The following is a 220929-nucleotide window of genomic DNA, read 5'->3' as shown; positions in this document are numbered from 1 at the left end:
CATTTCGTGCTTATGGATCTTCTACTTTTGATGCTTTTGTGTGACGCTGTAGTATGATCAAGTATACAAAGACGATTTTAAACTGGTAATGGTAACAACTGATGAACTGACAAGGCCACTGGCCATGACAATATTCCCTCCAAATTTCTCAAAGACTCATCTCTAGCCAGTTTGTAGAGAGCCATCACTACAAACTAAATACAAATTTCAATCAATCAAAACCAATATACATTATAATTTTAGGACTGGATAATCACTGTACACTGTACATCCTTTTCAGACTCATGAAATGAAGGAAATTGACTCCATGTTTTGTATATTGTGTATATTTTATTTTAATAATTTACTGGGTACATTTTTTTACCGGCGGTACATCATTTACCGGCAAGACAGGGTGAAGAATGACTGATATCACCTACTACAATGATGGACTGGGATGACCCTGCCGCCCACCACACCCAGGTGCGGCTGTCCAAGTTCATAGTAACTAATAGCAAAGCTTTATTTATCTGTTATTACAGTGCAATACTGCCACCATTTGGTGGCCAGTTATATTTCAAAGATTCATTTTCAGGCAAACATATATTAAATACAAAGGGAGTCTACCAACGCGCCTCAAACCTGAAACGGCTGATCCGGTGCTTCACAGGTACAAGGACATCATGAGTTGCATAAGGAGAAGAGACTGGAGCAGCACGGACATTTAGAGCCTTTTATTTAGGTAATAAGTATACAAACGACTAACGTTTCGACCTTGCGGTCTTCATCATTGTTGAGCAGAAGGACATGAGCTGGACTTGAACCTACGACCTGTGGCTCACATGGACAGTGTCTTAACCCAGACAGCCACCAGGCTCTTTAAGAACCTCTTCAGCTTTCCATCGTTCTTCTCCAAAACATGCTCCAGAGTGAAAGTACACAGCTCAGTTGGGTTTGAACTGACAACCTCTGGCTCACATAGATAGGAGCCACTGAGGTCTCTGAGATTCCTCACAGTTTTGCTTCTATTTTAGGTTGCTTTTCTGGTTGTCACTTCAAATGGGGCCTTGGGATCATGTACAGCGCATCTTAACAGAGTTTGCTGGTACATCACGTGTCTTTAGTGCTTTATCATGGATGTTATCATGTTAGTCAGATAAAAGATAGGAGAAACCATGATAGACCACAGAGAGAGTGGTAGCTCACAGTGTCCACATGATCCAGACATTGTGGGTTCAAACCCCACTTTGCTCTTCACTAAAATTCCCCGGAAATCTCAATCCATCTGGCAAAGGTGATGGTGGAGTGGATAGATTGCTGATACCTGGATGTTTGCGCTGCAGCACTTGCAGGTTCAACCCTCATCCCACCACCACCTACTGATCCAACAAGAGACTTATAGAACAAGGAAAACAACTGAGGAATGGAGATCAGAGTTTCTAGGTGAAAGTGACTTTTTTGACGTGCCATTCTCTGCCATTGAACCCCATTATAATTGTCTCAAATGTGAAAGCACTATATTTCTAAAACTGAAACATTTCAAAGATTCCTTTTCAGGCAAACATGTCCACCGTAAGATGAACCTAAATAGGTTTGAATGGGGTTTCTAGGCATAAGTATGTAGGACTAGTAGCATGCCAAAGTTTGTGCTGCCATAGAGAATGCATTGGGCGTTTAAGTGAAATAACTCAGAAACTACAAAACATTTCAAAGTAAAAAGTTCCAGCATGTGTCTCCACAGTAAGCTGAATAATAAAAAGTGTGAATGGAGTTTCTAGGTGAAAGTGATTTTTGACGTGCCAATGTCTGCCATTGAGCCCCATTGTAAATTTGAAAGCACTATATTTCTAAAACTATGAAACATTTCAAATATTCCTTTTCAGGCAAACATGTCCACCGTAAGATGAACCTAAGTAGGCTAGAATGGGGTTGCTAGGTGTAAGAATGTAGGCTTCTATGTTGTTAGCAAAACATCATCATGAGTGTTGCGGAGGATGAGAAACAGTTTCTCATCCTCCGCAACACCCATTCTCATACACCGCTATACTTTTAAGTATGTTGCGGTAGAGAACGTCATCATTTGGGACCATACCATAGGCATACTAAGCGCACGGTTTTTCATCATTTTTGAGGATTTGAAAAAATTAAAAAAACAAAAAACATGGGTTATAGCCCATCGTTTTTTGAAAAAAAATGTATCCTCGTTTTTCATCATTTTTGACCATGGGCTATAGCCCATTCCGTACGGCATACTATAACACGCCGTTTTTCATCATTTTTGAGGATTTGAAAAAAATGAAAATAAATAAAAACATGGGTGGGAACCTGATTTTTTGATAAATGAGTGGCCAAATACACTATATATGTTTTATGGCCCTATATTTCTACAAAATACAAAACCTGTGATGTGCAGTCATTTCGGGGATAAACAAGGACTTGAAGGGTCAATAAAGTTGTTTTAAAGATGTACTGGGCATGTTCAAATCATATACTTTACATTTATTATTCCAACCATTTTCCAAAGCATAGACTTACGTTTTGGGGATGCTAATTTAACATTGAGGTGTCCACTGGACCGCCTGGACCTGTATCTGTCGCTGAGTGTGGCTGATGATGTGATGGGTTCCTTCCACCTCCAGACTCCAGAGAGTGGATTGTCACAATACATCCATACAGCTGCTTGGATGCTTCCTCCTCCTTTTCACCTTCTGACCTACCTATGGATGGATCGCTGTCCTCCAGGCTGCTGCTCAGCTCAATCAGCAGGACCACACACGCCATACATTTTCTTCCAGTTCGTCGTCAGATCGTCTTGGTACAGAGCGCCCCCTGGTGACTGAAATAATGTATATGATGATGACACCAGTTGGATTTAATCGCAGGGATCAAATAACGAATGCATGCATTTCTTAGGGCCTACTACAGCTCACTCGCTGTGTAAAGCTGCTAGTGTTCAGAGGGCAGCTAGATGTTTCCGTTTCTGTTGGTGTTGTTAGGCATTTTAGATAACAAACATTTAACTTTAAAGTTAAACTCGCAAATCATTAAAAGTTCTAATTGAGTTCATTAACAGTGGACTTACTACCGTTTCAAGTCTTTAAGTGTGAGAGATCCTCCTTGGTTTGATTCCACTCAGTGATAGAAAAATCAATGTAGCTACTGTAGAAAGAAACACTGTTTCAAAGTGTAACCTCGGCTGGGAGGCGAACCACAGACCTCTTATAAACAAGACGTCCACGTTACCAGTGGACTAAAGAGCCAGACCTGACAAAGAACCAAACCTAAAGTCACCAAGTACAGACAAATACATTTGTCACGTTTTAAGCTTATTTTAATATAAATGTTTATTTACTTCTTTACTAAAGACATTTAGTTATAATTATTAATTCCATCGCTTAATTGTATCAAATAAATCCACTAAAGACTAGGCCTAGTTGTAATAATTAATTCCATCTGTTAAATCCACTAAAGATATAGCTGTAACTTATTAATTCTATCACTGAGGAAATCTCTTACATTTCCGGCGTGAGCGGACGTCCATACGCCGTTACTACGCGGTCCAAGAGAGAGACGGCGTATCAACGTCGTGTGCACGGCGTGTCGGCGTAGTTCATTTTCAGGTCACTTTCAACTGTCTGAAAACACAAAAATAGTCTGAAACTGTCCGACGGCGTGAGCGGACGTTGATACGCCGTTGATACGCCGTCCAGAGAGAGACGGCGTATCAACGTCGTATGGATGGCGTGTCGGCGTAGTTCATTTTCAACTGGACAACGTTGGCGGCGCCAAGTTGTCAAAAATAGTTGAAAGTGAACAGCGCCAACTTGGCGCTGTTCACTTTCAACTATTTTTGCTATGATTGATTGTTGATTTATTTTTGATTGATTATTTTATTTTCGTGTTCTGCACACAAAGTGCCCTAACCCCATGGGTTTATAAGAGTAAGACACATTTACATTTAATTATATTCATAATCATAAGACATTGAATTAGAGTCAGTGAGCTGAGACTGCTGAGTGAGTGTTTGGCATGCGTCTGACTTGGACGTTGTGTGGCTAATTGTGCAGAGAGAAAAGTGATATTAACTTCTTTGTGCAGTGTTGAATTTATACTTGGCTCGTGCACTTTACTAGAAATATATATATTTCAAAGTTCTCCAGGACCATAATTGAACTAGGAGATCTGGGACTTGAACATGGAAGAGCATGTTGAGAGCCTGATCACCAGACCAGGCTACACCATCTCATAGTTGTTGAAGACGTGTTCTTTTGTATTTTAGATTGCTCAGCTCAATCAGCAGGACCACACACCATACATTTTCTTCCAGCTCGTCGTCAGATCGTCTTGGTACAGAGCGCCCCCTGAAATGCATGCATTCGTTATTTGATCCCTGCGATTAAATCCAACTGGTGTCATCATCATATACATTATTACAGTCACCAGGGGGCGCTCTGTACCAAGACGATCTGACGACGAACTGGAAGAAAATGTATGGTGTGGTCCTGCTGATTGAGCTGAGCAATCTAAAATACAAAAGAACACGTCTTTCGACAACTATGAGAGATGGTGTACTGGTCCGGTGATTAGGCTCTCAACCCAGAGGTTCCATGTTCAAGTCCCAGATCTCCTAGTTCAATTCTGGAGAACTTTGAAATATATATATTTCTAGTAAAGTGCACATAACGAAGGTTACGTAGGTAACCATGGTTATGTGAGCGATTGGATCACTCCAATTATAGTCGCGGAGATCTATCGCGCCTCGGAAAGGGTACGAGGAAGGGGAAATGACGTGTGCGGGCAAAGTACCCTCGGGAGGCGGTGCCTCACTCACACGTCATTTTCCCGTGTCTTTTAGCACGGGATCATCGGTAAGTCCGCTCGACGCTCCGCCTGCGGACGGAACTATCATATATTGGAGTGATCCAATCGCTCACATAACCATGGTTACCTACGTAACCTTCGTTATAGCCCATCGTTTTTTGAAAAAAAAATGTATCCTCGTTTTTCATCATTTTTGACCATGGGCTATAGCCCATACCGTACGGCATACTATATAGCACGCCGTTTTTCATCATTTTGAGGATTTGAAAAAAATGAAAAAAAAAAAAACATGGGTTATAGCCCATCGTTTTTTGAAATTTTGAAAAAAAAGAATTAACCTTGTTTTTCTTCATTTTTGAACATGGGCTATAGCCCATACCGTATGGCATACTATAGCACGCCGTTTTTCATCATTTTTGAGGATTTGAAAAAAATGAAAAACAAAAACAAACATGGGTTATAGCCCATCGTTTTTTGAAATTTTGAAAAAAAAAATAACCTCGTTTTTCATCATTTTTGAACATGGGCTATAGCCCATACCGTACGGCATACTATAGCACGCCGTTTTTCATCATTTTTGAGGATTTGAAAAAAATTGAAAAAATGAAAAAAGATGGGTTATAGCCCATCATTTTTTTATTGTATAGCAGTGGCTCACAGCCTCAGCCTGATGACCTCAAAAGTCTCATAATCTCCCCTGAGCCATAGGCAGTTGCTTTGGCTTAGTGGTTAAGATGTTGGCCTTCAGTGCAGGTGACCTGTGTTCGATTCCTGGGTGTTACACTCTGATGAACGTGATTCTATGTTCAACTCTTGATTCTTTCAACTTTACTATCTGAAGGCTAACATACAAAAGATCTCTTCAACAGTACAAAGAGGCAGATGTTACTGAGTGATGGTGTAGTAGGGGTTATTCCGCACAGAGAGTTCATTTTCAAATCCCACTCTTCCTAAAGTTTAATGCTAGTTATTGAGCTTCATTTACTGCTATTCTAGCAGTGGCTCACAGCCTCAGCCTGATTACCTCTAAACTCTAATTGTCGTAGTGGTTAAGATGTTGGCTTTCCACATGGGAGACCAGGGTTCGATTCCCGGCTGTTACACTATCATATAAAAGAAGACCTCAACAGCGCTAAGAAACATCTGATTGATATGATTCTGTGTTATTTAAACTTTACTAACTGAAGGCTAACGAACAAAAGATCACTTCAAAATTACCAGGAGACTTTGCCTGAGAGTGTCTGACTGATGGTGCAATGGTCTAATCATCAGGCTTTCAGTACAGACATTCCATGTTCAAGTCCTGTTCCTCCTACAGCTCAATGCTGCAGTAATTTGAACTTTTCAAGGCTTGAATAAAAAAAAAAAACTCAAAAGCACCAGGAGACATCTGCTGTATGCCCAAAGGTGCCTTGGCGTAATGGTGTGGAGCGCTTGACCCGTTGCCTCTGCTACAGGCAGTTGGCAGGTTCAAGTCCCATGTCATGACATCAAGGTGCTGGAGGACCATCGGGAGAGGGTGCTCTCTCCCCCTGTTTCCTGAGATGTAACGGTTGGGGCTTATGTCTGAAAGAACCCTGTCCAGCTAACCTTTTACCATGAAAATGTCCAATTTAACATACTCTTACCACCTCTCAGTTTGCCCTTTTCCAACTGGCCTGGAAGCCAGACATAAAAGAGGGATTTTCCAACCAAGTTTTGGCCCAGTATGCAAATACACAGACTATTCTTTCTGTCAGATGATGGGCCAAATTGCTATTTTATTTTTAAACGTTTGACCTAATTCTTATCTGTAAAATTTTAGGTGGACAGGGTTCTTTCCAACATAACCCCCAACTGCTACTTTTCAGGAAACAGGGGGAGAGAGCACCGTCTCCCGATGGTCCTTCCCAGTACCTTGCATGGGACTTGAACCTGCAGGCAGGTGGTAGCAGAGGCTACCGATCAAGCACACCACACCATTGAGCTAAGGCACCTTGGGGCAATCAGCAGATGTCTCCTGGTGCTTATGAGTTTTTATTTTTTATTCTAGCCTTGAAAAGTTCAAATTACTGCAGCATTGGTTGAGTATTAGTTTTGAACCAGTAACCTTTGGATTATGAACCTCAGATTTATCTTTTGAGCCACATCGGCATGTAAGGTACAATCGGGAACTTATATTTAACCAGCCGTTTAGAATTTAGATGGACAGTGAAAATGTTCTTCAGGAGAATTGAACCCGGAATGTTCTGCTTATAAACCCCAGGTTTATCTACGGTGCCACACTGGCATGTGAGGTACAATCGGGAACTTATATTTAACCATCCGTTTAGAATTTAGATGGACAGTTCTGTTTATAAACGTCTAAAACAAGTCTAAAAATAGACGTGTTTTAGACGTCTGTTTTGAGGATATGAAAAAAAAAAGCCCATCGTTTTTTGAAAATTTGAAGAAAAAAAAAACCCTTGTTTTTCATCATTTTTGAACATGGGCTATAGCCCATATCGTACGGCATACTATAGCACGCCGTTTTTCATCATTTTGAGGATTTGAAAAAAATGAAAAAAAAAAAAACATGGGTTATAGCCCATCGTTTTTTGAAATTTTGAAAAAAAAAAAAAACTCGTTTTTCATCATTTTTTAACATGGGCTATAGCCCATACCATACGGCATACTATAGCACGCCGTTTTTCATCGTTTTTGAGGATTAAAAAAAAAAAAAAAAAAAAACATGGGTTATAGCCCATCGTTTTTTGAAATTTTGAAAAAAAAAATAACCTCGTTTTTCATCATTTTTGAACATGGGCTATAGCCCATACCGTACGGCATACTATAGCACGCCGTTTTTCATCATTTTTGAGGATTTGAAAACAAAAAACAAACAAAAAAACATGGGTTATAGCCCATCGTTTTTTTTTATTTTGAAAAAAAAAATAACCTTGTTTTTCATCATTTTTGAACATGGGCTATAGCCCATATCGTACGGCATACTATAGCACGCCGTTTTTCATCATTTTGAGGATTTGAAAAAAATGAAAAAAAAAAAAACATGGGTTATAGCCCATCGTTTTTTTAAATTTTGAAAAAAAAAAATTAACCTTGTTTTTCTTCATTTTTGAACATGGGCTATAGCCCATACCGTATGGCATACTATAGCACGCCGTTTTTCATCATTTTTGAGGATTTGAAAAAAATGAAAAAAAAAAAAAAACATGGGTTATAGCCCATCGTTTTTTGAAAATTTGAAAAAAAAATAACCTCGTTTTTCATCATTTTTGAACATGGGCTATAGCCCATACCGTACGGCATACTATAGCACGCCGTTTTTCATCATTTTTGAGGATTTGAAAAAAATGAAAAAAATGAAAAAACATGGGTTATAGCCCATCGTTTTTTTTAATTTTGAAAAAAAAAAATAACCTCGTTTTTCATCATTTTCGAACATGGGCTATAGCCCATACCGTACGGCATACTATAGCACGCCGTTTTTCATCATTTTTGAGTATTTGAAAAAAAATGAAAAAATGAAAAAAGATGGGTTATAGCCCATCATTTTTTTATTGTATAGCAGTGGCTCACAGCCTCAGCCTGATGACCTCAAAAGTCTCATATCTCCCCTGAGCCATAGGCAGTTGCTTTGGCTTAGTGGTTAAGATGTTGGCCTTCAGTGCAGGTGACCTGTGTTCGATTCCTGGGTGTTACACTCTGATGAACGTGATTCTATGTTCAACTCTTGATTCTTTCAACTTTACTATCTGAAGGCTAACATACAAAAGATCGCTTCAACAGTACAAAGAGGCAGATGTTACTGAGTGATGGTGTAGTAGGGGTTATTCCGCACAGAGAGTTCATTTTCAAATCCCACTCTTCCTAAAGTTTAATGCTAGTTATTGAGCTTCATTTACTGCTATTCTAGCAGTGGCTCACAGCCTCAGCCTGATTACCTCTAAACTCTAATTGTCGTAGTGGTTAAGATGTTGGCTTTCCACGTGGGAGACCAGGGTTCGATTCCCGGCTGTTACACTATCATATAAAAGAAGACCTCAACAGCGCTAAGAAACATCTGATTGATATGATTCTGTGTTATTTAAACTTTACTAACTGAAGGCTAACGAACAAAAGATCACTTCAAAATTACCAGGAGACTTTACCTGAGAGTGTCTGACTGATGGTGCAATGGTCTAATCATCAGGCTTTCAGTACAGACATTCCATGTTCAAGTCCTGTTCCTCCTACAGCTCAATGCTGCAGTAATTTGAACTTTTCAAGGCTTGAATAAAAAAGAAAAACTCAAAAGCACCAGGAGACATCTGCTGTATGCCCAAAGGTGCCTTGGCGTAATGGTGTGGAGCGCTTGACCCGTTACCTCTGCTACAGGCAGTTGGCAGGTTCAAGTCCCATGTCATGACATCAAGGTGCTGGAGGACCATCGGGAGACGGTGCTCTCTCCCCCTGTTTCCTGAGATGTAACGGTTGGGGCTTATGTCTGAAAGAACCCTGTCCAGCTAACCTTTTACCATGAAAATGTCCAATTTAACATACTCTTACCACCTCTCAGTGTGCCCTTTTCCAACTGGCCTGGAAGCCAGACATAAAAGAGGGACTTTCCAACCAAGTTTTGGGCCACCAATCAGGGCCCAGTATGCAAATACACAGACTATTCTGTCTGTCAGATGATGGGCCAAATTGTTATTTTATTTTTAAACGTTTAACCTAATTCTTATCTGTAAAATTTTAGGTGGACAGGGTTCTTTCAAACATAACCCCCAACTGCTACTTTTCAGGAAACAGGGGGAGAGAGCACCGTCTCCCGATGGTCCTTCCCAGTACCTTGCATGGGACTTGAACCTGCAGGCAGGTGGTAGCAGAGGCTACCGATCAAGCACACCACACCATTGAGCTAAGGCACCTTGGGGCAATCAGCAGATGTCTCCTGGTGCTTATGAGTTTTTATTTTTTATTCTAGCCTTGAAAAGTTCAAATTATTGCAGCATTGGTTGAGTATTAGTTTTGAACCAGTAACCTTTGGATTATGAACCTCAGATTTATCTTTTGAGCCACATCGGCATGTAAGGTACAATCGGGAACTTATATTTAACCAGCCGTTTAGAATTTAGATGGACAGTGAAAATGTTCTTCAGGAGAATTGAACCCGGAATGTTCTGCTTATAAACCCCAGGTTCATCTACCGTGCCACACTGGCATGTGAGGTACAATCGGGAACTCATATTTAACCATCCGTTTAGAATTTAGATGGACAGTTCTGTTTATAAACGTCTAAAACAAGTCTGAAAATAGACGTGTTTTAGACGTCTGTTTTGAGGATATGAAAAAAAAAAGCCCATCGTTTTTTGAAATTTTGAAAAAAAAAAAAAACTTGTTTTTCATCATTTTTGAACATGGGCTATAGCCCATATCGTACGGCATACTATAGCACGCCGTTTTTCATCATTTTGAGGATTTGAAAAAAATGAAAAAAAAAAAAAACATGGGTTATAGCCCATCGTTTTTTGAAATTTTGAAAAAAAAAATTAACCTTGTTTTTCTTCATTTTTGAACATGGGCTATAGCCCATACCGTATGGCATACTATAGCACGCCGTTTTTCATCATTTTTGAGGATTTGAAAAAAATAAAAAATAATAAAAAACATGGGTTATAGCCCATCGTTTTTTGAAATTTTGAAAAAAAAAAAAAAACTCGTTTTTCATCATTTTTGAACATGGGCTATAGCCCATACCATACGGCATACTATAGCACGCCGTTTTTCATCGTTTTTGAGGATAAAAAAAAAAAAAAAAAAAAAAACATGGGTTATAGCCCATCGTTTTTTGAAATTTTGAAAAAAAAAATAACCTCGTTTTTCATAATTTTTGAACATGGGCTATAGCCCATACCGTACGGCATACTATAGCACGCCGTTTTTCATCATTTTTGAGGATTTGAAAAAAAAAAAAAAAAAAAAAACATGGGTTATAGCCCATCGTTTTTTTTTATTTTGAAAAAAGAAATAACCTTGTTTTTCATCATTTTTGAACATGGGCTATAGCCCATATCGTACGGCATACTATAGCACGCCGTTTTTCATCATTTTGAGGATTTGAAAAAAAAAAAAAAAAAAAAAACATGGGTTATAGCCCATCGTTTTTTTAAATTTTGAAAAAAAAATTAACCTTGTTTTTCTTCATTTTTGAACATGGGCTATAGCCCATACCGTATGGCATACTATAGCACGCCGTTTTTCATCATTTTGAGGATTTGAAAAAAATGAAAAAAAAAAAAAAACATGGGTTATAGCCCATCGTTTTTTGAAATTTTGAAAAAAAAAATAACCTCGTTTTTCATCATTTTTGAACATGGGCTATAGCCCATACCGTACGGCATACTATAGCACGCCGTTTTTCATCATTTTTGAGGATTTGAAAAAAATGAAAAAAATGAAAAAACATGGGTTATAGCCCATCGTTTTTTTTAATTTTGAAAAAAAAAATAACCTCGTTTTTCATCATTTTTGAACATGGGCTATAGCCCATACCGTACGGCATACTATAGCACGCCGTTTTTCATCATTTTTGAGTATTTGAAAAAAAATGAAAAAATGAAAAAAGATGGGTTATAGCCCATCATTTTTTTATTGTATAGCAGTGGCTCACAGCCTCAGCCTGATGACCTCAAAAGTCTCATATCTCCCCTGAGCCATAGGCAGTTGCTTTGGCTTAGTGGTTAAGATGTTGGCCTTCAGTGCAGGTGACCTGTGTTCGATTCCTGGGTGTTACACTCTGATGAACGTGATTCTATGTTCAACTCTTGATTCTTTCAACTTTACTATCTGAAGGCTAACATACAAAAGATCGCTTCAACAGTACAAAGAGGCAGATGTTACTGAGTGATGGTGTAGTAGGGGTTATTCCGCACAGAGAGTTCATTTTCAAATCCCACTCTTCCTAAAGTTTAATGCTAGTTATTGAGCTTCATTTACTGCTATTCTAGCAGTGGCTCACAGCCTCAGCCTGATTACCTCTAAACTCTAATTGTCGTAGTGGTTAAGATGTTGGCTTTCCACGTGGGAGACCAGGGTTCGATTCCCGGCTGTTACACTATCATATAAAAGAAGACCTCAACAGCGCTAAGAAACATCTGATTGATATGATTCTGTGTTATTTAAACTTTACTAACTGAAGGCTAACGAACAAAAGATCACTTCAAAATTACCAGGAGACTTTGCCTGAGAGTGTCTGACTGATGGTGCAATGGTCTAATCATCAGGCTTTCAGTACAGACATTCCATGTTCAAGTCCTGTTCCTCCTACAGCTCAATGCTGCAGTAATTTGAACTTTTCAAGGCTTGAATAAAAAATAAAAACTCAAAAGCACCAGGAGACATCTGCTGTATGCCCAAAGGTGCCTTGGCGTAATGGTGTGGAGCGCTTGACCCGCTGCCTCTGCTACAGGCAGTTGGCAGGTTCAAGTCCCATGTCATGACATCAAGGTGCTGGAGGACCATCGGGAGACGGTGCTCTCTCCCCCTGTTTCCTGAGATGTAACGGTTGGGGATTATGTCTGAAAGAACCCTGTCCAGCTAACCTTTTACCATGAAAATGTCCAATTTAACATACTCTTACCACCTCTCAGTGTGCCCTTTTCCAACTGGCCTGGAAGCCAGACATAAAAGAGGGACTTTCCAACCAAGTTTTGGGCCACCAATCAGGGCCCAGTATGCAAATACACAGACTATTCTGTCTGTCAGATGATGGGCCAAATTGTTATTTTATTTTTAAACGTTTGACCTAATTCTTATCTGTAAAATTTTAGGTGGACAGGGTTCTTTCAAACATAACCCCCAACTGCTACTTTTCAGGAAACAGGGGGAGAGCGCACCGTCTCCCGATGGTCCTTCCCAGTACCTTGCATGGGACTTGAACCTGCAGGCAGGTGGTAGCAGAGGCTACCGATCAAGCACACCACACCATTGAGCTAAGGCACCTTGGGGCAATCAGCAGATGTCTCCTGGTGCTTATGAGTTTTTATTTTTTATTCTAGCCTTGAAAAGTTCAAATTACTGCAGCATTGGTTGAGTATTAGTTTTGAACCAGTAACCTTTGGATTATGAACCTCAGATTTATCTTTTGAGCCACATCGGCATGTAAGGTACAATCGGGAACTTATATTTAACCAGCCGTTTAGAATTTAGATGGACAGTGAAAATGTTCTTCAGGAGAATTGAACCCGGAATGTTCTGCTTATAAACCCCAGGTTCATCTACCGTGCCACACTGGCATGTGAGGTACAATCGGGAACTCATATTTAACCATCCGTTTAGAATTTAGATGGACAGTTCTGTTTATAAACGTCTAAAACAAGTCTGAAAATAGACGTGTTTTAGACGTCTGTTTTGAGGATATGAAAAAAAAAAGCCCATCGTTTTTTGAAATTTTGAAAAAAAAAAAAACCTTGTTTTTCATCATTTTTGAACATGGGCTATAGCCCATATCGTACGGCATACTATAGCACGCCGTTTTTCATCATTTTGAGGATTTGAAAAAAAAAAAAAACATGGGTTATAGCCCATCGTTTTTTGAAATTTTGAAAAAAAAATTTTACCTTGTTTTTCTTCATTTTTGAACATGGGCTATAGCCCATACCGTATGGCATACTATAGCACGCCGTTTTTCATCATTTTTGAGGATTTGAAAAAAATTAAAAAAAAAAAAAAACATGGGTTATAGCCCATCGTTTTTTGAAATTTTGAAAAAAAAAAAAAAACTCGTTTTTCATCATTTTTGAACATGGGCTATAGCCCATACCATACGGCATACTATAGCACGCCGTTTTTCATCGTTTTTGAGGATTAAAAAAAAAACAAAAAAAAAACATGGGTTATAGCCCATCGTTTTTTGAAATTTTGAAGAAAAAAAAAACCTCGTTTTTCATAATTTTTGAACATGGGCTATAGCCCATACCGTACGGCATACTATAGCACGCCGTTTTTCATCATTTTTGAGGATTTGAAAAAAAAAAAAAAAAAAAAACATGGGTTATAGCCCATCGTTTTTTTTTATTTTGAAAAAAAAAATTACCTTGTTTTTCATCATTTTTGAACATGGGCTATAGCCCATATCGTACGGCATACTATAGCACGCCGTTTTTCATCATTTTGAGGATTTGAAAAAAAAAAAAAAAAAAAAACATGGGTTATAGCCCATCGTTTTTTTTAATTTTGAAAAAAAAATTAACCTTGTTTTTCTTCATTTTTGAACATGGGCTATAGCCCATACCGTATGGCATACTATAGCACGCCGTTTTTCATCATTTTTGAGGATTTGAAAAAAATAAAAAATAATAAAAAACATGGGTTATAGCCCATCGTTTTTTGAAATTTTGAAAAAAAAAAAAAAACTCGTTTTTCATCATTTTTGAACATGGGCTATAGCCCATACCATACGGCATACTATAGCACGCCGTTTTTCATCGTTTTTGAGGATAAAAAAAAAAAAAAAAAAAAAAACATGGGTTATAGCCCATCGTTTTTTGAAATTTTGAAAAAAAAAATAACCTCGTTTTTCATAATTTTTGAACATGGGCTATAGCCCATACCGTACGGCATACTATAGCACGCCGTTTTTCATCATTTTTGAGGATTTGAAAAAAAAAAAAAAAAAAAAAACATGGGTTATAGCCCATCGTTTTTTTTTATTTTGAAAAAAAAAATAACCTTGTTTTTCATCATTTTTGAACATGGGCTATAGCCCATATCGTACGGCATACTATAGCACGCCGTTTTTCATCATTTTGAGGATTTGAAAAAAAAAAAAAAAAAAAAAAACATGGGTTATAGCCCATCGTTTTTTTAAATTTTGAAAAAAAAATTAACCTTGTTTTTCTTCATTTTTGAACATGGGCTATAGCCCATACCGTATGGCATACTATAGCACGCCGTTTTTCATCATTTTGAGGATTTGAAAAAAATGAAAAAAAAAAAAAAACATGGGTTATAGCCCATCGTTTTTTGAAATTTTGAAAAAAAAAATAACCTCGTTTTTCATCATTTTTGAACATGGGCTATAGCCCATACCGTACGGCATACTATAGCACGCCGTTTTTCATCATTTTTGAGGATTTGAAAAAAATGAAAAAAATGAAAAAACATGGGTTATAGCCCATCGTTTTTTTTAATTTTGAAAAAAAAAATAACCTCGTTTTTCATCATTTTTGAACATGGGCTATAGCCCATACCGTACGGCATACTATAGCACGCCGTTTTTCATCATTTTTGAGTATTTGAAAAAAAATGAAAAAATGAAAAAAGATGGGTTATAGCCCATCATTTTTTTATTGTATAGCAGTGGCTCACAGCCTCAGCCTGATGACCTCAAAAGTCTCATATCTCCCCTGAGCCATAGGCAGTTGCTTTGGCTTAGTGGTTAAGATGTTGGCCTTCAGTGCAGGTGACCTGTGTTCGATTCCTGGGTGTTACACTCTGATGAACGTGATTCTATGTTCAACTCTTGATTCTTTCAACTTTACTATCTGAAGGCTAACATACAAAAGATCGCTTCAACAGTACAAAGAGGCAGATGTTACTGAGTGATGGTGTAGTAGGGGTTATTCCGCACAGAGAGTTCATTTTCAAATCCCACTCTTCCTAAAGTTTAATGCTAGTTATTGAGCTTCATTTACTGCTATTCTAGCAGTGGCTCACAGCCTCAGCCTGATTACCTCTAAACTCTAATTGTCGTAGTGGTTAAGATGTTGGCTTTCCACGTGGGAGACCAGGGTTCGATTCCCGGCTGTTACACTATCATATAAAAGAAGACCTCAACAGCGCTAAGAAACATCTGATTGATATGATTCTGTGTTATTTAAACTTTACTAACTGAAGGCTAACGAACAAAAGATCACTTCAAAATTACCAGGAGACTTTGCCTGAGAGTGTCTGACTGATGGTGCAATGGTCTAATCATCAGGCTTTCAGTACAGACATTCCATGTTCAAGTCCTGTTCCTCCTACAGCTCAATGCTGCAGTAATTTGAACTTTTCAAGGCTTGAATAAAAAATAAAAACTCAAAAGCACCAGGAGACATCTGCTGTATGCCCAAAGGTGCCTTGGCGTAATGGTGTGGAGCGCTTGACCCGCTGCCTCTGCTACAGGCAGTTGGCAGGTTCAAGTCCCATGTCATGACATCAAGGTGCTGGAGGACCATCGGGAGACGGTGCTCTCTCCCCCTGTTTCCTGAGATGTAACGGTTGGGGATTATGTCTGAAAGAACCCTGTCCAGCTAACCTTTTACCATGAAAATGTCCAATTTAACATACTCTTACCACCTCTCAGTGTGCCCTTTTCCAACTGGCCTGGAAGCCAGACATAAAAGAGGGACTTTCCAACCAAGTTTTGGGCCACCAATCAGGGCCCAGTATGCAAATACACAGACTATTCTGTCTGTCAGATGATGGGCCAAATTGTTATTTTATTTTTAAACGTTTGACCTAATTCTTATCTGTAAAATTTTAGGTGGACAGGGTTCTTTCAAACATAACCCCCAACTGCTACTTTTCAGGAAACAGGGGGAGAGCGCACCGTCTCCCGATGGTCCTTCCCAGTACCTTGCATGGGACTTGAACCTGCAGGCAGGTGGTAGCAGAGGCTACCGATCAAGCACACCACACCATTGAGCTAAGGCACCTTGGGGCAATCAGCAGATGTCTCCTGGTGCTTATGAGTTTTTATTTTTTATTCTAGCCTTGAAAAGTTCAAATTACTGCAGCATTGGTTGAGTATTAGTTTTGAACCAGTAACCTTTGGATTATGAACCTCAGATTTATCTTTTGAGCCACATCGGCATGTAAGGTACAATCGGGAACTTATATTTAACCAGCCGTTTAGAATTTAGATGGACAGTGAAAATGTTCTTCAGGAGAATTGAACCCGGAATGTTCTGCTTATAAACCCCAGGTTCATCTACCGTGCCACACTGGCATGTGAGGTACAATCGGGAACTCATATTTAACCATCCGTTTAGAATTTAGATGGACAGTTCTGTTTATAAACGTCTAAAACAAGTCTGAAAATAGACGTGTTTTAGACGTCTGTTTTGAGGATATGAAAAAAAAAAGCCCATCGTTTTTTGAAATTTTGAAAAAAAAAAAAACCTTGTTTTTCATCATTTTTGAACATGGGCTATAGCCCATATCGTACGGCATACTATAGCACGCCGTTTTTCATCATTTTGAGGATTTGAAAAAAAAAAAAAACATGGGTTATAGCCCATCGTTTTTTGAAATTTTGAAAAAAAAAATTTACCTTGTTTTTCTTCATTTTTGAACATGGGCTATAGCCCATACCGTATGGCATACTATAGCACGCCGTTTTTCATCATTTTTGAGGATTTGAAAAAAATTAAAAAAAAAAAAAAACATGGGTTATAGCCCATCGTTTTTTGAAATTTTGAAAAAAAAAAAAAAACTCGTTTTTCATCATTTTTGAACATGGGCTATAGCCCATACCATACGGCATACTATAGCACGCCGTTTTTCATCGTTTTTGAGGATTAAAAAAAAAACAAAAAAAAAACATGGGTTATAGCCCATCGTTTTTTGAAATTTTGAAAAAAAAAAAACCTCGTTTTTCATAATTTTTGAACATGGGCTATAGCCCATACCGTACGGCATACTATAGCACGCCGTTTTTCATCATTTTTGAGGATTTGAAAAAAAAAACAAAAAAAAAACATGGGTTATAGCCCATCGTTTTTTTTTATTTTGAAAAAAAAAATAACCTTGTTTTTCATCATTTTTGAACATGGGCTATAGCCCATATCGTACGGCATACTATAGCACGCCGTTTTTCATCATTTTGAGGATTTGAAAAAAAAAAAAAAAAAAAAAACATGGGTTATAGCCCATCGTTTTTTTAAATTTTGAAAAAAAAATTAACCTTGTTTTTCTTCATTTTTGAACATGGGCTATAGCCCATACCGTATGGCATACTATAGCACGCCGTTTTTCATCATTTTGAGGATTTGAAAAAAATGAAAAAAAAAAAAAAACATGGGTTATAGCCCATCGTTTTTTGAAATTTTGAAAAAAAAAATAACCTCGTTTTTCATCATTTTTGAACATGGGCTATAGCCCATACCGTACGGCATACTATAGCACGCCGTTTTTCATCATTTTTGAGGATTTGAAAAAAATGAAAAAAATGAAAAAACATGGGTTATAGCCCATCGTTTTTTTTAATTTTGAAAAAAAAAATAACCTCGTTTTTCATCATTTTTGAACATGGGCTATAGCCCATACCGTACGGCATACTATAGCACGCCGTTTTTCATCATTTTTGAGTATTTGAAAAAAAATGAAAAAATGAAAAAAGATGGGTTATAGCCCATCATTTTTTTATTGTATAGCAGTGGCTCACAGCCTCAGCCTGATGACCTCAAAAGTCTCATATCTCCCCTGAGCCATAGGCAGTTGCTTTGGCTTAGTGGTTAAGATGTTGGCCTTCAGTGCAGGTGACCTGTGTTCGATTCCTGGGTGTTACACTCTGATGAACGTGATTCTATGTTCAACTCTTGATTCTTTCAACTTTACTATCTGAAGGCTAACATACAAAAGATCGCTTCAACAGTACAAAGAGGCAGATGTTACTGAGTGATGGTGTAGTAGGGGTTATTCCGCACAGAGAGTTCATTTTCAAATCCCACTCTTCCTAAAGTTTAATGCTAGTTATTGAGCTTCATTTACTGCTATTCTAGCAGTGGCTCACAGCCTCAGCCTGATTACCTCTAAACTCTAATTGTCGTAGTGGTTAAGATGTTGGCTTTCCACGTGGGAGACCAGGGTTCGATTCCCGGCTGTTACACTATCATATAAAAGAAGACCTCAACAGCGCTAAGAAACATCTGATTGATATGATTCTGTGTTATTTAAACTTTACTAACTGAAGGCTAACGAACAAAAGATCACTTCAAAATTACCAGGAGACTTTGCCTGAGAGTGTCTGACTGATGGTGCAATGGTCTAATCATCAGGCTTTCAGTACAGACATTCCATGTTCAAGTCCTGTTCCTCCTACAGCTCAATGCTGCAGTAATTTGAACTTTTCAAGGCTTGAATAAAAAATAAAAACTCAAAAGCACCAGGAGACATCTGCTGTATGCCCAAAGGTGCCTTGGCGTAATGGTGTGGAGCGCTTGACCCGCTGCCTCTGCTACAGGCAGTTGGCAGGTTCAAGTCCCATGTCATGACATCAAGGTGCTGGAGGACCATCGGGAGACGGTGCTCTCTCCCCCTGTTTCCTGAGATGTAACGGTTGGGGATTATGTCTGAAAGAACCCTGTCCAGCTAACCTTTTACCATGAAAATGTCCAATTTAACATACTCTTACCACCTCTCAGTGTGCCCTTTTCCAACTGGCCTGGAAGCCAGACATAAAAGAGGGACTTTCCAACCAAGTTTTGGGCCACCAATCAGGGCCCAGTATGCAAATACACAGACTATTCTGTCTGTCAGATGATGGGCCAAATTGTTATTTTATTTTTAAACGTTTGACCTAATTCTTATCTGTAAAATTTTAGGTGGACAGGGTTCTTTCAAACATAACCCCCAACTGCTACTTTTCAGGAAACAGGGGGAGAGCGCACCGTCTCCCGATGGTCCTTCCCAGTACCTTGCATGGGACTTGAACCTGCAGGCAGGTGGTAGCAGAGGCTACCGATCAAGCACACCACACCATTGAGCTAAGGCACCTTGGGGCAATCAGCAGATGTCTCCTGGTGCTTATGAGTTTTTATTTTTTATTCTAGCCTTGAAAAGTTCAAATTACTGCAGCATTGGTTGAGTATTAGTTTTGAACCAGTAACCTTTGGATTATGAACCTCAGATTTATCTTTTGAGCCACATCGGCATGTAAGGTACAATCGGGAACTTATATTTAACCAGCCGTTTAGAATTTAGATGGACAGTGAAAATGTTCTTCAGGAGAATTGAACCCGGAATGTTCTGCTTATAAACCCCAGGTTCATCTACCGTGCCACACTGGCATGTGAGGTACAATCGGGAACTCATATTTAACCATCCGTTTAGAATTTAGATGGACAGTTCTGTTTATAAACGTCTAAAACAAGTCTGAAAATAGACGTGTTTTAGACGTCTGTTTTGAGGATATGAAAAAAAAAAGCCCATCGTTTTTTGAAATTTTGAAAAAAAAAAAAACCTTGTTTTTCATCATTTTTGAACATGGGCTATAGCCCATATCGTACGGCATACTATAGCACGCCGTTTTTCATCATTTTGAGGATTTGAAAAAAAAAAAAAACATGGGTTATAGCCCATCGTTTTTTGAAATTTTGAAAAAAAAATTTTACCTTGTTTTTCTTCATTTTTGAACATGGGCTATAGCCCATACCGTATGGCATACTATAGCACGCCGTTTTTCATCATTTTTGAGGATTTGAAAAAAAATTAAAAAAAAAAAAAACATGGGTTATAGCCCATCGTTTTTTGAAATTTTGAAAAAAAAAAAAAAACTCGTTTTTCATCATTTTTGAACATGGGCTATAGCCCATACCATACGGCATACTATAGCACGCCGTTTTTCATCGTTTTTGAGGATTAAAAAAAAAACAAAAAAAAAACATGGGTTATAGCCCATCGTTTTTTGAAATTTTGAAAAAAAAAAAACCTCGTTTTTCATAATTTTTGAACATGGGCTATAGCCCATACCGTACGGCATACTATAGCACGCCGTTTTTCATCATTTTTGAGGATTTGAAAAAAAAAACAAAAAAAAAACATGGGTTATAGCCCATCGTTTTTTTTTATTTTGAAAAAAGAAATAACCTTGTTTTTCATCATTTTTGAACATGGGCTATAGCCCATATCGTACGGCATACTATAGCACGCCGTTTTTCATCATTTTGAGGATTTGAAAAAAAAAAAAAAAAAAAAAACATGGGTTATAGCCCATCGTTTTTTTTAATTTTGAAAAAAAAAAATTAACCTTGTTTTTCTTCATTTTTGAACATGGGCTATAGCCCATACCGTATGGCATACTATAGCACGCCGTTTTTCATCATTTTTGAGGATTTGAAAAAAATGAAAAAAAAAAAAAAACATGGGTTATAGCCCATCGTTTTTTGAAATTTTGAAAAAAAAAATAACCTCGTTTTTCATCATTTTTGAACATGGGCTATAGCCCATACCGTACGGCATACTATAGCACGCCGTTTTTCATCATTTTTGAGGATTTGAAAAAAATGAAAAAAATGAAAAAACATGGGTTATAGCCCATCGTTTTTTTTAATTTTGAAAAAAAAAAATAACCTCGTTTTTCATCATTTTCGAACATGGGCTATAGCCCATACCGTACGGCATACTATAGCACGCCGTTTTTCATCATTTTTGAGTATTTGAAAAAAAATGAAAAAATGAAAAAAGATGGGTTATAGCCCATCATTTTTTTATTGTATAGCAGTGGCTCACAGCCTCAGCCTGATGACCTCAAAAGTCTCATATCTCCCCTGAGCCATAGGCAGTTGCTTTGGCTTAGTGGTTAAGATGTTGGCCTTCAGTGCAGGTGACCTGTGTTCGATTCCTGGGTGTTACACTCTGATGAACGTGATTCTATGTTCAACTCTTGATTCTTTCAACTTTACTATCTGAAGGCTAACATACAAAAGATCGCTTCAACAGTACAAAGAGGCAGATGTTACTGAGTGATGGTGTAGTAGGGGTTATTCCGCACAGAGAGTTCATTTTCAAATCCCACTCTTCCTAAAGTTTAATGCTAGTTATTGAGCTTCATTTACTGCTATTCTAGCAGTGGCTCACAGCCTCAGCCTGATTACCTCTAAACTCTAATTGTCGTAGTGGTTAAGATGTTGGCTTTCCACGTGGGAGACCAGGGTTCGATTCCCGGCTGTTACACTATCATATAAAAGAAGACCTCAACAGCGCTAAGAAACATCTGATTGATATGATTCTGTGTTATTTAAACTTTACTAACTGAAGGCTAACGAACAAAAGATCACTTCAAAATTACCAGGAGACTTTACCTGAGAGTGTCTGACTGATGGTGCAATGGTCTAATCATCAGGCTTTCAGTACAGACATTCCATGTTCAAGTCCTGTTCCTCCTACAGCTCAATGCTGCAGTAATTTGAACTTTTCAAGGCTTGAATAAAAAATAAAAACTCAAAAGCACCAGGAGACATCTGCTGTATGCCCAAAGGTGCCTTGGCGTAATGGTGTGGAGCGCTTGACCCGTTACCTCTGCTACAGGCAGTTGGCAGGTTCAAGTCCCATGTCATGACATCAAGGTGCTGGAGGACCATCGGGAGACGGTGCTCTCTCCCCCTGTTTCCTGAGATGTAACGGTTGGGGCTTATGTCTGAAAGAACCCTGTCCAGCTAACCTTTTACCATGAAAATGTCCAATTTAACATACTCTTACCACCTCTCAGTGTGCCCTTTTCCAACTGGCCTGGAAGCCAGACATAAAAGAGGGACTTTCCAACCAAGTTTTGGGCCACCAATCAGGGCCCAGTATGCAAATACACAGACTATTCTGTCTGTCAGATGATGGGCCAAATTGTTATTTTATTTTTAAACGTTTAACCTAATTCTTATCTGTAAAATTTTAGGTGGACAGGGTTCTTTCAAACATAACCCCCAACTGCTACTTTTCAGGAAACAGGGGGAGAGAGCACCGTCTCCCGATGGTCCTTCCCAGTACCTTGCATGGGACTTGAACCTGCAGGCAGGTGGTAGCAGAGGCTACCGATCAAGCACACCACACCATTGAGCTAAGGCACCTTGGGGCAATCAGCAGATGTCTCCTGGTGCTTATGAGTTTTTATTTTTTATTCTAGCCTTGAAAAGTTCAAATTATTGCAGCATTGGTTGAGTATTAGTTTTGAACCAGTAACCTTTGGATTATGAACCTCAGATTTATCTTTTGAGCCACATCGGCATGTAAGGTACAATCGGGAACTTATATTTAACCAGCCGTTTAGAATTTAGATGGACAGTGAAAATGTTCTTCAGGAGAATTGAACCCGGAATGTTCTGCTTATAAACCCCAGGTTCATCTACCGTGCCACACTGGCATGTGAGGTACAATCGGGAACTCATATTTAACCATCCGTTTAGAATTTAGATGGACAGTTCTGTTTATAAACGTCTAAAACAAGTCTGAAAATAGACGTGTTTTAGACGTCTGTTTTGAGGATATGAAAAAAAAAAGCCCATCGTTTTTTGAAATTTTGAAAAAAAAAAAAAACTTGTTTTTCATCATTTTTGAACATGGGCTATAGCCCATATCGTACGGCATACTATAGCACGCCGTTTTTCATCATTTTGAGGATTTGAAAAAAATGAAAAAAAAAAAAAACATGGGTTATAGCCCATCGTTTTTTGAAATTTTGAAAAAAAAAATTAACCTTGTTTTTCTTCATTTTTGAACATGGGCTATAGCCCATACCGTATGGCATACTATAGCACGCCGTTTTTCATCATTTTTGAGGATTTGAAAAAAATAAAAAATAATAAAAAACATGGGTTATAGCCCATCGTTTTTTGAAATTTTGAAAAAAGAAAAAAAAATCGTTTTTCATCATTTTTGAACATGGGCTATAGCCCATACCATACGGCATACTATAGCACGCCGTTTTCATCGTTTTTGAGGATTAAAAAAAAAAAAAAAAAAAAAACATGGGTTATAGCCCATCGTTTTTTGAAATTTTGAAAAAAAAAATAACCTCGTTTTTCATAATTTTTGAACATGGGCTATAGCCCATACCGTACGGCATACTATAGCACGCCGTTTTTCATCATTTTTGAGGATTTGAAAAAAAAAAAAAAAAAAAAAACATGGGTTATAGCCCATCGTTTTTTTTTATTTTGAAAAAAGAAATAACCTTGTTTTTCATCATTTTTGAACATGGGCTATAGCCCATATCGTACGGCATACTATAGCACGCCGTTTTTCATCATTTTGAGGATTAAAAAAAAAAAAAAAAAAAAAAAACATGGGTTATAGCCCATCGTTTTTTTAAATTTTGAAAAAAAAATTAACCTTGTTTTTCTTCATTTTTGAACATGGGCTATAGCCCATACCGTATGGCATACTATAGCACGCCGTTTTTCATCATTTTGAGGATTTGAAAAAAATGAAAAAAAAAAAAAAACATGGGTTATAGCCCATCGTTTTTTGAAATTTTGAAAAAAAAAATAACCTCGTTTTTCATCATTTTTGAACATGGGCTATAGCCCATACCGTACGGCATACTATAGCACGCCGTTTTTCATCATTTTTGAGGATTTGAAAAAAATGAAAAAAATGAAAAAACATGGGTTATAGCCCATCGTTTTTTTTAATTTTGAAAAAAAAAATAACCTCGTTTTTCATCATTTTTGAACATGGGCTATAGCCCATACCGTACGGCATACTATAGCACGCCGTTTTTCATCATTTTTGAGTATTTGAAAAAAAATGAAAAAATGAAAAAAGATGGGTTATAGCCCATCATTTTTTTATTGTATAGCAGTGGCTCACAGCCTCAGCCTGATGACCTCAAAAGTCTCATATCTCCCCTGAGCCATAGGCAGTTGCTTTGGCTTAGTGGTTAAGATGTTGGCCTTCAGTGCAGGTGACCTGTGTTCGATTCCTGGGTGTTACACTCTGATGAACGTGATTCTATGTTCAACTCTTGATTCTTTCAACTTTACTATCTGAAGGCTAACATACAAAAGATCGCTTCAACAGTACAAAGAGGCAGATGTTACTGAGTGATGGTGTAGTAGGGGTTATTCCGCACAGAGAGTTCATTTTCAAATCCCACTCTTCCTAAAGTTTAATGCTAGTTATTGAGCTTCATTTACTGCTATTCTAGCAGTGGCTCACAGCCTCAGCCTGATTACCTCTAAACTCTAATTGTCGTAGTGGTTAAGATGTTGGCTTTCCACGTGGGAGACCAGGGTTCGATTCCCGGCTGTTACACTATCATATAAAAGAAGACCTCAACAGCGCTAAGAAACATCTGATTGATATGATTCTGTGTTATTTAAACTTTACTAACTGAAGGCTAACGAACAAAAGATCACTTCAAAATTACCAGGAGACTTTGCCTGAGAGTGTCTGACTGATGGTGCAATGGTCTAATCATCAGGCTTTCAGTACAGACATTCCATGTTCAAGTCCTGTTCCTCCTACAGCTCAATGCTGCAGTAATTTGAACTTTTCAAGGCTTGAATAAAAAATAAAAACTCAAAAGCACCAGGAGACATCTGCTGTATGCCCAAAGGTGCCTTGGCGTAATGGTGTGGAGCGCTTGACCCGCTGCCTCTGCTACAGGCAGTTGGCAGGTTCAAGTCCCATGTCATGACATCAAGGTGCTGGAGGACCATCGGGAGACGGTGCTCTCTCCCCCTGTTTCCTGAGATGTAACGGTTGGGGATTATGTCTGAAAGAACCCTGTCCAGCTAACCTTTTACCATGAAAATGTCCAATTTAACATACTCTTACCACCTCTCAGTGTGCCCTTTTCCAACTGGCCTGGAAGCCAGACATAAAAGAGGGACTTTCCAACCAAGTTTTGGGCCACCAATCAGGGCCCAGTATGCAAATACACAGACTATTCTGTCTGTCAGATGATGGGCCAAATTGTTATTTTATTTTTAAACGTTTGACCTAATTCTTATCTGTAAAATTTTAGGTGGACAGGGTTCTTTCAAACATAACCCCCAACTGCTACTTTTCAGGAAACAGGGGGAGAGCGCACCGTCTCCCGATGGTCCTTCCCAGTACCTTGCATGGGACTTGAACCTGCAGGCAGGTGGTAGCAGAGGCTACCGATCAAGCACACCACACCATTGAGCTAAGGCACCTTGGGGCAATCAGCAGATGTCTCCTGGTGCTTATGAGTTTTTATTTTTTATTCTAGCCTTGAAAAGTTCAAATTACTGCAGCATTGGTTGAGTATTAGTTTTGAACCAGTAACCTTTGGATTATGAACCTCAGATTTATCTTTTGAGCCACATCGGCATGTAAGGTACAATCGGGAACTTATATTTAACCAGCCGTTTAGAATTTAGATGGACAGTGAAAATGTTCTTCAGGAGAATTGAACCCGGAATGTTCTGCTTATAAACCCCAGGTTCATCTACCGTGCCACACTGGCATGTGAGGTACAATCGGGAACTCATATTTAACCATCCGTTTAGAATTTAGATGGACAGTTCTGTTTATAAACGTCTAAAACAAGTCTGAAAATAGACGTGTTTTAGACGTCTGTTTTGAGGATATGAAAAAAAAAAGCCCATCGTTTTTTGAAATTTTGAAAAAAAAAAAAACCTTGTTTTTCATCATTTTTGAACATGGGCTATAGCCCATATCGTACGGCATACTATAGCACGCCGTTTTTCATCATTTTGAGGATTTGAAAAAAATGAAAAAAAAAAAAAACATGGGTTATAGCCCATCGTTTTTTGAAATTTTGAAAAAAAAAATTTACCTTGTTTTTCTTCATTTTTGAACATGGGCTATAGCCCATACCGTATGGCATACTATAGCACGCCGTTTTTCATCATTTTTGAGGATTTGAAAAAAATTAAAAAAAAAAAAAAACATGGGTTATAGCCCATCGTTTTTTGAAATTTTGAAAAAAAAAAAAAAACTCGTTTTTCATCATTTTTGAACATGGGCTATAGCCCATACCATACGGCATACTATAGCACGCCGTTTTTCATCGTTTTTGAGGATTAAAAAAAAAACAAAAAAAAAACATGGGTTATAGCCCATCGTTTTTTGAAATTTTGAAAAAAAAAAAACCTCGTTTTTCATAATTTTTGAACATGGGCTATAGCCCATACCGTACGGCATACTATAGCACGCCGTTTTTCATCATTTTTGAGGATTTGAAAAAAAAAAACAAAAAAAAAACATGGGTTATAGCCCATCGTTTTTTTTTATTTTGAAAAAAAAAATAACCTTGTTTTTCATCATTTTTGAACATGGGCTATAGCCCATATCGTACGGCATACTATAGCACGCCGTTTTTCATCATTTTGAGGATTTGAAAAAAAAAAAAAAAAAAAAAAACATGGGTTATAGCCCATCGTTTTTTTTAATTTTGAAAAAAAAAAATTAACCTTGTTTTTCTTCATTTTTGAACATGGGCTATAGCCCATACCGTATGGCATACTATAGCACGCCGTTTTTCATCATTTTTGAGGATTTGAAAAAAATGAAAAAAAAAAAAAAACATGGGTTATAGCCCATCGTTTTTTGAAATTTTGAAAAAAAAAATAACCTCGTTTTTCATCATTTTTGAACATGGGCTATAGCCCATACCGTACGGCATACTATAGCACGCCGTTTTTCATCATTTTTGAGGATTTGAAAAAAATGAAAAAAATGAAAAAACATGGGTTATAGCCCATCGTTTTTTGAAATTTTGAAAAAAAAAAAACCTCGTTTTTCATAATTTTTGAACATGGGCTATAGCCCATACCGTACGGCATACTATAGCACGCCGTTTTTCATCATTTTTGAGGATTTGAAAAAAAAAAAAAAAAAAAAAACATGGGTTATAGCCCATCGTTTTTTTTTTTTTTGAAAAAAAAAATAACCTTGTTTTACATCATTTTTGAACATGGGCTATAGCCCATATCGTACGGCATACTATAGCACGCCGTTTTTCATCATTTTGAGGATTTGAAAAAAAAAAAAAAAAAAAAAACATGGGTTATAGCCCATCGTTTTTTTAAATTTTGAAAAAAAAAAATTAACCTTGTTTTTCTTCATTTTTGAACATGGGCTATAGCCCATACCGTATGGCATACTATAGCACGCCGTTTTTCATCATTTTTGAGGATTTGAAAAAAATGAAAAAAAAAAAAAAACATGGGTTATAGCCCATCGTTTTTTGAAACTTTGAAAAAAAAAATAACCTCGTTTTTCATCATTTTTGAACATGGGCTATAGCCCATACCGTACGGCATACTATAGCACGCCGTTTTTCATCATTTTTGAGGATTTGAAAAAAATGAAAAAAAAGAAAAAACATGGGTTATAGCCCATCGTTTTTTTTAATTTTGAAAAAAAAAAATAACCTCGTTTTTCATCATTTTTGAACATGGGCTATAGCCCATACCGTACGGCATACTATAGCACGCCGTTTTTCATCATTTTTGAGTATTTGAAAAAAAATGAAAAAATGAAAAAAGATGGGTTATAGCCCATCATTTTTTTATTGTATAGCAGTGGCTCACAGCCTCAGCCTGATGACCTCAAAAGTCTCATATCTCCCCTGAGCCATAGGCAGTTGCTTTGGCTTAGTGGTTAAGATGTTGGCCTTCAGTGCAGGTGACCTGTGTTCGATTCCTGGGTGTTACACTCTGATGAACGTGATTCTATGTTCAACTCTTGATTCTTTCAACTTTACTATCTGAAGGCTAACATACAAAAGATCGCTTCAACAGTACAAAGAGGCAGATGTTACTGAGTGATGGTGTAGTAGGGGTTATTCCGCACAGAGAGTTCATTTTCAAATCCCACTCTTCCTAAAGTTTAATGCTAGTTATTGAGCTTCATTTACTGCTATTCTAGCAGTGGCTCACAGCCTCAGCCTGCTTACCTCTAAACTCTAATTGTCGTAGTGGTTAAGATGTTGGCTTTCCACGTGGGAGACCAGGGTTCGATTCCCGGCTGTTACACTATCATATAAAAGAAGACCTCAACAGCGCTAAGAAACATCTGATTGATATGATTCTGTGTTATTTAAACTTTACTAACTGAAGGCTAACGAACAAAAGATCACTTCAAAATTACCAGGAGACTTTGCCTGAGAGTGTCTGACTGATGGTGCAATGGTCTAATCATCAGGCTTTCAGTACAGACATTCCATGTTCAAGTCCTGTTCCTCCTACAGCTCAATGCTGCAGTAATTTGAACTTTTCAAGGCTTGAATAAAAAATAAAAACTCAAAAGCACCAGGAGACATCTGCTGTATGCCCAAAGGTGCCTTGGCGTAATGGTGTGGAGCGCTTGACCCGCTGCCTCTGCTACAGGCAGTTGGCAGGTTCAAGTCCCATGTCATGACATCAAGGTGCTGGAGGACCATCGGGAGACGGTGCTCTCTCCCCCTGTTTCCTGAGATGTAACGGTTGGGGATTATGTCTGAAAGAACCCTGTCCAGCTAACCTTTTACCATGAAAATGTCCAATTTAACATACTCTTACCACCTCTCAGTGTGCCCTTTTCCAACTGGCCTGGAAGCCAGACATAAAAGAGGGACTTTCCAACCAAGTTTTGGGCCACCAATCAGGGCCCAGTATGCAAATACACAGACTATTCTGTCTGTCAGATGATGGGCCAAATTGTTATTTTATTTTTAAACGTTTGACCTAATTCTTATCTGTAAAATTTTAGGTGGACAGGGTTCTTTCAAACATAACCCCCAACTGCTACTTTTCAGGAAACAGGGGGAGAGAGCACCGTCTCCCGATGGTCCTTCCCAGTACCTTGCATGGGACTTGAACCTGCAGGCAGGTGGTAGCAGAGGCTACCGATCAAGCACACCACACCATTGAGCTAAGGCACCTTGGGGCAATCAGCAGATGTCTCCTGGTGCTTATGAGTTTTTATTTTTTATTCTAGCCTTGAAAAGTTCAAATTACTGCAGCATTGGTTGAGTATTAGTTTTGAACCAGTAACCTTTGGATTATGAACCTCAGATTTATCTTTTGAGCCACATCGGCATGTAAGGTACAATCGGGAACTTATATTTAACCAGCCGTTTAGAATTTAGATGGACAGTGAAAATGTTCTTCAGGAGAATTGAACCCGGAATGTTCTGCTTATAAACCCCAGGTTCATCTACCGTGCCACACTGGCATGTGAGGTACAATCGGGAACTCATATTTAACCATCCGTTTAGAATTTAGATGGACAGTTCTGTTTATAAACGTCTAAAACAAGTCTGAAAATAGACGTGTTTTAGACGTCTGTTTTGAGGATATGAAAAAAAAAAGCCCATCGTTTTTTGAAATTTTGAAAAAAAAAAAAACCTTGTTTTTCATCATTTTTGAACATGGGCTATAGCCCATATCGTACGGCATACTATAGCACGCCGTTTTTCATCATTTTGAGGATTTGAAAAAAATGAAAAAAAAAAAAAACATGGGTTATAGCCCATCGTTTTTTGAAATTTTGAAAAAAAAATTTTACCTTGTTTTTCTTCATTTTTGAACATGGGCTATAGCCCATACCGTATGGCATACTATAGCACGCCGTTTTTCATCATTTTTGAGGATTTGAAAAAAATTAAAAAAAAAAAAAAACATGGGTTATAGCCCATCGTTTTTTGAAATTTTGAAAAAAAAAAAAAACTCGTTTTTCATCATTTTTGAACATGGGCTATAGCCCATACCATACGGCATACTATAGCACGCCGTTTTTCATCGTTTTTGAGGATTAAAAAAAAAACAAAAAAAAAAACATGGGTTATAGTCCATCGTTTTTTGAAATTTTGAAAAAAAAAAAACCTCGTTTTTCATAATTTTTGAACATGGGCTATAGCCCATACCGTACGGCATACTATAGCACGCCGTTTTTCATCATTTTTGAGGATTTGAAAAAAAAAAAAAAAAAAAAAACATGGGTTATAGCCCATCGTTTTTTTTTATTTTGAAAAAAAAAATAACCTTGTTTTTCATCATTTTTGAACATGGGCTATAGCCCATATCGTACGGCATACTATAGCACGCCGTTTTTCATCATTTTGAGGATTTGAAAAAAAAAAAAAAAAAAAAAACATGGGTTATAGCCCATCGTTTTTTTAAATTTTGAAAAAAAAAAATTAACCTTGTTTTTCTTCATTTTTGAACATGGGCTATAGCCCATACCGTATGGCATACTATAGCACGCCGTTTTTCATCATTTTTGAGGATTTGAAAAAAATGAAAAAAATGAAAAAACATGGGTTCTAGCCCATCGTTTTTTGAAATTTTGAAAAAAAAAAACCCTCGTTTTTCATAATTTTTGAACATGGGCTATAGCCCATACCGTACGGCATACTATAGCACGCCGTTTTTCATCATTTTTGAGGATTTGAAAAAAAAAAAACAAAAAAAAACATGGGTTATAGCCAGGGCTGCACACAACTTTTTTGGTCTAGTACTCAGAAGAGCACCTGGAGGAGTTACTTGGTGCTCCTAAAATGCGGCGACCCGTCTCGCCGGATGGATAAAAGAGGGATGAATACCTATAGCAAAACAATATTTATTGGATGAGTGGGGAGTCAATGGAGGGTATTGCAACTCTAGATTCATCCCATTATTTTAAAAAAAGTTGCAAATTGCAGCTATAGGTCCATGTGTATTCCAGCCCTAGGCTATATGCATATTCTAATACAAACTTCTTAATACTTCCTACGGATAATATGAGCATCAAAGCAATATTTAGATACTTTTTAATTTTTTTATTTAAATAGCCGATCTACTAGCTCACAACGTGTTGCGGAGGTGACACGTTGTGAGCTTGCAGATCAGATATTTATTTAACATACGACACGTCGTACGGCGAAGCATACGTCAGGCTTCCCTTTTGTTTTTAGCCGAGGCGACACAGTACACAGTCAACACAGAGTCAGACACACATGGCTCCTCCGTGCAAAATAAATAATGTACACTAACCCGACTTTACGATAATAAGGGACAGTATGTCGGGACACGCTGTTGTCATGTTGATAAGCTTCATGTTGTGCAGCAGCAGTGCCAGTCCGCAATGCTTTGCACTCCTCCCACTCCACTATTGTTATGATAGTTATTCATTTTTTCAACTACGTGCTCTTTGCTTTTCTCGTGCTTATGAAAAGCTGGGTGACTGAAATTATTTATCCCTGTATAAAAGGTGCAGTTCTTATCGATGCTCACGCCTCACGGCATAGTTTGCACCACAACTCGCTGCGCTCAGCATTAGTTTGGAGCCAGCCGACATCATCCAACCACTTTTCCGCAAACACACGTTTTCTGTGCGGTTCAGGTGGTGGTTCCGTTTGGCGTCTCTTTGGAGGTGGTGGTGCTGGAACACCAAAATAGTTACTTAATGGCGCTTGCTTCTTGGACATTTTGACGAGAGTTTGGCTGTAATACTGTAAGAATAATGTGTCAGGTAACTTTCTCCGTAGAAAAATCCAGCAGCATTCATGGTTTGGAACCTCCCTCGTTGGAGTAAGAATGCGCTGTGATTGGCCACAATTGGCCAGTGCACTCTCGGAAGACGTGCTGTGATTGGCCAGTAGCCACTTTGAGTGGCAGTCGGTGGGAAACGCTCTCGCCACAGAATGTACTAGTATTCTGGCCATAATCATTCTGGGCGGCCCCAACTGTTGGTACGCAGAAGCGCTTCCCGACGCTTGATTGACAGCGCATTTTTAATTTTGACGACGCATGCGCCGTGGCGCACCACTTATGTGCAGCCCTGGTTATAGCCCATCGTTTTTTTTTATTTTGAAAAAAAAAATAAGCTTGTTTTTCATCATTTTTGAACATGGGCTATAGCCCATATCGTACGGCATACTATAGCACGCCGTTTTTCATCATTTTGAGGATTTGAAAAAAAAAAAAAAAAAAAAAACATGGGTTATAGCCCATCGTTTTTTTAAATTTTGAAAAAAAAAATTAACCTTGTTTTTCTTCATTTTTGAACATGGGCTATAGCCCATACCGTATGGCATACTATAGCACGCCGTTTTTCATCATTTTTGAGGATTTGAAAAAAATGAAAAAAAAAAAAAAACATGGGTTATAGCCCATCGTTTTTTGAAATTTTGAAAAAAAAAATAACCTCGTTTTTCATCATTTTTGAACATGGGCTATAGCCCATACCGTACGGCATACTATAGCACGCCGTTTTTCATCATTTTTGAGGATTTGAAAAAAATGAAAAAAATGAAAAAACATGGGTTATAGCCCATCGTTTTTTTTTATTTTGAAAAAAAAAATAACCTCGTTTTTCATCATTTTTGAACATGGGCTATAGCCCATACCGTACGGCATACTATAGCACGCCGTTTTTCATCATTTTTGAGTATTTGAAAAAAAATGAAAAAATGAAAAAAGATGGGTTATAGCCCATCATTTTTTTATTGTATAGCAGTGGCTCACAGCCTCAGCCTGATGACCTCAAAAGTCTCATATCTCCCCTGAGCCATAGGCAGTTGCTTTGGCTTAGTGGTTAAGATGTTGGCCTTCAGTGCAGGTGACCTGTGTTCGATTCCTGGGTGTTACACTCTGATGAACGTGATTCTATGTTCAACTCTTGATTCTTTCAACTTTACTATCTGAAGGCTAACATACAAAAGATCGCTTCAACAGTACAAAGAGGCAGATGTTACTGAGTGATGGTGTAGTAGGGGTTATTCCGCACAGAGAGTTCATTTTCAAATCCCACTCTTCCTAAAGTTTAATGCTAGTTATTGAGCTTCATTTACTGCTATTCTAGCAGTGGCTCACAGCCTCAGCCTGATTACCTCTAAACTCTAATTGTCGTAGTGGTTAAGATGTTGGCTTTCCACGTGGGAGACCAGGGTTCGATTCCCGGCTGTTACACTATCATATAAAAGAAGACCTCAACAGCGCTAAGAAACATCTGATTGATATGATTCTGTGTTATTTAAACTTTACTAACTGAAGGCTAACGAACAAAAGATCACTTCAAAATTACCAGGAGACTTTGCCTGAGAGTGTCTGACTGATGGTGCAATGGTCTAATCATCAGGCTTTCAGTACAGACATTCCATGTTCAAGTCCTGTTCCTCCTACAGCTCAATGCTGCAGTAATTTGAACTTTTCAAGGCTTGAATAAAAAATAAAAACTCAAAAGCACCAGGAGACATCTGCTGTATGCCCAAAGGTGCCTTGGCGTAATGGTGTGGAGCGCTTGACCCGCTGCCTCTGCTACAGGCAGTTGGCAGGTTCAAGTCCCATGTCATGACATCAAGGTGCTGGAGGACCATCGGGAGACGGTGCTCTCTCCCCCTGTTTCCTGAGATGTAACGGTTGGGGATTATGTCTGAAAGAACCCTGTCCAGCTAACCTTTTACCATGAAAATGTCCAATTTAACATACTCTTACCACCTCTCAGTGTGCCCTTTTCCAACTGGCCTGGAAGCCAGACATAAAAGAGGGACTTTCCAACCAAGTTTTGGGCCACCAATCAGGGCCCAGTATGCAAATACACAGACTATTCTGTCTGTCAGATGATGGGCCAAATTGTTATTTTATTTTTAAACGTTTGACCTAATTCTTATCTGTAAAATTTTAGGTGGACAGGGTTCTTTCAAACATAACCCCCAACTGCTACTTTTCAGGAAACAGGGGGAGAGAGCACCGTCTCCCGATGGTCCTTCCCAGTACCTTGCATGGGACTTGAACCTGCAGGCAGGTGGTAGCAGAGGCTACCGATCAAGCACACCACACCATTGAGCTAAGGCACCTTGGGGCAATCAGCAGATGTCTCCTGGTGCTTATGAGTTTTTATTTTTTATTCTAGCCTTGAAAAGTTCAAATTACTGCAGCATTGGTTGAGTATTAGTTTTGAACCAGTAACCTTTGGATTATGAACCTCAGATTTATCTTTTGAGCCACATCGGCATGTAAGGTACAATCGGGAACTTATATTTAACCAGCCGTTTAGAATTTAGATGGACAGTGAAAATGTTCTTCAGGAGAATTGAACCCGGAATGTTCTGCTTATAAACCCCAGGTTCATCTACCGTGCCACACTGGCATGTGAGGTACAATCGGGAACTCATATTTAACCATCCGTTTAGAATTTAGATGGACAGTTCTGTTTATAAACGTCTAAAACAAGTCTGAAAATAGACGTGTTTTAGAAATTTTGAAAAAAAAAAAACCTCGTTTTTCATAATTTTTGAACATGGGCTATAGCCCATACCGTACGGCATACTATAGCACGCCGTTTTTCATCATTTTTGAGGATTTGAAAAAAAAAAAACAAAAAAAAAACATGGGTTATAGCCCATCGTTTTTTTTTATTTTGAAAAAAAAAATAACCTTGTTTTTCATCATTTTTGAACATGGGCTATAGCCCATATCGTACGGCATACTATAGCACGCCGTTTTTCATCATTTTGAGGATTTGAAAAAAAAAACAAAAAAAAAAACATGGGTTATAGCCCATCGTTTTTTAAAATTTTGAAAAAAAAAAATTAACCTTGTTTTTCTTCATTTTTGAACATGGGCTATAGCCCATACCGTATGGCATACTATAGCACGCCGTTTTTCATCATTTTTGAGGATTTGAAAAAAATGAAAAAAAAAAAAAAACATGGGTTATAGCCCATCGTTTTTTGAAATTTTGAAAAAAAAAATAACCTCGTTTTTCATCATTTTTGAACATGGGCTATAGCCCATACCGTACGGCATACTATAGCACGCCGTTTTTCATCATTTTTGAGGATTTGAAAAAAATTAAAAAAATGAAAAAACATAGGTTATAGCCCATCGTTTTTTGAAATTTTGAAAAAAAAAAACCCTCGTTTTTCATAATTTTTGAACATGGGCTATAGCCCATACCGTACGGCATACTATAGCACGCCGTTTTTCATCATTTTTGAGGATTTGAAAAAAAAAAAACAAAAAAAAACATGGGTTATAGCCCATCGTTTTTTTTTATTTTGAAAAAAAAAATAAGCTTGTTTTTCATCATTTTTGAACATGGGCTATAGCCCATATCGTACGGCATACTATAGCACGCCGTTTTTCATCATTTTGAGGATTTGAAAAAAAAAAAAAAAAAAAAAACATGGGTTATAGCCCATCGTTTTTTTAAATTTTGAAAAAAAAAATTAACCTTGTTTTTCTTCATTTTTGAACATGGGCTATAGCCCATACCGTATGGCATACTATAGCACGCCGTTTTTCATCATTTTTGAGGATTTGAAAAAAATGAAAAAAATGAAAAAACATGGGTTATAGCCCATCGTTTTTTTTTTTTTTGAAAAAAAAAATAACCTCGTTTTTCATCATTTTTGAACATGGGCTATAGCCCATACCGTACGGCATACTATAGCACGCCGTTTTTCATCATTTTTGAGTATTTGAAAAAAAATGAAAAAATGAAAAAAGATGGGTTATAGCCCATCATTTTTTTATTGTATAGCAGTGGCTCACAGCCTCAGCCTGATGACCTCAAAAGTCTCATATCTCCCCTGAGCCATAGGCAGTTGCTTTGGCTTAGTGGTTAAGATGTTGGCCTTCAGTGCAGGTGACCTGTGTTCGATTCCTGGGTGTTACACTCTGATGAACGTGATTCTATGTTCAACTCTTGATTCTTTCAACTTTACTATCTGAAGGCTAACATACAAAAGATCGCTTCAACAGTACAAAGAGGCAGATGTTACTGAGTGATGGTGTAGTAGGGGTTATTCCGCACAGAGAGTTCATTTTCAAATCCCACTCTTCCTAAAGTTTAATGCTAGTTATTGAGCTTCATTTACTGCTATTCTAGCAGTGGCTCACAGCCTCAGCCTGCTTACCTCTAAACTCTAATTGTCGTAGTGGTTAAGATGTTGGCTTTCCACGTGGGAGACCAGGGTTCGATTCCCGGCTGTTACACTATCATATAAAAGAAGACCTCAACAGCGCTAAGAAACATCTGATTGATATGATTCTGTGTTATTTAAACTTTACTAACTGAAGGCTAACGAACAAAAGATCACTTCAAAATTACCAGGAGACTTTGCCTGAGAGTGTCTGACTGATGGTGCAATGGTCTAATCATCAGGCTTTCAGTACAGACATTCCATGTTCAAGTCCTGTTCCTCCTACAGCTCAATGCTGCAGTAATTTGAACTTTTCAAGGCTTGAATAAAAAATAAAAACTCAAAAGCACCAGGAGACATCTGCTGTATGCCCAAAGGTGCCTTGGCGTAATGGTGTGGAGCGCTTGACCCGCTGCCTCTGCTACAGGCAGTTGGCAGGTTCAAGTCCCATGTCATGACATCAAGGTGCTGGAGGACCATCGGGAGACGGTGCTCTCTCCCCCTGTTTCCTGAGATGTAACGGTTGGGGATTATGTCTGAAAGAACCCTGTCCAGCTAACCTTTTACCATGAAAATGTCCAATTTAACATACTCTTACCACCTCTCAGTGTGCCCTTTTCCAACTGGCCTGGAAGCCAGACATAAAAGAGGGACTTTCCAACCAAGTTTTGGGCCACCAATCAGGGCCCAGTATGCAAATACACAGACTATTCTGTCTGTCAGATGATGGGCCAAATTGTTATTTTATTTTTAAACGTTTGACCTAATTCTTATCTGTAAAATTTTAGGTGGACAGGGTTCTTTCAAACATAACCCCCAACTGCTACTTTTCAGGAAACAGGGGGAGAGAGCACCGTCTCCCGATGGTCCTTCCCAGTACCTTGCATGGGACTTGAACCTGCAGGCAGGTGGTAGCAGAGGCTACCGATCAAGCACACCACACCATTGAGCTAAGGCACCTTGGGGCAATCAGCAGATGTCTCCTGGTGCTTATGAGTTTTTATTTTTTATTCTAGCCTTGAAAAGTTCAAATTACTGCAGCATTGGTTGAGTATTAGTTTTGAACCAGTAACCTTTGGATTATGAACCTCAGATTTATCTTTTGAGCCACATCGGCATGTAAGGTACAATCGGGAACTTATATTTAACCAGCCGTTTAGAATTTAGATGGACAGTGAAAATGTTCTTCAGGAGAATTGAACCCGGAATGTTCTGCTTATAAACCCCAGGTTCATCTACCGTGCCACACTGGCATGTGAGGTACAATCGGGAACTCATATTTAACCATCCGTTTAGAATTTAGATGGACAGTTCTGTTTATAAACGTCTAAAACAAGTCTGAAAATAGACGTGTTTTAGACGTCTGTTTTGAGGATATGAAAAAAAAAAGCCCATCGTTTTTTGAAATTTTGAAAAAAAAAAAAACCTTGTTTTTCATCATTTTTGAACATGGGCTATAGCCCATATCGTACGGCATACTATAGCACGCCGTTTTTCATCATTTTGAGGATTTGAAAAAAATGAAAAAAAAAAAAAACATGGGTTATAGCCCATCGTTTTTTGAAATTTTGAAAAAAAAAATTTACCTTGTTTTTCTTCATTTTTGAACATGGGCTATAGCCCATACCGTATGGCATACTATAGCACGCCGTTTTTCATCATTTTTGAGGATTTGAAAAAAATTAAAAAAAAAAAAAAACATGGGTTATAGCCCATCGTTTTTTGAAATTTTGAAAAAAAAAAAAACTCGTTTTTCATCATTTTTGAACATGGGCTATAGCCCATACCATACGGCATACTATAGCACGCCGTTTTTCATCGTTTTTGAGGATTTAAAAAAAAACAAAAAAAAAAACATGGGTTATAGCCCATCGTTTTTTGAAATTTTGAAAAAAAAAAAACCTCGTTTTTCATAATTTTTGAACATGGGCTATAGCCCATACCGTACGGCATACTATAGCACGCCGTTTTTCATCATTTTTGAGGATTTGAAAAAAACAAACAAAAAAAAAACATGGGTTATAGCCCATCGTTTTTTTTTATTTTGAAAAAAAAAATAACCTTGTTTTTCATCATTTTTGAACATGGGCTATAGCCCATATCGTACGGCATACTATAGCACGCCGTTTTTCATCATTTTGAGGATTTGAAAAAAAAAAAAAAAAAAAAAACATGGGTTATAGCCCATCGTTTTTTTAAATTTTGAAAAAAAAAAATTAACCTTGTTTTTCTTCATTTTTGAACATGGGCTATAGCCCATACCGTATGGCATACTATAGCACGCCGTTTTTCATCATTTTTGAGGATTTGAAAAAAATGAAAAAAATGAAAAAACATGGGTTCTAGCCCATCGTTTTTTGAAATTTTGAAAAAAAAAAACCCTCGTTTTTCATAATTTTTGAACATGGGCTATAGCCCATACCGTACGGCATACTATAGCACGCCGTTTTTCATCATTTTTGAGGATTTGAAAAAAAAAAAAAAAAAAAAAACATGGGTTATAGCCCATCGTTTTTTTTTATTTTGAAAAAAAAAATAAGCTTGTTTTTCATCATTTTTGAACATGGGCTATAGCCCATATCGTACGGCATACTATAGCACGCCGTTTTTCATCATTTTGAGGATTTGAAAAAAAAAAAACAAAAAAAAACATGGGTTATAGCCCATCGTTTTTTTTAATTTTGAAAAAAAAAATTAACCTTGTTTTTCTTCATTTTTGAACATGGGCTATAGCCCATACCGTATGGCATACTATAGCACGCCGTTTTTCATCATTTTTGAGGATTTGAAAAAAATGAAAAAAAAAAAAAAACATGGGTTATAGCCCATCGTTTTTTGAAATTTTGAAAAAAAAAAATAACCTCGTTTTTCATCATTTTTGAACATGGGCTATAGCCCATACCGTACGGCATACTATAGCACGCCGTTTTTCATCATTTTTGAGGATTTGAAAAAAATGAAAAAAATGAAAAAACATGGGTTATAGCCCATCGTTTTTTTTTATTTTGAAAAAAAAAATAACCTCGTTTTTCATCATTTTTGAACATGGGCTATAGCCCATACCGTACGGCATACTATAGCACGCCGTTTTTCATCATTTTTGAGTATTTGAAAAAAAATGAAAAAATGAAAAAAGATGGGTTATAGCCCATCATTTTTTTATTGTATAGCAGTGGCTCACAGCCTCAGCCTGATGACCTCAAAAGTCTCATATCTCCCCTGAGCCATAGGCAGTTGCTTTGGCTTAGTGGTTAAGATGTTGGCCTTCAGTGCAGGTGACCTGTGTTCGATTCCTGGGTGTTACACTCTGATGAACGTGATTCTATGTTCAACTCTTGATTCTTTCAACTTTACTATCTGAAGGCTAACATACAAAAGATCGCTTCAACAGTACAAAGAGGCAGATGTTACTGAGTGATGGTGTAGTAGGGGTTATTCCGCACAGAGAGTTCATTTTCAAATCCCACTCTTCCTAAAGTTTAATGCTAGTTATTGAGCTTCATTTACTGCTATTCTAGCAGTGGCTCACAGCCTCAGCCTGATTACCTCTAAACTCTAATTGTCGTAGTGGTTAAGATGTTGGCTTTCCACGTGGGAGACCAGGGTTCGATTCCCGGCTGTTACACTATCATATAAAAGAAGACCTCAACAGCGCTAAGAAACATCTGATTGATATGATTCTGTGTTATTTAAACTTTACTAACTGAAGGCTAACGAACAAAAGATCACTTCAAAATTACCAGGAGACTTTGCCTGAGAGTGTCTGACTGATGGTGCAATGGTCTAATCATCAGGCTTTCAGTACAGACATTCCATGTTCAAGTCCTGTTCCTCCTACAGCTCAATGCTGCAGTAATTTGAACTTTTCAAGGCTTGAATAAAAAATAAAAACTCAAAAGCACCAGGAGACATCTGCTGTATGCCCAAAGGTGCCTTGGCGTAATGGTGTGGAGCGCTTGACCCGCTGCCTCTGCTACAGGCAGTTGGCAGGTTCAAGTCCCATGTCATGACATCAAGGTGCTGGAGGACCATCGGGAGACGGTGCTCTCTCCCCCTGTTTCCTGAGATGTAACGGTTGGGGATTATGTCTGAAAGAACCCTGTCCAGCTAACCTTTTACCATGAAAATGTCCAATTTAACATACTCTTACCACCTCTCAGTGTGCCCTTTTCCAACTGGCCTGGAAGCCAGACATAAAAGAGGGACTTTCCAACCAAGTTTTGGGCCACCAATCAGGGCCCAGTATGCAAATACACAGACTATTCTGTCTGTCAGATGATGGGCCAAATTGTTATTTTATTTTTAAACGTTTGACCTAATTCTTATCTGTAAAATTTTAGGTGGACAGGGTTCTTTCAAACATAACCCCCAACTGCTACTTTTCAGGAAACAGGGGGAGAGAGCACCGTCTCCCGATGGTCCTTCCCAGTACCTTGCATGGGACTTGAACCTGCAGGCAGGTGGTAGCAGAGGCTACCGATCAAGCACACCACACCATTGAGCTAAGGCACCTTGGGGCAATCAGCAGATGTCTCCTGGTGCTTATGAGTTTTTATTTTTTATTCTAGCCTTGAAAAGTTCAAATTACTGCAGCATTGGTTGAGTATTAGTTTTGAACCAGTAACCTTTGGATTATGAACCTCAGATTTATCTTTTGAGCCACATCGGCATGTAAGGTACAATCGGGAACTTATATTTAACCAGCCGTTTAGAATTTAGATGGACAGTGAAAATGTTCTTCAGGAGAATTGAACCCGGAATGTTCTGCTTATAAACCCCAGGTTCATCTACCGTGCCACACTGGCATGTGAGGTACAATCGGGAACTCATATTTAACCATCCGTTTAGAATTTAGATGGACAGTTCTGTTTATAAACGTCTAAAACAAGTCTGAAAATAGACGTGTTTTAGAAATTTTGAAAAAAAAAAAACCTCGTTTTTCATAATTTTTGAACATGGGCTATAGCCCATACCGTACGGCATACTATAGCACGCCGTTTTTCATCATTTTTGAGGATTTGAAAAAAAAAAAACAAAAAAAAAACATGGGTTATAGCCCATCGTTTTTTTTTATTTTGAAAAAAAAAATAACCTTGTTTTTCATCATTTTTGAACATGGGCTATAGCCCATATCGTACGGCATACTATAGCACGCCGTTTTTCATCATTTTGAGGATTTGAAAAAAAAAAAAAAAAAAAAAACATGGGTTATAGCCCATCGTTTTTTTTAATTTTGAAAAAAAAAAATTAACCTTGTTTTTCTTCATTTTTGAACATGGGCTATAGCCCATACCGTATGGCATACTATAGCACGCCGTTTTTCATCATTTTTGAGGATTTGAAAAAAATGAAAAAAAAAAAAAAACATGGGTTATAGCCCATCGTTTTTTGAAATTTTGAAAAAAAAAATAACCTCGTTTTTCATCATTTTTGAACATGGGCTATAGCCCATACCGTACGGCATACTTTAGCACGCCGTTTTTCATCATTTTTGAGGATTTGAAAAAAATTAAAAAAATTAAAAAACATGGGTTATAGCCCATCGTTTTTTGAAATTTTGAAAAAAAAAAAACCTCGTTTTTCATAATTTTTGAACATGGGCTATAGCCCATACCGTACGGCATACTATAGCACGCCGTTTTTCATCATTTTTGAGGATTTGAAAAAAAAAAAAAAAAAAAAAACATGGGTTATAGCCCATCGTTTTTTTTTATTTTGAAAAAAAAAATAAGCTTGTTTTTCATCATTTTTGAACATGGGCTATAGCCCATATCGTACGGCATACTATAGCACGCCGTTTTTCATCATTTTGAGGATTTGAAAAAAAAAAAAAAAAAAAAAACATGGGTTATAGCCCATCGTTTTTTTAAATTTTGAAAAAAAAAATTAACCTTGTTTTTCTTCATTTTTGAACATGGGCTATAGCCCATACCGTATGGCATACTATAGCACGCCGTTTTTCATCATTTTTGAGGATTTGAAAAAAATGAAAAAAATGAAAAAACATGGGTTATAGCCCATCGTTTTTTTTTTTTTTGAAAAAAAAAATAACCTCGTTTTTCATCATTTTTGAACATGGGCTATAGCCCATACCGTACGGCATACTATAGCACGCCGTTTTTCATCATTTTTGAGTATTTGAAAAAAAATGAAAAAATGAAAAAAGATGGGTTATAGCCCATCATTATTTTATTGTATAGCAGTGGCTCACAGCCTCAGCCTGATGACCTCAAAAGTCTCATATCTCCCCTGAGCCATAGGCAGTTGCTTTGGCTTAGTGGTTAAGATGTTGGCCTTCAGTGCAGGTGACCTGTGTTCGATTCCTGGGTGTTACACTCTGATGAACGTGATTCTATGTTCAACTCTTGATTCTTTCAACTTTACTATCTGAAGGCTAACATACAAAAGATCGCTTCAACAGTACAAAGAGGCAGATGTTACTGAGTGATGGTGTAGTAGGGGTTATTCCGCACAGAGAGTTCATTTTCAAATCCCACTCTTCCTAAAGTTTAATGCTAGTTATTGAGCTTCATTTACTGCTATTCTAGCAGTGGCTCACAGCCTCAGCCTGATTACCTCTAAACTCTAATTGTCGTAGTGGTTAAGATGTTGGCTTTCCACGTGGGAGACCAGGGTTCGATTCCCGGCTGTTACACTATCATATAAAAGAAGACCTCAACAGCGCTAAGAAACATCTGATTGATATGATTCTGTGTTATTTAAACTTTACTAACTGAAGGCTAACGAACAAAAGATCACTTCAAAATTACCAGGAGACTTTGCCTGAGAGTGTCTGACTGATGGTGCAATGGTCTAATCATCAGGCTTTCAGTACAGACATTCCATGTTCAAGTCCTGTTCCTCCTACAGCTCAATGCTGCAGTAATTTGAACTTTTCAAGGCTTGAATAAAAAATAAAAACTCAAAAGCACCAGGAGACATCTGCTGTATGCCCAAAGGTGCCTTGGCGTAATGGTGTGGAGCGCTTGACCCGCTGCCTCTGCTACAGGCAGTTGGCAGGTTCAAGTCCCATGTCATGACATCAAGGTGCTGGAGGACCATCGGGAGACGGTGCTCTCTCCCCCTGTTTCCTGAGATGTAACGGTTGGGGATTATGTCTGAAAGAACCCTGTCCAGCTAACCTTTTACCATGAAAATGTCCAATTTAACATACTCTTACCACCTCTCAGTGTGCCCTTTTCCAACTGGCCTGGAAGCCAGACATAAAAGAGGGACTTTCCAACCAAGTTTTGGGCCACCAATCAGGGCCCAGTATGCAAATACACAGACTATTCTGTCTGTCAGATGATGGGCCAAATTGTTATTTTATTTTTAAACGTTTGACCTAATTCTTATCTGTAAAATTTTAGGTGGACAGGGTTCTTTCAAACATAACCCCCAACTGCTACTTTTCAGGAAACAGGGGGAGAGAGCACCGTCTCCCGATGGTCCTTCCCAGTACCTTGCATGGGACTTGAACCTGCAGGCAGGTGGTAGCAGAGGCTACCGATCAAGCACACCACACCATTGAGCTAAGGCACCTTGGGGCAATCAGCAGATGTCTCCTGGTGCTTATGAGTTTTTATTTTTTATTCTAGCCTTGAAAAGTTCAAATTACTGCAGCATTGGTTGAGTATTAGTTTTGAACCAGTAACCTTTGGATTATGAACCTCAGATTTATCTTTTGAGCCACATCGGCATGTAAGGTACAATCGGGAACTTATATTTAACCAGCCGTTTAGAATTTAGATGGACAGTGAAAATGTTCTTCAGGAGAATTGAACCCGGAATGTTCTGCTTATAAACCCCAGGTTCATCTACCGTGCCACACTGGCATGTGAGGTACAATCGGGAACTCATATTTAACCATCCGTTTAGAATTTAGATGGACAGTTCTGTTTATAAACGTCTAAAACAAGTCTGAAAATAGACGTGTTTTAGACGTCTGTTTTGAGGATATGAAAAAAAAAAGCCCATCGTTTTTTGAAATTTTGAAAAAAAAAAAAAACCTTGTTTTTCATCATTTTTGAACATGGGCTATAGCCCATATCGTACGGCATACTATAGCACGCCGTTTTTCATCATTTTGAGGATTTGAAAAAAATGAAAAAAAAAAAAAACATGGGTTATAGCCCATCGTTTTTTGAAATTTTGAAAAAAAAAAATTTTACCTTGTTTTTCTTCATTTTTGAACATGGGCTATAGCCCATACCGTATGGCATACTATAGCACGCCGTTTTTCATCATTTTTGAGGATTTGAAAAAAAAAAAAAAAAAAAAAAAACATGGGTTATAGCCCATCGTTTTTTGAAATTTTGAAAAAAAAAAAAAAACTCGTTTTTCATCATTTTTGAACATGGGCTATAGCCCATACCATACGGCATACTATAGCACGCCGTTTTTCATCGTTTTTGAGGATTAAAAAAAAAACAAAAAAAAAAACATGGGTTATAGCCCATCGTTTTTTGAAAATTTGAAAGAAAAAAAAACCTCGTTTTTCATAATTTTTGAACATGGGCTATAGCCCATACCGTACGGCATACTATAGCACGCCGTTTTTCATCATTTTTGAGGATTTGAAAAAAAAAAACAAAAAAAAAACATGGGTTATAGCCCATCGTTTTTTTTTTTTTTTTTTTTTTTAAATAACCTTGTTTTTCATCATTTTTGAACATGGGCTATAGCCCATATCGTACGGCATACTATAGCACGCCGTTTTTCATCATTTTGAGGATTTGAAAAAAAAAAAAAAAAAAAAACATGGGTTATAGCCCATCGTTTTTTTAAATTTTGAAAAAAAAAATTAACCTTGTTTTTCTTCATTTTTGAACATGGGCTATAGCCCATACCGTATGGCATACTATAGCACGCCGTTTTTCATCATTTTTGAGGATTTGAAAAAAATTAAAAAAAAAAAAAAACATGGGTTATAGCCCATCGTTTTTTGAAATTTTGAAAAAAAAAAAAACCTCGTTTTTCATCATTTTTGAACATGGGCTATAGCCCATACCGTACGGCATACTATAGCACGCCGTTTTTCATCATTTTTGAGGATTTGAAAAAAATGAAAAAAATGAAAAAACATGGGTTATAGCCCATCGTTTTTTTTAATTTTGAAAAAAAAAAATAACCTCGTTTTTCATCATTTTTGAACATGGGCTATAGCCCATACCGTACGGCATACTATAGCACGCCGTTTTTCATCATTTTTGAGTATTTGAAAAAAAAATGAAAAAATGAAAAAAGATGGGTTATAGCCCATCATTTTTTTATTGTATAGCAGTGGCTCACAGCCTCAGCCTGATGACCTCAAAAGTCTCATATCTCCCCTGAGCCATAGGCAGTTGCTTTGGCTTAGTGGTTAAGATGTTGGCCTTCAGTGCAGGTGACCTGTGTTCGATTCCTGGGTGTTACACTCTGATGAACGTGATTCTATGTTCAACTCTTGATTCTTTCAACTTTACTATCTGAAGGCTAACATACAAAAGATCGCTTCAACAGTACAAAGAGGCAGATGTTACTGAGTGATGGTGTAGTAGGGGTTATTCCGCACAGAGAGTTCATTTTCAAATCCCACTCTTCCTAAAGTTTAATGCTAGTTATTGAGCTTCATTTACTGCTATTCTAGCAGTGGCTCACAGCCTCAGCCTGATTACCTCTAAACTCTAATTGTCGTAGTGGTTAAGATGTTGGCTTTCCACGTGGGAGACCAGGGTTCGATTCCCGGCTGTTACACTATCATATAAAAGAAGACCTCAACAGCGCTAAGAAACATCTGATTGATATGATTCTGTGTTATTTAAACTTTACTAACTGAAGGCTAACGAACAAAAGATCACTTCAAAATTACCAGGAGACTTTGCCTGAGAGTGTCTGACTGATGGTGCAATGGTCTAATCATCAGGCTTTCAGTACAGACATTCCATGTTCAAGTCCTGTTCCTCCTACAGCTCAATGCTGCAGTAATTTGAACTTTTCAAGGCTTGAATAAAAAATAAAAACTCAAAAGCACCAGGAGACATCTGCTGTATGCCCAAAGGTGCCTTGGCGTAATGGTGTAGAGCGCTTGACCCGTTACCTCTGCTACAGGCAGTTGGCAGGTTCAAGTCCCATGTCATGACATCAATGTGCTGGAGGACCATCGGGAGACGGTGCTCTCTCCCCCTGTTTCCTGAGATGTAACGGTTGGGGCTTATGTCTGAAAGAACCCTGTCCAGCTAACCTTTTACCATGAAAATGTCCAATTTAACATACTCTTACCACCTCTCAGTGTGCCCTTTTCCAACTGGCCTGGAAGCCAGTCATAAAAGAGGGACTTTCCAACCAAGTTTTGGGCCACCAATCAGGGCCCAGTATGCAAATACACAGACTATTCTGTCTGTCAGATGATGGGCCAAATTGTTATTTTATTTTTAAACGTTTGACCTAATTCTTATCTGTAAAATTTTAGGTGGACAGGGTTCTTTCAAACATAACCCCCAACTGCTACTTTTCAGGAAACAGGGGGAGAGAGCACCGTCTCCCGATGGTCCTTCCCAGTACCTTGCATGGGACTTGAACCTGCCAGAGGCAGGAGGTAGCAGAGGCAACCGATCAAGCACACCACACCATTGAGCTAAGGCACCTTGGGGCAATCAGCAAATGTCTCCTGGTGCTTATGAGTTTTTATTTTTTATTCTAGCCTTGAAAAGTTCAAATTATTGCAGCATTGGTTGAGTATTAGTTTTGAACCAGTAACCTTTGGATTATGAACCTCAGATTTATCTTTTGAGCCACATCGGCATGTAAGGTACAATCGGGAACTTATATTTAACCAGCCGTTTAGAATTTAGATGGACAGTGAAAATGTTCTTCAGGAGAATTGAACCCGGAATGTTCTGCTTATAAACCCCAGGTTCATCTACCGTGCCACACTGGCATGTGAGGTACAATCGGGAACTCATATTTAACCATCCGTTTAGAATTTAGATTAGAACCCTGAATGTTCTGTTTATAAACGTCTAAAACAAGTCTAAAAATAGACGTTTTTTAGACGTCTATTTCTAGACGTTTTTTATCCCATTTTTAGACGCACGTCTAATAGCCGGCTATTGCTCAGTGGGATGGTAAAAAAATGATGAAAAACGAGGATTAAAAAAAAAAAAAAAAAAAATCAAAAAAACAATGGGCTATAATCCATCGTTTTTTTTTTCTTTTTCATTTCTTTCAAATCCTCAAAAATGATGAAAAACGGTATGCCGTACGGTATGGGCTGCCCATGGTCAAAAATGGTTATAGCCCATCGTTTTTTGATTTTTTTTTAAACCTCGTTTTTCATCATTTTTGACCATGGGCTATGGCCCATACCGTACGGCATACTATAGCACGCCGTTTTTCATCATTTTTGAGGATTAAAAAAAAAAAAAAAAAAAAAAAAACATGGGTTATAGCCCATCGTTTTTTGATTTTTTTTTAAACCTCGTTTTTCATCATTTTTGAACATGGGAGCCCATACCGTACGGCATACTATAGCACGCCGTTTTTCATCATTTTTGAGGATTTGAAAAAAACATGGGTTATAGCCCATCGTTTTTTGAATTTTTGAAAAAAAATTAACCTCGTTTTTCATCATTTTTGAAACATGGGCTATAGCCCATACCGTACGGCATACTATAGCACGCAGTTTTTCATCATTTTTGAGGATTTGAAAAAAATGAAAAAAAAAAAAAAAACAGGAGTTATAGCCCATCGTTTTTTGAATTTTTGATTAATTTTTTTAACCTCGTTTTTCATCATTTTTGAACATGGGCTATAGCCCATACCGTACGGCATACTATAGCACGCCGTTTTTCATCATTTTTGAGGATTTGAAAAAAATGAAAAAAACAAAAACAAACATGGGTTATAGCCCATCGTTTTTTTTAAATTTGAAAAAAAAAATTAACCTAGTTTTTCATCATTTTTGAACATGGGCTATAGCCCATACCGTATGGCATACTATAGCACGCCGTTTTTCATCATTTTTGAGGATTGGAAAAAAAAGAAAAAAAAATACATGGGTTATAGCCCATGGTTTTGTGAATTTTTGATTTTTTTTTAACCTAGTTTTTCATCATTTTCGACCATGGGCTATGGCCCATACCGTACGGCATACTATAGCACGCCGTTTTTCATCATTTTTGAGGATTAAAAAAAAAAAAAAAAAAACATGGGTTATAGCCCATCGTTTTTAGATTTTTTTTAAAACCTCGTTTTTTGATTTTTTTAACATGGGAGCCCATACCGTACGGCATACTATAGCACGCCGTTTTTCATCATTTTTGAGGATTTGAAAAAAATGAAACAAAAAAAAACATGGGTTATAGCCCATCGTTTTTTGAATTTTTGAAAAAAAAATTACCTCGTTTTTCATCATTTTTGAAACATGGGCTATAGCCCATACCGTACGGCATACTATAGCACGCAGTTTTTCATCATTTTTGAGGATTTGAAAAAAATGAAAAAAACAAAAACAAACATGGGTTATAGCCTATCGTTTTTTGAATTTTAGATTTTTTTTTAACCTAGTTTTTCATCATTTTTGAACATGGGCCCGTACGGCATACTATAGCACGCCGTTTTTCATCATTTTTGAGGATTTGAAAAAAAAGAAGAAGGTTATAGCCCATCGTTTTTTGAATAAAAAAAAAATATTAACCTCGTTTTTCATCATTTTTTACCATGGGCTATAGCCGGCTATTAGACGTGCGTCTAAAAATGGGATAAAAATCGTCTAAAAATAGAAGTAGGCTAGAATGGGGTTGGTAGGTTTAAGTATGTAGGACTAGTAGCATGCCAAAGTTTGTGCTATTGCCATTGAGAATGCATTGGGCGTTTAAGTTAAATAACTCAGAAACTACAAAACATTTCAAAGTAAAAAGTTCCAGCATGTGTCTCCACAGTAAGCGGAATAATAAAAAGTGTGAATGGAGTTTCTAGGTGAAAGTGATTTTTTGACGTGCCAAAATCTGCCATTGAGCACCATTATAAAAGTCTCAAATTTGAAAGCACTATATTTCTAAAACTATGACACATTTCAAAGATTCCTTTTCAGGCAAACATGTCCACCGTAAGATTAACCTAAGTAGGCTAGAATGGGGTTTCTAGGTGTAAATATGTAGGACTAGTAGCATGCCAAAGTTATACATTTCTCATATTTGGTTTTGGACGGTAGGCTCTATGCATGTATGCATGTCGTTTTTCGTGATTTTGGAGGATTTGAAAAACAGATGGAACATTTTGAAAAAACGACATGCTATAGTCCATGGTTTTCGGACGGCATACTATAGTATGCCATATTTTCATGATTTTGGGACACTATGTCAGAGACAGGACTTGAACCTGCGGCCTCCTGAATCCCAGGCAGGCTCTGTACCCAGTGAGCCACTGTGCATGCTGTTCTCAAAAGGCCGAATAGATAATGACAGAAGAGCCAGAGACTTGTTTCCCTTGTGGTTCATAAACATTCAAACGTCTAGAGATAAACAACAGCAAAAGAAACAATAGACAAATCTCCTGTTATTTTATTTTTTGTATTTTATTTTTGTATCAATGTTGTTACTCAAAGGAAAGACTGCATTGTGGCAGGTAGCAAGTAGTTCAGTGACTTAGCACGCTGGTAGTAGCATGCCAAAGTTTGTGCTATTGCCATTGAGAATGCATTGGGTGTTAAATAACTCAGAAACTTCAAAACATTTAAAAGTAAAAAGTTCCAGCATGTGTCTCCACAGTAAGCTGAAATTTACAAAGTGTGAATGGAGTTTCTAGGTGAAAGAGATTTTTTGACGTGCCACTATCTGCCATTATATACATTTCTCAAATTTGAAAGCACTATATTTCTAAAACTATGAAACATTTCAAAGATTCCTTTTCAGGCAAACATGTCCAGATGAACCTAAATATGTTTGAATTGGGTTTCTAGGTGTAAGTATGTCGCATGCCAAAGTTTGTGCTGTCATTGAGAATGCATTCGGCGAACTACAAAACATTTCAAAGTAAAAAGTTCCAGCATGTGTGTCCACAGTAAGATGAATTATAAAAAGAGTGAATGGAGTTCAAGTGATTTTTGTGCCAGAATCTGCCTCAAATTTGAAAAATGAAAAAACGTCATACTATCGGCTATATGTGTATGTACTGTATGTCGTTTTTCAAGATTTTGGGGGATTTAAAAAAAATGATGAAAATCATGAAAAAACAACATTTCGGAAGACATACAATATGTTGTTTTTCATGATTTTTGAGGATTTAAAAAAGAATATGAAAATCATGACTATAGTTCATGGTTTCAGATGACATACTATCGTATGTCGAACATTTAAGTTTGAATGGGGTTTCTAGGTGTAAGTATATGTACGACTAGTAGCATGCCAAAGCTATTGCCATTGAGGATGCATTGGGAGTTTAAGTTAAACTAGAAAAGCAGTTCCTGCAGAAACTGCGTGGGCTCGCTGAAAACAACACACGTTCCGCACCCCCACTAGGGAGCGCAGTGCCCGGTGTCGAGTCAGTCGGCCCAACGGTTGTCCAGAACCGTCACAAAAGGCCTCTAGGCCTGGGCTAGGAACAGGGCCCCTGCCCAGGCTCCATTTATGGAGCTGGCCTTTTCTGACATCACAACACTCCATATTTAGGCATGCCTGACACAGAACTCCATATAGGAATAATGGGACACAGAGAGACAGATACATGCAGGCCGGGCATCGCAGTCTAGTTTACTTAAAGACCTTTTAAGCTCAAAGCCAACTCGGCTCCTGACAAATAATGACGATAAACAAAAGCATTTTGCACATTAATCAACATGTCAGTTTTCACATCCACGTATGGGCCCGAGTTAGCCAGAAGCTAATTTACAGTAAACCAAGAAAATCCTGAAAAATTACATAACGGTATGTTGTTTTTCATGATTTTCATCATGTCAAAATGATGTTTTTTATTTATTTTTAATAACACTTTCAGGAAAGTATATATGTGTGTTTTGGTCTGGATTTCTCCTTTTCTTCCCCCGTCAGGTGAAATACGGGGCATACGGGGAAGCATGTCAGTCCGCTGCCCTCCCCAGGTTGGAGGAAGTGTAGCCCAGGATTACATTAAATAATTGACATTGAGTTCATCAGGGCTCTATACTGGTGACTTTTCTGTTTTCACTCTACATTAAAGTATCTTCACTGAAAACCGATCTAAATTAATAGTTGCAACGCTTGCAATTCTGCCATTTTCTGCAATAGTTTTATTGCAGAATATATATGGGGTTTCATTGGTCAATTATGTGGAAACATGGTAAAAATGTCAGTGTTCATTTAAAGCTTAGGAGTGTGGAAATGTAACTAACCAGGGGTCCATTTGGCTACATTTATATACTCTCAAGAGATACAGTACAGAAGTGTTTGCCATTGAATTAGACATTTAGACATGATAAATTAGACATTTAGACATTTAAACTTTTAAAGTTAAGTTTTCTGACAACAACGACACAAAAGACACTGAGCTCCATTTGTAACAGCCCTCCGCTTTATTGAAATACATGGGAGTCAGGTTAATATAATGAGTTGTCCACATAAGCGTGGCAGCCAGTTCCATACATTATTTTTTGTTGACCTTACACCTTAAATATTTTTTGTGCAAAAAAGAATCTACATCCCCTGTAGTGGGTTATCCTCAGTGAAACGCCCAAACCGTTCAAAAATGAGCCAGTCCAAGTAAAACAACAAACCGAAAAACAAAAAATGATTACATCTATAACATGCAAAACTGTACAAATTATTACAAAGCAATCCTAAAAAAAAAGAAGTGTAATATGATATGAAAGCGCAAAATAATATTGACGGTAGTTTAGATAAGACCTCACTGAAATGCAAAGGCGTTTGATTTGTCGTAATGTTTTTCCTTTCCTTTTTTTTCCTTACATTTTCTTGTGGCACCAGCCTGCAACTCGGGTCAAACCACCTCTCACCTTCACCCCGACACTAGTTCATATTGGATTTCATAAAACACCCGTCTTTTATACTGTCTCAAACCCTGGTCAACATCTACAACACTACAGCTAAATGTATCTCCGCTTCCCTCCTCATCCCCTCTCCTCGCCAAGCCACAACACGCTCATTTTAAATCATCATTACGATGAATAAGTTCATTGGTTTTAGACGTTTCCTGAGTTTGTTTCCTCTCTCCTAAAGGTGGGATTTCATTTTTCCATTACAGTATAAAACACTTAGCCAAGCAAAACAACATGGCCAAGGTATTTCTCATCCTCACTTAATACACTCGACAGATGGAAGTCCAGCCAGCAGGTGTGGAAAAATGAGTTTACAAGCTTAAAAAAATAAAACCATTCATAAGTGTGATTGTGTTAGGAATAAAACCAGCTTTGCAACTATGAATGGAATATATCAATATATATCTCTATATATCAATATAAAACTATATATAAACACTTGGAATGGGGCATCATGGGGCAACATAGGTTGCCATTCAGCAGGGGAATAACACTGCAGTGCAGCTTTTGGAAAGTTGTCATTATTTGGCATTTGGAATGAAACCCAAATTCCTTTCAAATCTGTTTCCCTTTCAAATGTCAGAAAACATCTGCCAGGTCTCCGAAAACCTCGAACCAGAATGTACCGTCTTAAATTAAGCAGGGAACAAACGGGAGGTTGGTACATTTTTGATCTCCAACACAGACAGAAAGAGAGGGTCCCTTTGTTTCAGCAGCACGAATCAACAACATACATCAAAATTATCTGCCAAAATACAAATACTCTTGTAGTGGTCATGTCAATTACCAAGTGCAGCAGTGATTTTGACACATCTAATGTGGAGCAGGCTCTTTCTCGCAACAACTGGAAACTCAAACGTGACATGTTCAGAATTCACTTGCCCCTACAAATGTTGAAAGCACGTTAAGAGCCCAATACCCCGGTGTGGTACCTCAATGCTATTTTACTTTCAAAACGACAGTGTTGACTGCCAAAAAGAACGGATTCTCAAATTTAAAAACAACCTTTGGCAGTCGACACCGTCTTACAACTCTAAAGCAGCCTTTACTTGAAGTGCATCATCAGGCAGAGGCATATCATATAGCTACATTCCCACTATTGCCTATTATCACCTCTGAACATTGCAGACATTGCCACATGTATTAGAGCTCATGATAAATATGAACTCTTAAAGCCACAACATACTATAGTGTAGCATACCATAAAAACATCTTATATGGTAATGCCTTAATGAGGCATTCTTCAACACATCTGCTACTGATGTGTGTGTGTGTGTGTGTGTGTGTGTGTGTGAGAGCCTGTGATGATACTGAAAAGATGAGGCACCTTGAGGAACTGCCGTATCAATGTTAATGCAGACTTGTTTCACTGCCGTATAAGAAGCCCTTCAAAACAGAAAGCCCACGATGTACAGATGCAATGATTAGCATTGAGGTCACTGGATCTCTGGACAGAATTTCACACAGTGCTGCCTGCATCAGCACGAGGGAGCAAGAAAGAAAAAGAGGTCTACGAACCATGACCGAAACCAAAGTGCTGATCTTTTTGTAGCTTCACCGTTTTCAGCTTTGTACATTTAGTGTCATGTTTTTATATCCTAGTGCTGACTGAAGACCGGAGTCAATACCTCTTAAAACTGTAGTGTCTTTTTTTCAGGAAATTCTTTAAAATATGCTAAGGCTGTCAGAAAGAAATTATAAAGTATGAAGACCAATCAAGTTTCTTTTCTTAATATATATTTTTGGTTACAAAACAAGTACTCTCTCCAAAGTCTCGTCCACGTCGGAGGGACTGACCTAGTGGCTTTCTGAGATCCGGAGAACCACAGGGGAATTCAGGACACACACGTGAGCATTGATGGCGATATACAAAAGTCTCACAGGACCCCCATCCTCCCCACCTGGAAGTCAGGGGAGGGAGCAAGGCATTCACTGCATAAACACACTACTTGTGAACGTATATGTGTGTGTGTGTGTGTACAATACGCGTCCGTGTGTGCAGCATATTGTGTACTGTACACGTGTAATTGGATCTGCGTGAAAGCACGATTGCTTTTAGATAAAAGCACGTTCACTCTACGCCGCCATTGGGCAGTATAGCGTTCACCAATATATGAGTTTCTTCACTCAAACACAAACCAAAGCGGGATAGAAGGGGGGGAAGAATGATAACACCCGACAATGCGTGTCATACATATACAATAATAATAATATAATAATAAAAAAGACAAATCTAAAAGCAATCTGTAAAAAGGAAAACAGGAAAGTGGTTTAAAATGGCTTTTGTGTGAATACAACCCAAAAAACAAAAAAACAAAATCACTCTCATAACAAAAAGAAACAAATTTAAAGGAACGAGGACTTGTTTTTCCGTCTCTCATGTATTTTCTCTATAGTATTTTCCTTACCATATATTACTCTCTACTCTGAACTTATGTACATTATTGTGATGGAACTGGGGTGTCGTAGATAGGTTTGTCTGGTTGTACAGTGGTGAATTGTGTTGTTTCTTTGTTTTCTTTTTTGCAAAAATGAAAAGGTCTACGCCACATGGAGAAATGGTGCCAGAATGTTGGACGATGATGTCATTACGCTGGCCCAATTAGGAGAGAGTAGCATAAAAGAAGCCATGATGTCATCATATTGAATGTTCCCTCAGCTTCTATGTGCATCTAAGTGGAAGATTCCCAAGCGACCAGTAGCCAGCAGGGTCAGCTAAAGTTATAAACAACCCTGCCCCTCACGTTTGCTCATTATTGCTGCCTATAGCTTTTTGCTGATGGTAAACAAATTGTAAAGCCACTGCACTCTTTCATGATCAAAGAAAAAGGAAAATTTACATATTGTCTCCATTTTTTTGTGTCACAAATTCAATTTCCGCAGCTTCGACGTCTCCGACTAACATCCAAAAAAGAAAGCGGCACACGGAAGCAAAGGTGTTGTGGAATAAAAGTCCACTCTCTCACGCAGGGCCACAAAGCGCCTCCCCTTTCCTTGTCTGAGATTGATAAATAAATTAAAACATTGTCCCCTAAAACCCAAAGGGTCCTATGTACAAATACAAAGCATTTTCGTTTAGTAATAATCCTCTTCTTTTTCGTTTTGTAGCATCTTGAGGTTTGGAGGGTCTCTTGAGTGTGTCAAATCATGGGAAATCATGGGGGCCTGTGATCAAAGTACTATCAACGAAGCTCAGCGTTTTGCTTAACGTGGCTATTAGCAAATGAGCCCATCGAGTTGGGCAGCTGTTTGTACTAAGATTCATTTGTGTACTCTACGCCACTTTCTAATAGACACTTTGCGCGCGTGCACACACACACACACACACACACACACACATGGACACGCTCTCTCTCAAGCATACCAACACACACCGCTCGCAAACACAGCCTGCACCCCAAGATTTGCCTGTAATTCTCAGACATGACAGTGTCTTTTCCCTGTGCTCAGCCTCGTCTGGGAGCTGAGGTGGGCCAAATAGGACAAAAAGTTGGTTGGGCAAAAAAGCTTCAACTGAGACAAAACAGCATTTCTGAAAGGGACCAGTGGACAGTATGGGTGCAGTTCTCTGGGCAGTGGGAGGGGTTTGTCTTCTTTTTAGATAACATACGATAGGCTGAGCCCTAGGGGAAAAGGGGTTGGGGCTCAGGAGGGCAGAGTGGATGGGGATTGGAGTCCTGTGCTGTCAGTCTGTTAGTGAAGTGTGGCGGGGGCTCATGTGTCCCAGGTCATGCGGTCTGTGCTCTCCAGTGAGAGGGACTTGGTCTTGTGGGGGGAGGCCGGGCTAGGCGGGCTGCTGAAGGTGGAGCTGTTGGAGGCCGTGGAGTGGCGCGGAGAGTCCGAGTCCTGGAGGAGAGGACAGGAGAGAGGAGAGGACAGGGAATGACATGACAGGACAGGAGAGAATGGTGTTGAAACAGAGAAGGATGACAAGAGAGGGGTTTGTAGAAATGGAGAGGGATGTAAAATCAGTAGGCAAGAGAGAGAGAGAGAGAGAGAGAGAGAGAGAGAGGGCGGAAATAGCAGTGGGCAGATAGGATGCGGTGGAGATTAAGGATGATAAAGATGATGAAGAGAGGGATAGGGATGGACAGAGGACAAAGGTTGGGCACATCAAGAGAGGGGGCGGAGGAGATGGAGAGAGAAATGGAGGGGGGGGGGGGGTTGATGGAGGAAACGAGAGTAAAACCGGAAGAGATGAACGGATAAAGTGATGTATAAACAGATGGGGAAGAAAATAGGGAGGGAGAATAAAAAAAGATAATTAGGTCAGTTAATATGCAACACTGATCCATAAGGTGCATTACTAAGTTTAGGAAACTAGGGTAGAATGTATTTGGCAAAGGTTATCACATCCAATGACACACTACGAGTACAATACACATAATGTGAATTGTATGTGTGTATTACACATGGCACTTTCGAGATTAATCTTATCTTATTTGTACTAACAAACAACTCAGTTGGGCTCGCCTGGTCATCGCAAATCTCAAAGAGCTCTGTGCTATGCGCTGTATGTGTGTGTGTGGGTTTCTCCTTTCAACCAGAGTCAACAGTTGCTGCCATTCCTCATCACAGTATTTGACTGGCAGCTTGTGTATTGCAGCTTGTGTATTGCACTGTGCCCCGACAGTTCTGCCACATTCTACATCAGTCAATTGAGCAGCTCGATTGAGCAGAACTGATTTGAAGAAGGAAAAACAAACACAGAGCAGGGGTGGTAAAAATGAGATGGCGTGGGTTGGGGGTGAGAGGTAAGGTTAATATGCACAGCAAAACAAGGCTTAACCTCTCGTCTCACCCCTCAACTTCTGGCTAAACTGGCACAAAGCATTACTGGACAATCATGGACTGCTATGTAAGCTACGCCAATTATGTAAAGTATGCCAAGTTTGCATGCCTACATATGCCTTTTTTTCCAGTTCAGTGACGTTATACCATTTGCTTTATCCCATAGATCAGATTCATACGAGGTTTCCACTGGACACACACTGGTCTGATTAACCCATTCTGACCTGAGATCAGATTCTAGAAATGTCAGTCGCTCTTCGATTTTTCAAAAATAGCAGACCTACAAGCTCGTATCGCGACACTCGGTGGCGCGATATGAGCTTGTAGATCTGCTATTTTTAAATAGCTAAAGCACGACATGATGCCGACACCAAAATGGGTGCCCGTTCAGAATGGGTTAAGTATGTATGTGTCTCTTTACAGTTCAGTGATGCTTCCTTCCACTAGATCAGGGTTTGTGTAATTATCTCATCTTCATAGACTGCATTACCCTAATTACATTTGGCTTCAGGGTCCAGATGGAATGAGAGGTACTCTGTGTCTCGGGTACATTCATAGAATCAAATCAAACTAATTAACCAATCTCTTTTTATAATCTTAACTTTGATCGTTCAAAATCCTTAACTCAGATTCTATTGTATTATTTTAAGGGGTGGCTTGTTGTTGTGCAGCTCAGACACATTCCTGGGGACACAATGATATAAATACCATTCTTTCGAATAAACACTTTAAAAAGAAGATTGACATTTTTAATGATATAGTTGGCACTTTTAACATTATGGGGGGGAAATTTTCATAGTTTCCACTGTGGCTAGTGCAGCATATACATTTAATAGTCTCTCAAGCCAGACAACTATTCTACAATCTGTGAATGCTTTATAAAGTCTTTAAACTACTCTAGCTTCTGAAAGCCAAGAAAAGCAGCCGTGGTCCATTTGTCAAATATTAGAAACATATCTTCAAAAGATATTTTTAAAATGTCAATTTCCGCTAGGCTTACATAGTGTCGACTGATTGTATTGACAGTAGGACAAAATGGAAGTGGGGCGGGAGGCGGTCATCCACTGTAGTTGCTTAGCACTTTCAGCACGTCTGTTGCACAGACTGTATGACCTGAGACTAGTTTTTAATTTGAACCCATTAAGACTGGGAAAGCATCCGTTTCAATTAGCGATTTCTTTTTAACTCAAATCTTTGCTTCTGGGCATCCCTGGCGCAGCATATTTTGAGATGAGGGTTCATGGCCAAATAGATATAATTTTGGGGGTCCTTGTCCTTGACATGAAAAATGTTTGAGCACCACTTTTCAGAAAACTGTTTTAGAAGGATTTAGGTTTTAGAAGACATTTTGTAGAATGAAAATCATTTAATGGGTTGTCCAACTGTTCCATTTCTAGTGGGATATGTCTTCACCACAACTTTGTCAAGTGCCTGTGGGTGATCATTCCACAATCTACCAAGAAATACAATTCAAAATGTCACAACGTCCCTTTAACAATCAATCGAGAGAGTGGACATGCATTTGAAGCAGGGTTAAGTCTCAGTTCTATTGGGAGCAGAACCCATCCAAACCATCACGTGGCAGTACATTTACTCCTAATAATATCTTATGGTCTGATTTCAATGGATACAGTAAACCTAGACTACGCAATGCACTTGTCATGTAAGCTGGCTGATTTTACAACATGAGGGAAAATACAGTGTGGCAGCTAACCTCTCACAGAACAGACCATAAAGTGCATCCAGTATATGGGCATTTACCTATAGGGTTAATATAGATGGGTGATTTTCCCACCAAAAGATATGCGCTTAGGTGGCATACCCATTTTCTGAAACACACATGCATTTCTGGTTCAAATCTGCTGCTGAGCCAATCAAACAAACTGTTTGAAACTGAACCGGAACACCTTCTGGAAACCAGAGACTACAGTTACAGTATCCTAGCCTATTAGTTCCAATTGCAATTTGTATGGAATACCTATAGATACCTTGACCTAAGATAAACTGAATACCACCAACCTATATTATTGCCTTAAGAAGTCAACTGTAACATGGTGACCAAGTCTTTTCCCTCAGCATTGTCTAATCGAACACTTTGGTTACATTAGTGTAGTGTCAAGAGGGGGTGTAAGTGATATTTCTTGGTTAAAATAAGGGGTAATGTGTTGTCCAGCAACAGAGAGAGACTGAAGAACAACAGAGAGAGACCCCAGTGACTGAAGAAACACAGTAGCACTGATTGCTATCAGAATATAGAGTTCTAATCTTTTATTTTTCCGCCCACAAAAAACAATGTATAAATATATATATTTTGCTTTTTACAAAAAAAACATTTCACTTACATCCCTTTTAACACTGACAATTTTACTGTCCACAAATCATTGAACTGAATAAGGGAAATGCACAAGAATTCTCCCCAAACCATGTAACGGTGCCACAGCGCCATCTAGTGTACACTTTCCAATGGATCCCACCAATAATGCAGGAGATATTATTTGGTGACATTTCATGGATAACGGCGCAAACAACGTCACTTCATACCAAGGAGGAGAATCCTGTGCAGAAGCAACTATTTCATTAGCAATAGATCCATAGCCTTAATGTCCTATTGTAGATGTGCTCAGAATTGACATGAACAGCATTTTGTTTTCATGGTTCAGGAACATGAGCAGGCCACCAGGGGGCAGTATGGAAGCAGACATGCTGGGGGCAGTGGGTAAACAAAGTACAAGTAGGTAGAATGGCTGAGTGGCAGCGTGGCACCATTCATTCCAACGGCCGTAACACAAACCCAAGCCAATGAGGCGAGACGGGCTGGGTGACACAGACAGGCCATGTCTGGGTGACACAGACAGGCCATGTCTGGGCCACAGAGATGGAGAGCGACCCATGGTCCAGGCTCCCATGGAGGTCAGGCTGGTGACAAGTAGCCATTTGATGCCGCTTACAAATGGCAAATGGCATAATTTGAAATGATGTGGGAAGTGAGGCGTGGGGGAGGGGTGGGGCGTGGCGGGGTGGGGTGGTGCCGGCTGGCGTCAAAATTCGCAAACTGTGATCGCGTGGGTGCGTTTATCTGCGTGTGTGTGTTAAGTGTTTTAAACATACATCATGCTGCTCTAGGAGTGTCTGCATGTGAATATGTGTGCCATTGATGATATGCTGCACCTGTGAGTGACGCCTGCTGTGTGCGCGCGCACATGTTCAAAGCGCACAGTCGGTGCTCCCACCAGAAGGCTGGTGAGGTGGTTCAGTCAGTGCGAGGCTGTTTGCGATGGTTGTTTTGACATTACCTTCATCTTACTAAGCAGGGTCCTTAATGCCCTTTTCAGATCGGGGGTCTTCTCCGATGGTGAAACCGCCTGCCACTGCAGAGGAGAAGTCAAGACTCAACGCCCAGCCCACAGACAACATGCCGGGGTGGGAGAGGGCATGGCAGGGCGAGGCGAGGCGAGGTGGAGGAGGGCAGAGGGCTGGGTGGAGGGGTGGGCGATAAATGGGGCAAAATGGGGCGCAATGGAGAAACCAGGGGCCAGGCATGGCAGGGCTAAGGGGATGCTGGGGGGGAGCCACAGGAGAAATGGAGGGCAATTCCAGAAGCCAGTTGAGGATGTGTGGGTGGACCACCAACACCACCCTAAAGGTCCCAGGTGTTTTCATTCGGCTATTAAATATACTCCACAACCTTAGATTATATACTGGAAACTATTATTATTATTATTATTAGGTGGCAATGTAGCTAGACAATATTACAAAGTTATAGAAAATTAACTAAGACATGGGGCAAACAAAAAACGAACTAAAATTATAAATTGTCTTTTATAAAACTTTAATTGTTGTGTGTTACCGTCACCACCGACCAAATGGTAGGGTCTAATCATTATATTGTATTAATTCGCACAGTTAAGAAAAACTTGTTATGAAAAGTAGGACGATTACACTGGTCCAGTGCATGCAAAACCTTCTGTGATTTAAGGCAATAGCTACCCATCTAAACTCCTTGGCTCTGCTTCCCAAAGGCTCGGAAAACAGGCCCACTGCCGGGATGAAGGCAAAGATCTTAGCTGGCCGAGCTATGTAGCGCTGCTATTGAGATGTGACATCACAGGGAGGCTAACCAATCAGTGAGAGGGGTTGGGATGAGGTGAGAGGCCTGCACGCAGGGGTTAGGATGTACACAGTATGTGGCAGATGGGACACAAGGCAACAATCTGATACGTCTCTGTCAATGACCTGACAGGCTAATGCACAAAGTCTACATGGCTAGGAAACCTGTTACTAAGCAGCAAAAGCATTTTAGGGAATCATCGGGCCAATCTACAGTGGTTGTTGGGAAGATGAGGATCATTTGCAGCCGGACAGACTATCAACTCAACTCAAATAGTGAAAAAAACACACAAAAAACCCAGCCATCATATGCTATTAGCACTTCTACTGCAGTACTATATTGTATAAACTATCGTAGAGATCAATGGAACACATTATTACTTTCAGGGGTTTGGTTCATACTAGGGCTATCTCGTGCCATTGTGTGCACCCCATTTGTACATAGAATAACACTATTCGACACTATGATACACAATTCCTGCTGGAGGCAGCTATTCATAAAGGGTTAATGCAATCTCGGTACAGGAAAGGGATTCACATAATAATCACTCACCTCTCTGTCGAACTGGGAGAGGGGCGCGTCGCCACAATCCATGCCCCCTCCGGAGGACAACGAGCTCTCGGAGGGAGAGGTCATTGTCTGGCGCTTGGACCCGTAGCTCCCCCCCGACAGCTCCCTGCGCAACGCACTGCCGTTCTGGGAAGACGAACCTGGAGACAGAGAGAGAGAGACAGACAGACAGACAGACAGACAGAGAAGTTACCAGGAAGAAGGGAAAACGGAAGGAGATATGGAGAGTAAGAATGGCAATGTATGTCTTTGAATGTGATGCTGTACTTTGTGTTTTTTAGAACACAAAGTACAGCATCTACGGTAATTTAACTAGCCTCTAACTCACTGTAACTGGTTATCCAATGAGAAATGGGTTCAAAGAAATACCCCACATATTTTCTTCTAGACACTGTGGTCAGCACTCGGTAGGTTATTTCCCCCACAGTGCACAGTTATGTTGCTTCATATTATGTTGGCTCCATATGATTAAATTAAGTTCATGGCACTGAAGTGACTTTAACTGAACTCTACTGAGGAAGGCTTTGTGGTGAAATAAAATACTTACGTATGCCCAGTCCACTACTGGCGCTCATGGACCGGCCTGGTTCACCCCGGTTCTTGGTGATGGAGGGGATGCTGACTGAACCGCTGAAGCCTGCGCGGCTCTCCTGAACACGTACGTTCTGGATTAGATGCATTCAGAAGGGCACACGTACACACAGTGCAGTGCAGGGAAGAGGAGTGGAGAGTGAGGGGAGAGGATTATGAGGGTTTGTCGCCACACTCCAAGTGAAATATGAAGTGGGTGGGTACGTGCAGTGTAAACGGACAAATAGGAATCATCGAAAGAACACAATGCAATATTGGACCTTGAGAAAGATCTGTGAATGGATGGAGGAAAATAAAATGTACACCAGTCACATTGGGTAAAATAAATCGGGGTGGAAATTGAAGTAGCCGTCTTTCTGTGTGGATTCCATTGTCTGCATGCACCAACTCACAGGGCAAGCAGACATACTGTACCTTCACTCACACACACACACACAGCGTGCATTTAAGCCCAGTCGTATAACATGGTCAGTTCTATGGGAATTGTTTGTTGTGGGAATTATGTGTGTGCTTTGCACCACTCTCCTACAATGTACATTGAGTGAGTGTGTGTGTGTGTGTGTGTGTGTGTGTGTGTGTGTGTGTGTGTGTGAGAGAGAGCAGTTCTCCTACCATTGGCAGGTCTTTGAGGATCTGGATGCCATCTCCTGGTCCCATGTGGGCCACATGGTTAAAGTTGGTGGGGTTGGAAATCAGCTTGTTCCTCATTTCTGGGTCACGCAGCATCTCTCTGAAATGAACACACACACACACGTTTTATACTTTGCAGTACAATGGTGTCGTGTGACAATAATAGCCAATTTACAAGCTCATAACGTGTTGCATCAGAAGACGTTGCGACCTTGTAGATCAACTATTTTCGCAATATAGTCACAACTACAATGACATGCCCAAAATAGGGCTGCCAGGTTGAAAGTGGGGAAGCACTCGTGCAGAGTCCTGCATAGATGCTCATAGAAAAGTGTGAGTATACAGCCACAATACACAACACACACAGACAGGCACGCACGCACACAGGGCCTGGTGCACCAGTGCATAGCAGAGAGAGGGAGACTGAAGGAACGGCTGAAGGAACATGATAACAGTGGCTCAGGAGGTGGAGCGGCCGTTGTGGAATCCAAAGGTTCCAGACTCCTCCTGGCTACCGTGTCGAAGTGTCCTTGAGCAAGGCACTGAAGCCCTAACTGCTCCCGATGAGCAGGTTGGTGCATTGCATGGTTTCCTCCGCCATCGGTGTGTCAATGGGTGAATGTGAAATACATACACTTTGGAGAAAAGCACTATAAGTGCATTGAAGTGCCTGCAGATGGTGGTGGAAACATTTAAAAAACACAAATCTTGTATGGGGAGTCGCGCGGCCGAATACTATTCATATTAATTCGGGGGCCCTGGACATGAAAGGTTTGAGAAGCACAGCTGCAGTAGAGTGGGTCGCCCACCTCCTCTGCTGGAGTCGCTCTTCCTCTGGCACCCTGAAGGAGAAGCGTCTCTTGTTGTTCATGCTGCGCACCATCTGCTTCCTGCTGTTGTCAGACGTCTCCGGCACAACCAGCTCGTCGCCCTCTGGAAAGTTAGCATAGCGGGACAGAAAGTGTGCATAAATTACACAACCCGATTGTTGCATTCAACATGTTGATCTGTGACCCTACTGTCATTTGTTTTTATGTTACATTATTATTTATCTACCATTTCTTATTCGGTTTTTTTATTTCATCTATTGTTGCCTCATTCTATTGTGTATAGTTAACTCTTTTGACCTGTTTATATGCTTCAACGTGAATGTGTGTACTTTTAACTAAGTATGCACCCCCTTTTTATTTATTGCTAATGGTACAAGATACCAGGGTTGTGGCTCTTTCGGAGCGGGAACTCTGTGGCGTTGGAGGGGTAAATTTGTTTGTTTGTTTGTTTGTATGTATGTATGTTTTTTTCTTTCTATTTGACTGATTTGAAAATGTTAACATGTTTATCTGTGACACAGATTCTCGTCTAACTAAGCAAAATACGTTTACTGGAGAGATTTCTTTCAGCTCAGACACCCTGAGGAAAGCCAAATTGTATGGTCGAAACATTGCTGCACCCGTCCTGTGATGTACTGACACATCTTGCTACAGTCAAATAGTGTTGTTTCCTTCATTTTAAACTGTTACATATCCTGTCCTGCAACAGCACAACTGGGTGTGCACAACATTCTTTGTTGAACCAGTTATCTTGTGTAATTACAGGCATTTCAATTCTTCAAAGTAAATGTTACTGAAAATGATGCACCTTGTAGTTGAGAGTCTGGAGAGACTTTGTGAGAGAAATATGTATGTGTATTAACCATTTTAAGCATTTCTCCTTCATTAGAGAATGTGGGGGAAAGTTCTTACCAGCCATCTTGTTTCTAAAATAAATGAGTCGGACAGTCTCCAGCCCTAGCAGGTTCAGAGAGCCATCGATGTTCAGAGGCCGCACCTACCGGGGAGGAAAGACATGTCAAAAACATTATCTTATACACTGTATTTGCCTTTGAGGAATTCACACTCTAAATCTTATCCCTGTATCTTGTCTCTGAACAATATTTACTAGGCAGGGTTAACTAGGTCATGAGTAGTTTATTGTGGCAGAGCAGTGTCAGTTTGTATTCCTTTACGTCCACCAGGGGGAGCCAAAGATAGCCTGACAAAGTCTTGAACACTGGATGACAAAACTATGTAGCTACTAGTGGACGTTTTGCATCCTATAGCAACATGATTTAAAGGCACAGATTCTTTAACCTGGAGACAGAGAGAGAGAGACAGACAGACAGACAGACAGAGAAGTTACCAGGAAGAAGGGAAAACGGAAGGAGAGTCCTATCGTTCGAGTTGTGAGGAGATGTGATATATTATATGACAACCAGCCTGCATACAATCACTGGCTTTATGCAGGTGAAGATATTTGGTGTAGAAAGAAAAAAAGGTGGGAGGCAGACCCGCTGGCAGACTTCGGTCAACTAATTATATAGGTTTTAAGTGGTTAAACACTTAAAAACTCAACTCAAAGCATACGATACCACATAATGAACCACTCAGCCTTTGTAAGTATTCCTGTATTTGTGACAAAGCTTGGGTGAGCCTGTCGAGAGACGGACCTTCTTTAGAGGAATGGTCTGGATCCACTCCATTGTGTTGACGTCGAACACATCCACCGCGTTCTCACTGTACACCGACAGGTAGGGGGCGTTGTAGCCTGGAGGGAGAACAGTGCACGTCAGCAGATTGTCATATCAGCTACAATGTGCTTTTGGTTGGTCTTTAAACGTTACACACGGTTACACAACCAAAACATCACATATCACTGACATTTTGTAGCCTAATCTAGACAGATTCGCTATGTATGTCTTTTTTCCACTGTGAGTAAAAAAGAAAAACAAAACAAAACAAAACGTAGAAATCAGTGTGGATTTCAGGCTAGACAATTTGACAGCTTTTGATCACATGACCTTTCAAGTTACGCAAGTCCTACATTTAAATGACCAACAAATGCTATCCAAATCTAGGGCCAAACAATGTTCAGAACATTCTTAACAACCCTGCCATGCTACTGTTTTGGGGATGACTTGATGACCAAGCTCCTTACACAGTAAAACGCTCATTACTAACCCATTTATACCTGTTGCACTTGCAACCTATATGTCTTTATACATTTCAATGCGGAAAGCATCTGTGTCATTTCATGTTTCCATCTGCTACAGTGGCTGAGAAATAGTTTCTTTCGTGAACATCTAATGTTTCTGTAATGTTTTCCAGTTTTCCAGGCGTTTCGGCCTCATGTCTAAATGGGTATCTGTTTGTAACTCAAGAGTGCACAAAATTGAAAATGTGACCGTTTAATCCATTAGAACTGGGAAAGCATCTGTGTCATGTTAGATTTTCCCGTTGGCCATTCAAAAATAGCAGATATACAATTTGTGCCGCACTGTGAGCAGCTTGTACGTCTGCTATTAATGAACATTTATGAATAATACCTGAAACTGTCTTAATGTGTTACAGTACGTGGCTTTGTAACAGCGTGTACATAAAAACAGGGGGTGGAGGAGGATTCAGAGGGCGAGAAGGTTTTTTTTAACTCACAGGCAGCGACGGGCATGGCCGGCCACATGAGCTCCTGCTGCCGCGACCGGCGTCCCTGGGAGTCCACGTAAACCCCGATGGCACTGAAGCACAGCAGCAGCTCCTTGCTGGAGATCTCCACGGCACAGAGGGCGTCCAGGCCCTGCTGGGAGATGAAGGCCAGGGTGTGGTCCTCGTGGTGGAGCAGGTGGACCGGGGACACGTCTCCGTGGACACTGTGGACGGACGTTCGTCGGGAGTTAGAATGGGCTCTGCAGTGCGCACACAGAATGGCTCGTCCTACTTCCGGGCCGCTTCCCTACTTCCTTCACAGGTGTTACCGATGATACTAATTAAGGCTCTGTTCCATTTAGTGTGCAGTGGTTCTCAAACTATTTAATTTCCCTTACGGGTCCATTTGTACACTCTCAGAGTCACAGATCCGTACAGGGTCATTTGGAACCAACTCAAGGACACCTTGAGATCAACTGGTGTAGCAGAGTGTTTCCAGTGAGCCAACATGGCACGATAGCAGCACCCCGACTTCTGTTTGACCAGAATGGAACAGAGCCTTCATTAGTATAATCGGTAACACCTGTCAAGGAAGTAGGGAAGGGAATATATATTTATTAGCTAAGTTTTTTTACTCAAATCTTTGCTTCTGGGAGACCCTAGAACAAAACATTTTGAGGTGGGGGCCCAGGCCAAATACATCATTTTGGTGATCCTTGACATGAAGGTTTGAGCGATTTCTCTTTGGAAACGCATCGTCAATTGCGTTGAAATTCAGTGCCACATTTGTATTCTTCGGAAATCCGTTAGAATACTCTATGAAAGTCTAGTCTATGGAAAGAAGTCGTCAATCTTATGTTCAAGTTCATGCAACGGCCGGATGTTTCCGAAAACAGTATAAGCCCCAATATGAGCCGTTCTCGCTATACATCCAATGATCCAAACCTAAGGGTGCACTGGTTCAAATCCCTGTATGTACTGCCTGTGGGTTAAGTCGTGCTATTTTTTTTTTTTATGTTTCTTTTATGTTGTTGTACCGTATATGGACCCGAGTCTGCTAATAAGGTTTGAATTGAGTTGAATTGAACCTGTAGCGGGTGAAGCCAGCCTGATAGCCCACGTAGAGACGCTCGCTGAGCAGACCCATCCACTGGACCTGGCCCGGGGCCTGGAGCTCTCGCAGCCGACGGTGGCGCTGCTTGCTCTTGTTCACCTGGAGAAGAGATGGACGAGGTGAGGGGATGTTAGAACGTCATATTATGCTGTACAATTATTGTCACATTGTCCATTAGCTTGTACAGTACAGCTACTGTATGTGCGAGACAGTTACACAAAGCTAGACTACATCTCAAATCCAAATATTGTACTTTTACTCCACTACATTTATTTTAAAACTAGTTACTTTGTAGGTTTTGATTATTAGGCCTACAAAAAAAAACATAACCACTTCAGCCCTATATACATTTCAGCCATTTGATTTGCTATTTTCAAAAAAATATATACATTTGAAAACCTGAACTGAGACATTCTGCACAATGAGTACTTTTACTTTTGGTACTTTAACCCATTCTGACCGGGCACCCATTTTGGTGTTGGCATCATGTCGTGCTTTAGCTATTGAAAAATAGCAGATCTACAAGCTCATATCGCGCCACCGAGTGGCGCGATACGAGCTTGTAGGTCTGCTATTTTTGAAAAATCGAAGAACGACTGACATTTTTAGAATCTGATCTCAGGTCAGAATGGGTTAATCAGACCAGTGTGTGTCCAGTGGAAAACCTCGTATGAATCTGATCTCAGGTCAATGGGTTAAGTACACTTTTATGCCAATACTTGAATTCCAGACTTTTACATTGCACTATTGATAGTACAAAAGTAAAACATTTGAGTACGGTGTCCACCACTGCTCACCTCGTAGCATATGATCTGCCTCTTCATGGCCACACAGAGGCAGGTCAGCGAGCTGTTGCGGACGGGCCCGGACACGATGGCCGTGCAGCCCTTGGTCTCCGCCAGCTTGAAGGAGTCCGTCTCGCGGCCGTCCAGCGCCTGCGTGGGGAAGAGGCGCACGTGGCGGTTCCTGCCGGAGATGACCGCCAGCAGCTGCTCCTGGAGGATCAGGTCTATCTGGTGCACCTTCTTATTGTCCCCCACCCGGATGATCTCTGTGGGACAGTGGGGACAGGATGGGGGAGGGAGGGGGAAGGATAAGGGTGGGGGATATGGGTAGAAGGGTTGAATGCAAGGGTTAAAATGAAGACAGGAGTGGGGTTGTGAGAGGAGAGGGTGTCACCATTAACCACTTCAACTTCCAACGCTTCCCTATTTTGGGCATGTTGTCATAGGCAAAAAGACATTGGCAAATTGCCAAAGAACGTAAAACATGGTCAAAAAACACCACTCAAACTTATGAAAGAAAACGTAGATGTAGGAAGCGAGGAAGCGTAGACGAAGCCGCCAAGCAGGTCTTACCATCTTTGGTGACATGGATGACATAGAGGCCTTCTTCATTGCCCAGGGCGACACGCTCATGATCTGAAAGCAGAAGAGACGTTGAGACGAATCTGGTTCAGTGCCAGACAGGAGACAGAAAAGGACATTCTGTACAGTAAAGTCCATCAAATTAGCAGCGTTTGGAATTTTCATAGCATGATAGATGGTGGACTGCTATAACTAGCCTGAAAAGGATTCTCTCTTCACAATGTAATTGCTCACTTGCTCACTCATGGGGAATCCTGAATTCAATAATAATGACATATGCAATAGGTTTGACATTTAGCTGCATTCTAAAACAATGCCCTATTCGGATCAACTTAACGGGGAACAATGGATTTATGAGCTACTGACTGCCCATGGATACATGGGAGGTACGTGAGGTATGAACAATAACCTACTTTCTGTAGCTCAAGTGTAATATAACCACATTTCAACTTAAGCAATAACATGCTTAAATAAAACAATATCACACCTATCTTTGCATGTGTGTATTGAATCGATTATACTTTAAACTGTTAAATGTGTATGTGCACAGAGTGTACAAATTAATTTGGTATAATTTGTAGTTTGTACACTGTAATAAGAAATCTAAGCTGCACTCTGCAATGCATAAGATTTGTGTCTTAGGGTTCGAACCTGGGTCTCCCAACAAGTGTCTAAAATGTAGCCAAGTTAAGACAAAAAACCCATTTTGCCCCCTCCATGCTTTGAACTGCATGCAATATGGACGCTAGAGTTCATGTGATCAACGTACTCCACCACACAAGTTGGTTACAATAATGTCTTATTCACGAAGAAATAGTCTCTGTCGAGTGGAAACCTCATACTGTATGTCCAAAACTGTTGCTTTTCAGGATTCAAATTGAAAAGTATCAAAAGAAGCACATCTACAAGCTCAAAGCACGTCGCTTCGTGCCGCAGTTTGAGCTTGTAGATCTGCTACTCTTGAGTGACGGTGTAGTATGATCAAGTATGCCGTTCATTTAAGGGGGGGGAAAATAAACGTTTCAGTGCCCACCTATGATAGCAGCAGACTGCGTGGTCTTGATGAGGGGCAGTGTGTGGTCGTACCTATGATAGCAGCAGACTGTGTGGTCTTGATGAGTGGCAGTGTGTGGTCGTACCTATGATAGCAGCAGACTGTGTGGTCTTGATGAGGGGCAGTGTGTGGTCGTACCTATGATAGCAGCAGACTGTGTGGTCTTGATGAGTGGCAGTGTGTGGTCGTACCTATGATAGCAGCAGACTGTGTGGTCTTGATGAGTGGCAGTGTGTGGTCGTACCTATGATAGCAGCAGACTGCGTGGTCTTGATGAGGGGCAGTGTGTGGTCGTACCTATGATAGCAGCAGACTGTGTGGTCTTGATGAGTGGCAGTGTGTGGTCGTACCTATGATAGCAGCAGACTGTGTGGTCTTGATGAGGGGCAGTGTGTGGTCGTACCTATGATAGCAGCAGACTGTGTGGTCTTGATGAGGGGCAGTGTGTGGTCGTACCTATGATAGCAGCAGACTGTGTGGTCTTGATGAGGGGCAGTGTGTGGTCGTACGCCTCCTTGGGGACGTAGACAAAGCGCTCCTTCAGCTTGTTCTTCTTCAGGATGCGGTGGAGCTCGTTGAGCAGCCCCACCCACTTGTTCCTCTCCTGGTCGCTGTCGGCCAGGATGAGGATGGAGGGCTTGTGGCTGGTGGAGCAGGACAGCTGAGACGCCGTCACCTGGGAGGACAAAGTGAATGTGAGTCGTTCTAGTGTCCATTTAAAACAGGGATACTCGTCCTGTGGGCCACGAGGGTATTGCAGATGGGCCTCCAAATAATTGCCAAACGCTAGGCTACGATTTTTAAAACCTGTGGACGATATTACAAAATCCTTATAAATCAGTAGTTCTCACACAAAAATGTTCAAAAATAGCAGATACAAGATCGCAGCGTGGCATGAAATGACTCGCTGAAATGACAGGAAGTGTGTCTCTGCAGTCTGCGCCAATGCACCAATGCAACCTTAGACAGGAAGTGTGTCTCTGCAGTCTGCACCAATGCAACCTGGAATGCACTTCCCATTGCAGTCAGAACTGCAGCATCACTCCCAATCTTCCGCCGTAGCCTGAAAACCCACCTTTTCAGACTCCATCATGGCCCATAGCACTTACCCTAACCCCTTAGATAGCATTTCTGTTGACTTAGATAGCATTTGACACAGACTTATAGCATGTTATGTTATGTAGACAGCACTATAATTGTATTGTATATAGTCATAGCACGCCATAGTACATATGTATAGCATAGTAGTAAATATGTATAGTTTATATGTATAGTGTATGTATAGTTTCATTATATAGATTCCACTGTTACTCTCTTAGCTTACGCATGTTTCATGATAAATGCTTTTATGTGATGTATTCCCATGCTTTTGTTCTTGCTTAAATGTAAGTCGCTCTGGATTAAGAGCGTCTGCTAAATGCCTAAATTGTAAATTGTAATTGTAACCTTAGACAGGAAGTGTGTCTCTGCAGTCTGCACCAATGCAACCTTAGACAGGAAGTGTGTCTCTGCAGTCTGCACCAATGCAACCTTAGACAGGAAGTGTGTGTCTGCAGTCTGCACCAATGCAACCTTAGACAGGAAGTGTGTCTCTGCAGTCTGCGCCAATGCAACCTCAGACAAATGTAATTGCGTTGACTGAGAGGGAAAACGGCTAAAGGGTGTAATGCTTCCCCAGTGAAATCGAAAGGTTTACTACACTACCACACCATTAATAATGCAAATCCTACTTTCAAAAGGGATGTATATACTTTTGGGGGGGCTGTAGCAGATTGATTGATTGACTGATTGATTGACTGACGCTGACTGAAAGGCAAACAGCACACTATCCAGTCAGAACATTTAGGCTAAAAGGATAACTGGGGACTCGTTTCCATTGTGTTCCTATCCGTGTGGGTAGAGAGGCCATCCGGGAATGGGCAGGTCACTGGTTCGACTCCTCTGCTCGCCCATTGTACACGTTAAAAAGACACTTAACCCACAGCACCCTGCTCCCTCCCATGTGCTCCTTAAAGCCATCTAAGCGGCCATCAGCTGGGCAAAGCTGAAAAAGCAATTCCCCATTTCCCCATACACAGAGAGAGAGATCGAGCTTACTCTGAATATACAGGGGACGTCCTTGCGGTTGGCGTGGATAACGTCAGATGCCAGAACTGAGCTGACCGAGAACTCCTCGTCCCTGGAGGACAGAACAGGACAGAGAGTTAGGTATGAGCAGCCACATTAATGTCTTTCTTTGGAATAGGACATGCTGCTCGACTATGGTAATTCAATTGTAGCCCAGAAGGGACAGTGGATTTGAGCTGTCGTCCTCTTTACCTCATGTCTATTACTTGGCTGACCACTACACTGGGCTGTGTGGCCTTGCCTTCTCCCAGTTCATAGAGGAACAGCTTGAAGTCACACACCACGGCCATCGCTCTCTGCCACCCTTTCTTCACCCCCGTTGGCTTCGGCACCTAGGATAGATACCAGAACATGCATCACTTAAAACAACGCACAGGTTAAAATGATGGACTATTCGTTCATATTCGTCTCAACTGCTCAATTAGTCCCGATGCCTTTTAGAAAATCAAAAACATGTGGGTTCTATGAGCGAGTAAGAAATATCCAGTTTAAAGCTCCACAGACAACCGTCATATATCTCGTACCCTGACATGGCCCTCGTAGGCAGTACCAATTCCTCTCTGAGGGTCGATACCGAGTGGCCCCTTTGTCTGGTCCTGGGGAACCGGACACACCGCTGGAGCCTTGTCCGCACACGTTACATGGCAGGAGAAGTTGCACACTGTGGAGGAAAGAAAGTAGTTCTATGAAACATTTATGTAATTTTAAATGGTTTGATACTGTATTATGAATGCCATTAACACCAGACAAATAACCTCTTTACAGTAAAAAAGTTAAAACACATTCATTTGTAGGCCAGTGTCTGCATTCTATTGTATCTTTATCTCTGTCATTCTTGTATGATACAGAGATCCAGTTGTAGTTTGTGGTCTTCTCTCTAAAAACCTCAATACCTATCTATTTCCGAACACAATATTTCTCTACTTGCACCTAAAACCCTCTCGATTATATTTGTTCTTTCACTACCCATTCCTTCCCTCCTCCCGTCCTTTCCCCTCACCTTCACAGGTGCAGCCCTGGCGAATGAGTCCCACCATCAGGGAGGTGCACTGGTTACACTTAGTGGGAGTGTTGAATGACTTCACCACGAACTGGTGGGCTTTGGGCTGCAGCGGGAGAGGACAAGAGAAAAATACAGTATAGTGGGGAAAAAATATAAGAATGTGAGGAGAACTTAGTGCTAACATTCATGCCCAAATCTCCAACCCGTCACACATGAAACTGATTTAGCCATGGCAAACAGACAGACAGATGTCATACCTTAGGCGACGAGCGTCCGATGCTGCCATACCCCCCTGAGCGCATGGTTGGCGTCTGGACTGTGCTACGAGGTGGGTGGTCTATCAGCTGCACAAAATCATTTGGTATTGAGTTACACACATCCATGACACACTGGCAAAGACTGAGTGCTTTCAACAATGTATTAGTTACAGATAACAATGCTTAAATTATAGGACACACAAGTTATGAAAAGAGATTCTGCAAGAAAGGTCACAGACAAGGGTTGAGGGGACAACATGCTGAATGTCCTCCTTTTACTTCATGCTTTGTCTAAAGTGTTGAGTCGACAATTGTAAAAATCCAACATTTTTGTCAAGTGATGTCACACGACACTTATAACTGAAGAATAAATGAGGCGTTAAGACTCAGTCAGCACTCGTCTGTAACTAGGTTTTCTGTGCAGCTGCAGTTACTTTGTGCGCCTCTGGATTATATTATTAAATGCTTAGTTGTGTTTTAGTGCAGGGGGTTGTAGAGGTCTTATTTTTTGTTGGAACGGCATTCTGATGGTTAAATGCAGGGTGGGAGATTACCACTTATGCCCAACTACAAGCTGACAATGCGTTGTGAGCTATTTTGGAAAATGTTTGCCTATAATGCCATGCCCAAAATATAAATGCGAGGTTGAAAATGGTTAACATCGGTGCCCAGCACAATTCAGATAATTCATGCTAAGTTAACAAGTCACTTTATCTGGTGAAATTGACTAATTCCAATTGAACAGGTAGGATAGTGACTGACAACTGTGTTCACCATCACCAGCTACAGATAAGTAAGTCAAGTTTCATGACCTGGCTTTGGTTACTGGGAGACGTTGGTCCGATCAATGTACGTTTTAACAAAATGTATTTTGTGTCACTCGTCAGTACAGCCGCAAAACAAAATAAAATATTCTGTTACTTGGAAATCTGAAAAGTCACCTTCACAGAAGCATTGGCTGAATTAACTTACTGTACACCGAAAAAGATACTGTACAATGTAAGGAGAAGGCCTGCAACATATGAAATGATTTGTGGTAGGTTCTTGTGCACTTACCGTAGCACTTGCCCTAGCCTTGATGACCTTACAGGCATATTCAAAGGCTCAACTTATGTAACTTAGATAGCATTCTATGTAGACATAGCACTCTGTATAGTGTATACGCATAGTTTCATTATATATTCCACTGTTAGGTTATTAGCGTACGTATGATTCTTTATGACCATTTTGTATATTGTGTATTTGATGTATGTTTTGTTCTTGCTTACTGAAAATCACTCTGGATTGAGAGCATCTGCTAAATGCCTAAATTGTTCTTTGAGGTTCTACCACCTCTTGGTTTATTTCACTAGCTTCTACTTGTTGTGAAAGTGATTCGATAATAAATTGTACATTAAATTGTACAATAAATCTTAAAAATAAAAATAAAGTTTCTGACCTCTATGGGTTCCATGTCGCTAGCCGTGGAGGGCGAGCGCGACCGAGACTTGAGATGGGACTTGGAGTCCTCGTCCCGGGATGGAGTGTTGGAAGGTGTGAAGTTATCCACAGAGTCCACCTGCAGAGAGACAGGGAGGAGGCGGATGGAGGGAGAGATGAAGGAGGGAGCGAGGACATGGAAGAGAATGGAGAGAGGAAGGGAAATAAAGGATCGAAGGAAGAGATGAAGTGGAAGTTGGTGACAAGGAGTAGGCAAAGAGGTGAGATGATGAAGAAAGGATGGGGAGTGAAGAGAACGAAAGGGAAGAGCAGGAGAGGAGGGAGTGTCAGTTTCAAAAGGTTTGTATTGGACAGCTAAGAATAACACACCATGGGCCTCCATGAACCAGATCCATGCTTTAGGGGAAGAAGCAGGCACAAGAACAACAACACACAGAACAGGAGCTACATAGTTTGTGATTTAATAAAACAGTGGTTCCCAACTCTGGCCCTCCGGGAACAGATGTCCTTATACTAGCCTTCTTCTATTCAGGGACTAGTTTGAGGTGGCAAGATGGAAACAGTAGTATTAGTAGGCAATAGGCATCCCGCGGACCGGACTTAGGAACCACCGGTTTAGAATGATTTAGAATATCTCAACCCACTCGACCTAACACAGGAGACGGGACACCAACTTAATTGAAGGGCATGTATTACAAGCACAAGAGGACAAAGAATCAAATGTAAGTGATCATGCTGTGTTTGAAAGTTTTACACTTTCAAACAAAGTTAAAATGAACACAAATGGACACATCAAAAGCATAATGCAATATAAGCCATTCACGAAGCCACTTTGGTGGATAAAAACAAAATACAGACATAAATGCAAGCAAGCACATTGGAGGACAGGACAGGGTGGCACAATATTCCAGTTCTCCATGCAACAGCAAAGAGGCCTTAACAACACTTGATATCCAATAACCAGGAAAGCCTTTTACTAAAGCACCCACCATGCAACCATCATCTCACACACACACACACACACACACAAAGCTAAAGGACATTCTGGGGGCCAGACAACAGCCATCACAGAGCACAGATGCTTGCTTACACGTCTGCCTTTGCTAGTCGGCCCAACGGATGGCGAGCGCTGCGGTGGCAAGGGACAAATAGGCAGGGGTTGGCAGAGACAAAGACACGAGTGAATGTCAAGAAAGCAAACTGGACAGAGGCAAATAATTTACGCACACAGAGGGGAAAAGAAGAGGAAAACTGTATGGGTCGCTCGTTATGGAAGCCTTGGTAAATGAAGTCATGTTCACGAGGGCTGGAGATTGGGAGTGAGTTGAGATCATGTGGACACAAAATGTGATTGTGAGTGTATGGCAGGCAGGGTGTGTGTCACAGGGGGAATTAACCACTTAACACCCTTTCTTATACCGTTTTTCATACATTGAAAGACTTTAAAATGTGAATAATTTTGCCTATAATGACATGCCCAAAATAGGGAAGTGGTTAATGAAAGTATGAATCATTTACTGTGTGCGTACTATGTTTGTGCACGTGTGTGTGTATTTGAAGCCAAACCCCAGCACTAGAAAGCCAAGGCAGCCATTCTAGCCTAAAGTAATGCAGACTGGATAGCACCCACATGTTAGAGGGCAACATCGGCTCCATCACGTGCACCAACACTCACTGGTTCGCACATACACAAACAATCACACTCTCTTTCCCTCTTGGATAGTTATAGGATTCCTACTGCATACAACTACACAGCTACTCACACACGCACGCACGCACACACAAATAAGCCTTGTCCTGGACAAAAAGAAACTTACAGCGTCTTCCCAAAACTCAATTAAAGAGGATGAGGATGACGAATAAGAGTCCTGACATACCAAAGAAGGGAAGCAAGAAAATGAAAACAAACATATTGGAAAGATGTGAACAAAAACAACTTAAAAAGCCACATAATATAAAGAATTGCAGTTTTGAAAAGGATGGAAGAACTCAAGAAACAGCATCATCAATCAAATTGATAAGTTAACAGAATCATCATTATGTTGTATGCTGCCAATCATAAATCATGGCAGCCATGATTTAATATTTTATGAATGAGGACCTGTATGCCACAATATTGTTTTAATTGATGATTTCTATATCATGCTTTATTATTTATTGCCTTGGATGTGGTTGCTAATGAAAGAGGCTGTTCTTAATTTCCCTTCAGGGATTCATTAGAGTATTTCTATTATATTAATAATCCTAATAATCATTTAGTCTCCTATAGTTGTTTGGCTGAGGAGCACTTAGGAGTAAAAAGGATATTTCACTTTCAAACATGTTTGAAAGTGAAATATCCCTTTGAGTGTCTTGCTCAGGAACACTTGGACATGTAGACTGGGTGGTCTGGGGGTCGAACCGGCAACCTTCCATTTCCCCAGACGGCCTCTCTACCCACTCAGCTACTGCTGCCCTCTTGACCATCATCCTTTGAAAGCACATAACTGATTTGTTTGAAGCTGGATTTGATGGATGGCCGCTGACATTAAACAAGATTAATATGGAACCCGTGCCGAAACCGTGTGAGGTCGAAGTGTTATGGGGTCACGGAGGGGCCACTTACGTCAAACTGGTCAAGGGCTGAGGTCGGGGCGTTGAGGAAAGCCAGGAAAGAATTCTGGGAATCCTGGTGCTTGACGCCTACAGAGACATAAAGAGCAAACAGGCACAAAACAAAATGATAGAAAGGTGTTTGGACGTGAATTGAGAAATAATTATCAAAGCCTTTCGTTCAGTAAATGTGAGACTAGTGGGAAACAAAATATTTGGATAAACATTGGAGGTTTGTGCCTGGAATGAAGATTATATTTGCCAAATCTCAGGCTCAGTGCAAAACAATGTGTCTTATTTAAAGACCCAGTTACAATAAAAACTCTATTTCAACAGCCGACTTCAGAAGTTCAATTGAGGTTTCATTCCATAAAAATTGTGCTTACAATCACAGCAGCCACAGGAAAGTGATACTCCACTGAGAGATGACTAGAACCTTGAAAAATGTCTTTGAAGCTTTTTTTAATCTAATGTTTGTGGTTTTCTTATGCTATTTCAGACGACTGCACGTAAATTGATTTCTCAGTCAAGTGTGACCGTTTCTTCTTTTTTTATATAAACCATGATACAACCATAGTCTACAGTGGGGATGGTCTTAAAAGGCACAGTTTGTCCTGCATTAGATCTACATCAGAGGCAGTGAACCACTATTTTAGACCGTTAAGAACAGGCTCTCAAACAACTTGTTGCTCTATTCATTGTGTCTTCTGATTGCTAAAGCCCATTAATTTCCATCAATAACAAAAGGATTAAATAAATATTAGTGATCATCATTATGAATGAATACTGACCGATAAAGTTTCTTTCATCTAAATACAGAACACAATTTGCTGTCATAGCTCTTGCAAACAGAGCTACTGTAAGACAGACAGTAAAACCCTGGGTGTTTCAGGGTGGTTGTGCTCTCACCTCTACCTAAAACCCTACAGTAAAACCCTGGGTGTTTCAGGGTGGTTGTGCTCTCACCTCTACCTAAAACCCTACAGTAAAACCCTGGGTGTTTCAGGGTGGTTGTGCTCTCACCTCTACCTAAAACCCTACAGTAAAACCCTGGGTGTTTCAGGGTGGTTGTGCTCTCACCTCTACCTAAAACCCTACAGTAAAACCCTGGTGTTTCAGGGTGGTTGTGCTCTCACCTCTACCTAAAACCCTACAGTAAAACCCTGGGTGTTTCAGGGTGGTTGTGCTCTCACCTCTACGTAGTCGCATCTCCTCTGTCTCTTTCTTCAACCTGTCGATCTCAGCCAGGAGATCCTGGTTCTTAGTCTCAACTTCCTGCAGTTTACTGGGATACACACAAACACGTACATTCAATGAAAATAATATTATCCAATAAGTATATGAAGACTTAAGGTTTTTGCCCAGTTGCCAATGCCAACAGACCCCATATTATAAAGGAACACAATACAATGACACCCATAATGACAAGTTTATCAAAGCTTTTGTTCCCATGAAAAACACCACAAGAGCACCACACCGATTTGTTTACGGCCTGGCTCTGCAAGAGGCTAGACGTCTATGAGAGGGTCTGAGTGTGTGGGCGGATATTTAGCTTTCACTTTGTAATGGATGTACCATTCTGTGGAGATGCTGTTGGCCTTCACTTTGTTGAGCTCATCCTGGATGCTCTGCTTGGCTCTGATCTCAGCGTCCAGGGCCGACTGCAGCTCCAGACGGGCAGACATGTCCAGCTTTGCGAAGCGACGCATCTTCCACGGCATGTCCTGGTGGGGGAGAGAGAAACAGAAAAGTAGATGTTACCGAATGAAATAGACAGTGATGTGAGGGTGGAATACTCAAGTGTCAGAATGTAAAACGCATGGGTCCATTTGGTTCCATTTGTACACTCGATGGAGCAATATAATCTAAGGATTTCACTGTGTAAAGAAGCAGAGAAAGATACTAAAAGCAGGAGCATGATTATAAAGAAAGGAAATCAGTGAAATCGTCATCAGTGCCCATACCCGAAGGCGGGGTTGGCGAAAGGGCCTTTTTGTGTGGAGTTTGCATGTTCTCCCCGTGTCCCCTAGGGTAGGTACCCTCACAAAAAACATGCAGTAATCCTGGTCACTAAACTGCCTCCCCCTGGCCAGCCAGGGCGCCTGATGGAGGGGAAAGGAACTGGTTGGAATAACGTGTTCCTTCCACGCGCTACAGCCAACCAGGGAAACTCCCCACTGTCAGGTGTAAAGGACAACTTGGATACTCAGGCATGAAGGAAGCATGAGTTCAAGTCCGTTGCTCTCCTCTTGTGCCCCATATATGGGGACTAGGCTGGCGGAGGGTGTGTAGAGCCCAGGTGTGTGTGTGTGTGTAAAGAAGAGTGTTGTGCATGTCTCACCGTGGCCCGTGCTCCCAGACTGGTGTTCCTCAGTCCTTCCAGCTCCTCTGTCATTTTAGTGGCCAGAGCCTGCAGGTAACCTCTAGCATCCTTCTCATCACTCACCCTGCAACACACACACACACACACACGTTTGCATAAATGTTAATGAGGGCATGGCTCCCTTGATAGAGCACACACCATTAAGGCTCTGTCCTTGCGCAGCTGATCCGGGTTTGAATCCGACCCGAGCCCTTTGCTGCATGTCCATCCCTGACTCTGTATCCTACGATTTCCTGTCTCTCTCCACTATCACCATCAAAGAAAAGGCTTGAAAATAAAATAAGTAAATCAATGAAAAAATATTTTGAAACCATGTCTGCAAACTTGCAAGGGATCACTACTTTCCGCTACAGTCTCCTTCAGTATTGTTCCTGGCTTTGTGCATGTGATGGATTGAATGAATTAAATGTCTTGCACTTTACGTCGAGTATAAATGGGAGACCCAACACTAACCTTAAATGCAACCCAATCCAAAGCCTAAATATGAACAGACTTGCTTTGTAAGGTGAAAGATGACGGGACGTTCTTCAAATATGTCCTCAGTTGGGGACAGATGACCAAGAGCACACACAGCCTCTACACACAGTCACGTAAACAACTGTCTCTAAAACAAATTGATATCACTACACATCCTGTGCGGGCAACAGACACCTCATCGCTACAACATCACACACACACACACACACACACACACACACACACACACACACACACACACACACACAGCGTGTGAAGTTGCTCTTGGCCACCAACACTAATCCTAAACAATGAGGCAGAATAAACAGTGTGTGCGATGAAACCATAAACACAGTAAAACAAGTGTAAGACAGAAAGTCCTCCTCCAGTGCTACAAAATAACCAGATACTCGATAGCAGTGCACCACATGTGCACACACAAACTATTAGTCCTTTTCACAACATACAAAATTGCATGCAAATAAACTACAAATGTAACCACTAAGACTATCTAGCAAACCAGCCTGATTTCATTTCCTGGTTGAATTCTCTTCAGTAACACACCATGTCCACCAGGGGGCATTGTGCACCCCCTGAATTCTACTGAAAGGGTAGATTCCCCAGTGTTTATGAATGCATGTTTGGAATGCGTCAGCGTGTGTGTGTATCTGTCTGTGTAGAATCTATGAGAGCATATCAGTGCGTGTCAATTTAACCGACTGTGGGTATCATTGCATTAGCATCTAAGTGCATCTGTGTGGGTGCGTATTGTGTGTTGGTTGGTATGCACGCTATGCCAAGACTGCAGTCTTGTCCATGGAAGGGAAGCTGAACAGCTGGTGAAGTGTCAGCTGGGGGGGGGGGAGACAGGTTCTCTGATCTGCAGAGGTATGTGGAAATTGCTGCCGTTTTACTCCATAATGGAATCCTATACATCGCTAATACACCTTGTGAGCAAGCATGCAGCACGTGTGCTTTGGGTTTGAGAAGGTCCGTCTGTCACAGGATACATGACATAATTGGAATGTACTCCTTATTTTCCAGTGCACCATTTGTGCGCAGAGAATTTGAGCACAACCGTTACACATGTATGTACAGTAGGTGGTGTGTGGTTGCGTGTCTGTGCGTGTGTGTGTGTGTGTGTGTGTCTCACCATTGAATGATCTCAGTGATCTGAGCCTCCCAGTGTGCCACGCTCTCCTTCTTGTCAGCCAGCTCCCTCATCTCGTCCTCCAGCTGTCGGTTGCTGCCGCTCACCTTCTCAAACATGCTGGTCAGCTGAGAAAACAACACAGGCATACATTAATTTATACACAGACACACACACACACACACACACACACACACAAAGCCTTGCATCCGTCGGGAGTCTAAGGTAATGTTGAAGATACAGTATATTTTTTTTTATTGTTTTGCCTATATGGCATGAGCCAGCCTATATGGCATGATACAGAAAAATAACTCCTGCAGACTCTGACCAAAATAATAATAACTAGATAAAGTGCCCCTCTGGGCACCAGTCTCCACCAGGGCAGGTCAGGTTGTGGCCTCCTGGTGGCGCTATAATAGGTCAATGTGAAAGGGGTGCCATTTCTTCTTAATCCTTGGATGGCAAAATCCACCCGTTGGTGGCGCTACAACAGGCCAATGTGAAAAGGGTGGGATATATTCCTCAGCCTAGTAGGAAAGTCTGTGAAATATTTCACGTAAATTGCACGCTGCATTCATGATTTGAGACTTTTTGTTCTAAACGGGCCAATCCTGCAAACTTTGAAAGCCAATGTTAGCCAATTACGATGTAGCCAGTTACGATGGAATATGAAATATCAGACAGATCAGTCTTGAACACATGACTAGAGATACTGTGTAACGATTTGCGGGATTTTTGGACAGAATCGGCAGGAATAATATCAAGAAATGTGTTTTACAAAAGTCGGCCTCCTGGTGGCGCTATAACAGGCCGTTCTGGAACATTTGGGACATAGGTTCATCGTTGGCATTCAGGGAGTGTGTGTGCAATATTTGGCATCGACCGGGTTAACGGTGCCGGAGATTAGTAACAGACGGACGGACGGACGCGCGCACACACACAAACGGACGGACTCAGTGCAAAACATACTCTCTCCGCATGCCTTCGGCCTGGTGGAGACAATAAATAATACCAAATCATAAAGAAATACAATTCATTATGGTAAAAGGAAATTCCGAATGACTTCAGGTGTGCTTGATTTATCCCTGCAGACATTTTAACAGCCTTTCTGGTGGAAACCAGGCTTTAGAAGATTAAATAAATCACGGTGCTTCTCTCCCCCTTTTTTTCTTCCCTCCTCAAATATTCAGCTATTGTTTGTCATTTTTCCCGTTTCAGATTTATCTTTACACCTGGTGTTCTGCAGGCTATGTGGCGTGCAGTGAAATTTGTGACATCATGGGGTCAAATCTAACTTTGTCATCAGTGCATAAGTCTTGGCCTCTCTCTAATCCTTCCTTTCACTTGACTCAAATAAAGCCCAGATGCCCAGAAATGTCCTTGCATAGGCGCGGTGCCGCAGTTGAAGGCCCCTGTGATGTGGAACCGCACATCTTGTCTCTGGCAAGCCTAGGTTCAAATCCCACGGGAGCCTTTTACTTTCGGTATTGTGGCTACTCTTTAAATCTTTAATAGTGTCTCAACTGGGAAAGTCAAGCTCTAGGAGGTTGGCCTACACATTCTCCTTCTCATAAACTGACACGAGACATGTAATTACATTTGAATCTACTTTCAATATTGCTTTGTTTCTCCTGCAGCCTCGTAAGTGGGCACATCACATGCCAAGATGAGATAAGCCAAGGCTAACGTATTCCAGTAGTATTCTGCCTATGACTGGTTTATGGGTTTATGATAGACAGACGTAATGCATTCCGGGTATTTTGGATTTTAAAAACATCAGTTTTGGTATGCAATAGCGGAATAACAACTCTTCAATAACAATCATGTGCTATCATTCCACTGGAACTCCTACCCACATGTGTTCTACGTTTGACCAGGACATTGCCTTTTCAACTTTCATACGCAGACCATAAAAATAACAAACACCCTGGCTTTTTATTCCACATGTCAGAATGCCTCCTCTCCTTTACCGAGACATTATTTGACTTGGGAGCTTCTTGCTTCCAACTTCCAAGTACCCATTCCCAACTTTCCAAAGTCAATAAAGTGCAATCCAGCGGGCCATTCCATGGGAGTGCGCGGGAGGCTATGGGGTGTTTTTAACAGAGGATATTGAACAGTGATTACTTTGGCTTCATCAGGAGAGAGGGAGGGGGGGCAGAGGAAGGAATGTGCTGAAAGAATTACCTGGGGTTACTTAGGGTATCGCGGTCTGTTATGAGTGATAGCTCATTTCCAATTTGTTGCACAATCCTTTTGACGAGTGTCGCTCTATCATGTCACAAATACAAATTGGCCCCCCCGATGAAGGTTTATGGCCGAAAAAACTGAATTTGCTTTTATGTCTACTATCACAATTCCATTCAAATAAAGGGCTTAACCACAAAGTCTGGCATTCATACTTTGGGCAAATGTGCAAAATTACTTTCAAATTCTTCTTATAAGACTACTTGTAAGAAAGGGTATTTTAGCCATTTGTCAACAAAGTATATGGGGCTTCAGTAGTTAGTGCAATGGAGTTTTTTTGTTATCCTGATGTCCATTGGTATCCTTATCCAAATATCTCAAACATACAGATTTTTTTGTCCAAAAAGTGCTCCTCTTTTTTTTTCTTTTTTTTTTTGGAAAAGAAACTGGCACTGGTCCATATGGTTGTGTGGTTAGAACAAATTAGTTTGAGCATCATGTGTGGCCATATACATAGAAAGGCTCTGGGGCATCTGTATCTCGAGTGAGGGCATGCTTCCGTGAGGCACGTGGGAGCTTGCCAAGCTTACGCGTGCGTCAGAGAAGGGGATGTTCAGTAGGCCAATCAGAGGCAAAGTAAACGTTTGTTTTGTCATGCCAATAAAGCTCCTTTGAATTGAATTGATAAGTCCCGGAAAAGACGCACTGTGACTGGCCAGTAGTCACTTTGAGTAGCAGCGTGCCTTCCGCACTTCCACTTGATTTCCGGCCTCACTGTGATGCAGGTCGCGCCAATGAACTGCAGCGGCCAATGTAGTATCTACGTTTTTATATCTACTGTATGTGTGTGACAGCCATCTCTCACCTTATCCAGTTCACTGGATAGCTTCTTATTCTCTTCAGTCAGAAGTACTCTCTCCCTCTCGTACTTCTGCTTGTACTCTGTCTCAAACTCTTCACGCTCGCTTTGGCTGGAAGGAAGAGAACGAACACACACACACACACACACAATAATTGTAAGGACATGAATACTTTATGACTTCAATGTTTTGGGTGGCATTTTTAAGCCCAACGGCAACAATAGAAGATCTACAAGCTCACAGCAAAATCATTGCGATGACATTCTACTTTCATTCTCAACCCTACCCTTAGCATTCCAAGCTGAACGCATGCCCCAGCCTGACTACCGTATTGTGACGAATATAAGACGACTCTGATTATAAGACGACCCCCATTTTTCAAGACTCATTTGTGGAAAAAGAACATTGAATGTCAAATAGTCTAGTCCCCGATTATAATACGACCCGCTTTTTTATATTCAGGCCAATAGGGTAATAGCAAAAGATAGCATATCCACAAACTGGCCTACTATGACATGTCCAGAATAGGGATGCTAGGGTTCATGTGGTTAAGCAAGGGAAAACATTATCCATCATTCTGGCTTTGTGGGGGGGCCTGAGCATGAGCATGTTTCAAAGCCCGAACTAAAAGGTGTGTGGGTCAACGACATTATTCAGCCCAAACTTATTAAAGCAGTCAGAATGTGATACCCTTGCCTGTTGTGTGGATAATAAAAATGAATTAAGATGACCAGCAAGGGGTGATCCTGTCAATGCTACCAAGCAGGGAAAGCTAGGCTTGAGGGTACAATAACAGAGCTACGAAGGCTTTCTGCCTCAAAAACAACTATATTAGAAGTTGATCAGGCCTGTGTCCCAGGGGTTCCACACCACAACAACAAAACTAAAGAAGTTTTTACTTTTATTTCCAACCGTTTCATTTCCTAGTCACACAGTGGGATGTACCTATAGTGTTTGCGGTGAGAGAGAGCGGCTGTTTTAATCCCTTGGTTTTACTCTCGTCTCTTGTGTTTTCATTGCCGTACTGACAGTAGAATGTACCATTCTGGAATGCAGTATTGTGCACTGAAGTCCATTCTCAACACAGAGGCATTTAATTACATGGAAATCTGCAGATAAGATTTTTATGCTGCGGACGAAGGCCAAGCCACCTAGGACAGGGTTTTCTGTATGTGTATCTATGCCTGTCCCCTTTAACCCATTAATTCCAAAAATGTCTCCTGAATGATTCTCTGAAAAGTTAACTGTTGCCATATCAGGACTGGATTGCAATTCTGTATGTTGTCATATAAAAGAATTAAGGAACAATTTTGTGAATAGTGGGAAAGTTGAAAGTGGGAAAGCTTTTAGAAGATAAGGTAGTGCTACTAGCAGAACTACAAATTGAGTTGTGGTTAATGTAACTCTATTCCATTATGGACTAGGATGAACTATTCAAGGGGAACATCCGTTTTATTACTTTTTCTACACAGGGGGTTGAGCTATTTTTAAAGTGGTCATAATTACCTCACACATTCATCGCTGCAAAGGAAAATAAAGAAAACAACAGACATTATCACAATGGTTGAGATGCCTTGTGGCATCTTGTTTCCTTTAAAATGGTATATATATATAAATAAAATTAAATAAATGAATGTTGCTAGGGGTGGTAGAGTCTGTGTGAGGCAGGAGTAAAGTTCCTGCCCACCACAGTTGGAGTCTGGGGTTCCAACTCAGCTGTAGTGCATCCGGCTTGGCCGGGTGGTTCTAAGAACAAACGGAATGAAATAAAAAAGGACAAAAGAATAACAGCATTGTGTACCTCTCGCGGCGTGTCTTCTCCAGCTTGTCTTTGAGCATCAGGATCTCTTTCTGCAGGGCGAGGTGCTGGCCCTCGGCGTCGCGCAGCTCTTTGCGCAGGCCCTTCAGCTCGGTGGCGTGCTGCGCCTCCCGCCGGTCCAGCTCCTCCTTGTAGAGCAGAGCCTTCTTCTCCAGGTCGCCCCGCAGGCGGCCCACCTCCTGGTCCGCAGTGGACGGCGTGGCAGAGCCCATGGGCTTCGACTGGGGGATGCAGGGCAGTGTTAATCTAGTGGACGGCGTGGCAGAGCCCATGGGCTTCGACTGGGGGATGCAGGGCAGTGTTAATCTAGTGGACGGCGTGGCAGAGCCCATGGGCTTCGACTGGGGGACGCAGGGCAGTGTTAATCTAGTGGACGGCGTGGCAGAGCCCATGGGCTTCGACTGGGGGACGCAGGGCAGTGTTAATCTAGTGGACGGCGTGGCAGAGCCCATGGGCTTCAACTGGGGGACGCAGGGCAGTGTTAATCTAGTGGACGGCGTGGCAGAGCCCATGGGCTTCGACTGGGGGATGCAGGGCAGTGTTCATCTCGTCAAATTAAACGGACGAAGAAATATTCGTCTGCTACTGCTGAAAACTCTATAAAGACTAAATAAAAACGAAGATATGATGACTAAAACCAATACATTGACAATTCCGTCAAGAAATAAAAACTAGACTAAAATGTTAGGGAGGGACTGGTGTAGAACTAAAAGACAAGTTCGGTTGTGCTCTAAAACGACTAAAACTAGACTACCGGTAAAACTTTTCAGATGACTAAAACAAAATATTTTCTTATTCAAAAGACTAAAACAATGTCAAAATTAACATTGAGGGGAGTGTGTGTGTGTGTGTGTTACCTTGAATCCTTCCAGCTCCTCTTCTAGTTGTCGGCTGTACTGCTCATTGCGCTCCCTCAGTTTCCTCTCTTTCTGTGCCTCCAACGATTGTTCCTCTGCCTGGGCCTCCATCTGACAGCACACACACACACACACACACACACACAATTAGAGAATGATCCTTTCTTTTTCAATCACATGCTCACACAAAACGCACCTTGAAACACACCTTCAAAGGTTGGTTTCATTTCACATAATAGCCAAATGAGATGATACTAATAGATTCACCAATTACAATACAGCACAAATCTAATATGGTCTCTCCATATTCATGGAGAGACCATATAGAGCGTCACAGTCCCTCCCCCTTTCAGAACAACGAGTGGCCCAGGAAATGATTCTCCATTCATTTTCTCCATAGGCTTTTCAGAAAGTATTTATTTAAAGACGGTTACGCCGCGGACAAAGCCAACTCGGATCGTGACAAATCATGACAATGAACACAATGTTTTGGGCTTTGTCCGCGGCGTAACCGTCTTTATATAAATACTTTCTGAAAAGCCTATGGAGAAAATTAATGGAGAATCATTTCCTGGGCCACTCGTCGTTCTGAAAGGGGGAGGGACTGCGACGCTCTATTGAACAAGGGCTCCACCAGACACAAACGATCACATACCATAACACATGCAGACACAGAGAGGGAGTGCGCTACAGTAGCAACTACAGGGGTCTACTCTACCTCCTTCTTGGCCCTCTCGGCCTTTCGCACCTCCAGGCGGAGAGCTTCAACCTTCTGAGTCTGACTCTCCATCTCCTCCTCCTTATCGCGCAGCTGGCGGCCCAGGCGCTGTTTGACCGACCTGGACGACAACACGTTCAGATTAACACACTTTCCTTTATCCCTTAGTCACAGTTGAGTGGTGTAGGTGAAAACAACACTGAGTGCAAAAAGGAAACGACAATGACGTCCCTACAAAAATCACAAAATATATAGGCCTAGATATAATGTAAAAGTGATATTATATGAACATTTGAATGGCGTGAATGCAATAAACGTCAGGGCTTTCTGAAAAGGACAAATGTATGTACTTTTACCCTGCATTTGTCAAGTGACAAATTATTTATGCGTGTATTGCAAACAATAAATCAACTAACCAAACCAATCAACAATAATTTGTTGATCACACAGTTGATCAGAAAATCAATCAGTTAATCACCCAGCAATGAGCTAAACAATCCCAAAAAACAGGCTACAAAAAAGGGGCTCAAAGCCCAGCAATGTAATTCAGAATTGAGTGTTCCGACTCAGGACAGTGAAACGGAGTTACATGAATGGGGTTTGTCAGCGTCACTACAGATGATGACACATGGCTGGTGTTTGTCAGTGTCACTACAGACAGAGGTACCTGAGGTCTGTGAGTCTTTCGTTGAGCTCAGAGAACTCCTGCATGGCCAGTTTCCTCTGGCTGTGAGCCTCCTTCAGCTCCTTGGACTGAGCCTTCAGCTTCTCACTGGCGTCCAAAATATCCTGGTGAAGACATTGCATTCCACCGTTAAGACGAGGACTAGGAGTGTATGGTAGGGCAACTAACCGTATCCGTATTTGTTAACCACTTTCAATCCGGCCTATTATAGGCGTGTCATTATGAGCGATTTTCTCTTTTTTTTTTATATATCAAAAAATAGTAGAGGATGTAGACTGGCTATTTTCGGTATTCATCATGTGGCCAATAAAAAACAGTGTACGCTAATCAGTCCAACAGCACTGAGCTGTTACATTGTCAAAAACACGCATATTTTCTTGGGTTCGGATATCGGAAGCGGTTCTTATTATTTTAACTACCGGTAGTGATGCACCGAATATTCGGCCGCAGAAAATATTCGGCAGAAAATGGCAAAAAATGCATTTGTCCTATTCGGTTTCGGCCCGAATAGGCAGAAAATATATAACCGAATAGTGTATGCAATAAATGCATTCAAAAGAGCTGAATAAATGTTTTATGGACCCATAATTGTGATTATTATTTAAGTAAAGTTTTGCCATAACCATTTATTTTGCCATAAATCAGGTAGCTTTAAGGTACGGCCATGACAGCAATGCAGGGCCATAGACATAGAGATGTTAAAAAAGCCAATCACTTGAAATCCGACTAAGAATAGAGCCTTAAGGACACATCAGCACATTTCACACCAAGTCAACAGGTGTCATTAGCACCAAATAGTAAAATATAGCCTTACAAAATTAAACAAGGAGGACAACATGACAGACGAAAGAAGAGGCTTTATGCCTGAGTGAGCTAGCTCCTACAAAAATAGAGGAAACTCAAATAACCAAAACATATATAGTTTTAAAAATTAAACCAAATATAAGTAACCCTAAACTCTAACACTAAACCTACGTATAACCTCACAGGAAACCACGGGCTAGTCATGAACCTGCCACTGGCTAGTTTCACCATGAGGTGAATTAACCCTAACCTCAACCTAAAAACCTAAAAGTTATGGTAAACTTAAACACTAAACCTAGTCTTAAAACAAATTATAGGCCAATTATAAATCTAAAAATCACATTTTTAGAACCAAATTATATTAAGTTAAAAGCATAAACTAATTCCTAAGGAGGAACACAAACAAAAATGTAATTTAACAATTCGAAAATACAACACAATTTTAAGGGATAAAAAAGGGATCCCCTCTCTCCTGAATTCTGACACTCCAATGTTGACAGCCCTGCAGCAATGGTAGGAAGAAAGATATATAATATTATTCATATTCGGATATTCGGTATTCGGCCAACTGTTTCCTATATTCGGTATTCGTTTTCGGCCAAGAATGTCCCTTTCGGTGCATCCCTAGTTTTAACGTTACCGAGTATTCAGCTCTGGGCACACACAGATACAGTAGATGTACAAGAACAAACATGCAGTACACACCCAGAGCCCCAGCGTTACCTTATGCAGGTCGTCTCTCTCCTGCGAGAGGCTTTTCATCTGTTTCTCCATAGTCCTGATGTGTTTGGACGAGTCCTCCAGGTCCCTGCGTGCCGACGACACATCCTCCAACTGCTTCTCTAACTGGCCCGAGTCTGACACACAAAAATACACATTACCCACAGAGTCTGGAACTATTCCCCACTTCATGTCTTCAGGACATTTCGAAGTTACAATGAAAATTGAAACGTAACCAGTAACCACTTTTGGTCATGTCCGGCAAATATTTCTTCAAAATTCTTTGAATATGGCAAAAGTTGCTAAAACCAGCTAGCTTCTGACTTCTTCTGACCCGTTTGTTGGCACAAGTTTCTCCTGGTCCATCTTGTATTAGTTAAAATGCCATCATTGGCCCAGGCCGTAGCGTAACGGTCTGGGCACCGGACTGGTAATCCAGTCGCAGTGTGCCGCGGGTTCGACTCCCGGACCCGACACGGCCTTTACTGCATGTCATCCCCCCATCTCTCTCCCGTTTCCTGTCAGCCTACTGTCCGTCCCTTCAAAAATCAATAAAAGGCTTAAGCCGCAAAAAAATATCTTAAAAAAAAAAAAAAAAATGCCATCATTATTCATTATATTATCATTATATTAAAAGGATTCCAAGCTGAAAGCATTCTGTTCAAGTCCATCTCTGGGACATCTCTGGGGTTGTAAATGTACATGTCTGGCTATCAGCGTAGTCATACATGAACTTTGTAATCCTACAATTTTAGATTTACACTGTCTGCTAGGTGCCATGATCCGTGGTTTCATGATACTTGCCAATGACACCACTCACACAATCTCAGTGGCACCTATCTGAAGCAAACATTTATTAAAATATGACAGATTTCCTGCCACTTCACAAGTCGTATGATCAAGCTATTTGACCTTACATTATCCGGGTGAAGTAAGGTCTATTTTATATTACTTATGACTTGGATTATTTTGTGGTATTTAGTATAGTAAAAAAAAAACCTGCACAAGCCACTAGAGTCGTTTGGCTTAACCACTTACAGGTAGACCATGTATAAGGGGGCTGACCGGGTGATGTTCCAGGTAGCCTCTCTGCCCACTAAGCTACGGCCACCCTCGCCTGGGCACTACCGAGCAGAGCTGTGCAAGAATAGGAAGATTCAGTACTGACCGGCTATCTGTTTCTTAAGGATGTCGATTTCACTCTTCAGACTCCTGATCTCCACCTCCTTGTTGATGCCGAGCGGAGCCTCGCCCCCCGCGTGCTGCAGTGCCTGCACCGCCTGGGTCGACTCTGTAATGACCGGTAAGACGAGTCACGTGTGGAGTTTTAAACCATACTACAGAAAATACAGAGTTCCAAGCAATGACACCATATAGATAGGCCTGTCACAACTATTACATCATTGCCTAATCGCAATTATTTTGTTTCCACGTTGAAAAATGTTCATACATTTTCAAATGTTTTCCAGAAATAGCAGATATATAATAATAAAAAACCAAATGTATATAATTAACAACTGTGGTCGTTAGGGGAGGGTCTTCCATTGAGAAATGTGTATATGTGGTGGGGTAGGACCACCTACATAACACTAAGGACACTAGATATTGGCTCAAAGCGCAGTGTCTCTTTCATCTTCAGCTTAGCAGCCCAAACGTTGGCACTCAGGCAGGAGACAGTATGTTTGGTACACAGCAAAGTCCTCAATCCTCAGAGTACATTTATTAATTTGGAACTTCAACTCAAATAGACCCTTTATGGGTCCAGATGGTTAAATTCGCACCTTATCAGAGTTGCTATCTATTTCTAGAAATAGATAGCATGTGCTTGTAGACCGTATGCATACTGTGCCAGTATGGTCGTCACATGGACAGTGCCAGTGGGGTCATAACCTCACCTTGTAGTTTGCGGCTGAGCTCCGTTTTCTCCTGCTCCAGGCGGCGTATGCGTCTCTCGTAGGCCTCGGTGGCAAGGCTGTCCTCCAGGCCGCGCTGGACACCCGAGTCTATGTCCTCCTGTGGCCCATGACCCTGAACTGCACACAGCTCCCGCAGGCAGCCCCGGTCCGACAGAGTGCTGAGGAAACAAGGACATGGTTATCCACGTTCCGTACGACAAGGTAAACAGTAACTCAAGTATTAGGAAAAGTGAGGAAGAAAGGACACCGGCAGGGAGGGAAAGGGAGAAAAACGGAATTGAAACAGACAAGGGATGGATGAAAGGATCAGAGAAAAAAGAGATAGATAAACTGATAGAAAGAGATGGTAAAGTTGACAGGAGGAAATGTTGTGTAATGGAACTAGATGGCTAAAGAGGAGAAGAAGGGAGGAGTGGAGAGAGTAGATCAGAAAGAGAGACAGGAAAGACCATTATCACTCAGCCTTGCAGAGATAAGAGACGTCATTGGGACTGTACTGTATGTGACTTTCTCACGGGCAGAGCGTTTGGGGGGGGGGGGGACAAAAGCATCAAATCGTGAACATCACCTTATTAGGGGGGCATACAGATTACTCCTACACTTCACAAGCACAGAGTGCAAAGAGCAGACCCGCCTGGTAAGGGGGGGGGGGTCATTTTGGGGGAGCTCTAGTCTTGGTTCACCCAATGTCCTGCCTGGTTGGTGTGATGCGACTTACCATTTACTGGTGTAGGTGAAACCACAAAAGGGTAGGTGATGGCCAGAGAAGGCTGTGTGGGACGGAGGGGGCATCGTTTCCTGAAAGACAATGAGACAACAAGCACAGAATGAGAGACAACACACACGAGAGAGAGCGAGAGAGCGAGAGAGAGAGAGAGAGAGAGAGAGAGAGAGAGAGAGAGAGAGAGAGAGAGCGAGAGAGAGAGAGAGAGAGAGAGCGAGAGAGCGAGAGAGCGAGAGAGCGAGAGAGAGAGAGAGAGAGGTGCAGTGAGGAGATTGTGAGTGTTAGAACCAAACAAAAGTGAGTGTAACATATAGAGATGCAAGGGAAAGAGAACAGGAGAGCAATGAATGACCGATGGCTCCATAAAGACTGGCATGACTAAATAAGGAAGCAGATCAAGGAAGAGAGAGGGGAGAGAGAAAGAGAGAGAGAGAGCAGACAGAATGGAGAGAGAGGGAGAGTTTGTACTATTGTGAAGATTGTATTTTATGACGCTGACATTTTCTATTTGATTCAGAAGTCAAACAAGAAAACGGTAAATTAGAGGATGGGGGGATTTAGATGATGGATAATTAATACACACAGTAAATTCCGTTACACGTTGTGCATTCTCTGGACAGGATTTTACGGTGTGTATGGATGAGATAAATCGGATTCAGGCTCCCGGCATTTCAATTCAAGCTCGTACATTTAGAGAGAATAACACCACTTACAGAGTTCTTGAGACAGTCGTCATCCACGTCAAAGTTGGACGTGTCTGTCGGACTGCTGACCTCTGGGATGTAGGGGGCCTCGCAGTTACGGATGTTGTCCCAGTCAATGCCTGAACAGAAGGGATGTTAATGAATATCAATGTGCCCTCAAAATATCAATGCCAAATAAGAGCACAATGTGGATGTCTATGGAGATAGGCTATGCTATAACATCTATTGAATAGTTACTTGTCGATCAACATCTTTTCATTCTTTATTTAGTCATTGCCAATTCCTCTATGTGTATAGTTCCTGTCACTGTCGGTCTTAGGCTGGTGTAGTTTCTCCAATGGGGGTACGTGTACGGAGGTAGGAGTATGTGAGAGAAAGTGGAATTTGGAACATTTTATTTTACGGTTATGTTTGATGATGAAACCGTGAGGAATGTGTATTAATTAATTAATTTGTAAACTGTTGTTAAACCAAATAAAATAAAATATAAATACAACTTTTCTTGGCAGAATTGTTATTGAATGGAAATCATTACTTATTTTGACATTTTATTTCAAACATACCGACTCAAAACTAGACGTACTGAAATGTTACAGTTTAAAATTGCAATTTCTTACTTAATTTTTTTTACAATAGTTATTTTTCATTCATATCATCATACGCTAGGCATGTGTTTCTCTTGGCATCGTGGAGGAATCAAACCCACGTCTCCACAGCAGTGGGCAGGGCAGGAGAACATTATTGAATGGCATGAAGTTACAGGGCTGCAATAGCAGATTGATAGTCTGTCTACTTCATCATTATTTGGGGTTATAAAGAACTATTGTTGTTTTTTTTATTAAACATATTTGTTTGTCTTGAGACAGGTTGTCTCAAGACACTTTTCATGTAGAGCAAAGGACCACTTTGCATACCAGTGAAGAAAGGATGCGCCTTGAAGTCTTCAATGCCGTTCTGGCCCAATCGGTGCTCTCGGCTGCAGATGAGTCGGCGAACTAGATCCTTCGCATCGTCCGACACGTCTGTCAACTGCTGAGGGAACTGGAATCGCTCCTGTGTGCATGTGTGTTTTTGTATAAGGTTATCACATGGAATAAAGCAAAATAACATCTTAGAACATTTTGTGAGGCCAGATTCTAATCTGTAATTTGTGAAACAGCATAAAAAGAGTCCCCACGTCCCACACTAGTACAACGTATCCGGAAGGATTAGTACAATATGTAGGATTATTATGTTTTATTGTTCTAAACCATGTTCTTGCTGTTGTAGACACTGCCAACCAGTTGAGGAACATACAGAGAGTTTAACCTTTGCTTTTATGAAATAATATGCAAGACCATTAGAGTTTATGGAAGATGCTTCGGAACATGTTTTCTATTGCCATTGTTTTGACCACTTAAAAATACTATTTATTCTTAAAATAACCAATAACCAATGTGTGACATGCTTCCATAGAAGACATGCTGAGATCTATTGAATTCAAACGACTGGAATCAACCGATGGGAATGATAACTTTAATCCATGTTATCAGCATAAAGGAAAAAAAAGTACAGTACAACCCTGTGTTATTGACAGTGTGTTACTGTCAGTGTTAGTCTGCAAGGTGTTGGCACTTATTGCATTGTCCCCATATTGTCGTAACAGAAATCCTCTCTTTTACCACTATCCCCAGTAGCTATAGCTAAAGACTTATTAGCCGCGACTGCTAGTCTTCCTGTATTGTTTGCCTGTCCCATCAAAACAACAACAATCACAGCTCAGCTGCTACGTGCATGACGTCAAGAAAGAAAACCATCCGCGGCCATGACTGAACACTGCATGAACAGTCAGAAAATGACTGCTGAAGTGAAATTCATGGAGTGTAAAAGTTGGGGGAACTTTTTGCTTATAGGTGATGTATTTAAAAATAAATAAAACACTATTTCCATTTTGGCCAAAAGAAACGTAGTCTGTCACCACAATAGCCGACATGCCCACACACAGCCAGGAACATTTCTCATGATTCATGGCTCATATTTCCCCATTAATATTATACTGACATGGCACAGAGCAAGGAGGAGGGAGAGAGAGAGCAAGGCAAACGGAGTGCATGCTTGCCCAGAGACAAACACACAGAATTAAGAAAACAGGAGATTCTTCCAAACCAAACACCTGTGGGACTTCGAAAACACGTACAGTATGCACAGACAGACTGACACACACAATTTGTATTATACTGAATGTATATCATCGCTGTTGGTGTGCCTTCTTAAATATGCTCAAAATCACGGAAATAGCAGATCAGCAAGCAAACAACGCATGTCGATGAAGTTGACTTGATGACAATGTACCAGTGACATCAAAATTCATTGTACATTCATAATAAAAGGCTTAAAATCGTTCCGAGTTGCTGGCAGCATGGATGTACAATGATGATGTTCTTTGGGCCTGTTGCTATCTTGAAGGCCTTTGGTGTAGCCTGGGCAGCATTCCATTTCGGGTTCATGATCCGGTCGGGAGCGGACGGTAACTTCCGTCATGTTGTAGTCAATGATTTCTAGTCATCTGGCAGGAAACCTCAAGACAGAATCAGTACTACGAATGGGTACTTCTTATTCCACCTTGTGGTTACTGGTTTCCTGCCTGATGACTACAAATCAGTGACTACAACATGATGTAAATTACCATCCACTCCAGACCTGTTCACATGGCGATTTTGTAACACAGACCAGGCTTTCCTCCGAGGTGGAAAGCCTGGTGACGTGAGGTTAGATTTAATGTGTCATGTGAAATTGTGACAAATCCTTGTTTATAAATATTAAAATAAAATAAAAAAATGCCTCTTCGGGTATAAAAACGCACCTTGTGGTTCATGATCTTGCCGTAGGTTTCCACCAGGGACTCTGCATAGAAGGGCGTCTCACCGTAGAGCATTTCGTACATGCACACGCCCAGGGACCACCAGTCACACTCTGGGCCATACTTCCCCTTCCCGTCCTCCATGGCCTGAAGAATCTCTGGGGAGATGTAGTCTGGAGTCCCCACCGCCACGGAGGACTGGACCTACAGGGAGGAAGAGGAGGAGAAATTAAATCAGCAGCTGATCTCCCTTATCAGACAGGCTGCCGTCTAAGAGTTTGTGTTCTTTGCTATCCACCCACGGAAAGAGCTTGTGTTTGGTTTGCAACTATAAATATTCCAAATACAAACACAAGTTTCTAATTATCGTCTCAATAATTAATCAAATTCACAGTGGAAGCAACTTTTAGAGAAAACTCGTGGGAGAATTTGATCTCAGCCGTCACAATCAGGCCTACTAGCTTCATGCCACCATGAAGGAAGTGGCACAGGCAAAGCATTAAAGAAGCACACCGTCAAAAAGAAATCACACCTGTGTGAAGTGAGGGGCGCTAATATATTAAAGTCTAACTCATGTTGATTAGGTGATGTAATGGTGATGTTAAACAAACGGTGCAAACACAAACATTAAACGCCATTAACAATAAAGAGACGTAATGACACATGACGTCAATTTTCCCTTCATTGTCTTTTACAAAACAAACATTGAACTAAAGACAAACATTAAACCTGTGTATAGGAGGGGCTAGGGCCCCTCAAAATAACATGGTGACGTTTCAATGTAATACAATTATGTTATTAGTTACACATTAGAAGGTACAACAACCAGATTTATTTCTGTATTTATTTCATCCTAAGTTTCTCTTCTTCATTAATTCCACACATGAGGGAAAAGATTTTCCAGGCGGTGTTCTCTGAACATCCAACCACAGGCAGAACCTAGCCGTTAAACCAAACATCCCCAATGAGGGGACCCCCCTCCCAGGACTTAAGAAGGGGGTCGCTGTGGTTTTGGGGTATGTTTGTGTTGGACATGGGGAAGTGCCCGCAGTGTTATGGAACTTACCGTTCCATCCTCCATGAGTTTGAGGCAGGAGCCAAAGTCAGCCAGGCGGATATGGCCGTTCATATCCATTAGAATGTTGTCAGGCTTGATGTCCCTGTGAGGGGAAGATAGGAGAGGAAGGGAGGAAGAGAAGCAGGGAGGTAAAGAAAGAAAGACAAATTGAGTAAATGATCCAAAAAGACAAAAGAAACGGGATGAAGAAAACAACAGATTCTTCCAAATCAAATACCCACACGTGACAGTGTGTACTGTAAATGACACACAGGCACAGCACAATTAATCAAGAAAACGTCATGTTATGTTGCACAATTATGTAATTGTGAAACTTTGAAGTTCATTTAAACAACTTATCAGCTGTGCATCTTTCCCTCATCTCCTCACCGTGTACACGTTTAATATAACCAGATCATTGTACAACCCATCTCCAAATCCATACGCTGAATAACATCACATAATACCATTAGATGTACCATTTGACCAAAGATGTGGTACCAATGAACACAATGAACAAATACATTACATTGGGAAAAAATTACAAAACATATTTTCATCATTACAAATAAATCTGATCAATAATTGTGATTACAATAAAGCAAAAATAATAAGATCTAAAAGTAATATAATTATAGCCCCAATGCACAAACAAATGTAATAAAACAAAATACTGTACATACACACATGCATGAAAAACACCCATAGGAGTAGCTGATTATCATAAAAATCTAATTACGTCACCTAAGGGATATAATACTATCTGGGATTAAATAGACTGTAATTTCCTGTTGGTCCATTTATCACCAGCATGACATCTCAAAATGAACTCAGGGAAAGGATAAACATAAGGAAGACTTTAAGGTTTGTGGTTATGGAATATGTGCTTTGGCTTTAGAGCAAATATAAGTGAGTGTGTGTGTGTGTGTGTGTGTGTGTGTGTGTGTGTGTGTGTGTGTGTGTGTGTGTGTGTGTGTGTGTGTGTAGGGGGGGGGGGGGGGGGGACTGCACTGTGCAATACTCCTAGAGGCCTTATCTCTTGCTTTTATCTGTCAAATAGAGTTATTTCAGCTCTTGGTAAAAAAATAATGGCACTTTCTGGTCCAAAATACACTATGGATTTTGCTGTGGTAGGTATACGGTGCCATGTCATTATCCCGACCTCTCAATATTTCAACCTCCCATAATCCCGAACTAACACTATCCCTAATCCTTACAGCATGGGTGATTTGTACCCGCCGCAAGGGTGATTTGTAACCCGCAGTACGGGTGATTTGTAACCCGCAGCACGGGTGATTTGTAACCCACAGCACGGTGATTTATAACCAGCCGGACTAACTGGAGGTCTGACTTAAGGGCAGTCCCCAGGTATACGCCCACCCCCATTAACCACTTAAGCTCTAGTTTACGCTTTCAAAAAATATATAAAAATAATTTAAATCTGCAAAAATAAGCTCACAATCTCATCTGCTTAGTTCTTTTTGAAAGTCTGCCCAAAATGTGACCAAAATACAGATGCCAGGTTGAAAGTGGTAACGTGGTGTGTTTGTTTAGGCCAGGTTCCAATTGGTTCTAGTTCAAGACGGACACACACCTACAACCACATTTATTTCCAGAACCAATGAAACACAAAAACACCCAAGTCACCCATAGAGATCCCTGTGTCCCATACAGAGCCCATCATTCAAATGATGCAAATTGTGTGTTTGCGTGCGCACCCAGTCATGAAGATTCAGCACCGGGCCTAGATAAGCGCATACATACACTACACTATCTATTCCAACTTAGTAACACTAAAAAAATAAAAAAATAAAATTACACTATGAAAGCAACAACTCCTGGCCTGGTTGAAAAGGTGAAGTCTCCCACCACCAGTGTGTCTAAATATAGACCCTGGCCAGTTTGATGACTTGCCCTGAAGGCAGCTCATGTCAAAGCCCTTCTGTCTGAGCCAGTCTTATCAATGCAAGGACATGTCTGACCATGTAGAGCACTGCTTCAACACAGGGTCGGGACACATTTGTGTGTCACGGCGGACACATTTTTATGGGTCCCTTTATGTTTTTGTTTCCTACATTTACCGTAGTTTTTTATTATTTCAAAACATTAAAAAGAAATAAAGAGTCATAAATTAAGAAGAAATTCCATAAATTAGAAAACAAATGTGTACGTAGTAGTGAAAATTGTACAGTAGATCTGCTTGTTTCACTAGTTTGTGTCCTGGGCAAACATCTAATTTCTCTTTTGGGTCTCTCTCGAGCTAAAAGGTTAGGGTACCGTGGCAAAGACAGATCTTTGGAGTGGGCTGTTGTGAGCTGTAGACCAGCATGCAACAAAGTATTATGGGAATTGAAGTCAATGCCACGGGAGTACACAAACACCCTACTCACCAACACACATTCATACTCATGAATTGAGATCAATAATCCTCTCCAGAGTCTCCACTATTTCCAATCCAAGCGCAAGGATATACCGGCTTCTAAAAGACAGCTCTGATAATGGCATGAAATGACTCCATTTATTGTGTGCATGCAAGTGTGGCGGTCCAATTGACAGCATAATTCAGTACATTACTCACAAACAGTGAAGATATCAAAATCTCATTCCATCTGTGCTCCTGACGATAATTGCACTAATTAACAGTACTAGGCCGAATGTCGTCTGAGTACCTGTTGTACCCATATATGTAGATTTGCCGATTCAACCATAATTTGCGGATTTACAGATATTTTCGGGAGATCCACCAAGCCGACTGACTTCAAACCAGGCGGCGTCGCATAGCTGTGAGAACTTTGAAATCAGTTGGTCGAACAGTTCTCGAGTTGCGCGAAGGACATTTATGCATAAAGAAATTGAATTATTATTAGTTGTGATGCATCGCATTGTGGGGTCTTTTTTTTTTTGTAGACACTTCTACACAAGTACATTTTGTATGTGGGAATTCTACTTGTAACAGAGTACATCTAGTATTGATACTTTTACTTAAGTAAAACAAGTGAGTACTTCTTTCACCACTGGTGGTTTGCGAGATTAGCTCTGGATAAACAGACACACAGACCCTCGTATGGACAGTCTCCTGCAGAGCCACAGCGAAATAATAAAAATATAATCAATAACATAATCAAATAAATGTAGAAAGAAATAGCAGCCACAGCCTGAATTTACCACCTCTGGGCTTGTGGCTGGTGCACACATGGTTCCAGGAAACGCACAATGGTTCAGTTCCAGACCACTTCACGTGTCAACTTTTTACATGTGTATTTTTAGATACTAGGGCTTTTATAATTTTTTGCTTACTGTTAACAACAGACAGTCTTGACTGACATCAGACATCACCAGTTTAAATGTCTGCCTTTTTCAACCAGGGCTTTCTAGGCGTGAAACGGGCTGGTGTTTTCTGGCAGGCAGTGTGTGTGGGTTCTGTTCCAGGGGGCCTGCATGCAGACAGTGTTGCCTGATTTAGCGAGAGAAATAAATAAGGAACCAGGTCTATGAAACCATGCCCAAAAGAAGCAACACATGAGCATTTAAATCTACATTCTGTATACAAAAAGATGCCGATCACTGATGCATTGTGAGCCATTTTCAAAACATCTTGAAATAAAATGTGGAATATTTGGAAGATTATGTTAAGGATTTCTAACACATATCTGGTACAAGGCTCCCCTGGCACAAAACATTTACAGATGAGGTTTAGGGACAAATGCATATTCATGCATGCATATTCGAACCACTGGTTTAAAAATTTATTAAAACCTTTAATAGCAAGCCAAAATAGACTAGGCTTTAGAAACAAGCCCCAAAGAAACGCAACCCGCAACAACCAATATTTACAAGACAAAGAAGCACAAAGTCGCTCATATTTAACAAGCAGACAGCCTGGGCCACACTGCCTGCAGCTTGGAGGCGGGCTAGCTCATCAGCCTGATCTTGTGACGCCGCCCATAAAATGGCAGTTCTATTAAGCAAGACATTGTTGTATAAAATGAAATATGAAGAATAGTATCTACAAGCACTATTTCTTGCCATTTTGTTCATCAATATGAAAATAATTTAAAAATGAATTCGAAATCGGGAATCTGAAAAAGAGTAGCTACAGCAATGAGTGCATGAGTGACTTCTCACTCATACAGTCCTGCACCGATGTTAGTGACCTGTAACTACAGTTACAGTAGTAGGGACGTGGCACAAGTTGCATACACATGTATGTATGTGTGCTTGCACACACACACACACACACACACAAAACTACTGTTTATAGAGTTAGTCAGCCACAGCACGTAAACTTGGAGGCACAGAAGATCAAAGGTTAGATTAAAGAAAAGTTGTTTCATAACTCAAGACACTCCCCACATCCTTCCTACTATAAAATTAAAAGTGTCTGTCTGTCTGTCTGTCTGTCTGTCTGTCTGTCTGTCTCTGAAATATTTTATTATGTACACATTTTGTCTGAATGCTGTGATTGTAATTTGACTTGATCAGGGTAAGGTGACAGGCATGGGACCAGCAAGAACATGCAATCTGGCACAAGTGCTTGTCATGTGTGTGTGCTTGTGCGTGCGTGCGCGTGTGTGTGTGTTCGTTCATGTACATACTGGCACTGCCATTGCCAGGTCTTAATCTGGTCCAAAGTCTGCTTCTTTGCTTAGAGAGCAGACGGCATGAGTTGACCCTTGCCTGATTGTTTGTGTGTGTGTGTGCGTGTGCGTGTGTGTGCGTGCGTCTATGTGTGTGTGTGTGGCAGACAGGATGGTAGGGTTGGCTATGGTGTGAGTGCGAGAAAAAGGAATTCCTCCCGACTAAACCAGCGAAACATCTAAACTAGTGACAAGTATTCCTATTATTTTTGCAGCCGCCACCACCTAATGCACCTGTCTTTTCTCCCCTTCTCTCACTCTGGGACATCACAGATTTTCTCGCTTCTCACCATTCCACCACTTTTAATTCCATAATTCCTAAACATCATCTTCCTTTCTCCTGATATACTATCCATTGTTTCTCTCTGCCTCGTCGCACAAACACAAACACAAACACAAACACAAACACAAACACACACACACACACACACACACACACACACACACACACACACACACACACACACACACACACACACACACACACACACACACACACACACACAATAATGCTAATGCTAAGATGAAGCTACGGTGGGCTAGTTAGCATGGCTAATTGAGCTACTGTTGACACAGTGGGGCTTCCTGCGGTCTTAAGGAGCGGTGCAGGGCTGAGAATAGAGGGGGGTAATCTCCTCTAAGACCATGGCGTCCATCTGTGAGGGCCATCTGGACAGTAACGCTGGCCCAACACACACACAAACACACTGGCCTTTGATGACACTTGAAAATAGATGGAGAGGACAACTGTGCATGATGGCAGTCCAGGTCGGTTAGAATATAGACTGTGTTTGTGAGGTGTTTGACCTGGCTGGGACCCAGTTTGACCTGGCTGGGACCCAGCCAAAACATGAGCCATTATGTTTTCATCAGTGGTTGAGACATTGGGACCTTGAGGTGGAAATGATCAAATAAAATCAAAAGCTAGTTTGCTTACTTCTCACGTCCGCTAACACAACATACATAGACACAATTCCACACATGCACGCACGCATTAAAACAAACATTGCACAACTCCCATCTCCTTTATAACATGCATTGACCACTTTGATCAAACTTAGCTAATGCTGTATATAAAACTGCCACCCATGTCAGTAGCTGTAAGTAAACAATGTAATCTAAGCTCTATGTGTTAAATGACAGATTTGCGTGTGTGTGTGTGTGTGTGTGTGTGTGTGTGTGTGTGTATAGACTCTTAGATCAGTGGGCCTTGAAGACACACATGGGCCTGATCAATAATAGAATACACATTCCAATCAATAGGAAAACACCATCTGACGGATGGATATACACACATACAGCTATAGTGAGAGCCAGCCAGGTGGAACAGATGTCACCTGTCATACACTCCTCTCTGTCTTTGCCCATCCGCTGCTCAGTCACACATGCAATTTCTCCCTCTAACATAAAGCTCTTGTTCAGATATTCCCACCGAGATAGAAATATACCCACTTCTATCACTCTCTTTGAAACACAACACTGAGTCACTGACGCATGCATGCACACACGCACCCACCCAACACCCTCTTCTCAGGGCAGACAGATGTGGTGCTGGCTAGCACAGTGCTACACAGAGCTTAGCCATGCTGAGTCAGACTATTGAAACGTCTGTCAGGCCCCTATGGGAGGCCACGCAGATCACTGACCACTTATACATAGAAGCGCGCACGCACGCACGCACGCACGCACACACACACACACACACACACACACACACACACACACACACACACACACACACACACACACACACACACACACACACACACACACACACACACACACACACACACACACACACACACACACACACACACACACACACACACACACACACACACACACACACACACACACACACACACAATCTCTTTTGTCTTTCCCTCTGGCCCTCTCTCTTTTTCTTTTTAAACAAACACACGCTCTCTTGGGACATGGTGAGGGGGGAGTTTGACCCCAAGCTCTAAGGCTTTTCCATTATTTTATTTGAAATCATTTCAGCTCTATCAGTGTCAACTGGACTGAAAAAACAAAACAAAAATAGTCTTAAAAAAAAAAGAAAAAAAAAACTGCATGACATGGTGCTCAGGTCAACGGTGCCACAAAAACACTAAACAAACAGGAAAAGATTTTAAAAAAAGGATCCCAATATGGGATGAAAATAGGCAGCCTGTATGAATACCGAATAAAGTAAACAGGCATATGCTGTGTCATTTTGTTTTGAGATATTATAAGGTCGGGCATCCTGAGTGGTTAGCATCCATACTGCAATGGGTGCAAAATGCCCTGGTCAGAGAGTCTGCGGTAGGATTCCCACATTTGCTGTCTCTATTAAATAAAGGCTTAAAATACATCACAGAAATAACAAAAAATGTGATAAGGGTTTGCAGACTATCAAACTCCTCAGTCAACCATTTCACTGGTTACCCAGTGTGTAGTATTCCGTTGTTTATCGTTTAAGGTTTTCCTAATGGTTTCTGTATAGTTTTCCATCTACTGGCACAAAACCTGGCCTGTTGCACTGAACAATTTGGACTAACATTTTTAAAGCAGATTATTTTGCCAGATATTGGGATCTGGCGACCTTCATCAGGATTAGTATTGATTTTGAGAGAATCATTATTTTCATTGTAGTTTTCACCACGTTCAATGACAGTATGCCATCTGTGAAATGTTCAATATTCTATGATTCTTACTGGAAATTGATCAAAAAACAATAACACATGACTGTGATGTTTTATGTCTTTGTGATTAGTATAATATTGTATGTTGTCTTATATACACTAGGGTTAAGTCCTGCCGTTGCAGAAAGACTCATGAAAATCTATTTTACTCTCATCACACATTGAACTGACAAACACAGACAGGCCGCTCCATTCATTCATTCATTCATTCATTCCGCCCATTATACAGATGAATGAAGAATAGTGGCTTCTGTCCATCCCAGACAAAGAATTAGAGATAGTTCTGTACATCCTAGATCCTGAACCTACCTTGTGATCCAAAAGGTCATAATAATGAATTAAAAGAATAGTGTAATATGAAGCAAACGCCTCAAAAAAAACAGTAATAATGGCATCACAGCCCACGGACATTCTTTACACTCTTACTAGTACTTTCAGTGACTCAACAACCAAGCTGCCTTTGATGATTTCTTCTGTGCAATGTATCTGGACTGGGACGCGGAGCAACGGCCGCAGGATGATTAAAATGGGCGCCTAAAATTAATAGCAAGCAAGTAGCATCCACAGCCATGTAGAATATGGCTCCCAGGAGAATGAGCGGCCAGTACAGGCCGCCACGGGGCCGCATTGCCACAGTAGGTCCATTTGTAATTCCTAAAAAGCGACGGGGTTGTTGTGTTTAGCGTGATTGAGTGTGAATACAGGCTAGCTGGCTGGCTTTCTCTTTAACAGCCCAGCAAATTAGAGGGTTAATGCATTGTCTTTTTAACTCACACAGACTGGAAACATTCCCAACATAGGCACAGTCGCTTATTCACAAAAACACATATCACCATACAGTTAAATGTAAACGCACGTGCGTGCGTCACACACTCTCACACTCACACACACACACACACGAAGAGAACAGCCAGCAGGACACACCCTCCTCAGGGGACCTGACTGGCTGTCTCCACCCTCCACAAACCAAGCATGCCAATCTCTCACGGGTGTGTGTGTGTGTGTGTGTGTGTGTGTGTGTGTGTGTGTGTGTGTGTGTGTGTGTGTGTGTGTGTGTGTGTGTGTGTGTGTGTGTGTGCGCATGAGAGAGAGACAGAGTGAGAGGGGGTTGGGGGAGTGGAAAAGAAGGGGGGCTGACAGCACCCCACCTCCACCCACACCCCTCCCAAGGAACCCCGTCATTACCCGTCCCAAAACATCCCAGAGGGGCCTCAAGAGAGAAGCGACACTGTCCCCTCCCTCCCTTCATCCCTCTCTGCCTCTCTCACTCCATCCATCCACTCCTCCGCTTCCACCGCCAACCCCCACCCTCAGACATCACCATGCAATTAGTGGCTCCCTGCCTCCTTCACTAACTCTCTCTCTTTCTTCATAAATATCTGTATATATCTGTGTCTGTCTGTCCCTCTCTCTGTTTATAAATATCTATATCTCTCTCTGTCTCTCTCGGTCTCTCTGTCTGTCTGTATCGCTGGTGGGAAGGGAGATCAATCCAGCTGTAGAGTGCAGACACACCCAAAACCTAACTTCTTAACCACTCGAGGCCTATGCAGTGCACTGCACCTCGTCGTCGTACAACCAATAGCAAAAATAGCGACGAGACGTGCTGTGAACTTGTAGATTGGCTATTTTAGTTGCTTATAAAATAAGCATTAACCAGTCAGTCCCGCTTTCCTTTCTGTGCATCAGTCTCTCTATCCTTCCCATCTTCTCACCCTCTTTGCTCATCTCCCTCCATCTCACCATCAACTACACCCCTCCTCCCCCCCCCCCCCCCCCAACCCAAAATAAATGCTGCTACCGCCACGAACCCTTGCCAACAGCGATGCTATCATTATGTTAATGAACCGATGGGACCACTTCCTGTCTGTTGAAAACCCACTTCCTGTGTATCAGTTAGAAAAGACAGCGGTGACCATACACCCCCTCCCCCCCCCCAAACCCCCACCCAACGGCGCCAGCTGTCCCATGAGCCCCTGAGGGCATCTCGTATTGGTTGAAAACTATCTTCTTCCTGTATGTACTATGTATACATGACAGCTTTGGGGTCCCTTTGGGGCTTTGAAGCTTCGGCTTTTAGGTGGCTCGTTTGTTTGCCGTTCATAAAAATGAGCGAGAGTGAGTGTGGCGTGTGTTAATTGGGAGCAGGCTTGGGTAGCTTCAGAGGAGGACTTTGTTTGTACGCAGAACGGGAAGGTGGTAAGTGGGCGAACAAGACGACAGAAACTAAGTAACGAGGCAGAAATGCGTTCATAAACTTTGCTATGATATAAAGTATCAAATGTAGGGATGGAGATAGAAATTTCCGGACACACACACACACACACGCACACATTCCTCACCTATGGACGTAGTGCAGCTGGTGAACAGAGTCGATGGCCAGCACCATCTCGGCCAGGTAGAACCGGGCCATCTCCTCTGGCAGACGGTCCTCAAACTTACTTAGCAGCGTCAACAGGTCACCACCTACGTAGTAGTCCATCACCAGGTACTGGTGAGAGAAGAACGACCAGACGGGACACGTTAAAAACCTACTGTCATTCTTTACTAGTACCGCACAGTTCACATTGCAAAACAATATTTAGGACACAAAACTAAATCTAATTTAAAAGGTACTGTAGGCCTAGGGCAAGTAATTTTATTTGGTTAAATTACGTGTTCAAAAGCTCTATGTTGTGATAGCACTCATTGCTAGATAGCAGAAAAAGCATTTTCAGGTCGGGATACCAAATTTTATCCAATCAGGATAGAGAACACAGTCAGGATAAAGGTCAAACAAGTGGAATTGTGATGACAAAGAAATGAGAAAACCAAACTGGAACAATATTAAAATTAAGCCGATAAATGGCTACTTTCTCCTGATTGCCTGAACATGTATTTTCTATTCATGAAAGAGCTGGAGAGTCAGGGAGACCCCCGTTACTGAACAAACACTCTATAGCAATGGTTACTATCAGAATATAGTGATTTAACCTTTTAACGCAAACCTTTTTGTTTAAACCGAAAAATATCACTTAACTCTACCTTTAAATGGACCTGTAAGGGTTGGTGTTGAATGAACTCTTTATCTGTGTAGTTAGCTGTAGTGATTAACAGTAGTAGCAGATTACATCATCCATTTCTTATTTGAGAGAGTGCAAGAAAACAGACTTTGAAAAAAGCAGATCTACAAGCTCACACAAAGTGACGCGATGTGAGCTTGTAGTTCGTAGTACGTACCACTGACTATAAATGAGGCTTTATACAGCATCACATTCAACACTACAGATAGATCAAACAATCATCTATTTACAGACAATGCACATCATTTTTACTCAGCATGCCATTTTCTGATCCCTCTCTCTTTTTCCATAGCTCCTCTCCTTATTTTCTCACAGTATCATTACCATTGAGGACATTCTGGCTGCGAATGCCTAAAATCTGTCAGATTTAGCTTTTTCACTTTTAGGGGTTCCCTAAAAATAGCCAGCTGGACAGGCCGTAGCGTAGTGTGTATTCCTGAAGCCCTGGGGAGTGTCCAGCGAACTGAGCGAAGAGCATTTGTTGTGAGAATGTAGGGAATGGAATGACGGGCAGCCCTGGCATTTGAACCCAAGGTCAGGGAGCGCGTACTGGCTCCGCAGTCAGTCAGAGATGGACAGCCATATCAGCCAATGAAAACTGTGGTACGATGGCAGCGTGGCTATAAGCCAATCAGCAGGCTGGGAAGTCATGCCTTGGTGGCCAATGACATTATTAATGGGGATGTTAAGTTATTATGTTTTTGTTAAAAGAAAATTCCTATATATTTTTTTCCTTCACATTTTTTTCTTATTATCATTCCAATCATTGCTACAGAGTTTTGGTTCAGTAACGGTCTCCCTGTCTCACCAGCTCCACAATGGTCATTTATCAGCTTCAAATATACTATTAGTACCTGTATGAGTTCTCTCTCCTGATTGGATGGAATTTGTATCATGTATTTTCCGTTTAATAAAGGGCTGGAGAAAGAGGGGGAAATCATTGCTGCTGAACAAACACTATAGCGATGATTGATATTGGAACATCTGAGCTCGTTAACACTTACTTAAAAATAAATATACATAATTTACACCCCCTTTTGTTCTGTTGGCCCACTTTAGTGCAGCGTTAAGTCTTCAGTGTACCTTGTGTTAAGGCATGAAGGTAGAATTCAGACTTTTCCATTCAAAATATAGTCGTGTGTTAATATGCCGGCATAACAACTATATCTTTACAATCTTAATATTAAGCAGAAAAGCAGACTAACCGGGGGCAGTTATTTCCAGAACATTAAGTGTAAAGGGGGGGGGGGTCATTTGACCATAAAGTCAGGGTGCACAGACAATGACACATATGTACATGTACTCACACAAGCCCAGCCAAGTGTGACTGGTGGGTTTGTGAACCAGACACTTTGGCAGGTAACCAATTGTGTTCTAGAAACATAGCTGGGTAATGAAATGGCAAAAGTGGCTGGTGAAATACACTGATGGCTGATGACATATGGAGCAGTTTGATGCTTTGATATTCATGCTCACATGCAGGGCTGCAACTATCGATTTAGAACTACAGTATCTTCTAAACGATTATACATTTTTGGATTAGTCAAATAAAGGAGAAACTTGTTCTTTGTATTTACATCAATGAATCAACGTGAAATAATTGAAAATTGAACGGTGCAACGGGTAAAAAAAACCTGCTCGACCAGTTTTTAATCTTAAACAAACTAATGACCAAAAAAAGGCAACGTAAGCTTGCCTTGTAGATAGCCAAATTTTGTTGTATGACACCAAATGAGTCGTGGCGACTGAGAACTTTATCTAATTTGATAATTATCTATGAGTCCATCCATCTCACCAGAAAGTTGTCATCCTGGAAGGCATAGTGAAGGGTGGTTATCCACTGGCTGTTACCGTTCACCAGCACGTCCCTTTCCTCCCGAAAACACGCCGTCTGAAGAGGAACAGAACAAATGTCACTCTTTACCACATTTAGCGATGATAACATGGCAGGATCAGGGAAAGTCATAGACAGTGTAGAGGCAATGTGACACTTCGTCTTGAAATCACTGATGTCGCATGATTTCAAACACGACAAATTGCCAATCTAGGGGTTCACAAAGCAACATGCTGTGACCTTGCAGATCAGCTATTTTGGCTATTTATTTAAATAGTAGTACTAGTACGGAAAATGTTTGAAACTAATGCTCAAAATAGGGATGCTAGGTTTAAAGACACAATATTCAACCAAAATAAAGAAAATATAGAAATGATATTGGCATATAATGATCCACTTTGACCAAATGGAGCAATTAGGGGTTCAAGAGTCTTTGCTCAAGGACAATTCGACATCAACTCTGGGGGAGCCCGGAATTGAACTGGGAACCTTGCGGTTCCCATCCGGCTGCTCTACCAGCCACTCTACCCCTGAGCCACTGGGATAAACGGACGTTCCGTTAATAAAAACCAGCATGATATCTGCTAATGTTGCATAAACATACAGTAAACTTCCACTAAAGGGCACATGGTTGGTTTAGCTTTTTGTTTTGTCGTTTCCCATGTCCAGGCGCGCGCGCGCACACACGCACACGCACACGCACACGCACACACACACACACACACACACACACACACACACACACACACACACACACACACACACACACACACACACACACACACACACACACACACACACACACACACACACACACACACACACACACACACACACACACACACACACACACACACACACTATGGGTAGTTCTGCCCAATGAGATCTGAGGCATGAAGATGGAAGACCCAGGGGACCAATAGGAATGTCTTACAGACTGTCACGGAGAGGTCAATGAGAAAAACATGCATTAGAGGCCAACAATGACATCTGTCACACACTGCATGTGACCCAGGAGTTGAGTTAAGGGAGGCCGTGCATGAGGCAGACATTTCCCTTGATGGCACAAATCACATAAGAGCTCGTCAACCTTTTTCTTTTTAAACTGCACATTTAAAAAGAGACCGCTTTCTTTAATCACATTAACCCTGGGGTCCCTATTTTGGGCATGTCATCATAGGCAAAGAGTTTTACGGAAATTGCAGATTTACAAGCTCACAACGCATCACATTGCAACTTGTTCTGAGCAATTTTAGAACAGCCAAAACATAAAATAGGATTTTGAGTGGTCACATTTCCACAAACACACACACACACACACGCACGCACACACAGTAGTAGTATGTTTGGCGAGACTCACCTCTGCTCTCTTCAACATCTCCCATTTGTTGAGAATCTTCATGGCGAATATCTTGTCTGCATTCTTCACCTTCACCACTGCAACCTGGAGAAACACACATAGAGAATAGATAAATAAATAGAATATTGATCTCACAAGGGAAATTCAGTTGGCATTGCAGAATGGTAGAACGATTATGTAACATTATGAAGTGGTATAATGGTGGTGCCACTATATGTGTTTCACAATATGAAACAGATGCAGATATACACACATATGTATACTATATAAACAGTGAATATGTGATTGGTAGAGAGGAGAAAGAAGAGGAGAGCAGAAGAGGATGGAAGATGAAAGGGAGTGATAGTAAAGGAAAGGAGTACAGGAGGAGGAGAGGAGGCAGGCGAGAGGAAGGGGAAAGGAGGGACCGGAAGTGACCTTGGCCACCGAGGTGTCGACCCTGAAGTCTGACAGACAGTCAGACACGCACCGCCTGGATCCTCTTACACACGCTCACTCACTCGCACACACACGCTACGCATGCATGCATGGATACATGCACAAATGCATATATGCACACGGCGTGCACGCACAAATGCATATATGCACACGGCGTGCACGCACAGTCTCACAGACACACAGTCACACACATGCTACTATTCCTTCTTGGTGTTCTGACTGACATACAGTACAAACACATGATGGAACATTCCCATGTGGATCCCGTTTAGCAAGCAGAGAGAACCTTTTCTTGGGGTGAGTTGTGCTGTGGTCTTTCTAAAACAATGTGGGAGGCCTGAAGCATATTTATACTGTACAGTGGTGTATGCATCGACGCAAGTTGTTCTTTTTCTTTCGTGCCGGACAGGATTTAGATAACTGTTCCTCATGCTATTTGTTTATCTACCTATGTTAGCCGATGCGCAAACATAGCTACAGACTACAGAGTACAACAATAGAGTGAGTTTATTGGACAAGAACGGATCAGATTTGTCTCTTTTTGTACCACACTTGTTGGCAGCAGCGACTGAACAGGAGCCCTTTTACAGCTCAGAGGAACAGGCACGGGGTGCCTTTCACTGATCACCTTTGTCCAATGAACTGCTGAGAAAGGGTCATGCAAATATGACCTACAAGGCCATAACCCACCATCAAGGAAGTTAGGGTTATGAACTTATGACTAAGAAGAGAGGAGCTCTCTCTCTCTCTCTCTCCGAGAACACACATGCTGAAATTTGCAGGCACATACTATACATATGCTCATACAAAACCCAGTTAATTGCACACACACACACACACACACACACACACAAGTATGCAGACACACACAGAAATATGTAAACACTGTCTCTCTATCTCTCTCTCTCTGTCAAGTAGTGAAAACAGGCGAGTGGTCCATACAAGAGGGGAGCCTGCAGTCTATTAAATGAGCCAGGGAATGCAGCTAATGCAATACAATGATAACATTCCTCCACTGTTTGGATTTCCCCCAGCGATCACTCTGAGGAGGAGAGGCACAGGGGCAGAGAGAGAGAGGACAAGAGGAGGAGAGGCACAGGGGCAGAGAGAGAGAGGACAAGAGGAGGAGAGGCACAGGGGCAGAGAGAGAGAGGACAAGAGGAGGAGAGGCACAGGGGCAGAGAGAGAGAGGACAAGAGGAGGAGAGGCACAGGGGCAGAGAGAGAGAGGACAAGAGGAGGAGAGGCACAGGGGCAGAGAGAGAGGACAGAGATCACTCTGAGGAGGAGAGGCACAGGGGCAGAGAGAGAGAGGACAGAGATCACTCTGAGGAGGAGAGGCACAGGGGCAGAGAGAGAGAGGACAGAGATCACTCTGAGGAGGAGAGGCACAGGGGCAGAGAGAGAGAGGACAGCGATCACTCTGAGGAGGAGAGGCACAGGGGCAGAGAGAGAGAGGACAGCGATCACTCTGAGGAGGAGAGGCACAGGGGCAGAGAGAGAGAGGACAGAGATCACTCTGAGGAGGAGAGGCACAGGGGCAGAGAGAGAGAGGACAGCGATCACTCTGAGGAGGAGAGGCACAGGGGCAGAGAGAGAGAGGACAGCGATCACTCTGAGGAGGAGAGGCACAGGGGCAGAGAGAGAGAGAGAGAGAGAGAGAGAGGAGGAGAGGCACAGGGGCAGAGAGAGAGAGGACAGCGATCACTCTGAGGAGGAGAGGCACAGGGGCAGAGAGAGAGAGAGAGAGAGAGAGAGAGAGAGAGGAGGAGAGGCACAGGGGCAGAGAGAGAGAGGACAGCGATCACTCTGAGGAGGAGAGGCACAGGGGCAGAGAGAGAGAGAGAGAGAGAGAGAGAGAGAGAGAGAGAGAGAGGAGGAGAGGCACAGGGGCAGAGAGAGAGAGGACAAGAGGAGGAGAGGCACAGGGGCAGAGAGAGAGAGAGAGAGAGAGAGAGAGAGGACAAGAGGAGGAGAGGCACAGGGGCAGAGAGAGAGAGAGAGAGAGAGAGAGAGGACAAGAGGAGGAGAGGCACAGGGGCAGAGAGAGAGATCACTCTGAGGAGGAGAGGCACAGGGGCAGAGAGAGAGATCACTCTGAGGAGGAGAGGCACAGGGGCAGAGAGAGAGAGGACAAGAGGAGGAGAGGCACAGGGGCAGAGAGAGAGATCACTCTGAGGAGGAGAGGCACAGGGGCAGAGAGAGAGATCACTCTGAGGAGGAGAGGCACAGGGGCAGAGAGAGAGAGGACAAGAGGTGGAGCAGTGTGTTCACTCTGAGGAGGAGAGGCACAGGGGCAGAGAGAGAGAGAGAGGAGGAGAGGCACAGGGGCAGAGAGAGAGAGAGAGGAGGAGAGGCACAGGGGCAGAGAGAGAGAGGACAAGAGGAGGAGAGGCACAGGGGCAGAGAGAGAGAGGACAAGAGGAGGAGAGGCACAGGGGCAGAGAGAGAGAGAGAGAGGAGGAGAGGCACAGGGGCAGAGAGAGAGAGGACAAGAGGAGGAGGAGAGGCACAGGGGCAGAGAGAGAGAGGACAAGAGGCACAGGGGCAGAGAGAGAGAGGACAAGAGGTGGAGCAGTGTGTTCTTGGCAACAATGTTGTGTTTTTGTCCTTGTCTCCATCTCCCCTTTCTGCACTCCATTCTTCCTCTACTCTTCGTCGTTTCCGTCCGACCCCTTTTGTTGGTTTTCACAACCAGGCTAAAGGTTAATTTTGATCGTATCGACAAGGTTTGATAGACGATAAGCTTGTTTATTCACATACATGTGAATAAACAAGGCGACATAGAGTTGTGCATAGTTAAGATGCTTGAGCTGCCTCTGGAGGACAAATGTGAGGGCCGACCCGGCCGAGTGACATACAGCACAGGCACACAGAAGCCGCTGCCTAGGATTACCCAGGGTTTTTGGAGTCGGCTAATTCAACACTACATTTTCATGACAAATTCCACGTCGTTTTTGGAGATTCTTCTATAATTATCATGTCACAATTTGTGTTTCCAATAAAATAAAAATGCTTTTGGAATAGGTCAGGATGCTAATATTTGGAGGGTGGGCTTTGGGGTTATTTTTCATTCAGACATATAGCCTAATAGTTTCATTAAATATACACTTAAATCCATATATACTTCATTGAATGGGGTCCTCAAGGGATCTATACTTAAGTTGGTCGCCTCCCTTTGTCCCTCCTCACCGGAAATAACCAGTCTACAAGCTCACAATGCATCACAAAGGGTTGTGAAGTTGTAGATCGGCAATTTTCTCAGACTGTTCGCCTAATGTCACTGAATGTTCGCCTATTATGAGTTATGACATGCCCAGAATAGAGACTCTAGGGTTCATTTGGTTAGACCAGCCAATCTAATTTCTCCACTGCTAAAATGGTGAATAGGAAAGACTGACACACATTGGTTGGCAACTGGCCAAAGTGGCCAGCAGACGACAGATTTGCCAAACATGGGCAATATAATAATATAATACGCTATGTCTGTCAAGCCCCGTTTTCCGCAGTTTTGGAAAAGCATTGAGCATTTACCTTTTAATTAGCATCAAGTAGAGTTAACCACTTAAAGGGGAATACCACTCATTTTCAACATTTTACTATGTCATTAATATACCTTAGAGTTGTTTTGTGGAAATAATAAAAAAAAGTCCTTCCATTCTGTGTTGCCTAGAACTGGAGGTCTGAAAAATAATCTGTAACATTATGAAGTACATCTCAGTGACATCACAAAGATGTACTTCATAATTTTTTCCAGACGTCCAGTTCTAGGCAACACAGAATGGGGGGGCTTTTTAAACTCTAAGGTATATTAATTACATAGTAAAATGTTGAAAATGAGTGTATTCCCTTAAACCATATACTTCACTGACCAGGGTCCCCCAGGGGTCGATACTTGGTCCCCATCTTTTTTCCCCCTCTACAAAAGAAAACACTAACTATTACTAAATCTCTTGGCTGAAAATAGACAATCTCCAAGCTCAACGCGACAAGCTGAGAATTAGAGCAGGAGAAGAAACCAATTAACACATTCATCAGGAGATCTCTGTCGCATCACGAACGCTGCCATTTTTCTCCCGGCTGCTGACAAGGGCAGGATGAAAACTAAACATGCTGCACTCTCTGACTCTCTCATGTGGAAGTCTTTTCCTTACTCAGCGTCTCCATCAGTCTCTTGCCCCGTTCATACATTTTCCCATCGCTCATGCCACGGTGCATGTTGTGCCTCGATTATTAGTGAAAATAGTACACGTGTCACGATACGCCTCGTCTGCTTGTAGATCAGCTGTGTTCGCTATTTTTGTACACCACCATTGTACAACAAAGTTATGTGTTTAATTGGACTAATCGATTAGTTGATTATTGGTTGAGATAAGAAAACTATTGTGAAAAAAAAACGTGCTTCTCGATTATTTATAAGTCTGTTAATGGTTCTAAATATGGGCTTTGATATATTTTCTGTTAATTGCCCAGCCCTAGTGCATGTGCAGTCTTACATTGCAGTGATTGCACCAGTCAAGTCGTCCCCATCATGTGAAATGTGAATGAATAATGATAATAAATAATGAATAGTGATGATCACGTTGCCTGTCAAGCAGCCCAAAACTAATTGTATTAGTTACGTATGAAACGCATAATGGCACACTCAAAGGGCACAGGGACATTGCAATGATGGCATAGGACTACATGGTGGGTCAACACACATGACCCATTCAGAAACAGAGGCATATACCAGTGTGTTACACAGTAAAGTTCTCTAGAACTTCCATCTCACTCTCTTGCACTTTTTCCATGAATTATGTCCCTCTGTGTCTCTCTCCCTTGCCGTGATTCCTCTTTACAGGGCACAGCTCTGGGAGTGGAGATTTTAGGGCAGATAACCTTCAGCAACGACAGGCATGTGCCTGATTCTATCAGAACCTTTTCCACAAATGACGACATTACATATTTCGGGCTTAGTGGAAACCCTGTCAACCATTTCCCGCTGGCACCTCTGGGACATGCTACCGCCTACCGGGGCACCTTGGTGCGGTTCACCCAGACGGTGTGAAACTGAAGCCCAGTAAAAAGCCTTGCTGAGGCCAGCGGGGCCTGGAACATTGGCCGGGGTTCCAATACTCAGTGTGTTTGTGCATGTATGCGTGTTTCCTAAGAATCATCAACTCGGTATATGTCCGCGTGACAATTTGTGCCCTTTCAGGTATGTGTCATGTGAAAAAATAGGCTCTGTGTTTGTGTACAGTATGTAAATGCTACAAATGGCAGTCTCACACCATAATGTAAATAATACACACAGACTATGGTATGAGGCTTTTATCTTTCCATGTCCGGCAAAAGACTTGTGGATCCAAAGGGTGTTAATCCTTATAAGGATTGGATGGAAAAATCAGGTCTATTCCCCGCGTGCGTTCATACATTTCAACGTTTCATAATCCCAGTAGAAAATCAACTTGCTACAATGGCCCCTTTCACTATTTCACCAGGCTAATTGATGGTTATTTTAGCTGGTTGGTTGATTGACTTGGAATAGAAAGGAACTTCAAAGTGATGTTTGGGTACTTGCCAAAATGGCTAGTGGAATGGAAACCGTAGCCAAAACTGTCCAACATTTAGTCAGTGCCTGGCGTCAACTTTTCCTCCCGTTTCCAATGCCTGTTGCATACTGTCTGGCAGAAACCTTGTATCCCTTCTCTATATATCATCTAAAGTTTTTTTATACAGTAAATTAATGCCCTATTTTAAACTTACTTGTATAACAGTGTTGTGTCGTTGTGCTAGAATGAGTTGAGCGATGTAAAGCATTGTGAGCTTTGTTCTATTTTTGATTTATTTATTTATACCTACCTATAATGATATACCGGTACCCAAAATAGAGACATTAGGTTCAAAGTGGTTAAGTCGGTCAGTGGGTTTTTATAAATATTTAACCAATGAAAAGTATCAACAAGAGCTTAAGTGAATAATAACTACTTTTGGTCCATTGGCACACAGGTTCCGTTTTCAATTTATGGAAAAGTAACCGTTTTTGGATACAACACTTCCGCCTGAAAGAGCGACGATAGGTTAGTCAGACGCGGTGCCCTGCGATAACGAAACACAATGTGAACTGACAGCTAATATGAGAGCTGGAAATGAAACTGGAGTGGAAGGGGTAAAAACTGAAGACACAAGGGTGCTTCCTGGACACCGGTGTTATGTAAGCGTACACCGCTCTGAGGTAAGAGACTTGGCTGAGCACCATGCTACTTGTCCCTCCAACATTCCCCAGCACTGACATCACTCGCTGAAACCCAGTGACAACAGTATTTCAACCTCCCTGTGGGCAGTCAGTGAAGGGGTAAAAAAAAAAGAAAACTAAGTGCGGAGATGGTTTCAGTTGCACCAATTCATTTCTCTTCCTGGGGTAATAAGAGTGTGAAAGGGGGGCTTATGAAGTTTAACTCAGTCAGACATACAAGTAGGATCATGCTCATGGTGCTCAAGCCTCGAGACTAATACTAGTTGCTGCTGGAATGCAAGCAGGGGGGACCACCAGAACCAAGGGGTTCAACTTGGGGTCTGCAAGCAACGCACTTGTGGTCCACCAAGCCATTGCATGGGGTCCCCAAGAAAAAGGGGGGAAAAAAGAAAAAAAAACAGCTTCCCATTTATGAACCACTTGGAGCCCTATGTACAAAAATAGCTAAAATAGTCTATCTACAAGCTCACGACATGTGATGTGTTGTGAGCTTGTAGAAAAACTGCTCAAAATAGGGCATTACGGTCATTTAATAAAAGTAAACAAACAAGAATAACAGGTTCCTACATGCTGTAAATGATAACTTGAAAGGGACATCATATGGCTACTTTCACTTCATGATGTCATAATAGTGTTTATTAAAGAGAAATGAACCACTGAAGTGAAAATGGTTGTCTTAATTTGATCACTTCTCATTGGTCTACAATCTCTACATGAACCCTAGCGTCCCGATTCTGGGCATGTCATAATGTGAACATTCTGTGAAAATAGGTAAACATTTGGCAAAAATAGCAGACCTACAAGCTCACAACATACCATGCTGCAACGTGCAAAGAGATTTGCAAAGAAGTAGACTGAGGATATACCTCTGGGGACCCCAGTCAATAATGTATATATTTAAGAGGTTAAAATTGACCACAGCACTAAGAGCTGCAATGGTACAGACGATGAGCAGCCTGGTGCCTTGCATGGTTGCCTCTGCCGTCAGTGTTTGAATGCGTGTGTGAATGGGTGAATTGCTGAAAGTATATAAATGCAGACTATAGAGAAAGCATCAGACCAGCCTCAATGTTTGCTCAATCGCTCCATGAGTTTTAAATGTGGAGACGGAAATGAAACTGCATTTTCATGACAGGGTTATTAACCTGTCGAATCATATCATATATCTCAGGGAAAGCCAATTCAAATCATGTCAAAACAATTAAATTGCTTGTAATGCAACTTCTAGAAGATTCTCTGCAATGTCACCTATGAGGCTGGTTTAGTGAGTTCACGAGGAGAAGGCAAAAGGGAGGGACTGTGGCCTCTTGGCATGAACTATGTGGTGTATTGTTATCATTTGTTCTGCGGTCATGTTACAAAGTTTCTGTAGTAACGTTGGTAAGACAATAAAACCCAGGAAGTAGTTTACCTCTCCAAAGGCTCCTCGTCCAATCACCTTGAGGATCTCGAAGTCCTCCTTGTGCAGGCGCATCTGCTTCACCTTGGTGGTGAAGGGTTTGGCTGCAGAGAGAAGAAGAGGACACACAGTCAGGATTTTACTTCAATCAATCGCAAGGAACTTCAGAACCACAGTCAGGTTGATACTAAAATCAGATCAGACTTTCTTCAAAACCCCCATTGGGTACAACCCCCATGTTCACAAGAGGCATTTGTTGTTAATTTCCCTTAACTAGAACAGTTATGTCAAGTTCATAGAATGATGTAAGAAACTTTACAGTAATACAGAGACCAAGAGCCAAGAACAATGAAGAGGTGTTTGTCTCTCATTCATATAGCAGTGAATTGTTGGACATGGTCCACAAACCAGACCATTTATTTATTGACGGCGGAAACCATGCAAGGCACCAACCAGCACATCAGGAGGAATTAGGGGTTCAGCGTCTTGCTCAAGGACACTTCGACACCAACTGTGGGGGAGCCCGGGTTCGAACTGGCAACCTTGTGGTTGCCATACAGCCACTCTACCCCTGAGCCACAGCCGCACCAATAATAATAATAACAGATCAGGAATTAATCAGAATTTAAGTAATAGATTTTCTGACATATTACTCTCAAGTTTTCCATAAAACATAGATGAGGCAGCCCAGCCATAAAAACTACATTATGATTTTTGCAAGTGATTTTATCATGCGAGCAGTATTTCACTTGCATTCTAATGACCGAAATCTAGTCTTGATCTGGGATACAGGCTGAAAGAAACTAAAACAGGCATATAATATCACTGGGCGATAACCCACCAACAACCCCACCGTATGAATTCAGCATTTCCCTCATTTGTTGAGCAGCTTTCAGACACTTCCTGGTTTGATACAAGCACGCCTAAGATAACCTGAATTGGCCACAGGTTCACCAAGGTCAGCCAATTGGTTACGCTGATACTGCATTGATGAGGGGGAAGCATTGTGGAGATATGTTTAAAGGGATAGTTCTGTTTTTCATATTCTAGTATCAACTAAAATGTCGCTATCTAGCTGGTGGATACTGGCAACTGGCAAGCCAACGCCTTTTGTTTCCATTTGCATTACTACAAAATGTTAACAAACATAAAGTGGACATTTCCTAGTAACCGTAGAGCCCAGGTAAGAACGGTTTAAAACTATTTGTCAACCATCTCTTCAAAGTAGAATCCACAGGAAGTTATTTCTTATAGTAATTACTTTAATTGATGGGCGAAGTCTTGGCACCTATGATCTCCAATTCTCCAGTAGTGTTTTCATTGCCTTTTTATATTGGCCTTTACCTAAGTGTATATTAAACATTTAAATTATTTTGACATACACACTTGCATAAATTATTAAGAAAAGAAGCAATTTCCAGTGACTTTCCAAACATCTGTTTTCTCCATGCCTACGGCATAGCCTGTGTATGTGTGTGTGCATGTGTGTGGGAAACTGACCGCCAGCCAATAGCTGGCAGTCGGGGCCTTTCTGCAATCCCTCATCGGCCAATCATCACTCCAACACTGTCTGGTTGCCATGACTTCACAAAACCTCTGCAGTTCAGGAAAAAGACATTCTCCTGCTGTGAAAAAAGGGAAAGGCCTGCAGATATAAAACAAACAGGCCACTGAGAGCAACCCAACCCCCACCCCCCTGACACCCCCGCCCCCCTTTTCTCACATTTTGCCTGTCCTGTTCTCCCTCTCTTCCCTCCAATCTGTTGCTCCCCTCTCCCCCTCTTGCCTGTTCTGTTCTCTCCTGCCGCAAGTGACAACAGGCCTAGCCATGCCAAGGTCATGCACTGGAGGAGCACAAATGGAGACCACAGTGTGTGTTTGCTCTGCCCTCCCCTGGCATAACACACCCCCCACACACACACACACGCGCACACACACACACACACACACACACACACACACACACACACACACACACACAGCGCTCAGTGATCCCAGAGTGTAGGCTGAATGGTGGCAACACCTGTCACGGGAAAGTGAGCTTGCTGACTTAATTTTACATCTTGTAATCCTGGAACAATGAGCCTTTTACACACTGGCGTGTTTTAGGCATCAGGTGCGTAGGAGAGCCGTTTGTTAATGTCATATTAAAAGGACGTTCATGAGGTCATAAGGCTAAATATTGTAACCTACATGTCACAAACAAAAAAGTTTCAGTGCCAAGCCGGAGACAGCGTGCAGTGAGGTCTGTAATCCCAAGGACACCAGCAGCTTAATAAAGGCTTTAGGAGAGAAAACCATCAGCTTAAGAGCCTGGAAGTACAGTATCCAGTATTATGTTGGCCAGCTCCGAAAATAGCCGATCTACAAGTTTACACTGCGTTGTGATGCAACACGTTGTGAGCTTGTAGATCGGCTATTATTGGTGTGCCACAAATGAGGCTTTAGTCTCTTATAGCTGTCTCAATCTGTGTTTGAAGTTAATTTAAGTGTTTAAAAATAGGTCCACGTCTTGGTTACATTTCTACATTCCATTTAAATGAACACTGAGGATTGTGCTGTGTCACACAAAAGTTGAATTCAGGAGATTGTCAAATGATTCATTCAAGCGCGTTTCATCACCTTAAAGGTACACGGTGCACCGAACGCCCTGGTTTAAGTACCAATTCAGAACAATGCATCTTAATATAAGCTATCTTTTCTTTATAGAATGTTGCTTGTTCCTTGCTGAAATGTGGCCATTTTACAAAAGATTTTGACATTTTGTTATGGTACACACAGTCACAGAGAAACAAAATTGGGGAGTTGACAGGGAGAAAATTACAAGCGACACAGATTCAACCCTGAAAATGAGATTGCGATTTATTATTATAATTATTTTAACAAAACTGGTATATTCATATTAAAGTACCGTATATTAAGGACTAATGACTCAGAAAGATCACTTCAAGATGTATGTCCTGTCAAGGTGGTTGGTACATGAGTGCATAGTCCATAATACATCATTAAATGGCATTTGATGGGATTATTGTTTGTCGTTTAGCTCTGTATTGTACTCTCTATTCCTGGCTTTTAAAACACACAACAGATTTACTGCCATATTTCTTTGTAGGCCAGAATACAATTAATAACCAGAATGTCAAAAGTTTCTCATGATTTGCTACTGGCTAGCACGACATGTTAAATTTCACAGGAACTCTTGGAATCTCTGTCATGAAGGCATTGCAAAATATGATACAATTATGCATTATAAAATCAATCCTGCGGAGGATAAGGCTAGCAAAGTCAGCCCATAGCCACAGAAACTAATTGTTAATTTACTGTATACATGACTGACAATAGCAGATCCAAAAGCCCACGTTGCGATGCGACACTGCATCGATTTGTGAGCTTGTAGATCTGCTATTATCAGGTTTACAAGTCATAGCACTCTGACATAATGAGTATCCAGTGCTAAGTACTTCAACTTCTAATTTGCATCAGTGCAGGACAAGCTATTCACCCTAATGGATGACAATAACTGGCACAATAGTACAGGCATCGAGACAGACAGACAATTGGAGCCAAGATCGTGGCCCTGGCTGGAGAGTTTCCTATTCTGCCGTCAGTCCAAAGTTAAGCTGGTCAATATACTCTGCGACATCAGGCACAAAGGCTGGTGCCAATGGGAAGAGCAACTCATCACCTCTTCCCCCTCAGGTGAATTGATCTGGTAAGGAGTAACGACTGGGAGGTTATAATCACTGGCAATATTGTGTTATTGAATACGCTGGATCCCTGTGGTGGTTACAAATCTGGTATGTATCCGGTTGGCAAAGCACGGATACTCAATTAGCAATTACACATTGTGATCAGTTCATCATACATAAATACCTGCATATTTTGTCAGACAGATAAGCCCATAGGGGGGACTGATTAAATCATAGTACTGATCATCATAGACTGGCCACCAGTCTAGTAGTAATAATTGACCACAGGAAAGATGTGCCTAAATGTTCTAGCTGTATATATTGATTTATTGTATGTATTGTATTGTATGTCTTTTAACAGTTACACAATGCTCAAGGTTGCTTCTGTCGGCACACCTGACTTATAAAATTAAATAAAAAGAAGAAAAGATATGTGCATAATGTTATTTTAACTAAGTGGTCATTAAGTATCTATTGTACGTTTTCTGATACACAAACCAAAGCTAATTCACTGCAAGTCTGAGTGCCACATAATACAATATTGATCTAACCAAGAGGATAGATTTGACTGTGTATGAGTGTAAAATGAAAGTGTTCATTTTGTCGTTGTCACTGTTCTCAGGGATGTAGGGGCCTGAGAGAGAGCGCAGAGAGACGAGAGTTGATTAGTAGCTCTGCTCTGATTCAGGAGCTCAACTAAACCCAGCAGATGCAAACGGCCTTTCATCTCCAAACCTTCGAAGCCATCATGGGCCCTGTCTACAACAAAGCACACGCGCACAAACACAGGGATGCATGCGCACAATCGTACGCTTACAGTATCAAGACAGCAGACAGATGCTTATATGCATGCGCGCGCGCGCACCCACACCCACCCCCCCCCCCCCCCCCCCCACACACACACAAAGCTAAAGTTAGTATTACGACTTGATCAATCAAGACTATAAATAAGACTATAAAAGACCAATTGCCGTACATCTACGGCATTGGCGTTAAGCGTAACATTTATTAATTGCTGTAGATCAACGCCAATGGTGTTTTATGTGTTAATAATAAAAACTAACAAAAAATGACAACTATGAACAATAAGGCATTGTGACTCTCTGGGGAGAATCAAACGGTCAATAAGTAGTTTTTGATTAACTCAATTGATCACCTCAATAGTCCAATCTGATCAACTGGTAGATCAAAAAGAAGTGACCACCCCTGATCTACAGTATTTCTGCAATTCATACACATGATATAATTACTGACAGTTTCACTGATAAGACACAGTTCAGAGATTTTTACACAGATATAAAGTCAACCCTGCTTTTGACTCATTTATATCCTCAAATACAAGGAGTGGTTGAGCAACACTGTTGTAGGTGAGAAATATACTTTTGCTAGATTTGACTAAGATAATGTTAAGTTGTATTTAAGATAACTTTAAGAGAGATAGAGATAGAGTGTATGTGTGTTTTGGAAAAAGGCCTGCAAGACGCATATTTCAATTCGCTGCTGCCTGGGTCAATATATAAAAACGCTGTTACTCAAACAAAAGCTGTCTCCACTTGCATGTCTTACAGACTTGTAGCCAGTGAACAATGCCTGCGTGCGTTCTTATGGCCGAGTTAGATTGATTGCAACACCGCGGGCCTTCATTACAACTCTCTGACAAAGAGCTATCGACAATCAAAATATACAAGCCGGCCCAAACATAGCAACGGTCGCTATGTCGAGGCGTGGCGCAAGCCTGTGGCAATGCTATTGGAAGGTGGAAATGGGAGCTTTTGGAAGTGACTGGGGCTCTTTGTGTTGTTGAGAGAGGGTTTTGCAAGAGCACTGAAACCGACTTGATGCGTACCGCTGGAGAGCCAAAAATTGGAACAAGATGACATGTCAGTCACTTAAAGCTAAATGCACTGCTGTGCTTTGTTGAGTCGACACACTCACAGAATTTCCATGTACAAAATACACGCACAGTAGAATCCTCAGTTAATTTAACTTTAAAACACACACACACACACACACACACACACACACACACACACACACACACACACACACACACACACAGACACACACACACACACACACCCCTCCCTCCCTAGGATGTAGTGAAACTGGAAAAACACGAGTGAAGCCAGCTAATCCACACACAGCCAGACTGGTTTGGCCCAAAACAGCGGAGTGGTTATCAGAGCCATCTCACTCCATACCGAGCAGAGAACTCTCAGCCATTTTTGTGTGAAACTTGGTTACAACGGGCAAGCGGGTTCACTTAGCAACTAGCAAGTAGACCCCAAATGATATGCTCATGAATGCTCATGACCAAGCCTCACCCTGGGCCATTTCCGTGATGTGCCTTTCTCAGTCCTATCGGACTCTTTGGCACGTACTACGCATGTACGATAGTATACTGTAGCACAAAAATGCATGCATTCTGTGAGCTTATAGCATTACAAGATAGGCTGTACTTTTGCTTTTATAAGTCTAAGTTTAAAACAGGGGGTGGGTGGTGTGTGTGTGTGTGTGTGTGTGTGTGTGTGTGTGTGTGTGTGTGTGTGTGTGTGTGTGTGTGTGTGTGTGTGTGTGTGTGTCCAAACATGCTTGTGTGTGCAAGTCAGTTATGTAGTGAGTAGTGTGTGTACCACACAACTGAAGACATATGGTTTGTATGTGTGTGTGCGAGTGTATGTGTAGAGCAGACGATGCGTGAGTAATAGCTGCTGTATGTATGATGGAACCCATGGTACCCCATTCCTAAGCACCCACATGTGCCAAATGTATATTTGCTTTCCACTCACTACTTGAAACAAGTACAGCAGCACTGGAATTGAAGCGGGAGGGAGGGAGGGAGGGAGGGAGGGAGGGTGAGAACAAAATAGGAGGAAAATAAACTAAGAATAGGTAGCAACAAGGAAGAGAGAGAGAGAAGCTAAGCCAGGGATGTCAATGACTTCCTCAGCGCAGACGGGATGACAGAAGATGATTCAGAAAATATTATATGAACCTTTTAGGTGGCAAGGTGAGTGAAATGAGGACAGAGGCTGAGAGACAGAGATAGATAGTGTGGGAGGGAGAGGAGAGCATCTCATTCCCAGGCCCTCCAGTCAGCAGTTGGGACTTACAGTAAGTGTCCAACCCTTACATCCGTACTGCACTCCAACCCCAACCCAGTTCCAGCTCCAGAGTGGGACGGACGACATCTGGAAGCTATAACAGGGATTATTTACAACCACAGTGAGGTAACGACACAAAAATGCCGCCTTCAGGAGAGAGAGACGGAGAGAGAGAGAGAGAGAGAGAGAGAGAGAGAGAGAGAGAGGGAGAGAGAGAGATCAGTGGTTCCCAGTTAACAGTTGGGGTGTAGAGAGACCTTGGAATGGCCTTCCTCTCACTCTGACCATGGCAGGATTGCTGAAGGAGATGGACTTTTCACACCTCGTATGTGGGCCAGGGAGTTCTTCCAGCTAAGGAGGGAAGACCGACCCTACATTGGAAAATGAACGCAATCCATACGTGTGGCCATAGCTTCTGAAGCTGCAAGAGTCATATAGGGCCAATCATGACTAAAGGGACTACGGGTGACTTTATTCCCTAACGTCATCACATGGTCAATGAATACTTGTCGTTCACATGTACAAAGCCTCCAGGAATTCTGGATCACGTGGGGCTCTTTTTTTCCTTTTTGGAGCTCAGAATCCAACCCGCAAAATTTTCAGCGGCTTGTAATTTCCGTACGAGGTCACGTGGTTTGAGAGTACGAGGCTGTGTTTTTCCCCTGTGCTCTTTTTTGGGATGAATACCTCACCAAAAAACAACTTGGCTTTGCCAGACTTCATAGGAAATATGCTGCTAGAATTACTGTTACATGAGCCTTGTTCTTCCAATTTAAAATGACTGATGTCAGTGTCAGTCATATAATGCCACTGTGTCAGCAGGAATTTCACTGCCAAGTCAAGCCAGGCTCAGCAACTAGGACTGTGACTATCAACTATCATTCTTAAACTGCGTTCACAGACCTGAATATATTCGCCTCGGTACGAACCGTTTGTGCTGCGCTCGTTCACGTAACGTCTCGTCTTTGCATTGACTTTGTATGTAATCGCGCCGCTCTAACCATCGAAGTCTGAACGCACCTTTAGAGATTATTGTATCGATTTATCTTTGCGATTAATCAATTTTCTATATGAACATCAATTAAGCCCTATTTTATACATTGCTATAAAAATAGCTAAACAGCTGAACTTCAAGTCACTCATAAGTCAAGCTAGATCTACTATTTTTGCTATTTTTTTTAAGGTGATTTTCTTTTAATTATCAATTAAATTAATACAATCTATCAATCAGCAACTACTACCCGATAGAGCCCAACAATCCATCGATCTAGGAACATTTTGTCAGTGAAAAGCTGAAACACATTTTTGCTCATAAATGCTTCCAGACAGACTGTACCAGGAAGTAGACAGGCTGGAAATGCTATAGAAAGGAAGGAAGAAAAAATACAAATACAACAAAACTGATGTACTAGTTAGTACGACAATTGTATTTTTGGGAAGTGTATTAAGTGAACCAAACTAAGTTCCAGGCCTTTTAAATGGCCAACATTTGTAGGTAAAAATACATTGGTCTCTCCTAAACAAAAGCTGCCTTATTTCAAAGGCAGGTGTGTGTGTTCCTGGTTAAACAAACTACATATAAATACAACTGAGTGAAGGCTGAATAAATAGCACACCAAGGTTATCAAAGGGAAATCAAGGCTGGACGATTGCAATAACCCACTGACTCCCTAAAAGGAAAGTGACTAAGCACCACACAGCAAAATCCCCAGATAAAGTTGAACTTTGACAGTGTATACTATAAATGGATCCTTACAGATCCAGATTTTTACACCCCGAGTTAAATAAACAGAGGATTTTACTGTGAGGGGCACTTCAAAAACAAAATAAAAAAGCTACTTGCAGTCTTAACTGCAAGTAGCTTAAAACATCCACTAAATTACCCAAATTACAGATGGAAATTGAACCAGGGCCCCTTCATGTCACAGCCAGTCTGTTGGTTCTCCCAACAGATGTGTAAGGGAGGCAATCTCCCCAGAGAACCAGCCAGACCCCAAAAAATACAAATCACACACATACACACACGCCCTTTCAAACACACACTTTCACACAAACACACCAACATGAGCGCCCAAACATGTGTACTCTCATGTATGATGCATGTCAACTTAGCTATCAGGGAGATGTTATTAAATCATTGATAAGAACTGAAACTCTGTATTGTGGGGGTTGGGAATCGCTTACAGAGAATGTAAACATGCGTTGGAGCATTAAATTGGGTTTAATGCTACAGTGCGCACCAGCAATTCCAGGATTCCCAAAGAGACGTTCTCTGTCTACATACGTAACTGCCCCACATCCATCTGCTCGCAACCCCACATCCACCATGCTGACCTCAAGTTGTCCCCGCATGCATGTCTCCTTTATCTCTTTCTGTCTCCTCACAACTCCCACTGCTGTCATCTGTCCATTTCCATCATCACCCCCGTCCCTTTTCCACTCGCAAACCACCCTTTCTATATTTTTTTCTTCCATCTCAATCTGTCTCACCCCCTCTCTTCCTCATATGTTGTTCTTTAGTGTTCTCTCCCCATCTCTCCTCTGTCACACTAATAAGAAGGCAGACATGGTCGGAGAGGCCTTAAAGCTGAACAATGTGTGTAGGGCTGTGGTAACCACACAAACAGGATGTGCCCAAAATATTAACAAACCAAAAAGCAGCATGGACTAAACACAAAACAAAACTGGGTCAAACCACAGCATATGGCTGGACGTTGTCTGGGATGTGTGTTAATGAGGTGGTCAACATTGTAGCCGCTGCTAAACAGTGTACAAAGAGTGTACAAAAACAACTTATTTATTCAATATTTGCATATAATTATGAAAACATATTACATCCTGTACCTTTCAACTCTCTCTCCCGCTTTTTTATTTTTAACTAAACTCAATTTTAGGAACTGTCAGCTGCCTCACCACCAGGCTGCTGTCTTGCTAGCTCCTCCTATGTGATGCAAGAGTTTCCCTGAGTAATAGCTGGGAAAAGTCAACCGTCTCAGCCCACTGCCTGCTTTGTGCTGACTCGTGGGGCCGAATAGAGAATATTTCAGTGATGTAGTAAATCAAAGTCCTATGTTGCAAACAGGATGGGCAACAATTGCTTTCTCTTATGGCCACCCACAATTATATGAATCAATTTGAAGAAACTTCAATGGCTGACGCAGACTTGTCAATCATGACTTTCCCCCAAAATAATAACGAGCAACTATGGGTGAAGGAAGTCGGTTTCTATGCTCTATTTTGTCTTCGGATATGGGTACATCCGTGCTAAACAGTAAACAGCCACAGCACTTGAAGAGTGCTGCTGGGGAAAACATGGCCCGGCGGCGGCGAGACAACGTGAGAAAAGGTGTTCCAAGCAGAGGAGCCCAGACTTGGCCCGGGTTCTGCTTTCTATACAGGAAGCATTCTCGTTCACATCAAAGGATCCTTCAGACAGGCATATCAGCAGACTCAACCAACATGGCAAACAAGTTGATTTACACAACCCTGTGTCAACACAACCTTTTAAACATATCAATTGTAGATAAATACGAAGCAGTATCAAAGAAGCCTGTGTGAAACTGGGCTTACACATGTAAGTACAGCCAGGCCAGACCAATATCGTGTTGGTAGTACCGACCGATATATCGTTTCTGAAATGATATTGGTCAAAATGTATAATTGTAATATAGCTTCTGTTAATTTATTTATTTAGGGTTTTTTTACTGCTAGAATATCTTTGCTTTTGGTTGGAAAACCTGGTATGTCCAAAACCGTGAAATGGAAAAAATAACCTGTGTTCCAATTTCCAAAGGATAATTTTTGTTACTTTTGTATGACCCTGTCATTTTAAAGGGCATTCATATATTAAAAACAGTAAAAGACGAAATATGGAGATAAACATTTATAGAATGTACCTTTGGCTGCATGGTTTCTGCAAGCAAATATATGGACTTTGTTCAGGACAGATAGCAGAAGATTTGAAAAGCCTTGCAACAGCCAATACAGAACCAGGCCAATATATCTGCTGGCTGGGGGTGTCTTTTTCACTGAATGACAGATGCACAGAGAGCTGGAATGTGCCTCTGCTGTTGTCAGAAGTGGCCTGATACCAATCAAACAGTCACACCGATAGCTGTCATAACAACAGTGAGATGACGGCAGCATCATGCAACCAGCAGTAGAGAATGCCTTTCTCCATGAATGAATGTGAAGTGAATTGAAAATGAATTATGAGTGTGTGTGTGTGTGTGTGTGTGTGTGTGTGTGTGTGTGTGTGTGTGTGTGGGGGGGGGGGGTATTTCACACACTTTGCCAAGGAATTCAGCTATCTGAACCACTACCCTAATGTCCCTATTCTGGGGTGAACGTTTAGCGAAACTAGCTGATCTACAAGTTCAAAAGGCATCGGGTTGTGAGCTTACTCCAGTCAATAAGGCAAGAAAAAATGAGTGGACAAAGTATTGAGCCCTCGGGGACCTTTTTTAACTAAGTATAAGGGTTTAAGTTGTTAAAATGTTTTATTGAAACATAGCTACGTTTTGGGGACTTTGTTCAGCTGTAATAATCTCAACAATGAGACCATCTAGAGTCTAGACCAACAGTAACTTAACAGATGTACCAATTAAGCACTTTAGCCTAGGTTTAGACATGAACCATAGAAACTTTAAATAAACAAGTTAATAAAACATGATTGAAGTACAATAATGTAGTAACTGAATAAGAAATTGATTTAAATCACAATGTACATCACTGCTGGCTTGCAACAGGCTGTGGGTGACCACCAGTGAAACAGACAGACAGCTGTGCAAACCTGCTGTTCTTTACAGCCGGTAGACACCTTTGCTCCTTGTTCCCAGGAACAAATGACTTTACAAGCACAGCCTCCGGCAGCCATCAAAGACACAGGCTGCCATGTCAGGCTGAAAGCAGGGGATGATGCCGTTATAAGATGACATGTGGACAGCAGGGAACTGTTACACAATCAGGTAATATAGTTAAAAGCTAATTTTAGAATATATTTATTTTTGTTTTGTTTTATTAGACAGCAGAGTGGAGATAAAGGAGGGGACATGCGACACACACACCACAGGTCACACACCCATGACATTGTGTCCAAGTGATATGCATGGTAAGGAAGAAAACACAGGCATAAGCAAGCTCTAAAAAACGACAAGGTCACAATGCATCATCATGTGATGCGTTGTGAGCTTGCAGATCTGCTATTTTTATTTTATTTTTTTACAATCTGTGAAAATGTTCACCTATATATGACCAAAAATAGTAACGTGGGTAAGAATGCTTCAGCGCATAAAGTATGTGGTTTTGACAAATGTTAAAGCAACAACATTTATAACGAAATACTATGAAATTATATTTCTTGTATAACTAAAAGATTATGAAACCCAATTCATTAATTTTTTTAATGGCTGGACCAGTTTAAGACCTGATATCACGCCAACATGTCTTCTGAGAAGAAGAATTCTGTTGCATACCCATGAAACATGCCACTGCTCAAGTTTCACACTGACCTCACTGATCCTGGGTTTGCTCATGCTGACAATTAGAGTGTCTATATACATTTTCAGTGCACACCATGTCCCTACAACCAGCAGAATGCACAGCACTGCCACTGCAAATGCTGAGACGTTTTATCCCCTCTGGGGTCACTCGTGCTGGAAATTAACCAACTCGTTTGGGGAGAATGAGTCTCGAGAGCTTAAATAGGCACACAAACAGATGAGAGCAATTGAGGACTGAACGAATGGGAACTGAATTCTGACTAGGGGTGCAACAGTTAATCGAACAAATCAATTGATTTGAATAACAAAACGACATAAATAAAATTATAGATTTTCTAAAATATGGGAAAATAAGCTCACAATGCGAACAATAATAATATTTTACTGCCGTTGATATAAATACATTTATCAACATTACAAAACGTTCTCACTCAATTAATCAATGAACCGAAAAAGTATTAATAGAACTAGTGAGAAGCAAATCAATAGTTGTAACCATGATTCTGACTAACTCAGTCAATCAGAGGAGCGGACTTGTTCTCATTTTTGGAAATCACCTTGACATTGACACTCAGTCACGCACAGACACACTCTCCTCCCCCTATGCTATCACTGGGGAGAAAACAAACAAAAGGGTGGCATTTGCTTTTACAGATGACCCAGGTGTTCTCTCTCTATTCAGCATTAAGATGTGTCCGGCTGGAGGCTCCCTGTAGCGATATGTGTCATGGTAGCGGTAACTCAAGCTCAACTCAACCCTTTCATTCTCTGGGAAACAACCCAGCAAGGTGTGCCCAGGCTGGGGCCAACAGGAAAGACCTGGGGCTGGTGAGGGGGACCATGGAGAGGGACAATGACAGACGGATGAGAAGAAGAAAAAACAGCATTACAGCTCTCTTCGTGTTCAACACAATTCAAATTCTATTTTGTTTTATAAGAATAGTTCACCGTTAAAATAGTGTGGGAATGCTTAATACTGCATGGTTCGTTTTATCGGGTAGTGGATGGGTGGGGCTAGCGAGATGGCAATAGGAAATGAGTGATATATGAAGTTTGGTCAATCACTGGTATGGAGATTGAGGAACATGAGTAGAGATACAAAATGTATAAAAATGTAAAATTTGCAATTACTAATGCTTACATCCAAGTTTGATGGATAGCAATATCAAAGAGGAGATATCAGATATACTGAAACACATTACCGGTACTTAATCTGTAGATCCCAAAATTGGTTCCAAAGTGATTCTTTAACGTAACTCAATGCAAAATGAACTTTGAATTTCAGTAAGACCAGTGAGAACTGTGTTCCGTCATTTATCACAGACAGGAAACCAGAATGAGGCTGGAGAGGAAATTACATCAGTTGCTTTTTCTAGCATCAGTGGTCACTGGAAGCAGACTGTTCACTGTAGCAGCAGGTGGTTTATCAAAGCACACAGGAGCCATTAAACTCTTTACTTTGACCTATGACGTATAAATGGAGAGCAAAATTTGTGTGTGCACGCGCCACGTGGCCACGCACACATGTGCTGAGATCAGACAAAACAAAAAGCAGGAAATACTGAGCAAAAACGACAAGAAAAACAGGAAATCTAACCATCAATAATTGAATAAAGTCAAATTCCTGACCAATACTGTGACAGTCCTCAGTTTTATGTCCACTTTTCCATTGCAAGTGGCCTCTGCTGTACCACAACTTCCAAAGAGACGTAACAGTAATGTGTAGGGCCATCATGTAGGCTGCACATCATTGGCAGGCAGCCTAGCGTCGCCAAAATCTGAACCAACCACAAAATTACCACTCTCTGCTCCCAAAATAAATGGATGGGACTGAAATGCTATAGCAACTCAACACAAATTTATTGTCAGTCCCTCGCATCACATGTTTGCAGGTGTCGAGAAGTGGCTGAAATTCTTTGTCACGCCATCCCCAGATGGAAAGATATACAGGTATAGATAGGTGCATAGTCTGCATACACACTAGACTACACACCTTCCACTGCAGCGCAACACAACAGACCTTCTTTCTAGGCCGCAACCAGTCCCCACGGGTGGATAAGACTAGCCCGGCTACTAATTATAACCTTCAGAAGAAAGGTGTCAGTGCTGGGACTTGTAACCAAAAGCATCCTGAAAATATGCATCTGGCTATGGCTTGGGCGTGTTGAGACCTGCCTCCATGCTCCAAGCAGGACTAAGAAGACACATGTGACCGCTGAAAAATGAATTACGCTGCATAGGGAAAGGGAACTGGGGAGGTTATTGCTAAATTGCTCGGTGAGACTGGGAAACGGGACACAGAAAGGGGCAGGGCTGAGGTGATAGTAGTCCGGCTTTTGTTTTTTGTTTTGTTTCTAGTGATGAAAATAGCACTCATCAGAATAAAATAAGAAAACAGGGTACATCCTTTCTTTAGATGACTAAGCTTTATTGTATGACGAATAGTGAAAATAGCCAATCTACAAGCGTACGATGCAGCATATTGTGAGCTTGTAGTACATGCCCAAAATAACAGTTGAACAGATGTTGAACCATTTCCAATGTAGTGGTTTCTGGAATCCACGGCATGAATGATCATTCAAGTGGATCCTAGAGAACTTTAATGTGTCCCCAATACAATGTTTTTATCTCTGATCTCAAAGGTTTATAATTCTGGCTGAACAAAATTCCAAATTCCAAACATTTATTCATAATATGGAGAGATAGGCTGGGCACAGGCTGAGGTGGGGGAATCTTCACAACTGTAGGAGCAGAAGCTAAAGTATAACAGAAGAAGCAGAGGTAAGCAGAGCCATAAAGTAAGACAGAGTTACGCAAACTCCGTTCACTTCATGGGGCCAGTCCAGGCAGCTCTTCTACATAGACTTCTATTGAGCATGGGGATAACCGGAAGTTTATGAAATGCCATTGAAGTCTATGGGCTCGCACGAGTACATGAACCACGACCGGGATGTTTTCCCCCTCAATATCGCAACTCTTAGATTAGATGGCTAAACAAGCCTTTGCCGATCTCCTGTTTCTGTAGCTTGATGTACAAGTACACTCCCTTGGACATGATGCTAGTATGTCGCAGTCGCAGACAGTAATCAAACCCCAACCTTCCAATGTTGGGGCGGACACTCTAACCACAAGGCCACTGAGCTGGTTAGAGGTAGAGATAGATAGTAGATACAGACAATGTATCTTCCGTTTAGCTAGAAACATTGATTGAGCGATTGATTGAATACTTGTTTGTTTAGCATCACAGCAATAAAGTCTAAAAGCTATAACTAAACACAAAAATCTCTAGGGGGCTTGTTGCCATTGTGATCCATTGTACTAAATTCATCAAGACAATATATACAATAAAAAAACAGGAATTAGAAAAATCTGCCGGTCTACCTACCCAGGGCCTGCAAACTGTGAGAGGCAGATAGTGATAGCCAATTCATTGGGATCTGAAAAGTCTGACTAGATCACATGATGACCCCAGAGATAATTATAATTTCTTAATAATATGCGTCAGAGAAAGGATGCCCTAAAAGAGGGCAGCACGATAACTTGACAAATGGCAACTAAGGAGTGCGATACCCAAGGATTGGGAGATACTGTTACACATAAACTAGAAAGTAGAAGTAGAGAAGGCAAAAGTGAATGTTGAGGAAATGTTATGGTAACTCTGGTCTCATCCTCCCACAAAATTAAATTAAATAAAGGCTGGGGAAACCCTCTAGCTGGCAAAGGGAACCACATCAGCACAGCTGCCAAACAGTGTCAGTAGCAGATAAGGGTTACCAGCACAGTGACCTCAGCGATAGGCTGATTGAGTTAGTGTTGAGGGCTGCGATGGGACAGGCCCTTGTTTTGACTGTGAGACAAGACGGCTAGGTGATCGCCAACACCGATTCCCTGTTATCTCACTTCCAGTAACGTGCAGACAAATACTGTTTAAAATAGGGGAGGGGGGGAATGTGGCTGGTGAACATTCTGTGAAAATACTAGTAGATCTACAAGCGCACAACGTGTCACGTTGTGAGTAGCCACGGAAACCCAGACGTTTTTATTTCCAGGGAGAAAAGAAAGAAGTCTGGGGGCGAGTCCACTTCAATTCGGCATAGAGTAGCGCAAACGTTGATCACTCTCTGCTGATTTCTGATCGTCTGCACCTTTGTTAAATTGACGCACACATGTCGCTCTAATTAATTAGTCTCATGTCGCACAGCTGCGTCTAGATTCTCCCGGCAGTGCCGGGAGCTGCCTATGCTATAGAAAGCATAGGTGGACCCCAGGCTACGTCGTGAGCTTGTAGATCGGCTATGTTCGGGGAAATGATTCGGTGTCGAGTTTCAACTGCATTTCCTTAACAGCACACATTTTTATCGCTACTGGTAAACATATTTGCTCAAATAAGGCACTTAAGGAAACAGATGGACATTCAGCAAAGCAATTAAGGTCGAGCATCCTGACCAGGAGCTAAACCCCTTTGAAACATATGGAAGATAATTATCTCAAAATGTCAGTAAATTCAATATTTATGGGGGGGAAACCGTGTAAAAAGCTAATTATCGAGGTGGCTGGTGGCTAGTGCACAGACCATTATCCTCATTGTTAGTGAAACAACCCAGGTTCAAATCCCACCCCCAACTTGTCTTGCATGACTGTCTGCCCTTCGTTTCCTGTCTCTCTACACAAACTAGTAGTTTGTATATAAACTGTGTGTGTGTGTGTGTGTGTGTGTGTGTGTGTGTGTGTGTGTGTGTGTGTGTGTGTGTGTGTGTGTGTGTGTGTCCTTAATGAGGTAAGAAAACCAATTATTCAAGACAATGCTGTGAGTTGTGGGTAATAGGAGGCAGTGAGTGAGTGATAAGAAGTCTGCATACATTGACATTGACTAATGTGAATAAACACGTCAATACAGTGAATACACAGACAGATAGATATTATGTTCTACTACTACATTCTAGAAAGAAAGGGGAATTCTATTGACACTTTGACAGTAACTGGAAAAGTACAAATACCAGTTTGATTTGATACATCATTTACTATCCTGATTTTCTCCATTGAATAGAAGCAAATATTTTAGTTAACAGAAAGAAAAAAACATAGTCTGGTGAATCACAGCAAGCAGACAACAATTACCAAAACAAAATTACCACAGCACAAATAGGGTTGTTTTGGTCTATAATGACATGCCCAAAATAAAGATGCCAGGTTGAAATTGGTTAACCACTTAAACTCAAAATTCACTGAACCCCAGGGGTCTGTTTTTGTCCGCCTCGTTTTTTCCCCCATTATACCAAATCTCTTTGGTGAAAATAGCCAATCTACGAGCTCTACAATGCGTTGACGCTATTTTCACTGAACGTTCCCCTATATTATGACAATGCCCAGACTAGGGTTCATGTGGTTATGGAATACATAATACAAACAAAGACATACTCTTTGCTGGCTAGCTATGGGAGCTGCTGCGTCAATGCGTCATGATGGTTAAGTGAGCGGAGGAAGCACAGAGTGAGGTATGACACCGAGTCTGAATATAGACTAACACCAGAGATGTCTCCATCGCCAGACAGTTGAGATGACAATCGGAGCGACCACAGGATTTCCCCCAACACTGGGTCCTCTCAGGAGAGCGCGGTTGGGGAGAGGGAAGGAGGGGAACTGAAGCAAGGACTGAGTGTGTGTGTGTGTGTGTGTGTGTGTGTGTGTGTGTGTGTGTGTGTGTGTGTGTGTGTGTGTGTGTGTGTGTGTGAGTGAGAGAGCACACGCGCGTGGGGGCACACACAGCAGTGTAGGCGAGTATGGGCTATGGCACAGAACGACCACAATGCCACAATCTGTACAGAGTGCATGCCGGAAATGAGAATAATCACATTCATTCTTGAGCGCACAGTGACATACGCTGAAGCCTGATTTATACTATGTCAAAGGGCATCAAATAGGCGATGTACAAGCTCACAATGCGTTGTATCCACAACATGTCGTGAGCTTGTAGATTCAAATTAGCTATTTAAATCTTACGACAAAGCATACATTTCACGTCGAATGATCATTCTCAGCCATAAGAACAGTAGTAGGACACCACCCCCCCCCCACCCCCACCCCCCCCCCCCCCCGCACACACACACACACAGACCACTTCCTCTACCACATGGCACCCACAACAACCCGTTCAATAACTAAACCACAAAACCACTACCTCATTTTCACCATCAAGTCTGAATGCAGCGACTCTTCCAGAGTGCTGAGAACATGCTTCACAGATGAGCATATTTAAACAGATTAGTGGGGCAGCAGACAGCAGCAAAACAGGAGCTTCATTTTTGTCGCTGTGAATGCAGCCAGACAGACAACATGGTGATTCAGGCAGAGCCAGGCCAAGCGGATGGACCAGCAGATCAGTTGCATGTGAGGCCCTGCCAGTGTGAGTTGAATGGCTGTCATTTAGCTGGGAAGGTGGGTGGAGAGGTGCTGACTGACCGCATGCCCTATCTGATCTGATTAGAGTCATGCAGGACCACTGTAAAACGGAAGCGTAGCATAGGCAACGTGAACACACAGCGGTGATGGACACACAAATGTCAGTCACACATACACCAGGAGCAGTAGAGGTAGGTACTGTATGCAGGTCTAAAAATAGACTAGATCACCGTCAAAATCACCAGCGCACCATAAGTCAAGGACAGAGATCCATAAGTGTCATCTCTACATGCGTCAGGCAGTGCAGCATCATAGCACATGCAGTACAGCAGAATGGACAAACTAGAAGGCAATTATTGGCACTGCATTAACCATTTAAGTCCTATAATGGCGAAAATAGCCGATCTACAAGCTTACGCATTGCATCACAAAACCAAAATTTCACTCAGAGCACTGCATGATACTTAACTAGATCGTAAACACAACAAATTCATGCATAAATAAACTAGTACTTTTAACATCATACCCAAACTTAGCATATCTATACCTAATGCACATAAACAGTGATTTTTTTGCTTTATACGTGAACATAACTATCTTTAACATAACGTAAAGACAAGAATTAAATGAGAAATGAATCGGCAATCATAACCATTGTTATTACCGCTGCACAAGCTCCAAGGAATACTATACTGTATGACCAACCACATTATATTATATACTTATATTTAACCATGTGTAAGCTATGCCCAATCTAGCGTAGACATTGTTGTATAATTAGAGTGTCATGCTACACATACACCTACATGGGAGACTGGGAGTTGGGTTGTGTGTTATGTAAAAGTGTATGTGTCGGTCTGTAGCACTGTGTATGCGTGTGCGAGCGCTGCGGCAAAGATGCGATAGAAATGAAACTGAGCTCTGCACTGTCAGGACAATTTGATTTCCTGACTCACTCATACAATACAGATGATACATACTGTACAGTATGTTTGCACATAAAAAACTCACTTGCATACAGTGAGGACAGATATTCATAAGATCAAATCATCATAAAATCCTCTGTACAATGGATCCTTTGGGTGCCTTTTTTATACACACATCAGCCCTTCTCTATCACTAGGCAGAGTTGGCATCCAGGAGTCTGTGAGAGGGGGGAGGGGCTGGGTAGCTGGGGGAAAATGAGATCGAATGAGAAAACAAATAAGAGACAAAGATAGGAGAAGAGATTTCAATATGTAAGGATTCAAGGAAAGAGAGACACTTTACAGAATCCATAAGTACAACGATAGTAATAAATACTGAGGAAGAGTCAGATATATTATGAGAGAGAGAGAGAGAGAGAGAGAGAGAGAGAGAGAGAGAGAGAGAGAGACAGAGACAGAGACAGAGACAGAGACAGAGACAGAGACAGAGACAGAGACAGAGAAAATAGTGTGACAGTGACCCGTGGAGTTGGGGGGAAGGCGATGGGTGGCATTCGGCAGACAAAAGGCCATGCCTGGCCTCAGCTAAACAGCTGCTGTTGCTCCCTAACATTGCACCTCGGCTCCAAATTCCACAGGCAGAGTAGCTATGAGGGGCTGGGGGACCTGAGTCAGCGCTTTCTCATTCTCTCTCACACACAGACACACACGCTGAGTCCTGTGCTAAATGCAGCCATCATGGGATGCTCAGGCTATGGCACGCACAGAGGGACAGAAAGCACCAGCCAGAGATTGTGGCAAGGTGGTAGAAGCTGGATGGGTTTTAGAGTGGAAGAGATTATTCATGACAGCCTTTTAGGGACAAGCATGCGCAAAGAAGAGACAATGCCTCAGTTAATCTACAAGCAAGTGTGTCTGTTTGTCCAGAAGCATGTGTGTCTGTTTGTCCAGAGCTAAGCTTGCAAACCGCTGGACTGATCAGCACTAATGTATTTTTTATTTTATTTTTTAAAGAGATTTTGGGGTCTTTTTGCCTTTATTGAATGATAGATATACAGTAGTCTGACAGGAAATGTGGAGAGAGATGGGGGGAAGACACACAGCAAAGGTCGTCAGTTTCGGGACTTGAACCTGCGACAGTGCGACACGCCATCAAGATGGATTACCAGCCTAGGTGCCCAGACGGCTGCGCACCAAATGTATTTTGCAAACTGCCAGACTTAGTTATTACCTCCACATGTTTTTCTTTTTTTTTATGTTTTATTATATTTAACTTTCAAATTATATTCAAAGAAAGTCTCGGAGGGGCTCATATCCAGATAAAACCTTGCCCAAATCTTTTTAAAATTATATCTTTTGTTGGTCCATCATTGCTGGCTGCTGTACCCACTTCTGGTCCATAATTTAGATAAGTTTGATCTCAACCATTTTTTACAGTTGAAGTTAGGTGTCAAAGTGTAACCCTCTGAGAGTTTAATAGAGTTAAATCTTTCTGTCCGACTCTACCGAGATAATGGCAACGTTTTATAGCCTTGTAAGTGTATTTCATGTTCAAGTGATAACACATGGGCAACGATCTGAGACAAAACAGATGGACATGATACTCTGGCCTGCAATTGTTAGCCAGTCATATTGTTTTGATAATACTTATCACTACTCCCTATAAGACAACAAGGCAAGCCACATTGATCTCCACTGGCCCAGAACAGCAACCATGTACCTTGAAGGGAATTGACTGGGGTCCCTCTGGGGACTATACTTAAAAGTTACTGCTCTACAATAGTTTGTAGATCTGTAATTTTCTCCAAATGTTCACCTGTTGTCGCTGAATGTTTGCCTATTATGACATGCCCAGAATACGATTGCTAGGGTTCATCTGGTTAACACCTTGAGGGCCCATCGTCAGCAAGCGCCTCTAGGCTGTAGAGCGATGCGATCAGTTTTCATATAGCACTAATTTGACGGAGATTATCAATCAATCTCCGATGGTGTTAAAGGGGTTAATTATTCACTTAACACTTCTGGGGATCAGTTTTATTATTGTTTATTGTTTTAATTGAATACATTTTTTAAACAATTAAGCTGCATTGTATTGTATTGAACATGGCCCTCCCACATGTAGTACAAAATCAGTCACAAATTACAATGGAATTATATGGAGTAGGAGGGGTGTTTCTGATAAAAAAATGAATATGAATTATCGAATATTGGTTCAAATATATTACTAGACACTTTTGATTTATATTGAACTCATTGATGATTTTTTTACATTTATCATTTAAAATAAATTAGCTGGTGAAAACCGATTAAATAATCTGTATCATTTTGAGACTGTTCCGATACAGATATGGCATTTTTATGGCTGATATGGCCTATTCAGATTATGCTACTGATTAATCATGCATCCCTAGAAATTAACCTAGAAGTGTTTAAAGTGAAATACCCCTTTAACATACTTTGTTAATGCATGCCGAGAGGAATACAAAAGGTGATTTGCTTTTTCCCCCATTCTATTACAGCTGGGCTTCCATGCAAACTCCTTGGCTAGTATGTTTATGTGCATCACAGGGAGGGAAGCATCCTGAAATCGACAGAGCGAGGGCTGGAGAGAAGACCGGAGGCATAACAAGAGAAGTGAAGATCAGATTCACATTCTGCAGTTCCCCCATCCATGTTATTTATGAAGCTCTACTGGCAAGGCTCCTAGAGGGCTCATTTTTAAGAGCTGCTAATAGTTTTCATCCGGGAGAGGTCGGAGACATGGGAGGGCCGGGCAGGAGACACACACCCAAGCTGATAGATTTATCGGGGCAAAAGTTCTGGGATGAACTTTTGAGAAGATGTGACCTCTCTTCCCGTCCTTCTAACCTGTCGTTAAACCCTCTGCCCTCAGCCACGTCTGTCAAAGAAGCAATACATGAGTGTCATGTATTATTTACACATTTTTGGCCATGTTAAGACATCAAAAAGGACTGAACAGGCCTTGAGCAGGAACCAGACACCTTCAAAATGTCAGGAATGTGAGGAAGTTCTCCGTTTTTGGACATTGGGACTGAAATAATTATTTGAGTGTAAATCCTGATTCCATTTAGAATGTATGAATGTTAGGGCCGATTCATACTCCTATTTTAGAGCCGAATAAAAGTCGGTTCGGCGCTGTAGAGCCTACAATTTGACGTCATTTGAGGTTCGGGGGGGGGGGGCGGGTACCGTCCTAAAGTCGGCTCTTCAGTGCTACTGAAAATTTCTGACGAGCCGAAATCATTTCGGCACTAGAGCGCCGAAACAGCGGTAAAATAGGAGTATGAATCGGCCCTTAGACAGAAACATGACTCTATTGCATAATCAAATCAAAAACATTTGCTGCTTCCATTCAGCAAAGAAGGGTATCAAAACGTCCGAAGGCCATCAGTTCAGTCTGGTTTATGGGGATTGGTGCTGACACTGCTGAGGAAATGAATGGCGACTGGCCTGGTTCTATTTAAAACAGCATATCGCATGCATGAATGTTAAGAAAGAAATGGCTGGCTCTGTTGTGAAACAAAATGCGCTTTCATAAAACAAAGAGCATAAACAAATCCACAACCTTTAGTGCCATCGGCCTATGTACTTTAATGTAGAGTTTTCATAAAATGTCAAACTGTTACAAACAAAATCCTTTTCATCCCTCGCATAGCTCAAGGACCTGAGGTGCTGAGTAGTAAGTTGGTCACATCGGAGGTTATCCGGAACCATTTATCTGTCCGTGGAATTTATGCCCATATATGGAGATGTCAGTATCTGTCTGTGTCCATTTTATATCCATATATGATCCCTCATGTCAACAATATGAAGTCATAGTTCTGACATCATAGCCTGTGCTCCAAGTACCATAATGATAGGTACTGCACTATGCACGTTGATGGTTTCACTGGTTACACGGGTACTGGTTACACGGGTACAACAGGTACTCGGTCAACGGGTATTGCATTCCTAATGGGCATCAGCCTAGTATTACAATTGCTTACATACAAGTACAGCAGCAAAGTAGCATAGCAACAACTGCTACTCTGATATCATAACACTACATCGTAAACAACAAAACTGTGTTGAAATCATAGAAAAACGACCACTAATACTCTCATTATTTACAATATGCACCGGGCGGTCTCACTCACGAAATGTACTCGAGCAATGTCCAATGTGTCCGACTCCATATGAAGTCTTTGTCTACAGTGGTGACTATGGTCCAAAACACACAATTTTTATTGGACCAAACCACACACGCTGACGCCCTTTGAAACACTTCTGTGTGGCCAGAGCCATGGGTCTGCTTTTAGCCCACGTTGAGTGCTCATTCGTCACGCGTTATGAGTAAAAATACATTGCACGTTCATAACACGATCGTGAAACAGCAGCGTGTTTCCCGCAATTCAAATCACATGATTTGTATGCGTTTGAATGCATCTTAAAACCGAGTTAACACCAAACAAACACTAGGTTGGTGAGACGGAGACAAACTTAGTAGACACTAGACACACAGAGTCACAGCCATGACTTCAATGGTACAAAAAATATTGAAAGAAAGAACGAAGGCACTCGTTCTATAACTATCAAGATATAGTTTAAAAATAAACATTCTAACAAGTGGATGGCAGAGTCCACAGCCACACCACAACTATAACAAAGACAATGGTGAACTATAAGGGCTGTTCACACACCAAGCTAACTATAGCAATAATTAGCACAGGGAGACTTACTTGATTGTGGTCCCTGTCCTATCCGCAAGATAAAAGTATTTGTCTACACTGCGGTGATTGTTTGGCAACATGGGACATTCATTCATCCACTTGTTCATTGCAGTAAAGTTTTGTTCTTTTGTGCTGATCAGATGCACTGTGTACTGAATGTGCAATCCAATTGCACAAGTAAACAGCCCCAGATGCCAAAAGGGAGAGATTCATGAATGGAGACACTGGGCACGAACAAGGGGTACCGTACATGTCCTGTATGATGTGGCAGTTGTTGTTTATGTGTTGGTGGTTGTTTTGTTTGACATATCGTAGCTCATAGATAAATAATAGCTCTACAAACAAAGCTGGTGGAGCTATGTGTTGACTGGCAGACTGATTGATTGGCATCTTTGACAAAATGCATGAACATAGATTTGTACGTCTGTCAAAGGATAAAGCTTCAGAGCTTATTTCCATGGCATCGTGGTCCTACTTTATCCTTTGACATCTCATACCGAAGTTTAGTTTCTCCTTGGCACATACACACACAAACAGGAAACATGTTGTTTCTGTAGTTACTGTAAGTCGTTGTACATGTGCATTCTCTTTTTTATGCTTGACGGTTGCATTCCAGAATGTCTGCTAACGGTTTGGTGAAAGGACACAGGGAAGACAGTCTCTGTTACGCATTTTTCTGTTGGGAGTTTTGTTGACACTTCACATCCTGCAGTTTGGATGCTCTCCATTTTGCTCAAAACAAAACCCCAGTCCAGTGAGTGAGGGGAAAAGACTAAAGTATGTGAGCGAGTGCTGTTGCCAGTTGGCACTGGATCTGTTTCAGATGAAATACGGGAGAGAGAAGTAGAAAGGGGGGGGGGTCTTGTGTAGCTTGAATAAATTCACCCCTTCACGACATTAAAAAAATACAATTTGGAAAACAAAGTTGCTCTGTCTGAATTGCGTGTGTGCACATGTGTGTATGTGTGTTCATCATGTCATTGGTCTAGACTTTGCTGGCAGAGGATAGACTTGTTAATTGCTCCTCTGGGCTCAAAAGTCATTTCAGAGCGAGCTGTGTAACATTCCTCTTTCTGTATGTATAGAATCAGCCTCAGCCACACACATGCATTCACAGTGGGTATTAGAGTACATGTCATGCATGCATCTCATCGTCATGCTAAAGGCTTAATACTGCAGTATAATCTCTCAAAATCTTTATCTTGTGCTTATGAGCAACCAAGCTTATCCTATACCAGTAGCCTGATAGTATCAATACATAACTGGCAAAAATGTATGAGTTCTAGTAATGATAATTTAAGTACCCATGGTACTGATGCAAGAATCAAGATGATTTCTGCCACCAGTAAAAATTATGTCAGCATGCATTTGGCTATCACCGCTCATGTATATGGTCTTAGGTTTCATGACCATGTCATAAAAATAGAACATCTCCAATAAGTAATATCCAATGAACATAATAAGCAACAGCCAGCTTATCAATATTCCTTTAATGTGCACTGTGATATGCAAGTACAGTGGAGATATGTCATTCAGACTGAACTCACAGGAGGTCCCAGGAGAGGAGAGGAGAAAAGTGGATGTCAGATCCCTATGGTCCCAACAAGAGGCTTGCTAATAACCTGCACTCTGCCTCAGAGCTGAGACACGCCCCCGGCCCTGGCCTTTTTTGATGACACATCACAACAATTAGCAGCCTTTCCTTTGCATATTAAACTGGTAGACAAGACTGCTAGACTCAGTGTCCCTGGTAATCGTGAAAAACGGGCTAGAATGGTCATTTGGCCATTTCCCTGAAAGGTAGTTTCATGAATGGGTTACAACTGTTTTAACTTTGCTTTTATAAACACGCTGCAGGCGCTTTGAAAACACCCACTCACCCTGCTAATCAAGTTAACCTGTTTTTTTGTTTTTTATCCTGAACCAAACAGTGAAGATTGCATAACTATGCTTGTGTAGTTCCTGCTCCAATGTAAATTATGTCACTTAAGTATGGCAGTTAATGCCTATTGCAAAAGCATCACTGCAGGGCCGAGGATACATTAAATTGACTTGCAGTTTCATTAGTGGATTTCCTTCTTTCTATCTTGCAATAGTTTATTTATAATAATTTCTTTCTATAAATTCCATCATTTCTTGTTTCTCATAGTGTGAGATCTATGTGTGATCTACGTAACATATCTAGCATCTGTGACCCGTGTGATCTGTGTGATCTACTGCTGGCAAATAAGTAATCAAGCCTAATTGTTGACTTTAGGATGAAAAATGCACGATTGATTTTAAAAGTATATCCCATTAGGTGTGGCGAACGCCCAATGTTTTAGGTAAATTCAAGAAAAGTAGTGTGCGGCGTGCACTTATGGTCTTTGATACACCGCTGTGTAACCTACATTCAGTGAGTGCGAGGACACGTCACCCTCTCATCCATCTAATGGTCGCAAAACAGCTGATTTAAAATTATTCTTATCACGTCCGGTGTGAATGCACATTAAAAAAAGACTGAACAACAGTTTGCAGAATAGGTACATTTCAAGCACAACTCAATACAAAAACTGTGGACGTTTTGAAGGAGTGTCTTACTGACTCTTGGTGTTTGTGTTCCACATTTTGGTGGCATAGGAGCTAAATTAATTTAGTCCCTCGTTTGTGCCGAATCTGGCTTGCACATGGTTTGTTGAACTCCCTCTGGTGTTGTGGGTGTGGAGTGGACTTTGTTGACATTTAGACAGGTACATGGGTATCATGGTGGTGTATCGTATCTTGTGGATCAGACCCATTGCAAGATGCTGTACTCTGTTGTCAACCCTAAGCCATTCCAGTATGTCAAAATGGGCAGGGGTGAGGTAGGTTCGGGGAGTGAGGCCAAGTAGTAGTAGTCTGGGGAGTGAGGCCTTTGTATCTTTATTCTAGCCTTTTGCCAACGAGCCTCAAGCATAAATATATCCATGCTCGAGCACGCCATATCTATGTTGACACTCGCGCTGCTCTAACACTAGCAGGATTAATGTACCAGTCCGGTAGGCTACATGAGTCATTATTAAATGTCTGACAACATTCAAGTAAAACTCAGAAATGTGCAATCCAGGTAAAATAATTGGCCACTCTGCAATAGTTTATCTCTCTAGGTCGTCCTCAGACGTCCAAATCTGTACAAAGTCTGTTAAAACTCTGAAATATTAAATAAATATAATTCACCTTTTGTAATAAGCTTGTTGTTGACAAATTGTCAGATCTTCTGGATATAATGGTACAGACAAGTACAGACTAATTCTGACATTACATTTTCCATGCAGAATATCGAAATTCAGCGAATTTATAAAGACCGGAATTCAAATAGATTTTCTCAGTGGAGTGGACAGCCCTAATGTCATCCACCAACACTCGGTTGCAAAGGAGTGACCCAGCGAGTAACACGACAACACAGTAAAACTAAATTACCCATCTGATTTGACCCATTTCATTCAATAAGTTAGTTGCACATGCCTCATTGTGCCTCATGGAGGACCTCTGTGCTACCAGTTGTAGAAGAGATGATCTATAGTTCTATATGCTTCTCCCTTTGGAAGGTTTGAGGCCACAGCCGGGTAATTTAGAGAGTAAATGAAATGTGGAAGATCAGAGAAAAGAGACCAATAAAACATAAGTGGATGCTGGTGGGTTGGGTTCGAGCTGGGACACTGTGCTGTCTGCAGTGGAGCAGCAGAAGAGAACGGGAGGTGCCTGGGCCCCTCTGCTATGTGTGGCTGTTTGTCAGCCAGCTCTCTCAGGACAATGGAAAAAGCTGTGTGTGTGTGTGTGTGTGTGTGTGTGTGTGTGTGTGTGTGTGTGTGTGTGTGTGTGTGTGTAAAAGAGAAATATAGTGTGAGCAATACAGAGAGGGGGGACTGTTTTTCTGAGTTTATGTCTGTGTGTGAGAGAGGGTTAGAGAGTGAGATGGAATGAGAGTGGAGCCTGGGGAAAGGACTGTGTGATCCCACATAAACGATTAAGCAAGTGTATGAGCAAGAGGGAAAAAATTAATCAACAAACAAGGCAACGACATGCCTGATTGAGACTTGGTTTCGCATTGTGTCGCGCACCGAAAAAGGCCAATCTACAGGCTAACGACGTGTAAATCTCAGCAATTAATGGTGTGCGACACCAGCACACAATGAAGTATAAATCAGGCTCCTTCCCTAACACCAAGGGGCCATCTCGGTTGTACAGGACTGACCCAGCGAGTAACGCGACAACACAATACAATAGAGCTAGCCCACTTCCTGGTATGACATCATGTACCCCCATTAGGCCCCGAGTGGCTTGGTGAGTCCCTGTGGTTCCTTCCTGTTCCCCCTGCCCAGCGGAACCTCCACACAGGAAATGGCAGAGCAACCAGATTGGTAAGAAGGATGTCCTGACAAGAGCCCGACCCATACAGGATTTTAGGGCCTGACATCAACACTGAGGGATGTGACAAAATGGCATAATATTCTCAGCCAAAGCATTTCATTGCATGACGAGAAGTTTTAAAAACACCAAAAATAAACTTCCATGAACAATGAATTCTGAATTCAATCCATTTAAGCAACAAATAACTTCCTTTATCAGGTTAAAAAAAATCACACCAGTGTGAAATTACTCAAATGAGGGGCGCTCTTGTCATCGCTACATAAAAGGTGGTCCCTTATTGGCTAAGCGCTCCCACCATGTGATTGGGTAGCCGATTTGCTCATTTACATATGACATAAGTTTTGTCAATGGCGTTTAATGTTTTGATGTTTAATTTATGTTATATTTAGCGGAATTATCAGCTCTTATCATCATACATCATCTCATACTGGCCAATCAGAATGCCTGTTGCCTGTGATTGGTTAGCTGATTTGCTCGTTTACATATGATGTAAATCTTCCCTTCAGTGTCGATGGCGTTTAATGTTTTGATGTTTCATTTACGTCATGTTTAGCAAAATTTTGACCTAATTTCTCCGTTCATTGTCAATGGCAAATATTGACATGTGTGGGGAGGGGACAAGATTTAGCGGACATTTGACCTGAATTCCCCTTTCATTGTCAATGGCAAATCTTGAGACGTGTGGGGAGAAAAGTTGTTTAAAAATAACATGTAATACTTTGTATCCTTGTGGATGTATTACCACAATGAATAACACCAACATTATCCAATAATAATGACCCGATGGCTCTGATAACAGCTCTCTGACATGTGTTAGAAATAATTCCACCCCATGTTTTACTGGCAGGCCCATCTGCACCTGGCCTGGGCAATTTGCTGCTCAAACTACAAGCAACGATTGGTCATCAAAAGCTCATCAGACTTGGTTAATGTTGCAGTGCTATAGTTAAAAATGCAGCGTGATTAGCAATCTTTTAGGTCAAATTACTACCACCAGATGTCAGTTACTTATAAAGCCATATGCACTAGGTTGGTGAACTAAGTTTTTTGAGGGCCTCCTATGCCCAGGTTTCCGAGGATGCAAATTGTGATTGGCTAGAATGAGTTGATGTATGATTTTAAGAGGGCTCCTCAGTTGGGGGGTTCTTGCGGGTGGAAAGGCAGCATTTAGAGTAGACCATCATCATCATTTAGACCATGTGACTCTTAAACTCTCCTGTTATAGCAAACAACACAAATTGAATTATTTTTGGACGAATGGCAGTTACTCTCAGATTCCAAAATGTGACAATGGTGGATGTAAGACAGATAGCCTATAAACTAAAACCATTATACAGTAAATGAGTCTGCTTAATGCAGCATATACAATATTGGGTATGTGGTGCCACATTCTTGCATGTGCATAGCATACATACAGTGTGTGTGTGTGTGTGTGTGTGTGTGTGTGTGTGTGTGTGTGTGTGTGTGTGTGTGTGTGTGTGTGTGTGTGTGTGAATAGTGCATGAGGCATGCAGCCAATAAAAGCCTTGTAGGGTGGAGCACACATCAACTTCAGCTGAACAGCTGGCCACTGCAGGCTAAAATTCTGACTAGGCTGAGAAAGAGCCTAGCTGGCTCACTGTTGTATGCCGATTATGGGCTGGCATGGCAGTTCATTCTCAGTCGACCAACCCCACCTCCAATTCCCAAAGCAGGGAAATCAGGTACAAAAAATAAATAGATTAAATAAAACAGGAAATGGTGGAAGAAAGGCAGGAAAACAGAGGAAACCCTCCACTAGAAATGAGTGTTGTGTCCACTCCAAAAACATCAAATACTGGACCAACAAAGAAAAACACATTCCTGCCTAATATGTAGCATGAAACCATATTGTATTAGTGCTCAGTGCTCACACACAGAAACAAGCGTTTATTTGTTCACTGTGGGTTCATTTCTTGGTGGTTGATTAATTAGCCTAGTACCAGATTATGCATACAATAACACTCAGGCTGTACTTTTAATCACTATGTGCACCAATGCTGGAGCGGTTAAAATAATCCAACCATGTATTATTCATCTCCCGAATTGCTCAATGAAAACACAAGCCATTCTGGTACTAACGTAATCACATCTTATTTTGGGTGATACTGATGAGGTCTCCCCTTGATGTTTCTCCCTCTGAAGTCTCCATTCTTCTCATAACAATCTGCTTAGCCTGAATGGCCAGCATTATCAGGTCATTATGAAATAAGAGAATACATGAGAAGGCCCCTTTTAGTGGGTATGGTGCAGTAAGCGCTATAGTATGTGTGTGGAATGAGAATACAGTGTGCCATACACTGTTCATTTCCCCTATGGCTGCAGGTCATGATAGGGTCTCCATTTCAACTGCAATGAGGTCACCAAACAAGAAGAAAAGTAAACCCAATACAAATGTTTGTCTTCTTCTGCGACCACAACACTGAGAAGGAACAACAGGTCTATCTTCCTCACATAGGCTATATCTCTTTGTCAAAAAAAAGATATGTACCCCATATAGGCCTTGTGACAAAGATACAATACTGTAGTAGCGTTTTCTTTCTGAACATGTGTGGTGGAGGGGACATGGCCTCTGTGAGCAACTGACAAAAGAGATCACTCAGACTAGCAGGGAGGGATCTTATGTTTCATGAGGCACACATCTAGAATGTTCCCCCTGTATGTGGGATTAGGCCATGTTTCGACCGTGTAATAACACTGACTTTCTGATCCGATCTGCTCTATAAGGGAGCATTCATTTCAGTCACAGACGCTTTGGGCTTTGATGTCATAATAGGGCCCCAGTGACATCATATCACATTTTTGACAAACATTTAGATGGCGCATGGTCATCAGGTCTTGTTGGACCTGCATTATCACAACACCTAGAAACTTACCATAATCAGTACGAAGTTGCATTTCACTTGAATGGCATACCAGGCAGGCCTAAAAGATAGAAATCTATTGTATTCACACTCCCAGCATTATCTGCTTCTGCTGTTTTGCCTCTCAATGCCCCAAGCACAAATGTTTGTGTTTGACTACCATGCATGGTTCTGAAACACATAGCTGGGACACTACATCATCAGTGCATGAACTTTTGCAGCACCGCCCTGTGACATTTACAGTCCATTCTAAATTTCCCATCTCAGTCAGGTTAACATTACCATTTACAAGTTACAAGTTCATCCTCACAAATCGTGTGTTTTCACCCAGAAACTGTAGGATTCTTCTCTCAGGTGTGGGCGACACTCAACAGTGGTGCAGCAGAAAGCATGTGACAAAAGTTTGGGACTTCAATCAACACCAGTGTGAATCCATGATCTCTAAATAAGCTTGTCAGAGCCTCAGTGCAGTCATATCCCAGTGTTAACTCTGAATTTAAAACCAAATGGAGTCCATTTGGTTCCTTTTATACACTCTTCAGGGTTAAATTAACACTAAGGATTTTACTGTGTTAGTTCAGTAAGAGAGTGTCCTGTGTCAACACAGGAAAATGTCAGAGTGAAGTCATTACTTGGCACACACAGCAGGCACCTCACCTAAAAGGACAGGGAAAAGACATCACTTTGAAGCAAGGTAAACTAGTAACTTTTTCTGGAGGAGCAGAACAGGCATGTTGGATAAAGGCTAATTTATAATGAAAACCCAGATGGCTATCTATAATCTATATAGTTGAGCCCCGCTCAACACCAACTATAGTAGTTGCTTCCCAGCCTCACTCCCATGTCATATTTTGCCAACATTTAACTGGTGACATCTATTTCCAGTTGTATGTCTGCTGGTGACACTGACATTGCCCATGCCCAATATGTAGCACTGTAAAGGTTCAGGCCTAGTATGTATGCAACACCAAGAGGTTAAAGGTTGTCTGCATCAATTTGATGCCATTTGAACATCACTTCAACAGCACTTCTATTCATTGCCTGAAACTACTGCCCATGTGTCATGGGATTTTTTTTTAAAGACAAGCAGGCCAGGCAGGCATGCTCCGGCAACAAGCTAGGCCTCTCAACTAGATAAAAAGGTGAGTTGTTCACATTCCACGTTCATGCACAAACCAAGCCCCCTGTGTCACTCACTCCCTCTCTCTCTCTGTACACTCACTCAGACACACAATACAAACACACACGATTCCACACATGATCGAGTCGTTTTGTGTGTGGTCCTCTTGTGTATGAGTTTTAGCTTTGCTTTCTAAGTGGAGTAGGCAAGTTGCAAAACTGAAACAGTCACCAAACCATTCATTTTAGAATGTGCTACTACTACACAGCCAAAAAGCAACATCACACCATTATTTCTGTTACCTTGCTACAACAAAGTCTTGTTTAAACACCAGAGGCTGTGTATAAAGTTAACCCAAACAGGCACTCACACCCATAAAAGAAAAACATAATAGCATGCTAACTGGCTGTGAAAATTGTACTGAACTATAGTGGCCTTGCACAGGGAGGGGATAGCCTGAGAGAGCCCCACTACTACTATAAAAGGAATGTGATGGGGAAGGGAGGGCCACTGCACCAACATTAGCCTATCATCTTACCAAAGAAAGGGGCTGAATTAAGAAAAAGGGGGAAGAAAGGAAAATCTTACCCCATTCCAAAAACTCGAGAATATTTTTCTCTCTTCTTAGCGGAGAATTGTTGCACTCGTCGTAAATGCAGACAAGAATATCCAGTAGGGTTTCCACACTGAGGCATTGGCCGTTGGATTGAACTGGCCCGTCCAGTACCAGCTTTTCCAATTTCTTCAAACGCACTTCTCCAGACATGATTCCGACTGAGGTGGTGGGGGAACGGGTTAGAAAACGAGCGATCCTTGATACCCCTCGGCTCGGCCTAGCAACGCAGCAGGCCGATCAGTTCTCTCACCTTGAGTGTTAAGAGGGGGAGAAAACTTTGCTTTGAGGGCAAGCACAAGCTAATTCCAGGTTGAAGCAGATCTTTTCATGACCTCCCTCTCGCACATTTATCAATACAGTATCCAGGGGGTGGGAATGACGTACGATATTTCCTCATTTTATCGGATCTATCCCCCCATAAGACACAGAAAAGAACCCACAGTTACAGACCCTGCCCGGCCGGCTGCAGATCCTACTGAAAGCCCTGGTCGGATTTCCTTTCGGGAGTCTTGTTTTCTTCTCCTCCCCCAAAAAAGGGATATTCTCAAAATAGAAAAATAACAGCCGCGTCAATGCAGTAGACCGACAGTTCCCATGCGTTGATGATATTTGTGATATTTCCCCATTCCTGCAGCAACAACAAAAACGCATCAACACCTCGTAGCAAGGCAGATCTGCAATGCTACAAAGCCCCACCGCCCCTCCTCTGCTATAGAGGCTTAGCACACACTGCTAGGTTAGCTAGTTAGCTAGCCAGCAAGCTAACGTTACTTTTCTTTCATAGCTGCCAACACACTCCCCTATTTGTGCAGGAGCCCTTTGCGTTCAACATATATACAAAACATATATAACCCAAAACTATTCCGACCGTTTTGCGATGTGAATGCGGGCAAATGTTGTCCATACGGAGGGGAAAACCTTCCTTTCCCTTATTTTCTCAACTCAGTGTTGACACAGATAATGTCCTTTAAATCCCACAAGTCCGGTTTCTTCACAGTGGACAGCGGTGTTTCGACTGAAGGTCCATTCCCCGTAGAACGTCAAGAAATGCGGCTCCTCCTTTACAAGACGGGCTCCTTGCACGTCAAGAATAAAAGCTGTAGTCTCGTCTTCTTCTCTTTGCTCAATGCTCACACAGCCCACAGTAGATCCCCCCTCTTTCCTTTGCTTTGCCTCCCCCGCCGGTCCCTTCTCTTCTTGCCTGTCCTGGTGTCTGTGGAGCTACAGCAACGCCTGTTGGCTGCCAATGAGCCTCACAATGAAGAGGGCAAAACAGGCACCATCGACATCACCGCAACCAAAGCCGTTGCAAATGTGCATTCCAGCCAAAGGCAATGGGACAGATGTGAATAGACTCACTAGACTGGACTGGACTGTAGTAAGCGTCGGCCTCCTCTGGGGATAAATGCTTCAAAGAGTGGTTGTAAAATAATGGACACATAGGCCTATTCTACATTGGAAACGGATTTGAATAGTCTACTTATTAAGTTGACATTTTAAACACCTGGCATCCCACGGTTGTCTAAAATCTAAATTATTTCGTTAACAATTAAATAGGCTATGTACGCGTGTAGAGTGTATCTTTTATTTTCATATAGGTCTAACTTTGGCTTTAAAGTGGTTAAAATGTTTTGGTTCGTTTTAGGGACATAAAACGCATGCGCATGAGCTGCTAGCACGCACGTCATTATCCGCCATCTTTGCTATGCTCTGGCCAGAGTAGAGTGGCGACAGTAGCGTTGACTCACATTGTAACAATGGAATACGGAAGTGCTCATTCTATCTCAATGGGATAGTTCCAATGTTTGGAACTATAGCCCATAGGCACTCGCTTTGCGGCGAGATCAAAGCGTGTCTCCACTCGGGCTCTGGCTTACTCGCACATCGTTTGATTCGTAGCAACTGGCCCATCTCCTATTAGTTGTAGTGTCTCTACTAGCCGCGGCTTAACTTCGCTAGCCTGGCTAATAAACCAGACCGAATCAGCCCGGCCCCTTGGCAAAAAACAGTGCCTGCCAGTCGCGTCACAACTCACCAGGTTTTCCACCTAGCCACGGCTGCAGCCAAAATCCAGATCATCATGATCATGGGACGTGCAGAGGGCTGGGGGTGGAATAGCACCTGTGCGAACTGAGTGGTGCAACTATACTTTTGTTATAGTTACTGTGTTATAATACTGTTAGGCTATTATAGGTTATTGACTTAAGAAACTGCAATGGGCCAATAGGTCCTCCTCAGCCAGGGGTCAAAGGTCATACTGAGACAGGGGTCAATGGTCCTACTCAGACATACACACAGCTGTTTATTGGAGATGGTGTGCACCGCTCAAAAACAAAACAAACAAGTAAAACAGGCATATTTCACATCATTAGACCTAATCTTCAGTCTGAAGCAGTTTTCAAAGTGGGGTTCAGGGATCCTTAACAGTAGGCAGGCTACTCAGAGTTTGTAGTGAATTGACACATAATTACATATGCAGACCCCATCTGAAAATGTTTTGTGCAATGCAGGGACCCCAGAAGTGAAGATTTTTGTTTAAAAAAAAATAGAAGATGTACAAGCTTGCACAACACACTGTGAGCTTATACAGTATATAGGCCCAGGCCCTATGTGCTATTTTTTAATATAACCAATATAACTAGACCAGTAAGATGCCTTAGGGCGAGAAGCGTGCACTGGCCATAATATGGAGCGTGTCTTGAGTGTACAGGGTTTGATGAGGTCATATCAACATGGAATGTCAGAACAGGTCAGCTCCATATATGGAGATCTAAGGGTGGCAGCAGGGCCAGTGTCTTGACTCTTGAGTGTGTACAGGGTTTGATGAGGGCCCAGATATGGCCGGGCCTTAGTCTTGAGCCTGTTGAGAACTCTAGTTTTCACCGGCTGCTGGGCGGCACAAATATCTTTGGGGCAGGCCCGTCTAGAGTTTAAATGGACAGGTATCAGTGAAAAGGGAGACATCGAAGAGGAAGGATGGATGGGGAAGGATAAACGTATGGAACAGGTTCTGACATATATCCATATACTAATATTGATGACAAGACATCAAGGATCTCCATATATGGGCTTAATTGCGACAGCAAGTCGCATTTAGTATTATATCAGGGATCTCCATCCTGTGATGTCACAAGACCTGGGCTTTCCCCATGTATGGGGATTTTGAGTGATACACTTGACGGGAAATGCACAATTCCATAGTTAACTGCGACCTTCGGTCACAATAAAGGGGTTAAAGTGATTGTGATGCAGTATTAGCAGTAGCACATTTAGCTGGGAACCCCTCAAGGTCCCTTGGGGAGACACTACGTTGAGAGCCAATGCCTAATAGAACTGATAAGTGAAAATATGTTAAAAAATAACAACCTTGAGAAAACCTTGAAAGGCATTCTAGCCTAGCCCCATTAAATTATTAAGATTTTCATCATTTAATCATTTGAAGAAAAAAAGGTCATGGAATCTATTTCTCATGCACAATTTTGACATCAAACAAATTTTATTTAAAACTAAAACAATTATCATTGCAGGTCCTTAAGCCATTGGGGGTCCAATTTTGGTCCATGGCATGTTGAAATTCAATTTGGGGGACCATGAATTTGAAAAAGTTTGAAAACACGGCAGAGGACCTTGCTCACCTCTCCTTTTGGCCCTGCAAGTTCAAATCTTATGTTAAAACTCTACTAGGTGTTATTTATCTTTGGTAGACTGATTCTAAACTAAAGTATGGGCTCAGAACAGGAGATCCCTTTATTGTTTTGCCAGGTAATCCCTACTGAAGTAAAATGATGACTCTGTGTGAGGGTCCTCGAGGGGGTCCCCGGAAGTTCCAGACTCCCCGGAACATCCAGACCCGCAGGGGGCCGCGCTGATTCCGGCGAGCCGCCCCACGTCCGAAACGTTTGAGAAATGACAGAGTTACCGTGTGGGTGTCCCTGTACTGTACTGTACTGTACTAGGGCTGTGAATCTTTGGGTGTCCCACGATTCGATTCCGATTCTTGGGGTCACGATTCGATTCAAAATTCAAAAAAAAGATTTTTTTTCCAGATTCGAAACTATTCTCTATTCAAAATGATTCTTGATTCAATACATAGGATTTCATCACAATCTACTCCAGCCAACTGAAGTGATTAACTTGAAAATGACTGAAGACATGATGTTTACTGTAAGGGTGAGGGTTAGGGTGAGCTTACATTTCATATTATAAACACCATGTAGTGAAAACTCCTGTAACTAACCAGAAATAAAATCTAAAATAAAAAAATAAATAATAATAAATAAATCGATTTTTGGAAATTATGAATCGATTTTGAATCGTTCATAACGGGAATCGCGATTCTAATTCGAATTTTTTGACACCCCTGTACTGTACTGTACTGTACTGTACTGTACTGTACTGTACTGTACTGTACTGTACTGTACTGTACTGTACTGTACTGTACTGTACTGTACTGTACTGTACTGTACTGTACTGGCACACCCAAAATTATCATATATACAGTTAATATGTGCGTGTGTGTTTGTGTGTGTGTTAGGTTGCGCACAGGTGGTGAAAAACAACCATGCTATTTACGTGCTCAGACCCAGAAAGCCAGCCAGCCAGCCAGGCAACCACACACATATCTCCGTAAGGGATTGGTTGCACCACTCAAAAACTGTGTGATATTACCCACTGAACTTGATATAGACTTAATCTTAATCTTGAACCTCATTGGCTCAAGCCAAGCATGACAAATATTAAAATAATTAAGGCTTTTTGAACCATTTAATTTTTTTCATCTGGGCCTTGGAGGATACAGCTTCAGTCACATTTTGTTCTCTACTCAGCTGCATGGTATCCCATGGTTTTCCACTGAGCACCTAGACAGTACAGTATATTTTTTTACAAGAGTTACCAGCGTTGCCTCTGCCAGCAACTTTCCTCAAGCACACCAGACATCAAACTGAGCGAGGTCATGTGACGACAGACGGAAGACTGCTGGTCGAGTGCTGGTGCTTTAGCATGGGGGTTTGATGAGGTCAGACGATTCAAACGCAAAGACTGGACAGTTCTGTGCAATATGTTGATATGTTGTACCACAAGGTACATTTTTTGCAACATGTAATTTGATATAACTAACTGTAGTGCCAATGTAAAACTAGGCCTGATCCCTGAGCATTGCTCCTGTCCCTACGGCATATGGCAGTTCCTTTTACTTTGTTTTGTTGTTAACGCTTTGTTATAGTTCACTGTGTTGCATGGACGTTCGCCCAAATACCTGCTTGGCTTAAGACGATCTTGATATGGAATCCTGATATGGAATGTCAGAACAGGTCAGCACCGTCAGCTCCATATATGAACATCTAAGGGTGGCAGTGGGCGGGGCAGTGAAGGCCCGGTAGGGCCGGGCCTTCATTTTGGGGGCCTGTTGAGAACTCTAACTTTGGGGCAGGCCCATCTAGAGTTTGAATGGACAGGTATCAGTCAAAAGGGAGACATCAAAGGAGGAAGGATGGGTGGGGTGCGATCAATGTCAGAACATGTCAGAACATGTCATCTCCATATATGGAGATCTAAGGGTTTGAGGGTTGAGGTCAGATGTGGAGTTGCTGGCCGGGTCCATATATCTATAGATCTAGGTGATGATCCAGTCTTCTCCATGTATGGATATCCATGGTTTGATGAGATCAGTGTTGTGATCTTCATATATGGAGGCGACCATATAGACCTATGGAGATCTAAGGGTCTCCATATATGGGGACCATATATGGAGACGTGGGGTGACGGATGGACAGGAGATGCAGGTTTTCATAAATGTGACCTACGGATGGTCGCAAAAAAAAGGTCAGTGAAATGTATCGACTGTTCAAAATAATAGTAATTATTATACAGGCATATCATTTCAGTAATTTGATTGGAAATTGATTGATGAGATTTGTAGGGGATAAAGCTTTTTTTTTTTTTTTACATATCCTGCCGTCTTAATTCATATCCTGCACAATGGTTGAATTGACAAAAAGGCTATATAAATAGCCTATTTCAATTCAATGTAGCACCCCAACAGCCTGGCTAACTGGGGTGTGTTTGAGTTCGTAATAATGGACCCAGACAACGTTTTAAACCAAAAGGGAAAAAGCACTTTACTTGTTTTTTGTCTTTTTTAGTTTTAAAAAAATATAAAGAATCCCTTCTTTTAAATGTGAAAGTGTGTTTTGAAAGTAACAAAAATCATAAACAAAATAACTAAAGAAAAGAAAAGACAGATCTTAGGAAATACTAGACAAGGCTTAGTGACCTTTTAAAATAATAAAATACACAATACTCAAAATATTACAACAGCTATCAATTATAGCTGGTATACTTATGTGAACTCTTTGATAACACAAATGAAATACTATCTAACCCAATTCCTTTCAATCGTTTTCAAAAACCGAAACTGTTCCCTATCTCTCTCCCTGACTATGAAACCCAAATGTAGTTGTAAAGTTACCTTTAAACCATGAACTTAAACCATAACACTGAACCTTAGATTGAATGGGACGTTACATGTAAAACAGACTGTGGGCCCACACACACACGCACGCACGCACGCACGCACACACACATTCACACAACATAAAACCAAGTCTTTGCTTAATTTAAAGGATAACTTAAAGGATTCAGTTTAACCCCTTGTTTTCCACCCGGGCTACATCAATATAGTAGTCTCTTTGTGCATTATTGTATTTGTTCTCCTCTCTCCGACTCTGTTTCCCCCAATTGTTAATTGTTTGTAACTTTACCAACTTAAACCTTAACCTGGTAACCAGGTTAGTTTTAATAAGTGCCTACAAAATGTAATAGGCTACCGTCCACCGTGACGCAGCGCCAATACAGCTTATCCAGTTTATCCACCGATCGTGGTACAATTGCGTCCTCTGGTGTATAACATGCAGTCGTGCAATTCATCTCGTTTTTTCAACAGGCTATGCAAGTATGCAATCAGTGATAACCGTTTCTTGTGGTATGCAGATAAGATCCTCATCATTGTCAATATATGCATTTGAAATGCAAACCCATAAACGCCCAACATACCGTCGGCTAGCCTACTGACTACTGAGTAATTGCTGAAACGCTGAATCGGTTTCGATTCTTGTCTAATTGATCCTCGTACTTTTATCGTGAACCAGAAAATAGCAATAGCTATAGGTCCTATTAGTCTTAATTAATGAGTCGTGTAATTGATGTGTGATCCTACTTCATTAAGTCTATACACGGATCAAATGGATAAAGGTCTGGCTTTTTGTTGATTAAGTGTCGCCATTAACTGTGTGAAATGCAATTAGACTACACGATTGACGATTTTCTGGAGATGTGTGGGCCATTGAGAATTGTCCTTGTACATGTAGCCTTAGATGTCTATCGCTATTATCGTTGTCTGGTGCGCTCCAGACTCATTGAATGGCTGTATAGCAGACTAGACTATCGTTTATAGTTCCTTTCAGACCGGTGTATTTTGAAGTCTGGAACTGCTGGACTGGTATTTGCATGGGCTATTTAGGTGCAAACTAGAGCATTTCATTTATCCAAATATTTGATTTTAAGATAAGGCGGCGGCTGGCAGCCTATTGTAGGATCTATCATGACAATACAGCCCATGTAAATAATTAGAATTGGTCCCTACCACCAGCACAACTTAAATATTGACTTTGGAACAGGCAACAGCTCCACCTTGCTTCCATACAGCAGTGACTGACACTGGATAACAGGGCTGCAGTGTTATAATAATGACTAAAGGTCATAACGTTGGACAATAGGGCTACATCATAAATCTATAGTTCGTTGTTGAATGTGTCTGCAAACATGTGCTATATAATGTGCCAGTACAATGTAGGCCGGATGCTTAATCGCTTCCACAGTCTATAAATAAAACTCTAAATGTGCGCTTCTGCGACACAATAAAAAAATACATAAACAGATCATATATATATATATATATATATATATAAAACACACATATATATATATATATATATATATGATCTGTTTATGTATTTTTTTTATATATATATATATGGCATATTAAAAAATTGTTAATAGGCCTATGTAGCCTACTAATGGGAGGCCATGTGTGAACATGAATAGCTTCAATATTGTTGCACTATGAGAATACAGATTCAACATGCCAGCTTGGCCCTCCACAACAACACGTTTTATTTAGCAGCATGTTAAGCAAGGAGGATTTCATGTTTCACAAATGGAAGGGAATTACCTATAAATTGGACTGCTTTCGAATGCAAATGAAGCATGTTCATTAACACCTGTGTTGTTGATTGTAGGGGCTTGTTGGCCTTTCATTGAAAAGAAATGGCACCTGAGAGCATCAGATGTAGCTTTGAACTGGGAAACTTGTCTTTGATTGGCAAGATAGGGGAGGAACAAAGACTGCGAAATATCACACAAAAGAGTATCTTAATTTACTGAATTAGGTGTTGTAATGTGAGGTACAACATTCTCTGTGTATTTTAGGTTCCCAACAAGCATGTAGGCTGGACAGAAAGCATTTAGACTGGCCTTTGACTGCACTGAACAATGGATTTAATCAGAATTTGCATGGCTGATGATTCCTATACACAATCTGCCCAATTATTTCCTTGGTCTAGGGGTCATCAATTTGATGTCTAACCAGCTTGATGGGCTTCAAAGAGCCATATCGGCTCTGGGTAGTATTGCACATATGAATACGTTTGTACAATATATCATTATTGTATGATATCATGCCATGCATGCTGCAGCGTACACCGGTACTTAATGTACTAAGCATTACTTATAATACAAGTTAGGTTTCCTATAATAAAAACTTGAATGCTTGAATTGTTGTACAACATTTGTCCTTATTATCTTGCAGTGCATAAATAAATATACATGTTATTACATACTGCACCATGTATAACCATCTTTCAGAATTATACTTTGTGAAAATAAATGAAATAGAAAAGCCACCTTTACATACACACGCATGGGTTGTCATATAAATACATAGCAATATTGCATAATTATATGATAATGTTCTATTTACATGCACTAGTTGGTATATAACCATCCAAATCATTTGAGGGGATATAGAAAAGTAATGCCTTAATTCTCTGAATGTGCACTGCATGGATTTTGTAAATAAACTGAATAAACTTACTTACTTTATGTGCATAAAGCTATAATAATGTTCTTACATGACCATTTTGTGTGTGACATATCTGAATCATTTCACAATTTGAGAGAATAGGTTAAATATATCATGTTTGCATAATTTACGTGGATTTTGTCATGGTAACATGCAGGTATGCTGCCTATGAGAGCCAGTGGAGTGTGTGGCCCCACTGGCCCATAGACTCAGACCATAGATGGTTACACTCCTGGCAGTCATCTGTCATTTACTCTTCCTGTGTGCCCCTTCAGTCTGTCTGACATCTCTGAGCAAACACAACCCAATACACAACCACAGGACAGGGCCTTGGGCAGCCAAGCAGTGAGAGCAAACCTCTTCTAATGTTTGTGTGACAAAAAAGGCAAGGCAAATCCTCGCAATGGAATCAGATAATCACCAACCCGTGAAGAGCCTTCCCCAATCCACATCCACGCCACCCCCCTTGCAGGACCCCCAGCCTGTGGATTAACTGTCTGTTTGGCTAATAATTCTAATCTGCTGCATGGAGAGGTCCAAGAATGGGTGATGGGGTTGGAATAAACATCCAATCCTCCCCTCCACCCCACTGCATGCCTCCCCCTGCACACTTGTTCCATGACAGGCCGTGGCCGATACACTTGGTAGTGTTCATATACCACTCTATGGTGTTTCTAATCTCAGACCACCATAGCCTGCCAGACAGGTCGTGCATGTGACAGAAATAAATCCGCTGTGTGACAGACTGCCCTGGTCTGACGATGTCCAGTGGAATGTACACATCAGAGTGTGGGGTGTGTGTAGACAAGGGTGCTACTAAGGAGAGGGCACTATACGTTCACAGGGTCAAGAGATGTCTGTCTGGGATGCATGCAGTATACAAAATGAACTGGGAAAATCTGTGTGTGTGTGGGGGGGTCATGTGGAGAAATTATATAGTGTACAAATTAAACCAAATTAGTCCATAGGGTCCATTTGGTTATATTTGGTTCAATTTGATTTGTATAATCTCACAGTTACAAATGGACAAATGAACACTAACAGGACTTTACTGTATAGTGAGTTTTAAAAAGGTTTAATTTAATGTCTGTTTAAAACATTTTAAAACTTTCAGAGATAAACACTATACACACACACACACACACACACACACACACACACACACACACACACACACACACACACACACACACACACACACACACACACACACACACACACACACACACACACACATTCAGGACTTTGATTCCAACAAACATCATCTTCAAATAATGAGACCAAGTTGAATGCATATCATATTTAATAATAATTTGTATACATACTTTTATTATAATAGCCATATGCTTTTCTATTTTTAACTGTCTAAATTAGCCTATACCAACATAAAAGAGATGACATCCTTCAAATGAGACTTGAAGGATGTTGCTGTTTGAAGTATGGCCATTAGATATCCTGTTTAGGACGGGGATGTATTGTCGCACCTTTGTTCTGATAACAGCCCCCTCCCCCTCGACAAAGTGCAAATGACTGAGTGCCACACGCGCATATAAGGACCACTGGAGTGTCATTTGAACACTGTCTCTCTCTCCGAGTAACAGAGTGCATCAGTGCTACCAGCAGCCTCTTCAAACGACTGGACCAGTGACTTTTTTGTTATTAACGATGGATTCTCTCCGCATCTGCGTTCTGTGGGCCACTTTATTCACCCTCACCAAGGCTTTTACGCACCAGGATATGCAGGACGCACTTCTTCAGAAGCTGGGCTTGGACGAAGTTCCAAGAATTCAAAAAAGGGATTTGGAAAACCTGGTTATTCCTGCACATATTCGAAACAAGTACACATCTATGCTTAAACTTCACCACAGCAGGAAACGCAGAGCCCTTCCCAGTCTGGCGGGTATTCTGAGAGGCATCCCCGGCAATGCAGGTAATGATCTTTTCCAATATTTGAAATGTGAAATGTGGTCAATGTTCACTTCAATAATATTTGACCTAGTAACTGCACTTATTGATTGTTCATAATTATGCCCATGCGTAATGGTGACATGGCGTGCGCCACGGTGCCAAAATGATGTTATTCTAATGTATATGAATATGTATATGAGAGTGAATTGTTCAAGATATTCAAAACGTTTATCAATTTTGTGTGTTTTTAGATATATCTGGAGAGTATGTCTATTCTGACACGGCGAGGCAACGCGTGGTGTTCGACATGGAGATGAGGATCCCGGATAACAGCGAGGTGACAATGGCAGTAATGAAACTGTACAAGAAGGCTCCTAACCACCACAAGCGAGCCATGCTAGAGAGGAAAAGCCACCGTCCCATCAACAACGCCAGAGTCAGCATCTACTGGGTGGAGGTGTTCCCCAACGGCTCCAACAGAACATCTCTGGTTGACTCTCGGTAAGACTCGATTTTACAATCATTATTATTTTTGTAATATTTATAATTGTAATGTTTTTTAAAGTAGGCTACAAATGGAACCACATTCGGATCCATTTGTAGCTATAGCTGCTACTCCCAATTAGTTATCTATAATAATCTTCGTATATTGGCTGAATGGAGTTTCATGACGTGCTGTCACTCAAAACGCTAATCCAATCACCCCTCCTTCTCATTATAGGTTGATCCCCATTCACGAGACGGGCTGGATAAGCTTTGATGTGACCCAGGCCGTGAACTATTGGTCCAAGACTCAGCAGAAGACACCTATGTACTTGGAGGTGTGGATCGAGGGCGAGAGACCTGGCAGCTACGCGGCAGAGATGGCCAAGAGTGTCCGCTTTACCACCCAGGACCAGACAGACAACACCTTGGGAAAACCCGAGCTCATCCTCTACACACTCAACCTCGAAGAATATGGGTAAGGACGCAAGCTTTGATATACAGGAGATTGTATTAGTGTGCCAATTATCCCATATCCTTTCCCCCCACAATTTGCATTAATTATCTGGGTGGTGTGCCGACTTTTAACACAGTTCTCCCTTCATTTCCTCAGATCTCGTGGCGACTGTGAGGCCAATCAAAACAAAGATGCCTGCTGCCGCGAGGAGTACTTCATCAATTTCCGTGCGCTCACCTGGACGCAGTATTGGATCATCGAGCCAGCAGGGTACCAGGCCTTCAGATGCACCGGAGGCTGCAAGCAGCCCAGGCGAAACTACGGCTACGGGGAGAGGAGGTGTACCGTCGCTGAAAGTGCCCCGTTGCCAATTATGTACTTGGTGAAGAAGGGCGACTACACCGAGATCGAAGTGGCAGAATTCCCCAATATGATTGTTGAGAAATGCCAATGTACCATGGACAATGCTTATTCTGTATTCGGGAATTAGGCCCAAGTGTAGCCTATTTTCTTGTAACAAAACACGTCTAGTACTTTTTATTTAAACAAATAGGCATTCTCTGACATTTATAGAAACTGGGCATTTCATTTCTGTCCCCTTAAGAAACAAGCACTTTATATATTTTGTAAATAATGGATTTTGATAACTGTTTTGTATGAGTTGCATTGAGTCTCCATCAATTATTCAAATACTGTCTGATTTGATCTCAGATGTGTTGTATTTTGAAGCTGTACATAATATAGATGAGTGACATATTTTATGTTATAAAATAAAATGGTTTGCTTCATAGAACTTTGAACTTGCAAATTGTCTTTATTGGATACTTGCCCAAGTCATTCAGGTTGCCATGTGCCACCTCCATATAATGCTGTGAAACATGCAGCAACTTTTCTTTAGTCATCAACAAAAGTTTAATTATACCAACTTTTGTCACAGTGCATCAAACAAAACTAGCTTCTCAATAAATAATTTCGTATTACGATGTCATTACACACAAAATAACTCAAAATGTTGATGGTGTGGTACTAAACTTGGTTCAGGATCTAGACTATATACTGAAAAACATATTCTGCTATTAATATGGTGATATGAAGTGCATCGGTTCACCTGGCACATATTGTAGAACTCATGGGCCAATATACGTTTATCAACATTAATACTGTGCCTCACTAATGCTCTTTATAAGACACAATTTATGTCTACTTGCTCTGTCTCGTTGTTGAGCAACAGACAGTTCTGAAAACTATACCTATTACCTACAAATGGGGTAGTAGCATGCTAATGGAAACTATAGAGCCTTTATCGTCCTGTAAAATTAGCATGCTGAAATGGAAGCCATTGTTCCCGCTCTAATAAATATAAAACAGTTGTGTCATCATCATGTTCAAACTGTCCAAACCTGGTTTCTGAACTGTCCACAGCTCTTGTCGGAGTCACAGAGTGAGTAGACAGGGATGCTACCATGAGAATGAGTGAGGACCAAATTGACCAATTGTGAAAATAGTGGTCCTTTAATATTTTACAAAGATTGTAGAGGGACAAAGTCAACACACTGTTGAACACTGCACCTTTTGAGATGGTTTCAACCAGCTTGCCTACAGGTTGTGTTTTTCCCAATATATGATAATGTCAAAGTGAGGAATACCTTGTCTGTTTGTCTGCCATCCATCATTTAACTTGCTTCACACACTACCCCGCATACTGCTTTCACAAAATTGTCTTGACACAATGACATAAACTGCAATATAAACAAACCTTTTCATATCAAGGACGGTCAGACCCCCAAATTGATAAGCTGCGTATACACCCCATTTGAAAAGATATGGTGCCAGGCCAGCTATAGGGACCCCCATAAGAAGATCTTAGTTGATAGGTTAAGTAATGTACAACTGTCTATCTACTGTAGGTGCAGGGGAGAGAGAACCTCATTGGATTGCTGGTGAAATTAGAACAAGATTCAACCTGACATCCCTATTTTGTGCATGTCACTGTAAACAATGACATTTTCAGAATATAGCAGACCCTCTAGAAATGATGCACATTTTAAACTAAAATGGGTTGAACACCCTGAAGACTGCACACAATCAAATATATTTGATTTGTATTGGTCAATTTAGGAACACAATTTTTTGTCTGGGATTTCATCACTATAAAGGCGGGTGGCAATCCTATATAGTCCTATAGTCAATCCGCATTAAGAGAGATCACAGATGAAGTACAGTATAGCTGCATCCCATGACACCACCTGCGACTCCTTTATTTGTATTTTGTATGCAAGTTAATTCTATACGAAATTGTAATGATAAGTAAATAATTTGCCTAATGACTTATGACACTTGTTGCATTGAGTGGTCATGTTTAAGTCTGTTAGTCAGACTTGTAACCAGCTTTTTGTGTGTATTGGTATATTTGCAGTGGGATAAAGCTACATGGCCACATGCAGAGAAACATTGTGAGAAATGGTCAATCCACATCAGTCCTAGAATAGGTCTTTCTCTGTTTACATCAGGCTTAGACGATAGACTAGGCCAAACATTGGTAATCAGGGCCACTATCAAAATAAAAGGCCTGTTTGCTATCATTGTAGGGGGGCTTGTCATTCACTAATGTGCTACTGATGGATGTAAACAGGCTTCCTACAGCTTAACTCAAGTCTGGAAGGAAAGTGGATTCTATAATATTCTATTAACAGGAAGCATGTGAATAAAGGCCATTCAGCAGTATCATAATGCAATGGTGCTCAAATTCTTCAGGCTGTGACCCAACAAAACAATCATATTTGAACTAGGGACCCTACAAAAAAAACTCATTTTATGGACATACAAATGATCGGACAATAATATTTCCAGAAACACAAAGAGCTGTATAGCCTTAAATGACCTTAACAGGTCTGTAACTCTGAGAGTGCACACATTGAACCAAATGGACCCATCCGTAAGGGTCCTTGTTCCTAATGTTCCATACATAGTGTCGTAGTAAATCAGTGTCAAACATATTCAGAAGAAAACCTGGAGACTGATATTCAAAATAAGAACATTATAATGGTGTAAAACAGAAAATCTAACATTTGCCACGGATACGGACAAGTCTTGCCACAGACACATTTGTCAGTGTACGGACATATTGATGATCCCTGAGTGGGACCCTGACAAGCACTTAGAATTGTAGTGGCATGACATTTTGTTTGACTGTTCCACAGATAAATATTGTGAAAGTAGCAGATCTACAAGCTTGTAGATCAGCTATTTTAACATTTTTTGCCAATTTGGCCAGTTTTTATAGTGTAGGTTGTTACTTTTACTTTACTTATTACTTTTGATGCGGATCATGCGGTAATGGTCCCGGCCCACAGGTTGAGAAGCACTGTCTAATCATGAATGTCAAAAACATTCTTTACTCTCCTTTTTATTCAAGCAGTGTGGTTATGTTTAACACAATTAACAGTAGTCAAAGATCTAAGAAATAACAACGCTACTGTATAGTTTAAGTTTTACTTATTTTAATAAGAGTTGAGACAAAATAAAAAAGCAAGGTTTAAACACAAATATCAAAACATAGTCATTATAGAAAGAGACAAGTCTGAAAAGTTTCAAGAATTTTGGGCAGTTGGTTTTAATAAAACACCTGATATTTGTCCTGCAACATAAATCAATAAAAAATACACTTGGTTTTCATGAGGACATACAACAATCTCTACTCTGCAAACCTGTAAAATGGATGTATCCATTACATTAAAATAGGAGCATAACCCCACCCCTGAAAATCTTAAAATATAGACAGCTCAGTCATGGCGTATACCAGTCGTTGGGGAACACTAACACTTCATAAACACAACACAGCATTACCTGAAGTCAGTTAATGAAACATTCATGCATGGCTGAAATTTGTGGTTAACTATATACAGTATGTTCAATGAAATGTTAACACAGGCTGGTTACAAATAAAACAAAATGACTTATAGTGCACCATTGCTTCTCTCACTGACTCTCGTGGTCATAACTTCTGGTTGTACGTGACATCAACCTATTCTCTGCTACTGCAATAATCTCTACAAGGGAAATGTCATTAGACAATGTGTGCTGTTAAATGAGGAGCTGCCATTATTACAGAGGCCATGGTGTCACCATTACATAATCGGGAGTGCTTCGAAATAATTATATTGTATCAAGTTTGAAAATTGGCATCTTGACTTCTTTCAGTCAGTATGAGGCATCTGGAGCTGTAGGTAAATCTGATCCCCCCCCCCTAATATGTTCCTTGGGTCTGACTATCCACAAGGTTGTGTTCAGTTAAGTGATCAGATTTTCTTATTCATGTGAGAAAGCCAACCAGACAGTCATCAGATTTGCGCTGCCAGTCTAAACATAGCCTCAGTGTTGACATCACAAAGCCCTTTGAATTTGCTGGTGCCAAATTAGGGTTGACGTGAACTCACTCAAGAAAAGAACCAGACTCGTAAACTCATGGGCCTAATGTGTGCTAAACTAGCTCCAGTCTACAGTATGAACATTTAAAGATTTTAATAAAACAAAAACCCTAACATGATTAAATGGCGTATTACAGTCTTGGACTCACCTCTTGCATTGTAAATTGCCAGTACCTCATTCAAGTAACAAAGCTTCCAAAGCCAGATTCAGAAAGCAGCCACATATTAACCAACAAACAAGTGTGGCCAGTGCCCCAATAGATACATAAATTAAGCATAATTTAAAATAAAATATATAAACGCAGTACTAGCATGGCTTTTGTTAAAAACTTCAAAAGCTTTAAAATACTCTCAATGTGATATGTATTCAAATAGCTTGAAGTACCTGTATTGGTACATCAAATACTGGACATGTGTAGCTGGTACTTGACTAATGAGGTGCGAAATATGGGCAGATGTCCTTAATGTTTGAAGTAGCAAACCAGGCCATAGCCCATCAAAGGTCCTTTACGCACCTTTGAACTGAATCAAAAGTCATAAGCCATTAGGAGATGTAAAAATGCCAACGACTTGTTTATTGTAAGTCTAGGGAGTTTAGGTTACATATAAGATGTTTGAACAAAAGACAAAAACCAGTACTTGCTTAAAAATTTCTGCCTTTTCAATTTAACTGTTTGATGACTACATGTACAATCTAACAATACTTAGCTAACAGCAGTGCTGGTTAAGCAGCCAAAACATTTTGCTTGCGATCATTACCACTTTTAAACCTCTTACAAATTAAACTAAGCAACAAAGCAAAAATATTTACAAGGTAATGTAAAAAAACAAATTGATAAAACATACAACCCTGAACAACTCTCCTTACACCTGCCACACTGGCAAAATGTTTTCAGTTCTTGATTTTCAAACAATTTATAATAAATTTGTTTTAAAAGCATTCCATTTTAAAACGTGGTGGGGACCGTAAAATGTGAAAAAAAAAGAAAAAGGGAAGGGGACCTTTTATGCAGATGAACACATTTTGTATACACAAAACACAAACTGTATGTATAAAAGCTTCAAAAACACCATCTATCCATTTCATCTCCTCTCTGATGTGGAATGTTGTTCCATGTTGCTTTAGCTATTATTGTCAGTTGGTTGTCAGTTTTTTATTTAACCACATAGGCCCTAATTATACTTAGTTGTTATACTTAGTCACATGGCGAAAATAGCGGATCAACAAACTTGCAGTGCATTGCATCACATTGTGAGACTGCCCCAACAAATTGGATGATGTTGACTAGTGTTCAAGAAATGATACCAAAAAAAAAAATTCAAAAAAAAAATAAAGGAAAAAAAAGCAGGCTGTGGAGAGGGATGTTCCGTGGCGAGCGGTGGGTCTCAGTGCGGGCCACCAGTCCAATTACACAGTAAAATCCAGTGTTCATTTAACTCGTAGAATGTACAAATATATCTGTACACTTGCAGAGTTAAATTATTCCTCAGGATTTTACAGTGTACAATACAAAGTCTCTCAGTAGTATCCCCCTGGCTGATACTGCTGGCTCCATGGCTTCTGGTTCCAGAACTGCAAGGGAAAAACAAACCAATTTAGATTAGGGCTGCAACTCTTGATTATCTTCTTAGAGATTATTCTATTGATAACTATCTTTATCTTAAACATTTTTTTATATTTATATATACATAAACAATGTATACAAACAAATTATAGGGAAAAAAATACATTGATTAACCACTACAAATCTTATCTACAAGTAATTGTACAAATGAGTTACACTAGTCTCCTGTCAATGTGGTAGGCGTCTTAACAACTTGGCCATCGGGTCGCCCATATACAGTAGATCCTTTTATAAAATACTTTTAAAACCTTAACCAGGAGGTTTGAGCAATGATTTCCATCCGCCTATAAATGTGGCTTTGGTGCATTTAGACAATGGGACAGTGATCCGATGAAACTTGAGCAAAGTGTAAACATTGGTACCATTTGAACAATTGTTTAAAATTTTCAGCAAGGGAATGAACAAGTATTATGTAACAAATTACTGTACTGACCCCTTGCTGCCAGCTCTGGTTGAAGGCTTGAGCCTTATCCATGCCAAAGTTGCCGTTCCTGTTTCCGTAATTGCCGCCGCTGCTATTCCTGTTGTTGCCATAGTTGCTGTTCTTGTTGCCAAAGTTGCCACGGCTACCACCACCAGCACCTCCTCTCGGCTGGAACTACAAAATGGAATAAAAATCACAATAACTGATGTGGAACAGTCCTGCACATCCCAAATTATAATGCACAATCTACAGATCTGAATCTATAGTTTTGCATTGAGATCAGAATTTCATGTCAACAGTACAGTACAACATACAGTTTTTATTAGGAAGAAAGCCTGGACTTCCTAAAATTCCTAATTCCAAGTACTGTGATGTCCGATAGTCAGAATCAGCTTTGTTTGCATTCGCTTACGACCTAAAAGAGCCTTGCCTAGGCCAGGTAACTACACAACCCAAATCTCCATCAAAGTGTACTTGCCATTTAAGCAAAATACACTCCGTTTTATCCCTCATTACAGTCAGAACACGCCTCACAACCAAGTTGTGGGTCACTGATCCAAGAGGCAGGTTTCCACACTCACCTGATTGTAGTTGCCTCTGTTACCGCCGCCTCCCCTGCTCATGTTGCCGCCACCACCGCCACCCCCCCTGCTCATGTTCCCCCTGCTCATTGGACCACCTCGGTTCATGGATCCACCCCTGGCTCCACCTCTTGGGCCCATGTTACCCCTCATTGGTCCACCTCTCGGGGATCCTATCAGGCTGGGCATGAGGCTTCCGCCCCTGTTGAAGCTACCACGGCTGGGAGGGAAGCCTCCTCTGAATGCTGGAGGTGGCAGAAAGCCACGGGGAGGACGGTTGAAGCCCCCACGAGGAACAGGAGCTGTGGACAGCAGCAGACCAGAGGGAACAGTGAACACGGGTTACATTCAACACCCATTTCAGAAGCTGGAATAGAGGGCCTAGAATGCATGCCATACTACTGCTTATGCACAATCCCCACTTATCCACAATCATTTTAAACCTTACATTTGCAAGGATGAAAGCCAAGTAACAGTAAAATAATTGAGAAATAAAAATAAATCAAATTGGAAAAAGAAAGAAAAACTCTACCTCCTCTGAAGTTGCCTCTGATCGGGAAGCCCCCGCGAACACCTCCCCTAGGTCCTGGTCCTCCACCACGGTTGAACGGGCCCTTGTTGCCACGACCTCCTCCACGCGGGCCGCCACCACCCCTCTTTGGAGGCATGCCCCCCTGGTTGGGCCTCTTCTCAGCAGGAAGGGCAGACTTGCTCTCCTCCTTATACTGCTCCAGAAGCTTGAGACCGTCCTCCTTCTGCAGTTCCACATAGGTCACCTCGCTGAAGCTGTCTCCCACATCGGGCAAAGAGAAGAAACCTGGAGGGAAAAGAATGAAACGAGAAATATTTTTCTCTTCTCCAGTTTCCCAATTTAGTTAATTTCCAAGTTGTACTTGACTCTGCTGACCCCTACTGGTTGGTTAGGGAGGGTTCAGGTGAGCACATGTCCCATGGACCATATGCAGACCACGGCCATCTTGCCATATAAGTTAATGCCAGGGTACTAACAAGGTGCAAATCCCATAGACAGCCCATTCATCCAAACAGAAAAGTCCATTAATCCAAGTCCTATCTGATTGTATTAAACGTCAAACTCACTAACATTTCAGCTGTATGAAAAGCTTGAATTATCTGCAAAGTGTTTGTTTCATACAAATCCACTGTAGACATGTTACGAGTTACTTTCTTTCCTTGAAGGCGATTTTTCTGTGTTGCAATTTGGAAGTGCTTGTTAGATATCACTCAACTTCCCTGCATACCAGGGAAGTTGAATTTGCACAAAACAGGTGCAGGACGGCAGCAGGACGTTTCTTTACTGAAAACGAGTGCTTCTAAACTCTGATGACAAGTTGGCCGCGGTCTGCAAATGGTCAATTATGTGCTACACCACCAGTGACAGTACACTTCTTTTCACAGTGAGCAGTTTTCCTGGGAGGATATAATGCATGCAGAGGAACAAGCCATTTCTCCTAGTTCAGCTCCCCCCGAATAGGTGCCCTAACCAACTTGTAGGAGACGCTAATGAAGTGACAGATTAGAGAGATGCTGATTCAAACAAACTCCTAATCTCTGTAGTAGTGGACAGGAACATTACCCCTGTGCCACCAGAACGCCTGAAATATGACATTAAATATAGTTTAAATGAGACATCGATTCATTACCTTTCATTTTAAGCAGAGCATGCTCAGGCACCTCTTTGCCATCACTTTCCGCCTTCTTCTGGGCCCTCTGCTTATAGTCTTCATCCGAGGGACAGATCACCACAGCCTTACGCTGGAAGCCAGCAAACAGACACATCTTCCTTTTCTGGCCTGGGGCTGACAGGTTGGTCTGGGGAATGGAGAAATTTCACAATCCATCAAGGCACAGAAAAGGGAGAATACAATACACCATTTGAAGATCTATCCTTTGAGATAGATTTCGATAGGAATAGCTTTTGGTTGATCTCTCAATTTCCATGTCACAATACTATGAATAATAAGTCATGTGGTCCATCAATAATTGTAATGTCTAACACATTAGATTGTGTAAAATTCTAAGCTAAATGAAAGAAAACCATTTCTAAATCAAGGTGGACAAATTCAGAAGTGAGACTTACATGATCTAAGATGTAGTTTCTTTTCTTGCGAGCAGCGATCTCGATGAACTTGCCCAGGAAAAGTGGTGCACGCTGGGAGATGCCAGCTAGCTTTGCAGTGTCCTTTGACCGGCGTTTCAAGCTGTTAATCTGAACGGAATTAAAATGTTATTTCAAGCTGTTAATCTGAACGAAATTAAAATGTTATTACTCATTGAGAATGTGCCAATCCAGGCCATAACAGACAAAAATGGAACAAGCATACCATCATTTTCTCCACAATGGTGTCGCTGCCAAGGATGTAGTATTTCCCAGGGTTTTGCTGAATGTGGTTCTTCACCCATGTGGTCTTCCCCGAGCCTGGCAGGCCCACCATTACTATCATCTACAAGACAGGACCGAGATATACATAGTATTCAGTGTGAATGTTTTTTTATCCTGAATATAAAGGCACACGTCATTCCTACTACAACAAGCTTTTCTGTGTTTACCTCGCAATCAGCCTTGGTCTCAGGTCCCTTGGGTCCACGGATCCTCTCGTCAACAGGAATCTGCTGCATGAAGGTGTAGCCCTCGGGCTGGGGGAAGTACGGCGTCTCCATCTGGCCAAAGTTGAACTCCACTGCACAGTTGTGGCAGGTGATGTGGGGGTAGAGGGCCTGGTCAGCCAGGGAGTCCTTGGGGATTTCGAACGCCACAGCAGGCTCTGCGCCGTTCTTAGAGAAAGACATCGCCACATTGTCGCCCTCAAAGTCCTGTGGGATGGCATGTGAACATGGTTGGTCAGGTTGGTCATGTACTAGTACTTTGACAGCAACATTTAAATAGAAATTTCACAAGGGATGACAATGTTGACACAAAAACTGTTGCCAGTTGCCACACAAAAAATAAAATAAAAAACTTGATCACAAAAAAAAACTGTTTCCAGCCAAAGTCAATCAATTCTATTCCCTTTTGAATGCAAGGTTGAAGTCTTTTGCAAATATATTTAAGTTTATAGAATTTTAGCTGCATCCACACACTTGTCACTTTACACCCAATGGAATGAAGGGCATCGCTTACAATGAGGCAGCAGATGACATCATTCTCATCGTAGGTCTCTCCATAGTCCTCTGTCACACAGTTGGCCGTTTTCTTGCCCTGCCCAAAGTAGCCATACGAGTGCTCCTCTTCACCTATGGAGGTTAAGCACAAATTACATTTTATTAAACCACATGCATTTTATTTTAAAGTGTGTATTTATATAGATTATGCAAAGTTTCACCAGGAGGGTAAGGTGGTGTTTGAACAGTGAACAATGATCGTGATGGATGAGAAGAATACTAGTAACAGTGTTATTAATTGCAGTCATGTCATGTTGTCTACCAACCACCAGGTGGCCTTCCAGAGTCATTTTAGGGCAAACTTTAAGGTGTAACCACTCAAAGATTAAAAAAAAAAGTCTTCAAACAAACCTTGTTTACTACCGTTTCAGTTCCTCCAGAATTTTACAGTGTGGTTTGCTTATTTTAAAGCATGCAGTGCAGCTTAAAGTGCATACATGACACCGACAGCTGCGTGTAAATAATGTCTGAACCTTGGTATTCCATCATTGTAAAACTTATGCTAAAGACATGTCAGTGGATGGAGTCACCTGGACCTGCTCATGAGCAAATATTTATGAAACATTGAGACAGTTGTCATAATCTGTTCAGGAATATAAAAGCCGACAACACATTGCTGTGTTGCTTTTCGATGTGTACACTGTAAAAGGTATCTAAAGAGCACAAACTAGTTTCTGAGCGTGCCAAGTATCGAGACTGTTGGCAACCAAATCTCAAGATACCTCAGACAGAAACGATACCTGCCACACTTTAGATGCCTCAATAAAATGATGTACTTTGCACATCGAAAAGGATCGAGAGACTGTTTGGCAACAAAACTCACGATACCTCAGACAGAAACGATACCTGCCACACTTTAGATGCTTCAATAAAATGATGTACTTTGCACATCGAAAAGGAAGTTATTGGAGAACATGCGATAGGTCTTCTTTTATATTCTTGAACAGATTATATGACAAAGGTCTCAATGTTTCATAAATGTTTGTTCATGAGCTGGTCCAGCAGGCTCCATCCACTGCCATGCATTTCATCACACTTCCGGTGCGGGATTTGCTACTGAGCGTCATGGCGCAGCCCAGTCACATTACCATGACTTTTCCTTCTGTAAGCCGGTTTATGGGCCCACAATTCTTGCCATTATCTCTGAATCTACAGCACTGTCCGTGGTTTTGATCAGAACGACAATGTTCTGTCCTAATTTCTGACTTCATCATGCATCTCATTTAGAATATTAACACTTCTAAAGCGTGATCAGACTTATTAGCCAGAGGTAGTAATGGAACATTTCACCTCCCGGTTTTGAGGGGAAATGGAAGGTGGGTCTTTTCAGAGTAAAATCTGCCTCATCTGCTTGGCACTCTAGCGCCTTTATTCTGAAAAAATCTCCTGCAACAAAAACACTGGTTCTATGGTGACGCCAACAATAGAGGACATGGATGTGATACTGACCGAGGAGCAGGCTGCCAGTGGCCAGGGACCAGCCCACCTGGACATCATGGATCTCCATGTTCTTATGGGAGATGTGCTTGATTGGGATCTTTTCTGTAATCTGTTGATATCGGTGTTAAAACAGGCACAGTCAATTCACGGTCACTGACAGTGAGAATGTCATACAACAGGCACAGTGGTAATTTCATCTCATTATGTCATGAGTTTAAATAAGGGCTATGAAAACAGTAAACCTCAATTGCAAATTAATAAGATCTAGGCATCAGCAAAAATGAAATATCAAGGTAGCGAAAAGTGATTTATCCTATCCTTTATGCAAACCATACTTTCAAGGACAAAAATCAATTTGAAGAAATAAATAATGTATTAAAGACTTTTTTACAGCAAGAGTCAACTCTGCAGTTAACTCCATGTTGGAAGACAGAAATAAATGAAACATCTATTTAATTGGCTTAAGCTGTATTTAAATTAAGATATAATAAATTGCATGTTAAGATGTCTGGTGTTAAACCATGTCCACTGCATATGAATAGTACCTTCATCTCGAAGCAGACCTTTCCCTGGGTCACCCCATATGAGGCCTTGCCTCCAGACCAGAGGTACGCAAAGCTCTCCATGGTAAGAGACGAAGCGCTGTAGCGGTCTCGTGACACCTTGAAGTGCAGGTCGCAGTTGTCTAGTGCACACACACACAAATTATACAGGTATTCCACATGTATCTTTTAGAGAGCGAGAATAAACAAAGACTAAACCAGGGCTGGGCAGAATGCTTTTTTTACAATTCTAATCAAGAGCCTAAATATAATAATTGTTTTAACTGTACTAAATCAAATGAATACAGTATTGTAAAAGGTATGTAGGCCACTTTCCCATCAGCCAGTTATTAGGATAACTTATGGAAGGAACAGATTTCCTTCCATTGCTTTTCAGATACATAAAGACAAATAGACATAGTTTGTTATTTCATGAAGTATAAACGGTGTTAATCTTTAAACTTACGCAGGCAAAATGCATACTCAACTCATTGCCTGTGTTATCAATTGAATAACACTTCATCCGAATTGAGATCTCACCAAGAAACCACTTTAAATAATCAAATCCGGATTCGTTTTTTTAAACTTCTAACTTCATTAAATAAAATATTGTAATTACATTTACATGGCTATAGTTAAATTCAAAGGACTCACAGGTATCCAGGCAGACTTTTGTGTCGTCAAATTCCTCATCTTCTTCCTCAAGTGGCGGTACAGGGGACTTGAAGGATGCCCTGAAAACAAGAGATCAAAACCAGTCAGTCAGACAATTTGGAGGTCAGAGGGTTATGGCACTAGCATGGAGCCCGTGTAGATGACTTGGTACCACCTGCGGAAAACGATGACTGAAAGAAAAAGGGGGTGGGGAAATACTGTAGGAAAAAGGAAAAAAAGGAAAAGAATAAAAAACAGGCAAGAGCCTCCAAGTATTATTTGTATAGTAAACACTGGCAGACAGCACTTACCTTGCAGTATCCAGCGAAATCTAAAACTCAAAGAGAGACATGGAGAAAACCTACACCACCCTACAGGGTAGGAGGCCACAAATTGGTGACTGAAAAAAAGTTTCTGATCAGTGTTATGGGAATCAGACTCCTGCTGAGTCAGTCAGTCAGTCTTACGTAGTACTAGGAGTGATTTAGATCTTTGTGTGTTGAATTCTCACTGAAATGTCATGACCAATTTCAAAGGCCCCATGAAACAGACGCACAACCAGCCAGTTTAATGCTTAAACTGGCCATGAAATGAAGGGATTCCTTCCTATGCAATAGAGTAAACCATGTTGAGCTTAAATTGGATGCTGCAGCTGCAGTCACTTATCAACTCTGCAGTGGTCAAATATGTAATGACAAAATTCTGTGAAGAGATAATTTACTTACTATAGGTGAAAACCATGTAAAGACATTAATGTTAGACTAAAATAATACAGATGGATAAATTATGAAATACAGTCTGTGATAGACTATGGAAGGTGTCAGAATCCTTTCCATCATGTGTTGCAGACTAAACCGTCTGAGTGCTTGGTCATGTGTCCTCAGACAGCCCTAAGCTGCAGCGGGGAGATTTATGACGACCTGCAAGAGGGGCCATGTTCTGTCATACTGAGAAGGAGCATATGGCCCCACTGAAAAGTTTGAGGCCTATGACTACAAAGGAAACAAATCTAGCCTAATGTTAAAACACAGCAGTAACAGTGGTGTAACGAATTTGTGAAAGAAAATAGCAAAATGGAATAATGTTGGGAAACAAGTAAAACCCGTAATTTACTGTGGTGACCCCCCCCCCCCCCCCAAAAAAAATCGACCTCTGGGGTTGTAGTAGAATGTGTCTTCTTCCTACGGATCCCTCCCCGCACTGAGTCAAGAGCAAACAGACAAAACAAAACATTGACCAACTAGCTAGCTATATACACACACACACGCACACGCATGTCACCTGTGCAGAGAAAGGAACCTAAAACACATTTAAAAAATGCACACATCATGATACATGAGACAGAAACAGCATTGACATCATACAACTAGTACAAACAAATAAAAATAAACTAACTACAGTGCGAGGTCAAACAATGCACGGTCGACAGCGAGTTCTTCCTGGGACGCTCCAGAACACTTGTGATATTTTGCTAGACACGTGTGTGCTACTCTGGCTGCAGTGGATCTTTCCTCCCCTCCTCTGTGCTTCCACCTCCCCCCTCCCTCCAAAGTTCACATCTGCTACTTTCCTTCTGGGCTCACTTTGAGCAGCCTTGGTCACACCTGGAGCACACAATGGCTTTCCAAAACAATAGGTGGCATGAGGAACAGATGTAAGAAGAATGTACTAAATTAAATAGGCTTCTTTTACAGAATGCAGTCCATTACAGACACAGAGTGAGTGGGCACTGCAAAGAGGTAAAAATGGTAAGGTTCTTTAAAGAAGTTAGGGATGACCCTCAGAAACAGGTGTAGAAATAAATCAAAAAAAATAAATGGTATGGTTATTCTTGAAAATGAGGGTCTGTTTTTTTAACTAGTTAAGTTGCATTGGCACTTAAAGCCAATACAGTTGCAACAAAGCTATGATGACGCTTCAGGGATACTGAAGGCCATTTTCTTGCTCTGTCCCATCCTTACCAGCTGTATTTGTTCTCTTCAATAAATTCAAAGTAGCCCCTTCCATGTTCTTCCCGGCGCCTCTTAACACCCTTCTTATTCTTCTGCTCAGCATTCGTGCCTTTGTCCGCATCCCCTTTGGAAATAAAACAAAGATATAGATTGAGGCGCTCCTTTTTTGGAGAGAGAGAAAGAGAGGTCGGACTGGCAGTGGGAGTCTGTCCCACAAAGCCCGTTCCATTAGTTACAATGCGTCGACCATTAGTATGACTGTTTTTATTATATCACTTAAGAGGTAACACCTCATAGTTACAATGGATAATAAGACATTCAAAGTCCATGATAACAATTTTAATGACCAGGGTAGTAGTTACAATGTAAGCTGGTCCAGCTGAATAATATGACAACAGTGTTTACTGGGATGGGGAAACAATCACTGCAAAATAAAGACAGGGAAGAACCCTGAAATAAACACTATGGTGTTACAATTTAACAGTTAAATAGAGAACTTTCAATGATACTTGAGATGTGGGTTGTTTTCTAGGGGAAAATAAATATTTTCCTTTGGACAAATGCATCATGCAAGGAAGATGGAAACGCTGACCTAATTTGACCCTTCCCCCCAACCAACCCCAGTTTGACTGTGACCGACATTTGCTAACGACGGATACCCATGATTTCCCCACAATCATTATTCTGCAATCTGCCTTTACTTTGGTAAAACAATCTGAACTTTGGCTACATACAGACCAGGAACGGAGTACCAAGACAAACATCAGCATCTCCCTCGACTCGTCATATCAACATCTTCTATCTAGATGTAGCGGTGTATAGCTAGTGGCTAGCCGCCTAGCTAGCCTGCTAGCTAGAGGCTAGCCGGCTAGCTAGCGGCTAGCCGTCTAGCTAACTCTGCCCCGCAGACACAAAGGAAATGTAGCTTGCCAGCTAAAACCAAACCCTTTTGGCGTTAGCAAGCAAACAAGCTAAAAACAACAAATAAAAGAGCTGTGCTAGTTAGCCCCCCAATCCCGTTACCTGGATGCCATTATTTAATAGTTAACTATTCTATAGATTACTGGTACACATTAGGGCAAACGAACTATCAATACTATTCTAGATGCCCGTCGCCATGGTTGGGCCTATACATCAATTCATCCGCACGAGCGATTCCTTCGCTCAATAAAACGCATTTGAAATGAATAAGAAAAAAACTCTTTGGTCGAGCCACACGGTCATGCGGATGAGCATAATGTAGACATTAAGGCCTATACAATACATACTCCGTGTCGCTCGCGCCCCAAAAGGAACAGATCTACAAACCAACAATACGGCTCAGCGCGACGCGTTGTTGACTTGTATATCTGATTTTTAATGGCCAGCGACACCCTTGCGCGGATTAGCATTAGCTAGCCTATCTAGGAGGTCACACTAGCTGGCTCAAACATGGACGCTGCTCCATTGTAAAGAAATGACTTCCATCATTCCCCACCCGGCCGCCTCCTCCTAGCAGCGGCCAAAAAGCACACCCGAAACCGGGACACGAACCCATCCCGCAGCACAGCCAGCTTTGTCGACTCACCCTCCTCTGCAGCCTGGTCCTCACCGTCACCGTCAATTTTCTCCATGTCGTCTTCGTCCTCCTTCAGTATGGGATCCATCTCCTCCTCATCATCGTCGTCCTCCTCCTCTCCCTCGCCCATCTCCGCGTCCTGCTGCTGCGCCGCGCCGCCAGCATCAACGCCGCCTCCATTCTCCCCTTCTGCCTCCTCCACCAGCTCAGACTCGTCCTCCTCCTCGTTGGCCTCCATGCTCTCTTCAATCGGGCCTTCGTCTTCTTCCCCGTCGTCGTCCTCTTCCTCCGCCATCATGCCCTCGTGGTCGGCGGCGTCCCCCTCGTCCCCTGCGGCCTGGCCTACAGGAGAGTCCCCGGCCAGGGCCTCCTGGTCCAGCGCGGCCTGCAGGCGGTCCATGAGATCGGCCTTCAGCCCCTTGTCGGACAACTGGCGCTTCTTCAGCTCGTCCTTTAGCTCGTTCACTTTCAGCTTCTTCACGTTGATGGAACTCATGATGTCGAATGTTTTCTTGTTGTTGCGCGCAATAAGTAGGGGTATATATTGTAATTTAAAAAAGATTGAGCCACAAATAAGACAATAAATAAATACGACGGCGGCTGGTGTGAGCGGATGTAATTCAAACTGCGCCAAATGTCACCGACGTCGCTGAACCCTTTTCTACTGGCAGAAGGAGAGCGAGCCGCATGAACCGTGTGGGGGAGGAGGAACAAGGCGGTGCTTAGTTACCGTAATGATTCGGAGGCTAGCGCAGGGACTATTCAATTCAATTCAATTCAAAGGGCTTTATTGGCATGAGAAAACATACGTTTACATTGCCAAAGCAGAAAGAACAATACAACAATACAAAATCAAAACAAAAATTATGTACTTTGTCAGAATCTTCAATAGATCAACTTCTATGTACCAAGATCACTCGATGCAGGTATAGTGCAGGAATATACACAATGATTAGTCTTTACGGTGGTTGTGTTCCATTTGATATCCTTCTCCTATCACAGCAACTCACAAATCTTGCTGCTGTGTTTGCACATTGTTGTACTTCGCCCAGCAGATATGGGAGTTTTTTGTCATTGGTCATGTTTTCAAAATCTCCGTGTGTGGTTGTAATCTGTGGGAAGTATGTGTCTCTGATGTCTTGGTACAATGGACAGATGGTTAGGAAGTGTAGCTCGGTTTCCACTTCATTTAGTGTGCAGTGGGTGCATAGTCTGTCTTCTCTCTGGATACAGGTCTGCCTATGACGGCCTTTCTCGATCGCGAGACTGTGCTCAGTGTGCTCACTGAGTCTGTACCTAGTTAAGATTTCACAGTGCTCAGGTATTCTGCCACTGTGTATTCTCTGTTTAGGGCCAGATAGCATTCTAGTTTACTCTGCTTTTGTGTTGCATCTTTCCAGTGTGTCAGATAGTTTTCCCTTTGCTGTTTAATAATTTGGTTTAGTCCAATGGGTTTTCTATCTCGTGGGTCTGTTTGTGTTTGTGCCCGGAGTTCCAGGGCCAGCTGGCTGTGGGGGCATCTCTCTAGAGTTTCACTGTGTGTGAGTGCCTTGTTATGGAGTGCATCTAGGTCACTTTCTTTTAGGTGGTTGTAGAACTTAAGTGCTCTCTTTTCTATTTTGATTTGACTAACTGGCGCTTCTGGGGATTCTTTATTCACTTTCCGCTTCTTCACGTTGATGGAACTGACATGAGAATGTTTATTTTTATTTTTTATAAATTGAATATATATTGTAAATGCCACAAATAAGACAACAAATAAATACAATGGCGGCTTGTGTGGGCGGATGTAATTTGAATTTCAAATGGTCAGCCGGCCCCTTTCCTTGCATGCATGAACCGTGTGGGGGAGGAGGGGAGGAGGAACAAGGGGGTGCTTACTGCTTACCGTAATGATTCGGAGGCTAGCGCAGGGACGTTTGGAATGCCACGCGCTCTTATATCTGATTACCACAATACTTTATATCATCATGGCATGCCCTATATTGTTTTTAATTCTCAAACAGATTGAACAAACATAACATAACACCATTCTCTACGTAAATCACTCTGTTTATTAAACAAAACAGGAATCTACCAATCATTACCAATTTGTCCAATTAATATAAGGTTAATTGGACCCGGCTTATACCGTATAGTGTAGCCTAAAAACATAACATAAATGCATGAAACCAAACATTTGGTCCCATGCATTTATGTTGTGTTTTTTAGCCTATAGAATTGTAGGCAGAAAGAAAGCTCTTAAAACTATATGTAGCGAGTATAGCGACCAGAGTTTGCGCGTCATAGGCCTACTGGTTCGTTTCGTTTCTAATGGCTGGCCAGACCATGCATGCAACCAAAATCTCCACGTCCGATCGAGTATACTATTAAACTGTAGCATTTAGGTCTCATAGAGTTATCGGTAGGTCTGCGTCTCCCTAAAATCTATTTTAGAAAATTCATTCACAATTAGTTTGCCTAATAAATAATTCAAATTCAATTAAATAGCCTATCCACTTACATTTGGGACACAAAATAATATTAGAAGAAAATGCGAAAGAAACCGCCCTTATTATTTCTACTTTAGCTATTAATCGCAGTTTACTGCCACCTTGTGGATAAATGATATGCACAGTTTAATTCAATCACTGAAGTAGCCTAGACTTGAGCGCTCCCCATGGCGTTCCCTCCCTCTCTCCTTTCCAATGTGCCCCACTGGCCACTATCATTACGCACGCTCATTCTGACCACGGCTGGTCTCGGTGACAGTGACACACTTCTCATCTTCTCGTTGTCTGTCTGTTACTACCTGTGGGTAGTGGATTATGTGCTTTAGGCGAGGCAGACTTTAACAAAATTTAATAAAAGCAGACCGTAGTTATTGGATTCCCTATACATTAAACAGATACACTACCATGGATTCTCTAACTCGGAATGGGGACAAATATTCTACCACCGAGAGAGAAAAATATTGGGTAAGTCACACATTTATATTTTATTATTAGCTCAACAAGTCAACAATAATTAAGGTTAAGCGCATGGATTAAAAACATTGTTGATTTATCAGAAAGAATTAACATTTGGGTGTGGTTTAACAGTTGTTCACGTCAGTTGATTTCTTATTTCCCACTGTCCTATACCACTGGCTTCCTTCTTTATAGAATATCGTTTGCATATTCCTCAGAGCGCAGTAGTGCCACATTATTGCAAACCCACCGGGCTTTGTTTCGAGGAAGGTCCCTCAGAGCGCCCCTCTCCTGATGGTGCCGGGTCCAACGGCGACTCACACCGGACCCTGTGCCGGATAAATAGTGTCCCATCTTCTAAGATTCCCAAGGTCCAATGGGCTGAATCTGTGAATGACCAGCTCAGTAATATGGACATCGCACCTGTCACGTGTGGACCCGACATGTCGGAGAGTAAAGGGGTTTGGTGGTCTGACTCTGACAGAAAAGTTCCGTGCTGTGAGAGATGCTCTGCGACTCTGGTTGCGCTGAAGAAGCAAGCACTCAGCCTGGCCATTCACCATCACTTCTCCTCCTCTAAGGTAAGGATTGGCTTGCTAATGTGCTGGCTCAAGTATTGACATGACAGCGAAAAAATAAAACGTTGCAGCAAAATAGGTTGCTGCTCATTTAGGCAAAAAAGAAAGAGGAAAAACTCATAGCTGCTCAACTTAAAAAACAAACAAAAACAAACATTGACCTATTTGTTCGCCAAAGGGTGGTGGGGTGAAATGGTGAATAATAACACAATGGTAATCGCCAAAACGTTTTTAATACAGGAGGCCTTCAATTTCAAACCAAATATTGTATAGGATATGGATGTTTAAATGTGTATTTTGATGCTCACGTGAAGGGGGGCCTCTATAGGCTTTATATTTCCCAGCATCCTTCATCTGTCACAGAATCATCCATCAAATCAGCGAAGTAAACCACTACCATTCCTGTGTGAGTGGTTTCAAATGGGCATGAATATTTCATTAAGGCATCCCTAGTGTGTCTGTCCTCTCCAGGGCCAGAGAGAGACAGACAATATTTATTTTTGTCCCATTGAGGGGGATATAGCCAGACTACATATAAAAATGTTTTTTAGAGAGTGACCTCAAGCCACTAACACAGTATATGCCATGAGAACTGAGAAGAGGGTATACTGTATCTTATAACCACAGATGTGGGCTATATACCCATTTGCCAGAAATCTGATAAGCCCTGCTTGCTACTTGATGGTATATTGATCTGGCCGTTGTTTCTCAAAAGCATGCAGTAGCTCTGTAATCACATCTATGAATTTACAGGATTAAGATGAGCCTATAGGTCCGGCACATTTGATTCGTTTTATATAAAAAAATATATAGGTTAGACTACATTGCCTGAAATGTGTAATTTTATTTAATATTAAAAAAAGTATACAGTAATAGATCTGCTGGTTAAATTGTTTTGTCATTCACATATTCAAATGGACACATTATCCATTCAAATGTAACATGATTTATTTCCTATTTTTTCTATTTTAATTCCTTGAACTGGAAGGCAAGATACCTAACTTATTTTTGGGGGATTTATGTTTTGTCATAATGTAGTGGATGTAAGAGGGTAAAGTGGGCGATGAAACAAATGCCACATGAGTATGTTTTTGTTAACTCACTGGAGAATGTCCTCCAAATATAATATTTTTAGAGGGGGATAAGGGATAATGGTCAGTGACAGCCGGCATAGGTTTACATACAGGACTGAGAAAGTGCTCCCTCTAGGGGGAACGTGGATGATTGAGCACATAGACCGCTTGCACAATGGATTTAAGGATGATGGAACTTGGAAGGAGGGGAGGGAACGAAGAGATTGATCTGGATAGATGGAGGGATGGATAGAAATTGGAGGTATGAATTGGATGCATGCATGAACAGGGACAGGTGAGATAGAGGGATACATGGATGGAGAGAAAATGGAAAATATATAGAAAAGGGTTTGAAGATAATAAGGGATGGAGGTGTGGAGAAGATGGAGGGATTGATAGAAAACAGGGAATTAACCGATTTCAACACATGGCATGTCAAGATGTAATTATAATGTTTTCCCCCTGAAAATAGCAGATCTACAAGCACACAACGTGTCGATCGGCTATTTTCACCAGCCTTGTACGATGAAGTATAAATCAGATAAGTGGTTAATTGTTTGTTTGAGTGAGTGAGTGAGTGAGTGAGTGAGTGAGTAGTGTACTAGTTGATTGGGGATGAGATGAAATATAAAATAGTGGTTTATAGGCTATTCAAAGGACACAAGGCATTAGATTAGCTTCTTTGTTGTGCTCAGAAGTGTAACTATTTATTCAAACTCCAAAGTTGGTGGACCATGCATGATTCTATTATACAATTTACAAATTCAAGCGAATTGTTGTGCGACACTTGTTGAATTATAGATTAGCCTTTATCAAGTGGGACTTACAAAAGTAGCCTACAATGTCTGCAGTGACTCTGCACACCTTGGGAGTGTCAAGAGTTGAGGCTGACTAGAGTGGTGGTCAGAATAATCAGTTCTGTGCACAGTCACAGAACTGCCACAATCAATCAGTTCTGTGCAAATTTGGTGATGAGATATCTTCCAGATGGCGTGTGTAACATACTTGTATAGCCATTATCTGTATTACCTCTTCACCTGCACAGCAAAAACAGTCAGAATGCGACACATTATGAGCCTGTCGATCAGCTACTTTCTGTGGTGAAAGTGCTAAGCTTGCCTCCCTCGACTGCTCCTGCTGCAGTGGCCCAAATACACCATGTTCAGGGGAATGTGGCTGTGGGAAGCACTGGGTGTGAATGTGTGTAGCTATGAACATAAAGCAATGCTATTATAGAGCTTGCATATACCCAGGAAACCCACCATGAGCAGAGGTTGAAAAGAGGCAAGTGGGGAGGTATTGTGTTTTCCAAGAATGTCTTCTAATCCAATCCATGGTTGTCAAAGGTGATACACGGCCATAATATTTTGTTTTATCACCACATTGCCTCAATATTTAGACTTGCGCTATATGTATGAGTGATTACCCATGACTACTCTAACTCCCAACACTTGGCTACCAGGACCGCTTTCCATTTAGTAAATGCAAAGTGTGCATAATTTATGACCCCTTACTGTCAAATTCCATAGGACTCGAGTGCTGTGTCTACGTTTCTCAACGACAACCTCAGGGTCCACAGCAGCCGGTCTACGGGGGACCCCAGAGAGCGGGACGGGGACCAGGGGACGTGTGGCTCCTGTGGCGCCCATCAGAGCCAGCTGAAACGGGAGGCCATCCACGTGGCACTGACGAGGGAGCATGCCAAGTGGTCCAGTCAGTCACCCATCAAGACTCCCTCTGGGTCAAACCACACCACCGCTGGAACGGTGCACAAATTAAATGAAACGAATGCTCTGAGAGAGGCTACTGCTACGATGGCTACACTGGTGAACCCTCAACCCCGCAGTCAGACCTGCAGTCCTCACAGCCCGAGAAGCCCTAGGACTCCTCAGAGGACACCCCAGACCCCCAGAAGACGGGGACCCAAGCTCCCCAACCCTGATATGGGCCGTTGGGTGGAGGAGCAGCAGCAGCTGGTCGCATCTGCATCTAAATCTCTGTCATTGACCAGCAATAATGGTGTCCACCCCATCTACGCCTATCATCAGGTAGAGCTAAAAGCCTCCACTTGGCACTAGATCACACATAACATCACCCCCTTTCCCAGTGTACATCCCCATTTTAATGAGCTATCGGGGTAAAGTATGTCTTTACGGGTACACGTGTCTGCGAGGCAATGATTCATAGTGGCCCGGTCAGACCGTATTTAGATCCTACGTCCTAGGATGGTCGTTTAAAAGTGCTATCGCTAATGGAAGGGAATTGGGTCATGATTTATCCCTGTCATAAAAGCTAGCCAGTCAAAAAGCATTTGTGATCGATAGGGGGGGATGGGGCTACATATTTAACACGACAGCCTGTGAAATATGCATTAACGGTGCTGGAAAGCAGAATCCAAATTCAGAACACCCTCCCTATAACACCCCCCCACTCCAACCAAGTGAAATCAACTGAAAAATGGAAAGGTGAGAGCAGTGTGATGACAGAGTGAGAGGGATATAGGAAGGGGGGAGAGAGAGAGGGGTGGGGGGAAGGAGAGGAGCATGGTTGAGGATGGGGGTACACAAAGGACACCAAGGGGGGCAGTCTATGAGTCCCATGAGGTTGAGTGAGCGAGTGAGCGAGAGAGAGAGAGAACTAGAAAGAGCACAGGTCTCCGCAAGGACAGAATTCGCCAAACAAGATGGAATATGAAAAATCGGATGGATCCGTCTTGATCACTTGACTATAGAGATAATGTATACTGATTTGTGTAATGTTTGAACAAAATTGGTAGGAGAAATATTAAAAAAGTGTTTTGCAAAAAACAGGCCAATGTGAAGGGTGTTGTTTCTTCCTTTGCCTATTGGCAATGTGCACGCAAACTGCAAAGTTACACGGCAATCGCATGTTGTGTTCGTGGGACACAGATACTGTGTACCTATTTGTGTGATGTTTGGACAAAATCTTTATAGGATTAAGGAGTAAAGGACAAATAAGTGTGGCGCTATAACAGGCCCATGGGAAACATTTGGGGCAGAGGTTCTGCTCTGGCACCCAGGGAGTGTGTGTGGAGAGTTTCACGTTGATCGAGCCAACGGTGCTGGACATTAGCTGTCCACAGATGAATGGACGGGCGGACAGGCCCTACTTTCCTTAAACTTCTTTGCCCCCCCCACTCTCGATTTCCTTCACAGACGGCCCCTTACGTTTCTTCTATAGCACTAATTGGCATTTTCATGGATGGCTGTTTTCTTTGGCGGGAGGACGAACAGAGCTGACAGCCTTATCTTGCTCTACAAAAGAGGCAGATGAGACGTGGAGCTCAGGAGGGGAGGGGCCCTTAGGGACAAAGATTCTGGCTGTCTCTTTGGCTCGTGGCGAGCCTTATTGGTGACTTCATTTTGAGGTCAAACTCATGCGCAATCCTTGTTGCACATTCACAGACAAAAACAAAAAAGTTGCTTAAAATGGGGACTCAACACCGATTGAAAGCATCTCTCTTTCTCTCTCTCTCTCTCTCTCTCTGTGTGTGTGTGTGTGTGTGTGTGTGTGTGTGTGTGTGTGTGTGTGTGTGTGTGTGTGTGTGTGTGTGTGTGTGTGTGTGTGTGTGTGTGTTTGTGTGTTTGTTTGTTTGTGTGCGCGCATGCGCCTTTCTGGCTGTGCCTGTGTTACGTAAGAAGCACTGATGTTCACAAGACCTTTGCATCTCTGAGTCACGTCTTCATCTCTGACAATCGAGTCATCACAATCCATTCCTCACTCTTCAAATTTAGCCAGTTAGAGTCGCAACATGACCGATCATGTGTGTATAGATTGAACACAAAATGTGCCCTCAACCCAAATACCATACAGAGAATCACAAACACACTGATCTCATGTTCTTTAAATTACTCCTGTGTGATATACCCTTTTGGCAAGGGTGTTGTACTGCATTTAGTTCCAGAGCTTTAATGAACTTTTTCTCTTCTTGCAGACTACAGACGGTGATAAAGAGGGTCATGGTGAGGCTGGCAGTTTACACAGCAGCCCAAAGCTTGCACACATCTCTAGAGTAGCTACCATTGCCAACTCTGCTGCCATGTCCTTTTTGGCCAAGTGAGTAATAAAGTGTTATCCTGTGTGCGTATTGTGAACTTAACTTAAGATTGTTGAGGCTATTGCAGATGCTGTTTTGTATTCAAAAGCAGAGCTTGGTGGCAATCAATAATGTAATTTGATCTGACTCCATTGACAATGAATGGAGAATTTACGTCATGTGTGTCTGAGAAAATAGACATGTTACGTCATGATGATGTACGATGATAAGAGCGCCCCTCACTTCACACAGGTGTTTTTTTCCACTATAGAATACAAACACAAAATGTGTTTCCATACCAATTTCAGCAGAGCAAGTCACAATTACGGTTTAACATTAAGCCAATACACATTTTGTATATGCTGTGCTGTAGGTCTATGTGTCTAAAATGTATGTCTTAAAACGGTAGACATCTCAAAGTAGAACAAATCTCTTACAAATTACTTATGCTTTCTATCATAATTCTTTGGTTTATTTTTTGGTTTATACCTTTCATATCTGAACAAAACCCAAGTGGGGCGCTATTTATTGGTAAGTAGAACTGGTGCTGCGGGATGAACGATTAACACCACCTCCAAACCTTCTCTCCTCCGCCTGCAGGGCAGCCCAGAAATTGAACCTGTCCACCAGGAGGAAAGGCCTGGGTTCTGACCAATGTCCAAGTCGCCCCCCTACCTGCTTCATGGGAGTTATCCAAAAGAGCCCTCCTCCAGTCCCTTCCTGCATACTCCAGGCTGCAGCCAGAACCAAAGACTCACCCAACGTTGGCAAGGTAGACCATGACCGCTTGGCTGCTGCTCCTCTAAAACACAGCAGTGTCATTTCTGAACTAAGCAGTCAGAGGACAGTAATGTTCTGCACGCCTAGCAGTACATACCATTTCCATTGAGTTAAAACCCAATTTCTATCATATAGCCTGCTTTTAGTCATTATACCTTCTGTAGAGGTGTCTCTAATGCTTTATTTATGCTCTGTCCTACAACGGTGTCGCGCACAAAAATAGCAGATCAGGTCACATTTTGGTGCGTGACACTGTCGCATTACAAAGTTTAAGTAATGTGCCTCCAATGTAGCCTGGTTAATAAACCAGACCGAATCAGCCGTTGGCAAAAAAGAATTTGCCTGCCGGCGGATTACGGTCTGGAGAGGCTCAATTGTACGCCCATTTCCTACACCAGAGAAATGGGGCGGCCAATCGGGACACGGTATGCAATATGGGCGGGCTTTGGTACAGTGACTTTCAATGCTTGAGACCTTTGACTGACAGTAGCTCTGACCAATTGTGTCAAAGAGAAAATGTTTCAACCCGCCCCCCTGGAAATGAAATCCAAGCTGAGCCTCCCCAGACTAATATCCCGCTGTCCGTGTGATATTAGTCTGGTTTATTAACCAGGCTACCTCCAATGTGTCTCTATTGCTAATACTAAACTGAGAACCACAGTCATGGTGTTGACCGCTCCTCGTGTATATGATATGACTCCACAAGGTAGGACATACTCTAACAGACCCACTGGTTACTCAATTTACAATTTAGGCATTTAGCAGACGCTCTTAATCCAGAGCGACTTACATTAAGCAAGAGCAAAAAAGCATGGGAATACATCACATAAAAAGCATTTATCATGAAACATGCATAAGCTAAGAAAGTAACAGTGGAATATCTATATAATGAAACTATACATATAAACTATACATATATAGTAACTACTATGCTATACATATGTACTATGACGTGCTATGACTACATACAATGCAATTATAGTGCTGTCTACATAACATGCTATAAGTCTGTATCAAATGCTATCTAAGTCTACAGAAATGCTATCTAAGGGGGTAAGGTAAGTGCTATGGGCCATGATGGAGTCTGAAAAGGTGGGTTTTCAGACTACGGCGGAAGATTGGGAGTGATGCTGCAGTTCTGACTGCAATGGGAAGTGCATTCCACAGTTTTGGAGCCAGAAGGGAGAAGAGTTTGGGACGTGTGGAGCGTTGTCCCGGCGTTTTTAGTGAGGGTACTTCCAGCTTCCCTGCGTTGGCTGATCTGAGTGAGCGGGAGGGTTTGTATAGGGTTCAATCATACTTGCAAGATATGGGGGAGCCATACCTTTGGTTGCTTTGAATGCCAGCATCAGAGTTTTGTATTCTGTGCGGGCAGCGACCGGGAGCCAGTTGGTTTCACACATACACCCATATTTAGTACAAAGTCAGGATCCAATACATTAGTGAATAATAACACATTAATCCTACTTTGACCATTTGAATCCAAGCATCGATCTACAAGCTCAGGTTGGATAGTCGTCAATGAAGTACAGTATTCAGTAAAGTTGAGGACCCTGTCAGACAAGCAGCGTTTCTGTCATGACTGATTGGTTGAGAAACCACACATGCCATAAAACTTAAGATACAAATACAAACTACATGACAACCTCAGCCACAAACACCTTTTCAGATGTGTTTCTACAGCCCATAGAGCAGAAATACAAGATCGCAGTCTTTCTGAGGAGATCCTGTATCACTTCCCCCTCATGAAGTAATGCGGTGTTAATGCCTCCATCTTGCCCCCTCCCGACTCCTCCCCAGGGGAAGGTGGGAAGATCAATAGGGCTGCCTGCCCTACCCTCGTCTCGTAGATGGACTGATGTGCTTGGTCTAAGATTACAGATAACGGCTCAGATAGACTGTCTCTGTCGGCCGCACCTTCCTAAGCACTCAGCAGTGTGTGTGTGTGTGTGTGTGTGTGTGTGTGTGTGTGTGTGTGTGTGTGTGTGTGTGTGTGTGTGTGTGTGTGTGTGTGTGTGTCTGTGTGTGTGTGCGTGCGTGCAAGTGTGCGTGTGTGCGTGTGCTCTCATGCCTCTGTGGGGTTTTGTCTGCTTGTGCATGTCCCGTATGTATGTTTACATGTACGTATTTACAGTACGTATTTAAATAATGCAACTCACACATATACTGTAGAACTTGACACATGTTCAATAGGGTTAGTGGCTCCCACTTTTCAAGTATGAGGAATGAGAGTTCTGAAGCCTTCACTGACACCGGGCGTTAGCAGCATGCTGCAGACGGAGCATGGCTCTTATGCTTTAGAAATCATCGATGGAGAATGAGGTCATCATGACATAATGCAGTCCTGCATGCCTTCAACCAAACCACTTTTGACTGGGTGTCTGGTGTCTCAATGTACTTTGACTGGGTGTGCGCCTGTGTGGTTGGTCAGTTTGCAAATGTATGCAACGTTATTCTCGTTGTGAGATTGAGCCTAGCTCCTGGGATTTGCTGCAATTGTCAATTCCCTCTTATTCAATTGTTTGTTCTGACAAATAGCATAAGATTGAAATGCCGCCCCGGGCAGCTCAACTGTCTGGGCACCTAGGCTGCCAAGACTTGAGTGTCAGGCTAATACCCTACAGTTGTTCCCAAACTGTGGTGCGTGCACCCCTTGTGGTGCGCGAGCACCTTCTAGGCCCTAGGGGGTGCGTGACATGAAAAGGCTAATGGTTTGGGAACCGCTGCACAGGAATTAGTCTTGAGCATCTTTCTGGTCCATTAAACATCAAGCCCAAAATATACTGGGGTAAAATATACTGTGCCAAAATGGGAATATATCTTTTTGAATAGAATAGATTTATTTATACAATGAAAGTTTGTGCGATCCGCTCAGGTTACATGATTCCAGCAACAATCAATGCAGCATATTTGACCCTACTCACTGGACTATATTTATGGATTTATGTGTATAAAATAAATTTGTGAGAAAAGAATATTACCCTCAACATGCATTATGCTCCTATGTTAGATTAATTGGCAACATTTCAAGCCTCAGTATCAGATCAAAGGTTTGTAGACCAGAGGCTCGAAATCTTACTTTGGTGCAGGTAATATCCTTTAATTACACTTATACTCCAGACCTGCACCTCAGCAAGAGATGTGTGTATTTTTCAGCTTTTAATGAACTACATTTGTGAAAATGTATTTCCAGGTTCCAAGTTGTCTTAAAAAAATTGTACATTCTGAAACATGATAAGAAATGTGTTTTTGTGTGTGTATAACACCAGAGTTTCTGAGAACAAGGCAGAAATAGAGCTTAACACAGGATGCGCATAGGCAGTAGCCAGCTTGCAGCTCAGCTTGCTTCTATGGTCAACGCGAGCAGAGAGCCAGCGACTCTTCATTGATATCAATGGCACTCGCCGCCTACTGTATGCACGTCCTGCGTGAAAGCCCTGTAAAGGGGTACCTGGTGGTTCAGCCAGTGAGAGAAAAGGCCATATGCTCCCAGGTTCGAGTCCCCTCTCTCTCTGACCCATCTCAAATAAAGCATAAAATGCCCCACCCCCACCCCAAAAGAAAATAAATAAAGCTTAAAGGATAATCATGTCCACATCTTAAAACACAGTTGGCCATGTGCTGCTGCTGGTCGTGGTTGATAAAAAGGAAAAACGAGTTCATGTCAGGTCAGATATAATTATTTTCACCCTGCTGTTAAAGCTCACTTTATTTTATTTGCAACATCAAACATCCCATTTTGGGCTGAAAGGTTTTCCTCATGCAAATGCGTTTGCCTCAGAAATCCCCTTTTGTGTTGAAACCATAGACTGTAAAAAATATGGACAAAGCGTTCCCCGGGTCTAACATGAACGTAAAATGAAGCCTGTAATGATATGCTAATTCCTGATGTAAGTCGCCATCTTTCTAGATCCGTTTGGTACCAGCTGGCCATTGGCTGGCTCCGTTTTGTACCAGCTGGTCATTGGCTGCCCAGACAACGAGGCGGGACTTCCCCCCTTCTTCTCCGTTGGTTTTTATTTTGACTCGAGTGGGAGGAGAAGACTCTTGAGTGGGAGGGGAATCCCGATCATAGACTGTAACGGTAGCCACGCCCCTCAGAACATACGCGACTTTATGGTCATTTTTTTAATTAATGGGACCATAATTTTCCAAAAAGAATATTATGACATTAGAAATGAGACTTTAAACTAGTGACTGGAAGAAGAAAGTATTCATGACCATGTTTATTAAGGTAATACAGTCTAGGTGAAGTTGGGCCAAAATACATGGGCCTCTATGGAGCTATGGGGCTTTTTGGGTCCAGTCCAGCAGTCCAACAGGCCATTATATGAACTACCGATTTCAAATGAGGCTTCACGAAATATCTGGCTGACTGCCCCCCTGGTTGAAACATCCCAAATAAGGGGAGCTTTAATTTCAATGTGTGGTTTTGTTTCATGAACAAGGCAGAAATACTATGAAAATAGTAATAGAAAAAATGTGAAATACTTTTATGGGGGTTGTCTCATTGGGGGCTTTTATTACTTCTAATGGACTCATGAATCTTATCATGGCCTATTGTATTCTGTGTGATATACAGTAGGCTTCCTGGAAGATTCTGCAGAGTAAGTCCTGTGAGGCTGAGCTATGTTAAGTGGCGGTTCAGGTTCCAAAGTATCCAACTTAGCTTAAGACCTCAAAGCCCTTAAATCACTGGCTGAGAACAAGGTTACATTTAGGAATTAACATCACAATCCATGGAAATGGGACAGGAAATATACAATGTCCGCATAGTTCTAAGCGAATGTATCTGTACATCATTATTTTCATACACTAAAAATGTGTTCACTTTGTTAATGTTCACCCATTATTGGTGTGATGTTAAATATACAGCCTGGCAGCCTTGTCCTCCATGTTACACCCTTTACAAAACAACCTTTAGCTCATCAACCCAGTGCTTACACTTTTGTTTTTGATCAAAGTTTTTTTATTAATGTTCACACGAAAATATTATACAACATTTTTCGAACATCTTTTCCCCTTTTTTCCCTCCCCTCCCCCCAGAGTTCCCGCTCTGAAAGAGCCACAACCCCGGTATCTTGCACCATATGAAATAAAAGGCACATACAAATATACATAGACATAATAGAAGACTAATCGAAGTATGCAAACAAATAATAATAATAATAATAAATAATATGTATAAAAAATAAAAAAATAAAAAAAGACAATAATAATAATAATAATAAAAAAAAAAGTATAAATAAGTAAAAATCAGTATAATAAGGTAAGGATTGTTGATGTCAGCCGCGTTCATCCTCTCAATGTGTGTCAAAAAAGGTTGCCAAATGGTGTAAAATTTTAAAGCACCGGCGTACCCTCTTGTGGAGTAGCGGATCTTCTCCAATGTCAGATGATGTAAAACATCATTAACCCAAGATTTAAAGGTTGGTGGTATTTTCTCCTTCCATTTAAATAGTATTTGCCGCCTAGCCAAAAGAGATGCAAAGGCTATCATATTCTTGTTTTGCCGGCTAAGATGTAGATCTTGGGAAATAACTCCAAACACTGCAACAGTGGCAGAGGGTTCTATGGGCACTTCTAATACATCTGAAAATGTTTTAAATATTGATTGCCAAAATGTATATAGCTTTAGACAAAACCAAAAAGCATGCGCAAGGGTAGCCTGATCTTGATTGCAACGATCACATATAGGATCCATGGTAGGAACGAACTTAGATAGTTTTACTTTGGACCAGTGGAGGCGACGTGTAACCTTAAACTGAATAATAGTATGCCTTAGACAGATTGAAGAGGAGTGTATCCTATCCAGGTGCTTACACTTTTGACTATATTAATTTTAAAGACAAAAAAGCCAAAAAATAAAAAACTCCGTGTGGCGTCCTCGGGGGTCCCCGGAACTTCCAGACCCACAGAAACGCACCCAGGGTGCCGGCCTGGTTCCAGCCAGCCGCCCGCGTCCGATACGGTCGAGATATGACAGAGTTACTGTGTGGGGGTCCCCGGTGTCCTCGGGGGGTACCTGGAACATCCAGACCCCGAGGAACGCGCCCAGGGGGCCGGGCCGGTTCCGGCGAGCCGCCCTGCATCCGAAATGGTTGAGTTACCATGTGGGGGTCCCCAGGGGGTCCCTGTACTGTACTGTACTGTACTGTACTGTACTGTACTGTACTGTACTGTACTGTACTGTACTGTACAGATACACCTGAAATCATCATATATACAGTTAATATACAACTGTATGTGTGTGTTAGGCTGCACAACAGTGACACTTGGTTTTGAAAACCAACCAAATGCTATTTTCGTGCTCGGACACTGCAGCTAGCCAGCCAGGGACAGACCCAGGCAGCCAGGCAGCCAGAGACACACAAAGCTCCTTAATGAAGTGGTTGCACCACTTAAAAAACTACAAACCAAAGAAAAGTTAAAAAGCCTTTATTAAAGGCTTTTAAACTTTCCACAGGAGTGCCTTGGTCTCATCCTTTTTTGCATCAATTCTGTCACCCAATGAGTACCAAAGAGCATCTTGTTGTAGATTTCTACTCCAGCCAAACAGGTGCGCTCCTTCCTCTCTTTTTTCTATAACCATAATCTAGTTTGAAGTACAACTTTTCTACAAAGGTTTCCCCTTTTTTCAAGTGTTCCCTTAAGTGTTATGTTTTGTCACTTCAAAGTGCACCTTCTTTGGCTTACATTTCCCTCATCTGAGCAGCAGTCTGGCTGTTTCAAGTTGTTCTCTCCCATAGAGATGTCTATGGGAAATCTCTTCCGCAACTCCTGAGCTAAATCCCTTATTTTCAAAGGTAATGGTGTTTACTGTAAATATAGAAGCAGAACACTGCAGCACACAATGATAGAGATTTGAACCTTGTTGACTTTATCAGAGTTTAAAATGTTACATAGCAGCCTCTGCTTTGTGACCAACAAAACAATCTCAGCCCGTCCTATTCTGTATAATATGAGAGAATTTAACTGGGGATTGGTAGATTTGCACATTTGTTCTAATCCTTGGACTGGCAGGGGGAAATTAACGACAATTTAATTGAAATGAGGAGGTGAGTGAGAAACATGAATGAGCAAAATAGTTAATATTCATTAAACAAAAGCAGTATATAGGCCAATTTATATGATCCTTTTTAAAACTATTCTATCCCATTTCCCTCTATTGTACAGGTCAAGGTGGTGCTGAGGATATGTCCTTCTCCGTTTGCCGGCGGGCCCTCCCAGCCATCTGTTTGCCGAGTGGACCCCTCCAGAAGAAAGGTCACTGTGATAGACCCAGCCTCCAGCATTCAACCACGCGCTACGCAGACCCAAGGCAGGGAGGGCAAAGCTCACAAGACCTACACCTTCGACACCACCTACCCACCAGAGTCTAGTCAGGTCAGTGTTATGGCATGGCGCCCATGAGGCAAGCCATACTGTATAACAGGGCTAATCATATCATATTTATATACTGTATGTGTCCCCATGGTCCCCACAAAAGTAGACCAACTGTATGTCCCCACAAATGTGGTGTGGTGTAACAGCATTGGTTGATGCTGCTACACCAATGTCCAATCACAGTCCCCACAAAACTTGGCCAATCACAGCGAACCACACAGCTCAGCTGATACGGCTAAATTCACATTAGCACAGCATACAACGATATACATGTACTTGCCAAATATAAATTCATTGTGGCTCCAAATATTTACTACTTTTGCTGGATTTACAGTATCTCCTTTTTTTTCTCTCTCTCTGGTGCAGACAGTAGATTTCTGTTTATATTCAATTAAATTACCTTATAAGGGAAACTGGGTTGTAGAGTTTATTTTTTTTATTTTTTATCACTACAGCAGCATAGGCCTCAGAACTACAGTATCTGACAAACCTCAGCTGATATCAACTGTATAACCCGGGTATAATACGTAATAAGCAGGGGACGTTGCCTCATTTCATGTGAAAATGAAACAATCTGAATTCCATTCAGGAGAAATTTTGACAGATGCTTAAGCATCTCATTTTGGGCAAGATGACCTACATCAAATGCCTGCTACGTCTCAGTTATACTAATTATAATTAGTTCTTGCACTTTCTACTTACTCTTCCATGGTTGGTTAACTCCCCTTGTCTGATGACCTGAAAACCTGAAAAGACAAAACAACCCCACTGATTAGCCACCGACAGCCACACAATTATCTTCAGAGCATCCAGCATTACTTACAGTATTGAACCCTACTTTGAGGAAACTGTCCTATTTCCACGTCCATGTCCTTAATCTATCATGCTTTTAGTAAATCGATTAGACTTTTTCTTTGGTGTCAGCATAGTTAGGAAACCTATCTGGTTTGCACGCAGTTATTCTTTATTGGTCTAGTTTAGTAGGCTAACCCGGCATCCATGTACACCAGACAGTTACACGGATAACAAGCTTGATTTTAGTGAATTTTGGCTTCTTCCTTATATGGACAGAGATTTATATTTCCATGGTGTAGATCAAAGCGGTATAAAATAGCCCTAACCCTAACCCTGTCCATTGTCTGTGTTGTTTGTATCATGTGTGTCAAAAAAATTCCTGCAAAGAAACTCTGCCTACGGGTAACCTGAACGTGAAGCTTAACCTTAACCTAACCCCACGGGAGGTGGACAGAATCAGCATGCCCCTCCATTTTCGCTCAGATTCCCTTCACCTCCTCTCGTGTTATTGCACACGGAATGGAAGATGAATCATATAAAAAGGCACACTCTAGCTGTCCCTCTGCTCTCTCCGGGTCAGGCCGAGGTGTGTGCCGGCGTGCTGACTGATGTCATCCGCTGTGTCCTGAGTGGCGGCGACGGATGTGTCCTGGGTCTGGGCTGCGCTGATGGGGGTGAGTAAATCGGTGCCTTCAAAGAGAGGCCGGAGGTTAAAACCACAAGATGGGAGCGAGATCTTGGACGAAACCCTTTTAATGTCATGTCTGTGTGTGTGGTCATCCATGTCTTCTTAATCCACTTTCTTGGTCTCTGGTTGTTGTTGTTGGTCTTGCTAATGTTTTTGTTTTCTTTTGTTCATCCCTTGCTCTCTTGGTCTCAGTTTATTTCACTGTCTTTCTCTTTCTCTCACTTTTAGTTTCTCTCTTTTTTATGTATTGCTCAGCCTGGTGTCAGCAATGCTCATCAATTATACAGTTCTTTTTTTTAAGCTGCCTTTTTTAAGCTCCTCTGTGCTGTACCGAAGACGCACACATTTCATTTTATTATTTATTTGTATTTTTTTTCTATGCTGCTCCGAAATTGGAGGCGACTGCAAGGCCAAATGGACTGTAATATGCTGCTATTAGTGAGATGGAACCCTGTACTTAGCTCTCTTACACACACACACACACGTACGCACACACGCACGCACGCACGCACGCACGCACGCACGCACACACACATACATACACACACACACACACACACACACACACACACACACACACACACACACACACACACACACACCCACATATATAGGACAGGGTCTCCTTGGAGCTGGCCGCTCTTTCACATGACGCCACTTGCCGTAAATCTGATTAAATTAGTGTGCTGATACAGACGACGCGTGGCACACTGCCAGCGGCCATTCATCTATACTACTACACCACACAGTTCCACCCCTCCCTGAATAATGGCTGCACGCTCTGCCTTTAATTGGAGTAAACCAATTCTCTTACCCTCATTCAATTAGCTTTGATAAGACAACCGTGGCTTGAACAAGGGCATGTCCCGCTAGTAAAGCGGGGCAAAGGCGTTCCAACGCAGTGGTTCTCAACCTGGAGCTCGGGACATAGAATGTTCTGGCAGGGACACAGAGAAATAATAAAAGCGTTCACCTACACACATTTATACTGTCCAGTACTGTAAAACTCTCTCTGTCAGACACATGCACGGTAACATTTTGCTGTGGCTCTGCTTTTGATATCCCCACCCCTGGTCTTTCAATGTCATTGCCGGTGTGGATATGTTTTGTCCCTGTTTCTGGTCAGACTGAACTAAATGGATCCAGTTATTTCTTTCCTGATGCATTTGATATATGTTTGATGATATCACAATTTAACAATTTAATTAAAAACCCATGTTAACCACATTAACCCTGGTGTCCCTATTTGGGGCAAAGTGCTCACAAAGCGACAGAAAGCATTGCTATGCGTTGCGAGCTTCTAGGTCATTGTATGGTTTATGTGGTTTAGAATATATCCCTGTCTGTTGCACACAGACTCTTACTGATTGCCCTTGCTCCCTCTGTCTGTCTGTCTGTCTGTCTGTCTGTCTGTCTGTCTGTCTGTCTGTCTGTCTGTCTGTCTGTCTGTCTGTCTGTCTGTCTGTCTGTCTGTCTGTCTGTCTGTCTGTCTGTCTGTCTGTCTGTCTGTCTGTCTGTCTGTCTGTCTGTCTGTCTGTCTGTCTGTCTGTCTGTCCTTCTCTCTCTCTCTCTCTCTCTCTCTCTCTCTCTCTCTCTCTCTCTCTCTCTCTCTCTCTGTCTCTTTCTCTCTGTCTCTTTCTCTCTCTCTCTCTCTCTCTCTCTCTCTCTCTCTCTCTCTCTCTCTCTCAATCTCTTTTTCTCTCTCTCTCTCTCTCACTTACTTGCTCTCTCTTTAACCCAATTGACTTATCTTGATATGTATGGCATGAAACAGAGTCTGAAAGGCTCCTCCAGGCTCCACAGCAGCATATTGACCCTTTCATTCTGACATATCATGTTATGTTAGCCTTTTTTGTGATTTGCCGAGATATCTTTGAATATGGGATCTTTTCCCGTTAGGAGTCGAGGAGATGAAATAGTGATGATTGTGTGTGTCATATACGCATTTCAATGGCTACACTGATAATGTGTGTGTTTGTGTATTTTTGTGCATCATCTGTGGATTAATGCATATGTTTGTGTATATTTACTTGACTTGACGGAATCCACATGTGTTATTCCCATAATGTGTACAAACATAGGAAAACCCATTTCTAATTAAATTGATAATTTCACACACGCATATAAAGTTTATATATAGGCTCCTCAAGTAAATCCTTATGTGGTACTGATAATGTGAACGTACAACATAAATGTACAAATTGTGAAAACCATATTCTATTTTAATCCCATTTCCAATTAAATTGATAATTTCGCACTTGCATGCATGTCTGAGCACATTTCTTTATATGCATACAGCATGCGTACCTGTTTATGTTGATTTGCACGTCTGTATATACTGTACTGTATATGTGTGCATGTATGGCATACACATGACTTTCTGTGCTCGGTTGCTTGCTGTGCCCTGCACAGGGTCATGGTCTACAATGCTGGGGAGAGACGAGAGCCCCCAGACTCTTGGCCTGATCCCCTGTGCCATCTCCTGGCTGTACAGCGCTGTTGAACGCAGGAAGGAGAAGACCTGGACTAACCTCACCGTGTCTGTGTCTGCCGTGGAGCTCTGCTGTGGAGAGGGGGAGTCAATGAGGGACCTCCTGGCTGAGGCTGTCCCCTTGGCAGGCAACATTAAGGATGGCCCAGCGGCCGCAATCTGTTTTGCCGAGGATCCCGTCAGTGGAATACAGGTATTAATAATACATTTTATTTATAAGGCGCCTTTCAGGGCACCCAAGGTCGCCGTACAGGTTAAAAACAGTACAAGAACACAGTTAAAAGCAGAACAAAACTAGGGCACAGCTTGCGTATTGTCATGGGGGTGGCCGTAGCGTAGTGCAGTGGTACTCAACCTGTTGGTCGGGGCCATAGAGTAATAAAAGGATAGAGACCGAACCGGACCTCGATTTTAGGACTTTTAAGACCTTTTCCATACCCCAAAAGAAAGAAAATAAAAAGTTTCAAAAGTTATCAACAAACTGGTTAAACAATTGTCAAATGATAAGAAAGAGGCAAAAGTTTGTGAAAATAGCTGATATACAAGCTGACAACGCCTCACATTACGAGGCGTTTGCTATTTTGACATTTCTTCATCTGTGGAAAACGAAATTCCAAGTGCTTGTCAGGGTGTGTGTGTGTGTGTGTGTGTGTGGGGGGGGGTCCTCACTCCTCAGTTCAAATAAGAAAATGTTTTCCAATGAATCCATTATTACTTAGTCACAAGCTCTTGTTATTTTGCAACTTTTCATTGGTTAAATGTCTATAAAATCCACAAACGTAACCAATTTCAACCTGGTATGCCTTTTGTCATTATAGGCAAAAAACGCAACGCATTGTGAGCATGTAGATTGGCTATAATCGTTACTTTTGCGTGACACATCATACGATGAAGGTATAACATAGGAGGGCATCCATTTATGAGCAAACAAAAAGATGAAATATGAATATCCAAGGATTCTGCCCGACAGTGACAATATTCAACATTTTGTGTTTTATTCTATAAAATTGCCTCCTCTTCATTGCTAATTCAAGTATCCTGTCATAATGGGGTGGGGCATCATAAACAATAAGATACCTAAAGATGGTACATAAACTGACTTGTGTTATAATTTATACATACGTCTGCCACTGTCACATGCACTATTCATGGGACATCTTGCCTGTCCCATCTGTAGCTGAACTGTAACCTATATTATAATAAGACGCTTTCAGATGCTTTCATTGGATGTTTTTTGGAGTAACGACTGTGTGCTACACAACGTTAAGTGCCTCACCTCAATTAATGATATCGTTTCTCATCTTTCATGCAATTTATGGCTGCCTGTTTATGTGGTCTGATGTTTTTACAGTGGTGAACCTGTGTTATTTAGTCACCTTTTCACACATTCTGTTAAAATACGTTAATATCTATATCTTTATATATATTATAAATATATATATAGGACTTATCGACAATGATCATTGTATCAACACATGCTTATACATAAATTGTGTCATCCCACAACAACAACATGGATGGGTTGAAAATGGCAGAACCCTCACACGACTTGATACATGCACTATTTATGTGATTCTGCCCCTCTTGCACTTAACCCCTTCCCCCCCTTCTGCCTTCATAGCTCCGTAACCACAGAGTGGTGAGGGCCCCCACCCCCGAGCGGGCCGCGTCTCTCCTGGACGCTGCCATCGCATCGCGTCTCCTCCACCAGACGGGCGGAGGAGGTGGAGTGGACGATGACATCACCGCAGCACAGCCCCACCGCGTCTCTATGATGTTTTTCACTCTTCATGTCCAGCCCCCTCGCCTGGAAAGCAGCGCCGCTGGCAAAGGTTGCAAATATGCATGACATGTGGTCATATCCCAGGCTTTGTTCTGATACATTTTTTATATAATGTTATATATGTTGCTATAGCAGTGGTTCTCAAATGTTTTCATGTCCATGGACCCACAGAATTATATGTACTTGGCCGCCGACCCACATCTCAAAATGTTCCACATTTTCATGTTTTAATTTCCCCCCAAAAATAGCAGATCTACAAGATCATAGCACAGCATGAAGTGACTATGATCTATTTTTGAATAGCCAACTAATGTGCTATATAAATATACCTAGAATCTAAAATGCTTTCCCAATTTTAATGGGTTAAAGGATCTTTGACTGACTCGTTTGCAAGCGTTCAGATCGGATTGGTGTATTCAGACATTGTTAACCTATAATACCTATATATATATATATATATATATATATATATATAAAACCATATTTTAGGATTGCTAATTAGTTTGTGTAGTTTCTTGTGAAATCAATCTCAAATACAAAGTGATGCATTTTCGTTAAACTTGTTCTCCCCTCCTATCCCACCCTATTTCTCACTATTCTGCCTATTTCTGTCTTTAGTGTCTCGTGGTCCTACCAGGCTGACAATGATAGATGTGTGTAGCATTGTGAAAGGAATACACGAGACAACCAATGTCAGAAGTGGGCTTCTGAATCCTGAACTGGGTCCCGTTATCTTATCTTTGCTGGGTGGCCATAAACACATCCCCAACAAGTGAGAATCTAGGTTTTTAAAACTTGAACCCCGTTATTTATAGGGCAGATCTACACGCTCACAATGCATTGCATTGTGAGCTTGTACATTGGCCGTTTTCACACAACACTGTTTTACAATGAAGTATGAAATACACAACTACAGTATTACACAGAATATGAAACTGGTGGATTTTGAGATGGAAATAATTGTACTTGATAATAGCATATCTATGTTTGTGGTATGTCTACTACAGGGGTAGTAAGCTAACCATGCTCCTTCGAGAGTCTTTGAGCCACGCCAGCCATACCACAGTGGTTGCCCAGGTGTCTGATTCACCACAATACCTTCTACAGAGCGTGCCCACTATTCAGCTGGCTGCTCGTATCCACAGGAAACAGAAGAGGCCTAAGGTATGTATACCAATTAGCATTTTCCGGAATTGTACTGTTTGTGTGTCGTGGCCTTTTTGTTCTTTCGGACAAAAACCCCCCTTTTTACTGTGTAGCCTACACATAAAATTCAATATTTGCTGCCTCTATTATTTGCAATCTACTAGATGTGCTTAGCCTAACTGTATATCCCAAAGCATATGAGCCAAAGTAACTGTAGACCCAATATATGCCTAATTAATAATGCAGAGATCAATGCCATTCTCTTCATTTGAACAGCAATCCACTTCATGTTCTCCTTGTGGCCGGAGTCTTAGCAGAGAAAGGACAGGGCCTCGCTCTTTGTCCCTGCGAGCATTCCACTCTGCCAGCGAGTTGGATGTGGACGTCCCTCATCTCCGCTTGGCCGGTGAGATAGACGACCACTCTGTCAGCGACCAGTCTTGCGACACAGTCATCCACATAGACTCCAACGGTCAGGTTCGGCCCAGTGTCTCAGTCCTGTCGCTGACCCAATGCGAGTCCGTCCCCATCATCCCATCTCTGCACCCTAGTAAGCAAGACACGGAGGACCCGGAATTCGCTGCTCTGCTTAAGGAGCTTTTGAGCATCCCCAGATTGTTTGGAGAAAAAATTAAAATCGAAAGCCTACCAGGGAAAATTGAGACTCTGAAACCGGACGTAAAGCAACCCGAGAGGGACTGCCTCAAGTGCGACACGTTTGCCCAGCTCCAAGAGCGCCTGGGCTGCATCGACGGTAGCGAGACAGCGACGGAGGTCCTCAGGGTTCTGTCAAATGAACCCTCAACCGATGTCGCCACGAATAAGTCACAACAACAGAGTGGGTCAGCGAAACGGACGGACACCGAATCATCACAGACGTCACAGGCACCGTTAATGACCAAGGAGTTTAGCTGCACCCAGATGTCTGCTGGTGAGAAACTCACGGACGGCGTCTTCCCCGGAGACAGTTTTCAGAGAGAGGACTCAGGCCTGTATGACTGCGAGGAAGGCAGTGCAGCCAGCTCCAATGAGGATCCATCCAACCAAATACTCCACATGAACACATTGTGTCAAGCCAAGCCCCCAAATGTGCTTAACGCTGTAACTCCTAATTCACCTCACAGCCTTTCTTCTCAAAAGGGTAATGGACCTGCACCACTCGCTCTTGTGCTTCAACCCACAGGAAGCCAGGGGACTTCAGAAGCGGGCGATTGGCTGAAATCGGAAGAAAGGACCTCGCCAGCTGGCAAAAGTTCTCCAGTATCACCCGCGCTCTTCTCTCCCACATCCTCCGCTTGCTCAACTCCTTCCCTGGCAACCAGTGTTATACTGGGGGATATCCTACCTCCGCTCCCCACAGAGGAAGTTAAACAAATGAAAGCCACTATTACAGTGACTGTTCAACAGCCCTTGGACCAGAGTGGTCAAGATGAGTTAGTGTTCACTATGGTGGAGGAGGTGACCATCAGCGGAGTGCTTGAGAGAGGCCGGAGGGGAGGCAACATTATTCGTGTGTGTGACACTGTCCAGCCACCAGTTCATGTCCAAGGCTCTGCCACCTCTCAGCCAATAAGGATTATCAGCAACATCAGTGATGATTCTGGAGTGGCAGGATGCTCCGACTTGGGTGTGAAACGTGACAGGCAGGCCACGTCGACCGACACCAGCAGTCAAAAGCGACTTCAGCAACTGAGAAGGGAACAGAGGTTCTTACCTTCATTTATAAATCCCATGCTTATTGATACCATTAGTGATTGTGATTCTGAGAGTGATAAACAAACAGGGAGTTCTAGTGATAACATGTCAGGAGACAGGGCATTACCTGAACCCAGGCAGGATAAACATAAGACCCTTGAGGCAAAAAATGTGTCTATTAATATTGAGAAACATTTTCATAAGAAGTCTGACAATGAGTCTATGTCATCGTCAAGCCAAATGTCCCATGACTTAGCCAGCTTTGAAGACACAGCGGTTCACAAAAACAAAGCCAGTGGAACGAGGCACAAAACCCCGGACAGCAGGAGCCATCCCAGAGGGAGAGAGCGTGTTTATCCCGTTAATGCATCAAGGGGCTTGCTGGGGGGAGAAGTCAGTTGCAAAGTCATCAGGAATGCCCCTGAGAATGTGGCTGCTTCACCTGGCTGCCTAGCAACTGAGGCTAACGCCCTTAAGGCAGCTAGTCTGCCAAGAGCCTGGCACAACGCCAACCACCAGGAGAGAGGCAGAGAAGGTCATATGGCAGACGACCACAAAGACCCAGGGAGGGTGACATCATCACGCAGCCCAGTGGCCACCCCAGAGAGAGGGCCGGGCAGGCGGCACCCCCCAGGCAACTGTTGTAGCTTCTTGTCCCCACCTCGGAAGTGCAGCGTGGAGTACAGGCAAGAGGATTGCAGTCTGAATAGAAAGACTAGTAGCCCTAATAGAAAGGCTAGTAGCCCAAATAGAAAGGATAGTAGCCCAAATAGAAAAGGTAATCGATCTTTGACAGAAACAAGTCTAAGCATGAACCATGATAGTTTGAATTGGAAGTTGAATTCACCCATGGAGGAGAGTAGCAGGCTCTTCAGTGCTAAACTAGAGCAGCTGACTAGCAGGACTAATTCCCATGGTAGAGCCCCAGTGTATTACCAAAGTCTGGATAGAGGTGGCAGCACCACCTCAGTGAGTTCAAAAGGGAGCTCCAAAGGAAGCTCCAAAGGCAGTAGTGAAGGCAATTCTAAGGGGGGCTTCAAGGGGAGTTATAATGGGATTTTTACAGAGAGTTATAATAAATATTATGAGGAAGATTCTACCTTACCCAGGGTCAGTAGGAACCCAAGGAGGACTCCTAGGTCTGGAGCTATGGCTGATCCAAGCCATCATCCCAGCACCACCTTCAAGCTCTCTGCAGTGGGGAAACTGAAGATGGCTAGCCCCAAAGTACGCCGGCTATCTGCACCCAGCACCAAAAACACAGCTTTCTCCCCAAAAGGCTTGCACCAGTCCATCCACAGGAGTGCCAGTCTCTCTCCGGATGGGAAAAGCCTCAGCCCAGGCTCCTCCTCATTGTCTTCTCCTCCCTGGTCATCTCACTCTCTCAGTCGGACTCCGAGCCAAAGCTCCACCTGTTCTTCCACTAGATCTCCCATCCAGGGCTTTATTAGTGGACGGCTCTCTGACCTTCTGAAGGACAGGGAAGCTGGCACCAGCTCAGGAAGACTGGACAATTTGGCCACTAGCTCTGTTATACCGGAGGACAGACTCTCTGCTCATTCGCCGTCTATAAGCCACCAACCCCTTCCCTCGCCCTACAGCCGGGTAACCGCTCCCCGGACGCCCAGCCATCTGAGTGGCCATGCCAGTGAGACTACCAGCGTGCTGAGTGGCGATCTGCCCCCGGCCATGGGGAAGACGTCACTGCTTTGGCCTAACAGGAACAGCGTGGTGAGCAGTGGCTACGAGAGCCTGGTGAGGGACAGCGAAGCCACATGCAGCACGACCTCCAACAGAGACTCCTCGGTCAGCGACAGGAGCGCATCCCTGCTCAGCATGGCCCGCAGCAACCGCATGTCCAGGAGGAGAGGAAACACAGGTAAAAACAATGGCAGAGTCGTTTTAGATCCCATGAGGAACAGAAGAAGAAAACCCCAGACTAGTGTTGATTTTGATTTAGTCTTTTGAATACATTTTCATTTAGTTTTAGTCACATTTTAGTCAACTGAAATGTTTTAGTGTTTAAACATTGTCTAGTTTTGGTCGACTAACTATCATAAGATTTTAGTTGACCTATAGGCCTTGATGGTATCATAATGACTGATATTAAAGTTGGCTGCATGCTGAAAATAGTAGCTATTTTCAGCATGTAACCAAGTATAAAATGACTTTTCTTTTAGTTCTCTCTTCTCCACTAGTCCCTCCCTGTTATTTGTTGACGAAACATAGTTTTAGTCATCATAGCTTAGTTTTTATTTCGGCATTTCAGCATTCCTCAGTGAAAAAAACCGAGTGAAACTTTACTGTAGGCTATACCTACACAAAATCCATCAGATTTTAAAGCAATGGCCCGGGTGAAATAAGACAAAGGGAGAGGTTAGATCTGATAAGATGGGTACGTCATATCATTTTACAGGGAGGAAGCGATTTTCATTTTCTTTCAAATGTTAATAAAGAGATTACTGCCTCTTAGTATTGTGGAGAAAGACAGGAAATTGGGGAAAGAGGCAAAGAATATAAATGTACAAGGTAATCTGTTTAGTTGCATTTTCTCTGTTATTGTACGTAATCTAGATTACCGTAATATACTCACTGGGTGAATTTAGTGAATCACAATGTAATTTCATTATACAGTGTATAGTCACATGCATGACCACACACATTTTAACTGTGGTGTTTATTGGTGGCACAGATTCATAGCTTGACGAAGAGCACAGTAGGTCACATCATTAATATATGAGCCCGATGACAACACATGGTAATGGAATAATAAAGAAGGTGCTTTGAATATAATAGGATTGATTTGCTTCCCCAAAATGTAAGTGTGAACACGGTGCACACCGGTAATGTAATGTCCTAATGGAGGCATGAAGAGGAGCTTAGCATGAAGGTTTTATGAAAGCTTCCCTGAAGCATAATCCACCTACTGTGCTGTACCGTCTTAGTCCATTGTTATTGTTACTTAGCTGATTAAATTCAGGCAGAAGATTCCCTGCATATGAATTAACCCATTGTGATCATAACTAGTTCTGGAGCACTTTCATAATCTATTTTGATCTCAGGGATTTGCAATTTGTGTCTCTTTGTTTTTAGAGATGGGACAGGAAAGCTTAATTTTGTGACACTTGAGGTAGATCCCATATTTAGCCTGTTCCACCTGTACACCTTATTATGCTCATACTCAGGGTTCGATTTGTAAGAGAAAACAGGGGGGACATCTTGTTAACCACTTAAGCCCTATAATATACGTCTCTGTACGACAAATAGCGAAAATGGCAGATCTACAAGATCACAACGTGTTGCATTGTGATGCTTTGTGAGCATGTAGATCTAATATTGTAGCTATTTTTGAAAGATTTCGTTTACTTATAAAATAGGGACATCAGGCTATAATGTGGTTACCATACATTCTAATTAAATAGTGACATTATCAAACTGAAAACATATCAGACAGTCTACATTATGGACATGCATGTAGGCCTATTTAACCAGTAAAACGCCCTGAGGGCGAGAAGGGACCTCGCCCTAAAGGCAGAGGTTGTGTGCACGCATCCGCCTGGGTGACGTCAGACTGGTGCTTTGGCATGTGGGGTCGGATCAACATATGGAATGTCATAACAGTTCAGCTCCATATATGGATATCTATAAGGGTGGCAGCGGGGGCAATGTCTTGAGTGTACAAGGTTTGATGAGGGCCCGGGTAGGGCCGGGCCTTAATTTTCGGGCCTGTTGGGAACTCAGTTTTCAAAAAACTCAAAAAACGACTTTCTGGACTTGACAGAAAAGTCTGATTGCATTAAACAACGTTAAACTCGCTTTGCCACTCGATTTGCCACTCACTTTATGCATACGCTCTATTCAGAAAGACACCGCGATGTCTTGTGTGTCTGGAAGAGATGAGTCTCATGAATAATGAACAAGCTAGTGGTATTTCGCCTCTGTGGTGGAAGCCAGCCAGTTAGTCCCTTTCTGTCCTCTTCAATGTCCTGATGGCTTTGCACTCAGAGGCAACAGTGACCACTGGTGTTCACGCTTTTCTTCCATCCCTTCCATTCCATCCCGAAAAGAAAAACAAAAGATGGAAAAACAAAAGTTTAGATGACGTTTTCGAGGGCCCTCCTATGCCCAGCTTTGTGTGTCTGTGTGTACCACGGAATGTGATGATTTGATTGGCTGAGCACGGAATGTGATGATGTATGATGATAAGAGCACCCCAGCCCTCACTTCACACCAGTGTAATTTTTCCTTCTATTTCGCCTTTATTTTATATTTGTTATAGAGGGACAGACAGTAGGCTGACAGGAAATGGGGGAGAGAGATGGGGGAGTGACATGCAGTAAAGGCTGTCGGGATCGGGAGTCGAGCCCGCGGCACACTGCCAGACTTGGGCTACCGGCCAAGGTGCCTGGACCGCTGAGCCACGGCCCAGGGCCCTATACAGGTTTAATGTTTGTTTTTAGTTCAATGTTTGTTTTAAAAACGCCATTGACAATGAAGGGAAAATTTACGTCATCTTGTCCCTAACACAAACATTAAATGCCATTAACAATAAAGTTAAATATTTTTTTATTTTCTTTAACCTTTATTTAACCAGTAAAAACCACATGGAGACTGAAGTCTCTTTTACAAGTGTGAACTGGTCAAGACAAGAGGCAAAATAAGTGACACAGCTCTGCCAGTAACAAAAAATACACAACAGAAAAACAGGACAGACATACAATGCTCATTTTACATCATCACCTAATCATAGCAACATGAGTTGGACTTTAATATATTAGCGCCCCTCATTTCACACGGGTGTGATTTTTCTTTTCAGGATGGGATGGAAGAAGTGTTGTAATGTAAACTTCTTCACCGGGTGTATACTGAACTAAGGTTAGGTTTGCCAAGATTTATGATAATGTCGATACGACGTGCGATAGATGCCACCAGGCTACAGCTAATCTTCATATGTTTTGGACCTGTCCTGCCTTACAGTCTTATTGGTCATCTATATTTGATACTATTTTGGATGTGTTACAGTTGCCCATAGATCCATCGTTCTTCATGAAACCATCCCCCTGCCTAAATATCAATCTGACCGTGTCACTTTTGTGACTCTTCTGGAAAGGCATCTTATTCTGATCCACTGGAGAAATACATACCCTCCCTCACATTCCCGTTGGATCTCTGATATATTATACTTTTTAAAATTAAAAAAATTATAATATATATATATATATATATATATATATATATATATATATATATATATGCATTGCGTGGCTCCATCTCCAAATTCAGTAAAGTATGGCAGCCATTTCTGTTGCACGTTGACCGCCTTACACTCATGCCCCCGACTGAACCTGCTTAGCATTAGCTGTTACCTGACTAGCCTGCCTGTCTTGTCTGGATGATGTTCGTGACCATGAGCTGATTTGTATACTGATTGTATTGGATAGTTTATCCTTTGGTTTTTTTTTGCTAGCCCCTCCTATGTCCAGCTTTAAGTGTGTGTGCAAACACAAACATTGTCCTACACAAACATTAAATGTCATTGACAATGAATGGACAATTTTGAGTGTTCGTGTAAACACAAACATTGCGTAACACAAAGGAGAAGACGCAAATTCTGATTGGCCGGAATGAGATGATGTATAATAATGTACAATGATAAGAGTGCCCCTCACTTCACACGGGTTTGAATCCTTTTTTGAGGGGCACTAGCCCCTCCTATATTCAGCTATGATTTGATTTTCGTCTTACACAAACGTTGTTACGCCATGATGATGTACGATGGTAAGAGCGCCCCTCACTTCACACAGGTGTGATTTCTTTCTTATTTTTTTAATTATTATTTCCGCCCGTCTCAAATGTAATATAAGATGGTACATACATCCGTATGTGTGGTCAGTCGTTTTCCTGAAGGGAGTTGAACATGTTGACAGAGTGACATAACGACAGCATGTCATCACTCCCTACGTCGTCATCACCCTCATCATCGTCATCATCGTCATCATCGTCATCAGGATCATTTGCGTCCCTGTCCTTCTCCTCCTTGGAGCTGGATTCCTCCCCGTCCTCCTCCCCCCCTGTCCGCCCCAGCAGGGCCGTTATCTCCGACAGGTCCGGGTGATTCTCCCAGCTCTCTCTGAGGCAGCTGTATCCAGGTGGCCTGAGACACAGGTTCAGTCTCCCCTCGATGGCGAGCCTTAGGAGGCTGTTAGCCGCCCGGTAAACATCATTGCGAGCCGCCTTTGCCGTCTTATAGCCTCGTTTCTCTGCCCAGGCTTCGCAGACGTCCCAAGCAGTCCAGCTCTGCGTCGCCTGCTGTTGTTGTTGCTGGTGTGCCGGTACGTCTTGAAGGCTGGGGTGTTTGAGCTTCAGGACAGACAAGAAGGGAGTCCTTTCACACAGGTATCCCACTGCTGTGTAGGGTTCCTGCAACTGAGCCACTGGGTAGATGCCAGCGAGGATCTGTAGCTGTTTATTGACACGGGAGGGGAAGACGAGTCCCGGACAGTCACACAGCTTGACCGTGGGGGTGAGGTAGTACGTTTGGAAATATTTGGTGTGGCCCGGGGTTCGAGACACACTCACCACCTTCTTCCCAACCAGACTGTTCAACACAGATGACTTGCCGACGTTAGGGAAGCCTATGCATCCTAAGGTGAGGACTCCGTCCTTGTAGAGCTCTCGCGTTTGGCTGCTCATCTTCATGGCAGCGTCGCTATGGTGCTCCATCAGCACAGACTCCACCCCCTCATCCAACTGATCCCTGCCTGGTTGCTCGATGAGCGCGTCTCTCTGGATCTTCTTCTCCCAGCTTGACAGGTCAACTCTACCAGCAGTGACCTCCTGACAGGCCTTGAGGATTTCTATTGGGCCTCCAGCCTTGTCCCGAACACCCCTTCTCCTCGCACACTTCTTCTGGAGGACTGTGCTGTAGGGCTCTCCGGGATAGGAGGTGAAACACACGGTGGTGAGGTGTGGGAACTTGGAGGCCAGGTAGTGTTTCCAGGCGACGACCAGAGGCGGGGGGCAGAGGTCCGCTTTGTTCAGCACCAGGACCGCCTGTTTGTGCAGCTCGGCCGTGATGTAGTGGTACAGGTCTGGGGGGAACTGCAGCACCGCATGCCTGATGTCCACGATGACCAGGATCACGTCGGACATCTCCAACACTCTCCACAGCTGCCTCCATGTCTCCAGGTTGTGCTCAAAGTGGCTGAGAGAGCCGGGTGGGTTTCTGGAGTGCAGGTCTTTCAGGTAGTCACGGTACGACTTCTCTTCTTTCCTCAGCAGTTCGTCATGTTTCATGTCATAACTCCATGATGGCCTCCTGGGTAAACCAAGGCCTTTCCCAGAAGGGTAGATATCATCGATGTCCACCTCAAGTTCTTTGTCAGACACTGGCTGTAGAAGCTTTTCTCTGGCCGTCTCCTTTCTCTTCTCCACCTCGTGTTTTTTCTCCTTCTCAAAGTGCAGCTGAAACCTGTTGGAGTTCATGCCATCTTTGTTGGAGGGCTGTTGGTTTATTCTGATAATATCATGATTGGCATTGTAGCGGGTGGGGTCATCGTCATTGTCACCTCCATTGTCACCTCTCTTTCTCTCCCGTTTGTCTTGCAGTTGTTTCTTTTTCTGTTTGTTGCTGAATGGCTTCTTCCGGTGCATAGACAATAGGATTTTACAGCAACTGTGATATGTACCGCTATTTCCATGGACTATATGATGTCCACAAATCCACAAATCCCCATATATCTCCATATAGCCTGTTCTGACATCACAATGCTGTTCTGACATCTGCATAGACTCCATATTTGGGCATGCCTGATAAAGAACTCTATATATGGGCATAAAAGGGACACAGACATAACTGTGGTGGGGAATGCATTTCCAAGTAGGCCAGCTCCCACCGGGCACCACTGTAGTATGACGTAAATTCTCCATTCATTGCCATTGGGCACACGTTTGACCTCATTACACTGCTCCTGTTGTCCTCCAGTCGGCACCCAGCAGCGACGCCCGTCCCACGACATGCCCCTGTCCATGAGACGCTCGGCCAGCGGTCCACGCGCACGCTGGGGGGAGCGGGGTATCCCGGAGGCCTACGAGATCACCGTCTACGAGATTGATGATGTGGAAAGGCTGCAGAGACGAGGAGGTACTGCTGGCAAACAGGTGCCTGTTCATTCACATCTTCTATCTTTTCTGTCTTTTCTTATGATGGATATTGGAGGGAGATGATGAAGAGGAGATGCAGGAGGAAGGCACTGGCTTTCCAGTTAAGCATACACTCATGTGGGTCTGTATGTGGGAGTATTGACCTCCACACCATCAACGGCCGGGCCTGTTTGCCTTTCATTTTATTCTAACCTTTTCGTAAAGGCTGAAACTTACTGTATGCTATGAAACCTTTGTATAAATAAATAAAAACATCTGCAGTAGTGTGGGATTCATATGCCTCCTTCCCCTTTTGAAGAACGTACCATGCATTAACCTTTGCAGACAGTCCTCGGTTTGAACGCAATAAGGTTAATACAATCACGGAGGCTTTATACCATGGTTAGAAGCCCACAGACTGGCCTTGGATAACTGACCTAGCATGGTCGTAACATGGTGTGTGTGTGTGTGTGTGTGTGTGTGGTTTACAGGGACCTTCGTGCTTCAGTGCCAAGCTGAAATTCTTGGAACACCGTCAGCAGAGGATCACAGAGGTTCGGGCCAAGTACAACAACCTGAAGAGGGAACTGGACCAGGCCAAGCAGAACCTCATGCTAGAACCGGCTACATGGAACCAAGAGTGTAAGTACCGGAGTACAGAGTTTGACAGCAGCTGTTTTCTTGAATCTTTCTTAAATCTGTTCAGCTCAAAAATAGAGATGTACATTCTAGTTTGTACACTACAGTTTAAATCAAATACCACTGAAGTGGAAAAAAAACAGCACTCCAAAATAAATGATGCAAGACTGGCTCAGATGCAATTTCCCATTTATTGAGAACGCTTATGCGTTTCGGCCTCAGCCTTCCTCAGAGCAGATTCAAACGTTTTTCTTTTTTTAATCTGCTCTGAGGATGGCGGAGCCCAACATTCATCATTTAATTTGGATTGCCGCTTTCCGCTTTGGTGGTATATGATTTAAGTTGTATTTATAGCTGAACACCCAGTGCCTAAACTAAGGGCAGCATCCAGAGGAAGCGAACCTGCTTCTCCTTCTTACCTGTACATTGTACAGTCTTTGAATGAACACTGAATTAAAACCTGCAGTGTGGTGACAATGACATCACTAGATGACACAAATAGAGGGTATGCGCGTGACATATCATACCAGGAAGTTATGCGGGAACACTGCAAAAAACTACTTTCTGGCCTTCACAACTCATACATCTAAACATAAAAGTCCTATCTGATTGCATTAAACGATGTTAAACGACGTTAAACTGACTTTGTCACTCACTTTGCCACTCGATTTGCCATTCACTTTATGCATGCGCATACCCTCTATACTGCCATAACAATCACAAGCAGAATGGCATTTTCCACCAAATTCAGTGGGTGTACAGGAATCTGTCTTGTGACATTAATGGCACAGGAACATTACTGACACACAGTGTTCCAATGCAGCGTTACTGAGACACAAGAATCACAGCACTCTATGTTGCGGGACGGACAGTGTGGGACAACACAGCACAGAACCGATGTTTTACATTCTTATACTGTACATTCATCTTCAGCCAGAGAGCATGCATTACGGTACTTTATTGCACATTGTTTGAATTGAAAGCCTATATACAGCACTGCCATTACCGTCGTTGTAACTGACATCTCCTGCAGTTGACCTGTGGCAGACGTTTGAGGTAGATTCCCTGGAGCACTTGGAAGCCCTGGAGGTGGTGACAGCTCGACTGGAGCACAGATTGAACCTCTGCAAGGCCAATGTCATGATGGTCACTTGCTTCGACGTCTCCACCAAACAGAAGACACGGCCAAGACAGAAGAAACGGCGGCGAACAGCACCGGACCATCACGGCTTTATGGGAATCTGAGTTCTCTGACCATTGAGGGTGAGGGGTAAGCGAGGGTGTATGATTCTGAAGGCAGGAATAGGAGGTATACCAGCATCCGTTTGTATTTTATCTTGTACCAAGTATGCTCACCTATTTGCCAACTATCTGCAACAATGGAATCACAGTTCTCCATCTCCCCAGCAATTTAGCCACCTCTTCCAGAACCACATGTTGAGGATTTTATGGGTAAATAGACCAAATGCTGTCAACTTCTTGGAACCGATGCCCAGTAGGATTTGAGTCAGGATTCCAAGAGCCCTGGGTTGACAGGCTTGACGGCTTTCAAAATTAAATGTGTGCCTAACCTTTCAGAGTTGGTAAAGGCCAATGCTGAGGTTTCATCTACAGTGTCAGATAACATGACATTTTTAAGATGCAGCCGTTTAACTAAACTGGCAATGTGGAAGGATTTCAAGATTAGTCATTGAGCCACCTTAAAAACAGCTTGTTTTTACCATGCAACAATTTTACCATTTCTTGATGTAAACAAATTTGTTATATGCTGGCCTTAATCACATGAACTCTAGTGTCCTTATTCTAGTCATGTCATAATAAGCAAACATTCAGCAAAAATAAGTTGACATTCAGTGAAAATAGCAGATCTACAATATCACAAGGCGTTGTGAACTTGTGAAGCTATGTTGTAATCTTGTAGATTGCCTATTTTTGCTATTTGAAGTTGAACAAAGTATGTAGGGTTCAAGCGGTTAAGTGACCAGCATCTTTGTAGCTTTCAAAATCCCAATGCTTCAGGTTGAGGAGCAGTCTTGTTAAACTATGGATCAATTATTCAATAGGTTCATTTGCATTGTTACATTCATATGCAGAAAGTAAATCTATTGACATTTTCTTTTACTAAATGACTACAGTATGTAACAGACCTAGTTTATCATTGTAACAAAGGGCAAATGAACATAATTTTCCCATTAAGTATTGAAACGGGTGTTATTCTACCTCCACAGCCATGTTTTGTATAATGGTGCTAATCTGAACACCACTTGAAATATATGTTTGTATATTGAAGGAACTCTTGACAGTAAAAAACATGAATAAGCAAAAGTGAGTTAGATCAAATACTGTATGTCCCATTGTAATGGGTATTGATAGTAAGTATTGCCTCCCACAATATTTTAAAAGCTCATATGCTGCCATTTTTCTATTGTTTACAGTTCCAGAGCATACCCTGCTAGATCACTTTGTAGGCAGTGGTAAAATAATTAGTTTGAGAGTTACTCAAAGAATTCAAATGAAAAATGTAACAAATTTCTCAAACATAATTCAGTGTTGGTTTCTAAAACGCCTTCACACATTTAGGGTCTAATGAAAAGTTGCATTTTACAGTCGCATCAGGCAAGTTGTAACTGCATAATGGTAATTATATGCATTGTCAAACCAAGTCATTTCAGCCTCAAAGCACTTAGTCACCAAGCCAATAATAGTTTGTTCAGTACATGTGTGTGACATCTGGCTATTGTAACAGACTGACTAGACAAAGGCAAAGAAAAACATCATAACTCCATTATGAAAAAGCTTTATTGAGTCGGATACCATGCATTGCTGTAGTTGCAATAGAATTGCAGTACTTCCTGCATTATGACTTTGTCATTTCATATTGCTGACCTGGGCTCCAAAAACTGGTTCAGGCCTATACGGCATATACAAAACTAATTCAGGTTTGCACACCAGGACCATACAAAACAGATTCAGGTTGCACACCAGGCCTATACAAAACAGATTCAGGTTGCACACCAGGCCCATACAAAACAGATTCAGGTTGCACACCAGGCCTATACAAAACAGATTCAGGTTGCACACCAGGCCCATACAAAACAGATTCAGGTTGGACACCAGGCCCATACAAAACAGATTCAGGTTGCACACCAGGCCCATACAAAACAGATTCAGGTTGGACACCAGGCCCATACAAAACAGATTCAGGTTGCACACCAGGCCTATACAAAACAGATTCAGGTTGCACACCAGGCCCATACAAAACAGATTCAGGTTGCACACCAGGCCTATACAAAACAGATTCAGGTTGCACACCAGGCCCATACAAAACAGATTCAGGTTGCACACCAGGCCCATACAAAACAGATTCAGGTTGGACACCAGGCCCATACAAAACAGATTCAGGTTGCACACCAGGCTTATACAAAACATTTTCCGGTGGCACATGAGGCTTATACCAAACAGCTTCGGGTTGCACAAGAGGCCTATACAGAGAATGATACATACCCTGTTCATCCCAGTAACCATAGTCCCCCACATTCGTTTTACTACCAACACCAGAGTAGCCAGGGTTAGCCTGGATATCAGTTCCATAGTCTCCCACATCTGTTGTACTACCAACAGCAGAGTAGCCAGGGTTATCCCAAGGACCAGTATTGTGCAATTGTACAGCTCCATATTCTCCCACAGATTGGTCAGGTTTAGCCCATAAAACAGCTTCGTAGCCCCCCACATCTGTTGTATAGTCAACATCAAAGAGGGCAGGTTCCACAGTCTCATAACCAGAACCCATATGGCTAGAGATCTCCTGAACCTGGCTAGACTGCTGCTGAGAAGACCCAGTGTCCTTCTGAAAGGTCTGGAATGACTTGTCTGGAATAGGGGCTGGGATAGGCATGTCTGGACCATAGTACGAGTCTTCCCAGTGGTCTCTCCCTTGCTCAAAGCTTCTGCTGTGGTGGGAGATAACACCTGGGGGATAGTAACCCCTCAGGAACATGTCCAGGGTAGGATCTCTGCCAAAACGTCTGGATAGGCTAGCCGGTGGTTCAGGTTCGCCAAGAGCAGAATCTTCCACTTCTGACTCATGGCTACCATGCTCAAGGACTCCCTCCACCTGGGTGTACTCGCCTGGCTGGAGAACAGGTGGGCTTGTATGCATGAACAGATGCAGGTTGCTTGGTTCGAGAGTCATGGGCAACAAGGCCCCTGGAATCCCCCTGGGACACAGAGGGCGTAGGAGGTGCAACAGCCCAGTAGTCTATGTGCAGAAAGTGTTAAGAGATAATTAGATGTTTCCCCACAGAGCCAGACAAACTCATGATGCCTTTTGTGTCTGTGTGCAGTTTAGTCAACAGTCTAGCAATTCAATTCCTCTATGTCTCATATCATATCCCAAAATATATCTACTCCTCTTGGGAAAGAGAAAGCTGAGGGTTTCATACTTTATTAAACTAATGTTTTCATAAGTCCTACAATGTTGGTCAGCAAATCCATACCTAAATGCTATGACAGAGACCAGCCATCCATACTACTGCATGCCACTTTATCCAATACACATCCAGAATTTAGCTAAACTAGGCTCAGCTCACCTGACTTAAATAAGTTTACCAAAATAATTCAATTTAAATATAATTATAATTATATTGACTTACTACCTTGATATTGATTACTACCTTGCTCAGAGGCTCCCTCTCCTGACAGATACCGTGGCGCAGTTGAGCTCCCATACACAGAGGCGATAGGGGAGGGTTGGCTTGTAGCAGAACCTCTGGGAAACTTCCTGGAAGAGCGTGTATATGGTGGCACAAGCCAGGGGAATTCTAGGAACAGAAAGCAGCAAAACTATCATTTTGGGGACTCATTCGCTAAATAATCATTGCAACTCACCAATAACCATCTGATCACAAATTAGAAACTCTGACTACTCCTTACTACCTTGTACTTTGTGTAAATATACGCCCTTTTCACGGAATATAGTCGATCTACAAGCTCACAGCGCTTTGCACGTTGTGCGCTTGTAGAGCTGCCATTTCTGAAATATTTTGAAAGTGGGCCAGCAGAACCCCCCCCCCCCCCCCCCCCCCCTTCCTGAAAAGTTAACATGTTGGACATGCAAGGTTTCCACCAGATAGTGACATAATGTAGCAATTCTTGCAAATACATAATGCAGAACACAAGGCTACCTGGCATAGGGGCACTTGGTTTAGATGAGCCTTGGGCAGAGGCAGGTGGAGATGAACTCTCCGCAAATCCAGTCCCTACAGGGATAGAAACGGGATTATAATTGGAGGGTTGTGTGGAGCCGTAGCTGCTACTGGTAAAGCTATGAGATGAGCCTTCAGGAGCAGCTGGTGATGATCCTGACTTTACTGGTGGCCCTTTTTTCCACAGCAGGTGTGTTGTAGCCAATTTCTCTTGGAGCTTCAGGTTTGGGGGAGGCAAGTTTGGAGCCATAATAGCTTGATCTTGGCTTAATGGTATTATCATCACCACTGCCATCAGAGGTACGATCCAAAGCTAGGACACAGGAATAGATACTTTTCATATCATTCAAAAAATGTGCATTAACAATGAAGTGCCACGTACACTTGAAAAATCCTCACTGTGCAAAATCCTCAATTGTTTACCTTGTTTCAGCAAAGGATAACTGTTGACATTACATGACAGCACAACCAGGATGACACTCCTAGAACAAAATAAAACACTACTTCACCCATTTTCAACCCATCTTCATACAAGTAGTCCACAACACTGCTCAAGAGTCTGTGTTTCAGACAAGGGCTGACAGTTCAGAACCTGCCTATGATATTTAGTAACATATGATATTTGGTAACTTTTTTTGTATTAATGCAAGAACAATGGCTTCCATTTCATCGATTTCCACAGATAACCAATGAGACATAATAGACAAATGGTGCCATCTTAGTATGAACATTACTAGTGAGGGCGGATATGGTTGAAAATGGGTGAAGTGCTCCTTTAGGTTTTAATCAACACTTGACACTATCATAATCATATGTA

The 220929-nt window shown here is 41.8% G+C and overlaps 5 protein-coding genes across 10 annotated transcripts; 2 read left to right on the top strand and 3 right to left on the bottom strand.

The window, feature by feature from the left end:
* Positions 1–51843: 51843 nt before the first annotated feature.
* On the bottom strand, positions 51844–153520 carry cdc42bpab (CDC42 binding protein kinase alpha (DMPK-like) b). 6 transcript variants are annotated; one of them, XM_083789800.1, is made up of 43 exons: positions 152310–153518; positions 118994–119085; positions 110908–110991; positions 109509–109604; positions 106994–107142; positions 97340–97433; positions 96277–96477; positions 94349–94487; positions 93444–93553; positions 92725–92804; positions 91986–92164; positions 91259–91381; positions 90094–90227; positions 88549–88670; positions 87882–88002; positions 87164–87274; positions 86289–86527; positions 84493–84598; positions 81444–81568; positions 79793–79898; positions 79027–79175; positions 78645–78736; positions 77465–77541; positions 76680–76727; positions 75950–75988; positions 74858–74977; positions 73420–73506; positions 73160–73265; positions 72684–72820; positions 72352–72491; positions 72130–72211; positions 70489–70708; positions 68970–69032; positions 68409–68662; positions 67586–67710; positions 66507–66721; positions 65525–65622; positions 64782–64866; positions 63849–63972; positions 63022–63139; positions 62366–62483; positions 61801–61958; positions 51844–56195 (listed from the first exon to the last, which is right to left on the bottom strand). In XM_083789800.1, the coding sequence occupies exons 1-43, from the start codon at positions 152485–152487 to the stop codon at positions 56064–56066; spliced, it is 5376 nt and encodes a 1791-aa protein (XP_083645926.1). In that variant the 5' UTR covers positions 152488–153518; the 3' UTR covers positions 51844–56063. The 6 variants fall into 6 exon arrangements, with proteins under 6 accessions (XP_083645926.1, XP_083645921.1, XP_083645922.1 ...); XM_083789795.1 differs by lacking the exon at positions 75950–75988 and having other exon boundaries at positions 76677–76727; XM_083789796.1 differs by lacking the exon at positions 76680–76727.
* A 9621-nt stretch (positions 153521–163141) lies between these two features.
* Positions 163142–164814, top strand: lft1 (lefty1; the record flags this gene model as incomplete). The annotated part of the gene is made up of 4 exons (XM_083790573.1): positions 163142–163406; positions 163636–163885; positions 164106–164345; positions 164481–164814. 4 exons carry the CDS (start codon positions 163142–163144, stop codon positions 164812–164814), a joined length of 1089 nt encoding a protein of 362 aa, XP_083646699.1.
* Positions 164815–168830: 4016 nt separating this feature from the next.
* hnrnpub (heterogeneous nuclear ribonucleoprotein Ub) lies at positions 168831–181363 on the bottom strand. The gene is made up of 14 exons (XM_083790726.1): positions 180717–181363; positions 179159–179273; positions 177198–177277; positions 176547–176686; positions 176011–176110; positions 174521–174633; positions 173950–174213; positions 173724–173843; positions 173480–173608; positions 173043–173211; positions 171914–172198; positions 171382–171683; positions 170810–170974; positions 168831–170324 (listed from the first exon to the last, which is right to left on the bottom strand). Exons 1-14 carry the CDS (start codon positions 181201–181203, stop codon positions 170271–170273), a joined length of 2523 nt encoding a protein of 840 aa, XP_083646852.1. The 5' UTR covers positions 181204–181363; the 3' UTR covers positions 168831–170270.
* Positions 181364–184098: 2735 nt separating this feature from the next.
* Positions 184099–218006, top strand: LOC310876923 (kinesin-like protein KIF26B; the record flags this gene model as incomplete). Its single annotated transcript, XM_083790572.1, has 14 exons — positions 184099–184236; positions 186836–187354; positions 189262–189383; positions 189964–190135; positions 197320–197529; positions 198905–198998; positions 201425–201696; positions 203125–203335; positions 203905–204058; positions 204294–204450; positions 204709–208006; positions 214112–214287; positions 214761–214911; positions 215942–218006. The coding sequence occupies 14 exons, from the start codon at positions 184099–184101 to the stop codon at positions 216151–216153; spliced, it is 5886 nt and encodes a 1961-aa protein (XP_083646698.1). The 3' UTR covers positions 216154–218006.
* Positions 212017–213780, bottom strand: LOC310876367 (guanine nucleotide-binding protein-like 1; the record flags this gene model as incomplete). The annotated part of the gene is made up of 1 exon (XM_083789894.1): positions 212017–213780. One exon carries the CDS (start codon positions 213778–213780, stop codon positions 212017–212019), a length of 1764 nt encoding a protein of 587 aa, XP_083646020.1.
* Positions 218007–220929: the final 2923 nt, after the last annotated feature.

Source organism: Protomyctophum parallelum (assembly GCF_964188405.1).
Source record: "Protomyctophum parallelum genome assembly, chromosome: 19".
Taxonomy (NCBI): domain Eukaryota; kingdom Metazoa; phylum Chordata; class Actinopteri; order Myctophiformes; family Myctophidae; genus Protomyctophum; species Protomyctophum parallelum.
Note: the sequence above shows the minus strand (reverse complement) of the source record. Positions and strands in the feature narration are given on the sequence as shown.

What these genes read in the sequence shown, in the direction of transcription:
- cdc42bpab (XM_083789800.1), bottom strand. Translation starts at nt 152,487, where the DNA reads ATGTCTGGAGAAGTGCGTTTGAAGAAATTGGAAAAGCTGGTACTGGAC. An exon ending in CCAGGGCTGCACCTGTGAAG is followed by an intron (nt 72,821 to 73,159) that starts GTGAGGGGAAAG and finishes TTTCCTCCACAG; the next exon opens with TGTGCAACTTCTCCTGCCAT. An exon ending in TTTTAGAAACAAGATGGCTG is followed by an intron (nt 63,973 to 64,781) that starts GTAAGAACTTTC and finishes CTAACTTTCCAG; the next exon opens with AGGGCGACGAGCTGGTTGTG.
- hnrnpub (XM_083790726.1), bottom strand. Translation starts at nt 181,203, where the DNA reads ATGAGTTCCATCAACGTGAAGAAGCTGAAAGTGAACGAGCTAAAGGAC. An exon ending in CCATTGTGGAGAAAATGATG is followed by an intron (nt 173,609 to 173,723) that starts GTATGCTTGTTC and finishes AATTCCGTTCAG; the next exon opens with ATTAACAGCTTGAAACGCCG. An exon ending in ACAGAGGCAACTACAATCAG is followed by an intron (nt 170,975 to 171,381) that starts GTGAGTGTGGAA and finishes TCCATTTTGTAG; the next exon opens with TTCCAGCCGAGAGGAGGTGC.